Raw genomic sequence first — 262,228 nt, 5'->3', positions numbered from 1 at the left:
GGCATCTTGGCAGCTGCACGCTTGACTTTTCTCAGTTCATGGGCAGTTATTTTGCGTCTTGGTTTTTCCACACACTTCTTGCGACCCTGTTGACTATTTTGAATGAAACGCTTGATTGTTCGATGATCACGCTTCAAAAGCTTTGCAATTTTAAGAGTGCTGCATCCCTCTGCAAGATATCTCCCTATTTTTGACTTTTCTGAGCCTGTCAAGTCCTTATTTTGACCCATTTTGCCAAAGGAAAGGAAGTTGCCTAATAATTATGCACACCTGATATAGGGTGTTGATGTCATTAGACCACACCCCTTCTCATTACAGAGATGTACATCACCTAATATGCTTAATTGGTAGTAGGCTTTCGAGCCTATACAGCTTGGAGTAAGACAACATGCATTAAGAGGATGATGTGGACAAAATACTCATTTGCCTAATAATTCTGCACTCCCTGTACTATTCCCACATATTTCAGTATCGGACGTACAGTGCAACCGTCTGCCGCTGCTTCTGTTTGTTTTTCTCCGAGACACGGAATCAAGCACCCAGACTACTGGCAGACCCCAGTGAAGAGACCAGCAAATAAATCCTGGTTCCTGACAACTGCTAAACAAGGACATAGCATGGAATGAACCAGAGGGTCACCACAGCCACCACCACCATTACAACTACAGCTTCAGGGATCTTCAAGTGGACCAGTAGCATTATTATGGACACGTAATCTAGACCACGACACTGGAAGTTTTCCTTGTGTGCAGAAGGGTCAAGTGTGTTGGATGTCAACTGTAGGGCCTGTCAAAGGCCATTGAGTCATTCTGTATGTGATTTTGGGCTATATAAGAAATAAATTTTGTTTTTTTATCATTATTGTTTTATTTATTTACTTTCTCTTTCTCCCTCCCTGTTCTCCTTCTCAGTGTGTGGGATTGCTTAGGCTATCCACAATATGGCTGGTCTTAACGGGTCAGGGCCGGGCTCACTGCGTTTTGTAAGATGGAATATTAAAGGGTTGCACCACCCTATAAAACATTGCATGGTTTTTCCCGTCTGAAAGCCCTGGCCCCTGAGATTATATTTCTACAGGAGACTCATCTTCGAGTTAATGAACACTCAAAATTAAAGAGAGGCTGGGTAGATCACATCTTCCACTCTGAATATGGGGACAGATCAAGAGGCGCAGCGATATTGATAAGAAAGGGGGTTTCGTTTGTAAATGAGTCTGTAATATCAGATACCAAAGGCAGGTTTGTCATAGTTATAGGGAAACTGTGTGGATTTAATGTAGTTTTAGCAAATGTCTACGGCCCCAACTGGGACGACCCACAGTTCTTTTGCACCTTTTTTGCTAAGCTCCCACACCTAGACACATATCACTTAATTCTGGGGGGTGACTTCAACAAGGTCCTGCAGCCAAATCTAGACAGATCGAATCCCACACTGTCCACAGATTGTGTCCAAGTCTGCATCAGCTGTTTTGCCATTTATGGAATCCTACAAATTGTTTGACCCCTGGAGGTATACTAACCCCACCTCCCAGCAATATTCATTTTTCTCACCTGTCCATCATTCATACTCAAGAATAGACTTTTTTTATTGATAGTAGGTTTCTCTCTTGCGTCAAAAATAGTAATTATTAGTGCTTTCTCATAAACCATTTCGAGACCATATTTCGGAGCAAATTGACTTTTTTCTTGATGTCAATCTCACGCCTGGTATGTCCTTTATCACTATTTGGGAGGCTCTTAAAGCATTTCTTAGGGGACAAATAATTTCATATACAGCCCATGTGAGGAAAATGCATAATCGCCAGCTAGTGGACCTGTCCAAAATTCAGAAAATAGACAAAAAATGAGTTGTATAAGGACAAGCTGCTTCTGCAAGCAGAATTTAACAATCTTTCTATTGCTGAGACTGAAAGGCTGCTTTTGAAGACTAGATGCACATATTATGAACACAGTGATAAAGTCGGCAGGTTATTATCTCATCAGCTTAAGCAAATTCAGGCTAGCCACACGATATCTGGGATCCACACGATGCATGGCACTGTATCAAACCAGCCAACAACCATAAATGAACCATTCAAGGAATATTATACAAAACTATTCACTTCTCAGGTCCATGTCAGTTCATCTGAAATACATACATTTCCTGATCAGTTAGAAATTCCTAAGATTATCTGTGAAGACCGGTCACGTTTAGACCTTGGAATATCTTGCGAAGATATAGCACAAGATATAAATTCCATGCAAAATGGTAAATCTCCCGGCCCAGATGGATTCCCAACTGAGTTTTATAAAGTTTTTTCAGCCAAGCTGACCCCTCTTTTAACCCTCCTGTTATGTTCGTTTCTTAGGAACACCAATAATGTTCCTGGGTCAATTTGACCCGGGACATGTTTACTTATCCAAAAGTGTCAGAAACCAAAAATTCCCAATAAACATCATTTATATTTCATTATTAACTCCATTACTAACCATTTCAATCAATATCATGGTTCAATGAGGATAATTCAGTTGTTTTTCATAAAAACTGCATTTTTAAACTTTTTAAATGTATGTTGGAAATACCTACATATAAAACAAAATAGTTTTACATGACATTGATGATTTAAAAAAATTATTTTTATTCATGTTTAATGCATAGCTGGTGTTTGCATCACATGCTGCCCAGATTTTTATGCCATATTTGGCTGGTTTGGAAGGCATATATTGCCTAAAAGGGCAGCGACCTCTGAATGCCACTAGCCTTTCATCCACTGTGACATTAGGGCCTGGGTTATAGAGTAGAGGAAGTTGCTCTACCCACTTGTCCCACACTGTCCTAACAGCTGCCAGCTTGTCTCTCTCCCCTCTGACAGTCCTTGTCTCTCGATTATCGAATCGGATTACTTTGGAGAAAATGTGAAAAGTCTCCAGAGACATTGTGGCACGAAATATAGCCCTGCCTATCTCTGCATCCCACAGACTGGCTGTTGATTCATCCTTTGATTTGTAGACCCCAGCCAGGATGAGGACTCCCAAATATGCATGTATGCACTTCTCCCCCAAAACACGCCTGCCTTCTAAATTTGTCATTTCAAGAATGATTTTCTGTATTGAGTTGGTCATGACAAGCTCAAAAGCTGACTTGATGTCTGTTACACGAGTCACTGCCATCCTAGTGGGCCCTGGCACTGTCTTTATTATGTTTTCTGCAGACAGTTTTGCCTGACGCATATTTGGGGATGAAGACCACTGTATTTCACAATTTTTTGATGTAAATTCCTTGCTAGGAGGAATATGAATAGAAGCTTCCTCAGTTGGCTCATAATCAGAATCATCAGACTCAGAATTGACCTCAAGATGGTCTTCATCTTCAGACACATCCTCCACTATTTCACTGTCGTGATCAAAGATTAGTTCCAGAGCCTCCTGTGCTGTCATCTGTTTATTTATGCTGCTCATTTTCTAAAGCTCTGACAGAGACTAGATCATATGTAGCTGCAGAGTGTAATGTTGTAGGACCCCCTTGCAGAGAATCTTTATATGTTTGGCTCTTCCCCTACTAAGTGCCCACTCAGTGTGGGTGGAGTTTGCCTACGGGAACTTTTTCTGTTCCCGTGGGCAAACTCTATTGAGTGTGGGCGGAGTTTACCCACGGGAACAGAAAAGGTTCCCGTCAAAAGTCATAACACCTGCATTCTTGCACTTACAGATGAGGTCACTTTAACCTCCACTTTGACTGCCGGGTCAAATTGACCCGAACAGTATCTGTGTAATAGTAACATGTAGGGGGGGGGTTGCACATATGTGAAATGAACCATTTTTATTTTATATGTTGATTACTGTTATTAAGCCAAGCACAAGTAGTTTCATACTGAAAAAATACTTTTAACTATTTTTTTTAAATATTTGAAATTTAAAATGGGTCAATTTGACCCGCAACATAACAGATGGGTTAAACAAACCTTTTGAGGAAATTCTCTCCCCAAAGAAACAATGTACAATGACCCAGGCAGTCATAGTGGTTTTACTAAAAAAAGCTAAGGACCCACGTAAATACCGGCCAATAAGTCTCCTTCCTTGCAATTATAAAATTCTTTCAAAGGTCCTGTCCTGCTGCCTGGATTCAGTGATACCCTTCAGAATCCATACAAGTCCTCATGGAACTATTACGGTCATATAGTTTAATTTCAGGCTATAAACTGAATTTTTCTAAAAGCACCATTTTGCAGGTTAATCAGTTAGCAATGTCACTGGATCTTAGTTCCTTTCCATTCAAGCAGGTTGTGGAATTTACCTATCTGGGAATTAATGTCCCCCATTCTTTCTCAATTTTAAAACTCTACTTGAGCGTACAAAAAAACGATTTCTCACGATGGTCTGAATTGCCCATTTCTTTGGCTGGAAGAGTGAATACCATTAAGATGGTAGTTCTACCACGCTTTCTGTATTTAGAAAGGCCATGGTCCTGTGACGTCCCATCTTACACCTTAATGAGCGGTCCTACATCTATGCAGCCGTACTCATGTCTCCCTAATCCTGTAGTAAAACACTCACTTAAGGTTTGGCTCCAGTTTAGGAAACATTTTCATATAAAACAACTAAGCTATCTTTTCTTACCGTCCCAAAAGGATGCAGCATTTCAAACCTGGCACAACAATGGCTTGATCTTTATCAAAGACCTCTTCGCTGAAGGGACACTTATGACATTCGAAACATTGCAAAAAAGTTACAATATTCCCAAATCTCATTTCTATAGATTCTTACAGATTAGAGGTTTTGTGAGCAAACATTTTAGATCTTTACATTCGCCAGCTAAAATGGCTGCAGATGAAATTCTTGCTCTGGAAGAATTATGAGAGGCAATATATCAAAATTATATCCTCTGATCCAGAACATTTATTCACCCTCATGGAAGAAAACTAAAGTGGCATGGGAACAGGATCTTAACATTTAACCAGTTTAAAGTACTACATCGTCTACACTACTCATTAGATAAGCTAGCAAAAATGTTTCCTAATACCAGCTCTGAGTGCCTATGTTTCACCAAGGGCCAGTTATTTTAGGCCACATGTTCTGGACCTGCCAGTCATTGTACAATTTCTGGGAAAATATTTGCATAGTCTTGTCATCTTTATGTAATAGAATGATTGAACCTACACCATACATTTCTATTTTTGGGGTCCCCCCTGATATAATTCTTACGATATCTCAAGCCAAGGCGGTAGCTTTCGCCTCATTAATGGCCAGAAGACTTATTCTTCTAATGTGGAAATCAGACAAGCCCCCCTCTTTTAATGAATGGATTAAGGAAATGCTCTCCATGTTGCAGTTGGAAAAACTGCGATGCAATCAAGCTAATCGTCAGGAAAAGTTCAAGGAGATATGGTCACCATTTATTGATTATGTTAAATCATCCCTTCCCTTTTTTTTATAATTATTTTTTTTTCTTTGCTTTTCTTATTTATTTATTTCTCTTCCTGGTGTTTGACGGGTGGGACTGAGGGTGGTGGGTGGACATTGGTCAACAGCTGCTATTTGTTTGTTGTTGAAAAAATTTAAATCACAAATAAAGCATAAAAAAAACATGGCATGGATCTTGGCGGGGAACTGGTGATTACTGGAGGTGCGTTGCTGGAATCTGGACGAGACGGCGCCGTCGATGGGAAGGTCATACCCGGAAACTTAAAACACCACCAGACGGGACTACAACAACAACAACATTTATTTATTATATAGCCCAAAATCACATACAGTATGTCTCAATGGGCTTTGACAGGCCCTACAGTTGACACCCCCACACTTGACCCTTCTGCACACAAGGAAAAACACTAGGAAAGAATGAAAAAAAAAAAAAAAGTCCTACAGTTGTAGGGTTGGAGAAGTCCAGAATGTAGTCCAGTGTCATGGTCTACATTACGTGTCCATAATGATGCTACTGGTCCACTTGAAGATCCCTGAAGCTGTAGTTGTAACGGTGGTGGTGGCTGTGGTGACCCTCTGGTTTGTTTCATGGTATGTCCTTGTTAAGCAGTTGTCAGGAACCAGGATTTATTTGCTGGCCTCTTCACTGGGGTCTGCCAGTAGTCTGGGTGCTTGATTCCGTGTCTCGGAGAAAAACAAACAGAAGCAGCGGCAGACGGTTGCACTGTACAACCGATACTGAAATATGTGGTTATAGTGGTATATTGGTGCTACAGTGGCCCGGTACCCTAACTAGGACAGCCTACCTAGGGTGAATTTAACTATGTCTGTGTCTAACAGGGGGACTCTGTGATAAACTGGACTTTATAATTGACACTGCGTCAAAGTGAAGTGAAATGAGTGTCTAGGAGTTCAGAAAAAACAGATTGGATTTAAACACTGAGACTGTGTCTGAATCCCGGACACTGACAGGCAAGCCGTTCCACAACTGCGGAGCTCTATAGGAGAAGGATCTGCTCCCAGCTGTGACCTTATCCAGAGCAACTTGAAGCCACGACGTCACGAAACGGGGGTTTAATACATAGTACACACGACGGGAAACATCACCAAACAATGACCTGACGGCAAACAGGCACGAACAGGATAGGGTGGTAGTCTCAGAAATGCCGTAAATTTAAATGTTATACAATGATACACAGGTGATAACAATCAGGAAACATTACACAGGACGAACATGAAACTCCGGTCCGGACTCCGGACCCAGAGTAACCCCTGCCGGACCGTGAATGTGACTTTTTATTCAATTTGTCTTGCTCTCTTTGCTGCAGGCAGTAAACATCCAGACCGGCAAACCTGCAGCCATCAAATCTCAGGTTGTGACAGGATCAGGTCAGTGTGCACAGATTCTTACCTAAGTGAGGTTCGAATGTCTTTACCAAAGGATCAATAAGTTGAAACAGACTTTACTCTTGGTTTCTGAGGTTGATAGTCAGATTTCTAATAAATTTACCACATATATTGAGAAATGAAAGAAATGAATTTTGTGCATGTGTTTGTGTGAATGTAGTATCTCCCAGTGAGCAGGTAACTGTATGATTGTTTTATCTTGTTGATTTTGTGTATAAACTTGTTTGGTGTGTCTTTTTGTAGATGAATTCTCACCTTATGAGGAGGAGCTGAAAGTGATGACGGCGTGCCAGCACCCCAACATCATCCAGCTTCTGGGAGCCTACTGTCGGTAAGAAGTGTACCAGGCAGAAGGGGTTATACTCAGGGATTAAAAAAGATTCAAAAAACCAAAACCAGAAAGAAATGAAGACAACAGGAACATGGACAGTTTGTTCTAGTCGGTTCTAAATAACCAGTTAATAACAACATTTATTATTCTTATTAATAAATAATGATGATAATTGAACAAACAAAACAACCCAAAAGAGATTTACCAGTCAAGGTCCCTGAATGCAAAGCACACAGCTCTAAGACCATGTGACTGACACACCCTCATCCTTTTCTGTCCTCTACAGTGAGTCCCATGTGTACATCGCCATGGAATATTGTGAAGTAGGCTGCCTGTCTGCTCTGTCTTACGGTAAGTTGTCACCGCGTCACCTTCCGGTCTTTTCATCTGCAGTATGTTGATGGCAGGACTTCATTTTTTGTCTGGACAGAGAGGAGATTTGAAGAAGAGGAGGTGGCATACGTCTGCAGAGAGGTCTTGCAGGTAACAGTTCAACTCATCCCAAACACACACACACAAACACACACTTCCAAGATGGTACAGTGTCTGTGATGCATCTTTTGCTATTTTCTTACTCACATGCATTTTTGCCAGAAACAGCACAGTCCAACAAACATGCACTTCTGCACTGGTGTGTGTGATGTACTCACAGTTTTCTTTGTTTCCTCAGGCTCTTGGTTACCTTCATCATCTGAAAATCATGCATCGTGATCTGAAGGTATGGAGCCCACCCATTAGCCCCACCCACCCCAACACAAGATACAAGATGAACATTGTAGAGCTTATTCACTGCTGTTCTTTAGAAACACAGAAGCATAAAGTGGTTCAGAAAGACAAGTTAGACAAACATCTATTTACACCATTTCATTCCTGTTTAACCTGTGTGTGTGTTTGTTGTTCTATAGGGAGAGAACATCCTCCTGAACACCAGTGGGGACGTCAAGATCTGTGAGTGTGTCCACTGATTTACACACAAACTGAACCAGCCGCACAACCACTAGACTGAAGGAACCACGAGTAAAACCACACAGAGGCAGGAAGAGAGCGATTGTGATGTCAGCTTTTAACACCTCATGTCTTCCTGCAGGTGACTTTGGGTTGGCAGCCAGCTCAATTGACCCCAGGTCTAAACTGGAGGTTGTGGGAACAGAGAACTGGTCAGTTTCTTCTTTTTTCTGAATGTGTGTTTGTGAGCGTTTGTGTGTGTGTCTATATTACTTTACTGATTTCTTGTGTGTGTGCTGATACAGGATAAAATCCATTTTACATCCTACATCAACCCTGAACTTGAACTTCAAAATCCTTCTAGTGTTTCTAAATAGTTTCAATATTTCTACTGTGAAGAATAGAACTTCCTCCTTCATCTGGAAGAATATTAATCTTGACATACAGATTGCGAAGCTGGATTTTGGGTTCCGTGGTCTGGTACCAGTTGTGTACAGTTGTTGACCTTTTCTGGAACTGGACCTGGAGCCAGCAGGTCCTGCTTGGCTGGAACTGGACCTGGAGGCAGCAGATCCTGCTTGGCTGGACCTGTAGCCAACAGGTCCATCCTGGCTGGAACCGGACCTGGAGCTATTAGATCAATCTTTGCTTGAAACAGATGAGTTGCCTGAAACAGATGAGATGGAGACCAGTCAGACGACAGCATCTGAGGGGATGCCAGAAGTTGAACCTGCGGCAAAGCCTGAGCAGGAGCTGCGGAGTGTACAGGTGCTGTGGTGCATCAGATGGTTGTCATGCTGCAGATCCACCGCAGCCAACGACTAACGTCCTGCATCTCCTCGACCAGTCGTTTCTGGACCATAACCAAATCGGGGGTCGACATTTACCGTAACTGAAGACTGAGACTGAGCCTGAACCAGTTGTAGCCTGAGCTGGAAGTGGAGGCAAAGCCCGAGTTCAGATGTTTATTTATATGCATAATTATCTGTAAATACTTGTATATATTTGTATATCTTTTTGGATTAAATGACAATACTTTTTTGACCTGATCCCTGTTTGTGTATAACTGGCTAATAAACTGTGCACCATGTTAAAAGAGTCAAAAACAGTCATTCAAAAAAAGAATTATAGCTGGGTGATGAATAGAGAGAAATCAGACCACATGACAAAATATTCTTCTTATTCAGCAGTTTTCCCGAATTAACTTTTTATCGGTACAGGAACGCTGCGGGACGGATACGTGGTGTCAGAGGACGCGCTGGAATCAGAGTCGGGGACGGAAGATCGGGTCGGTATCATCGTAGTCAGAGTAGCAGAACAAAACCATTTACAAATACGTGGCAGGCAGCGTGGGAGACCGCACCTTGTTGTCCCGGTCCTGGGCTTGTTTCCGGCTGGCCGAGGTCTGGGTTGTTCTGGCGCCCTCTGGTGGCCTGACGGACTAGTGGTGGCCATGACATTTCTATATTAAATTTTTTATATTTTTTTGTTCTATTCTTCTTTTGTGTTATCAGTGACAACATGATCTGATTACATTATATGTTCCTGTCACATGTAACTGTTCAGTCTCTGATGCCTTGAGGTCTGAATGGCCAGACAGGATGATCTCTTTCAGATAATTCTTTTCAGATAATCTCAGTTGTAACTCAGTTTAACTAGCCTCTACTGGGCCTCTACAGAGTGGCCGTGAATTGTAGGTCCAAAATATCTTTAAAGCTTTATATTACTACATTAATGTAATTAATGTAATTTAAAGTGAAAATATTGTCATTGTGATATAGAGCACAGCACACTTGTCAAAGTGTCAGTACAGAGTGGCTGCATTCTGGAGAGAAACAGGCACAAAGGTACCAAAGGTACGTTGGTTATTTCCATTTTACAGCGTTTCTTTTAATAATTAAAGTGTTAAATGTGAGTTGTTTTTTTTTTTACTTCATCGTTCATTAACTTCCGGTTTCACCCCCTTTGTTTACCCCCTTCTGTCATTTGCTACAGTAGTGAATTCCTGTACCATTGAACTACTGAGCTATATGATACGTATTCATCTTCACCCATGTCTGCACTTCCTGAGATTGCTCTGGAGGAATAACATCAACAAGAACCTGTTGATTATCTTCTATCGATCTTCTATAGAGAGCGTCTTTGTGTGGTTTTCTCACTGCCCCGTGGCAGTGAGGTTGGTCAAGACCATGCAGAAGATCATGGACTGCCCCTTCTCCTCCCTGAAAATTAGCTGTACATCTCGCTGTCTCAGCAGAGCGTAAAAACCCATCAGAGACAACAGTAAGGCAGACATTACAGGGCCATCAGGTCCAGGACAAACAGACCCAGGGATAGTTTCTTCCCCCAAGCCATCCCCACCCTGAATGCACATATGCACCAAACATTTCATATGGAATAAGGGTGGTAGTAGTGGGTAACATATGAACCAGAGCCTATGAACCAGAAGGTCCGGGCTCAAATCCCACTTACTAACATTGTGTCCCTGAGCAAGACACTTAACCCCAAATTGCTCCAGGGGGGACTGTCCCTGTAACTACTGATTGTAAGTCGCTCTGGATAAGGGTGTCTGATAAATGCTGTAAATGTAAATGTTACTCATTTATCCACATTGGGTATTATCATCATCCATGTAACATCTTGCTTTTCTTTCTATTCAAATACAGGGACATTTGTTTATGACAATGACAATAATAGCTTTTTGTCTTATTTTATATAGAATTAAGAAATGCTTCTGTGGATATATTTACCTGAACATTTACCATGCTGTTGGTTTCTCCAGATGCACTGCATAAGCAATAATCAATCAACGCCAAATCGTGGTCACGATGTGTGAGATTCAACGATCATAAACTAAAACACGTCATAATTATGAGCGGCTGCGTGCTGTACTGCGGTGCGCCGCCCTCTACCGGCCGCCTAGCGGAACTTCAGCGTGTTTACAGGTGGCCGACATCACAGCCCCGTGAAGGTCGGCGTGTTCCGTCGGCCCCAGGAGCGGGTGCAGCCATGGCTTTCCACGGAGATAAAGGGCTCGTCAGCATAAAAGAACTTTTCTGCGCGGCGTGTGCCCCCTCGGCGTCTCATGTGCAGCTCGGCTGCTGCCGCGGCTACGCCGCCGTTCCGCGGCGTGGCGGGAACCTGACGCTCTACAGCGAGAACGGCTCCGGCCAGGTCAGAACGCCTCCTGTCCGCTCCCGTGTCGCTTTTATTTGCCGGTTTTACGCTCGGTGACGGATGCCTGTCGCCTGCAGACGCTCGCGCTGTCCGGTCACCATGGCAACGTGACGGCGGTGGCGTTCGGCAGGGTCGCGGACCCCCTCCTCCTCTGCTCGGCGTCAGAGGGGTGCGCGATGGTCTGGGACGTCGAGCGCTGCTATAGAACGTCGAGTGAGGGTAATGAGCGCCAGACCGCGGCCCTCCTGTACCCGTCCTGCACACACACACACACACACACACACACACACACGCAAGAGAAACGTCCGCCAGGCGGCGCTAAAGGTCTGGAGGCGAGTGGAGTGTAAAATCTGTAGGTAAATACTGCCCCCTAGTGATAAAATGTACAGTACAGGCCAAAAGTTTGGACAGACCAACAACAAAGTGAAGTGATTGTCACATGTGATACACAGCAGCACAGCACACGGTGCACACAGTGAAATTTGTCCTCTGCATTTAACCCATCACCCTGAGTGAGCAGCGGGCAGCCATGACAGGTGCCCGGGGAGCAGTGTGTGGGGACGGTGCTTTGCTCAGTGGCACCTCAGTGGCACCTTGGCGGATCGGGATTCAAACCGGCAACCTTCTGATTACAGGGCCGCTTCCTTAACCGCTAGGCCACCACTGCCCCATTCTGACCTTCTCATTCAATGTGTTTTCTTTATTTTCATGACCATTTATGTTAGTAGATTCTCACTGAAGTTACCAAAACTGTGAATGAACACGTGTGGAGTTATGTACTTAACCCTTTGAGGTTCACATATTTTATTCCTTTAGAACAACAATAACATAGACTGAACAGGTACAAGAGAGTTGTAGTGCTACAGAACCAACTACATCTGCAATTTAGAGGCATTACAATTCGTTTATTTCTGGTGATATGCAACAAAGCACTGCTGGTGGGCATTCAGACACAGAAACACTTTGCACTTCTGACATTTCCACCTTGACACTCCCTTTGGACAGAGCTTACATCGGCCCCGGTTGTCAGAGTGAAGTGGCAGGTGTCCCAAGTTGTCATAACGCACATCTTGCTGTGGAAAGTCTTGGGGTGTAGCGTTTCTGCTGAGGCAACACTTGAGGTGGAGAAGAAGATGATGGTCGACCAACCTTTGATACAAGCTTGACACTTTTTGTAGGCATGATCCCACATGCGTTGCTTAGAAGGTTGACATTTATTGTCAAACCATTTGACAGCAAGAACCCCTTCAGCAGACCTGAAATCAAAGGCTCCACGACCTTTTTTGATCAGTTCTTTGTCTGTGATGAGTGTAGCTCCACCCATTCCATTGGGTCTGACAGTGCCAATGCATTTGACCCCCAGATTTGTATGGAGGATTTGTATCAGATCAAAACTTGTGAAGTAGTTGTCACAAAAGACAACTGAGAGCTCTGGCTCTGTGATGGTTTTTGATAATGTTGTCACGATTTTGGCTCCAAGAGGTAGCATTTGTTCCTCCTCAGTAAGAGGAACATTGAAGAATGTGGATGCACCTTGGTAGAGCAATAGGTCATGAATGATGCCAGAGGAACTTGCACGGCAGAACAGTTTAAAGCCCCACTTGTCTGGTTTGTTGGCTATGTATTGGCGGAGCGTGCCAGCTCTAGTGCCTTTATAAGCCACCATAACTTCATCCACACTATTCTTGTGAGTAGATGGAATCTGAAGGCATTGCTTGCGAAGCATCTCAAAAAGGGGGCGGATTTTGTAAAAGCGGTCTGGGCTGTTGTTGAACTGGTAATTGCCATTGAAATGAATGAACCTGCGTAGGAGCTTGAATCTTTTCCTTGGCATGATATCAGCTATCATGTTGTACCGGGAATCATGGTGCTGGGAAGCTGAAATCCCCCATGAAGAGTAGCATTGAAAGAAATTTTTCAATCTCCTCAGGGCTATAGTTGATTGGATCCCCCAATTCTTAAGCAGAGTAAAGGTTTGTGTGGTTAGAAATATGTTGAATCATCTCATCTGTGAAAAGTGTCTTGAAATACTGCAAAGGTGTCTTCACAGCACCAGGAGCTTCAAATACAGAATCAGGAACATTGAATTAATTGATGTCTTCATGTTTCCAGATTCTGCGAGGAGCTTTCCTTGGGTCTGGAGATGAGCTTTGCTCAAGAGTTTCAACTGGTTTTGTTACTGAAATTTTGGTGGTGGTAGAGACGAAGTTGGTAGAGACGATGAGCTCGTGGTTGGAATCTCCTCCTCACTCATGGACTCAAAAGAAACTTCATCTTCCTCTTGTGTGGGATGATAGTTAGGATCTTCTATTTTGCCATCATCATCATCGCTCAGATCAGCATCAGAATCTTGTGGCTGTTCTGGTATCAGAGCCTGAGAAGTGTGTGTCCTTGAACCATAAAAGGTTTTTGCGTCCATCTAGCATATGTTGATCAAAATTAAGGAAAATGGGGACATGGTAATAGGTCAATATGGAATGTTTTTATATTAAATCATTCGATTTTACAGTAAAAAGAAATTTTCAACAATATTAGTTTTTGTATCAGTGTAATTATTATAAATAGACAAATCAACCCACGTGTTTAGCTTTCCTTCATAATATTATTATATAATATTTAGTAAACCTTTTGACATTGTACAATGTTGAAAAAGTATGCCTACCTTTGATTTTTTTGTCAAAAACAGCTCTCTTCATATAGCAAGCTCAACTCTTTGCTAACCTCCTGTGAAACCCTGTCATAAAAAGGTCAATTCTTTTAAGTCACAGAGCCCTCTAGTGGATTCCTTTGGAATTACAGATGTAAACCAATTGGCAGAAAAGACTCAATGAGGTAGGGCAATTTCAGTGAAAGCCTCAGTTACATATAGGGCCTCAAAATGTACTCTACCAATTAGTCGACCAGAACGCTAAAGGGTTAACAAAAAAAGGTGAAATAACTGAAAACATGTTTTATATTCTAGTTTCTTTGCTCTGATTACTGCTTTGCACACTCTTGGCATTCTCTCGATGAGCTTCAAGAGGTCGTCACCTGAAATGAAGGAGTTCTTGAAGGAGTTCCCAGAGGTGTTTAGCACTTGTTGGCCCCTTTGCCCACTCACAAACCCATCAGCCCTTTTATTTGTAATATCCCCGAAGAGATTGAAAAGACACTAATGGGGTAAACCGTGCTGGTTGGAGCTTAAGCTTTACCCCAAATATAAGGAGTGCACGCAGCGGTCCAGCTCACCCCAAACCATCTGGATTGGGTTCAGGTCCGGTGACTGTGGAGGCCAGGTCTCCACTTTTTGTTAAGTACATAACATCACATGTGTTCATTCATAGTTTTGATGCCTTCAGTGAGAATCTACCAATGTAAATGGTCATGAAAATAAAGAAAACGCATTGAATGAGACGGTGTGTCCAAACTTTTGGCCTGTACTGTAACCTTGATACAAATTTCAAACAAAGGTGCTGGAATGAACACCTGCCCAATAACCAGAAGACCACAAAGTCACAGGTTCAAACCCCACTTACTACTATTGTGTCCCTGAACAGGGCACTTAAACCTGAGTGTCTCCAGGGGGACTGTCCCTGACACTACTGATTGTAAGTGGCTCTGGATAAGGGTGTCTTCCATTTAATGGCAGTGGTGGCCAGGCCGGTAAGGAAGCAGGTTGCCGGGCACCTTTCATGGCTGCCCACTGCTCACCAATGTTATGGGTTAAATGCAGAGGACACATTTCACTTCACTTTCTAATGTAAATGTTGGAACAGTCCATCACCTGAAGGATGTATACCTCCTACGGAAGGTTTAGATATTAATAGGTTGGATGTGTGTAACATTGTGATTATTCTTGCTTTCAGGTCAAATGGCTTCAGGTACAGTTGTTGGAACACTATTGGGCAAAGTGGTCTACCTGTCTTTCTGTCCCACGGATGAGCGAGTGGCAGCATGTTCGGGCAATAAAATTTACGTACTGAATTCAAAGGTACTTGTGTTACATGTGTTACATTCAGTGTTACATGTGATGGTTCACAGTCATTAATTTTTGGCTGCTGTCACAGTAAAAGCAATAATAGCACATGATTAATAAAGATTTCCTCAAGTAAGTTTTGGCAATGCATCATCATATAGGGTGGTAGTGGGTAACACACTTGCCTATGAACCAGAAGACCCAGGATCAAATTCCATTGTGTCCCTGAGCAAGACACTTAACCCTAGGTTGCTCCAGGGGGACTGTCCCTCTAACTACTGATTGTAAGTTGCTCTGGATAAATGCTGTAAATGTAACTTATACGTGTATCTCTTACACAGAAAGAACAGGTACATGCAGTGTTACAGGGGCACTTGGGGCCACCAATCGCAACTGAATTCTGTCCATGGGACACTGGAGTCTTGGTGTCCATTTCAGAGGACAGAACTTTCATGGTACAGAATCAATATGTTAAAAGCATATGTTATGTTAAGTTTGTTTCTTAGACACGTTTCAACTCTTTGCAACTGGGTTGACGCAGCTAAGGTACTCCTGTTTTCTCTAGATTTGGGACCTTTCAAAGAAGCAAGTTCTATATCAGTCTGCTGTGTTGTCAAGTATGTGATCTCTGTGATATATGCAGTGATTGCCACTACTTTACCATGGCACACAAAATTACCTATGTAGTCCTGAAAGCAAAAAATGTTTTTATTAATGTTATTATACTATATTCATTAACATGAAACAGTATATGTCTTATATTACAGGTTGTCCTTTAATCAGCATTTTACTCATGGAGCACAGCAGACAGTTAATCACAGGCTCCTCTAATGGTCAGGTGTGGAGCATACGCACGCACACACACACACACACACACACACATACATACATACATACATACATACATACACATATAATGTTTAATATTTCTGTCCAGTTGTCATTTCTATTTCTTTTCTAAAATTATGTTTAAGGTTTGGTGTCATAGTCTTCCTGATGATTACAAATGCCGTTTGGTTACCAGACTGGATATTCACAAAACCCAGAAAATGTTGGAAAGATTGGGTAAGCAAAAATGTAATCTGCATTTGTCATAATAATATGCCCTTTTCTTTCTTTTTTTTTATTAATTATTGATTCATTTTAAAATTATTCAATTACTGATCAAGCAGCCTGTTTCCAGGAATTCTGAATGGGGAGCAGCAAAATACTGTGGAAGCAGCCAAACCGGTCCTGACAATCACACCAGGTTTACCCTTTTTAGGTAAAGAGAGGTAAGAGACAAGCCTAGTGAGGTTCTACCAACAATAACTGGGATGATAGAATTGCCTAATCGGAAAAAAGGGTACATACAATTAGTTTTCTCTTTTTTTTTTACTTAAGATAAAAATTATGGATTTTTTTTACTCTTTTGAATCTTTCAAAAATAATAACCAAAGAGTTCTCCCTCATTTGTGTGGATTTACTCGGCCTCCCTGCGGCCAAATTCAAATGCTGAGTGAAGTCCAGGAACCCAGTGGGTCCATGGGCCCTGCCAGCTGACAATCACAGTCTGTGTGTTTTTCCCTACTGTGGATGTCATTAAACTCTTCAACCTGGCGCGTTTTTAAAGAAATAAATCACTGCAATCGTACTATCTGCTTCCTGCTGCATGGAGCGTAGCTGCTGGATTGGCAGCTGTGATGGACTGTACCTGGTTGACCTGGCCTCGTCAGAGATCCTCACGGTTCTGCATTTTAAAGGTATTCTACGGGTATACTAGTTCAACTTCTGGAGGAAAAATTATAGCGTCTTAGAATGAATCCCACAGATATTATATTTTCAAAGGTAAATATGTATTTCTTTTTTTTCCAAGACTATTCAGATCTGAACATTTCATTGGCAGAGTCATTGGTGATCTCCCAAGAAAAGAGTGAAAAGGTGAATTGTTTCTTTACTTGCAGAAAAATCCTTATTAATTAGATGTGTACAATGATTTTCATGTAACATTAATTGCACAGTTCATGCAATGCATTCATCTTTCCATGTCATGTAATGTCTGATATTCTAGAGTATTTGATTATATATATATAATTTATTTTTTATTGCTGATACCTTCCGCCATATAAAAAATAATCTGATTAAAGTCCCTATGGGAATTTTGCTTATTTGTTATGTTATTATCCTGTAGTTTAGTGCACCTTTGGTATTTTTATTTGTCTGAAATTAGTAGGTTATTGTTTCATTAGGCCAGAATTATGTTACATGTAAAGCATTAACAAGACAAGGAGATTGCATACACTCTCTCTGACTCTCTCTCTCACCCTGCTGTAGATGCACTGCTTGGTGACGTCCATGTTCGAGCCCAAAATTGCATTATGGGAGATTGGATTTCCAGAGAAACTGGAGAAGACCTTCCCTGAGCATCATCTTTCAGTAGTAGCCTGGTAGACACCCAAAAATATAACACAAAAATTATTTTAAAAAAGCTCTCAGCCATGTATATAGAGTTTACTTTATTTTTCCTTGCAGAATTCAGCATTTGCAATTACACTAAATGTCTTCTTTGAACAGGGTGTGCAAGTCATAGTTGGGTCTGTTGACTAGTCATTGCATTGTCACTTTTTTTTTTCCAAACACACAGTGCACCCTTAACAAAAAATCCAGGCTTCCAGCTGGTGGCCAGACTGATTTTGCTTTACAATGAACTCTGGCTCTGTGTTTGTACAAGTCAGCAGTAGCGTGAACTGAAAGGGTGGAGGTTCCTCTGAATTCTTAATAAAATGCAGAAAACTGTCGTCTGCAGTAATTCAACTTTTTTTTTTTTTTTTTACCTTTTTCCTATTCCAGCTCTCCTCTGATGCCCACATCCGTACTGAAAGCTGAGCTGGCAAAAACAGACCCTAAATCTCCCAAAAAAGCAGGTAGGCACTTTCCCAACTGTGGTACTTCCTATTTCCTTTCAGGACACTAAATGAACCATAAATGCAAGCGGAGGTGGTTTTATTTCTTCATAAACATAAGGTAAGTGGCATTTGAACCCTGGTCTTCTGGTTCATAGGTGAGTGTGTTACCCGCTAGGCTACTACCATCCTACCTAATGTGTTCATCTACACATATAGTTCACACAGGAACTATATGTTATTTATTATTGATTGTCATCCATGCACCAGCCATAACATAACTGTGCTTCACTGAAATAGGCAATAGTGGAAAAACATTCACAGCAGATGATATTAACTGTACTATAGGATATTTAAAATTCCTAGTGGGATCAATAAAGTTTCTATTGATCTTTCCAATTTTCTATCTGTCTATCCATTTATCTACCTACCTGTCTACATAGACCGATATATTGAGAGAGAGGTTGGTAGGTAGACAGAGAGACAATTTTTTTATATTGTGGTATCGTTGTAAAATATAATAATCTAGTATAAATGTTAGTTTAATCTTTGTTTAATTTTTTTATAATACCATTTTACCTATAGAGGGAGTCTGCATACCACAGTTTGAGAACCAATATAGCATATTAGGTCTGACCATCTGGGATCTGGTGGATAAGCATAAGGCCTGAAAACCCACAAAAAATGCCATTCCTTCTATTCTGACGTGTGTTAAGAGTAAGACCTGAAATGAATTGCACTTGCATCTTCCTCTCTGCTGTATTTCAAATTATTCTGCTGTGTGGTTTGTAATGCATTTAATTTCTTGTGGGGTTGGCTGCTATAACTTGATAGCAAGTGATTTGTACCATGATGTATTTGCTGCTTTCACCATCCACATTGTTGTTCTAATGCTGTGGCAATTTACTTAAATTTATTAATATGAATTTATTTTTAAGATTATTATGAGGAATAGTCCTTAAAAACAAACTATAGAACTACTTGAACTGAACACTGAGATTGATGAGTGTTCCTGTTGTAATCTCATGCCTTGGCTACCACTTGTGGAAGTAAAGGAAGATGGATGATGTTTTTCTCTCTGTTGTGTCCAGCGGTTACATTAGCAGGTTGTTGTGAGTGGCTGTGATTGAGGAATGATTGTTACTTTATCCCGTGAAATCTTCTCTGCCGTCGCACATCATCTGACCGAACTCTGGCTCACTCCACCAACAGGGGCTTAGCAGAGAAACGTGTGGAACACTGTTGGATCCTGCCTCTGATCCAAGCAGGAGTTCCATTGCCTTTCATGCTTATAAGGACAGAAAAGGCAACTTACCCAATCTAGTCCACATGTTATTATTGAGGCTGTTATTGAGGCTTATGTGTTTGCAGTGGGGCAGTTCTTACATTTTTACTATGACATTTTTGAGGTGAATCATTTACATTTATAATTAAGGCATTTGGCAGACGCCCTTATCCAGAGCGACTTACAACGTGCTTCCATGTTACAATCAATGAAGTGATCAATTCACCCAACTATGAATACAATATTATTATTTTTGTAGTTTCTATACAGACAATAAGAAGGTTACAAGTTCATCTAAATATTCTCTAAAGAGGAAGGTCTTGAGCTGCCATTTGAAAGTGCTCAGTGACTGTGCTGTTCTGACCTCGAGGGGAACTTCATTCCACCACCGAATGGCCAAGACGGAGAAGAGTCTAGATGAGTGTCTTCCTTTTTCCTTCAGAGATGGAGGGACCAGGCGAGCAGTACTGGAGGCTCGGAGTATACGAGGTGCAGTGCGAGGTGTTATAAGGGCTGTGAGGTAGGATGGTGCTACTCCATGTTTGGCTTTGTAGGCCAGCATCAGTATTTTGAATCTGATGCGTGCAGCTACTGTGAGCCAGTGGAGGGAACGTAGCAGAGGGGTGGTGTGGGAGAATTTGAGAAGGTTGAAGATCAGTCGAGCTGCTGCATTTTGTATTAGTTGTAGAGGTCGGATGGTTCATAGAGGTAGACCAGCTAGAAGGGAGTTACAGTAATCCAGTCTTGAGATTACTAAAGACTGAACCAGTATCTAGGTGGCCTGTGTTGACAGATAAGGACGAATTTGTCTGATATTGTAGAGAAGGAATCTGATGTGAGTTGAGAAGGAGAGTTGGTTGTCTATTGTTACTATTGTTATTGTCCAAGGTTGCAGGCTGTTGTAGAAGGAGAGAGCTGTGAGTTGTCCAGGTAAATAGCAAAATTATGATGTGGTTAGTTAGATATGTTGAGATTTTGGAAGCAGTATGTAGGTCTGAGGGAGGAAAATAGAAGATGAGTTGTGTGTCGTGGTGGTAGGATAATCCATGTGAGGAAATGACCTCACCAAGTGATCACATGTAGAGGGAGAAAAGGAGAGGACCTAGTCCTGAGCCTTGAGGGACACCAGTGGAGAGTCTACATGAGGCAGAGGTGGATCCTTTCCAAGTCACTTGGTAAGATCGCTCATCAAGGTAGGAAGCAAACCACTGCCATGCTGAGCCCTGAATTCCAAGCGTCCAATTCCAAGAGAGTCTTGTCTATCCTTGTGGTTAAATTAATATATTAAAATGTATTCATTTGTTTGTTCCAATATTGTCATTAAAATAACACTAAGAGCAAAGTGTTTGTCAGATACATTCAGGTATCACTCTGTAGGAAGGTTTGAGATAGAGCTGTGCGGTATAAATGGTATGCGATATAAATTTGGTGAACGGGAGAGATTTTGATTATAGCGGCCAACTGCAGAAATATCCGCTTCTTGTGAAAAGTCACATCTCCTGCATGAAACCACACCTACTAGCAGCATGAAGCATTAGTTTTAGTTTTGGGAAAGAGCATAGAGTTTCCAAAAAATAAGGCCTTAAATATCGTTAAAATGCCTTGTAATTCTTAAATCTAGAGTTTAAAGGTTTTAAAAATATTGCAAACGTGGCACATGCCTGCGGGTTAGTTTTTGTTCTCCCCTTTGTTTTCGCTGTTTTGGCCCTTGGGCCGGTTTGGTTTTTGTTTAATAAATCATTGTTTGCAAGATGTCCTGTCTCTATGCTTCATTGCTCTGTCAGCTCGCGGACGAAACAGTTACCCTTTCAAAACAGTAACATTTAAACTTATCAAATTATATACCACAATATATGCCATTTACCGTCTATGGTTAAATTTATATTATAAAATGAATTTTATGCCATATCGCACAGCCCAAGTTTGAGACATCTGATTTTTCTATCATAAAGTAATGCTATTATGCAAATTATTTTTGAAGGTCTCATACATCTTTGGAATCTTTGAAAATATCTTCTATGACTGTAGAGTAGTTACAGATGTGAACCTACGCATTCGTGTGATTCACTGTCTATTTCCCAAAACATCAGTAAACCACATCATAAATATTAATTATTTTTTTATTTTTTTACAGTGATATGGGCCAGACGCTTTTGGCTCTCAACAAATTGTTTTTGCTCACACACACACAACACATTATTTTGAGAATTTATTTCCTGCTGTTAAGTGCATTTTCCTGGCACCATCCATTAGTTTGATTCATCTTTGCTCCTGCTGATACTGGAATGGTTAGCCTCTTGTGTAAAGTATTGAAGAGAATCTGAATATAAATTGGCATTATCCGTTTGAACCTAGGTAAAAGTAACAATGGTCACCAAATCAGGATAATAAAGTAGCTCCCTACAAGAAAAGAGGCGGGCTACAAGGCGATGTGGTGGATTGTGCTGTGGCCTGTAAGTTTGAATCTGTGTCCCCAGCAAAAGGTATGTGCACTAGTTGAACTGGTGACTCTAAACTGGCCGTAGGTTGGAATGTTTGAGGGAATGGTGTGTGTGTGTGTGTGTGTGTGTGTGTGTGTGTGTGTGTGTGTGTATAAAGTCTGGTGCCCCGCCCTATGACTAGTGTCCCAGGAAGGGCTGTGGCAGCCGAAACCCTGAATATGGCTGTTCTGTATAGTGATTTAGCTTAAACATCTGAAGCTGTAGCTAGGGTGCCACTGAGCAAAGCACCGTCCCCACACACTGCTCCTTATAATAAATAGACAAAATGTAAGCTTTCTCTAATTACGTAGATAAATAATTTTTTCAAACATGAACCAATACAAAGTGGGTACGTACAGTGGTGGTGTTTTTCCATGTTGTCACACTTAAATGTTTCAGATCCTCAAAACAAATTTAAATATTGGTCAAAGACGACACAAGTAAGCCAAAAAAATCCAGACCTACATGGCCCTTTGTGACAATGTGATTGGCCCCAAAACCTAATAATTAAGGGTTGGGTTAATAAGGGTTGGGCCACCCTTATTAAGTGAAGTGAAGTGCATATATACTTGTCCATTACAGAGCAACCAGAGTCAAATTGAAAGTGAAAGTAAAGTGATTGTCATTGTGAAACACTGCAGCACAGCACACGGTGCACACAGTGAAATTTGTCCTCTGCATTTAACCCATCACCCTCAGTGAGCAGTGGGCAGCCATGACAGGCGCCCGGGGAGCAGTGTGTGGGGACGGTGCTTTGCTCAGTGGCACCTTGGCAGATCGGGATTCGAACCGGCAACCTTCTGATTACGGGGCCGCTTCCTTAACCGCTAGGCCACCACTGCCCCAGCAGAGACATTCAGTGGTGGCTGCAACGCTTATTAGCAACAACTGAAAAATAAAGCATTTGCGATAACTTGCAATGAGTCTTTTACAGCACTGTGGAAGAATTTTGACCCTCTCAGCTGGTTGTACTTCAGCCACATTGGAGGGTGTTCGAGCGTCAACTGCCTTTTTAAGTTCATGCAACAGCATCTCAACAGAATTTAAGCCATGGACTTTGACTAGGCCGCTCCAAAGACTTAATTCTGTTATTCTTAAGCCAATCGGAGGTGGACTTGCTGGTGTGTTTTGAATTGTCCTGCTGAAAGTTTGTTTCACCTTGAGGTCACGAACAGATGGCTGGACATTCTGTTTCAGGACAGCAGAATGAATAGTTCCATTTATCAAAGCAAGTCTTCTCGTTTCTGAAGCAGCAAAACAGCCCCAGTACTACCCAGTAGTACACTACCACCCCCCCATATTTTACTGTTGGTATGATGTTCTTTTTCTTTAATGCCAGATGTAATGAGACACACACCTCCCAAAAAGTCGATATTTTCCCAAAAGTCTTTCCTGGCAAAATTGAGAAGAGCTTTAATATTCTTTTTATTCTGCTATGCAGACCATATAAACACTTTTTCACACCACTGTATATGATATATACACACAGAATGCACTGCATCATCTAAGCTTATGACATCTTTTGTCCATTTTCATCATTACAAGAAGAGAGATTATATTTTGGTGAACCTCTGAGTTTTTTTCATGGATATGGAAAAATCAGCCTCACATCAGACAGAAGAAGCATCCAAACGCAGGGAGCTGTCCTCTGTTCTTCCAACTGCATTCTGATATATGTCTTGACCAACCCCATGTCTTCTGTTCACCTTTCTCTCTCATTCACTTGCTCGTAGGTGTCCACAAACAAGGAGGAGTAAAGGATCATGCTGTGGTCTTCCACACTCAAGTGAAGTCGTCGGGTTATGGAGAGTCCTCTCGGTATGTGGTGTTGGTGAAGATTTCATCGCTTACAATCACTGAATGTCCGTCTGTTTTCAGTGATATATAGTGTTGTAGTTCTCGAGACCGGTCTGGCTTGGGACTGCTGGGACAACGTCTACATTCATCAGGCACTTATAGAGAAAGCACCATGAAAAGTAATATGACTAATACAACAACAGCTCTGCGTTTATTGTATTATTTTCCATCAGGCCTTGTAACTATGACACATCTGTGAGATCTGGAATATTCCTCTGCTCTCACAACACCTTTTTCTTAACAGGAGAAAAATGTTCATGCCTATGTCCAATATCAAGAAGAAACCACAAAAGTCGAGTTGGACAACCAAGAAGACGTAATATACATTTAGATTTCTTCTTCTTCTTCTTTCTTTTCTTTGTGCAGGTTTTGATGTTTCTGTTTTTGTCTGTGTAATATGTACTTTTTTTCCAGGGGGTTCCTCTTAAGTGAGTACCCTTCCCACCTGGTGCCCTCAGCTCCACACTCTGAGGTGATCATTTCTGCCGCTTCCCCAACACCCATCTTTTCCCTGCAGTACTCAGGTGAGTGGTGGACCCTCTCAGTGCCAGCTCCGTTTTCATTATATCCCGCAGCAGGCGGCAAAATGCTTTAAATTCATTAAATACCTTAATTTTCTTAAATAGCTTTATTATACTATATATAGGAGTAATAAGAAAAAAACATGACCTACTTTTAATAGTCTCCTACAATTCAGTGCCAGGCACTCAAATGTTTTCTCCCCTCTTAAAAAGCAGTATCCTGATTGTGGAGCCTTACCCTGTGGTCATCATCTAATGAAAGTTTATGGCCATGCACTTTATGTTGTTTACTACCTGGGATTCTCTTTTAATGCTACTGAAATGATGTAATTGACCTGATTCCATCTAAATCCCTGGAGCTAGAGAAGTATACATAATCTCTCGTTTCTTTTTCTCTGTCAGGAGATGGAAAGCAGATCCTGTGTGGTCTTGGAGACAGATCAGTATTGTTGTACAAATCCTCCCTAAATGGCAACCCATCTGTCTACACAGGTAAAACCATTGACTTTTTATTTATTATGGTGTGGTGCAATGGATTTGTGGCGTTGCTTCTTCAGAACTTTCTGTCTCTGTCCTTCCAGAAACCATACCCCCCTCTCCCCTTCCTTTCATTATTTATTGAAGTGATTCTTTTTTTCCATTTTTTTTGCGCTTACCCTCCTGTCAGTCAAACTGCAGAAGTGAACCCAGGCTCGGTGGGGAATCCAGGTTTCCATGATGAAACCATGAAATTTCTGCCCCCCTCCTGCTGTGCCCCACTGAACCAAATGTATGTTAACCCCAGAAGAAATTTTTTTTTCACTTGGCTTCACACCTCTGAATGAGGTTTGTGCTGCGTGTGATCTTCCCAAAAACTTCAACAAATGAGGTTGTCTATGTAGAACCCTTCCAGAATAATGGTGCTGTGTCAAAAATGTACTACTGTTGAGTATGTTAATGGAAACATGTATTATGGGTTCAACATAGAAACTGCAGTGTATGGATAAAGATCCATTTTTTTTGACACTGTGGAACACAACCTGTTTTGGCCTTGTTGCAAAGCACTGTAATACATATCAATATATCAATATGTCACATGCACAAAATGTCTAGAATTGTCTCAGATCATTAATTATTTAATATGCAGCTTTGCCATTAACATGAGATCTAGGTTCTACCGAACCTTTTCTTAACAAACAGTTTTTTTCCTGTAATATCAAATTCACAAACACCCAATCTGACAATACTTGGAATAATTTGTTGGATGTTAGGTAGATGGTAGTTGGATCAGCTGCTCATGAATATCTTTGCTATACTAGTAACCCCTTTACATGGACTTTGACACCCAGTCTGTCTCTGACTCTGTGTCACAGTATGTGAGCTACAAATTAGTATGCAGCACAACAGTTCATAATTTTCATTTCCCAGAAATGACTTACAGTGTTTCCGAGCCATTCCTGTCTTGTTTTCAGAGCTTACTGTATGTCCTGTGTAACTGAACTGTTCAGTGGAAGATGAGAGGAGAACCAGCTGTACATCTTGGAATTTGTCACATGAACTCCTCAAATGGGGTTAGAACAGCACATTCTTTTCCAGATAACATTTATATATTCCCTAACTTCATAGCACAGTATGCAACGTGGCCCCTGCATCCATGAAAATGCTCCCTGCATCCCCCGGAAACACCCAGTCCAAACCCAAAGCCGACTTTTGGAGCAGGAAGGGTTCTGATTTAAAGAGTTGTCAGAAGCAAGACCACATGAGCTTAAATCTCTGGACCAGTGCTTTATCTGTAGGCCTACAGGCTGCCTCAGTTTGTGAGCCTGGACTGAGTTTACAGGGAAACTCAGTCGGAGATGCTTTGTTAGTCTGGAGCTCCTCAAGGGGGCAGTAGAGATGAGAGGAAGGGTATGCAAGCAGCTTTTTTTTATATATATATGTGTGTGTGTGTGTGTGTGTGTGTGTGTGTGTGTGTGTGTGTGTGTGTGTGTGTATATATATATATAAAAAAACCAAACCCTCACTCAGTAATGTCAACAGCCTGTGGAATATAACTTTTCTTTGGCAGGTCACAATAAGGCAGTGAGCAGTGTTTGCTGGAGTCACAGTAGGAGCTGTTTTCTGAGTGCATCAGAGGACCAGACACTTTATATCTGGACCCCTGGGAATAAAGAACCTGCCCTCATCATGGTAAAATACCAAAATATAGCTATTTATTAAGTGTTTATTAAGGGACCCCTTAAATATGTACTTTTCACAGTGACAGTCTGCCTGAAGATATGGCAATAAAACAGTATTATTTTAATTGAATGCATATTAAATAAAATTTACTGCATGTGCTTAGCCGGTGGATGACTTATCATCATCTCATCAAATCATACATGGATCACATGATTGTGCACACGTCATCCATGTAGTTTGAGTGAAGGCAAAATATGATATATGAAGTTTCAAATTTTGTTGGAAATGCAAAAATTGTTATGCAATAATATAAAAGTTTTAAATGGCAACAGTTGTGGATTTTCCAGTCCTGGAGATGACCACTTGGCTCCCACCAGTGCATTATTATATGTTAAATGCAGGGTGGCCAAATAAATTCCAATATGGAAGCTATTAATATCTCACTAATCACCTGGCAGACAAAATAGTGGAAGAAATGAACAGTGGGACAGCCAAGTCTTAAGCTCCTGCCTGAAATCATTACAGGGCCTCCTGAAATTTCTCACCAGACACCCTGCTTTTAATTTATGCCTGTACATTTCTAGCTTGCCCAGGAGAGATTTCTCCCCTCAGCCGCTGCTAATCGACCTGACTTATCTCTGCTGAGTGCGGAAGGCCATCCCAGACTTGGCTTAAACTGTATCATTTTGGTATTTTTATTGTAGTACATTGATTTAAAGGCTTGGGCAAAACCAAATATCCACATTATGAGGGGAAAATAAACAGGGGGGGGGACATTTTTATTTTGTGGGATTGGGTAATTCTTTGTCAGAGAGTTATGACATGTTTAGGTCTTAAACAGATTAAGGTTTTCCAATTGCTATATTTTGTATTTGGAGAATTAGTCTGTAAGGTGTGACGTGACAAGTGCAGGCTTAACGCTTTGCCTCTCAATGAATAACCTATTCTGACATAGGTTTATGTCAGTTTAGGTGGATTAGACAATAGGTGGATTAGACTTCACAGTTTAATCCACAGGATTGTCTTTCATGACTTCCCCTTTCTACATGCAAAATGTGTCTTTGGCTGCAAACATCTCAAAAGAGCTGTTTTTTGCCAGAAAGGTCTGTTGGACTAAACTTTTATGAAGTCTTAAAAGTTTGGCCAGTCATTCGTTCATTCATTCCTTTAATTCATTCAAGCATGCGTGCTATATTTTAATCAAATAAGATTTGATTTTTGTAGCTCATTATTTTGAACTGCACCACTTAAAACTGAAGTTCAAGGGCACAGTTTTAGGATGAGTTCTTTTCCCCCTCAATTTCAAGGGATGCGACAAGTTCTCCACGCCAATACAAGCTACCCAGTTTTATTTCCTGGACAAGTTCATAATGCTGGCATCAGGGAGCTGCTTACACCTTTACCTCTATCATCTAGACACCAGTCGGGATGACATCAAGAGGTACTTGCTGATACTCACCATACTCAAAAGTACACCCGAATTTAAGATAATTAACTTAATGGGTTTGCCCTGACAGCATTTGAATAATTGGATTTGCAACCCTTATTGTGAACCTATACTGAATCAATGAGACTTGCAAATATTACTGATATAAAAATGATTTCTAAAACCACAAAAAGGCTTCAGTTTGGCCATCAGTTTAAGTTGTCAGCTCTGGATCAGAAGATCCTTCATAATTATGTGCTTTCACACATAACTATACAACAGAGTGACTGTTGCTCTTTCTGGACGTCAAGGGTACAGCCTGAGCCATTTTTAACATTAGAACCACCTAGTGCCAGCAGCATGACTTTCTTGGCCTTCCGCTTTTAATGTTCCGTCCTGTCTGCCAGTACAGACCAGCAGAGAGATTCACACTGACAATGAAACATTAACACCAGAGCAGAAAAAGAGAAGGAAGAGCCAGATTTGTCGTTATGCCTTGTAGAGCATGTTTGTTTTGTTCTGTTTTGGTGGAGATCTCCCATCACTCACTGTCCACCTCCAACATAGATCCAACATATACTCAACCACCCAAGATGGAGCACAGCATGTGTACTGTGGGCTGCCAGACACAGTTCTGTCACCTTTTAGAATGCTGAGAACTGGGAGGCTTCACACACTTCATACCAGTCAAACCAGCTGCCCACAGACTCCAGTTATGACCACAAGTACATAAGAATGGACTTTGCCCAAAATTTCTGACTGTTTTGATGACCATGGTAACTAAAGACCCATCAATGGATCCTTCAATGCTGTATATCTTTCAAGCTTCCTAATTTACTAATTGATTAAAATTCAGTTAAATTAAGGAATTACTAGTAATAAATATATTTACATATTACTGATAATTGTTTTGTTAATTGTTAAATTTCATTGGTCTCTTCTATATATCACTATATTTTAATAGAACTATATTTACTTAAAGCTAATTGCTTTTACATGTGCTTATTGTAGACCATAACCATGTGCTATGGCCATTAGTAAACATGAATACATGATACTTGTCATGCTGCTCAGTTGTAGATGTGAAGAGGTGTGGAAGCTCGACATTTGAAACATATTTATTTACACAGCACATGGCCAAAAGCTCAAAAGAATAAACAATAAAACCAAGTAGCATTGTCAGGACCCATTCAAAAATGGTGTGTCCACGATCATGCAGAAACCGTTACTGTTTCCTGCATGCACCCATTTAAAGGGTGATCAGGACCCATCTATCATGGTAATGGGCAACAGCTGGTTGAACTATAGTAACTTCAGTTAACTGGGGAAGCAAAGCCAGTTTTGGAGCAGCCCAGTAATCAGAAGGTTGCCACCAAGGTGCCACTGAGGTGCCACTGAGCAAAGAACCGTCCCCACACACTGCTCCCCGGGTGCCTGTCATGGCTGCCCACTGCTCACCAAGGGTGATGGTTTAAATGCAGAGGACACATTTCGTTGTGTCACCGTGTGCTGTGCTGCAGTGTTTCACAATGACAATCACTTTACTTTCACTTTCAATTTGACTCTGGTTGCTCTGTAATGGACAAGTATAATGTCATATTCAAAAATAATTTTGTTCTTTTTGTCAACAGTCAGTAGTGATGTTGTCTTGTGGTCTTTGTCGCAGGTACAAGCAGAAGAGCTTTTCCAAGCTGGCCGGACGTTTCAGCACAAGGTCAGGAACTGATATAAGCGCTATGACAGCCGCCAATGATTTCTACTCCCGTATCCTTCAACAGTAGCACAACTGGATGTATGTTTTGGCCAGTTCATCAATGGGATTATGTATTAACAAGACAGATCTCAATTGCAAAAAAAAATGAGAAGGGATCAAATGTGTGTAACATAGCCTGCATAACATCCATGTTCACATTTATAAGAGAGTCCTGGATTATCTCCAAAAGCGAGAAAAGAATTAGAATGAATTGTTTCACCCTAGACAATAATGCTGTATCAAGGATGAGCTCAAGCAGCCTGGGTTCACCATGGCCTCATGTGTAATCTCCAAGGAGGTATGGCTGATCTCCATCATAAATCAGTGGTTTTATACTCAAGAATTTTTCCATCTCACTCCCTATTACAGATTACACTAAATTTACTGCAAAATAAATGTACTGAACCAGAAAGGCCATCATGTTCAGGTCAGTTCAAGCTTCCTTACGTAAATGTTGGGTGGTTGATGTGATCCATTTTTCCAGTTTGTTAAAAATCCGATCTGGAACCATTAGAAATTAGGTTTTTGATCGCACTTATTTGTTTTCTGCTGACTGACAACAAAGAGCAGTGTCATTGATCATCACTTGTGTACCTTAAGTGATCCCCCAGATATTGTTCTGGCCTGTGGTGTTGATCGATCTATCCAGATCTTCGACATGAACGTGGGTTGCGTCGCACTAGAGATCTCAGAGGCCCATAACAGGGCCATCCATCATATTACACAGAACAAGGTAAAAAATGGTTTACAACTCAGGGGAAGAGGATAAAAAAATCTTTGAATAAACTCACCTCCTTTGTCCTGCATTCAAACAAAAATGTGTGAGAAGCAGGAAACATTTACTCTTGTTACCCTGCCATGCTTTGAAAAGAAGGCGAGTGCTTTGGTCGTTGCCGAACTGCGTTCAAGCTCATTACCATAAAGTTGACCAAACTTTATACTCAGTTTTTATATGCCACTTTATTCTGAGGCCCACGCCGCCCATGATGCTTTGCCACTGGACGCTGGCCTGCATGGAACATGAATTGCCTCCAGATGCTGTGATGCTTTTTGAAAGTAGGTTAAAATCAGTATGCAAGTGCTGTGACACTTGAGGTTGACTTCACCTTCGCCAGAAGCGTCATGTGCAAGTTTGCCCTCTGAGACCGAGGTATTTACAGTCCATGCAGAGGTCACCTCCTTTTCCAGGTGAGTATGTAGGGAAGTTGGGACCTACAATCCATGGCTTCATAACCCACCTAACAACATGGTAATTTTCTAAATTAATGATGATGGAAAAGAGGAAAAAACCAAGCGACAAGAAAGTGACCTCAGCCAAGGTCAGACCATTTTAATGGTCTATTAAGATTCCACAAACCAGTGTGTCTGTTAAACTCTGTGGTCCATACAGTCTTCTGAGATCACAGCAGCCATAACGCAATGTGGAAAGCATATTGGTGATGAAACAATTCAGATCCATAAAAACAAGCTTTTGGTTTCAATCAGATATTTAATCAACATATTTTTCTAAACTATTGGTGGTATAAACATGACAAGAGTTCTTTGTTTTGCATAATCAGTCTTAGTCATGTGATCTAATATTTGGTGATTTATTTACTGCAGTTGTGGGTTATTCCTGCTAATCTGTCGAAGGTTTAGGTTTCTCTTGTATAATGTAGACTCATAGTGAGCCATGATTTCAGATCATTTTTTTCCACTGAAAATGATTAACCACAAAAATGATTATACGTTTCAGTAACAGTATTCATTAGAATATGCAAACATACACTTTAGAGTGAAACTATATCAAAAGCAACGTCTGTCATTCAGTCATTTTGACCAGTGGAAAGTATGTGTTTAAAAAAAAAAAAAAAAAAAACTGCAAAGAAGCTGTGTGAGGCTGTATGACCATATGGTGCACTCTGCTGATTGTGCTCCTGTCCTGCAGAGCTCGGAGGGGGACTTTAATGGGACTCTGTTGCACATTAAATGAGTTCCCTTAACATAAAACCGCTGGAGCTTAGTCAGTTAAACCGCTCTGGGGTTCTGACTGTTACTTTCTTTTGGGATCGTGCTCCTGTTAACGTCACCATGCACCCTCACGCTAACGAACCAAGACAAGGAAGGCTAAACAAGTTCCTGAAGGTGCAAGCTTGTTGTTTAGATTAATTCTAACCGTGGTAGCCGTTGTGAGTCACATTTATTGTAAACCTGAGCTCTACACTGCACCTCTTAGTTCAGTCTGTATAACTTTCCTCTACGACTGTTAACATTGTCTGATTGACGTTAGTTATTCATATGAAAGAAACTGCATTTGTGATGACCACTGACAGTGCTGTGAACGAGTGGAATTATGAAAGAAAATGAAGGGGAGGATATACAGAACTCATTGTTGCCAGATTGGATGGATTCAGATTTAAATGCTGAAATGTTTTACATTGATTGTTTTAGTCATCATGATACACACAGCACAGAACACTGTGCACACAACAGAATCTTTCCTCCGCATTTAAGGGAGCAGTGTGTGGGGATGATACATATGAGTCCACTTCCTTACCTGCTAGTCCACCACTGCCCGATAGAATAGGCATCAAGGAACACCGTTCTTATTAACTAGTGGTTAAATGCTATTAGTTTTGTGTGTCCATTTTTTTTTATGTTTGTGGATCTGAGTAGATGTAAATCTCCCAGAATGTCGAAATTGGCTGGGTGAGGGCTGTCAATCATAATCACATGCTCCATCTGTCAGTTCCTCTTCTGGCCAGGTTGGTCATTACTTTCTTCCTCTCTAGACAACTAGCAATCACTCCAATCTGTTTCTTATCCATTTATTTCTATAAATATTGAGCTTGCATTGGGGTAGGAGAGTGCTAGTCCAGTTTTGGCTTAGCTAACAAACATCAGCTTGGAACTTCTCTTCTTGAGATGACAGCATGATAATAAATGCATGAATCTTGATGAGGCTGAAGGAGACATGAGCAACAAAAATGAAAGGACAAAACATCTGTACCATTTAAAGTGTGTACCTGTCATGACTGGAATTTAAAATTATATTTACATATAAGTATGATGTAATGGGCAGCCCACTTGCTGTGTTGCCCAGTGAGCTGAGGGTTAAAGACCTTGCACAAGGAGTCACAGACATGGGGAGGCTCGGCTCGAACCGGCAACCTTCAACTCACAGGCACAGAGTCTTAGTTCTCTGAGCTATAAGCTGCTATGTCTGTCTGTCTGTGATTTTTTTTTTTTTGTTCTGTCGTTGATGTAATTTCACGTACATTCATTTTGTCTTTTCTATGATTTTACTGCTGTGAAAAAAAAACTTTTACAAACATGAACATCAGCTACTTGGTCAAATATTGGTCAAAAATTGGTCAAATCCACTAGCCAATCTATCACTATTGTGCAGCTGAAATCTAGCAATTTACAAGCATTTGTGTTGGTACATTGGGGTTAATTGGGATCATTTCCATGTGGTGCAGGTTCATGGGTCATGTACTTTCCCAAATCATGTTCCTTTAAAGTTACAACATGGTATCACAGAGGACCTGTCCTGTACTTTTTGAGGTACAATCAACTGGAATTTTAATATTGTGCCCTGTGTGTACCTTTATTTCTTTGTGTGAGGGAAGCATTTGCTACACTACGTTCGTGAACAGAATGACACATCAGCTCTTTTTATGGTAGAGCATTTTGGAGTTATATGGGATTTTAAGCAGGGGTGTACTCTTGAAGTACAACAGCACCTTCAGGAACTGTTGAAGGATTCGTGCATGAGTCTGTCTGTGGTGTGAAAAAGGGAGGCTGCAGGAGTTTCCGAGATGACCAGTGCTTGCAGATAACCTTCATCTTGCCAAGTGTCTGGTTGTGAATCCCAGTTGTCCCAAGATTAAGGCTGACATTGGAAATCAGAAAATGGATATTCAGTGTTGTAGCCTTGGAGCAGGTCAGTGCTTGAATGAGCTATGGAAACCCACATTTAAGTAGATATATTCATCCTAATACAACAAACACACTGTCATTATATCCAAATTAGGTCCAGATGTTTGGATATCACATGTAATTAATCAAGCAATTGTCACTGTCAGACAGTTTTTTGCTATTGATTGACTACAGTGTCATCATACCAGACTCACAGCTGAGGGGAGGATGGAAAATGGACTAAACAAATGAGATTTGAATGTGAAGTACATTATTCCATTACACATATATACCAAATATATAATATGGAACATTTGAGTCTTATTAGGAAAACAAAATTCATATTGCATCAACATTCTGAAGATGGATAACAGTCTGGTTGACTTCATAGGGTCACGACTGGCTAAACCATGTACTAGCCAGTCTCCGTATCAGAGAGACACGACATGGATCAAGTGAGAAAGCTGTTAGAAGGTAGGATTAAGTGGACTAGTGTTTAGTGGGTCTAACCTAGCGGGTTTAGACATTTTCCTGTGAACCAGAAGACCCAGGTTCAAATCCCACTTACTACCATTGTGTCCCTGAGAAAGACCCTTAACCTTGAGTGTCACCAGGCGGGGACTGTCCCTGTAACTACTGGGCGTCTGATAAATGCTGTAAATGAAAATGTAAACATTTCCCACAATGACGTTTAATGTCCTGAAGATGTGCTCCTCCACTCGTGGACTTTACTGGCCAAGGACGATTTGCCTGAAAATGTGCAGGACAGGCCTGTCCTATTAAAAGGAACCTCCTAGCCTCTGATCCCTCCTCACCTCACAAGTCCCGGAGCTCCATGAAAAGTGTGAGTTTAAGGAAGCGTACCCAGTCTGACTTTCCATTCTCTCCTGAACATTAAAAGGAAAAAACTGATAATTATAAAGGGGGGGAAAGTCACCTGGACATCATCAGAGCTTTGTGAGGCTGGAAAAGTGGAAATGTTCTCACGGTCCAAGGCACATTTTCTCACAATCTAAATGACCCCAGCATGCTTCAGATGATCAAGGCTTGCAAAAATATTGCTTTGGTGGCTGTAAATGTCCTAAACATATTAGAGCCATCGTTTTGCATTTGCTTTAGCTGGGAGAAAATGGAGCGCGTCCCATCTGCCCGATACTGTATCACATGTTCACGCTCAGATGAAAAAGAACGACAAATATGTTTCCACTCAGCAGACTGTTGGCTTTGGACTGTATTGTAATAGCAGGAATGTTGTGGCACATCAGGGTCCCCCTCCAACCCATTTCAATTTTCACCCTCCATGAGAGCTTTTGCTCTTAAATCTCACTCAACTCCTGGGAAAACTCCTGGGAACTGGTTGGGAAGAGACAATGAGAAGACTGATACTAATTGGTTGATGGTAAATTCCTGCAAGTTATTAGGCTCCCCTTTCATATTTGGCTTCAAACCAAAACTTGCCCATGTTGGTGCTGTGGTGTTTGCCTTATAACAGAATGAACTAAAGAATTAACAAAGAATTACACTTCTGTTTGTATAGATGAATGGAAGCATTTTTAACAATTATGCTAGTGGTTAGCCACATTTACTAATTAGAGCAACAATATCATCATTTTTGTTTTGTGTCATTTGTCATTGCTCTCATAGGGCTCCATGTTTAGCACACAGACCCAGGACTCCTACAATCTCTTCCTGTCCAGCGCAATCACGGATGGCATCAAATTATGGGATCTCAGATCATCAAGGTCAGTCTCACGCTACTCTGTCTCAAGGTTCTAAGAATGTAATCAAGTATACCTGATTGATATCAATGGTTTCCAAAGAAAAATACCAATCCTTCTATTATTTTCCAAAAATGTAGTTAAATATGAACAAAAACATTTAACATAAGTGCATAATTAGTTTTCAATGTTATTCATGTCGTCTGCACAACAGTAATGTCTGGATGATCAGTCATCTCCATTGGTCACATCTCATTGGCGCCCACCTCAGACACCCCTGTGTCATGACGATACCAACACTTTGATTTTCTAGTGCTTGTTTGCTGCAACCCTTTTTTTCTGCAGTGCATGGGTTAGATATGCAGCTAGAAAAGAGCTGCAGACAGTTTACCAGAAGGGATTTCTTACAGACGAAAAGGTTAATCTTTGCCAAGACTGTGTTAGGCTGTATTTAAATTCTCATGCTCTCCCAGTGGGATGTTGAAATAAGCCAGCCTCAGGAGACGCTTTGCCAAGTGTCCTGGAGAATGTGCTGTACAGAGTGGTGCCAATTGGGTTTCTGTGGAAATGTGCATAACATCTACTTTTCTTCAGGTGGTTTTGTTGTGGCACATAACTTTCATTTCTTCCCTATAAGTTAAATGAATGACAGCAGAAGGTTGTGATGCTAAGGCTCATGATATTTTATTTTTTGTTGTTATGGCCAAATTGTAGAGAAGGTTCAAGACCTGATGTGTTTTTACGAACACTAAGTCATTGGTTGTTGAATAATCAGTATTTTTGACTGGAGCAATTAAATGCACAACTGCACAGTTAACTGAAACGTGACAATAATAGAAATAAATGTCACTTATCTGTCCAACCCAATATTTATCTCATATAGTATTACCAATTTTATATGATTTTATGTTTGAAGTGTAGAAAAGGTAAGCATGTATAGAGAAGGTAAGCATTACCTTTGAAGAAGCATTAGGGCTGGCCGATTATACGATCTTGATCGATGATATCGATCTTGGTGACCAGCCTTGGGCATAAAATGGCAGAAACTAACATCTTTTGTCTTTTCAATGGAGACACATGGCTACCAGATACCCCAAGTCTCCTTTTTCCAGTAATCTCCTACATATTGATAGCGGCTCCCTGATGCTGCCAAATTGCATAAAATATCCCGAAAACTAGAACACATAAACAAGAGCATGCACACAACAGAACAACAGAGAGACAGAGAGAACGTGTGTAAGACAATCAGTTTACAGGCTGGACAGGATTTATTTAACCTCTTGAGGAGGTAACGATAACTTCGGAAACCGATAACAGTGGAGCCTGATTTGAAGTGAATTCATTGGCATTAGAAATTATACACTGAACTTATTTACAGCAAAATTGTACAGATAAAATATGCATAAACGTTTCATTTCTTTTTGATTTCCAATTTAGAAATTATACCAGCCAGAATTTCAAACAGTGGTAAGATTTTTAAATCAGATGAAAATTGGGGCACCATAATGGTTTCCAAAGAATACCAATCCTTCCATTCTTTTCCCAAATTTTAGTTAAATATGAACAAATACATTGAACATTTTGCATAATTTTCAATGTTATTAATGTCATCTGGATGATCTGGATGATCAGTCATCTCCATTGGTCACATCTTTAGTCTGGCGCCCACAGCAGACTCCCCTGTTTCACCCCGACAATTTAATCTCTGCTGTTGAATGCACTGAAATACTTGGCACGATAATGCTCGATAATGTTCCTATCTAGAAAAGGGGGGCCCTGCAGAAAAAGTTTGAGAACCACTGGTGTAAAGCTAGCATAGCGCAAAACGGCTGAAAATGGAGCCAAGGGCAGCGAAAGTCATGGGTTCATGTGTTAAAAAAAAATCGAATTGTTCAATATGGGATAGTATATCGTGATCATTTATTTTTGCCATATCACACAGCCCTAGGAAGCATCCTCTCATTTTACATAAAAACATAATTAATATTCATCTTCTGGGTATCAGAAAGAATTACACACCTATACACACTGGGTGGGAAGTTAGTTCCTGCTTTACGTCATTCTGATAACTTGCAAGCAGTCCTTCCTTGTTATATTTGATTATTTCCATAAATCCTGGTGTATGTTGTTGGTGTTACGTAATGTTTGGAGCAAAGAACCACGTTTACCGTGTTTTATTGTTATGCAGCAATGCTGACCCCAAAATCTTTAGGGAGAGACTTCTCACACTCCTCAGCCACAGGTCCTGTGAATATGTTCTTGGCAGCCAGGGCATTCGCTCACTCTTGCTGGGCAAACCGTGCTCGTGCGCCTCATGTTGATGTAGTGTGGAGGATTGCTCTGAAGTTAGGTGGAGCCTGGGCTGCTAAATCCGGTGGTGAGCAATAAAATACCATCCCTTCTCACTGCTAAATCCTCGGGGACACAGTATCCTAACCCCATGAAGCACCACAAGCTCCATATAAAAGAAATTGACAGGATAAAGTGCACCACAACGTGCAAATCTCAAATTCAAGCTTGGATCCCCCACTGCAGGAAATAGGGGTTTGTTCTCACAGTCTCACTTTTTATACAACCCAAACGTCTTAACATCTGTGAACAGAAAGTCTCCCCAGTTCTAAATGCAGAACTGGTAGCCAAACCCAAAACAGGGAGTTGATTAGTGAGTTCAGAGAACTCTGCATACCGTTTAAGGATACTTAAGATGGAGGGATTATCAGAGCACACAATACCAAGCATTTTTGGCCTGTTGGCCCTAACTGAGCCAATGCAAATCATTGCTTCTTTTTTATAGTTATATAATGTCTCAGACTTTTTTCCACACACTCATCTAAAGCCCAGACGTTGGTGGAAAACTTCTCCGCTCTTTAATGAATTTAAGGCTAGGTTCTGGTCAGGGTCCTATTGTCTGCTCTGAGAAAACAAGGGTCACTGAGACTGTAAATTTTATATATATAAAATTGCTTTTCTTTTTTTATTCGACATCTACCTGTTATCTATTGCGTCCATTCTGTGGAAGGAATCTGTCTATAGGTGTGTCTTCTTATTCTTTCTGAACATACAACATGGTGGAAAACATCTAATTCAACACTGAATTATATAGATATAATAATGTATATATTCACCCGCCTTATCCAGCTGCTCCACGGTGGGCAAGCTCACATCAGAGCCAAGAGAATCCTGCAGCTCTGTGGATTTTGGAAGCAGCGTTGGGTGTTGGCAGAGGTGCTGGTTGCTGTCGCTAGCACTCCGTGGTCATCACTTCCTCTCAGATGGGAGCCATGGGAACCCGGGGCTCTCATGGTGCTGCTGTTTGCCTCAGCCCAGGAGAGAGGCAGAACCAGCGTTAGAATCTCCAGTAGCATTCAATACGTTTCCCATCATATGTTTGTGATTAAAGGTGTTGTTTGTTGGTAAGATGAACTTGTGTTCTGATTAATGAGCACTCGCTGGTTGACTCGCATTGAGCACGATACAACGAACGTCATTGTTGGAGAGTTCTGGTATTCATTTTGCATGCATGACTGGGATCAAAATGATGCTTTTATTAAGAAGAACATGGCACAGACCAGGATTCTGAGCTCATGGGGTTGATGTCTTTGTGTTTGCTGCACCACATTGTGGGCAATGTGATTGCGAGCATGAAAACATGCACAGCCGTGAATTGTTTTTCTGAATTAATTGTCAATTTAGATGCAATACAAATGGGTTCATAGAAAGTTTCATTGTAAGAACGGTGCCTGGCAGTCATATTAGAATTCTAATGTGTATTTTTTTTTTCTTCATGTTTGTGTGGCCTGGAGAACATTTTCTTCATCAGGAAATACTTTGGCGGTCTGAGCAGAATCATTATAGAAATTAATTAATGGTATTACTGTGACTCTTCATAAACTCTGCTCATAAACTGGGTTTATATGGCTGTGCCTGTTGTTCAGTGCTGCTATAGGAATCATTTTCTCATTAAGTGCAACTATTGGTTTTATAGTCAGTTTAAGGCGGGTTAAGTGTAAGGGTGAATGATCCTTGTGTTTTTAATATCGGAATATTGTGCAGCACCTTCTGTATTCTTCCATTTATCCCTCTCCCAACACGCACATACACACACACTCCTTTTTTCGCACACATACACGTACGCACACATGCACACACAAGCACAAGCCATGGATACCACAACCATTCCTGCAAGTTTTCACTCTGTGTTTTATGGGCTATGGATATCCGAGCCAAGGGGACCACTGGGGTGACCACTGTTTGTTCTTCTGTTGCATCCCTCATGTGTATGCACGTCACTGTGTGTTTGTTTGTGGCATCATTATATTTTCCTGCAGTGACACAGGACTCCCATAAAGCGCATTTTCAGAGCAAAAAAAAAAAAAGGAGAAAGACTGGATGCCAAAGCAAAGTTTTATTTCCTTGTCAAATATGAGGCAATACAGCCATTTTTGCAGCATCAGCATCAAACCTTCAGGAACATCTACTTTTTGGCTAAAATGCTTTGGTTGTATAATATTACAACCATGGTTTTAAATAAAGATTCACTGTAAGAAAATACCGGAGAGACAGACTATTTCTACAAGGGAAAATAGAGGCCCTTCGCCCTGTTGGCAAAGTCCTGATCTCACATTACAGCCATCCTTGTGAAGGGTTAGGGTTAGAGTGAATGGGCAAGGAAAAGGAAACACATAATCATAGCATGCAAAACCATTTTCTCTCCAGGTTTCTGTGGAAAAAAATTGGGTTAATGGAGAGAACATATGGTTGCAAACTTTTTAATATTTATTGTATTATTTTACACAATTATCCTGATTGTCATAACAACTGGTTGGGCCATTTGATGTTACTTAGTGCATTTTTGTAACTTTTTGGACCGGTGGTGAGCTGGTCGTCTAGGCCCAGGAAAGACAATTCAGTTATCTGGGTAAAAATGACCATTCTCTGGGTAAAACGTACTAAAAGTTCAGCTTTTAAGATGAAAATTTGGCATGTAGTCACATTTGATTGATATATTTTTGCATTTGATGAGTGGAAGTTTTTCTTCTCTGTGAACTAAGCAATTGATGATTTATACATTGAGGCAGTGGCCTAACATCTAAGGAAGTTGATGAATCCATTCATCTAGGTCCCCTTGATCAAGGTACCGTCCCCACACACTGCTCCAGGGCGCCTTTCATAGCTTCTCAGTGATTGTTCTTAAAATCCATTGGCACCGAAAATAGTTACAAAACTAGTTAATATCTCATGTTTCAACTGAGAGAGTTGCAGGTTATAGACACGAGCAGCTTATTTATGCTGATAACGCTGATTTGTTTGTCAGGTCAAGTCTGTCCAATACTGCTGGATTCCTGGTGGTAATTGGGATGTTTTTGCTTGCCCTTTTTAGGTCAGGCATCTTGTGAGTCTTTCGTTTTGCTTTTTGCTGCATGAACCTTGAATTTAATAAACCACATAGAACAGAACAGATTTCTTTATCGTCATTAAAGGGCATACAACAAAAATTACAACGAACAAGTGTATAGATTTGTAACCTTGTAAAAAATCAGCACGTCAGAACAGTGTAATAAACAGCTTGTCTGAGACGCTCCAGTCTCGCTGAAGACAGCTGTGCTCCTGCACTTGCCAATCTGATCTGGTCGTGCTGAGACATAAACACATTGTCCATTTCCACTGCGCTCTCACTGTTAAAAAAATGGAAGAGACATTATGTGTCCTAGTGGGTAAATAAAGGTGAGATGGTGGCAACAGCCCACTGCTCCTGTCTGTTGTCTGTTTCCTCTTCTGTTGGGTGTCGTGAAAAAAGTGCCCTCTTGCTCTCTCTGATACCTGATTCATTAAAAAAAAAAAAAAAGACAATAATACCCTACTGATTCTGCCTCATTAAGAACCACTTCCAGATGTGTTCCCCTTGAAACCCCGGGCATCGTGAATTTCACAACGGACAAATGACTCCATGTCAGCTCAATGATGTTCGTTTACGCAATTTTCCATAATATTCTGGGTTTCTTTTCCTTTAAAAGATTACGGTACACTTTTCTTTTCTCTGTGGTCATGATTTTGCCATCTTTTTTTTTTTTTTAACTTATTTCCAAAAACACTTTGTTCACTTGTACAATAGTTTCAAAACTAAACTGGGCCTTATTTTGGAATGTTTGTCATTAAAATCTTCACATATAAATGCTTTTATGCAGTAATGTTTAGAGTGTCTATCCATTGGCATGTTTAGTGTTCTGCTTTACATTTTTTATTTTTTTTTCTGTTCTACTCAGGTGTGTGCGGCGATATGAGGGTCATCTCAATCGCTGTTACCAGTGCACAGCTGCCTTCTCTCCTTGTGGACGCTACGTTGCCACTGGATCTGAGGACAACTGTGTGAGTGGCGTCCCTGTCAGCCACGCCCCACTGTTCACCCTTCCTGTCTTATGAAAATCAATGGGGGGGGGTTAAATGTAGAAACTTCTCATGATGCATGTGGCATATCAAGAGATGTGATTATGTTGCCACAATGTTGGCCACCACCTGTCTAATACTTTGTAGGCCCTCCTCGTTCAATCCAGCAGAGCACTGACCAGTTTAGATCTTCAGGTTTACCGAGTTTAGCCAACATCTCTCCCAAGAAAGGAGCTGTTCATGCTTCTAGAGGCCCTGAGTCAGAGATGACACAGCTGGGATTTGAAAGCTATTTAATGCAGAGCTACACAGAGGCTGGTTATTTAACCCCCTGCCCAATTGAAATGCCATTTAGCAGCCATTTTATATTTGGTACAGATATAAAACTTCCATTTAGAAAGTGCATTTATTTCTTATATAGCCCAAAATCACATACAGTATGTCTCAAAGGGCTTTGACAGGCCCTACAGTTGACACCCCCCCCACACTTGACCCTTCTGCACACAAGGAAAAAAAAAAACTCTAGGAGAGAGAAAAAAGAAAGGAAGAAACCTTGGGAAGGAGTGATACAGAGAGGGACCCCCTTCCAGGGTATAGTGAGCCTGCAAATGGTGTCAGTGCAGGGTTGGGGATGATATAATAATAAGTCCTACAGTTGTAGGGTTGAGGGTCTAGGACTTAAACAAGATAGGTTTTGAGATTGGATTTAAACACTGAGACTGTGTCTGAGTCCCAGACACTGACAGGCAAGCTGTTCCACTCTATAGGAGAAGGATCTGCTCCCAGCTGTGACCTTCTGCACCTTTGGTACCAGTAGTGACCCCGCACCCATTGATCGAAGGGGGTGTGGCGGTTCGTAAAGAACCAAAAGTTCACTCAGGTACTGTGGGGTGAGACCATTTAGAGCTTTATAGGTTAAAAGTAGGATTTTGTAGTCAATCCTAAATTTGATGGGTAACCAGTGCAGTGATTGTAAGACTGGGGTGATGTGGTCAAATTTCCTGGTTCTGGTTAGAACTCTGGCTGCAGCATTACTAGCTGGAGTTTACTCATGCACCTACTAGAGCATCCAGACAATAATGCATTGCAGTAATCTAACCTTGATGTAATAAATGCATGGACCAACTTTTCTGCATCATGCATTGAAATGATATTTCTTATTTTCGCAATATTTCTAAGGTGAAAGAATGCTATCCTATTGACATTATGTACATGCGAATTGAATGAGAGACCTGCATCAATGATGACACCTAGATCCTTCACTTCAATACTCGGTGAGATAGAAAGGCTATCCAGGGTTATTGTGTAGTCAGCCAGTTTATGCCTGGCTGCTTGAGACCCAAGTACAAGCGCTTCTGTCTTGTCAGGGTTTAACAGGAGAAAGTTGGTGAGCATCCACTGTCTAATGTCCTTCAGACAATTCTCTGTATTGTTCAGCTGCTGCCTCTGATCTGGCATTGCTGACAGATACAGCTGCGTGTCGTCAGCATAGCAATGAAAGCTAATACCGTGTTTGCGGATGACGTCGCCTAAAGGTGTAGAGAAAAAAGTAATGGACCTAGGACAGAACCTTGTGGAACACCAAACTCTACTTTACTATGTGAAGACGAAACACCATTGATGTCCACAAACTGATATCGGTTGGTCAAATATGATCTGAACCATTCAAGGGCTGTTCCCTTAATCCCAATAACATTCTCCAACCTGGCAAGGAGAATAGCGTGATCAATAGTGTCAAACGCTGCACTCAGATCAAGCAGGACAAGCAGCGAGATGCGTCCCTGATCAGAGGCCAACAGCAGGTCATTAACCACTTTAACCAGCGCTGTCTCAGTGCTATGATGAGGTCTAAATCCCGATTGATATACTTCATGGATATTGTTACAGTCTAGGTATGCGCTCAGCTGCTGGGCTAAGATTTTTGATATGAACGGAAGGTTGGATATCGGTCTATAATTTGAAAGCTGACTGCGATCAAGATCCGGCTTTTTAATCAGGGGTCTAATGACTGCAACCTTGAATGAACTTGGTACGTGGCTGGTGCTAAGCAACGAGTTAACAATTTTGAGGATAGAATTTATAATATTGGGTGCTATTTGCTTAAGGAACCTTGTTGGAATCGGATCCAAGGCGCAAGTACATTGATTTGACAAGATTAATTTGATTAATTCATGCTCTTTAATAAGGTTGAATCGTTCTAATCGTTGGTCGTCTATTAGAAGATTATTTTCCATGGAAATATCGGCGGAGCTATTTGTTGTGCTTTTAATCTTCTCTCTATTCGCGACAATTTTAGTATTAAAGAAATTCATAAAATCAACGCTACTATGATATTGAGTGGTCGCATTCTGTCTTATTCCTGGTTAGATTGGCTATAGTTTTAAACAGGAATCCGGGATTATTTTTGTTTTTGTCTATTAACGAGGAGAGATACGTTGATCGAGCCGCGCTAAGGCCTTCTTATAGTTAAGTAGGCTCTCCTTCCAAGCTATTCAGAATATGTTTAATTTACTTTGACGCCATTTGCGTTCTAATTTCCGGGCGGTCTTCTTAAGCGAGTGCGTGTGATCATTATACCAAGGAATTAAGTTTTTATCTCTTACTATCTTCCTTTTGAGGGGAGTGACTATATCTAACGTACTACGCAGTGTTAATCCTAGACATTTGGTCGCTTGGTCAAGTTCAGCGGGGTCTGATGGTGAGTTTATCAGCGTTGATAAATCTGGTAAGGTATTAAATAACCTCTGTTCCGTACTTGATGTAATTGTCCATTTGTCTCTATAACGAGGGGGATTGAGTTTGTTGTGTCTGAGACATATTTTAAAAGTGATGAGGAAATGATCTGAGATCATTTCAGATTGCGGAAGAGTAACTATATCTTCTATATTTAAACTGAAGGTCAACACAAGATCGAGCGTGTGACCACCTTCGTGAGTAGGTCCTGTTATATGTTGGTTAACTCCAACTGAGTCTAATAAAGACAGGAATGCGGTTCTTAGTCTTCTAATTTATCACAGTGGATGTTAAAGTCGCCGACAATTAGGCCTTTATCCACTAAGTTGGAGAAAAAATCTGTAAATTCACTAAGAAACTCAGAATAAGGTCCAGGGGGTCAATGGAATGAATTTAGGATTTTTATTTTGTGAGACTACATGAGTTATATTGGTATGTAGAATCTCAAAAGAGTTAAATCCTTGTCCGGGTTTATGAGTAATACTGAGGTTATCCTTATAAATTACTGCGACGCCACCTCCTCTTCCAGTTAAGCGAGGTTGGTGTACATAGCTGTATCCAGGAGGACTAGACTCGTTCAATGCTACAAATTCGTTTTGTTTTAACCAAGTTTCGGTCAGGCACAGTACATCGAACCCCTGATCTGTAATAATTTCATTGACAATGAGCGTTTTAGGTGTGAAAGATCTAACATTAAATAATCCTATTCTTATGTCGGGGGTGCTGGTGGTACGTTCAGAAGGAGTGATAGTAACGGGTAGTAAGTTGCTGAAACAAACACCCCGCCCAGTCCGTGGAACAGACACAGTGTCAGCATATTTATGAGTTTTATTATTAATGTTTCTTGTAGAATCTCTTGTTTTAATAGAGCGAGGTACAGACACAGTGTCAATATTGTACACGCTGGGTGGCGACTCTACGCAAATGGCAGACACTCGGTTTAGCCGGTCTGTCTGCTGCCTGGTCTCGGCTCTGGCGAGTCAGTTTTGTTTTTTGGTTCTAAGACTATGAGCCAAATTTTTAGACAACTGAGTGGGCACCTTCCCAGTTGGGGTGGATGCAGTCTCGCCCAAAAAGACCAGGCTTCCCCCTAAATATTGGCCAGTTATTAATAAAGCCCACTTTATTTTTTGGACACCACTCCGACAACCAGCGATTTATGTCGAGGAGCCTGCTACAGGTCTCGTCGCTATGCCGAAACTTCAGTAATGTATCAGTATTTCATACAGTACTGTGCAAAAGTCTTCAGCACCAATTCAAACCTGAGCTGCAGGCGCTTTTGTTAATGTAACAAACCCATGTCTCAAACGTTGATCATATATGAATTTATTGCTGAATCTCCTTATTTTCATAAATTTTCAAAAAAATGTGTATAGAGAATAGCACATATTATCCTGTTGTTCTCTGAGCATCAATACAATATTGCTTTCCATCAACAGACTTTTGTTTGTAGGAGATATTTCAACCCCCAGCAGATCAGCAGATTGGATTTTCCTCAAATCCAATTAAATTATTCGCACTTTTTAGTAATTATTTTAGATTTTTTTTAGATATTTGTTTTAGATTCCCTCCCACAGTTACATTTGGGAAAAACTAGTTTAACTACTGCCTAAAACCTTTGCCCAGTACCGTATATATATATATATATTTTTTTCCATGCCATGTAATTCTGGGATGTCGCATCTTACATTCTCATAAAAAGTCCCCAAGTCAAACTAAATGGTCTACTGAGGGACTTTGGTAAGCAGTTTGGTTAGCTTTCCATTTAATAAGACACAGCAGCATGAGTGGGCTTTAAAACAGTAATTCATCAAATAATAAATCTGGTTTGGTTTTGGAAGAGAGGGTCACACTCGACTGCCAACCATCATTATCCTGTCTGGTGATTAATGTATTCCAAATAACCATCTCTAATAAAAACGGGTTTCCCAACCAGGCCTTTTGGTAATACCCCGGTGGTGTGGCAATGCAGGATCACCTCTCCTGTATCATTTCACTCTTCACTTATTACTGTACTGATTCCTTGGACTGTACAGTTTTTACGCTTATTTTGTGCATTCCTTCGTGTTGTTGAGTGGTTTTGTGGCTCATCTTAAGAAACCAATTGAATATATGTATGAGAGGAGAATGTGCGTGTGAATTAACAGTACTGCTTATTCAAAGTTAAAACACATTTATGAAATATGTATTTTCAGACTGACTAGTCTTAATTACTTTTCCATCTTATTTATATTAAACGGACTTTGCAAGAAACCCGCAATTTAAGCAGATTGCCCCCCCTCTGTGTCTTTTTTCCTGGGCTCTACGTGTAATCAGTGAAAGCCACTGAATAATATATGAATGCTGATATCTGTTATTAATCGCTGAAGTTTGGCAGTGGATAGGCGGATCTCCGTGGATAGATGTAGTTTACAGCATTTCTTGGAAGCCGGCGACTTGCATGGTAGCGAGCTACTCTGCCGTTATTTGTGGCTGCCCTGAGATTCCAATAAGCCAAAAGCATTTGTTCCTAGTATTTCATGACACAATCTCAAGAAAAAGAAAGCTGCAAAAATGACTCCTGAGAAGCAACAAATTGAGATACAGCGTGTGTTTGTGTATTCTAACAACTTGTTTTACACTGATAAGAATGTTACATAGCTTAATAATTACTAACAGGCCTTTCATATGTCATAATTGGTTCTATTTCATTTGATCACACTAACATTTGATGGCTTATGAGTTGCCTAAAATGATGGCATTGTTGGGTTTTTTTGTGAATGGGAGGCCACACTACCAATAGCCATTTTTTTCTGCTGTCGAAATATGCCAGGCTTTACATTCGTGTGGCTGCCTTACCTGTGTGCTTGTGCTCGTGGAAGCTTCTTCCTATCAGCAGCCAGTGGTTTCATTCAGGGAGCGTGCAGCTCGGTTCACTCTTCAGGTCATTCTAATAGGAAACATCTGCAGGAATGAGACTACTTACTGTCTGGTAACAAACATCCCCACATCTGTTTTTGTCTGCATTAGTTGCAGATGGCTTCACTTTCTACCCCCCACGCCCCACCAATAATTATTTTTGGCTATCTCAGTCATATTTGGTGTTAAAGTTTTTATGGAAAAATTATACTTATTGTAGTAAATTTTCATTTTGTTCATCAAAATCAAAAACCAAATGTAAAAAGTATTTTAGTTAATTAGTTAATAGGTTTCAAGAAAGAAAGGAGAGTTTTCTTTAACTAAAATTTGTGATTTCACAGGCATATGTGTATGACATCCGGAGCAGTAGCTACCTGCACAAGCTCCAGAGACAAACTGACGTGGTCCTAAATGTGGCCTTCAACCCAGCCACACCTGAGGTAAGATTCCAGAATTGTTCATTCCTTTATTAATCGCCATGAACGAAGGACCTTCACCTTCTCATGATGGGTGACGGTCCTTGGATTACTTTTTGCAACTCTGTCCAACTGGCCTAGATTTTGAGGTGGGAACTTTTGGTTTTCTGGGAGTTGTACCCAGGTGAGGGGGGATTATAGTAACTGCATGATCCATTAGTCTCACCCATAGACCTGTTGTGGTGTGGCCCATTTAGAGATTCTTGAGTAGAAATCCTGAGTAGAGCTCAGGAATAACCCATCTAAGAGATTGTGGAGGCCACAAGTCTGTCACTAGATAAATGGCTTATCTATACCACATATTAATATATTTAATCACACATTTTGCCTTTGTTTCAGTTTCTCATGGTGGTGTATGGTCTGTAAAGGTTTCTGGAAGTCTGAAAGAATTATTTTCGCTGGAATTTTTCCTAAAGCAACATGCTAAATAATCGCCTGCGAATGCTTGAACTCGGATGAATCAAACTGCTCAGGCCTGGTCACAGTGGGAAAAAATGCCTGGTATCATGTCGACGAACGTGAGACGGTTCAGATTTAATAAAGCCCACTCTAATTTACAGCACCATAAAATGTATGTACATTTCTGGTGCTATAGGATGTTTTTTCAGGAGAAAGGATGATTCATGCAGTGCAGCTGTGGGAGATTTATAGAACACTTTAAAAGGGCTCTAAAAACATAATTCTTAGCATAAATATGAATGAGGAACAGGCGTGATCTTAAGAGTAAGGTGGGAAAAGGTGTGTGCTGTATGTGTCCCAGCATGTCAGTGAGAGGAACAAAATGTACTTGAAGCTAGTAGGAGTTCATGCGATGTTCACTCATTTTTATTAGCACTACTGATAATAGTGGTCGTGCTATTCCTGGTGTTCACCCGATTCACCCTATGATGGAGTATCCACTGGCAATTCCTGCCTATAGTAAATGGATGGGTAGATTTTAACTAAAACATTTTAACTCTAAATGCATGACAAGGCTCAGTAAATCACTCTAACTGTACATAGGGTACCTGACCTGGTACCATATTACAGAATTTGGGACTTTTCTAAAAAATAATACTTGTACATTTTTTGCAATGTTATAATTTTTCATTTTTGAGATAACCAAACCATATTAGAACCCCAGATTTCTGTATACAGAGTTATGGGTTAAAGAGAAAGGAGATTCTTCTACTCTGAACCACACATTAACATTCTGAATGTTAATTCTAACATTCTGAACCACCCTTAACATTCACCTCTCCATCAAGCCTCGGCCCTTGACACCTTTTAAAGCGATGCAATGCTTCAGTTCCTTCTTATGGCTTCAGCACTCCCTTTGGCCCTGCCGACAGCTGCAGAAGTGATGCCTCACTCCTCGGAGACGCGACGCTCAGACAGAAAACTCCTGGAGCCTGCCGCAAGCCGTTACGCCAAGAGCTTTCTGCCACAACTCATCGATCTGCTGAAGACATTGTCTGCATCACATTCTTTGTCAAGAGCAGAGTGGGGGAAAATGTAAACCTGTCACACTTCTTTTCGACTCACTTTACGATTCTCTCAAAAATCATATTATAAACAAGTCTAGTAGTGGAAATCCACTGTTTCTAGAAGGAGAAGAAGAAAAACTGTGTTCTCAGGTTACAGACACAGGATTTTGAGTACAGAATTTTATGAGCCTTCAAAAAATACTATATTCTTTATAACAGATTCATTCTGATTCCAGATGGAATACTACCTATATTCTCCAACAGCTACTCTTGCAAGGGACTACACTGTGGGCAGCTAGATATAAATGTCAGGGATTGGAAAGAAAAGCACTCATATTGTCATATTGGTGGAGGGACACAGGTGTGATTGTATAAAACACATCATAAATCATAAACAATAGAAGGGGACATGGCTCCAAAAGGCATAACGGCAGGATATTCCATAACAGTGGAATATGCAAATGCACATAGCCTTTATGCAAATGAGACAAGAAAAAAAAACAAGGGAATATAAAAAACTGAAAATCAAAATGATACAATATAATATACATAATTAGCCCCTGTATCCACTAACAGTCCCTATTCCATCCCTATGGTGGATAATGTCACATTATTTCGAGTCAGAAACTTCTCGTTGATTTAAGTGTCCCCATGCTACAGATGCCTCCAACAATACGAACTCGTCCCATCTCAATTGACCTTAATTTACAGAGATTTGCTGACAGACTTTGGGAATGGTATCAATGAAGTCTGCATTTTTTCCATCACAAGAAACTATTACTTTCAACTTTGCGCTAGTTTCCAGTAGCAGTATTTTTTTCTGAACCCATAAAGAATGTGCTCATTAATGTGTTCAGAAATAACATTTTGCAGTCCATACATTAAGTAATCTGGGATAAGTAGGCAAACATGGCACACAACTGGAATTTTTCCAGTTCTGTATTTATTCTATGCATCATTTTCTTCTGAATGACCTGTTTTCATTTGAAATGTCTGCAGCTGCCCAACACTGTCAAGTTTTTAATGCTTACAAGTGTATGAGTATAGAAATAATGGCCATACAAATTTAATAGCTGTTACCTCAAACTTACAGAAGCGATGAGGAGATAGTGGTGAAGAAGGTTGCATCAAATCTTAAACATATAGTTTAATTTATGACATGAAGCAACCCAAAAGAAAACTACATTCAGATTCTGTCTGGAAGCAATCTATGCTGGATGAGGTTCTATTTAACAGAAGGCGACATTTGTTAAAAGGAAGGTCCAGTGACAATTTAAGAGACATCTGAATACTTCATTGTCCAAAATGAGAAAAGCAAAACCAGCATTTATTTTAGCCAAAAGTAAATTGAATTTAAAAATGCAATGTGAGTACAGGCTGACTGATGAAGTGCATGTTTAAAGTCCACAGATCACTATAATCAATTCAGTGCATGCAAAACTCTAAGCATTTCAACTTCCAGTCTTGGAAATTAAACCAAATCAAATTGCAGTTCTGAGAATCAAACAGAAACCAGTTCATACATTTTATTTCCAGCAAGCATACATGCAGGGTGCCTCTGAACATTTCTCAATACTAAATATATGTAAAATATTTTGTGGCACAGATTTAAAGAGTTGATGAGGTTTGTATGCTGAAATCCTCAAGAACAATGCAGCATTTGGATGGCCCATATACTAAAACACTGAGATTCTGATTCTGATTCTGAGATTAGCTGTTTTAAAAATGTTCACAGTACTCTGTAGAGTACAAAAGAGACATGATACGAAAAAGACTGTAACCAGCAGTGGGTTCAGGTAACCACAGTTCTGGTCACAATTTACAGTTATGACCTCCAACTGTAAAAGTAACTTTTGCCATCAGCACAGTCAAACGGCACAGACTGTTTCTTTGCCATTTTTCATACTTTGGCAACTGGATTTTTTAACCTTTTTGAAAAACTTAGCTTTTTCAATATGTGCTTATCAGTGCTTTGAAAATGAATGGATCTTAGCTCATGAACGGGGACAAAAAGTAGTTTTTACGATACATAGTGAAAACCCTGTGGGAGGACCACCAAAAGCATCCATGAAATGTGGTCTCTGTAGATCAGGAGATCCATATTCAGTGTTAAACCTCATTCCATGTTACAGTTTAAAAGAGTTTTCAGTGAGCAAATTATGCCATATCTGCCAGATGTGATCCTCTGCTCTCCCCTGGTTTCTGTGGAAGAAGACTGCCTCTTGGATAGAGTAGTGAATATGGATCCTGGATGCAGTGACTGATAATGGAGAGCTGAAGCATCAGGGTCTGCTACTGAACTTTTGGCCAAGATTCTTAATTTTGGATTGAAACATATTTATTTTTTAATAAGACACAAAAGTCCATTTGCGCTGTAAAACAATATCTTGTTTTACAGTTCCACAGAAAGGGAACTTGTGTGTGCAACTTGTGGACATGGTGGCCCTTAGTGGTCCCTTTATTACAAAACAATCTTCTTCATCCTTATAGCTATTCCTCATGGAACAATTCTATTCTATAATGACACCAATTTTAGTTTTAGCTGAATTAGCTTTTCACTACATGGGCCACTGCTGGTGATGCAATTAAATATAATTGAGAGAAATACCTCACTGGAAATCCACTTCTGAGTTCACGGAACAGGTTAGTGGGTCAGCTTTGAAGAGTGGACTCGGCTGGCTGTCCTTTGTTTGGGTTATTTAATGATATCATTATGTCATTGGAGCAACAGCAGGTCACACCACCGGCCAAAACCAGAGAAACACTTGGACATGTTCTGCCAAGTATGAAGTCATCAGCACCTCCAGCCCGGTTTTGGGGGACTCTCTGCTAATGCAATTCACTCTATCAACTGATAAAAAATATGGGGAGGACACTTCCTGTCTTTTTCCTCTGTTTTTTTCAATGCCGATATTCCAGTGAAATCAGTTAATGTGAGTTTTTCTGGTTCTGGAAAACTAGGACAAAGGCTTTATTTTGGGTTCCTGTTCAAACTGGGACCCAAGGTGGTTCTATGTACTATTAGAGCTATAGAAATTGCACAATACAATTGGACTCAACGGTAAATGATGAAACTGAAACACTGAAAATTTTGAATTATTAATTCATCACAGATTATTCCTATTTTCTAAAAAGATGGAAACCTTGAACTGTGTTAGTGAACGCCTAATAAATTGTATGTACAAATACAATTTGTGCCATAGGTCACTATTTGGTCATACTTTATTTGGTCTTGTGGATTTCAAGCAGAAAGCTTTGATCCATCAGTATTAAGGCAATGGTATAGATTTGTAGATGACTATGGGTGCAGTCGTTAATAACTGAGCAATGGATTATGTGTCTTATTTTTATTTGTACACTTTGTTCTCACAGAGTGAAACAAAATGGGGTTGGTTTTGATTCACAGTTTTGATTTATCTGCAGTTAATCTAACCAACAAACCAATAAACAATTTCAAAGGAAGGAAAACCACAAAGTCTTCCACGTACTGAATTTATGCACTGAGAATATCTCATTGCATGACTCACTCCCATTGCCTCTGAGAGTCTGAACCAGCTTGTCTCTATCTATGGATGAACCGTATGAAATGACCTTGACACGTTTCGACAGATGTTTGCAGCTCCACCAACTACTGTGCTTTAGAGAGCCGGGCCTGAGCCATCCAGGCATCCCTCTTCATTAAGGACATTGGGTGTAGCTTCTGTGAGGCAGAGTGGCTGCTCTCTGACTCTACACTAAGCCATCTGCCTGGATAGGAAGAGTCGTGTCATTATTCAGGGATTAGATCCCGGCTCGTTTCCCATGCCTCTCGCCAGTGCTCAATTTAAAAGTGGCCAGGATACAGTGTTCTCTCACATGAAAGAAGACATATCTGTTCCACATTTTTAATTGATGACTGGACTGTTCATGATTTCCTCTTCATTTATAGTTGGTACAAATTAAATAGGTTTTAGAAGAGTTAAGTACAGATGTTATGTAATCTTAATGTCTTCAATCTTTCCAGCAGCCTCTTCTGTTGTTGTTAGCAGTGTTTGAGCTGATAACAAGGGAGGGTAGAGTGCTTTGTAAAGTCTTTTTTATGAACTTTAGGTTATAGGTTCCAGAATTATGGTCTGAAATTGAAATAAATGATGTTATACTGATGTTTTTTAATGCATCATTTATAGGTGAAGCTTGCATAGTAGTGGCCTAGAAGTGACATAGTGGTGGGGCAGTGGTGGCCTAGCAGTTAAGGAGGTGCCACTGAGCAAAGCACCGTCCCCACACACTGCTCCCCGGGCGCCTGTCATGGCTGCCCACTGCTCACCAAGGGTGATGGTTAAAAGCAGAGGATACAGCGTTTCACAATGTCAGCCACTTCACTTTCAGTAGGATAGCCTCCTTTAAATTTATGAAACAGTCGTCATGCGGAGGAGTTACACTCAGTGGCAGACTTCTGTCCCAGTTCTGTCTGTGTGATGGATTTTAAATTGGTGCACAGTGAAATCATGCTAAACTTGGGTTAAATGGACACTTTGGCTGAGAATGTGAATGCCTCAAACATCCCAGAGGTTAGCTGATTATTTTTTCCTCACTCAGCCACTGTCTGGAACTTTTATTAACGGTCCATTCTTCAATAAAGTAAAATCCTGCAGTGTTTTAGACTGAACAAGACTAAACAAGATCAGTTTAATTCGAATTTATTGTTATTGCTTGAAAAAAATATTTGCCGCTAGAACCAGAAGGTTCTTGTGATCCCCACGTCTGAAAAAGGTTATATTCAGAATAAGGCTGATTTATTTTTTCAACATACCTACTATATCAGTGCACAATAATCTGCACCTTTAGACAAAATACACCATAAATACTCTGACAGCTTGGCATTCCACTCTGGAGCAAAAGTGCAGTGACTTATGTGACATTTGTTCAGGGCCTCATGATACTGGGACCTCGGCTTTTCATTCAAGTCCAGTATGTGAATATTTCTGAGAAGGCATTTTTTTTAAAGTGAAGTGATTGTCACATGTGATACAAAGCAGCACAGCACACGTTGCACACAGTGAAATTTGTCCTCTGCATTTAACCCATCACCCTGAGTGAGCAGTGGGCAGCCATGACAGGCGCCCGGGGAGCAGTGTGTGGAGACGGTGCTTTGCTCAGTGGCACCTCAGTGGCACCTTGACGGATCGGCATTTGAACCGGCAACCTTCTGATTACGGGGCCGCTTCCTTAACCTCTAGGCCACCACTGCCCCGAACAATATCAGGGGAGAGCGTGAACACAGTCCCCCACTACCAGAAATTATGCAGTCGAGATTCCCACATTAGGGGAATTCGCAGGGGTCAGCACAGCCGAAGTGCAATGGCTGAGCCTCGCCCTGGGTGAACCGCCTTCTTGATCACGGTATCTCCCCTCCCACACCAACAGCATTCTAAAACTCAGATAAAATGTCATCATCATGACAAAAATATGGAACAGTGGCAACAAGGACTTACTCCACACAATGGTTTTGCCTAAAGGTGCTACGAAAGACAAATTCCTTGAAAGTCGAGGAAAGATCTTCTGGAATAACCCAACTTCTTCTTATTGGTCTCATTGTTCTACATCTTTACCTGCAGTCCATTTATACTGTGTGCTAATATTGATGAACGTTTTAGATGCCTGATGTGCTTCATCTGTGAACCAGCTGTAAATGTTCAAGGGATGTTCACATTGCCGTTTTTTTCCACTGAGCACACAAAGGGAATGCTGCCTTTCCCTGGTCTTTGGCGCTCAGAGCAGATGAGATAACAGCCCTTCACCGCTACAGGCCTGACGGCCCTTCAGAGAGCTGAGGATAAGCAAACGTGACCCATTTCTCCTAAATGAGCTGCTAATCAAGGGAATGCCTTGTATTTGTTCGCCAGAGACCCTGCAGTTAAAGTGCTGCATATGTACACAAGGCAGAGAATGAGAACATTTTTATGAGATGCTGCAACTTCAAAAACAAAAACACCAACCCATCTGTCAGCCCACATTGGAGAAACAGGTGTATTTTCTGTACTGATTCCTGATAAGAAAACCATCACAGATATAAAAACTGTGCTTTCTCACAACTGAACCTTTTTTTTGTTAAGGTATCATTTAATATTACTAATTTATTTGTTTGTTGTTTTTATTTTTAGCTTCTTGCAGGCACTCTGGATGGAAAGCTCAGTCTGTTTTGGCCAGCTAGTGGGGCCGGCCTGCCATGACAGTCCACTGAGCTCTCACTGTGAGCAGGTCCACACACTGGAGACACTAGAACTGCATATGGGGGACAGTCATGGCCGTTTTGAGGAAACCATGAGTCATGGTTAAAGAGATTTATTTATTTCAGTAGATGTGTTAAAATTATTTTGTAGTCGATTTTTTTTTCAGGATAATAACGTAATCAAAATTTCATTCTATCAGAATGTATTTTCTGTCTTTTATTGTTTTATTTATTCAATAAAAATGTAAAACTCATAGTTTGTCCCTTTTCTGCTAGCACCTGCTACTCTTTATCTAATTAAAATATATTTTATATATATATATATATTTTTTTTTTACTGCAGCTCTGGCTCTAGGAAAACAGAAGCTAAGATTATTTTGAAATAAAATTAAATTGTGTAATGTTACCATAGTGGTCAATGCATAAGAAAGTAAAACCACCGAAGCTTTCAATAATACAATCAATTTTTGAGAAAAAATAAAAAGACAAAATAGGAAAAATATCAGAGAGACCACAAAATATTTCAAGAAACCAGAGGCTTCCAATATCTTGTTAAATGTCAGGGGAAATGATTAGTCACTGTGTGGTTACTACCATCCTTTTTTTTGCAGGCATCTGTTTAAATGACTGTCGCTTTGTGTTCATGCAGTTCGTGTCTGAATACGATCGTATTTATTTTCTCAGTTAACCTTGTTCCTCTCTTTGGAAAAAGGAAAGTGGCTGCATCATGTACCTGGGAGACTTACAGCATGTTGAGTGGTCCTGAAGAATGACAGCACGCCTGTGAAAGGGTGGTTTCCACTGGCAGAGCCCCACGCCTGTCTATATTGAAGATAGCATAATTGTGCTTTATGCTCATAATTTGTAGATTATGAGCCTGAGGCAGTGCTTGGCCTAGCGGGTCAGGAAACATAATCAGAAGGTTGCCGGTTCGAGACCCACACCGCCAAGGTGGACCGTCCCCACACACACTGCTCCCCAGGCGCCTGTCATGGCTGCCTACTGCTCACCAAGAGTGATGGTAAAAGCTGCAGTGTTTCACAATTAAAGTAAGTGGTTAAAATCTGCCATTGTGTAAAAAACTGCTTCTTAGTCAGATATCTCATTCAGGTCAGTGTTCATTCTATATATTTTTATATTCTAATTTAATTAATTTTCCTTAGCAGACCACTGTGTTTTGACTGCAGAGGGTAACTTTTACAGGTCAGAGATACTTGACACAGCTATACTGCTTTACTGACTGCACCTTAGATTTATGCTTCCATTTGGTCCATTTGAGTTTCTTGAATGTAACGAATGCATTTGGAAAGATGTTTAACAATTGGCATGTGTGGTCAAGAAAAATTCATTCACACATCAAAACAAGCCCTGGCTAAAGTGATAGGCAACTAAACACAGAGGTTGTGAAAACTATTAGAAGATGTTTAATTTTGTGTCAATGATACATATGCAGCTGACAAATATAATGTGGGGTTAAGTGTTTTGCTACGTGCAGGAAAGGTTACAGATCTCTCCTTTGGGAGCAGGGCCACTAACCTCCAGAACTCAGTCATTAATCTAGAGACACTTCCTACTTCCTATAGCTGGTTCTGGCTCTGGAATGAAACTAATATGATTATAATATTGGTGTATGGTTAAACGTTCTCTCTGTTTTGTGGGTGTCCTGAATTAAACTTCTAAGTGGTCCTCGGGAGTGGGGGTGAGGAGATCCAGCTTTTTGAAACTCATACCTCCTTCTGTGACCCAGTGCAAAGTCACGCCACCCTGAGGCTGGAAAAGACTTCAGAATGTTTGTTTTGTGAAGTTTTATGACACCGAGAATGAAATACAGGGGAGCTGTCTAAACACACGTGCTGAGGGGTCATCCCTCAACACTCTGTGAGGCTGGGTTCACACAAAGAATCTGATTTTATTCTGTCGATGTGACACTGATATGTGGTGTTAGAGTTGAAACATCAAGTTTGTAATCCACAACTCCATAGCCAAGCATTTTAAAGAGATAACAGAGAAACAAGAAATAATTTTTGAGTGTTTTCAACTAAAGCTATGATAGAATATAAAAGGCCTCAGAGTCTGCATTTTACATAAAGTCACGAAGTAAATCTTTCAGTGACAAATTGTAGGTTCCTTTCAACAGAATAATTCTTAGAGTTAATATAAAGCTGGAGTCATCATTTGTTGAGATACATGTACAGTGTAAATCCATCATACCATATTTAACTTTTCTATGGTTACTGATAATGTACAGTGTTAATAATGTAGCGTAGAAGACGTTGCAGGCTGTAAAACCAGCCAGATATACCAGGCGTTAAAGTGTGAAAGCACAGCTGTCGTCAATATGTTGAAGGCCTCACAGCTCAGTGGTGAGGAGGCATAATTCTCCTGCCATAAAATACTCTATTTATGTCAATCAAAACTCTAATATTTATATTCATTGTTGTCTTAGACATACATGTTATAAATAATGTTTCCATGGACACTGTCTGTCAGCAGAATCCAGGAACAATATTTGATCATATGTTTTGACACTTTAGTTTTTATACAGTTTTATGACACAGTTTTATACAGCTGGTGCAAAAAAGAAGAGACACATGGGACAGTGACATGACTACTTTTTGTGTCCTTATGGTTTAGATACACATGGTACACATGGCTCTTATTCACTAAAGATGGCCTTGCTCATGTTATGGTTTCCATGGGATGTTTGCCCACTTTGTTTGGTTCCACCAGTAATTGGGCATAATTCAGTCATACAGAGAAGCTGAAGTGTAATTGTGTGGCATCCTCGCAGATACACTTCCGATTCCTCGTGAATGCAAGCGGGGAGCAACGTTCACGTACCCTCCTCCGGAGGTCGATCCTATTGCATTAAATACTAAACTATCAAATTGTTTGGTTAAAATAACAGTGCAGAATGTTCTTTTGCTGGGACTAGTAAGCACACTTCACATAGAAGATGTGAACAGTACAGGCCAAAAGTTTGGACACACCTTCTCATTCAATGTGTTTTCTTTATTTTCATGACCATTTACGTTGGTAGATTCTCACTGAAGGCATCAAAACTATGAATGAACACATGTGGAGTTATGTGGAGGTGAAATAACTGAAAACATGTTTTATATTCTAGTTTCTTTGCTCTGATTACTGCTTTGCACACTCTTGGCATTCTCTCGATGAGCTTCAAGAGGTCGTCTCCTGAAATGGTTTTCCAACAGTCTTGAAGGAGTTCCCAGAGGTGTTTAGCACTTGTTGGCCCCTTTACCTTCACTCTGCGGTCCAGCTCACCCCAAACATCTCGACTGGGTTCAGGTCCGATGACTGTGGAGGTCAGGTCTCCACTTTTTGTTAAGTACAAAACTCCACATGTGTTCATTCCTAGTTGAGATGCCTTCAGTGAGAATCTACCAACGTAAATGGTCATGAAAATAAAGAAAACACATTGAATGAGAAGGTGTGTCCAAACTTTTGGTCTGTACTGTATATTAATTCTTTGACGAAGCAAAACTACATAAAGTATATCAACTGAAAGTAAGATGCATGATCAGATGCTACTTCTTCTTCCTTGCTAATACGACCTTAAAGGTCTGTACTGCTTACAGAGGACTGGATGAAATACATTGGCTGTCCTGTTCTCCGTGTCTGGCAGAGATGGGTGTTTGGCGCCGCCGCAGGAAACCGTTTATTTGTAAAGATACAATCTGACATGGAGTCATGGAGAGGAGCCACATCCTTTTCACACCACAAATATCTCTTATTTTTTAACGGGGTAGTACCTGCTTATTTCATTACATTTCATTTTTATAAATGCAGAATGATCCCTTCAGTCATTTACCTCCTCTTCCAGTCACTAATTGCAGGGCTTGTCAAGCTAAAGCAACACAGTGTGGATGAGTGTTAGTTGCAGTTTTCAGTGTTAGAAGTCAGAAATCTGTTTGTTTCAGAATGTTTCACCATTCCATCACTGCAAAAATACTGTGGAGCAGCCTGTTGATCCCTAGTGATCATTAGACCATTGATTCTAGTCTACTGTGCTATAATAGAACAAGGCCATGATGTTTGATTCCATGGAATCTATGGAATTGTTATCTCTGTCTTGGAGAAAAGGGACTCACAATTCACGTAGTTGGTGTTGGTGTGTAACTATTTCTGACACCCAGAAGGTGAACTTTTTCATTTTAAATAGAAGAAACCTATTAGGATGAGCAGGAGTACTTACACACCTCCCCTCCTTTCCTGCCGGTTCGTATCCCGAACCTCCAAGGTGCCACTGAGCAAAGCACCGTCCCCACACACTGCTCCCCGGGTGCCTGTCATGGCTGCCCACTGCTCACCAAGGGTGATGGTTAAAAGCAGAGGACACAATTGTTATCTCATTGTGAGGGTTGCTTGTTATCACAAACATGATCTGTTATAGTCATCTCAGGACCACACCCACTACCAAACAATACATACATAATCAGTGCATTAATTCAACATGGGTGAGTTATTGAAGATGACAGACATGACATAGTTAGCACTATGAATATATCCCCATATGAGGGGAAAAGATGACACTCGGCTATTAAACAGAAAAAAGTCAAAGGTTCGAACCCCACTTCCTACCATTGTGTTGCTGTAACTTCTGGATTAGGGTGTCTGCTAAATGCCATAAACATATTTACATGTGGACCAGAAATTGCACAAATAGTTCAGATTATTATGGGAGGAAGATAACAAGATGTGGAGCTTACGATTAAATATTGCGAAAGTCAGAAACAGCCAGTGCCAGTGATGTGAACTGCACATGTGTGCTGTTGTCTGGATGTCAGCAGAGGACTGAGTCCTCTGGTCAAATCTGGGCATCATATGGCCATTCAGGGCTCTGTGGTAGATTCCAGACGACATGTGGGTGAAGATTCTGTAGCCAGGGTGTGTTAGATCTCTACGGATGTCCATGGCTTTGTGGCCGCAAAAGGTTTAATGCTTCCGTTTGAAATGTTGTGACCCTTTTGCATTTGGTTCATATTATTTATGATTGTGTCTGGACTCTCTGGTGTGGTGTCTGCATTGTTTGAATACAAAGCTGATATTTAAGCTAACCCAGACACTTAAAAATGTTTAAAAACTGGAAATGACTACTGCCTTTTGATGAACAGTTTCATTGCAGTGGTTTGACTAGTTCCTCTTTTTTTTTAAACATTCAGTTTATTTATGCTGTATAATTTTCCAGATAAGAAATGAGACCATGAGGTCTGAAAAAGGTTTAATGAGATTGATAAGCTATTTTGTGGTGATCTTTTAAAGTCTGCGGTCATACGAAGAGTAAAATACCCAGCAGACTTGGTGCAATGTGCCTGCGTTGTTGAGTCATGAAGCAAAGCTCTGAGCTGCTCAGCATCGTAGCACCTTCTGTGCCCAGGGACCCCAGGCCAGAGCTCCTCCTCCTCCCTCTTATGCTCACAAATGTACCCCCCCCCACCCCCCCTCCTCTCAATCTTTCCCTTTCTCTCCCTTTTCCTCTGTTTCTCATGCATCTCTACAATCTTTTTTTATTGTCACTGATTTTCCATCACAGTCACTATCTTTTCGTTGTCTTCATCTTTATACCTTGTCACTTGTTTTTTCCTCTTTTTGCCATCTTATTCAGCCCTTGCTTTTGGTGTTCGTTGACTCCTATCAGTTCACATCTTTTCTTGTCAGACCGATATATTCTGTTTTTTATTACAACTCATCTACTACAGAGGGGTAATTTCTGTGGTATCACAGAAGATGTGTGTAAAAAAAAAGAGTACAGTGCACACACACACACACACACACACACTATACCATTAATCCTAACTCCTGTCCAATTGAATGATGACTTCGTTGCATAACAGCGAAACACACAAGCCAATAGACCACTATTCACAATTGTTATCTCATTTATTTAAAATAAAAAAAAACTTTACATTTAATAATTTCTGTCTGAATAGATTGTTTCTAAAAATATATGAGATATTACAATCCAACTCAGTACTTCAGTAGCCCTATCAATATATTCTTTTCTACACTTGTTTGAATAATTGAATAATAACTTTTACTTGTACTAGAGTATTATTATTTTGGAGTAATGCTACTCATACTTGAGTAAAATTATTGGCTACTCTACCCATCTGGTCAAATGTAAAGTGTAGTGAAGTGTAGTGATTGTCACATGTGATACACAGCAGCACAGCACATAGTGCACACAGTGAAGTTTGTCCTCTGCATTTAACCCATCACCCTGAGTGAGCAGCCATGACAGGCGCCCAGGGAGCAGTGTGTGGGGACGGTGCTTTGCTCAGTGGCACCTTGGCGGATCGGGATTCGAACCGGCAACCTTCTGATTACAGGGGCAATTCCTTAACCGCTAGGCCACCACTGCCCCGACATGTTCCCTGTGCAGTAAATAAAAACTGAATCCCTACAATTGGTAAAATTAGTATTTGATAGACTACGGATTTTTCCACTTTAAAAGAGAGATCTGTAGGTTTTACCGTATATACACCTCAACTGTGAGAGACAGAATCTAAAATGGAAATCCAGAAAAATCACATTGTATGGGTTTTTAATTTTATTTCTGTCTCTAACAGACCTGTTAGTTTGTCTTTAAGAAGCCCTCCTATCCTCCAATCATAACCTGTATTAATTGCTCCTGTTTGAACTTGTTACCTGTATAAAGGACATATGTCTACACACTCTATCAGACTCCAACCTCTCCACTATGAGTAAGATCAAAGACACCAGAGACAAAGTTTTTGACATGCACAACATTGGGATGGGCTGCAGGACAAAAGGCAAGCAGCATGATGAGAAGCAACAATGGGGTGCAATTATTGGAAATGTAAAAAAACTCAAGAGGACTGTCAATTTCCCTTTGACTGGGGCTCCATGCAAGATCTGACCTGGTGGAGAGTCAGTGATCGTAAGAAAAGTGAGGAATCAGCCAAGACCTACATGGAAGGAGAGCTGGAACCACAGCCTCAAAGGTTACCATTGTAACATCCTACAGCTTGCAAGTTCCCCCTGTTCAAGCAGCACATGTTCAGACCCATTAGATATTCTCCAAAGACCACCTGGATGATCTAGAGGAGGCATGGGAGAAGGTCATGTGGTCAGATGAGCCTTAAATAGAACTTTTTGGATCGAACTTCACTTGCCATGTCTGGAGGAAGAAGGATGAGAATAATCCCAAGAACACCATCCTAAATGTGAAGCAATGGGGTTGAAACATCATGCACTGGGGCTACCTCTCTGCCAGGGCGATTGGACTATGCATCGTCTTAAGGAGAAGATGGAGGAGTCCATGTATCATGAGATGTTGGCCAATAACCTCCTTTCAAGAACTTTGAAGATGGGTCATGACTGCATCTTCAGCATGACACTGGCCCAAAATAATTATTTAATTATTACAATATGCAAAATATTACAATACAAAAAACACATACAATGTGAATTTCTGGATTTTTCTTTTTTTTTTTATGATTCTGATTTTTTTTTGCAAACTGGAAAACTCCCCACTGTATCAATCAATCAGTCAATCAATCAATCAATCCACATGCAGCGGGTCCTATTGCCTTTTTTCAGGAGTTGCTCACACAATACAGCCAGAGATTCCTGGCATAGTCTCACCATGACCCTGACCAAGATAAGCATTTTTAGAATAAAAAATGTATTAAGTTTAAATTAAGTTTGAAAACAATGAGGCCTTCCTTAAAATGACTGAATATATGGGCACTCAAAAGTATGTAGTTGTAACAAGTGATTTAGGACCAAGAGAAGAAACATTTGAACTGGCATGAGTTATCATCACTTTGAAGTGCCCTGTTAAACCTGTCTGGTATTTCCTCAGATTTCCATCATGTCTACCACCATGCAACATCAGAGAGTGCATGGAATGCACTTGAAGGGATATACACCTCGCTTAACTAATACAGATATATTTGGGTCTACTGGAATAAAACATAACATCTGTCTGTAGTAACATTCACATAGTAAAATACAAACAATGGACCAGAAATCCTGAATCTTTTCCCTAAAGGTCTGTGTAGCAACAGGTTTATTCAGAGTCAGTACACACCAATAATAATTTTGGTCCTGTAATACATGGCGCTTAAGATATATGAAATTTTTGCTTTTGTCTCCAATTAAATAAATAGAGTGTGGAAAGCGCTATAATTCAGATCTTTATTATCAAAGTTGATACATTATGGAGGCAGATTTTTCTGAATTAATTTGATGTGTTTATCAGTTGATTCATTATGTTTTTTGCTTATCTGCCTTTGTGGTAAACTACTAATTATAGGTCATTAATTTTGTGATGTTCACAACTGGGCCATCTGTACTGCCCTCATTAACTTCATGTGGAAATAGCAGAATAAACATAGTCTTGCTACTTCCCGCCTTTATTCAGTCATTTGACCTTTTGTATGTTCATGTTCGTGTCTGTGTGTTGGCCCATGTGTGCTTATAATTCATATTCAAAACCGTCACTTGTCACTAGTCAGATTTTGCTGACATTTCTCTTTTATCAGCTTAGTTTCCTTCTTTACTTGAACTGTTGGTGCAAAGATCAACTACAACGTGTAATATGTCATTTAAACGCAGACAGTGCCCCCAAGTTGGCTTCATTGTGTCAATAACTGTCTCATTGTACATAGTACACAAATAGTACACAATGTGGTTCTTCATTATCTAGAATCTTTAATAATGTTTTCACTCTAGAGCAACAGAATTGTGTTTTTGCTTACATTCCTCATAGCACTAACTCCATTTTACTTTTTTGTTCTATGACGCATTTTTGTTTGGATGGTTGTGTAGCAGTAAAAGATCATGTTGATCACAGGAAGATAGGCCAAGGAGAAAGCACTGAGGCTTGAGTCATCCCTGTAGGGCGGTGGTAGGATGCCCTCATTCTGACAGTGAAAGTACTCTCAGCAAGTTACAATTTAAACTTTGAGTTTGGCAGGAGTCATGACTCAAATGTTCTGTACTAACAGCAGAACATGGTGGTTCAGCATGTCGAAGGCAGATGATAGATCCAATGAGATGGAGCTCTTGCTATACAAACTCAGACGATTCATTGGAGTTGCCTGTCTTAGAGGTCAAGAATTCTAGGAATTTTGCTTGCAAACTGCCCTTAACCTTCGATAAGAAGTGAAGTAATAGTTCTCAGCTTACGAATGGATGGTAGGTATGTTCTCACATCCTCTTTGAATGTGCCTGGAATTGTTCCAGAGGTCAGTGAAAAATTTACCATGTTTGTGCTTGCTGGCACAATGGTGGAAGAAATGGCTTGGAGGAAACTGTTAGGATATGAGGACCAGTGGACATGCAGTAGCACAGCTACAGACAGAAGTTCTGATGCATCGCTCTCAAGGTGAAAGCCAACAGCAGCACTGAGTAGTCAAATGGGACTGCAAAATGTCTGTTTCATTTCTCTAATCTTGATTTCCCTACACGTTTGTTTTAATTTAATTCTAAAATCTGTTGTTTATAATGCTGTTTTCATGCTGCAATCCTGCACACCTAAATAACGTGTTGTTCTTATATTACTGTTTGCACTAACCAAGTCATTTTGGCGCAAAAAACACTACTGCACACTACATTTCATTGTGTACTACACTGTGTACTGGACTATTTGATAGTTGTATTACTAGATACCGCCTGATATATGCACGTAGCTTCCAACACTACATTTGTAGAAAAATTATATATTCTTTACCACAAATACACATACAAATTAGAATGTGTTTACTTCATGTTGGGTCGACTATCTGTGCAAAGTTTGCAAAGGAACAGGGAAAAAAATGGATGAATGGATGGATCAAAGTAGTAATTCTATGACATTCTATGCTAAAGGGGAAAAAAATGAACATGAAAACGATTCATATATTTTAACCACATTTTGCTAAAAAGAGGCAGGTCATCACCAAAATGTCAGCGTAAAAGTGAGTAAAAGCACCCTACTGTTAGGGTCCAGCACACAGCCCACATCAAATTCCCAGGAATGTGTCGTTCCGCAGATGATATATACAAACCGCTCCTATCTGACACCGCTGAAGGAATCAGAAGCCCTGACACATGCTAATTCTTTCCAGACGGAACTCGCTTGCCAGTGGTGTGCACGTTTCCAGCATTTTAAGCATCAATCAACTCTTCTTTACACCTTCCATCGACTAAAGAAGTGATTGTTTTTGTGACTGACTTGGTGTACCATTTAAAGAGTTTTTATAATAAGATTGTATTGTTATTATACCAGCAACCCCTCCAATTGACCTTTACTTTGGCTTATGTGTAACACTATAACTTTCAAACGGGGGGATCATCCTGTGCTCATTAGCTAAGTGGTGCATGAACGTTTACTAGATTCCTTAAAGGAATGTTCCTCTTGATAGTGTTTGTGGAACATTTGCATAACATTCGCCAAACCATGCAAAGTTCCCTTACGCTTAAATGTGGAATCACCTACCTTTTTATTATTATTTATGGCTTATACTACCATAAACTATCCACACTATTCAATGTTTGATCCATATAATGCCCATTGTTTCAATTTCATATGCACAGACGGCCATTTGTGAGTTGGGATAGACTGTACAAATATTATTCTTGTGTTTTACATTTATCCAATTTCACACCCCTCTACTCAGTTAAACATATTCATATTCCTCAAACTACCTCAGTACAGTATAATAACATTCATTTGATAATACAAATTCAATGGTCATGAATGTGGACTAAACTCATTCCTTTTAGTTAAATCACTTTTGAGGCTGTGAATGATTATATAATTCTTTCGGAAATCCGGTCAGGTGAGCTTTTGTTAGCTAGTAAAAATATGTGGAAATGATCACTTATCACTTATGCCAGATAAATGCATACAATGGTAAAAACAATTCTGAAAGCTTCTCATCCATTATGATTATGAATACCATTCATTTGAACGCCTTTCTGCCTAATGTAACCTTTAAAAGAACATTCTGGGAACGTTTTGTAAAGTTCTGGGAACGTTCCTTGACTATTATTTCGTACTTTTACGACGCTCCCTTGTGAACGTGCACTGACTGAACTGATACTGGCTCTATCGCACTTTGCTCCGAACTTTGTTTTACGTGATTTCCTCATAGGAAAGTCGCGTTTTAAAAGTGCGTTTTAACCCGCACCCTGGTGTCTTTTTTTTTTTAGGAAATCAAAGTGCAAAGTGGCAAATGGAAACTGTGCTCCTCCACAGAAATGCTCCGTGGCTGCAGGGGTGGGGCGTGGGGAGCCCCCATCAGGCAGAGACGCGAGCAGATGATGCTGTCGGAGGGACGTTATGTAATGCGGCCGCGGGGACTGCTGTATATAAGAGGGACGTTCTGCGGGACTCGGGTCATCGTCTCTCGCGTCCTGGACCTCGTGGATCTAGTGCGACCGCTGGATGTACACGACGTTTGTGTAAATCGTTTTTATATGTGTGTATTTGACGAGATTCGACTATTGCAATTTTTTTCCAAAGTGTTTAAAGAAGATTTTTTTGCTTAAATATTAGAATTGCACAAGGGTGAGGAATGCTCTTCTTTCTGTTTGTGCGGCGTACCTCTTATTGAAATGCATGACTTCTAAGGGTCGCATTTAGCATTTTGTATACACACACACATAGATTGATTAATTGCATTCTGGTTTTCTGAAGGATGAAAGCATGCACTGTGCAGCATCTGTGAATTGCCACTGAACACCATTAAACTTACTTTTGTATCATTGGAACTTTCATAAATGGTCAAGTGTTGGCAGGATGGCAGTTAATGGTGTCTGGTGTATTTGAAGGCACAATGATACTCAGGAGAAGTTTCTACTTGCTGCCTGTGCTGTTATTATGCATCCCAGCGCTACCTCGAGGTAAATCCACCAGCGACTGATGCATCCATCCAGCGCAAAATCGAATCATTTGAATGCTTGCAGTGAAATTGTTGTAATATAATTGACATGTTTGCCCCATCAGATGGTGAAGTGGAGGATGAGACCACGTTTGATCTGTTTGAGATCAGTCACATCACACGGAAGACGATTGGGGCCAAGCTCTTTAAGGGCCATGACTGGGACTCCCCGGCGTACCGCTTCATCCGGTTTGACCAGCTGCCCCCAGTCAGTGCGCCCGCACTGCAGCAGGTGCTGCAGCAGATCCAGAACAACGAGGGATTTGTGTTCGTTGCTACCTTGCGGCAGGACCGAGGCTCCCGAGGCACTCTGATTGGCCTGGAGGGTCCCGGCGGACGTCGGCAGTTTGAAGTTGTGTCCAATGGGCGTGCCAACACGCTGGACCTGGTCTACTGGGTAGCAGGCTCCCAGAACGTGGTCTCCTTCGAGGATGTGGACTTGTCGGACTCGCAGTGGAAGAACATCACCCTTCATGTGCATGGGGAGAACGCCCACCTGTATGTGGGCTGCAGCCTCATTGACAGCTTCATCCTGGACGAACCTTTCTATGAGCAGCTCCATTCAGAGGGCAGCCGGATGTTTGTGGCCAAGGGATCAACACGGGAAAGTCATTTTCGGGTAAGCAACAGCCATGTAACTCAACTCCTCCCATTTCTCATTATCACTCATTGCATGAATCTGGCCTGCGTTTTTACTAATAAATCTGTCCTCAGTGTAAATTCTTCAGTTTCAGGACTAGTATGGTCTTAAATTGATATCGATAGAAAGTGTTTTGCAGCTTCATTGTTTTTTAGACATTATAAGGGCCTGGAACATCTAAAAGTTGCTTACATGCATAATGACCTCTTATCAATGAACTCTACATGTGTGGTTTCTTTATTCTAATTTGTCTGATTTGTAATTTTTCAGGGACTACTGCAAAACGTGCGTTTCATCTTTGATACAACAGTGGAGGAGATCATGAGAAGCAAAGGCTGTGAGATCACAAAGACTGGTGCGTAAGGTCTGGACAAGTCATACTGAAAGTTTGCAGTTAACATTTCTACCCATGGGGGGCGATATTAGATGTAAATGCACCTGTAAAAGGGCACATCTGGCTAATATAATACTTAATGGGCAATATGTGTCCATTTTATTGATTGCAGACGCATTTGATGTCCGTATTACGGTTTTATGGCCACAGTTTTGCCTTCTGACTTTTCCCATTTTCACGTTTGTCTCCTTGGTTAAAATAAGCGAGCCTGAGGATTCAGTCTGTGGAAATTTCTATCGGGATTACATCATGTTTTCAGGAAGCTGCAGTGTCTGAGAGGTGGCATTGGGTCAACCAGCACACTGACAAAAACGAGGTCCATGCGTTTGGGGTCATTTACATTTACCATAGACTGATATGTTACAATTTGAGAAAAGTAGTTAGAGGGAAGCATTGTAAAGGAAATGTTCACCAAAACACACACACACACACACACACATATATACTCTTGGCAGGCAGTGCATGTTCATTTTGCTGAAACTTTCTGATTCTGTTGCGATCCCGTGTCCTTTTATGAAACAAGTCTCTCTGAACCATGCTAAAACAAGCACAGCTATGCTGATTATGTCAGGGTTGCATGTAAGCACCTTCATGATGAGTGGCCAATGTCACTGTGACCTCCAAATGGCTGTGAAATGTGAAATAAAATGCCTGTTGTATTCGTAACGTCATGACGAATTTTAGTCTGACCAATATTTCACATGCATGAAAAAATGTATTTCTGGAATCCGACTCATGATTTGAAAAACTTGTGAGAAGCCAATGACTCTAACAGACTTCTAACGGATGGGGAGGGGTGTAAGCGCGGCAGCGTCCCAACTTGGGACGTCCTTAGATAACTTGGGGCTGGCAAGGCTAATTGATTTATCTGTACGTATGACCCCGAACTGATTGGTTGAGAGGACACCTCACCTTCACCTCATCTCCAGCACTGTTACAGGGTTCGGTTCTCAGGTTTCATCCAGTGAATTTATCACCTTGGGTTTTTCAGTGAACGTTCATGATGCAACACATACTGTTCCATAATTTATCAGAATAGTATTATTGTGTTATTGGCAGATGCTAATATAGACTGTTTTAAAACATGCCAGGTAAATATTCAGAAATTTGTCCAGTCTAGTCAAATGCTCTGAAGTCCCAGAAGGGAACCTCTGCTTGAAAGAAGGTCTTAGAAAAACCTTGGCCGTGGACTGAACAACCTTCCGCTGCCATCTATTCCTGTGAGGTCGACCTTTTGGTGGTCGAGCTTCCTGTTGAATGGCGAAACATTAAATGCATTCGCAGATGTCGGTGAAAGTTGAACGATCACTTTGTCATGAGAGCCTCTCATCTGAAAGGGTAAACGAGATTTGTAAGTGGTTTTCACCGTCTGCTTGTGCTGACTTGGCACGCTTAGCAAACACAGAAGCGTGGATAGAGGTCCCTGCGGGGTATCAAATATCACCCCCTCACTGAAAATAACCTCTCTCTCTCCGTCTCTCCGTCTTCCAGAGGACGCCAACGCGGTGAGCGAGAGTTCGGAGATGGTAGAAGTGAGTTCCGCCATCACAACCAACGTGATTGGTCAGCATTCGCAGAAGCTGAACTCAGACGTGTGCGAGCGCTCCTGTGAGGAGCTCAGCATTCTCTTCCAGGAGCTGAAGGGCCTGCGCATTGTCGTGGGGAACCTCATGGACGGGTTGCACAAAGTGGTAAGACTTGATGGTACTAACCTCCTAGAGCCAATGAAAGAGAGCAAATGAGTTTCGTTTTTTTTATGGGACACCTTCATTCTTCCAGGGTGACGAAGCCCCCAAACACAGTGTACAAAGGTCACTGGGTGGTGCAAGGTTATTATAGTTAACGAAAACGAACGATAAAACTAGAATTGAAAAAGCATTTTCGTTAACTGAAATAAAGAGTTAAAAAAAAAAAACGAAAACTAACTGAAACTGTTTTGTGTGTATACAAAACGAACTTAAACGAAATAATATTATAGCAAAAACGTCCTTCGTTTTCGTCTTTGTAATAAGCCTTTTGGGTTGAATTAAAATCTATTTACTTCACGCTGCCAGTTTTAAGCCAGGTTTTTGACCATTATGGTAACACGTGGTCTGTGACGTCACGTGTCCATAGTCTGTCCGTGACGCCGCCGGCTAGCGTGATGGCTGCAGCGAAAGTCGGAAGAAAGCGGAAGAAAGTCCTATTTGGGATTTCTTTCATTATGACAGTGGCAAAAATAAAAGTAAGTGCCTTGTTGTAGAAGCAGGTGATACAATATGTGGAATACTTCTCAAGGGGAAAAAACCCCACGAATCTGAAAGTTCATTTGAAAAGCTCACACAAAAAGGCGAACCAAGAGTACCTGAACAAGCTAGCCTCTCTCCCGCCCTCCCCCGAAAGAGAAGCGGTAGCCAGGCCAGGTAACATGGGAAAGGAACGTGATACGACAGCATCCATAATGGACCAAGTAGCTGCTGGCTAGTAAATACGCAGGAACACCACAAATGAGAAGAAGCGTTGGTAAATATGTTTATTAAGACTGGAATGTCTACACGACTGTGTGACTCGATTACCTTCAAAAAGTTCACCACTTCACTCGAACCAAAATTCAAAACACCCGGAGCTGCAAGAGTCAATAACCTTATCGGAACTAAGATGGATGAGGCTATTCTGGTGATTTTGATTCATGCACCTGACAAATATCCTAATTTACCAAAAAAAAACTTAAACTAACACTGTAACTAATAAAAACTAAACTAAAACTAAGCAATTTCAAAATATCAAAACTAATAAAAACTAGTAAATCTGCCTCTAAAAACTAATTAAAACTAACTGAATTTGAAAAAAAAATCTAAACGAAATAAAAACTAAAACTAATGAAAAATCCAAAACTATTATAACTGTGGGGTGGTGGATGAAAATCATATGATGATCTCCACCCAAGTGAACTGAGACCGAATGAGGGAGGGAAGAATGATGTCAATGAAGGAATATGTGTCAAGGAGCTCTGAAGGACTTCTTGTAGCTTCAGGAATTTTTCAAACGTTGGTTGTTCCCATGTTTTCTTGTTGTATGGAAGACGTCGATTTACGATTTATGTTTTAAATCTTCATTTAAATATAGACTTTTAGTTGCTTGTTTATTGTTTCTTTTGCTGAAACAGCCAGTATGAGACAAATCAGAGTTTTGGTCAGTTTTAACACATCACTAGTCTAGAAAAGCTGAGCTCACAAGTGAATTGTACAGGTCCAACCAGCTAAGGCTGTTTTCCCAAATTAAATGAACACCATCATACCAAAACAAGACCTGCAGGCCTTGGAGGTTGACACAACTTATCAAATGCAGGAGGTCCGCACTGGACCATATCAGAGAACGCAATTACCAGAAATGCTTCAGGTCAGCAGAGGAAAAGGCTACTTCCGACCTCTAGCAGTAGCGGCGGCCCGGTGGCTGGTTTTACGACTTGTTTTATCTAGAGTACAGGAAGTGTTCCCCTGGCTGCGATTGGGAATAATGTCATGTCTGGCCATGTTTGAACAGCCCTCTTTCCCTCCTCGGGGAACCTCCACACAGGCAGGGAGTCTGGGAATGATCTCTGGGAAAAGAACCGCTGGATAAGCTGGGTCCCTGAGGCTCTTCCAGCCCAAATGGTGTTAGATACACACATGCACACAGACACACACACACACACACACACACAAGTGTAGATTTGCATGGCGCTCTGACAGCCACCTTCTCACGTGTGCCTATGCATGACTTACAATGCAGACAGCCAAACTTAATCACACATACACTCATGTGCAGGGAAGGATTGCCAGCTCAGCAGGGGCTCCAGGAATCTCTCATTGGCATCCTGCACAGAATCTGTAGAGTTACTCTCTCCTCTCCATCTGCAGATCAAACACACACGCGCATGCACACACACACACACGCACATATATAGTATATACAATCATAATTATATATATCATCTGCAGATGGAGAGGAGAGAGTAACTGTACAGGATGCCAATGAGAGTGAATTTATTTTGAAAAGCATTAATCGTTCATTTTAAATGAATCATTATAATCAATCATGTTGTTTCTGTAAAGACTCATGAATTTGTGTCATAGCCACAGTCATTATTATTATATAACATTATAATTGCACATCAGACAGAGGGCCTTTGAAAATCTTTAATGACATGATTGAGGGTCTTGCCCGGAGAAAAACAAGGAAGAGGATAATTTAAAGGTATGAGAAAGTGTGGTGTAAAATGTTTATAGAGACGCTTACTCGCTGACTGCGCTGAGGTGTGGTTGGGGGAACGATCGCGGGGTGAAACTGACGTCTATTTAAAAGCAGGAATAGGTGACGGGACTCTCAGCACACGCACGCACTGTCTGCAGTCACACTCTCAGACAGCCTGCAAATCTGATGGAAAGACATAATGTTATGTGATATTTTCCTACGCTGATAAGTGTACGAGAAGCAGTCTCACTCCACAGGGAACTTTGATATGCAGGCACTATGTCTTTCTCTCGCTCTCTCTCTGTCCAAGATGAAGTAGAAAAGCTGCTTTGACCCCATTTTACTGTCTGTCCGCGTGTTTAACCCCAGACTGAGGAGAACACGGCCATGAAGGAAGTGCTGGGGAGCCTGAAGAACTCCAAAGAGAAGCACATGTGCTGGCAGGATGGCCGTCTGTTTGAGGATAAAGAGGAGTGGGTCGTCGACAGCTGCACCAAATGCACTTGCCAGGTGCGACCAGGCGTACTGATCCTGTTTCGGGGGGGGATGGAGGTTGGCAGGTTGTTGACAGGAACCGTCTGAACTGTCTTCTACCGCGGAAGCTCCTCACACATTGTCTCCCTCTTTCCCCGGACTTCTTTTTCCCTCTGAACAGGAGTCCAAGATTGTGTGCCACCAGATCACATGTCCCGCAGTGGCCTGTGCCAGCCCCACCTTTTTAGATGGCGAGTGCTGCCCTGTTTGCCTGCGTGAGTTTTCATTTTGCACCCACAGACCTCACATGCAACGAGAACAGAGGAACTATACCCATACAGACGTCCAGTCAGAGAGAGAAATCAAAATGACCAAATTGATGTTGAAGTCTTAATAACAGAGCACTGTTATTGTCCTGAAGCCTGTTTGGCTTTTAGGGTCGACCACATGTTTTATTACGGGAATTAACCACCAATACTGTACGCTTCCAGCCTCTGAAGTGGTTACTGTGGGCTAAGAAAGATGATGTCATTCAGAACTTTGCCTTCAAAACATCTTGGCCTATATTTTTCCCTCTCTGATTCTGTCAACATCCAAACAATGAGTGAGAGTCGGATAGGGTGTGGTGAGGTCAGATCTGTAGTTTTTTCTTTTTCACAGTCGTCCACGTGTGGACGTCCATTTCTCAGTTTAATGGTGTCTGTCTCCCTCTCTACCTCTCTGTGTGCCAGCAGCAAAGGACAGCGAGGACGGCTGGTCACCGTGGTCTGAGTGGACAGAGTGCACGGTCACGTGCGGAACAGGGACTCAGCAGAGGGGCAGGTCATGTGATGCCACCAGCAACCCCTGCACTGGGCCCTCCATTCAGACCCGCAAGTGCAGCCTGGGGAAGTGTGACAGCCGAGGTGAGTGGAAGTCAGAGGAAAATGACTTAAAAATATTAGGTACAATCATTAAATTAATGAATCATGTAGTGTAACAATTTGTAGTGTTTTGTAGTTGAACTATGCTGTTGCTGTCTGCAATTAACAATAAAAAAGCTACTGCACAATAGTAGTAGCAGTAATAGTAGCAGTCTGTGCAGCAGAAGATTGACTTGCCACTCACTGTATGTATAATTAGTCTAATAATAATGACAATACATTGAATAAAGTAAAAGGAATCATTTTTCACATAATTCTTTATAATAATAATCAATACTAGAAGCCAAAATTCCAAGAGAAATTTTGATGGGCCTGTCCGGGCGTTTGAACGTAAGACATGTCCTTTTTTTGCTGTTCCCAGCACAATAGTAAATGGTCTGTCATGCTGACAGGCCCAAATAAGATATATAAGTACCGCTCACAATTTGAATCATAAGATTGAATCCAGATCTGAAAATAGGTACAGAGGCATCTGGCAGTGTAATATGCAGAGATTTTAGGAAGCAGGAGGGAAGTTTTGCTGTAGACGTCCTACTGTATGTCCGGCCATGTGAATTCTTTCAGGCAATTTTATTGGTCACTGTGAAGAATCAAAATTCAGTTTTTGTAACCTTTCTTTCCAATAGCTGTTGGAAACTATTAACATTCTGGTGATAAAATGTTTTCATCCCCACAAGAACCATATGTAACTGCAATAATTTATTCACTTGGCTTCAGCAAGGGCGGTAGATTGATGCCGGCTGGTCCTGTGGTGGACCAAAAGCGTGCAACTTCTCCGTTTCTAACAGGGTGATGGCCTGAAATGGTCTTCATTATAGACAAACGTTTCTACCAGCCCTTTTCTAGCTGAAGAATTCAATCTTGAATCTTGTCTGGAATGGGGTACTTGGTGTGCTTTAGAGATTATGTTTAGTGTCTCTCTCTGAGCAGAAATTATTCCGATGTGACTCAGAGTACTGGAGAAACATTAAAGGATAAACGCTGGAGTGCCCCGAAGAGGTTAGATTGGTCCAGGAGAGCCGGCTTTAACTCCTGCATGTTGTCCGTCCTTTGTATACAGTGCGTCAGGATGGTGGGTGGAGCTTGTGGTCGCCGTGGTCTTCCTGCTCAGTGACGTGTGGGGAGGGACAGATCACACGCATCCGTCACTGTAACTCTCCTGTGCCACAACTGGGGGGCAAGTCCTGCGAGGGCAGCGGGCGGGAGACCCAGCGCTGTGATGCCACGCCCTGTCCAAGTGAGTGGAAGACCCAGCTACCATCTCTCCAGCAAAATTCCTTACAGTGGCAAATGTGTGTTTCTTGGCTTTTGCTCAGTAACCAGCCTCATAAGCATTGTGGCTTTCTGAAGAGCCTCATTTCCCAGGGTGCACCACAACCATGCTTATGTACTGTGCTCATAATCCATAAACTGGAGCCCTGTACTAACAATTGTTTCCCCAACAAATACATTAATTACATCCATACAGATTGACTTTGGTCTTTTATGCATGTAAATCAGTCTGACCTAATGAATGAATGGAACATACAGTTGTAATTACTAGCCTGGTTTGTCATTTGAAGACTGGTGTGTTTTTCAGTCGACGGCGGCTGGGGCCCATGGTCACCTTGGGCGACCTGCTCTGCAACTTGTGGTGGTGGCAACAGGGGACGATCGCGCGTCTGTAACAGCCCCCGTCCGCAGTACGGTGGCAGGAGATGCCAAGGGGAGGCCAGAGACAGCGAGGCCTGCAGCAAGCAGGATTGTGCCATTGGTAGGTGGACCTTATTGACCCTGGTTGCCCCTGTTTGGTGCTTGCTTAAGACAAACCGGGCAGCGATGAACGAAAAGCAGGACTCAGGATTTGTTTCCAAATAAAATTTGCTGCTCTTATGACTACTTATATGCCTACAGATGGCTGTCTCTCCAACCCCTGCTTCGCTGGTGTGGACTGCAGCAGTTCTCCCGATGGCTCATGGGAGTGTGGATCTTGCCCTGTTGGTTTCCGTGGCAATGGAACACTTTGTCAGGATGTCAATGAGGTACGAGGCAGGGTTCATTCAGAACACATGTGAACAATACAATGAAGGGCATCATGATCGTTATGACTAATTGTCTGTTTCCTTACTTTTTTCTTTTTTTAGTGTGACATGGTCACTGACGTCTGCTTCAGTGTCAGTGGAAAACAGCGTTGTGTCAACACTGATCCAGGCTTCCACTGTTTGCCCTGTCCTCCTAGATACAAAGGGAACCAGCCATTTGGCATGGGTGTTGAGGCAGCCAAAAAAACCAAGCAGGTCAGGAAACATGAGCTCATAAGTGGATCGTTACACTAATGTGGGCAATTGCCATAGAAAATTGCATAAACGTGTAAAAATGTAGGCATCAGTCAAAACGTAATCAGTAGCCTTTCTTGCACCATACTGAGCTTTAGTGGTCAAAGTGTAGGCCTTCCCCTAAAAATCCATGCTAGGATATGTAATTATCATAAACTTGGGTGTTGAAATAGACCCTAAGCAGCAGCTTTAAAAGCCAGGAGGTGTTTTAAAAAGCACTGATGTGGTTCAGGAGACTGTGTTGGTTCCCTTATGAGATTAGTTCCTCTGTGTAAATGTCATTTTAATGGCACATGTGCTGCACGGCAGAGGAACAGGCGTGAATCAGACAGCCAGAGACAGCAAACATCTGTACTTTTCTCACACATTTGTTTCTCAGGAATAACATGCTCAAAATATAACATTTTACTTGCTGGATTAAATCTATTACCAATCATTTTAAGAACTTGTAGCAAGGCAGGCAACCCATTGAATGAAAGAAGGTTCACTTTATTTTGGTGGTGCTGTATTACTTAAAAGTTCTTAGTACATAGAATGCAGGTCCCTTTTCATGAACTGTATAACAGGGTTGCAATAATCATGCCTCTTCGTTTTTCTTTTGATTCCTTCTTAATCAATTTCACCCACTTCTTGGAACTCCTCCTGGAGTTTCCTTCTTGGAAATTCATCCTTCATTCTTCACACAAGGTGCTTCAGAGCTAGAGTGAATGGGTTTGCCTCCAGTGCCATAGGAACTCAAAATGATTGGAGACATGCAGAGATTGTATCAAAGCTGGCACCGTGCTACCAATATCTGACAATTAAAAATTCTAACATTTGCAGGAATGTTGAATGCCGCATTGGTTTAAATATAAGATTTGAACCAATGCGGTATTCAACATTCCTGCAAATTTGGCATTTAGTTACAAGTATTTACAGTACATGCTTACAGGTTGGATGAAACCCTTTATTCACTACAGCACTGGTGAAAGATGTGAAAGAGCCTCATGATATTTTTTTCTTTGCCTCATTAGATATGTGAACCAGAAAACCCCTGCAAGGACAAAACCCACAATTGCCATAAGTATGCAGAGTGCATCTACCTCAGCCACTTCAGTGATCCCATGTACAAGTGTGAGTGTAAGATTGGCTTCGCTGGTGATGGATTCGTCTGTGGAGAGGACTCGGATTTAGATGGCTGGCCCAATCAGAACCTGGTTTGTGGTGCCAATGCTACTTACCAGTGCAAGAAGGTACTTGTTTGATCTGGCTCAATTTTATTTTATACTTATGGAACCAATCAATGTTTTTTTTTTTAATTGTTCTGACAAATTCCTTGTCCGTTTTGTTCTTTGTAATCAATGTTTTTTATAGGACAACTGTCCAAATTTGCCCAACTCAGGACAGGAAGATTTTGATAAAGATGGCCAAGGAGATGCTTGTGATAAGGATGACGACAATGACGGAATTCAGGATGAGAGAGTGAGCTGTTACTTTGCGTTGTTAGCTGATGGAAAATAAATGTATCAGGAATGGTTCTGAACAGGCTCTTTTCTTCTGCTCAGGACAACTGCCCTCTCCTGTACAACCCACGTCAGTTTGACCACGACAAGGACGACGTAGGCGACCGCTGTGATAACTGCCCTTATGAACACAACCCTGCCCAGATCGACACGGACAACAACGGAGAAGGCGATGCTTGTGCTGTTGACATAGATGGAGATGGTACAAATGCTGTGTCTTGTATTGCAATAGGACTCATACTTAATCACTGGATTTAACGCTAACATAATCCCTTTGTGTGTGATTTTACGCTGTAAGTCGCTTTGGTTAAGGGCATCTGACAAATGCCGTAAATGTAAATTTTATTTATTTTATTGATACAGAAATTCTCAACGAGAATGATAACTGCCCCTATGTGTATAATAATGACCAGAAGGACACAGATATGGATGGAGTGGGTGACCAGTGTGACAACTGCCCCCTTCTTCACAACCCAGATCAGGTGAAACACATCGAAATTCTTGTATAAAGACCAGCTGAGATATTTCGAAAATATAGGGGAAATTGAGATTGGAGCTAATGAACTTCATATAAATCAGGTTGATGCCGACAATGACCTTGTGGGAGACCAGTGTGACAATAACCAGGACATTGATGAAGATGGACACCAGAATAACCTGGACAACTGCCCCTACATTCCAAATGCTAATCAAGCAGACCATGACAAAGACGGCAAAGGGGATGCTTGTGACTTTGACGATGACAACGATGGTGTTCCTGATGACAAAGACAATTGCAGACTGGTTCCCAACCCAGATCAGCTGGATTTAGATGGTAAGACCATGATTTGGGCACCATAAGCGCTTTTCCACACTCAAGTGCCCCCAGAAAGGACACAGTGTTGTCAGTTTTTGCTAATTTTGCCTGTGTGTTTTGTGTGTTATGTGGAATCAACATTAACATTTGCTGTAGTAGGGAACATCTACCTTATGGCATAGCTCCCATGTTCCCATAAGGAAAAATTATTTAATATAAACTAGTTTTAATTAAAGCATATAATATAGCATAAACATGTACCTTTAGTTTAGTCTGTGCACTTCAGTTGAAAATTATATAGACAATAGTGTCCGAACGTTTTAGGCTAAACTAAAGAGTCCTTTAAAATTGTTAATTTTTAACCATCTACAAAATGCAAGGTGAGAAAACAAAAAGAAATCTAAATTGAAACAAACCCTTTGCCTTCAAACATCAATTTCATATATGGGATGAAACACAGAAATCTACTGAAACAGAAGTGGTATTGTAGAAGGCTTAAAAGCATGAAGAAATGGGCACTGGTCAGCCAAGGAAATGCTTTGAAATCAGATGTCCAGCAGTGCCATCAACTCAGAACTGGAAAAAAACAGTGGGACCCAGGTACACCCATCTACTGTCTAGAAATGTCTGGCCAGTGGTGGTCTTGATGGAAGAGCTGCAGCCGAAAACCAAACCTTTGACATGGCACAAGGTCAAGCCAGTCAACTATGCATGAAAACAGAAAAAAGGCAATAGTCTCTTGGACTGATGAGTCAAAATTTGCAGTACTTTGCTGTAGCAGAAGGCAGTTTGATAATAAAGAGTGTCTGCAGGCAACAATGATGCAGTGGTTTGAAATACAGGTAGATACTCATCCAATACCATCAGATAGGTATAGGTGAATTGTATTCTGCCCACGGGGCAACGACCCCAAAGCCTACAGCCAATGCCATTAAGAATCAATCCAGGAAGTGATGATATGGCATCCCCCAGGGCCCTGATCTCAACATTATCAAGTCTGCCTGGTATTATATGTATAGACATAAGACTCAGGCACAGAAGATTAGCATTTCACCTGCCTAAAACTTTTGCACAGACTGTATCTCGAAGATGTTTCTGAAGGGCAAATCTTGCTCAAGGACACAACAGTAGTAAGTGGGGTTTGTAGTGTTACTAGGCTAGGAAGCTGCAGAGTACAGCAGATGTGTTTACAGAATCCATTGAATTCATGCGTTTATTTAATAGTCAAGCTGGTCCCATGTACTTAAAGAAAGTGTGAAGGAAATCTGCCACTACTTTTCATGTCAGCTCTTCTGTGTGCCGGCATCTTATGTTTTTCATTGACCACATATTACTGGAGAGCAGCAGTGGATGAGAACTTCAGAACCATGGACCATCAAGCAATGGGGAATGGAGCAAAGATGGTGTGGTCTGATAAATTGCTTTTTCTGTTGCATCAAATGAATGGTTGTGGGCCTGTGAAATGTTTACAAGGAAAAGATCAAGCCAGCAATGGCAATGTGAAGTCATTTGTAATTTCCCTGTTAGGCAACTTTAGCAACTGTCCTTCACGTGGATGTTATTTTGACTGTGATATTCCTTGATGGCAATGGCCACGTTACAAAAAACATTTTTTGCGGAATAATTTTTGTTGTCAAGGTAAATGGATGGAAGAGATTAATGGCAGAGATGACAATACGAAGTCTCTGTGGCTAAGAAAACAAATACGTGAGCCAAGGCGCCTTGGAACATTAGTACCTAATGATGCGACAGTTTGTTTGCACAGCTGATGGTGAACTCTGGTCAGATATCAGACTAGACGTTCCAGAACCTGCCCCGTTTTTCATCTCCTCTTGTGAAGGTCCTTAATCTGACAATGGCAGTGGCACCAGTACTAATGTGGACTAATGTGTCTCAAAAATCATTTATCTTCAATATATTCAATCCATAGTCTTCTCTCGAAACAGGAGATGGACGGGGCGATGCCTGCAAGGACGACTTTGACAATGACAGCATCCCTGACATATTAGACGTCTGCCCGGAGAACAATGACATCAGCATCACTGACTTCAGAAAATTCCAGATGGTTCATCTTGACCCCAAGGGAACCACACAAATTGACCCCAACTGGGTGGTTAGGCATCAGGGCAAAGAGCTTGTGCAGACCGCCAACTCAGATCCTGGCATTGCAGTGGGTGAGGAGGACACTTCTTTGTTCTTCTCTCTATTAACAAATGGAAAATACACAATAACGACCTGATATGCTCAACAGCAAATGTCTTTCTCCACCAGGCTTTGATGAGTTTAATGCAGTGGACTTCAGTGGCACATTCTACGTCAACACAGACCGGGATGATGACTATGCCGGGTTTGTGTTTGGCTACCAGTCCAGTGGGCGGTTTTATGTGGTAATGTGGAAGCAGATCACACAGACATACTGGGAGGATAAACCTTCAAAGGCTTTTGGGATCTCAGGGGTCTCACTCAAGGTGGTGAACTCCAGCACTGGCACTGGGGAGAACCTGCGGAATGCTCTTTGGCACACAGGCAACACGCCTGGGCAGGTGAGCTTATCGTGAAAGGTTTTATTCTGATTAAAAGTGAAACTGATGCCATCTCCCTAACCAAAGCAATAATCACACACCAACAAACAAGGGTAGTTCATTTTTCTTTTTCAAGACACAGATACTAAACCAGGAACATATTACCAATTATCAGTGTTCATGAGTGAATTTTCTAGTCAATCTAGCAGATAGTTTCAGGAAAAAAAAACGCATGTTGGTTTTGTCATCAGGTGCGCACCCTTTGGCACGACCCTAAGAACATTGGCTGGAAGGACTACACTGCCTACCGGTGGCATCTCATCCACCGTCCAAAGACAGGCTTCATCAGGTGAATAGCTCCTCCTTACCCTCAGTACATCCTAATTAGTACATGAAGTTGCAAAACCTCTAAGATCCTTCTAAACTATCCTCTATAGGGTCGTTGTTTATGAAGGCAAACAAATGATGGCAGACTCAGGACCAATTTATGACAAGACATTTGCTGGAGGCCGATTAGGCCTGTTCGTCTTCTCACAAGAGCTGGTCTTTTTCTCAGATCTTAAATATGAGTGTAGAGGTGAGTCTCTTCAAGGGTTTCTGTTGAAGTACAATGTTAACTAAATGTCTAGGCACAGTAGGTCATTGAGGTTAATTGCAAAATGTCTGAAACCTTTTTCCAAAATACAGATAACCCTGCATTTTCCGGTGTGTTCATAAGGTAAAATGTTCATTGTTGGCTGCAACAATAACTGTCACGCTTATCACCTGCTCGTCACCTTTGTGGTTTGTTTTAAAAATTTCACCTCTAGTCACATAAATTGTGAATGCAACAACGTCTGTGTCAAGGATGCCGTGTCTTCCAACCACTTAGCTGACAGATATTATCTAAATGCTTTCAATTTGTGAAGTATTTCTTCTTTTTGTTGTTATATAGATAACTGACCAGGCCTGCAGTGAAAAGAGATCCCTCATCAACAGCCTAAAGTCTAAAGCAACTATCTCCAAAGATCAAAGAGAAGAAGCCTTTTTGATGAGCTCAATGAACGATCTATGCTAGTGCCAAGCGGGGGCTCGGACTGTTCTTTGCAAAATGCACAGGACCCCTGATTGGGGGAAAGGTGGGGGGGGCATGAGGTGACATTGCCAACATAGTCTAATATAGGGATCGTTTCTCTAACCACTTTATCGCAAGGTCTTGAATTTTTTTTTTTCACATGTGCCTTCAAATCAGGCTTCTTACATTAAAAGAAACTGTGTTTTGCAGACATTAGTTGAACATTAGTCTACATTACACCATATTGTCTTACATGTTACAGAGCCACTTGACTTTAAAATCACACTGAAATGTGTACTGTTGCTCAAGTCATAATTCGAAGCATTGCAAAACTTGCACAATGTATTGTAGTGTTGTCAAATCTGTCACGTTGATGTACTTTAGAATTTTTGTTTTTCCCTATATTTAAACAGGGACATTTTTACCATTCCTGAAATATGTCTGCGGGTGGGGGGAGATGTTTATATTTAGAATGTATTATAATTTCTTTTGTACATTATTTATGTGACCCTTTCAATTGATCAGATTTTTGTCTCGTTTGTGCGTTTGCTTTTTCCCCAAGAGCCTGTAAATATTTATTTATTTGTTTACACTGACAACAGAAAATATAGCATTTTTTTCTCAGTCAGTGTTACATAAGTGTTCAGTGTGTTACTTGATCGATATGTTAACCAAACATTGTGTACTAAACAGTGCACTAGTATGGTCAGTAGCTTTAGCACTTTACCACATTATTTACATAATGCAAAAGCTATAAAAAAAATTTAACTCCCTTATTGGAAATAAGATTTTTTTGTTGTATTTGCTAAAAATATTTTCTTGCCCATTGTAAAGGAGTTCTGAAAAGCAAAATGCTAGAAGTAAACATTGAAGTGAAATTTGTTTTAAATAAATATTTCACACAATCTGATCCATGAAGTTCATATAACAGCTTACAAAAATAAGTATGGCTATCAAATGTATATATATTTTTGCTGAAAGAAAGAAGATCATTCCCAATTCTAAGATTAAAAACTATTTGTTTGCTCTTCAATTTAAATGCAATGATTTTAAATTTTGTCTTACATCTAACAGTTCTTTGTGCACATGGTGAAAGACAACACATGGTCACTCAATATCAGGTCACATGGTCACTCAATTTATCCTTTTCCATGGACATCACTGCACATGACCCAGGACTGCAATATGAGAGTCTACCTGGACAGGAAGCTCCAGTTCCCGCATAAGATCACGAACACAAGCCTGCGCCCAGATTTAACACTGTGGTCCAGCAGTGAGTTGAGTATCCCATGGGAAGCAGGCATGGAGGCCGCATGCAAGCGGAAGAGGCTGAAATACTCAGATCTTGCGGAATGCAGGGAAGCAGGATAAAGAACTGAGAGAGTTGGGGGTGGGCGGGCAAGCCTGTGGAAAGTAAACAAAAGACCTGGCAGAGGAGGCAGAGAGGAGTAGTTTCTGGCTGTGGCTGAAGAGTGGGGATGCACGATGGGTCACCACCTAGCTCAAGGACAGGGGGTGCCTGAGAGACCTTAAGGAATGGTGGTACCCGGCTGATGACCCTGCAGCCAGCAAATCCGTATGCAATGGAGGAGGTGCGTCAGCTAGTAATGCCCAAGCAGGGTTCAAGAGAGGTTTATTGTCAGTACAACAGTGTACACAGTATACAGTGTCTTGAAATGCTGTGTCACGCAGACCCCCCCATAGTGCAAAAAAAATTTAAATTATCTGAAGGAGATTATCTGAAGGAGAGGACAGATGACCTAACTGTATTTCTGTATTAAAGATTTCATTTCAGGGCAGATAAAAAAAATCAATAACTTCCATAATATACAACTTTGTCAAATTGGTGTTGGGTTTCTGTTGATTGGGGGGGGTGTAACATTATTTGTAATTGATGAAAACTAATGCAAATGTTGATGGCGGGGAAAGAGTTAATGGGTAAACCAGCAGGTCTGGCCGCTAGGGAGGCGTAGAGGCCGTGGCTTGGAGAGGCCTGGGCTTAACACGTTGCCCCTTCTGCCTGGGAGGGCTGAGGTTAAAGGGGGGGTTAATGAAGGACTGGCTGTTTGAGGGGTGCAGTTCTAGGGTATTGAGGTTAAGGGGGAGGATGCTGACATGTATGAATGCTGTTGGAATGTGCAGTGGTGTAGGGTAATAAGCTCTTTGGGTTTCTGCTCACTGCACCTAGACATGAAGTGCCTGCAGAGCACCAGGACAGGATGTCGCCAAATTGCTTCTTCTCATGTGGCTCAATCAGGATCCATTTGACTTGAAGATAAAAACATGTACTAAAGTTCTAAATATATATAAATATATATATATGTTGTTCTTAACCTGTTCTGGACCATGTCTGAATAAGAATCACATCAGCAAGAGTTTGCAACTGATGCAGATTCTGTTGTTAGATGTCAAAGCAAACACAAGACACATTACACATTCCTGTAAGTTGTGGAGAGAGACGAGCAGGCAGCACAAGCATCAGTAGCCCCGTCTTATACAAACACCAGCCTGAAAGGGGACACTGTTCTCCTCCAGAACGTCCACACTGAAATACTTTACTGCCCTTCTGTTGTTTCTTGTCATGGCTGTAGCTCCAACTCGGGCACCACAGGGGCGTGCTCTCACACTCGCATGCATCAACAACCAGATAAAATCACCACCAAAGGATGCGAACTCATCGTCAATTCTTATCACGTTGCTGTGAGCCTTATATGATCTGATTTCGTCCTTGCCGACCGTTTTCTGGATAATCGATTTCTGCTCCAGTTTGAACCTGATGGCCCTTGACCCCCACTCCATCCAAAACGTTGCTTCAGCCTTCTGATGATCCAAGTCCTCCTGGTACTGACCGTTTTCATTTGACTCCTCTTCAGCCTCTGGCCCCTACGCCCGGACATTGCACTGCGTCCCACTCGAGCTCTCCGTCCACGGCTGCTCACCTCCCGCATTCCAAGCATGTCTCTTCAGCCCCCCAAGTGCTCCCCAGGTTCTGTCATCTTTGTCAGGATCATTGCTTCAGTAGCCATGCATAATGCAACTTTTTTTCATGGGATAACATGGAATTTTAGGTGATGTTATATGTCTGATATAATGCCAGAAATATATCCCTTTCCCGAACTGTTGCACAGCAGCTTTATCTGTTTCAGCACAAAAGTTCCACTGCAGCAATTAGGACAATTCTACTTAAAGACATATATAAAAATTTTAAAATAAAATAAAAAATAAAATACATATTTATGTAAATGTCTGTCTGTCTGCCTGTCTAGGATTAGGTTTTATTTCTTTATTTCTGTCTAGGATGAGGATTTATTTTATCTTTCCATTATTTACATTCACCAAATGTCTTGATCCAAATTTAAATAATGCAGATAAAGTCGCTAAAATAAAGTTGTATAATATGTTTGGGTGTTTGTTGAAATAGCTTTTTGAGAGAATGCACAGAGGTGCTTTACGTCCAACAGTAGTCATGTAAGGTCAAAATTCATATTGTGGCCACGTGTGTGAACTTGCAGGGACCCCATCACAATTTACTATTAATCAGAACAGGCCGGAGTGGTCAGTACCAGAGAATGTAAACCCAGGTTACCAGGGGAACCCCAACAACACTTCACACAAATAAACACGGATAAGGGGCCGATTGTGATTCAAAACACGTAACCACTTCTGAAAACCTTGGACGCTATCAGCGAGGCGCATGAACCCATCCCAAAGACTTCTTATTCCCAGGATCTATCATTATTAGCCTCTATTCTACCCATGTTACTGTTTTACAAATGAAATGATGCTCTCTGCTGCCAATCCTGTGTATTTGGCCACATGTTCCAATCCACATCACAATGGATATCCACGGATATGCAATGCAGCATGGAAAGAACCTCCTAGAAGGTCTTATCCAGTCTCAGCAGGCGTCTGCTGTTACATCCCCACATGCAGCTCCCAGAAAAAAAAACTATAAAATACACTTGACAGCTAATTATATCTTGTTGAACTCTTTGACTGCATTGTCTGGAGTGTAAGACTATGCAAAAGAGGGCAACACAATGCATTTTGATCATCATGACATAATCATGATATAGATGAGAATTGCACATAAGAATCTGCCTGAGTGTACTAAATCAATTGCAAAATGACTAAATCAGTTGCAAAATGAGCGCAACTGACCAAAGGTTGTGGGAATTGAGCAAGCCGTTTTGAGAATTGCAGTTCTGTTGTGAGAAATGAACCCAAGCAACTGAATAAACCTGTAACATCAGATGTGGTGAATAGATGTTGCAGACACTCGCTGGACCAGCATGGCGGACCACCTATGAATGGAAAGCAGCTTCAGGGGGCAGCCTGCAGACAGGAAGAGGCGTAGAGTCGCCGTCTACCCACGCTGTGATGAGGATGGATTGGATCGATGTGGGTTTCCAACTGGTGGCAGGAGAACCTACAGCGCAGTGACACAGAGGCAAGACAGCTTTTCAGTATGATCTAATCTATGACCCCTTTTTCCCTACCTGAGCACTACTTTTTATTACCATAACTGCGCATGAGATCATGAATGCAGACAGTCTGCAAACAAATGGACTTTTTTTCTCAATGAACATCTTAAAATTTATTTCAGACAATTCGTTACAAAACTTTATATAACAATAGCTTTATATAACAATATACTATGCCTGTCTGAATCTTTGATGTCACTTTCATTCATGATTTCATTCATGACAACATTCTGTATAGGTCGGCTGTGTATGATGCAATGATGTGTGTCATATAAAACTGTTGTCACACCTTCATTCTTCACTTCTCATTGCCTAGCATGCATTGGATGGATGAAATCGTTTATTCAGTCCACATTTAGTTTCAGCCTTCTTCGTCCTTTACTAAGAAGCGGCTGTTATTGAGTGCAGCACTTTTGTATATGCTTCTTTTTCCGTGGAACTTCACGTGTGACATATTAATGTCTTCTAGACTGTGTCTGAAAGCCTGTATTAACTTCACTTCACACATAAAGACGAGCCTGATCAGTGTAATCAGACCATTATTTATGGAGGTTCTAATGTCAAACAGTTGTAGCTCACTTGGCCTGTCATAAATTTTATAGGGCAGCAGGACGTCATATCTGCCAAAGCCTGACTGAGAAGACTTTACTAGGAGTTATCTTGCACTGGGCTAGAAAGTAGGTTGATGTCTCCAAACCCCCAACCTCAATGCATCATCCTTTGCATGAAAATGTGCCTGAAACACACAGCCTTGTTGGAAAATATTCACGGTCAAAATATTCAGACTGGAATCAATATTTATCAGGGAAGCTGGAGCTAAGAGGCACTGTGGGTGACCTTTGGAGATGCAGCCTGATATCCAGAAAGGTCCCTTCAGATCTCTGTTAAAAATGGCTACTGGTAGTGAAGGTTCAGGTGTACAGAGGTACATGTGTTACATGTTCTATTCCTTGTTCTTTAGATGGGACTGCAGGGGATGGCAAGGAAGGCACTTTCTCAGCTGAACCGAGAAATACAGCAATTTTTATTTTTATTTTACTTCATTTTAACTAGGTTTACAACATTTCAATGGTTGTAAACAGAATTATAACAGAATTATAACAGAATTTTTTTCTGTACTTCACATAGTGAAGCAGTGGTCGTGGAATCGTAAATTGTCCACCAGTTTTTCTGCAGGTTCTATAAAATGCCCACTGTGGCTGGTAAAGGAATTGGTCGAAATCCCGGAGCTGTTATTCCACTCAGGTCTGTTTCTTGTAATGGGCTCGCTAGCAACAGGCGAAGACCACAAAGAGACACCAGAGGAAAGATTTTCTTGACTAACTGCACACTGCAGCTAATCGACACTGTTAGGTTTCTTCCTTCAGCAGCCGCAGTGGGCTTTTAGTAGACTTTTAAAATAGACGGCCATTAACTTCTGAAAATATTGAGGCTTGGTGGGGATGCCGCATTCGTGGGCCTTTTTGAAATTGCATTTTAAATGGTCATTACTAATAGCTGCACAGATATTAGTTATGTACAGGCTTTCTAAATTACGGCAGTGATCAGTTTCCTAATCCTGCTTTTGACCTCGACCTGCGCCACAATTTTTGGGCAGCCGGGACCGTCAGTACGACTGATCATTTATGGAAAGTAAAAAAATAATTTTTTTTTTGTTTTACCATCAGGTATTCACTGTGGCCTGTCCAAAAACTCAGTAAATGACATATACATTTTTAAATCCACATTTTCATTCAGTCACTTCCACAAATAGTTTGCCAGATGGAGTTCATCTTGACCCAGATATGTCAAATTGGTGCTGCGGTTTAAAAAAAAAATTAAGTTCCAAGGTATTTACCAATGTAGACGGAACCATCATCATGTTTTATTCATTAATCATTTTAACTGAAGGATTGGGGGACGTTTGGAAATTTCTGGGTTTTACAGCATTCTTATTGTCAGCATTTGCATTCGTGTAAACCTGCATTTGCTGTATGTTTGGTATACAGCTCCCTTTTAAAAGCTGTCGTTCATGGCAGCAGGGCATAAGCCTGCGATGAAGAGCTCTTCCTCTTCCTGTCCATCAGCTGCTGGTGACGGGCCCTCCACCACAGCCAGCACAGCAAGACACAGTTCACTTCAGACAAAGTAATAAATCCAGTCCTGCCTCTAGATAGCTGGAGTAGGAGATCAAAAGATGGGTTGGACACAGTTGAGTTTACAAAATGTATTCAGAGTCCAGCTGGCACTGCAAGGTCTCTGCCCCATGTAATAACATTTGAGTGTCTTATTCCATGCAGCAGTCACAGTTAGATGAAACAATATGTACACATAACATGCATAACATGCTGTTTTCGAACCATTATATAGAGTGGTCAAAAGTGGTCAAAGGTTTTGAGAATGACATGAATACTTGTTTTCACAAAGTTTGCTGTTTCCGTTTTTATTCTGACAATTTGCATGTACTCCAGAATGTTATGAAGAGTCATCAGATGAATTGCAAAGTCCCTCTTTGCCATTAAAAATGAACTTAATCCCAAAAAAACATTTCCACTGCACTCCAGCCCTGCATAAAAAAGGACCTGCTGAGATAATTTCTGTGATCCTCTCATTAACACAAGTGAGAGTGTTGACAAGCACAAGGCTGGAGATCATTCAGTCCTGCTGGTTGAGCTAGTACAACAGACTGGACACTTTAAAAGGAGGGTGATGCTTGAAATCATTGTTCTTCCTCTGTTAACCATGCTTACCTGCAAGGAAACACGTCCAGTCACCACTGCGTTGCATAAAAAGTGGCTTCACAGGCAAGGATGTTGCTGCTACTGAGATTGTACCTAAACCATTTATCAGATAATCAAAAAATTCAAGGAGAGAAGTTCAAGTGTTGTGAAGAAGGCTTCGGGTCAACCAAGAAAGTCCAGCAAGAAGCAGGACCTTCTGAAAAATGTGATTGGAGAAGAGAAAGTGAGTGCTACCATCAGTCCTGTCTCGTGCCAACAGTGAAGCATCCTGAGACAATTCATGTATGGGGCTGCTTCTCATCCAAGGTTGTGGGCTCACTCACAATTTTAACTAAGAAGTTACCATGAATAAAGAAAGGTACCAAAACTTCCCCCGACAGCAACTTCTCCCGACCATCCAAGAACAGTTTGGTGAGGAACAACTTCTTTTCCAGCATGATGGAGCTCCGTGCCATAAGGCTAAAGTGAGAACTAAGTGGGTCGGAAAATAAAATATTGAAATTTTGGGTCCATGGCCAGGAAACTTGGTGAACCTTAATCTAATTGAGAACTGGTGGTGAATCCTCAAGAGGACAAACTCCAAGCACTGATTATGAAGGAATGATTATGTTGCCATCAGTCAGGATTTGGACCAGAAGTTGATTGACAGCACGTCAGGGTGAAATGCAGAGCTCTTGATAAAAAAAGGGTCAACGCTGCAAATACTGACTGTCTGCATAAACCTGATGTAATTGTCAATAAAAGCCTTTAAAATTTTTCAAACAGCACAGAAAGAACTGACAAAAAGACCTAAAAACACTGAAGCAGCAAACTCTCAAAACCTTTACACAGACAGTGGAAGCAGAACTCTTCACTCTTGCTGCTGTGGTGCTACTTGGCCTCCGAAGGGTGGTTTGAAGAACGATAAATCTGCATGTCTGTAAATGCTTGTATGCCGTAGTAAATTAGTTCCCATTGACCGCCTCCACAGCCTCTGCTTCTGCTCTGCTCTTCTTCAGATTTATGAAAATCATCAAGGGCGACTGAGGAAACAAATGCAACTAGTTTTATGTGATTTATTAACTTTTAATGCCTTGAATGTATAACTTTTAATGAGCAGATAAAGGTGTCCTCTAAAGGTAATTACATCATCATCTTTGATTGATAGTAGGGGTGCTAGTAGCCTAGTGGGTAACAAACTCGCCTATGAACCAGAAGACCCAGGTTCAAATCGCCACTTAATACCACTGTGTTCCTGAGCAAGAAACTTAACCCTGACTGTCCCTGTCACTACAGATTAATTGAGTGCTGCCATGGCAACATGTGAACTCCAGCATCATCCACCTTCCTGAGACGAGGGACTATTTTCTGCTCTTGTTGAGGACAAGAAGTGGCCTCTTCATTTGTTAAAAGGAACCTGTTTTGTTTTATGTCATTGTTCTGTGTAAGCTTCTTTTAAAAGAGGATGTCCAGACCAAACACACGCACACATAAAAAGAAGATCATTAAATGTGCTCTCCATTTTTGGAGAACACTTCAACCTCAAAAGATCTTATTGGGTTCACAATCAGTGCAGCCTACTTGAGTATAAATAGAAAGATGATTCAGTGTGTTTGCAATTCAGTCAGCAAAGAAAAATTATAGACTGACATGAACATCCATAAATTAATCTGGTTTTAACTCAAATCTCCATTACAGTTTTTCCAGCCAGCGTTGCCAGGTTCGGCGTGGTGGGCCAAACCGGCTCGCTGTGTTTTAATGGGAGATCTCAACCTCCCATGAAGATTTTTGCCAGCAAGCTTTTAATGAACTGTAGGTAGCCAGAAACACTCTGTAGGCAAATATGAGTCTGTTTTCAGCATTAAAACAAAAAAATCTGAGTAAAAAAGAGGACACAGCTGAGTAAAACATACAGTTCTGAACGGGACAAGTTAATTCAGAATTATAGTTGAGGACAAGGATGTTGACAAAACTGATGAAAGGGGTCATGGCGCAGGATTTGGAGGCAAGTCACAATGCTTTAGCGAAGATTTTGGTCCGACATATTTTTTTACTTGACTTTTTGACCATAAAACGCAATTTTGATGGTGCTGCTAGTTTTAATTGTCACATGTAATTGTCATAATTAAAACCAAGACCATTTATACTGAGACACAACATAGAACAGATTTTTTTCAGAATAATATTTTGACTGCTAAATTATCATGTGGCTGAACTAATGCTAAAAGAATGTTGATGATGGCATCATATTGCATTGAATTCCATTTCAGCACAGAGTCTCCCCTTGCTTGATACTGTGTGCTGGAATAAATTCCCAGTCTTCATAGCTGTCCGTTCTGTCTGCGAGCGTGTGTGCTTTTCATTCTTTCCTATACTCCTCCACATACCTGAGGGAAGAAGCATATAACAGAAGGACAAAACAGAGTAGAATATCCACATTTTAGGAGAAGGCAGAGGAATATTTTGATTGCTGATGATCTGACCGCTCGCTTCTAATTTCATTAAAGACGGTTCATTTCCACTGGATAACTGGTGCCCTCTGCTGCTCATCTGTGAAGTCTTTCGAATCTTAGTACAAAGATCTTCTTTCATAAATGACCAGCAAGAGACAGGGGTGTGGCACAAAACACTAACAGCCTCGGCAGGCCCCATCCCTTTCAGGCTTTTATTTCAGGCTTCAAGGCCCCAAACCCCTCATTCCTCTTTGTCCCCCTACTACTGCACCCATGGTAAGTAACTTCATTTAAAAAAGCATATTAAAGCTAATCTATTCTTCAATTTACTTTTTATATGTACATATTGGAGATGATTTCTGAAGATACATCACATGCTACCACTACATAATTTTAAAAAGTACAATGTATTAACTTCTTCGGATTCTGTATGTATTAACTTCTATTTGACCTGATCCCATCAAATATCCCAAAATAAAAAAAGTAATAATGTATAATTATATGTAATAACATATTGTTAAAAATAAGATGATGTCCTGTAAAATGATACAGTTGATGTCAAAGTGCTTGAGTCGCACGTTTCCTCATTTTTCACTGCCACATAAATCTGTTGAACGGTACAGTGCCAGAATAAGCATTTAGGTAGGAAATGTGACACGCCCAAGGTCACTTGTTATCTACTCCTGACAATCTTTGTCACCCTGTACCTTCCGCATGAAACGTTGTCATAGCTGTCTGTATATGTGTCTGGACAGATAACGATTTGTTTCCTCGTATTTTTGGGCCCAGCGCCTGACCTTTGGAAGCCATTATAACTGCAAGTGTACAGGAAGGGATTTTGCACACATTCTCATAATAGGGGGGGGGGTTATATCGTGGCATTTTATATCATGGCATAATTTTTTTTTTTTTATCTATAAATTACAAGTGATTGTCGTGTTTTGCTAAGGTATCTCTCAACCCATTTCCAGTATCCAGCAGCTGAAATTGAAATATTCAGTATAATCAGGAGCATGCGTGGGTTGGGTCTTCCTGAATGAGACGATGTGAAGACGGAAGCCGGACTTTTCACGTGTTGCGGCGGGGCCGCCAGGGGGCGCCGTTGTCTTTCTCACTGTTGTTCATTGTTGAAAAAGTCCGGTCCGCGGGTTTTTTTTTAAGAAAAAGAAAAGTTATAGTTGGAAAAAGTTTGCGGCGGTTCTCCTCACGACGACAATCCGAAGGAAGGAAGCGAGCCGCGGGGAGGCGCGGCACGGCGCGGCGCGGAGCGGAGCCGGACGGGGAAGCGCGGCGGCCGGCTGGGTGTGGCTTGGAACGCCAGGCGCCGCGATGTGGAGGTGAAACCGCCGCCTTCTGTGGACCATCTCCGGCTCTCCTGCCTCCGGACCTGTCGCTTCTGTCACAGTGAGTCCCTGGTGGCCTTAAACATGTCTTCATATATATATATATTTAAAAAACACACGCTCAGTTTGTCCAGCTATTCCTCCGAATGAACGTGAATGATTGTGTATGATTGTAAGTGTAATAGGCTGTAGTTTTAGAGTCGCACACGATTCTTACACTCCCACGTGACGACAGCAACAAAGGCGGCGACACTGGTGACAGCGCGCATGGTGACGCTCGATGTGACGGTTCCAGCCGAACGTCGATTTATTCTAGTTTTCTGCGAGGAGCCTCGTGGTGCTTCTCTTGTTTTCCTTCTATTGAAGTGTGTGTGTGTGTGTGTGTAAGAGAGTGTGTGTGTGTGTGTGTGTGCGCGCGCGCGCCCACACGTGTTGCACGACATACCTTCACGTCTTTTGTCTGTTTTCCCCCCTTTTATCGTGATTAATGGTTTCCCGTCGCGATTTAATGGCCTCTAAACACCGGCGCTGTTCCACTGTGTCCAGTCCACGTGGGAAATACGCACATTTCTACAATATTACCATCATCGCGCTGGTTTAAGTGCAGTGTGGTTAAACACTGGTTATACTGTCGTATTTGCTGTGGATTCAGGTATGAAACGAATAAGATGTTGTCATAAATACTCTTATTACTAGTATCAGTATCATCTTTTTTTTGCATTAAATGGTATTTTAAAAGCCTGATTGGCTTATTCTCTTCACGGCAACTTGCCTGTTTTAATATAAAAAAAAAAGTTTTTAATAATGCAGATCTAAAGTTCATCCACGCATTACTCTCCTTTATTATTATCTGTACATTATTCGCCTTTTTTCTACAGGTTTGAGGGGGAAGAAATGACAATGGAATCATTGTTGCACATACCAAGATTTATTTAGGTCAAAGGTCACAGTGTGCGGGTGTGAGCTGCGCATGTCATGCTGCAATTGATGGGTTGTCGCTTCCCTCTCGCAGGACGCCGTGCGGTTCGGAGAGCTGTGAACGGCGACGATGGGGCTGCTGCGGTGGATCAAGTCCCAGTTCATCTGTCACCTCCTCATCTGCTACGTGTTCCTGGTCAGCGGCCTCGTCGTCAACCTGCTGCAGATCTGCACGCTGCCGCTCTGGCCCGTCCACAAGCAGCTGGCCCGCAAGATCAACTGTCGGCTGGGCTACTGCATTTCCAGCCGTGAGTAATACCGCGCCTTCACCTCGCCGCTCACAGCCGGTGGCGCGACAGTGAGACGCTTTCTCTCGGCTTGTGTGCAGAGATGGTGGCGCTGCTGGAGTGGTGGTCCGGGACGGAGTGCACGCTGTACACGGATCCCGAGAGCTACCGCTTGTACGGCAAGGAGAACGCCATCGTCATCCTCAACCACAACTTTGAGATTGACTTCTTATGTGGCTGGACCTTCTGTGACAGATTTGGTGTCCTTGGGGTAATTTGAGTCTTTTCTCTTTACTCGGTGTTATTTATTATTAAGCATATGAATTATCGGTCTTTTTTTTTTTTCAATGATATTGTTCCTGCAGACCTCCAAAGTAATGGCCAAAAAGGAGCTGGCCTTTGTCCCTCTCATTGGCTGGATGTGGTACTTCCAGGAGATAGTTTTCTGTAAGAGGAAGTGGGAGGAGGATCGCAGGACGGTTGCTCGGAGCCTGCAGAACCTGCAGGATTATCCAGAGGACTTCTGGGTAAATCAGAGCATGTGCATTTATACTGCAAGCCTTCCTGTCTTCTATTAATAGTTGTAAAAGGTCAACAATTGTGCCCTTGATAGGATTGAAATGAGTGGAATTTTTCGTATTGCTTCTGCAGTGTACAATTTCGAAACAGAGATGATATCTGAACAGAAAGTGCTGACAGATGAAAACTTGCAAATTATTGCACTGTGTTGTATATTGAAAGAACTGGAATGTCATTATAATGTAATTATTATCCAGCCATCGTCATGTTCAGTAGTGCTGGTCTTTTTTGATCCCTGACTGCACAGTTCCTGCTGTTCTGCGAAGGCACGCGCTTCACTGAGAAGAAGCACCAGATAAGCATGCAGGTGGCGGAGACCAAGGGCCTTCCCAAACTCCGACACCACCTCCTGCCGCGCACCAAGGGCTTCTGCGTCACGGTGCAGAACCTCAGAGGAAAAGGTGAGCGCCCAGCGCTCGATTATTGTCGTGGCTGTTCGTCTGTAGTATTACACCAGGACTTCGGTTCAGAACACAAGCAAACAGCAGAGTTCAAATGCTCCAATTAACATTAAACTAGAATGTAAAAAAATGGTCATGTAACAGGAACTGCAAAGTCCAGTAAGGCCAGAATTTTTTTGGGGTTAAACTTTTTTAACGTGGGTTGGCGTCAGCGGTCGTCTTGTATGCCATACATTGCAACCCTTTCTGATGCTGTTTGTGTCTCTCTTTAGTTACTGCTGTGTACGATTCTACACTTAATTTCAGAAACAACGAGACACCAACTTTACGTGGTGTACTCAATGGGAAGAAGTACCATGCTGATTTGTATGTGAGGTAAGAATGTCGGAATCAGAAAGTCATGCTGCAGGCTCATTTGCGCTCCCTTTACATACTAAAGTAAGGACGTCCGTTTCAAACGTTTCAACCACCACAGTCCACTTAGTGGCTTTTATGATGGTGTCGGTGTTGAGCAATACATCCAAAGACCAAAGTATCTGACCTTCTGGCAACAATGTGGACGAAGTTAATATCTGTGTATTAAAGTGGAGGCAGCAGTGGGGGTCTGTGTGACCACAAACGTTTTGAAAGATCTTGCTGCTAAGATTGTACCTCAACCAACCATTTATCAGGTCATCAAAAACTTCAAGGAGAGAAGTTCAAGTGTGAACTTAAAACGTGTGGCCACGACTGTCGATGTTCATGACCTCACTTTGTAAAGTTCCCCCGTGTCTCCTTCACGAGTCCACAAAGCTATTGCCTGTACTGCCCAACACAATTTCCAGTGGTACTTCTCCGTCCTGTCCTCGTCCGCAAGCTGGGTGGAAACCTACTCTCTCCGCACCCATCTTCAGTGTTGAGCACACATGAGAGCGAACACTGCTGTGAAGGCTCAGAGATGTGTAGACCCTCTTTCACAACAAGAAGGCCACACCTTCAGTAGAACAAACATCCAGCGTACACTCTGCGCCACTTCTGCTTTTTCGCGTGGCATCTTTGGGACGTTGAATGAAAGCTCCTTCCCCGATCACTGAATCCGCAGATTTCTGCCGCCTTCCATTTAATCGCGTTTGTAGAAATCATCAGAATGCCTTTATGCTTTTAATGCTCTTTCTTCTCTCGCTTTCTGCTGTAGGAGAATTCCTCTGGACTCTATCCCTGAGGACGAGGCAGAATGTGCTGCCTGGCTGCACAGACTTTATCAGGAGAAGGTAAATGGTCCCAGAACGAGTTAGTCCATTGCTTATCTGTTGGACCGCATCCAGGTCCCATTCATGCATGTGTCTGGGAGAGTAAAACACTAATCGCCCTTAAATAAGCATACATATCTGATAGCAAGGCAGGGGGTTATCATTCACAACCGTGGCTTGTGTGCCTTAGTCACACAAGGATTTCTGACAGTCGAGCGTGTCACTGTGCCCTTTCTGATTCAGGTGTGTGTGTGTGTGTGTGTGTGTGTGTGTGTGTGTACCTCAGGATAAGTTTCAGGAGCAGTATATGCAGACTGGCCACTTCCCAGGACCAGTAAAATCCCCGCCCTGCCGGCCGTGGGCCCTGATCAACTGGTTATTCTGGGCCAGCCTCCTGCTCTACCCTTTCTTCATTCTGGCTGTCCAGCTATTCTACGCCGGCTCCACCCCAACCATTGTGGCCACCATAGCAGTTTGCATTGGAGGTATTTTCCACATTTCCAATTTGTGGGCGATAATATGAAACTTGCCAAAAGCTAAAGTAATAAATTTTTTACATAATTTGCAATACACACATTTAGCAAAATCACATAGGAATGTTAAAGTATGGACGGACAAGAGGAGCACAGTGGTTTAAAAAAAAAAAAAAAAAAAAGTCATGGCATATCTACTTCTGTGGGGTTTTTGGCAAGCCTACACACTGTAACTCCTGAAGCTTTTAAACAGTGCATTATCAACAAGAGTGAAAGCATAAAAATCTTGATTCTTTTTTCCAGCATCAGTGGCTGTACGCTGGATGATCGGACAAACAGAAATAGATAGAGGCTCCAGCTACGGAAACAGGAAATCGCCACTGAACAACAATTAATGTGCGCTTCAGCTCCTGAGCATTTGAGTGTAAAGTGGCGTGGACGACGCCCTCCACGCGCTGCTGTGGATTTGCTAGGAGGATACAGAACCCGCAAAAAAACGGACTAAACAATCATGCACCCAGAGGATACGAACACATGGATAAATATACATATAATTAACAAAGAAGTCACATACATATATTTAAAAAAAAAAAAAAAAAATTTATTAATGTTTTTTTTACATTGCAAACACTGTAAGAGCAGCAGAGGACCAGAAATGTTGATGCTTGTCTGCGCGGGTGTGTGTGTGTGTGTGTGTGTGTGTGTGTGTGTGTGTGTGTGTATATATATACGGTTCAGCAGCAGGAAGTGAGAGATACACCTCTCTCATATTCCTCTATTGGGTTGGGGATAATCCAGACACTCCGCTCTCCGACGCCCTCCCCCCACTGGCCAACCGGATGCATGTCACAACGCAGCACTTCGTTTTTACAGGCTTAAAGTACAAACTGTTAACAATGGGCTCCGTGGCAAGGCAAAAAACAAAAAAGAAGAAAAAAAAAAAAAGAATAAAACCAGTTTCACTTCCATAACGTCCGGTGCTCTTTGCTCTGGGTGTGAGTTTATTGGTTGTTGAACATTGTATTACTAGTTCCTGTCCACAAAAGACACTTGGCCCATATGAGCATCAGCCACCAAGCCCACCCCACTTCAACCGATCCGGCTCCCTTGCCAAAGAAGGGACACAGCTTAAAAAAAAAAGAAAAAAGTGCCTTCAATTATTTATTTTTTTTGTTCCATTACCCACTATCCTCCCATCCCCCCTTTAAAATATACTCAATGTTACTCTTTAGTCCAGAGTCCACCAGTGAGAGATGTGGCTATAATTAATTTACAATATTCTTTATACAAGGATCAGACCCAGTCCAATTGTTACAGTATGTACAAAGCCCCTCCCTTCTTCCCTTAAAACTCCACCCACACCTTTACACATAAGACTCGCCCAACTTGCTTGGAAGGACTGTTGCTTGAACAGTGTGCCAGAGGCTTAAAATAATAATAACATAATAATATTAATGATAACCCTCCAGTCTTTTAGGACCACAAGTCATTGCAGATTCCATACACAGTAGTGCTATAGTTTGTAAACGTGAGAAAAGCTGGGCCATGTCCCCTTCATTCTTCATCTGTGCAAACCTGTAATGGAGATGAGAAACGGTTGAAATTAATGGGTGTGATGCACGCTGCAAGTCTAACTAACCGGTTACACTCACGCCGATGGATCAAAATTGGCCGACAGGCTGCATTATATACCAATCAGATGACAATGGCTAGTATAAAACAATGGGTGGTTTACTAAGCAACAGTAAATAGTTGCTAATTAAGAAGTTAACAATAGGCAGAACAATTCTCTTGAGAATGATTGTTAAGTGTTTTCTGTACATATTTGGGATTATTTTACACCCATTATATTTCATTTGGCTATGGAGCCAGTAATAAACCACAACTTATAACAATTGTCATTTTGACACCTTAGAAGACAAATGAGGTAACAGTAGTTCAGTACTTCAACCTTCTATCTGTTTTTGCTCAATTAACCCCTTGGCACTGACAATCTTGTTATTCCTGTTTTGTTTAACGATGGAAGCTTTCATTACTTTCTGGTGGGAAAGTTATATTTCATGCAAGGTATTCCATTTACCAGCTGTAACCAACAAAATGAGAAATAGTAGCGCAAGTTGTTTTAATCTTTTTTTTTTATTTTTTATTATTAATTAATGGTGGTGAAAAGTTGGCATTCATGCTCATAATGAGTGAATGTATTTATGGGCTTTCAATTATGATTTTGTAAAGCTGGGGTGGAATGACTGTATGACATACAATGTTAATCTTGTTTCAAGCACTAGGCTCACACACAAATACACACACTGAACTTTCACCTTGACAAAGGGGTGGTCCAGCAGGGCACTGGCGGTCCAGCGGCGTTTGGGTTCACTCTCCAGACAGTGCATCAAAAAGTCCTTCCCCTCTGTACTCAGCTTCTCTGGGATGGGAGGCTTGTGTCCCATACCCACCTTGTACATAATCTGGAAGTTGTGCTCATACTCATGCCACGGTCTCTGCAAAAACAATGAAAACATGCTTAATTTAATACAAATAAATAAATCCATGTCCAGGAGAGCAAATATGACCAATAATGTCTTTTAGAGTTGCCTCATATTTGTCCTCACAGAGCAGTGTTGATAAAAAAGCCCAATTGTGTAAACAAGAGCCACAGGTCCAGACAGGTTTAACTCTTAACACTTTTCACGTCATACCCTGATGAATTGTGTGCAAAGCAAAACGCAAGTCAATAGGAAGCCTATTGCTCAGCCATAAAGTGAACAGAAGAGTAGAAAAAGAGCGCTGGCTGTGAAAACATGCCTACCTTTCCTGTAACCATTTCAATGAGAACGCAGCCCAGGCTCCAGATGTCTGCAGCTCGCCCGTGACCTTCACCCTTCGCCCGAGTTATGACCTCTGGTGCCATGTATGCTAGAACAAAGGGACAGACAAACTCAGCTTCTGCAAAGGTGTTAGGTGAACAAAATGCTAAAACAACCAGTTAATAATCAAAATAACAGCAACAGAGCCATCATGCTCTGCTGAAATTTTATTCAAATAAGTGGAGGTCAGTGCAGGACAACTTTGCAAGAGTTACCACTATAAGCAAAACGATGGTGAACGGTGCATCTGTGGCTTTTTAACATTTTGTACATGATATCTGGTGCTGTTTTGTTACATTGTAAGCTACATAATCCATAATGGTATAGGAATGAGTAACAGGTAAACTTTTTAATAAACAGTATTGCCATCGGCAGTGCCAATCATGTTGCTTGCCCGTGTGTGTGTGTGTGTGTGTGTGTGTGTGGGAAATAAAGAAATAAAGTGCTAGCTTAATGAAGCAGAGTGTGAGAGTGTGAGACTTTAGGTGGGTAGAAACCATAGATGGTCAAGTGTGACGAAAGGCATCAAGAATGGCTGAAACAAACATACATTCAAATGACCTCTGACTCAGTTTCGTTGGAGGGTAGGGCATGTCTGCCTATTTAAAAGCAAAGTCCAGTGGCTCCCTTCCAGTGCTCACTACTGGATGCCACCTCACCTGCTGTTCCCAGCGTGCTGTTCACCTCCCCAGGCATAGTCTGTGCGTTGTTTTTAAGTTTAACCGAGCAGCCAAAATCCCCCAGTTTAATCAGGCCGGACGACGTGAGGAAGATGTTGGCACCTGCAGGGGGAAAATATACAACAAATATGTTAAAACATCTTAACTAGAACCCCATTTATTAACTCTGCTTCAGTAAAAATCCAACCTTTGATGTCTCGGTGGACAATCCCGTTGTCATGTAACACATTAATGGCTGTGGTGATCTGTTTGCTGTACAGACGAATGACATGCTCCTGCAAGCCCAGTCGGGACACCTCCTCCAGGGTCCCTTCGTCACAGTACTCCATAAAGATATACATTTCCTCCTATATGGCCAGCAAAAAAAAAAAAAAATTCTCGTGAGAGGGACAGCAATATTTTGCAGCATATGACGATGTAAATTATTTTATCACAGACAGGATTCTTACACATTTTTACAAAAGAAATTCCATGACTTTCTCTAAGGCAAAATTTCTGTGCAGAAAAAAATCACATAAAATAAATGACAGTGTTTCACACGTTTGCAAAGCTTAACTTAAATGACAAGTTTGTGCAATCACGAGTAAAATGGACCCAATCAGGTTCCGGCATAGATCAGCTGTAATCAGTGGCTGCGGAGGTGCTGGAATATGGAGGCGACGCACACAGTGTGCACAACATGACGTGGTTCACTAAGTAAAGCAAGCAATATAGAAATGGTGTAGATGTAAACATAGAAAAATGTTTCTTGTGCAGTGTTATACATTCATGTGTCAATCAGATTTCAATGACTTTTCCAGACTTTATATGTTTATTTTGTATTCCAGAACTGTTCAAGGAAAATTCCATGACTTTTCCAGGTTATTAATGACCGTAGGAACCCTGCATAAAGCATCAAAACATCTCTGTGTGGGGAAAATGGTGAATACTTGCAGCGTGTACTGAATATGATCCAATCTGTTCTAGTCCTGCTTTACATTTGCTTTGATTGTGATGACTGATGTCTCCTGGTATCCAACCTCTAGACTGAATGGCCCAGTACTGAGGAAGCTGCTGCTTGGTGTTACTTGACTGACCTCTAGTGGTCCAAAACATGAACAAACCCTTAAAACGGCTCCTTTCAGTTCACAGATTTAAGGAACTTCTGCGTTTCTGTTTGTATTGAACATCACAAAGTATTTAATAGTCCACAAACATCAGCTTCTCTGCTACTGTTCCAACACATGTGATCTCTTACCCTATGCAACTCCACTCCAAAGTAGCGAACCAGGTTTGGATGTTTGATTCCTTCAAAGATTTTCAGCTCATCCGCAGTCTCCTTTATTGTTTTATGGTCATTGGGCTGGAATCGGATCTGGAATTGGATTAAACATGACACCCATAAGTACACTGATCACAGAAAAGTGAACAATGGTTGTCATTTTGGTCACACCTCCTTCATGGCCATCAGTTCTCCAGTGTCAACGTTGATGCAGGTATAAACCTTCCCATACTGCCCCTCACCTAAAAAAATACATTTCAGATTATTAAACAATTGCAAACATCTGAGATAGTTGGGTGAACCATGGTGAGCTGTACCTATCTTGTTGCCTCTCTGCCACTTGAACGTGACCTTCCTAAGGCCCACCTGCATGACATTGTCATAGGATTTTGGAGTGTGGCAGACCTGGCCGATGATGTTACGCTGCTTCATGACAGCATAGCGCTTCTCCTCAAACTGTCGGATGGAGTGCCGCACTGCCTCCATGGGGCTCTGGCGCGCTGCTGGGTCTAAAAACCAAAGGACAACCACCAGGATCAAAAGCCGGAAGCGGTTACGGAAACATCCCGAATGTCAAATGGCAAGAAAGGTTTTAACAGGAGTACAGCTAATAGGGGTGGGGATCGCAGAATAACACTGTACATGACAACCAATAGAGGTGGGAATCACCAGAGACCCCACGATACGATATTATCACGATATTTAACTCACGATACAATATTATTGCGATTTTAAACATTCTGCGATATGCTAAGTATTGCGATATGATATATTGTGATAATCACGTTTTTTTCCAACTGCAAATTATGTCCATAAAGGTAAACTTTGTCAAAATACATTTAATCTTACAAAATAGTCTTTAGTCATTCACTTTCATCATTTTTATTGCTGACAAACTGTTACTGACATAGAATTACAGGTACTTTGAACAGTATAAATTGCAAAAAGTTATGCAGCAACTTCAGCAGCTTAATAATTTTAAAGTAAATCTCTGTTAAATGAAAATAAACTAAAAATGTAGATTTGCATTAACTAAATAAAAATGTTAAACGACAATAAAATTAAACCTGTTCTCTTAAATTAAGATAAGCAAAATGACCTGTTTGTTGATGCATTAAAAGAACAGTTAAAGACATTTGGACAGTGAAGGAATGTCTGCATGAAGTACGTTATGGATTGTGTTATTCTCTTAGCTCGCTCTGAATTGGGAGGTAGTTTTGTTAAGCTAAGTGTGTCCAGCGTTGGTTGATTTTTCAGTGGAGCTGGTTTAGCTTTGCCGTCCTCAGCTAACAATATCTCAGGATGGTGGCGGGTGAGATGAGCCCTCATGTTCGTAGTATTTCCAGAATACTTTACTTTCATACGACACTCCTTGCAAATCGTGTGTGTCATATCCATCTTTTTTGTCCCATCCTTGTCAAAAAATCCAAAATACATCCAGACGTTTGACTTAAACACGGACGGCGCTTTCCTAATCTCTTTCTCTGCCTCCAATTTTGTTTTACCGAATTCATCCCACACGCTGACTCTCACCTTTGCTGACCTCACTAAAGAAAACGCCCAACAGCACCACCCGGTGGAGTAAAAAATGTATTGCTTTAATCATTGTACTAACAGTTTGATTTGTTTATTTAAATTTGTGTACAAAATATCGATATTTGGTGTCCCTGTATCGATACAATATCACCATGCAAAATATCGCGATACTATGCTGTATCGATTTTTTCCCCCACCCATAACAACCAACTGCAACACCTCATACATTATAGGGCAGCTCTCATTGATAAGATAAAGTTAAGTGATTGTCATGTGATACAGAGCAGCACAGCACACGGTGCACACAGTGAAATTTGTCCTCTGCATTTAACCCATCACCCTTGGTGAGCAGTGGGCAGCCATGACACCTTGGCGGATCGGGATTCGAACCGACAACCTTCTGATTACGGGGCCGCTTCCTTAACTTCTAGGCCACCATTGATACAAACAAGTATGATTAAACAGTTAAAATGCAGAATTTTATAATTCAAAGATGAAATTATCATGATATCACCGTATCAGTGGCCCAATCCCTAGTAGCAAATATCTGCTATGCTAAATTAATTAGCACTACGCTGCAAACCAGCTGTAAAATGTTAGTGCGTTCAAAAAGAAGCCAAAACTTTATTTTAAAACTATGGCAAGTTTCTGATTCAGAATATTAAAATAACTATGCTAACTGTGTGCCAATAGTGCTGCCATTTTCTTTGATGAGCACACACTCTGTTGTTCTTGATCAAGAAACTTAACAAATGGCAAACCAATGTAATAAGAATGTAGCACAACCAAAGCTGCAGCACTCAGCAAAAATGCTTAATGTCAGGTGCTAAAAAAATATTTACACTCCAGTTAATGCACAGAAATTGAATTATTATTGTTCTGAGGCCTCTATACAACATAAATCCTCAGTAGTATAGTTCCTCAGATAATCATGGAGGTTAACAAATGCCACAACCTAGCTTCTTTTTGCATGAGGCATAAGAAAATGATTTTAAACAATTTTCAGAAACACAGATAATCTACTTTAGTAAATAGGAAAAGGAAAAAATGCTGGATCAAGCAGTGTAAGTAAATCACAGGCCAATAAATCATAATCAAAAAAGGTGTATACTGGAATGATGATTATTATTATTTAACTGTTCTGGAATATTCCTGTTTTTGGTTACATTTGTTCTTAGTTTTTCCATCCCCAGTAGATATATATACATTCCGAAATAAGAGTAGCTGGGACCAGCCTTTACCTTTTGACTGGTTGAGGAAGGTGCGAAGCTCCCAGCTCCTGCGGACTGTAGCACCGGGATCTTTAGGATATGATGGTTCTGAAGGACAGCATTAACAAATGCAATAATGTTTCATCTATGTTTCATAATTCACTATAAATGCACTTGAGTTCTGTAATTCTTCGACTAACTCATAAGCTTTCTTATAGTGTGATTTATGCAAGAAACTACAACAGAGTGCATAAAATATTTGTATTCTTGTTAGGGTCCTAGTGAACCAGAACTGATCACTTCACTGATGGGAACCTGAAAGCATGTTGTAAGTCATTCTGGACAAGGGTGTCTGCCAAATGTCATAAATGTAAAAGATGTTTTGCATGTAAAAATCACCTTAGTGCATCAATGCTTGTATTTAAAAATGGACGTACTTATGCTTGACAATGCTAATAAATGGCCAAAACTGAGAAATGGGTGTGGATGTTCTGGAAACATTCACAATATTCCCCAAAGCATTCTAATGCTCTGTAATAAGCTCCCAAGTGAAGTCATACACTCTCATAACTCACCCTCCCGCTCCTCAGTCGGGCTGGAGTGGCGGCTGAGGGACCTGAACTGCTCTGCAGCGACTGAAGACAGCCGGTCGTTCTCGTGAACATTAGACCCTCTGCAGCACGCACACAAACATACACACAAATTTGTGAAGAGCATGCATTCATCACATCAGAGCAGAGGATTTTATAAAAACAGCTTCAGCACCATTAGGACTGAAGCCACATGTAGTTATTATGGTTCAGCGTTATATAGAGCAGCCTGAAAATAGAAACACAGAACACACGCACACACAGATCCATGCGGCAAAAGCATGCAGCAGTCCACTCAACAAGAACACGCTCCAGCCAGAAAGAAACCATTCACTCCTAGAATGAGGTAGGCATGTTGTCGAGGCTTCAGCAAGATAAACAGGCTGAATGAATCTTGTCAGGATGCATTTCCCACTTTTCATGCTCAGCTAAAGGGCTACGGGAAAAATGGAACCAAAAAGCACTTTACTTTACACCAACATGGTACACCTGGACTGGGATTTTGCCAGACTGCATTGTCAAATGCAGGCCGCTGATATGTTGCATTTGCACAGCCCTATGAACCCTGAGTAAGGGGTATTGGGGGGCTGAAACTCAGCAGTCCCATGCAGGACAGGGCAGGCTACCTGAGCTCATTGGGGACGCTGGCGGGAGCTTTGTTGTAGCTGTGGTCCCCTGAGGGGGCCTGGGGGGTCGGGCGGGGGCCAGTGGGACACAGATGAGTCCGAAGGTCACAGGGGAGACTTCGAGAGCTGTGGTGAAGAAACATACTGAAGGCGCGGGACTCTCGCAGCCTTGTGCAAGCGTAGTCTTTGTTTATATATATAAATAAATCCCTTGACCACAATTTACAACCAGTCTCTACACATCAATGACACAGTTACCCCAAACACACAAAGTAATGGTAGTAGAACAGAGTAAGCAAAGAAGAATGAGTAAGCAAACAGGGCCACAAACTCCCGCGCTCACAGAAGCTTCAGTACTTAAAGTGCTGATGAGAGTTAAGCTCATACCACAACCTACCCAGCAGCAGAGGTCATGCAGGTCAGAAGAGGTCACGCATCTTAAAGAGAAAGGTTGGGCCTGTTAAGGTCAAACTTACCTGAAGGCTTCAGCATTTGGGATGATGAGACAAGGATTTGGCGGGTCACTATGGCAACGAGGTACTTTCATTGGTCGAGGACTGGGTCTTGGAGCTGTGAGATCAAATGGAAAAAATACAGATCTCAAGATGATGAAACATGGAAAACTATTGTGGCAGTGAATGTGGGCCACTCAGAAACCTATGAATGAGCTAGGGTGGCCAGTGTTCCCACTTTGTGTTATATGCATTTTGACTGTCAAAATCAAACCATGCCCAAGGTGTGCTGTAAGGCATGCTGTGTCCAAAATATCACATCTTGTGTGGGTAAATTATGTGGGTCAAAATTTTGAAACAACTGCTAAATAAAAAAATATAAAAAAACTGCAAGGTTCTAGTATTCCTTTGTGCTACCACCTTCAGCATCACCAGTCTCTGCCCAAATGCATTTTTACTCAGTAGAGGGATAGGATCAAATCTGCCATCATCCCATTACACTTATCCAATTACACGGCATCAAGCTGAAATGTAACTGATAATAATCTGATCCAGCCGGGTAACATGGGCTGAAATGTTTCTATGAAAACCCTCTTTACGGTTGTAAACGTATATGCATGAGTCAATTCATAACAGGGTAAACCTTACCGAGATAAAAGCCACTGACTGGGCTGTGCGGTTTCCCGATCACATGGCCAATACATTCATTCATCAAGGCTTGCAAACTCTGGAGAAGAGGGAAAAAAAAAAAACAAAGGTAAAGAAAACTGACAGCTTGTGATGGAACAAGATGTTAAGAAGCAAACATACCAGGAAGTCATCTTCTGGTAATGCTGAAATGAAGCCTGGCTCGATTGCTTGAAGGAAATCAAACCCTTGCGTTGCCCACCTGAAAGCATATTTTTAAATGGCATAATGTTTTTACAGAAAATATAGGGGGAAAAATGCTTTCCGGTCATTACTTAACCCAAGATCAAACCAGGCAGAGGGTAAACTCACCTGGGCCGAGTCCCTCGACCGCTCTCACACTCTGTAAGGACGTACTTCATCCACTTGCGGGCAAAGTCGATGTACCGCTCGCCTATCCGCTGTCGGAACTCACCTGACATCAGACGCACCACCTCCTTAAGGTACTATAGAGAGAAAAAAAAAAAAAAAAAAAAAGACTTGAAGATGCTCTAATGCTTTCACAATAAGTCACAGAATTTACATTATCCAACTATGAAAACCGTAGGACACTTAAGTAATTGTGCCTCATATTTCATTACTTTTAATAATACTATTCACTGTAAAAGTCTGTATGATAAACCCGAACTACAAACTATGCGGCATTGAAGATACTAAATTTGAAAATTCAGGAAATACTGCATTTATTTTTACTTAAATATAAATCAGCATCCAACAGAAATTAAGGTAAGAAAGCGATCCTGGTCTATGAACCCTGACCTCAAAGGCGAAGTTGTAGCCCTGGATAGTGGCCTCTCTGTAGTATTGTTGCAGCGTGCTCACGTCTTCCACCTCCGCCTCAAACCCAGACTTGAACATGTACCCGACTTTGTCGATGGCCGCGTCAATCTTGATGCAGAGTTGGAGGGCTTCATTCTGAGAAAAAAAAAAAAAAAAAAAAACAAATTGCCATAAAACCTCCACTAACAGCAGCCATTTGCTTCATCCTGCTCAATTAATGGACAAGAGCACAGTGTTTATTTTGCCAAAGAGTGCTTATCATGGGCTCCATAATAATAGAGCATTAGTATATAGAGTGAGTAAGCATAACAAAAGTATACCCAAATGCATTTTATGATCCACTGGACTTTTCAACTTTCTAAATCATTCTAGTCATATGTAATTCATGAAAAGAGTAAGAGTAAAAATGTGTAAGAATTTTGTGAACAATATTCTATTAATTGTTTCAGAAAACTGAAAAAAGTGCTGAATGATATTCAGTACTTGGTATTCAACACACTTGCTAAAATGTGGCTTTGGCTGAGAATTTATATTCATCAGGTTTTTATACCTGTTATACTTGTATATAGTTGTAAATATTCTAAATCGCAGCGCATTTGTAATGCAGCATGGATTTGGGGGAACTTGTAAGGTGCAGGATCAGGTATGCAGCGTAGGAGTGTGGCATCATGGGATCTCGGGCTCCTGAGGTACCTTTAGCTGCTCCAATGCTCGGGCGATAAGAGGCTGGCTGGATGTCTGCTCACGCCCGAGGTTCACCAGCTCCTCCATGGACTGCTGGAAGGCCTTCCGCTGGTTCACCAGATGAGCCGACTGCATCACAATCAGCAGCAGATTCTCCACCTGAAAGGATTACGCCACGACTGAGGTGCGAGACTCACTTAGCACGCATACACAGAAGTAGGTAATACTGCACCATGCTAAATGCCCCATCGGTGCAAGCCAATTACATGGCTTATTAAACCAATTAACAGTCACCTGATCCTAATTAAGACATTACACATTGTTCATTACTAGGTGCACCAGTACTACTAGACTCCATGTTGTGCAGAGCTCCAGACGATAACCATAAATGGAATAAAACAGTACGTAAAGGTTTGAGTTTAAAGAATTTAAATTGTTTTTGAGGTTGCATTTGTGTGAGAGCATGACTAACATTGGGTTGTTTTGGTGGCAATAGCGGCTAGGGGTGTTGAAATTAATCGTATAATCAATGGATCGTGATGCGGTCTACAGTTACATCAAACTGTTTATAATTACAAATATTATAAAATTTAATCTTGACAATAGAGGCCTTGAATGGAATCTTTATGTTTGTGATTATTGTGATCTTTGCAAGTGGTTGCCTGTAACCTTTTCCAAAAGAAAACGTCTAATTTCTATGCTGTGACTGAGTTAATAAAACACTGAAAACTGGCATTTACTTATTCACTGTTGATTTGTATTACAGTAGAACAATAATGTCAGTTCAATAATTTACCTTCGGTCATTGCAGTGAAATTCGACATTTTGTTTTGAAAAGTTACTAGTGGTTACAGGCCACCATCTTGGAAGAGAACAATACAAACATTTTTCTGATCTGTAGCAAAAGTGTCCACACAGGCGAACAAGACCTTAACTCTTGTATTTGAAAACATCATGTGACCATGTAGAAAATATATGATACATCGATATCGCTAATCTGATAATCGTAATCGAATCGTGAGACCAGTGAAGGTTCACACCTCTACTAGCTGCACAGACATGGGCCATGACTATTACTGTCCAAAGTATATTTGGCCTATTTTAGCATTTTACAGGCATTATAGTGCGATTGTGTACTATTGGCAGAAAAATTTTCTTCGTGCTAAATTAACAAATGTTCAGTTTTGGTCAGTCGTCACAGAATAGACCAATTATTATTGATAACTAGCATGTTGCATCATCACAATGCACATTTCTACAGTATTTGCAGATATATATAAATACCAATTATGTGGGGTAGATCTCATGGGTGAGTATTTGGATAATCAAACGGGGAATGACAAACCCGTTCATGCTGCATTCATGAGAATGACTACTGACCAAGTCAACTCATATAACCACCACCCTCTACACAACAAATATGCGTTTTATCCTTTTAGGCTACATTTATAAGTCTAGCTGATTAAATCCCTCAGGAGCATGAGCAGATCCACTAGTGAGGAGGGGGGAAAAATCTAGAGCTCTGGTAAAAGCACCTGCATGTCATGTAGTTTAAATATCCAACATCTAAAATAAAAAGAAAAGTTAATTAAATTCTCTCGTACTTCCATGGTTTTCAGTGTGTCCACTGTCTCCATCTGAGGGAGCAGTTTTAGCAATGGTCCATCCCAGTCTGCCCAGCAAGCCTCCACACAGGGGTCCCCAGCTCCATATTTGCTCATCAGCAGGAAACCCTCGTCCTCGGCCATCTCATCAGGCTCTTTGGAGCAGTCCTTCCCTGCCGCAGCATTCAGCAGCTGCAGGATCACAGGATGCTGCTCCATCAAGTTAAACTGGACGAAGACCTGCAGCTGCTCCACACCAGGTATTTGAACCTGAGGAAATGCACCAGGGACGAGAGAAGATGAAGCTTTAGGAGAGTCCTCCATCTCGTAAAGTTCCCTCTAATAAGAGCCATGTTCCTTTTTTTCCTGTGCTCAGTTGTTTCAAGAATCAGGACAGTTCAGGTCAGCATGGCTTTCAGCAGGTTTTCAGCTAAACAATCTACAGTCCCTGACAGAAGTCTTGTCGCTTATCTATTTTGTAGAAACACCTGCTATTAACCTGACTTTTATTAATCAACTGGTGTTAGAAATAGCTCATATGAAACGATAAAACCCTACCAAATGATGTTTAATGCATTGAAATTAATTAGATTCAATGAAAAATATTTATCATTTGATCAACACAGAAAGGTCAAATTTTGGCAAGACAAAAGTTGTCGCCTATAGAGAAATTGAACAAATTTACAGCAAACACAAAAAAATTCCATGAGCTTGAAAGACTGCATCCATGCGGTTTGGCAAGGAGTCATACAATTTATTGATGAAGTCATCAGGAATAGCAAAGAAAAGCAGTCTTGCATGCCTCCCAGAGTTCATCAATATTCTCTGGTTTCGTCTTCCATGCTTCCTCTTTCAGCCTACCCCACACATGCTCAATGATGTTCATGTCTGGTGACTGGGCTGTCCAATCCTTTACCTTGAGGAACTTTAATGTGGAGATGGAGCACCATCCTGCTGTAGAATTTGGCCTCTTTTATGGTTAGGAATATAAAAGGTTTATAAGATTTCTTGGTATTTCAGACTATTGATATTGTCTTCCACCCTTCAGATCTCCCACACACCCCCATACTGGATGTAACCCCAGACCATGATTTTTCCACCAACATAAAATTCACTGTTTTCAGGGTTTAATCTTAGATCCATGAGGGCTCCAGTAGGTCTCCAGCAATATTTGTGGTGACTATGGTGTAAATCAATAGAAGATTCATCTGAAAAATCCACCTTCTGCCACTTTTCCAGCATCCATCATTTTAAGCAGGCTGTGGGCCTTGGCAAATGCCACACGGTTTTTCAATTGTCTTTTGTTTAGTGGTGGCTTCTGGGCACTGATTCCACCATGGAGGCCATTTTGAGACAGAATCCGATAAACTGTTCTGGTTGACACAGGGACTTCAGGTGACCAGGTCTCGTGGAGCTCTGCTGCAGTGGAAAATGGGCTGGCCTTGGTCCTCTCGAGCAGTTGTCTTGCGGGGTCTGCCTGACCTGGGCTTGTCAAAAACGTCTCCAGTGTCTTCAAATCTTTTTTTTAATCCTCTGTACTTGACGCTGAGACACATTGAAGGTGTCTGCCACATCAGCAGTGGATCTGGTCTTCAGCCTCTTGATAATCAACACTTTAGTCTCATGGTGAATCTACATGTTTGAGGAGGTCTAGTTGCAGTTGATGTGACGGTCTAGTGTACTGGGGTTCTTTTTATACACCTGAGACCTAACTGATCCTTTATTAGTCTCAGGTGAAGCTCATGTGTCAAGGCGACAACACTTATGTCTTTGCAAAAATTGACTCAATGGGCTTTACCAAGTTTTGAATATTAGAATAATTTTTGATAGTTTCGTTTTGCACTGGGAATAAAATTACATATCTTGAATAGTAATAAATTTCGTCTGCACTTGAGGTCAAATTGTACTCAAGCGACAAGGCTTTTGTCAGGGACTGTATATTGGGAAGTTTGTTGCTGAAAAACTAAAAAAAAAACTAAACTACAAAAAAAATATATGTGACTTTTATATATAAAAAATGAGAATGGGCAGATCAGTACTTGAAAAGAAAGCTCTCTTCCTGTACCTTCACATAATTTCTTTCTTTGAGAGCCACCAGGAGAGAGGGCACCCCACAGGCAATGCTGAATTCTCCCGCAATCTCCAGGTCCTATGAAAGATCAAAAGGGTCAGAACAGTCTGACCTCATTTTTGCAGGAAGAAACGAAAGTGAAGAATTCATCACACTCACCTTGCGCAGCATCTTGGCAAAGCCCAGCGCTTTGGATGCCCGCTCCCTGGCTTCGTGGAAGAGCTCTTTGAGAGAGCGGCTAGTCTCTATAACAGATCTTCTGCAGGGGCAGAATGACAATCAGACACAAAGGCAATAAACTTGATGGAATAGCTAACATGGTCAATTAACAAAGACAAAATAAATGAAAGTGAACAAACTGGCTTGACTTGATCTCGTCTGAGGCTGCGCTGTCGTCTGCACTTCCCCAGAATTCATCATCACTCTTCTGAAGTCCAGCATCCAGGAAGTCCCCAGTGGACTTGAGCAGCATTCCAGCAATGTCACTGCAGAGAACCATGAGGGGGCACAACAGGAAAGAGAAAGGGCGGAAGAGAATTAGGATCGTGTAACAGTGACCCCTAACAGGTACAAAATAAAATCTGATCTGGGCACTAGTCAATATGACAATATGAATGGAACATCTGCATAAATGTAGAGAGGCCCATCGTCAGCAGTAATTACAAGTCTGTCACTTCAAAAGCTTCACTTATTATTAGAAAACACATTATCAATGATAGAAGCTGGATCTTAGGACTGCAAAAAACACAGATTTTCAGTGTTCTTACATATTCTCATGACTATCACTCTAAGGCACATTTTCATGACCAAATGTTCTTAAGGCAACAGGAACTGATAAAAAGCCAGGTGACTGACCAGAAGAGTTTTCCGGACTGAGCTTCCCCCCCACGGATGTATGGTGTGATGACCTTAGTGAAGTTCCACTCCTCCTCCAGCAGGTTCTTCAAGCTATGTGAAGCCTGTGGGAGCTGTTGCAACATCTGGATCCAGCTGTGCATGTAGTCGAAGTATACCTGGACCATAGGGGACATGGTTTGCACCTAAATTATGACCTCAGATTCTTCACTGCTCTAACCCTAACCCTCGACAAGAATATATATGGGTGCTGTTTTAGATGCATTGATTTAAAATAAGTATATATTTTATAGGTTCGAATGAGAGGGGACCTTATGCAAGACTGTCATGCTTAAATACTCCTAAGGATGCCTGGAATTTGTTGCCTTACTGAAGTCCTAAGACTTTGACCCTGTTCTCATTCTTGGAATTGAGGGTTTTATCAGCGCTTTATCATAAGCATGCAGGGCAAACAAGAGACGCAGGGAAAGAAAAGCTCTTCCAGTAGGTCTGCGTGGGGTTGTTTTCATTATGCCGTCTGTCGTCTGAGACATATGCAATAAATTATCAGCTATAAATCATCAAATAAAATGCCTGAATAATTCAGGTTACATGTTTAAAGGCCAAAATAACATTAGACTGTAGGAACAGCCTCAACCACTCTTCAAAACAAGAGGAAGGCCACCATACCAAAAGCATCTTCTGCAGGTCCTCCTCAAACTCGTCAATATTGGCCGTGGTGTCCGTGCCGTGCGGATCCGTGACCACGCCCCTCAGCATGAATTGGTAGTACTGCTTCATCAGGAGGCCCCCTTTCAGCACCTCTTTACACTCACGCACCAGCTGCAGGTACACAGACGAGAAGCCAGACAGATGTTAGAGCACATGCATGCACATCTGCTACTGCATCAGGCTGTGCTGAGAGGGCAGGGAAACCCACAGCCTCTGCTTTCTTTCTTGTGGTATATGTGTGTGAGTGGAATGGAAAGTACAATACGGTTCATTTAGTGGAGGCTTTTATCCAGGGTGCTAATTACAGGGTCAGACCCCCTGGACAGTAAATCAGCACTCAAGTCAACAGCAGCAGAAGAAATGGGACCATGAGAAAGAACAGAGGAAAAACTTTGGGCTTAAAATGGGCTCCACAAGAGTGGCGCTCTACTTTGGGCTTAAGATGGGGCAGAGGGGCAGTGGTGGCCTAGCGGTTAAGGAAGCGGCCCTGTAGTCAGAAGGTTGCCAGTTCTATTCCCGGTCTGCCAAGGTGTCACTGAGCAAAGTACCGTGCCCACACACTGCTCCAGTACCATCGATACACACCCGTTTTGCAAAAGTTTATTGCAACTTTTTATAATCTAAAGAACAGCAGAATGTGTGTATCATATGTGTGTGTGTGTGTGTGTGTGTGTGTCCTTGCCCTTGCACGTATAGCTCAATGTATGTCAATATATCTCAATGCGTTTCAACATAACTCCCACTCACTCAATAACATAAAATTCCATAACATTCACTCACACCTAAGGACCATTCAGAGTCATCAGTTCACCTGGTGCACATGCCTTTGGTCGGGAACCCAGAGGAAACCCACATGGACGATTGGGGTTGAGCGATATACCGAAATCGAACCGAAATTGCGAGTGGCACTGCGCGTTGTTTTCTAAACTCCTGGCAAGACGATAACATGGCATTGTAGGTCTCTGGATAATACCATAATAATATCAGCTTCCTCCATTCCCGCTTTGTGTGTGTTTTTCCAAATGGGAAGACCAAACACTGCCCGCTTTGATTCTATTGGTACTGTGACCGGCGTGCAGTGGTCAAAGTTCAACAAACTCGCTCATGTTCGTGAGATAGGTCTTGTCCAAAATTATGCGCCACCCTGTGTCCATTTTTGCTGAGGTCCCTGTGTTATACAGTCATGCTAACCAATCAGATGTGTCCAGTGTTAAAGCCACACCCACTTAAATGCAAACAAGAACACTTGTGCTCAACTTGTGGTATGGTACCATATTTCAATATACGGATTAGTCTACAGTTCAGAATACACATAATACAGTTAATAATCGTTATTAATAGCAATTTGTTTCTATATTAAAATCATTCAGCCCTAACAGGGAGATCATGTAAACTCGGCACACACAAAGTCTGATCTGGGATTCAAATTCATAACCACCGTGATTCCAAACATATAAAACATTTTTGATTCATTATGAACATGAAACTAGGGCTGAGACGATTATTCGAATTACTCGAATGATTCGATTACAAAAAATATTCGAGGAAAATTCTTTGCCTTGAGGCTTGTCACCAAAGTCTATCTATTATCGTATCGCACCATAACCAAAAGAATCCGCAAGCAGACTCGGAGCTTCTACAAGGTATCGTATTTTTATGATTGCTAACTTACATTAGCGCTTCTTAGAACGTACATTATTTGTGTTATGAGTCGATAGTTACGAGGTATGATAAGGCATGACATCTCACTCATGTAATTCATCCCTCCTCGTCTCTCCCTTCCATGCGCCAAACACACACACACCGATTACATCTCAAAACATGCCTTCCCCATACATTAGGTAGTAATAATAAATGCAACAGATGGACAAATCTACATTCATTAGCATATAGATTTACTTTTGGGCGAGTTTGCATTGCACACACATGCACTAAGACAAATTCTCTCTCTCTCCCTATTTTGCACATAACTTTGCACAAAGACAAACATTCCACCTACATAGCTCATCTGGATACAACTGGAAACTGAACTGTATTGTTTAAGATGGATTATTAGTAATACTTAATATTTATAGTTTCTTTTTACTATTTTGTAACTTCATACTTTTTTTTTTTTCATTATTCTCAGATGGGCTATAGCAGGGGGTACACGACGACAGAATACACGATTCCAAAAATATTCGATAGTTGCAGCCCTACATGAAATATTTTGACCTGTGTGTGTGTGTGTGTGTGTGTGTGTGTGTGTGTGTGTGGTTTTGTATCAGCACCTGTTTGATGCTGAGCAGTGATGGTTCTCCAGCAGGCCTCTGCTCCAGTCGGAGCTTCAGACACTCGTGAATGACGTTGAGCAGCACGCGGCACAGGACCAGGAATGCCGGCCGGAAAGAGGGGAGGTCCATGTCCAGAAGGTCTTCCCATGAAACGCACTCCTGGCCCACCTCCTCTTTCACATGAACAGTGAGTGCAGGGGGCCGGGAAAGTTCCGGCAGGTAGTCGCTGTACAGCAGGGGGTCCGGGAAGTCTGAGAACTGTGGGACATTAACCAAAAAGGTTTTAAAAATGCAGAACAACCCTTGCAAACAGAACAAAAACATACTATATCCTGACAAGCATCAGTTTCAAAATGATTAAAGCAGAAATGACCTGTGATTATTAAACCTAAAATCGTAACTGTTTACTTTCACAGATTAGTGACATTCTTTAATGACAATAAACATTAGTTCATTCTTTAAAATGACCAAATAAAATTCAGATTCTGCTCATACATTGCTGGACAAACTATTCACCCAAATAACATTCTAATTTACACACAAACACATGGTAATTTATCTGGGACATCATGCTAGTAGATCTGGGACATCATGCTATATAGAAGTGTAGTCGAGCGATTGCCATTCAACTGTTTTTCTCAGTAGATGGAATTTTGATGCTTCGTCAACACCATTAGTTACAGAAAGAGTCATCCGACTGCAAAACCCCATTTTCTGTCAACCTGACCTACAACATCAATCGTGTCAACAACACAATGACAAGAATTAATTCCAAGAAATCCACTGCATGCTGGATTTTTGATCAATTTTTGGCCAATTTCCATGAATTGGCAGATGCAGAATTTAAGTATCAATATCAGTGCTAATTGATATCGAAATCAAACCTAAATTTTTTGTATCTGAGAATTGATTATTTTTTTTTACAACATTAATAAGCAATGACAAAAATCACAAAAATGACTACACAGCAATTACACTCATACATACAGTATAATGGCAATGTTTAGTTTAATACATAGTAGGTTTGTGTAAAAATCAATTCTCAACCTATCACTTGTTCCTCAGGTTTTTCTGACCACTCTGGTTGTCGGCATCCACCTTCCACCTTTTCCATTGAAAAATATGGGCCCTTGTGCCCATTAGAAGTGTATAATCAATGAATAGTATAATCGATGCATTGCGATGCAGAAACGTCCATGTCTGCATCGCTGCAGAATCTTTGAAACACACATACACGGAGAGGGAATGGAGGAAAGGTTTATCCTAACAATCTCTGAGTAACCAGGGAAGTACAACACAACATTATTGTCTTACCGAGTTTATAAAACCCTGCAATTTTTGCGTTGTGCCCTGCGGTGAGCACAGCGCTGCTGCTGTTGTCTGAAAGCGGCTTTAGATTTTCTCCAATAAGCAGAAAAGTGGTCTGTGTTCACATGAACACACACATCTGAACCAGGCTTTTTTTTCTGCTGCTTGTGTGCTTCAGGTTGTAACGGGTTTGGGTTGGTGTGTAGTGGAGGAAATTCTGGTGAAGCATGAGAGAAAGGAGGGCTGCCGGAAAGAAACCCCAGCCGGTGCTGGGGTTTCCATCACGCTCTCTGTATCAGGACTGGGCACACGATTAAATCCGCCCACAGCATAGTGATCATTTGATTTGCAATTTGTGACCATCGTCGTCAGATGATTTGTTTTAATTATTGCAAGAGAGATGCAAAAATGCTGACGCTCTACTTGTCTGGTCTGATTCTGTTGAACTCGGGCCATGTCGGGCCTAACTTTTCAGGCCCAATTACAGCTGTTAAAATACATTTCTTTCGTTTATTTTTTTTTTTTTGTTCATTAATTATCTATTAATCAATTTATTTATCCATTCCTTTTTTTTTATATAGTATATCATGGGTGGGGAAAAGTGGCCTGCAAGCCACATCCAGCCTGCTGAAGATTGGTATAGAATTGCCTAAATAAAGTCCCAATTAGGACCGCTCTCATTTGAACTTGTCCTGTAATGCCTGGCGTTCCACAAGGTGGCATATTAGGCACAGAAGGAGCTGAATTTGAAAGTGAATTGATTGTCATTGTGATACACAATGACCTCTGCTTTTAACCATCACCCTTGGTGAGCAGTGGGCAGCCATGACAGGTGCCCGGGGAGCAGTGTGTGGGGACAGTGCTTTGTTTAGTGGCAACTCATTGGCACCTTGGTGGATCGGGGTTCAAACCGGCAACCTTCTAATTATGGGTCAGCTTCCTTAACCGCTAGGCCATTTATACAAGCTGGTAGTCAAAGTCAACAGTACAACACGCTTATTTTTTAGCAAGAACACGGCCGCTCTTAGTCTCTGGCACCACACAATGGAGACGGTGCCTAACAGTCCACCTCCACTAAACTTTTAACAGCCCTTATCCAGAGCGACTTACAATCAGTAGTTTCAGGGACAGTCCCCCCCTGGAGACATTCAGGGTTAAGTGTCTTGCTCAGGAACACAAGGGTTTTTAAGTGGGATTTGAACCTAGGTCTTCTGGTTCATAGGAGAGTGTGTTGCCCACTAGGCTTCTATCACCCTAAACTGTGTTTAACCCCCATGTAACACACATCTCAACATACAAAATTCAACTATTTACATCCAACCCTTTCTTAGTTTAGCAAGCCTTTCTCCGAAGTGAAGGATGATACGCAACACCGTTTGCACTAAAGGTGAATGTAAATATCAACCCTATAATGCCGTATTTAGGTTAATGTCTGATATGTATGAATCTGATGCTGACCTGGCCTCTCTAACAAAGCCGAATACACAGTAATGTTAATGTAGAGGACTACTTAATCCTCAGCTGCTGCACCCTCCTATAAAGTTAGCTAGTCATTGGGTTCTGGAGCTGTATAGTGCCTTTTGGCCAGAGCAGAAACACTTGTGAAGATCTGGTGGATGATAAACACCCTTGGTATTTTCCATGCGGCTCTTAACCACAACCTTTTGTTTTTCTTAAAAAGTAATCTTCAAAGTTGATCAAAAACACAAACACACTGCCAGCCAAAAAAAGGAACATCATTGTCCTGCACCACTGCAGACACCAGTGTCCCTCCAACTGTGCAAATGAGACCTTTCAATATTTTGGTCCTTATTGATATGTTTAGGTCCTTATTCAATGAAACATAATAATAATATTAATAATAATAATTCCCACTTCAATTGATTACTTACCAGGTCGCCGGGAACTCATCAACTTTAAGATCTATATATGCCTAGTAAAATACTACATGAGTGAGAGAAGAACAAAATCGACAGGTTGACAGATATATTGTGTGAATCGCATTTCTCACCCTTCCCATTACTGATTTTGTGGGACATAAAGCAATTGCACATTACAAAGAAATGGATGGACTGAATAGCAATTCTAATATAGTTACACTACTTATAAAGATTTGCTGGAGCCTAGTGCTGCACAATTAATCTAATCGCAATCGTAATCGCGATGTCAGTCTGTGCGATTACATGAACGCAAAAAGCTGCGATTTAAATGATTAGTACATGGACATATTAGTACAAGGCGACATATCCGATCCATTCTCTCATTCTCTCAAAGTTTGCGAGCTGACTAAAGTCTCACTTCAGTCGGATGTGACGTGTTTGGTCACATGACTTTCGATTCAGAGACATATGGTTAGACGCCGCATGATGCGCTGCATTTTACGTCATCGTCGCCACCATATTGCGAGAGGCTCTGTTGTGGCGTGAAGCATATACATGTCTATGGAGAGAAGTGCATAAAAATGCCTCACTCTTGTGCTGCTTGGGGCTGTACAAACCGCTGTACACTCCAAACCAGATCCTGGGGGATTACATTTCATAGGTAAGGCTGGACAATTGTTTTGAATATATTCATTATAAAATCCTGTTTTATAAGTCTTAACCTTAGCTAAGCTAGGCTAAGCTAGCGAAGCTATGCATTCCTGTGCTCAAGTCAGCCTCCAAACAACGTTTTGGTTAAACGTAAGAACTATAATACGGGATTTTATAATGGCCAAATATAATCAAAACAGTTGTTTAGCCTTACCAGGGTTTGTCGTTCGACAGTAATGTAAAGAGTTTTTTGTGATTTATTTAATTTTGTAGAAGATTGTATTTTGAAAGCACTGGGCATTTCAGGTTGTTATAAGTAGTTTGTATGTTTCAATTTGAAATTAAACATTTCACTATTAGTATGTGACTTTTCATTGTCCTTTATCATATCGCAATCGCATATCGCAATATTGATCTCAATAATCGCAATATGTCTTTTTCCCCCAAAACGTGCAGCCCTACTGGAGCCCTTTTCAAACATTTCAATATTAATGTGATAATGCCATGGGCCTTACCTCCTGAGTTGGGGCGTGGCTAAGTAAAGCAGCCCTCGCCCTCTGCAGTGAGCGGTCCATGAGTTTATGCAATCTGAGGATGAGTTTGCGCAGCCCCATCTGTTTCAGGGCCTTGTCCACAAATGGCCGGTAAATGGTCGTGGGGCAATAGTGACTTTCCACACCCGCCTTGTCCGGAGGGAACAAGCTGGCCGCAGCCAGGAACTCATCCTCCGACATGAGCCTGGAGAACTTGGGTGTGAGGGAGGAACTCCCTTTCCCATCCCCCCCAACCCCATCTGAACGCCCTTCCTCACCCCCAAGGTCTCGGTCTTCAGTGTCACTGTCAGCTGTAAAAGTTGCTGTTGAGTCGTTTTCCTCATCCTCCTCGTCTTCGTCCTCCTCGTTGCCTCGGGAGCAGCGAGGCGAGGGAATCTCAAACACGGGCCAGCCAATGCTGGAGAGGTCCCTTAGGCCTAGAACGGTACCCATCACCCTCAGCTTCTGGTTGAGGTCCTGGGTGATGTTGAGCCACAGGCAGAGGGCCTGCACCCGGCCCTGGAAGTCCCGGGCCGCGTACTTCTCGTAGCCCCGCTGCAGCGTCTGCAGAGAGGGATACAGCGCCTCCACCGACTCCAGCAGGAGCATGACCCGCTTCACCTGCTCGAAGGCCAGCCGCTGCTTCTGCAGGTGTTCCCTGCAGCCGGCGCTGGTGCCCAGGGGCGCTTCCACGGCCTCCTCTTCCTCCTCCTCACCCGTGTCCGGGCACGGGCAGAAAGCGTCCACATCGCACACACAGTTGGCCCCCGGGCTGCGGTTCAAGTTGCTGTAGTCCACCTTGAAATGCAGCACCTCGTTGATGATGTCGGGGATGGCCTGGCGGGCAGTGTAGAGGTACAGGTCCTGCTCAGTGATGCTGCGGCGGGCGTGCCAGGCCTGGAGCTCCAGCCAGATCAGCTCGTTGTTCTGGCCCATGAAGGCTGGGTTCTCCATGCCTCGCTGCTGCTGCTCCTTCTCTTTCTTCTTGGAGGACATGGAGGTGAGCTTGAGCAGTAGCCTGAGGGTCTCAAAGAACTTGAGGCGATCGGCAGGGCAGTCGGACCGCGACGTCTGCCTGTGCGTGCGGGCGATTGTGTGGGGCATGCTGACGGGGAACTTGTTGCTGCCACCGCCCAAGCTCAGGTAGGTCTTCCTGTGATCCATGCTCATGGAGGTAAATGGGCCAGCCTTGCCTAGTGGATCTAGCATGAAAGATGCCTCGAAGGTCTTCTTGTTGTCGCGCTCGTTGGAGCGCAGGTTGGACCTCTGCTTCTTGCCCTGCCTGTGGTCCTCGGCTAACTCTGATGACCTGGCGCCGTCTCGCTCTCTCTGGGAGAACAGGCTGGAGCTGGCCTGCTTATCTGCACAGAAGAGAAAAATTACCACTCGTACGGCCAACTGATTTTAGTTGTTTTATTTCATGAATGTACGGATGATTCCAGAGCCCAGGAAAATAGCCACTAGTACACTGACATCAGGAAAATGAGGATGTCACAAACGCTTAGGTTGTATAATACTGTGAAAGTGTGAAGTCTGTCCATTTCTAAATGGATAAATTGCCTGTCTCCTAATGTCTTTATAGTTATTCTTAAGTTAAACAAGGGAAGGTAACAAGAAAACTCCTGTCGCAGTGAAGACACCACACCTTCACAGAGGTGTAAGGTCAACTTTATATTACTCATCACCTGAAATTCAGATAACAAGGGGATATATATATATATACATATATATATATAATGCAGAATGCAATATATCTTTCACCTGACTGATATTACTCAACACTGGAGGCACAAGACAGTCAGCCTATCCCCTTGTTATCTAATATTTCGGCAGGGGCAGTGGTTAAGGAAGCAGCCCTGTAATCAGAAGGTTGCTGGTTCGAATCACAATCAGCCAAGGTGCCACTGAGCAAAGTACAGTCTACGGGCGCCTTGCTGCTGCTCACCAAGGGTGATGGTTAAAAGCAGAGGACACAACGTTTCACAATGACAATCACTTCACTTTCACACACACACACACACACACACACACACACATATATGGACGATACACACACACACACACACACACTAAGCAAATAAATGCACATCATGTTCTAGAAAACTAAGGTAACCATGGAAATGTAAGAAACAGATGCTGCTTGCTCTGTGATGATCCTGAACAGAACCATGAAATCACTGTGCTCATGTGTTCTGCAATTCAAAAGCCTCTTATTCCTGCCTGCATTCATGTAATAAACAAACCTCTGACATTTACTTCCTTCCTGCTTCCTCGGTGTTTAGAGAAATCAATACTAAGTGCATCTGCAAAGAAACATTGCGCACTGGGTTGCAGAAGTTGAGGGAGGCTGGATTTATCCTCTGTATTGCATTTACAAACTAGGCACAGCATGTCCAGCATGGGTGCATTTCACAGACTGTGACATTTTTAGGGCCCTATAATTTCTGTGATGCGGAATCCAACAAATAAAATGGAATTGACGTTTCTGGCCGCTACAGCCCTCTAAACGCTCCTGAAACAACGCTATGTAAACGTGTGGCCAGATGTCGAATCCAGACCACTTGTCCCATCAGTTCCACGCAAAGTCAGCAAACTCTTGGTCATGCAAACACATGAACTGATTCAAAACGTGATTTTATCATCATGGTTCCAGTTCATTATGCAAGTGGGCCCAACCTTTTTTTGTATTCCAGTTCTCCCCAATCTTTAATTATATTATGTTGGTTTCAAATGGAACAATAATGTGTAATATGAAATAGTTCTTTGCATGAAATGCACATATTATTATGTAAATGCCCGAGCACTTTGCTGAACAATTTGTCATATCACATTTGTTCTTTTTTTTAAGGTGAATGAATAACGGAAAACATGGAATTTAGAAGTATTACTATGGAAAAACGAAATTTAGGAAAAAATAAAACTGATTTCATAGGGCCCTACATTTCACAAGAAATGCAAAAGTGCTTTGCAGCTTCATAATGAGACCAGCCAAACAAGATTAAGTAAAAATGACCTTTGTTTGGGGACCGTCCAGCTGTTCGAGTTTGGCTGTTCTTCTGGTGCTTGCCGGACATGCGCTTTATCTGGCGGGGGGTGCAGGGGGGAGACGTGACGTAAAGAGCTTCCTCTTCCTGGCTGGGCTCGTCCCACGACTCTTCAGAGTTCTGACGAGACACATCTCTAGGGGGGTCGTCTTCCCTGCAAAAATTAACCATGAATATGACAACCATGATTTTTACAGTTCTTTGCAAAATTCACTGCAAGAGATTAATTTGAAGTTTAATAATTATTCTTAATAAATCTTAAAATTAGTACAAGCTACTCTATTTCAGCAATTTTATCATAGCACTACACAATTTTAATAGTCTAAATGATCTACCAGTGCGGTCTCAAAATATTTGTCATAAAATGAATAATATTATAACATACATGTTTAGAAAGTAGTTAGCGACCCTGTTAGATCATCTGATTGAGTTTTGGTCATGATCTTACTCCCATAAACTTACGTGTAAATAGCAATTAATTTTTATTAACTGAGCTGCTTTCGAGTTGCTACGTTACCATATCCTGTAAATGTAATTTAGTCTTATCAAAAATAAATTCATATCAGTATGCATAAAATCACTGATTTTGTGTGTCACATATGCTTGGGGGAGTGGTCCAATAAATGGACAAACCATGAGCCCTTAACTAAATCAAAGAAAGCCCAAATCAATAATCCTTTCTATATAATTAATTTGTAATCTCCTAACACGTTAATTTACTATATGCATAAGCGTTACCAAAGGAACCGTGACTCGCCACGCCACCTCCACTTCAAGCCAGAGCAGAACAGAGTGACATGAGTTTGAAACACTTCCTGTCGAAAACAAAATGAATGGGGTGAGTGGGAGGGGGGGGAATGTGAGGGGGCACGCCTTTCCAGTGAACACTGACAGAGCTCTGTTCTGAAAGACCTTCTTAATGCCTAACAGGATTAGTACAGCGTGCATGGGACACATTCGATGGCTGAGATAATGGGGTAAACGGGCCGTCCAAAACCATCCCCTCTCCTGGCATTTGTGCATGCGGAGACGTGGGCGCTGCAGCACGCGCGAAGTGAACAACGGGTGCTGGGTGGACACCGATATGGCGGTTATGTGAAAGAGGGATCACTTTCACAGGAGCGCCAGGCTGATCTGCCATTCAGCACAAAGCCGGGGCTGGGGGGGGGGTGGGGGGGCGGAGAAAGCTGCTGCCGCCGCTGCCGCCCATCTGGAGCCTCTCTTCTTGCTCATTATTCCCCGTAAACCGACCTCGCCCCCCCACCCCGCACACCAGAACAGGCACCTGCTGCCGAGCACGCTCAGTTCCATGCCTCGGATTCTGACACGCAGCCATGGCACAACAGCCACTGCCAACAACGGCTTCTCATGCCTAGAGCTGCATGTCGACAACGACAGCAAAAATATCATCAACCTTTTAAAAAAAGATTATAATAATAATAAATCCTCAAAGGAGCATTCAAAGCAACCTAATAACAAAAAATGTAAAAGTTTGCGACTGCAACACTATGACTGCTCATATTGTTCGTCTTTGGCCATTTTTAAGGAAAAGTGATTGTTTTTGTCATTGTGCTCAGCGGCGCCTTGGCGGATCGGGACTTGAACCTGCAACAGCTCGCTTGCGATTCTACTTTCTTACCCTCTAGGCCACGACTGTCACGTTTTAATAATCCGATCACAGTGAAAATATGTCGCCGCTACAGGGTAATGATTAACGTGCACAAACTTTGACTGCTGCATACTGGGGCCTTGCATGCAACGCCGGTGAGTTATCCGGCCATCCGTTCCCCTTTCCCTGGCGTCACGTGTTCCATCAGAACCGCTCACCCCCCACGCGGTCATAACCAACGGTGATCAAAACCCCCAACGGCTCCAGCAGCCTCCAACCCCACAGCATTAAAGAAAGCGCAGCTTCGCTCTGGGCCCGCACGTCCGCCTGGTCTCCTGCCCCGGTCCATGCACGCTGGGGCGGAAAGTTCATTCGGAACTTGTAAAACAGGGACAGAGGGGAATAAACGAGAAAAAAGGAAGGAGCGCAGGAAGTGTCTTTTTTTTTTTATGATTGCTTTATTCATCGACATCACGCAGGAATGACAAGGAACCGTGACGCCGCCTCCGTCCCTGTGTTTGTTTGGTTGCCATGAGGCACCTTGAGGTACTAAAAGCAGGGCGTGGACCTGCTCTCACTTCGGAGCTCCTCTTCAAAAATGCCAAGCGCCCCGTTCCCGACCCGACCAACGGCGCGCTGATCACAAAGCGGCGCGGCCGTAAAATTACAGCTGCAGATGGCACGCTGAATGAGCTCAATGGGGCACAGTCACTGATCTGGATTTAACCAAAAGGGCCGCAGGAATGTCACAGCCCCTGCCGCCGGGCCCAGGCCTGGGCCATAAAGGCTCCAGCCCCGCGGGGTCGCCCCAGAACCCGGGAGGGTTAAAAGGGCCGGTGACCCCTGGGCTCGCGGCCGCAGCTGGCATTGTTCTTGGCCGGAGCGTTCCATTGTGCGCGCCGGCACGTGGTCCGCGGGCCCCCGCCGCTGAATAGGCCGTCACAGCTGCTCGGTGAACACGCTCGCGCACAATGACCACACCTACCGCGATTGTCCCGCGCGGCCAGAGGACGGGGGGGGGCTGTCGGGGGACTGTCTGGTGACTTCTGCCGAAATGCAAGGGTCGAGTTTCAGAAGCGTGCGTTCATTCATCCGAGGCCACAGGTACAAAACTACTATGGCATGAGAGATAAATAAAGCAGAAGAGGAAAAATGGCTCTGCGGTGTCACCCAGGACAGTTTTCTTTTGTACCCGAGTGAAAGCGAAGCACAGCACACGGTGACACAACAAAATGTGTCCTCTGCTTTTAACCATCACCCTTGGTGAGCAGTGGGCAGCCGTGACAGGGGAGCAGTGTGTGGGGACGGCGCTTTGCACCTCAGTCGACGGCTTTTGGTTCGTTTACACAATCACTGTGATCGCAGTATTATAATAACGCTGTGCCTGAGGCATCACTGTTCAAAAATAAACTCAAAACCAAGATGCTGTAGTACTAATATATATCCTCTTAACAGTCCGTCATGCATTTCTTTATTCTAACACCACAGATGGAAGCTATTTGGTTCATTTTCCTTGGAATAAAAGCAAAGTTTTCATTATGATTAAATCACTATTTGTCATGACTGACTGGATTAGCAATGTCATCAATTGACACCACTGGTTGCCACACTTCCCCTCAAGAGCAAGACACAAGAGTGCTTCATTCTCCGGAACAATGTCTTCTTGTCCTTTTTGTCCCCATCACTATGCCCAGCCGTGGCCTGCCAGCAGCTGCCAGCCTCTTTAATTACACCTCTGCCCCACAAAGCGACCGGCCGGAGCCCCGACCGCAGACAGCACCGGCTGAGCGGCGCTGAGCTAAAACCTGGCCCCCGCGGATCCAAAATAACTTTCCCGAAAATCACACCCAACGTATCAGATGCAAACACGGCAAAACTATTCCAGGGAAGCAGATTCCAGCAATGCATTCCAAAAGGCGGGGAAGAAGAGAAAAGGGAAGGATTGGAGTTCCGGAATGAACGCATTAACGAGCTGCAGCCACGGCTGCCTCCAGGGCCCGAGGCCACTCGCCGCTCACCACTTCCTGTAATCCGAAGAATTTGTGTAGGAGAGCCGAGGCACGGCAGCGCGGCGCTGGACTACTGGAGACCCCCCATCACATAATCAAACGCGCAGCGTCCCGGCATGACCCCGCCCAGTTCGGTGGTTTTTCTACAAGCCTTCACCCCATGCGGTTTGGCAGTAAATCCTAGTTTGCATCAGGAAATCTGTAAAAAGTCTTCCTGGAAGAGACTTTAACAAAAAAAAAAAAAACTAGCAGCACAGACAGTTTTTTTCCTCCTGCAACCTGTGCGAGGCGGCGGGACCAACAGAGAACAGAAATGATTGGAAACACGTTCCAGGAGCACCGTTCACCCCTGCACAGAACAAACAGAAATCAGAGACACAACACCGCATTCCACAGACGGCCGCTGCAGGTCAGGGGCAGACGCTCCGCAGCGGCAAAAAGCTGCGTGCGTGCACGCATGCCGCAGTGCACGACGCAGAAATGCTGGATCCTTTTTCTAAAAGGTCCTTTTCTAGTCAAAAAAAAAAAAAAAAAAAAAAAAGTGGTCACTGCTCACACTTTTCCACACATTAATACAACTTTCCAAAATTCTTTTCCAGGTCAGCAAATGGGCGCTCTCATGAATTCCGTGCTTTTCCCAGTTCTTGTGCAAGAACAATGCATGACGTCAATGCATGTGAGGTCAAGAGAGACCCGAGCAGGAACACACACCTTACTCGAACAACAACGTTTTCAAGCCAGATGAAATAAAGCAGGACGGGGGTAGAACCGAGGCTGGTCATCACCGGATTACCTGGCTGCTGCAGGACCTCGCAATAATCACCATAATTACCGTAAGACTGAAATAACACATGACCTGCTGACAGGTGCTATGCCAAAATCACCCTCCCTGGAGCCACAGTCTTTTCTTGTATTTTTCGTCTCTCCACGGTCAGAGAAGAATACTTTTAGATGGGAGGATTACATTTCAGTACAAAATTTCACACCCTCCCCTCATGCTGCAAAATAAAAGCCACATGCACAAAAGATCTGAGAGTAAATTTCTGGATAGGAGAAGAGGCGCCTCGTCGTTGTTTTAGCGATGCATTCAAGGTGTGAAGGCGCAGCGGGTGCCGGTTTCTGGGCGCGCTGCAGCTCGGAGCCCCGACGCGCAGCGAGGTCCCGGGGCCACCGCGTCTCGTCCAGAAGCCGCCCTGGCGTCGCATAACCTCACCTCGCGGAGCTGCACCCGCACGCCCAGAGACGGCCTTTCGCGTCGCAGGAAAGTTCGTTTCACGTGAAAGCTAATGGACAATGCAGCTAAAACGGCTAGCCGCCACCCAAGTTCCATTTCCCTTGCCCTGTTGCGGGAATTTCACCTTTACTCGGGACCTGGCGCGTCCTCCGTCCGTCCCGACGCTTGCAGGAGCGGGTTTGCAGGGTGCATGCGCGAAGGACGGCGCTCGTTATCCCGCCTCGCAAAAAGTTTGCAACTTTCACTGCAAATTGCTCGGGGTTGCGTTGCACGCGGATCACTATGTGACAGGAAGACGGCGGCGCGGCGGCGCGCATGCGCGCCAGCGCGGATGCCGGGGGTTGGCATGGAGAGATCACAATGTGGCAGAGGACCGAGTCCCGGATGTGTAGTTTCTGATCGCGAAATCAGAAGCGACTTCTCTCCGGCGGCGCTTACCTGCCGCGGTCCGGAGGGTCCATCGCGGAGCTCTAAACGCACATGGGCGCGGGCGCGGCCGGGCTTGCACGCTGCTTCTTCTTCTCCTTTTTTGGTTTTTCTTCTTCTTTTTTTTTTTTTGCAACGCGCCGCGCCTAGGCGGCCTCTCCGTGCATGCTCGGCTCTATCCGCCTGCAGAGTCGGCGCCCGCCCGTGCGCTCGCTGTCGCCATCTTTCCGGCGCTGGCGGGGGGAGTGACAACTGAAATCGGTAGTACGGCAGCTCGGGCGGCACATCAGGCGCAGCGCGGCGTGACGCAGGCAGAGCTGGAAACAAATCTCATTTCTTCGCTCTGTCTGTCTGTCTGTCTGTCTGTCTGTGTGTGTGTGTGTGTGTGTGTGTGTGTGTGTGTGTGTGTGTGTGTGTGTGTGTTTATTTATTTGTTTATCATTTTGTGTGTTTTAATGAAATTGTTAGAACGGTTTCTGTGTTATGGTTGGGAAGATAAAAGGCCTTTCATTTGTTTCACTGGTGCCTAAAACTTTTGCACATTACTGTATATCTATTTGTCCCTCTTTCGAATGTAATTGATTAAATCATCATGGCCATAGCATGTCAGGAACTTGCTGTGTGCGTCTTCGATTCGGACCTGTTGTTTTTTTATCCACTCATGAGTAAAAGAGAATGAACTAATTTGCATAATGTAGCAGAGTAAAATGATATTTCACCCTGAAATGTGGTGGAGTTCAAGTAAAAGTCAACCGAAATGGAAATACTTTAGTAGAGGTACTACTTTAATAAAAGCTACTTTACCACATTTGTCACTTCCATTCACTTTGTTGCGGTCCACCACAAATACTGTAAGCATAGCTTACATACATTTACAGCATTTATCAGACGGCCTTATCCAGAGCGATTTACAATCAGTAGTTACAGGGACAATCCCCCCTGGAGCAACTTAAGGTTAAGTGTCTTGCTCAGGGACACAATGGTAGTAAGTGGGGTTTGAACCTGGGTCTTCTGGTTTATAGGCAAGTGTACCCCTAGGCTGTTTTGCTATGGTAATCTAATTACAATAATCCATTATCATGTCTTGTTATGTCTTTATACAGTCTACATATGAAAGTGAAGAGATTGTCATTGTGAAACACTGCAGCACAGCACACGGTGTCACAGCAAAATGTGTCCTCTGCTTTTAACCATCACCCTTGGTGACCAGCTTTGCTCAGTGGCACCTCTGCTTACGGGGCCACTTCCTTAACAGCTAGGCCAACACCTCCCCCGGGAATATGTGAATAAAGGATTCGTACAAACTCAGTATGAGAATGCAAAAAATATAATTTGTAATTCAATATTCTTCTCTGAATGTACGATGATTGTTAAAAGTTTTAATATATCAATATTCAATGACACTTATGGTTAGGTTGCCTCTCAAAATGAAACAAATGGGCTGTGTGGTGGAGAGGAATGTTTCTTCTTAAAACGGAACTAAGGAAAAAAAAAAAAAAGACACAAACAGCTCATTCAGAATGATAGTGTCAGACAGGGAGGGTCCATGGTTCATCCAGCGGTGAAAGGCATCTCTGTGCCGCCGACCCAGGCGTGGACACTGACCTTTTCACTCTTGGCCCCATTCAGCGTCAAACGGCATCATAAATGCACTGCCATGTCACCACTGGCAGTCTACAAATGTGCATGTCACGCCATGCTTAGTTCTTCAAACAAGGACAGAAGCTACATGCAGACATGTACATAGTTTTTATTGCTTATTTGCATCATTTTCATAAATGCACCCGTGCCCAAGAATGCACAATTTGTCACAAGAAACATCGAAGGAGAGTTGTAGGCAAGTTGTCTTCCACTGAGCCACATGGTGTCACTGTTTTAACAATGAATGTGTCATGCAGATACAGGTTAGCAAGAGGGCGCGGTACGCTTCACTTTGTCACAGACTCGACCGGCTCGACACAAAACACTGCTTTGAAATTCATATGTGCTATTTATATTCAGTTTTCATTTATTGTTTTAATTTGAATTTGTAAATCCAAGACCCTGTGATTTACAAGATTGATTCTGTTATTTATGTACTTTGTCTTATTAGTCCAGTTGACCAGACCCACTAATGAACAGCAAGTGATACTGTACAGACAGACTCTAAAGGCAGCTTACTGCTTTCAAACCCTTTAATGGATCTGCCGCGTCTGTCATGAGGCGAGAATTATTGAATAATGGAAACACTGACAATCCATTAGTGCTATTGAAAATGGTATTTTAATACACACAACAACCTTGTACCTGTACTGGCAGATGTACTCTAATTATTCCACTTATAATGTCAACAATACAAACCTTTGTGATTTACAAAGACTTGATGAACACATTTGCATTTAAATGATTGCACTTTAGGAAACTACAGGTCTTAATTCCTTGGGGATGTTTCTTTGCAGAGGTTTCTTTGCTAGGTAATTGCCTCAGAGAGAAAAATCCACATCTACTGGCTAGACAAACAAGCTCCACCATGCACACACATGCACACAAATCCATTTGTGGAAGGCCTGTAAGGAATAGGTTTTGTGGAAATGCATGGCCCTTTATCATAAGCAGCGGCCGTGGCTTGTGGGCAGAGTTCACCATTCAAACATGCTGCTGATGCAGAAAAACAGCTCAGTCACGCCATCACCGGCATTAGCTCACAGTTTCAGGCTAAACTTGAGGGATAATACAGAGGACAGCAGGATTTCTGAGTGTTACATGCTATCAATCATCTCAAATTCATAATTCAAAACTACAATTACACATTTTCTGGGAATTAGGAAATAAATAGACCTTTAGTGAAAGTACACTTAAAATATAGTTTTCAGTACACCTCTGAATGAAAAATAATTGTCAGAAAAACAGTATATTATGTTAATGCATTTACAATGCATTATCCAGAGCGACTTACAATCAGTAGTTACAGGGACAGTCCCCCTGGAGACACTCAGGGTTAAGTGTCTTGCTCAGGGACACAATGGTACACCGTAAAATATGAACACTTGCAAACTTAAAAAAAAAACGTAATCGTAAACGTAAAAAAAGTAATCTCCACACCTAATATTTTAGCATTGACATAATGTAGATAAACCAATCAAACCTGCTGCTGCTTGGTTTATTTATATTACGGCAATGCTAAAATATTAGGTGTGACCATTTACTTCATTTTTTTCCAGTGTAGTACGTGGGCTTTAAACCTGTGACTTTATGGTCTTCTATGTTTATACCCACTAGGCTACTACCAACCAACATACTCCAATGTACTGTGGAGAACATAATAAATACCTTCAATAATCAAATCAGGAAGCCAGAGATTTAAGGGCACTATTTTCCAAAGGGTGCTAAGCACCGCGCAATGTACAACACCCTGTTTAATGACGCTTGCATGTGTGACATATTGATTGGTGCGGGTTTCAATCCTCATGATAAAGACTCTTGACTCTACCTTACACTAGCAAACAAGGCCCACGCTTAGCGCATAGTGCTGTGCTGTTCGCACCTGTCTGAAACTAGTACCCTATCTCTGTTTTGGTGGCCTTTTGGTGACTTTTTGGAAGATTTTGAAAGGCAATGAACCATGGGTAACACTTCGTCTTCAAGCGAGACTTGAGTTTGAGTACCAGTATACTGGTATAGCCTTCACAGTCTGATAATATTAGCCGTTCTTTGTTCCCACCCTGACTCCCAGTACACACGGCAAGGTACTCTGCTGACGGCTGCCTCAGCAGGAAGAAACATTTAGCAAACAACCTTGGCCTGACTTCCAATTACTGAAAGCCTGTTAGCCGTCTCAGGGTCCCAGCACAGGGCCTTGAAATAACACACCTCTAAAGAAAATATGCTATTTCAGGCTTTGGGCTGGAAAACCCAGAATCAACCAAAGAGCACAGAACATCTCAAAGAGCCTCAGGCCAGGGGTTTACTGTTAAAGTGGAGGAAATGGGGGGAAAATATATAATACCCACTTTTATTTAAAAGTAACAAATAAAATTGTAGCGTATTCCAATGATTCCAACAATTTGACTATTTCTATTTTCCCCTCGTGTGATTCCTTCAAGAGTAGGCAGTGAAAATGAGGTCATTCTATAAATAATGGAGTTATATAAAGGGCTTTGATCTATAGGTACAACACCGCTTCTTTCCTGTCCTCCTTTCTGACTCTGTCCTCGGTCACAGCCTCTGAAGTCATATGACACAAGGTGAAATATGCTATGTGTTGCAGTTTGATAAAGATCATAATACTACCATCTTAGGACATTCATGAATCAGACTATTCTAAATTGGGATCTTTTCCAAGTTACAAACTTTGCAATGCTTGAAAATATGTTGTAAACCATGCTACCCACCTTTCTGTGGTCAACTGTACCAATTTACATAATTAAAAGAAATGTTTAAGAAAAGAAACATTCTGTAATGATTTAAGTGTGAATTGCTATTCAACTCGTATGACTTCTGTTCCAGTTCCATTAGTTATATGATGTCTCTCTCACTCTATAATTAGATATAATATTGACCTCTCTCTCACTTGCATTACTAAAGTGAATAAAACTCATCCGCTGTCTAACCCTTATTGATCACTGACTATTTATCCAATCCCAACACCAATCTAGTGAAGGAGATGACTCTTCCTTTTTACATTTAAATTTACAGCATTTATCAGACGCCCTTATCCAAAGCGACTTACAATCAGTAGTTACAGGGACAGTCCCCCCGGAGACACTCAGGGTTAAGTCTCTTGCTCACGGACAAAATGGTAATAAGTGGGGTTTCAACCTATGACTTTGTGGTTGTCTGGTTCATACGAGACTACCACATATTACCACATCACCGTTAAACCTCGGAGGACAAACCTCAGACGTGCAGGCCATACTGACGCTTGATAAATCATTTTCGATTCGTGCCTGCAGAAGTCAACATAATATTATGCAACTCGATGTTGAAATGAAATTTCATTTCAAAGACACCAGAAGATACTACAGATTATCTAGATCGGCAAGCCACAATGATTCAGCGTTTAACCTTCAAAACATGATGAAACTGGTGCTGGTGCTCTTTTCATTGAAACCACCCGACCACCTGCTCCAGGCAGGTTGGCCACAGTGAGGAACAGTCGCGAGAACAACAAATCTGTCATTTCAGGAGAAGAGACCACATGGCAGAATGGGAACGAGACTGAAGAAGGGGAAGTAAACACGGAACAAATGCTTCCTCTTTCATGCTCATTCATCTCCATTCAAATAAGCAAGCGAACAATTACGCCATCTGACATCCACAAGGTGATGCCTCTCAACGCTGCCACGTCCCATAAACCCAAACTGTGCAAAAAAAAACTGTGCCGTACACATTTAAACATCTAGCTCAGTGCTACTGGTTTTGTGACCTAATAGCATTTGTACAAAAGTACACAATATTGTATGGACATGGACGCAGCTGTTGTCTGAAGCAAAGGGGCATCGTCTATGTCTGTGCATGTAAATTGGAGAAATTTGTTTTCAGGGGGACGGGGTAGGAGTTGTCATGCAGTCAGTGACCAAGGGCAGTTTGCAAACAAATGTGAAGAATTTCATCATTACCCTCCAGCCCAAAGTACAAAGATCTTGCTGTGTGTTAAGGAGGGCAGGCCACACAAACACATTTTTGCCAGTTCCTCTTTGTTCATACGTGCTGTTTAGTCTGTGGAATTAAAATCTTAATAAAGCTATTACAGGTTGAATTGACTTTGCTATATATAAAAAGGTTTGGACACACCTTCTCATTCAATTTGTGGTCTTTATTTTCATGACTATTTAATTGGTAGATTCTCACTGAAGGCATCAAAACTATGAATGAACACATGTGGAGTTATGTATTTAACAAAAAGTGGAGACCTGGCCTCCACAGTCACCGGACCTGAACCCAGTCGAGATGGTTTGGGGTGAGCTGGACCGCAGAGTGAAGGCAAAGGGGCCAACAAGTGCTAAACACCTCTGGGAACTCCTTCAAGACTATTGGAAAAGCATTTCAGGTGACGACCTCTTGAAGCTCATCGAGAGAATGTCAAGAGTGTGCAAAGCAGTAATCAGAGCAAAGAAACTAGAATATAAAACATGTTTTTAGTTAGTTCACCTTTTTTGTGCAAACCTTTGGCCTGTACTGTACACAGTTTAAGTTCATTTATAAAGCTGTTGTGGTGACAAGTACAGTAACAGAGACAAGTAACTGTCATATTTTGCATATTAGTCCTGAACTGGCATTTCCTGAACATTTAAATGTTGTGGAGACTACAAGGAAATTAGCATTAAGAGGTGGTTTTTCACCAAAAATCAGTCGACTTTGTTAAAGCAAGCACATCCAACACCTCACTCCTCCTAAAACCCGTCATCAGCGAGAGACCAATAACAACAGAAGTTACGTAATTCTGGCAACTGTTAATTTAACTCCACACCCTCCTGCGTTTTGCATTCCGGTTTGGCGCAAGGAGCACGTGCGTCACCTTCCAGTCTTGTTCAGCTGCTTGTTCATCCATTCTACAAAAGCACAAGAACTGAGGATATACTTGACAAGCCAGCACAGATCAGGAACTGACAGACAAGATGAACGATGATGCTTCTATCATTGTCACTATCACTACCTCACGCAGTTGTATTACAAGGCAGTATGGCCCGCTCATTCCTTGTCAGCTAGATCATTTCAGGAAATATATAGGCAAGACAATCCATGCTTTTACCTCAAAATATGTATTTATAAAATATGCATTTATAATTGTATTTTTAAACATTGCGTTTTTTAGTTTGTTTGTGTGCAAACCAAACCACAAATGTGAATTCCCATACTTTTCCAGCTTTGATACTTTTTATAATCACTTTACCATTACAGTCACATGAAAAGGTTAGGGAAGCCCTCTTAATTTTTTTCATTTTAGTTTATTATTGGCTGAGCATTCAAAGTAGCAACTTCCATTTAATGTATGTCATGCCTTATGGAAACATTAGTGTTCCAGCAATGACACAAATACATTTGGACACCCCCAGCATTTGACATTTTTCAAATATGAGAGCCTCTATATGCCTCCTATAGGCTTTGATGTCTGGATTATTTCACAGTAGTGAGCAGTTTTTCTTGGAAGGTGTTATCACCAAATACCAAAAATTTTGTTTTATCGGTCCAAAGCACTTTGTTCCAAAATTAATCAGTTTTTTCTAAAATTAATCCTGCATTCATCAAGAGATTCTGTTTGTGGCATGAGGGCTTCTTTCTCATCCCCTGGCCATACTGCAAATTGTGCTGAATTGTAGAACGATACACCATCTACAGCAAGATGTTCCAGGTCCTTGTAGATGGTCTGCATCTGCCGCTCCTGTCTTCTTCATGTCCTGCCAGACCTGGGTTTAACAGCAATCTGTGGCCTTTCATTTGCTGGCTACATTCATTTTAGCGGAAAGTGACAAAACCTTTTTTTGAGAGTTGCTTTGAAGACACTTGCAATTGGCCACTTTAAACAAGGGTCTATGAAGTTCAAGCCTCAACAATAATACAACCAAATTGGTGTTGCAAGTAATCAGTATGGAGCAGTTACATGTATTCAAATCAGCCAAACTACAACATTACATCCAACATTTTTTATATAATTTCATACCGCTATATACAGCTTTACTGGATCACTGGAAGTGATAATAAAAAAAATATTTGCCACATTAGAATTGAATTGTCTATGCTCTGACGCTGATGCCTGGGAGGCAGTGGTGGCCTAGCAGTCCCATAATCAGAAGGTTGCTGGTTCGAATCCCGAACACTGCTCCCCGAGCTCCTGTCATGGCTGCCCACTGCTGATGTTTAAAAGCTGAGGACACATTTCGTTGTGATATTTCACTCTGAAATGTGGTGGAGTTAAAGTATTCTATTCTATATTTGATTTTTTTTTACTTGTTCCCACCCAGAGGAAATCATTTCTATTAGGCTATATAACATGAGACCTTAAAATCAGTTGTTTTTTGTACTGTGTGACTAGAAGTCAGCAGAAGTTAGCTTCATTTAAAAAAGTTATGTTGCTCTGAAATGTAAATTAAACATTATTACATTAATATATTAAACATATTTTGAGAACACAGTGTAATCACCAGTCGATATGTCATGTCCAAGTACTATGAACAAGAATTAAAAAATAATTTTATATGGTGTATTTGGTGAGTATTTAGGCAAAGTAAAAAAAGGCATTGCAGTGTATTGCAAACATCACATTGCATAATCCACAAAATTTAATTTCCACCACAACCCTTTCAGATGTTCTCGCACGGCTGTATAAAATCCTGGAAATAAACCCCAGCAGCTGTTTGTATTTTCGATTTTTTTACGATAGGCCGTGTTGCTGTACACCATGCGTGGGTTTGGCCTGCGCATGCGCAGACGCGGCCCGCTCCTCCGCAGCTCCTCTCCGCCTCCGCCGCCGCCGCCACATCACCGCGCCGCTGTCGCCTCTCCGTTTACTCTCTTTAGTAAAACCGAAAGCGTAACTGCGGAGAGCACCGCGGCACGCGGGGAACCGGGGAGCCGGGAAGCTGAAGCGCAGCCTTTCACCGCCCCGACCGTCCGCTCATCCATCAAGGTTACCGGGGAAAATGCTGCAGTCCCTCACCGGCAACTCGTGCGTGCGGCTGATCCGGAGCAACAAATCGGCGTGGTACTTCTCGGTCCTGGTGCTGGGCTACGCGCTCTACCTCGTGTTCGGCGCCGTGGTCTTCTCCTCGGTCGAGCTGCCCTACGAGGACCAGCGCCGCCAGGAGCTGCGCGCCGCCAAGCGCCAGTTCCTGCAGGAGAACCAGTGCCTGTCCGAGCGGCGGCTGGAGGACTTCCTGGCCCGGGCGCTGGAGGCCAGCAACTACGGGGTGTCCGTGCTCAACAACGCCTCGTCCAACTGGAACTGGGACTTCACGTCCGCGCTCTTCTTCGCCAGCACCATCCTGACCACGACAGGTGAGGCCGCACACGTGCCACGACGAGGGGGACATGTGGTGACGTGTTAGACTGGTTTGTAGCGACGGCATCGGCATGGCGACCAGGGACGTCGTTTAGAATGTAAGATAATGATCGTTGGTTCGTCTGAAAAGTTGAGTTGAAATGCCAGTCCAGTTGTCACCATCATGCAGTGTGTGTGTGTGTGTGTGTGTGTGTGTGAAGATGGTGGTAGTAGCCCAGTGGGTAACAGAGACTCTTTTGAACCAAAAGACCCGGGTTCGAACCCCACTTACTTCCATCGTGTCCCTGAGCAAGACACTTAACCCTGAGTGTCTCCAGGGGGGGACTGTCCCTGTAACTACTGACTGTAAGTCGCTCTGGATAAGGGTGTCTGGTAAATGGAGTAAATGTAAAGAAGGTTTTAGCCAAGCAGTCTGCATTCTATTTATTTTTTGAAGCTCGCATGAGACCGGAAGGGACATGTTGTCGGAATCTCCCAGTGTTCCTCACGTTATCTCGCCCCGACAACGTGTTCCGCTGTAGAACTTTGCCCGAGACCTGCACAGCGCATTATCGGTGCCTCTGGCCCTCTGTAACCTTTAACCTTTGCTTATCGCCTTTCGCGTCTTCTTCTTTTTTTTGCACGTCTCTGCCAACGTATACCAGGAGAGCATGATTTATTTCTGTTTCTCCCGCCTGTGGGGGTCTGTGTCGGGTAGGAGGTTTACTGCCACGCTTACTCGTGGCTGAATGCAGCTATGCGATTAAACCGAACTCCACACCTTTAGTTCGCTCGCTTTGGTCCAAATCAGTCATTTTCGTCTTGGTTCGGTTTTTAAATCCAAGCGAACCAAAATGGCTTTAAATCTTTCTGCTGATTGGTCAAATGCATCACCATGGGAACAACACAAGTAAATACAGGAAGCGGATCTGATGTTGTGGACTTGCAGTGTTTACGTTATAATACTTGCATTCACCAGCGCGGTTATGTCTGGAGTCGCAGACGGTGGGACGGGTTAATCATATGGAACTGTGAAAACAACCTTGGAATTTACCCATAATTCACTGAAACGGTGTTCACGTTTTTACCATTTTAAGATAGGTGGAGACTAAAGCAATGATTGACAGCTCTCACACATTACGCACAGTCGAAACAGAGCTGCGTGTTTTACTGCTATAACCACGTGACAAATAAAATGGTGAATCTTGAGATGGGTTCTATGGTCAAAGCATCTCAAGGATGATGAAGGGTCTGATTAAAGGATGTTTAGAGATTGTGTTGAGATTTAAGTTTTTTATTTTTGCCTTGTTAACAGGCTATGGCCACACTGCCCCACTGTCAGGCGGAGGAAAGGCATTCTGCATCATCTACTCAGTGATAGGCATCCCCTTCACCCTCCTCTTCCTCACCGCTGTGGTGCAGAGGATCATGGTCTTCAGCACACGGCGGCCCGTCATGTACGTCCACACCCACTGGGGTCTTTCCAAGCCTCTGGTGGCCATCGTCCACGCCGTCCTGCTCGCCACGGCCGCGGTGTCCTTCTTCTTCCTGATCCCTGCTGCCATTTTCTCTGCCCTGGAGGAGGACTGGAACTTCCTGGAGTCCTTCTACTTCTGCTTTATCTCCCTCAGCACCATTGGCCTTGGGGATTATGTACCCGGCGAGGCCTTCAACCAGAAGTTCCGTGAGATTTACAAAGTAGGAATCACCGGTGAGTGTGTCTGATGCATAATCAAATCATTTTTTTTCTTCCTGCCACCATGTGCCCATGTACACACACACACACACACACACACACACACACACACACACACACACACACAGCTATATAAGCCATGCATGAAAGCTTAGACAAATACAGGAAGTGCCAAGTTCTCATAAAAGTAATAATTAATTGGGAAGTGCTTGTCAGCAAGGATTTAAAAATAGCAACATGGTATGCAGTGTAGTTTGACATAATGAAAGATGGCCTAAATGATCTTATTTTAGTTAAAATAAGATAATTTAAGCCATCTTTCATACAGGGAGTGCAGAATTATTAGGCAAATTAGTATTTTGTCCACATCATCCTCTTAATGCATGTTGTCTTACTCCAAGCTGTATAGGCTCGAAAGCCTACTACCAATTAAGCATATTAGGTGATGTGCATCTCTGTAATGAGAAGGGGTGTGGTCTAATGACATCAACACCCTATATCAGGTGTGCATAATTATTAGGCAACTTCCTTTCTTTTGCAAAATGGGTCAAAAGAAGGACTTGACAGGCTCAGAAAAGTAAAAAATAGTGAGATATCTTGCAGAGGGATTGATCATCGAACAATCAAGCGTTTCATTCAAAATAGTCAACAGGGTCGCAAGAAGCGTGTGGAAAAACCAAGGCGCAAAATAACTGCCCATGAACTGAGAAAAGTCAAGCGTGCAGCTGCCAAGATGCCACTTGCCACCAGTTTGGCCATATTTCAGAGCTGCAACATCACTGGAGTGCCCAAAAGCACAAGGTGTCCAATACTCAGAGACATGACCAAGGTAAGAAAGGCTGAAAGACGACCACCACTGAACAAGACACACAAGCTGAAACGTCAAGACTGGGCCAAGAAATATCTCAAGACTGATTTTTCTAAGGTTTTATGAACTGATGAAATGAGAGTGAGTCTTGATGGGCCAGATGGATGGGCCCGTGGCTGGATTGGTAAAGGGCAGAGAGCTCCAGTCCCACTCAGATGCCAGCAAGGTGGAGGTGGAGTACTGGTTTGGGCTGGTATCATGAAAGATGAGCTTGTGGGGCCTTTTCGGGTTGAGGATGGAGTCAAGCTCAACTCCCAGTCCTACTGCCAGGTTCTGGAAGACACCTTCTTCAAGCAGTGGTACAGGAAGAAGTCTGCATCATTCAAAAAAAAAATTATTTTCATGCAGGACAATGCTCCATCACACGAGTCCAAGTACTCCACAGCGTGGCTGGCAAGAAAGGGTATAAAAGAAGAAAAACTAATGACATGGCCTCCTTGTTCACCTGATCTGAACCCCATTGAGAACCTGTGGTCCATCATCAAATGTGAGATTTACAAGTAGGGAAAACAGTACACCTCTCTGAACAGTGTCTGGGAGGCTGTGGTTGCTGCTGCACGCAATGTTGATGGTGGACAGATCAAAACACTGACAGAATCCATGGATGGCAGGCTTTTGAGTGTCCTTGCAAAGAAAGGTAGCTATAGTGGTCGCTGATTTGTTTTTGTTTTGTTTTTGACTGTCAGAAATGTATATTTGTGAATGTGGAGATGTTATATTGGTTTCACTGGTAAAAATAAATAATTGAAATGGGTATATATTTGTTTTTTGTTAAGTTGCCTAATAATTATGCACAGTAATAGTCACCTGCACACGCAGATATCCCCCTAAAATAGCTAAAAATAGAAACAAACTAAAACATTTCAACATTTTCTAGACAAAACTTTCTAAGTTGTAAGGACTAAGGGAGAATTTTTTCAGGAATTCTTTATATTTAAGAGTGCTTTGAAAGTCAATAATGTTAATAATAATGAATCAGCATAGTCATAAAATTATTAATCATGTACTGTTGACCAGGAATCTGTACATTCTAGTAATTTAACAAAATTCGCGTATCTGAAAATGGCTCATATAAAACTGTATTGATCACTAGATTACAGGGTGGTAGTAGCCTAGTGGGTAACACACTTGCCTATGAACCAGAAGACCCAGGTTCAAATCCCACTTACTAACATAGTGTCCCTGAGCAAGACACTTAACCCTAAGTTGCTCCAGGGGGGGGGACTGTCCCTGTAAAAATACTGATTGTAAGACACTCTGGATAAGGAGTCTAAAAAAATGCTCTAAATGCACAGCATCAACAAATGCACAGAATATTTCAATAATGGACCATTTATCACATGAATGTAATTGAAGAAAATACCCCAGTGCCTCGTACTGCATGCTACGGAGAAAATGTTGCGGTAGCTGCGGTTTGCGGTAGATATTCATTTCTTTTACAAATCCTCCATTTGTCTGCACAGTGTAGTTTTTATTGAATTCAGCGTTGCCAGGTCTTTGTATGTGGTGTGGAACATGAAAAGGAGTCTCCTCCATGCTGCTAGGTCAGATCTGGGCTGTTGTCATGGGAACAGACTCCAAATACTCTATGCGCATGCGCTGTGTGACCGACTAGACCTAAAGTAATCAGATGGCGCTTCTCAGATCCCGTTTTACGTCTCTCTCTCTCTCTCTCTCTCTCTCTCTCTCACTTGCACGTGCCCCCTCTGCTGGTGACAGCGGGGGTGACATGTTTGACGGTGTAGGCGCCTGTGAAAGGGAAGTATGGATTGATGGAGGGACGTCACTTGTTGCGTGGGTTGCTGACACGTAGATGGTCCTTTCTCCGCTGTGATTTCGGGGGACAGTGTAGGAGTTGGGAACATCCGATAAGGGTTAGTCATCTGAGATGACGTCGACCAGCCGACACATTTGGCAACCAATGGCTGCTCGGCGTATCTTGTTTCCGGGGTCGGTTACCCAGCCACTCTCGCATAAAACAAAAAAACATATTTGTTGTTCTGTCCCTATTCCCTTGTCCATTTCCTGCATCTTTCATCTTCTTTCCCTCTCCAGTCTACCTGCTCCTGGGTCTGATCGCCATGCTGGTGGTGCTGGAGACGTTCTGCGAGCTGCAGCAGCTTAAGCAGCTGAGGAAGATGTTCTACTTGAAAAAGGAGAAACCCCAGGACAGGCTGGGCATCTTGGAGCAGGACCACCTCTCCTTCACCTCTGTGGCCGAACACCCCACCTCGCTCGATGAGGACAAGACCAAGCCGTTCGTTGACGCCCCTGTGCTGACCTCTCCGGGTGGGGATGACCCCATGATAAGATAAGACACTATAGGCAGCCAGGTATGGTACAGGAAGGTAGCACAACTGGTTTATTAGTGCTGATGACAAACACTTACACAATAGAAATAGTTCCAGACTTTCAGTGTTAACACCGTAGTGGATTATTAATCTGTGTTCCTCCTCATACGACCTGAACATCCTGAAGTAAAAGATCTGTATACCTAGAGTAGATACGGAGGATTACTTTCTCCTTTTGTCGTCCTCATTGTCATCGCTCTTGCCTGAGACCGCAGATTGAATAGCAGCTCAAAAATCATTGTATTTTGATGAGGATATTAGGTTATAAAATCATATTTGTACGTTATTCTTGCGTTGGGCCCAATTGCACTGCTGTAGCCGAAGCTACAGTTGTTTGATTGGGGATCATTGTTATATTGACAGTAGTATAATGTCGGGGCTCTTGTTTTCCCAAGATGCTGAACGTGACGTTTGACATCTTTACTGCTGTATATGTAGATAGCCTTGGTATGGCATAATGCCTGTTGCCCAACTTCCAAACACTGAATTAGGCATTAGTGAGGACTCGCGTAGTCTTCTGTCCTCGCTGAGCCTCGGTGGTTTAGGAAAGATGTTCTGATAACTGGCTGAAAAAGGGCCAGTGTCTGAGACGCATATTCTTATGGTGGTTGTTACACAGAATGAGTATGTCATGCATCTGTATGGGGAGGGTTAGCTCCACACTTTGATTCAGGATCATGCAGCCGTTCGGCCACGAAGATCTCCCAACTCGTCAAACCTGCATGCCGAATATATATATATAAAAAAAAAAAGTAATTTCTGAATCTTCAGAAATCTCCAGTGAAAATTCTGCCCTGTCTTTTGCATCTTGGAGACAAGATCGAAGAGCTAGACTCTCACTTCCAGACATTGTGATGGTTTATCTGGCTCCTCTGCAGCAGTGCATTATAGGATGGAGGAGGGACGTGATGATAAATGATGCAGCTCGAGCCGACGTACGGTTCCCCTGTTACCTCACAGCCTGTTGTTTTTATGACCCTGCGTTCATACTTGATCTTTTATGTTTCAGGGATGTTTTGAAAGGGAAGAGCTCCTCAGCATCTTGAACTTGAAGTCTATTGTTTACTTTTAACGCCCATGGCATCCAAAAAAAGCACAATTCCGTGTCTTAATGCACCTTTGATTGTACTGAAAGGGGTCGAGTAAAATGCAATGCCCTCCCAATCAACATGAGGGCTGGACCCAGGATCTCGTTTTTTAATAAGAGTTTGTAGGGATTTTATTACATTTGTTTGGTTATGTTATGTACTTAAAAAGGGACCTTATTTATTTAAATAGCAGTTTTCAAACCGGGGCTTTACGCCAAGCGTGGGCTTTACTCACTAGTGTGGGGTCAAAGGCGTCCTCAGGATTTACATAAACAGCAAAGCACAGTTTGGTCGTTATGTGCATCTCGAAGAAGGTAAACTAACTCTCCTTTTAATTGGTCACGTAGAGCACAATGTTTAATGATGTTTTCACACACAGTTTAAAATGGGAGGAGCCCAATTTGACTATTTATGTATGTAATTTTTGAGGATGTCTTTGACACTATTGAACAAACCGTTAAATGCTAACATTGTTTTAAGATTTCTTTTAGAACTTGAATCTTAAAAAGACAGATTTGATTGGAAGACATATCCCTTCAGATCATCACACCTCAGTTTGCCCTGTTACCGTAGGACGGCCCATTGGGTTACCTTATCGGTTGGAACAGAGTGAAGGCTGTATGTACACTGACTGTAAATCTTCAGCTCTGTTTTAACGCTGTAATATTTATTGTACAAATCCTTGTGGTTTTTTTTGTTTTTTTTTAACTGTCCTGTAAGATGAACTTGTTTTTTTTTCCCCAGCATTTGCTGCTTCAAGCCACATCAGTTTAGAAATCCATAAAGAAACGTGAATGCTTGTGTTATTGAAAAGACTGATTTAATGTGTGTTTCTTGTCATGCAAAGAACATTAAACTGAAATGTTTCACAGTCAGTGCACTGCTTTGTAGAGTCTCTGTTAGGTGAAAACACACAAGAATATTTCTATCCAGTGTAAATGCATGCACCTTGTACATTTTTATTCATTGAGTATGTGGCTAGCCACTAAGGGTGTGCATTGGCAAGGATCTCACGATACAATATGTATCACGATACACGTGATACGGTTATATCATGATATATTGTGATACTGTACATATTGCGATATTCTGCAGTTCACTGAAAATGTAAAAACAGAGTTGATATACAAGATGCTGCGATCACTGCCTGAAATGCTGATGAACCCAGCTGTACAGGGCCATCTACAGGAGTGGAGGTTGTAGTCTCGTGCTGATTCTCATCTCTGCTGACCTCACTAAAGAAAACTCTTTAGTCCGATGGACTAAATTTGTACAAAAATATAGATATTTAATGTCCCTGTTTCAATACAATATAATGTAAAATACCATGATATATTGCTGTATCAATATTTATTGGACGTGCTTTTGGTCCTTTATTGGACACGTAGGTGATATTTAGGCAGTAATAGTAAGTAATCAGAGGTTTGCCGAGGTGCCACTGAGCAAAGCACCGTCCCCACACACTGCTCCCCGGGCGCCTGTCATGGCTGCTCATTTTTCATCAAGGGTGATGGTTAAAAGCAGAAGGCACATTTTTGTGTCACTGTGTGCTGTGCTGCAGTGTTTCACAATGACAATCACTTCACTTTCATGTATTGTAAACATTGTGAATTTAATGACTGCAACAGTTGTGTTGTTTTACGATGAGGTAAAATGAATCTTTTCATATATTTGCTGATTTACTGGTTCGCCATGTCACATGACTGAGTCACAGATTGTAATGGCACTGTACCATGTCCCCATACAGCCAGATTTCCACAACTAGTTGGCAGTTATCACAGAGGCCATTGCCCTCGGCAACCGTGGCTTCTGCCCGGTAAAAAAAAAAAAAGGAAAAATGAGACTTTCTCCATCTGCTGCTGGGAAACCTGAAGCATGGATGGAGAGGAGAGGAAAGATTGACATGGCTCACTTCCCTTTGAAGTCCTTTAGTTTATATAAAAAATAAAAAAAAAAAGAAATGCAACATGTGAGGAAATATGGATCATTAGCGACATTATGCAGGTGGTAGAAAATGGAAATATGGTGCAGAATGACTGGATAAGGCCTTTGATCTTCAAGCCATTAAAGTCTTGCATAATATTCAAAAATATCCCAAACATTTCGCCTATGAGTCAGTCATGAGACTAAATAGAGTGCATATGAGGAAAATGTATTATGGAAATGGACACCGTTTAATTACGTTTTTGTGACCCATGTTACGAATTAGTCTGAGATCTGCTGTACAATGATACCATAATAATTTTATTGATAATATTTGTCATGATTTAATGTGTTTATCATGGCAGCATGTGGCAGTTGTTTAGACGAATGATTCCATAATAAGACATTTATTCCCCTGAAATACAAATAATTGATGTATGAACACAATGGTGGTGTTATGAATATGCATATCAATATTTTGATTGCATGCCGGTGGACCTGTTGTTTAGTACAAGACTTTAGAGAAGACTGTGTGTTGATTTGCTCGATTTTTCAGGAGAGATTGGCGGCCTGCTGGGTGGGAATGGTATAGAAGCAGCTCTCTCGCTCTCACCCCGGCCCCGACCGTGCCAGCCCGTGTCTCGCATCACTTATTCAGCCACGGACAGACCAGAGGGAGGCGGCCGCGAGCAAATTTCTGGCCGCAAAGTGCTGTCATTTGTTTGAGGGTTGAGGGATGAACGAGAGATGGAATTAAGGATATCTTCTCTCCACACACCCCCCCGTCACAAGCCATCATGTCCCCTCTGGACAGCTTTCTGTTATTTCTAATACAGACATCAGTAATAAAGTAATTTTGTTGCTAAATGCAAAGGAATAGATCAGAAAAAATACACAGAACATTGGGATTCCGCTGGCTATGTACATGTCGTGGTCACTCCTCTGAGTGCCCTGCCACCTGGAAACTCTTTACAACCCATATGGCACTTAAGTGGCGAAGTGGTGAAGCTGGACATCTCTCTAAGATGTCATATACAGTGGGGCAAAAAAGTATTTAGTCAGCCACCAATTGTGAAAGTTCGTCCACTTAAAAAGATGAGAGGCCTGTAATTTTCATCATAGGTATACCTCAACTATGAGAGACAAATTGAGAAAAAAAATCCAGAAAATCACATCCTCTGATTTTTATTTGCAATTTATGGTGGAAAATTAGTATTTAGTCACTAACAAAAGTTCATCTCAATACTTTGTTAAATACCCTTTGTTGGCAATGACGGAAGTCAAACGTTTTCTGTAAGTCTTCACAAGGTTTTCCACACACTGTTGCTGGTATTTTGGCCCATTCTTCCATGCAGATCTCCTCTAGAGCAGTGATGTTTTGAGGCTGTCGCTCAGTAACACGGACTTTCAACTCCCTCCAAAGATTTTCTATGGGGTTGAAATCTGGAGACTGGCTAGGCCACTCCAGAACCTTGAAATGCTTCTTACGAAGCCACTCCTTTGTTGTCCGGGTGGTGTGTTTGGAATCATTGTCATGCTGAAAGACCCAGCCACGTTTCATCTTCAGTGCCCTTGCTGATGGAAGGAGGTTTTCACTCAAAATCTCACGATACATGTCCCCATTCATTCTTTCCTTTACACGGATCAGTCGTCTGGGTCCCCTTGCAGAAAAACACCCCCAAAGCATGATGTTTCCACCCCCATACTTCACAGTAGGTATGGTGTTCTTTGGATGCAACTCAGCATTCTTTCTCCTCCAAACATGACAAGTAGAGTTTTTACCAAAAAGTTCTATTTTGGTTTCATCGGACCATATGACATTCTCCCAATCCTCTTCTGGATCATCCAGATGCTCTCTAGCAAACTTCAGACGGGCCCGGACATGTGCTGGCTTAAGCAGGGGAATACGTCTGGCACTGCAGGATTTGTGGACGGGTGTCTTTTATACTGATAATGAGTTCAAACAGGTGCCATAATACAGGTAATGAGTGCAGGACAGAGGAGCCTTTTACAGAAGAAGCTATATAACTGTGAGAGTCAGAAATCTTGCTTGTTTGTTAGTAACCAAATACTAATTTTCCACCATAATTTGCAAATAAATTCTTTAAAAATCAGAGGATGTGATTTCTCTCATAGTTGAGGTATACCTATGATGAAAATTACAGCCCTCTCATCTTTTTAAGTGGGAGAACTCGCACAATTGGTGGCTGACTAAATACTTTTTTTGCCCCACTGTATTTGTCATTGTGAAGGCATTTGACCCATCACCCTTAGTGAGCAGTGGGCAGCAATGAAAGGTGCTTGGGACAGCACCTTGGTGGTTCAGGATTTGAGCCTGCCAACAAGTCTGCTTTGTCACCCACCAGGCCACCACTGCCCCACTACTGCTTGGAAGAGAAACTTCATGCGTTGGTGCTCTGTGAGGCGCCTTTCCATCTCACTTTTCAGTCTCACCCGGGCTCCATGCTGCCCCAGGCCTGCTGTCTTGCTTGTTCTCTCCTCATCCACTGCTCTAAGATCTAAGGCAATTATTTGCCTATTAAAGTTTTACAGTGAAGGCTACTAGAACACTAAATCAAGTCCAGTCCAGTGAAGACCTGGCGTTGAGGCCTGCTTAAGAAATTCTTCTACACTTGTGACTAAATGGATGGATAAATCCAGATTACGGAATTGCTTAAACATTGTATTCTGGTTATAATCAGCACCCCGGAAATGTCACCCTCGACTTGTCATGTAACCTTTAGAGCTCTGCAGCACGAATGCCATGCTTTCAAAACTTGCGTGCTGCACACTTGCACAGTCACTCATTTACGATCCACTGGTGTGGAATCAGAGTCCCTCACTTCACTGGCAGGCGAGATGCGACTGAGCCACCAGCGGCATTAATATTTTCGTTTGATCTCCTGCTGTAAATATTATTATTATCATACAGCTGCTGGAGATGCTTTGAATTTTTTATTTATAAATTCACCCACCCACATTTTGATGATTAGCTCCACCCAGAATTTCTACAAAGTGGATAAGGAGTCTGAGAAGGTGAGTGTCAGATGTCCAGAGTTCCATTCCATTTTTTAGATTCCATTTCATGGAGTTAAATTACCTGCAGTGCACTGGACCCAGGTCCCAGGAAGCTCCCATGACCCTTCTGTGGATTAAGTGGTAATTGGTAGTGATTGAGAAAGGTGAGTGCAAAGAAAGGTGACTGCATCGCACTAGATGGCATTTAGATGAACGTTTAACTCACCGCCATGATCAGACCATTGGAAGACCACCATTCATTTTCTTCAGAAACTCTTGTAATGATGGTACTGATGAAAACAGTCATTACTAGATCATATGGGACAGATGGACTTTGGACTCTAATGGCGCAAGTGACAGATTTAATGATACATGCATGCTGGTTCTGCCAAGAGTTAAATGCAATATCACCTCATTAAAGAGCTTGATGACACCACTTCAACAACCGCAACCGCACCGCACACACTTTGCAAACAGTGTTATGAGCTCCTGTTGAAATCCACACTGCACTGTCGGCATCAAACCATGACTTCAAAAAGACTCCCGGTGGGAGCTGTTAAACATTCATGACCTGCATCTCCCTGCGGTGGTCCACTCTGAACCAGGCTGGGTGACTTTGCTGTGAATGCCAGCTGCCTCATGGGTCCAACACCCCGGGGACTCCGGGGAGCTGCTGTGGCACCAGTCCAGGGAGGTGGAGGGTGACACGGGGCTTTATTTATCCCGACAGGGAGTCAGGGACAATTTTAGGCATCACACGCAGCCCGGAGTGGAAGGTGAAATGTGGAAAACTGTCATTGTTAAGAATGTCACAGTTAATTACAGCACCAACTCTTAGGAAAAAAGCCAACTGCAAAACATAATGCAACGTTTTTATTCACAGACAAATGTTCAATGTACCGCGGTCACCACCCTGTTGCACCCCCTCTTCTTTTAGCAACGGTCTGTAAAGATCTGGGAATTGAGCAGAGAAGTATTGGGAGAGGAATGGAGTCCCGTTCTTGTCTGATGATTCTGTCCTTTTTTTTGGTAGAAGATCTGGACTTCATACAGGCCAGTTCAGCACCAGACTCTTTTTCTAAAAAGCCGTGCTGTTGTAATAGTACATGTGATCTGTGGTTTAGCGTGGTCCTGATGAAATATGCAGGGTCTTCACCATCTGGAGGGGAGCTGTGTATACTACAGTATTAATGGGGCCAGCTGCCCATTCCAGAGGCACTAGTGAACCCCCACACCATGAGACATGCTGAAAATGACGCAAATGGTTGTGACATGACACACATGGCTTCCTAATCTTGTTCTAATGATTTTAACGTTTGGTATTGCCACAACACACCGGGAACCCACCCACTTAACCGATCTGGCTGAGATGGGAGATCGTGAGGACGTTCACACCACCATGTCACACCCCCGGTCTCGTCATCAGCCCCCAGTTGTCATGTGGCCTGATGCTGTGTCCTCTCTGGGCCGTGTCTGTGGTTTTCCTCTCATTGTGCCCTTTCTGTTTTTCGGGTCTTCAGGCAGCCAAGGATGTTTATTAGTGCCGCTGCTCAGTGGCACCTCAGTGGCCTCACCTTCTAATTACGGGGCCGCTTCCTTAACCGCTAGGCCACCACTGCCCCACCACTGCGTAGATGTCACGATGTAAAAATTTATCACAGTGGCTTCAGAATTCAAGGGTTTTCCTATAGTCCGTCTGATGAATTTTTGGATAGTTTTACTAAAGACCAGTTAGTAGGGGTGGTGGAATTTTATCAAATTCCACTAACTAGTGCGGATAAACAAATAAAAGAAATCTGTAGAAATCGGACTGACTGAGCCACGGCCAGCAGGACACCTCCAGCAGAGGAATCCTTACGTTCTGCAGACAGGGTAGCTACTGGAATCCGGCTTAAAGAAATGTCACGCCGCCAAATTACGAGCTCCTGCGCTTCCTGAGCGGGAGTTGAAGCATCAGCTACAAATGAAGGAATTAGAACACGATCTTAGTCTTAAAATGTGGTAAGGGGAAGAACGGGAACGTGAGCGTAGACGCACAAAGCCAGAAAATACAATTAGGGGAAAAAAGATTGCGGGGAAGTTGTGTGGGCCGGCAAAACGTTTTCTTGGTCTCAACCAACATCGCAGTGCGTTTTATCCGCGATGTGATTGCGCCTTCTAAAACAGACGTGGCTTTACGAACCGTTCGTGTTTCCCGGTCCGATTTGTACGTGATACCGGTGCAGCCCAGCCTCTCCTTTTGGAGGGTCTTTCTGTGGGCCTAACGCACTTATAGAGTAGCCGTCCGTTCCGGAGTTGCTTTTATCCTTGGCAACGATTGGCTGGTGGGAAGGCACCTCCTTCTCCTCCCGCCGAGTCCCCCAGTCCGGTCAAGGTGAAGGCCGACTGTTTTCCCCGCTTGTGCAGTGATGTTGATTTGGCCGACACTTTTATTTCTGCTTCATGCTTACCGCTTGGACACAGCTACAGAGTGGGATGAGGGACACCCTTTACTTTGATTCGCTGTTCGTGAGATGGCACAAGGGTCCCTGGGATTCAGTCCTGCTGACTTAGTGATTGGTCACACTGTGCGTGGTCCCCTGAGGGTATCGGAGCAGGATGCTCCCAGCACCAGTGCATTCTGGGAAAGCATGTTCGGCTGCGCTGGCCTCGTTGTCTTGATGACACCAGGGGGCCCAGGGGGTCATGAAGACTCTTCATGATCGGAAAACTGTCTCAAGATCTTTTAAGCCCATTGATTGAGTTTTTGTTTTACTGCCTATTTTGGGATCTGCTCTGCAGTCAAAGTTTGTGGGTCCATATGTGGTGGACTCGAAGTTGAGTGAGACCGATTCTGTCATCCATACGGTAAACCATGTCGAGTAAGAGAACGTAGTGTTACAGGAAGAAGCTGATGAACAGGTCGAGTCTGCTGTGTTTGTGGCAGCTGTTTCTGTCCCTTTTTCTGCGGCCGAGGATGGACCGGACGTCCCTGTAGCTTCACCCCGACTGCAGACGCTTAGAAGCTTATCTGTCTCACTTGCCGGCAGCAGACCACAGGCAGGTGTTTGGGCTAATTCAGTCACATGCTGCTTTGTTCTCTGACATCCCTGTAGGTACGTCTGTCATACATCATGCATTCACGTTGATGGTCGTTCATGGTCCTATCAGGCAGCACTCGGTTCGGCCGAATCCATCTAAGCAAGCAGTGATGCAGTCTGAGGTGACCTACTTGTGGGAGAACAAGATGGCTGTGCAGAGTTGCAGTGCCTACTGGTCCCTAAGCCTGATAGGACATTTTGGTTCTGTACTGATAACAGAAAAGTTAATTCGGTCACTAAACTGGATTAATTTCCATTACCTCGAATGGATGACTGCGTAGACAAGGTTGGTTCAGCTCGAGTTGTCTGCGGGGTTATTGGCAGGTTCTGGTAACAACTTTTGCTGCTGAGATCTCCACCTTTGTTACACCTGATAACTCTCTGAAGTACAAGGTGATGCCATTTGGATTAAGCAACGTGTCTGCTACCTTCCAGCGCTTAATATGCAAAGTGCTCGCTGGTGTCCCTTGATGCGAAGCTGATCTAGAGGATATTACAACCTATTCATCCACCTGGACCCAGCATACTGAGACATTAGAAAATTTTTAAGCGTCACTAACCCTCAACCTCGTGAAATGTGAATGTGGAAAGGCCACTGTGACCTACGTAGGAAAGGAAGTGGGTCAAGGTCAAGTTTAGGCTGTTCCCTACATCGAAACGGGAATTGCGCCCTTTTTTAGGCTTTTGTAAGAACTTCTTACATTGTCTGCACGTTAACCGAGCTGTTTTGTGGCAGTGCAACCTTTGTTTTGTCTGCAGACTGCCAAAGTGCTCTTAAGGCTGTGAAGTCTCTCCTTTAGAGTTCTCCAGTCCGGGCTGCCCCAGATTTCCAGCGCCCTTTAAGTTGGACGTGGACACAAGTGCTGTTGGAGCGGGCGCTCTACATTTTGCAAGAGGGGTTGATCATCTGGTTTTGGTTTTCTCTAAAGTCCTTGAAGCACCAGCTGAACTATAGAGAAAGATGCTCCAGCATTTAGCACTGTGGTTCTTTGAAGTGTATGTTGGGTCCACGTCAGTCCCTGTCCTTGTTTTATCGCTTTTTAGTGGCCTGACTGCTTGGTTTTGTCTTTGTGTCAAGGATTAAATTTATTTCTATTTGATTATTAAAATTGTTAGAAACGTTTGTAGCGTTTCCCTCTCTCTTTCCTATCTGCTTACGTTTCTGTCCTAGACGAGGGCGTAACACCCTGGCATCCCCCTCTCTGAAAAGACAATGAAAGGATGTCTGGGATATGTTGCGGGGCAAATGTCGGACCCCTAATTTCTCTCGCCCCTCTGTGTTACAAATGGATGTTGTCTTGTCCCAGATTGTGGACAGGGAAGACCATCTGATGCTGCACCTAAGCTGCAAGTGACATCCAATGTCAAGATCATTAACCCCCCCCCCTCCCCAAAGTGTAAGAAACCCTTCAAAGAAGCCCTGCATAAGAATATGGGATTTGCAAAACATGTGCAACTTTATGCCAGTGGCCCTCCACTCTCTGTCTTCCCTGCTTTCTTTTCACTCACAGAGGGACACAAGAAAAAGAAAAAAGGCCCATGGCACACACACCACCACGTCTCACCCCCATCAGCCACACCCCTTCTTACGTACTATGACACTGAGGCCTTTTTGGGGCAGGTTGTCTTCATTTCTTCTCTCCTATTGTGCTGCCGCGCTACAGGGACTGTCCTTCTGGAGACGCTCAAGGTTAACTGCCTTGCTCAGGGACACAATGGAAGTTAGTGGTGGCTACTGCCACTCTATTTCTCTAGTCCCCCCTGCTCATCATCATACTATACCTGGCAAGTTCTTCTACAATGCATGAATATCCTGGATATAAAATGCACACTCAGAAATGTATTCAGACCGAGGAATTCTGAAGATATTCATTTAAGGCCTTCTGACGTGTGGTGCAGATGATCTGCTGGTCTGCATTGCAGTAGGCAATTATTCCAAACAAGTGTGCAAAAAAGTGAATTAAAATTCAACACAAAAACAGCAAGTTGTCAATCTCCACATTAACTCAGAAATGAACAAATGATAATAAATAACAGTTCATCACGCCCTCCCCACCCCTCCAGATGCTGTTTCCATTGGAAATTTTTGATTTGGTCAATTTGAGAAAGAGGTTCTTTGTCATTATTTGTCGCTGTTAACGCACAAATTGCAGGTCCCAACTGCACCCCAATGGATAGCAATTCAGCACGCTGTGATAATGGCGAAATTACTCCCGTGGGCGTTGACCTGCTGAGAGCAGAGAGCAACGCAGACAGCTCCCCTCGTTCTCCTCAGTGTTCTCTCTGTTTAACTCCACAAGGCGGTGGAGTTAAAGGTCATTTTGTCAAGAGAGCCACAGAGAGGATTGTTAGAGGTAGAAGCTTTCCACCAGATCTCCGCAGTTCCTGGAAAAACATTCATAGACAAAGATTTGCTTTCGACTTTCCCCCATGGACAGGCCCATGGACACCTAGGAGCATAGAACATAGTTATGAGGATGCATGCTAGCATTGTCAATGCTGATTTTTTTTTCTGCTTTCTCCTCTGAACCAATCAGAATGGCCCTGGCTCAGTGTTTTCAGGCTAAGAGCATTATGAAATATTGATTTTGATGGGTACGGGATTTGCATCCTGCTCTTAAATTATGAGACGGTCTGTGGGGATCAGAAAGGTTCTGAGAGTGCACTTTAGCATGTCTATTTAAATCATGCAGTTCATTCTTTACATTCAAATCTGGAAGGTGCCTTCTGCACATCGTTGAAGTGACATACACTGTAAGCCAAATTGGAAGAGATCAATATTTTTAAATAAGGTTAATATTAGTTTTACACAATGTCAATAAGAACATCTACTACATTTCCCAACATGAAAAGCTCTCCTGTCTCCTGTATTGCTGGTGTCTGGACAATACTGGTTTGGGAAAAATGATCAATGAATACAACATTTATGCATTTTGTTAAACAACACAGGCAGGCATCGTGAGTCATGTAAGCTCTAATTAGGGCTCAATTAGCCCTGGCACAGGTTAGCAGATCACTAGACTGGAGGGTGCACCATGATTGCATGCGCATTGTCATTTCCTGACCTTTAAATTACGAAAAGCCAACATTTGTCTTATGTAGTGCAAGGCGAACCTGCACCATGACAATTGTACAGCGAGATCAGTCTGAGGTACAATCTGAGATGATGCTGTAAGGGCCTGGGGCGGCACTCACTTCACCAAGAATGCACCGCAGTGCCTGTTCAGTGTAAGGACCCAGCATCAAGTCATTTTCAGCTCTGCTGGGCACAGATGCGGGCAGCCATCTGATGAATATTTGTCCATCATACACAGGAATAATCTGATAGCAGCCCATGTTGGAGGTGAAAGTTTATGGGTGGGTGTGTGAAATGACACTATGAATGGCAGCATCTGCTTCAATTGCAGGCAGGCCATAGGCAGAAACTTTCTCAAGATTCAAGATCCAAGAGAGGTTTATTGTCAGTAAACATTATACACAGTACAACAAGTTATGTACTTAACCAAAAAAGGTGAAATAACTGAAAACATGTTTTATATTCTAGTTTCTTTGCTCTGATTACTGCTTTGCACACTCTTGGCATTCTCTCGATGAGCTTCAAGAGGTCGTCACCTGAAATGATTTTCCAACAGTCTTGAAGGAGTTCCCAGAGGTGTTTAGCACTTGTTGGCCCCTTTACCTTCACTCTGCGGTCCAGCTCACCCCAAACCATCTGGATTGGGTTCAGGTCCGGTGACTGTGGAGGCCAGGTCATCTGCCACAGTACTCATCACTCTCCTTCTTGGTCAAATAGCCCTTACACAGCCTGGAGGTGTGTTTGGGGTCATTGTCCTGTTGAAAAATAAATGATCATCCAACTAAACGCAAACCGGATGGGATGGCATGTTGCTGCAGGATGCTGTGGTAGCCATGCTGGTTCAGTGTGCCTTCAATTTTGAATAAATCCCCACCAGCAAAACACCCCAACACCATCACACCTCCTCCTCCATGCTTCACAGTGGGAACCAGGCATATGGAGTCCATCCATTCACCTTTTCTGCATCTCACAAAGACACAGTGGTTGGAACCAAAGATCTCAAATTTTGACTCATCAGACCAAAGCACAGATTTCCACTGGTCTAATGTCCATTCCTTGTGTTTCTTGGCCCAAACAAATCTCTTCTGCTTGTTGCCTCTCGTAAGCAGTGGTTTATTTCCAGCTATTTGACCATGAAGGCCTGATACGCACAGTCTCCTCTTAACAGTTGTTCTAGAGATGGGTCTGCTGCTATAACTCATTTATCTGGTCTCTGATCTGAGCTGCTGATATCTTGCGATTTCTAAGGCTGGTGACTCGGATGAACTTGTCTTCAGAAGCAGAGGTTACTCTTGGTTTTTGCCATTTTCTGGACTGACTGACCTCCATTTCTTAAAGTAATGATGGCCACTCATTTTTCTTTAGTTAGCTGATTGGTTCTTGCCATAGTATGAATTTTAACAGTTGTCCAATAGGGCTGTCGGCTGTGTAGTAGCCTGATCTCTGCACAACACAACGGATGGTCCCAACCCCATTGATAAAGCAAGAAATTCCACTTAAGGCACAACTGTGAAGTGAAAACCATTTCAGGTGACGACCTCTTGAAGCTCATCAAGAGAATGGCAAGAGTGTGCAAAGCAGTTATCAGAGCAAAGGGCGAAGAAACTAGAATATAAAACATGTTTTCAGTCATTTCACCTTTTTTTGTTAAGTACATAACTCCCCATGTGTTCATTCGTAGTTTTGATGCCTTCAGTGAGAATCTACCAACGTAAATGGTCATGAAAATAAAGAAAACGTATCCAACGTATCCAACGTTTGGCCTGTACTGTATGTATATACACACTAAACTATACTAACTAAAACTTAAATACTGTACAGGACTAAAAAAGTAAAATGTTTCTGTACACTGAACAAGGAGAAACAGGACAACATTATGTAAGTTGCTTGTAACAGGATATGCTGGGTGTTTCAAGACAAACATTCTAGGTGCTAAAATTCACACAAGGCCAGACAAGCACTGAAGAGTTGCTTGTAAATGCACAAATAAACCCTATTCTCCTGTCAGAAGAGGAACAGCACAACAGATTCACTTATTAGTCTGCTGCCCGTGCATTCGTGTCTGAGCATGAACAGCTTCTTACAGCGCAGGATTAAAAATAACTAAATTTATGATGTTTGTTTTTACCACAGAATGTTCCCTGTTCCCCCCTTTGTGTAGTCATTTTATATGATACAGTTGGGGACATTGTGTTCCCACAGAAGAAAAAGGGAATTAGAGCACTTAAACTGTCTGCTATTTTTGGCCATTTGAAGACTAGCTTGAAGGGTCCTGAGTGATTTTGTTTAATTTCCTCAAGAGGAAAGATGAGGAAAAACAGAAGCATGAAAAAATACTGTAGAAAACACCAAGCATGTGGCTCAGATCACACTGTCACACGCCTTCAAAGACTTACCCAAATATGTATTTCTGCAGTGTGCTTTTTTTCAGGGGTTACATCTGAATTCTACTTTCTGGGTAGAATTTTTGAGATCAGTTTGGTGTTTATTTTACTTCAGCTAATTTGAAATAAACCAAAAAGACGCACACAGAGCACCAAAAATTGAAAGGAGCTTGTAGCCGATAGAGATTAATTACATAAGATGGTACAAAATGTAATATTCTCTGCTTTCAAATGACAAATGTTCCAGGTCCATGGAGAGAAATGTGAAAGTGAAGTGATTGTGAAACACTGCAGCACAGCACACGGTGACACAACAAAATGTGTCCTCTGTATTTCACCATCACCCTTTGGTGAGCAGTGGGCAGCCGTGACAGGCGCCCGGGGAGCAGTGTGTGGGGACGGTGCTTTGCTCAGTGGCACCTCAGTGGCACCTTGGCGGTTCATGATTTAAACCTCTTTAAGACCCCAAATCCCTCTGCTGCTCAAAAATCTTATCGCCTTCTCTCCATTCTATTTTACCGTGGTTATATCCCTCTAAATAACTTCTACACATCACCTGTCCTCCATGTTGCAGTAAAGTTGCCACAGCCTCAGCACCTGTTTAGGACAGTCGGGAGGGCAGATTCCACACTGGGCCTTCAGCGTTCTGCCTGTCCTGTTGGTACTCTTATTGTATGGCTTCTTATTATTTGCCTTAGAAAGGATGGCTTGTCTCTCCCAGGAGCATTGATGGTGGTGATGTTGTGGCTACTGACGTCCAGATCATCTCCATTAAAAAAACTAAACAAAACAACAAGAACAGGAACAACTGGTGAAAACAAATAGCCAATAAATGTCTAAAAATATCTTTCCCCTCTTCAGTCTGCATGATACTGTTTCATCTGTTCATCTTTAGCCAGCAGGATGAAAGTGGAGACAGCCTGCAATCCCAGGAAAATCACAGATGATTTCCCCACTATCCACTATCTCCCCTATACTAGTCGGCAATTTTCCCTCGTCGTAGACAAAGGCAGTCGCAACACATCGGGGTGTCACGCTGCTTGAGGGCTACACACAGGGTCCATTCTCTCTTCTTTTGTGTCACTTTCTGTCTTTTTCCTCTGTGTTGAAGCGCTAGTGCTGGTATCTGCGTTACCATTTGAGGGTAAATAATAAACAAAATGGCCATTTCTTTATTCTGTCCTCGTGCTGGTAGCGAGACAACAGACGTATTAACACAAATTACCTTGAACCAATAATCTTTAATCTTATTAGAGTTAACAAGAACTTCACTACCAGTCAAAAGTTTGGACGCCCCTTTTTGGTGGCGGATATGGAGACAAACATGAATTTGTTTTTTCAGAGTCTGTCATGCCCGACAGTCGGATGGTTGGAGAAAGAGGTGCTTTTTGAATGAAATGATATTTATTTACAAGGAAAATAAAGAATGCATAAACAAACTCTAAACGTATATATTGGTGACATTCGTGACTGCCAAAAATCTATGATTATTATGTCATGCTTTAAATAGTACAATAGGTGTATTTATAACTATTAATAATTATCGGCTGTCATCCACTGTCAATACTGCAATCAAATGCTCCCCAGTTTGAGAACCAAGGTTGTGAGTTGATTTCGACCACTGGACTCTTCCAGGGGAACCTGGCAGTGTGACCAAGCCTGAACCCTGAACTTAGTCTCAGCTTCATGAAGGGTTTTGTTAAAGCATGCACAGGACATTAGATTCAAAACAGTTCAATCCACAATAGTAGCCCCCACCCAACACACACACAATATTGATCATTCATGTGCTGATACTGATCATGCAAATAGGGAATGTTCTAAAAAGACTTCAAAGGACAACATAAATAAAACAATAATTAAAATGCACCACTGGCATTTCACTTAAGTTAAGTCTTCTTTTAAACTCAAAGTGTTAGTTCGATTGTTTCAGTAATTATAGTTATTTATGTAAATACAACAACAGTGACTATTTATTCTGTATATCACAAAATCACAAGCTAAGAAACCACTAAAGATGACACCCCTCATACTTCTCTCAGGACACAAGGAACAACTCCCTACAAACCTTACATGGAGAAAAAAATGGGAAGAAAGTAAATGAGGGACCCACTTCCAGGGCAGCAAGAGCGTGTAATGGGCATCACTGCAGTGTTACTGTTAACAGAGTCATGAGTGTAAAAAGTCCATTAGTTCTAAGATTGCCCATGCTGGTGATGCTCAGTCATGAGTCCATCTTGGTGGTATACTAGTGCAATAGTGGCCCGGTACCCTAACTAGGACAGCCTAACTGAGGAGAGTTGACTAGGTGACTGTGTATTAAAGTGGACTTTAGTAATTGACACTTTGGAATTCTGAGTGAATTGATTAATTCCTGATTCCCTAAATATTGATAAAATTTTATTGTTGAAAGAATAAAGAAATAAGCTTCTTTTAAATAACTAGTTCATTAGCATGTTTCGAAGATGACAGGTTGCAGCGTCTCTGCGGACCAGATGGTACTCCCTTGTGCGTGAGTCAGTGTGGAGGCTCTGCAATGTGGCTTAATAAAACACTAATAGCCGGAGCAGAGTCCGGGACATGCTGTTACTCGGGTAGCTGATTTGGCCGGGAGACCTTTTCAGCGTGTGCAGGGCTGACCAACCCGCCACCATCTACGTGCTTCTGTTAGTGTTCAGGCTACAGCAGAAGCCTGCTAGGTCATATTAATTAGGTGAGTCCACCAACTCTTCACACAGAATGACATGGACAGTGGCAGGTGATGGTTTGAAGCGATGGCCTGCAGTAGGGTGTGATGTTAGTTTGCCGGGGTAGTGCTGGTGAGCTGAAGAGACCATTGCACAGTGACCATAATTAGTCATAACTCGGTGTTAAAGCAGCTGGATGGGCGTGCTGACAGTTGGAGAACAATTATGGACAAGACGTACATTTTCCATTGTGAGATGCGAGGGCAGGGAGGCCGAAAGGATAAAAAAGTTAAAATAACAATAGATTGTATAAAACCATACAAAACAACGACAAGGCACGTCAAGTAACGAGAATAGGCAAATTGTGCATGTTGCCAGATTACGTAAAAAAACGCGAATAGTGGTTTAATGTCGTATGTCGTTGTTTAGTTTAACATCGTTCGACACCCCGGGTCATTAACGCCATCAGGTGGCGCTGTCGTCGTGTCGTCCGCTGCGCTGGCGCGCCGGGGCGCGCGTGTCGCCGCTGGAACGTGTAAATGTCAGGGCGCGCGCGTGCGGGCGGGCGTGCGTGCGTGCGGGCGTGCGCGCGTGCGTGCGCGCGTGCGGCGGTAGTATGTCGGTCGCTGCCGCGGCGGCGGATTTGCCGAGCAGCGGGCTGCGGGGACGATGTACGGCGACGGCGAGGCCACGATGTGGGACAGAGTCGGGCGGCCGCGGAGGGACTGCATGTGCTACCTGGGACCTCCGACCACTTTAATACCCATGTAAGATTTTTGGATTATTTCAAAATAATTAATAATAAATTTTAAAAAATCTGATTGTGTCAGATTCAGAATAAGGTAACACTTTAAATCAGTGTGAAATGCAATCAAAGCTTGCCGGAATAATTTTTATTATAGGGACAGTGGAGCTGGGTTTTTGTTAGTTTTTTGCTTGTTTGTTTGTTTTTAATAATTAATATGTCATCAACAACTATTAACGTATTACAGTCGCCTGATTCTGGTAAGACCAGGCAGCACATCACGATAAATGCGTCTCGACATCGTTTGGCTGCAGGCTCCTTCTCTCCAGCGGGGAAGCGAATGCGGGCGTCGCTCCCACGTCCCGCAACTGTAGCCTTTCTTTTGCGGCATTACTCCTCGGAGGATTTATCAGAGACCGCTTTCTTACCCGTTTACCTGCCTGGGCCGAGATTTAGACAGGTGGCTCGAGGCACAATGCTTGTGATTATGAGCCGTTTATTACATATTACTCATGTAATTACATGTTATTACACGTTACTTGTTGTTGAAGTTATTATGGTCGTGTCTGGCATGGGAGTTGCCCCTCACCCCGTTATTGCCGGTTTGCCGGGGACAAAAATGGGTTCGAGTTGTCGCCTGCTGCGGTGTTGCCAGGTCCGCGTATTATAAGCCACTCTTTTTAAAAACACGTCCTAATTGACGCGCTCGCCGACTCCTCTCGCGAGATCTGGTTACATTTGGAGCGCGGCGAACGAAAAAAAAAAGTTCCACGCGTTTCGCGTTCCTCTTTTGATGAGACTGCGGCCCGTGTTGTCGCCTTTGCTTCTCGGGAAGTATCGCTGCGCCCGGGACGGTAGTCTCTGCCGCTCCGAGCCACCGAGAGGTTCCGTACCGGCAACGCTGTAACAGCACCGCACACAGCGTCCAGTTTCGCCGCTGGGTTCGTGATTATTGCTGGTTTGGTGGGTGGGTTGGTGTACAAAGTACGTGTACAGTTCACACATGTTCCTCTTTTTTATGGAAATAAGACTAATCGAGTAACGCGCATGCGCACACAGATCGCGGACTGGTTCACATCCACCAAAAAAGATTACTGATAAAGAAAGTGCTCTTTTTTTTATTACGGGAATTAATTACATTTTTTTAATGCGAAATGCACCCTGTTTTTACCTTTTCCCACAACTGTCTCTGAAAAACAAAAATGCGCACCGTAGTTTGTTAGAAAAATCAGTTTATGGCACAACAATCCTCCCCAAACCCATTGAAAGGCACTGGAGGGCCTGCATGGTTATATACGTGACTAGCGGGTAAGACACTCACCTACAAACCAGAAGAACTCAAAGTCCCAGGTTCGAACCCCACTTACTACCATTGTGTCCCTGAGCAAGACACTTAACCCTGAGTGTCTCCAGGGGGACTGTCCCTGTCACTACTGATCGCTCTGGATGAGGGCGTCTGATAATGGCACAGTGAGAATGCATTGGGAGATGTTAGTAGTTTGCTTCCTGTTTGATGTGTGGTGCCAGCATCACTGAGAGGGAGGGAGAGAGAGAGAGAGGGGGAGAAGAGAACATGCCTGTTAACGCTGCTGCTTCAAGCCTTCCAGCCACCGCATACTTGGGACTACATGATGCACCAACACTCGGGTCTTATGGATTCCTGCCACGCTCGGTGCCCGCATTAAATAGCACCCATGTGATGGAAGGGTCCTCTCACCCCGGGGTGCCAGGCGCCTGTCACCCCGCGCTCTCCAGCCTGTATCACCACCCCCCGTTGTGTTTGTTTTCCAGCGGCATGCGGAAATCGCCAGACGTGAGTCCGAGACGGCTGTCCGACATCAGCCCCCAGCTCCGGCAGCTGAAGTACCTGGTGGTGGACGAGGCCATCAAAGAGGACCTGAAATCGTCCCGCTCGGTGGAGGACATCAACAGCGCGTCCATAGAGGAGCGGATCCTGAGGATCACCGGCTACTATGGGTACCAGCCGTGGAAAGCGGTTTACAACAGTGAGTGGGCACATCCGACAGCGGCTAGCGTCTAATTGAAGGCTGATGGGTTCATTACTGCGGTATAACAGAGTAACAACGTGGCTGCTGCTGCCGCTGCTGTCTGAACTGGATGAAGGTTCTTTAGAATGCGGTTTCTGCGCACATTTGGCTTTTAATGATTATGGTTGGTTCATCTTAGAGTTCTTTTATTTGCCCAAACAACCCTTTGCCTCACAGTAATTTGATAAGTGCGTGTGTTCTTGGCAAATAAAGGTAGTCTTTTGTAACCTTTTGCATATCTTTTGTAATAAATCAATTTATCAATCAGTTTGCAAACACAAAAGCTCTTCCTTTAGTTTTCACAAGGCTTTAAAGCCCAGCACTTCTGTTTGTGTGCGTGTTTTTTCTTCTTCTTGCTTTCAGCTTCCATTGCATAATGAGATGTGTGGGGTGTAATCCTTTGTGTACTCCCACAGGCTAGTGCTGTGATGCCTGCCGGGTTTTCTCTGCATGACGTGGGCTATAGTCAGTCGCACCGCCGCTGAAACGAGAATGCAGCACGATTTCATTCCTTTTTAGTTCATCACTGAATCAATTTTATACGTGAAGGATATTTGTGGATTTATGCATAGAGCGAGGATGGATGCAAGAAAGATACCGTAAAATTACAGATGGTCATGTCAGCCTTGTTTAAATGTGTGTTTCAAATTCGGAGACAGCCTGTGTAATCCTTTATTCTCTAAATGAAGCTTCGTAATTGCACATTATTTTATTCTGAAGTTGGGTCTTTAGAAAAATTAAATATATTTTCCTTTCCTTTAATGACAGTGTTCACTTTAACTTCACAGGTTTGTGGAATAATGGTAATGAAATGAGAAAATTCTTATATTTACATTTTAAGCATTTATCACACTTATCCAGAGAGACTTCCAATCAGTAGTTACAGGGACAGTCCCCTCTGGAGACACTCAGGGTTAGGTGTCTTGCTCAGGGACACAATGGTAGTAAGTGCGGTTCGAACCTGTGTTTTTGTGGTCTTCTGCTTCATAGCCGAGTGTCTTTGGCTACTAAATCCATGATTCACACACCCATTTACTCTTTTTATTTCATGTAGCTGCTGCATTAATTAAATGCAATTAAAGAATAGGGTGTGTTATAAACAATAGGGTGTGTTATAAAACCTTAAAAGGTTTTTTTACATTTTTGGACCCTGTGTGTTGAGTTTTTGAGATAATGTAGACCACCGGTAGTGCCATTCCTCGGAGAACAGCACGTTTGCATGCAAAGGCCAGCATTTTGCAGGATAAAAGCTCCAGCCGGTGGTAGCGAGGGCCCTGGCCTGTGTTGCAGTGAGAGTTTGAGGAGTAGCCGTCAGCATTGTGCAGCAATCATCAAACAGGCTCACAGGAAGGCAGTCACGGAGTCTATGAGTTGCAGTAAGTTCACAAAGTCCAGCTATGGATACAACACTTTCTGCATCTGAGAAGGGTGGTGGGGGGTGGTGACTAAAAAAGAGAGCGAGAGAGGAGGTGGAGGAATCAGGTCGTGACACTGCACTGTTAGGTCATCTGCTCTGTGTTAGCGTGACTGAGGGCCTGGACGACATCAAAACATCTTGTTGCACAGCAAAAGAAACACAACCTTTCACTGTGTTACATACGGTCACCGTGCCTCGCCAAAATAAGCACAGCGTTCCCGCTCCCAGTCAGCGGCATGTATAAACAAGGTGCCGTTGTGTAAACCAAATGGAGGCTTCTGCTTTCAGTGCCAACCAAATGTTGGAATGCGACTGAGGATGGGTGTACAGCGCTTTTCGGAAAAGAGCTCATTGGTTTTTTCGTGATGATGCCACCTCCAGGATTTACCGTGCGTGGGGCGAAAGTGTGGGCTAAAGCGCATAAGTGCTCTCATCACGCTCCTGCTCACTGGATATGATGAATCGCCAGTCAGCTCGCTGCACGACAGTGGTTATCACAGAACACGGAACTGGGCCTGGTCTTGACAGAGTATCTTGCCCTCTTCTAACCCACTGTCAGAGTAAATCTCCTATAGCAGCTATGAGCAGATATGGCTACAGTTGCTCAGACAATGAAATCTGCCTTAAAATACACCCTGTGAGAGTTAGTTAGCTCTTTGAGTCGAAGCCAGGAGGTGACAATGTCTCATGATATGACATTTACACTGGGGCGAAAATGTATTTGGCACCCACTGATTGTGCAAGTTGTCCCACTTAAAAAGATGAGAGAGGTCTGTAATTTTCATCATAAGTACACTTCAAATGTGAGGGACAGAATGTAAAAAATCCAGGTAATCATATTGTATAATGGTGCAAAAAAGAAGTATCTTGTCAATAGAAAATACTGAGCCTCAATACTGCGTAATGTAGCCTAGATTTGCAGTGACCGTGGTGAAACGTGAAAGGGATTGTCACATGTGACACACCCCAGCACAGCACCCAGTGTACACAGTGAAGAGCCTCAGTGGCACCTTGTCGTTTCGTGATTGGAATTGGCAACCTTCCGGTCACAGGTCTGTTTCCTTGCCTGCTAGGCCACCACTGCCCCGTTTCCTGTAGGTCTTCACCAGGTTTGCACACATGGTGATGTTTAAGGGCTGTCACTGGGCACAGATTCGCTTTTGGACTATAAAAAATGATCATTTATTTCATTTATTTTGTTTTAATTTCAGTTCATTGAAGCACTTTAAGCACCAACACATTTTTAGTAAGTTACCTTTCATCTAGAATTGTGCTTCAAATTAAGAACTTTGTTAGATAATCCTTTAAAAATCAATACCGCCTATGTGAACAGCGATAAAAAAGTGAAGCTGTAAATAAATGTGGTAATAAATGTGACGTGGTTGAAAATTTGGTGCACCTAACTTTTGTGCTGGTGCACCTTAGAAAAAAAGCTAGGCAGACCATTGCACCCTGTGGAAAACGTCTGTCTAGAGACCTGAAAGGATGCTGTGTAATAACAAGTGTTGGAATTATTTAATGACTGAAACTACACAGACTGATTTTTGGTGTTATTTGTTAATGCACTGAATCACTATTATCTGTGGTGTAGCACGACCTCCCAGGTCATATGTACAGTATGCACACAGCGTGAATCAATCAATTATTACTTCAGCAGTATGCATTTAATGTCGGTAGCATTTTATATAGGCGCATTAACAACATCATAATCATGCAAGCAGTGAAATATGAGATGCAGTAGCAGGAAGGACATAGAACTGTGTTAATTCGTGGAGACAGATGGTGGGAGAATGGAATCTAATGAGTAAATGATCACGCAACATTGACATATTTATCATGTTTTCTTTTTTATTATTATTTATACCAGGACGCTTAATGTACAGATACATAAAACACACAATGTCAAACTCTAAGCGGATAATATTTCACAAGCTTGAAACTATTATGAACGAAAGTTCGAGCAATCTTATGAGATACCACATACGGAACGTTTGTAATTGCTTTATTATTCTAATTTTCACTATTATCTGCTATTTTGCAATTATGTATGAGAGTATGCATCTCTTTAAAAATGATTCTGACACCGTAAAGCCACAAGCAGCTTTATGAAGTGAAGAATTGGAAGGATTGTCGCAACAGCCTTAAATGAACATGAAACATTTAACTATGTAACAGCGATAATAATATACTGTGTCTAGAATAGAGACTGTGCCGTACCATGTTCATCACAATTCGGCCTTTATCCTCATGGTTGCACCAGCACCAAATTCATTATCTCTTATATCATCTCAGATTCTCAGATGTTCCAGTTTCCCCCATGTTTCTTTCAAAACATGGATCCATTGATCAAAGACGAGAAGATGGACTGATGCCTCTAAATATGCCCTTAAAGGCTGATTCATACATTTACGCATTTGAAATCCATTACCGCAGTACAACTGAGTGATGTGGCTGCTGCTTCTGGATAAAACACATTTTTTGTCATATCATCAATATGATTGGTCGATTCAGCTTACAGTCTTTTTGATCTGCCCACACAACTCTTTGTAATTAGTCGAAATTAGATGTTACAGCTAATTGCTTTGCAGTAACTTGATTAATATCATTACCTCTAATACAGCGTAGTACAGAGAAATAGGGAGGGCAAGTGCATATCTTTTCATTTCAGAAATCACACATCCAGATTGTGGAACTAGTGTGTCTCACATTTCCATATTCTGCCAGTGTTCCAGGTGTCTCCTTGTATTTTTCAATATATTGATCCATTGATCAGTAAAGATGGACTAATGCCTCTAAGCATCCCATTTGGTGTGTTTGATTTTTGTCAAACACCAGCTTGTACTAGAACATCACATATAAGCTGGGAAAGGAATGTGTCAGGATATCATCGGCTGACTCCTGAGGGGGAAATCCGGCTCCGTGATTCAGGCTGGAGCTTCGTTGTGTTCATTGTTAACCTGAATGTGTGCAGCGGTTGTGAGTGTATAAATGTCGCCTCGTATCACTTCCCTGTCGGGTCCTCAATCTGCAAGTCCTGTTGTGATGCGCGTACCTGTTTAATGCAATAAACCCCACTGTTTGTGAACCCGTGTGAATGTGTCCGTCCCTGCACCATGCCGCCGTGACACGGGACTGTGTCCTCAGTAAACTATGTTCATGTTTCATCAGTGTTAGAAGACACGGAAGGACAGAATGCCTGCTTGTTTCCTACTGAGAATTCACGAATGTTCCAGAATCCTCATGGGATTGCAGCATGTCAGTAGTGAAGGAAAAACCAAGCTCCATGGAGGACATTGATAGGCACCACTCCAATGTAGGAGTGGCGGGGACTTTACTTCAATCTTTAGAGACCCTCAGAGACAGCTGAGAATGGCACAGCTGGGAATCAAACTCTGGCTGAATAATGGAGAGCTTCTCTAAAACAACCTGCATACCCATCCCCTCCCATCTGACTGCAAAAGCTCCAAAATTAGGGTTTTGCTTCCTTGTTGTCTTTGCAAATGGTAAAAAGGCATCCTGCTATGCTGGAAATGAACACCTGCAACGCTCATGTATATTTAAAAACTTGCTGCAGTATGACATGCTGTAGTGCCGCCAGAAAACCTGCAACTCACCCTCCGGGCACAACATATAGATACATATTCAGAAAATTTGTGCTATCGTGAATGGGAGACTGCATGTCCTTTTTTGAAGTAACATAGACTTTGGGGGGGTGATGATTTTTTTGATGGCTTTTCTCTCTGTTGCTCTCTGAGGCCATGAAATAAGTTTCAGTTGGCCGTTCTGATGAAACAAAAAAAAACATAAAATGACAATAAAGTCTATAAAGTGGTACTGTTAAATCGCTATTAACGTTATTAATAAAGTATTATTAATGCAAATTATGAATGTACACTTTACAGTACATTTTTTTGACATCAGATGCCCTTATCCAGAGTAATAGGTCCACCAGCTCAGAGGTAAGTGTCTGAGGAAATTTGAGTTAGTAGCTGGTTACTCTTCCAAAATCAAAATTAAGATTTTTTATAAAAAAAAATGTCTGGTATTTCCTGGTTTGCCATTCAGACTTCCCAGTTAATTATTTGTTTAAATGTCTGAAATATATAAGTAAATAGTGCAATTTTAACTGTGGTTGTGATTAGTCATGATGAACTAGATCAATGCATGATGTAATTTTAGTGTAATTATTTACAGTGGGTATGGAAAGTATTAAGACCCCCTTAATTTTTTCACTCTTTGTTATATTGCAGCCATTTGCCTAAATCATTTAGGTAAATTTTTTTTCCTCATTAATGTACACACTGGCCCCCATATCGACAGAGAAACACAGAATTGTTGCCATGTATGTTTGCAGATGTATGAACACAAAAAAGATTTTAGCAAATGGCTGCAATATATCAAAGAGTGAAAAAGTTAAGGCAGTCTGAACACATTCTGTACCCACTGTACATTTATTTTAGATGCATTTAAATTTCTCTTAGCGAAATCACAGCAGTCTTCTATGCTTATCACATTCATATGAGGGGCCGTTTAGGAAATATTTCAGACTTTTGTTACACAAACACATGTGAAACACACACACATTCACATATGAAACTGACAAGCATGCATTTATACTACTAAAAACTCGCACACACACATATGAAACACTCACACAGATACAGGTGAAAAACACACACATATGAAATGCTCACACAGATACAGGTGAAAAACACACACACACACACACATATGAAATGCTCACACAGATACATGTGAAAACCACACACACACACATGAAATGCTCACACAGGTACAGGTAAAAAGGTCTCTTATGTAACAAACAAAAATTAAACTTTGTTAAAGGCCCATAAAAAGTAAAGTGAATTGTGATACATATCGGCACAGCACACGGTGCACACAGTGAAATGTGTCCTCTAAATTTAACCATCACACTTGGTGAGCAGTGGGCAGCTATGACAGGCGCCCGGGGAGCAGTGTGAAGGGACGGTGCTTTGCTCAGTGGCACCTTGGCGGATCGGGATTCGAAAATGGCAACCTTCTGATTACCGGGCCGCTTCCTTAACAGCTAGGCCACCACTGCTCCATGAGCTAAGTAAAAAAAATGAAAAAGATTAGAATATTCATAGGAGGCGCGCTGTGGCTGGTAGCGCGGAATCTTCCGTCAGGAAGGGAGAGCGACGTCGCGACCCGGTTCGGACTGCGCACGCGCAAAATACAATTACCGCTTTTTAAATCGGGTCGCCAAAATAGAATCCATAGAGCCGACTTCCGGATATAGTGAAATGACTTCCGGATATAGTAAAAATTTAAATTTTTGTTTGTTACATAAGAGTCCATCACATGTATCTGTGTGAGCATTTCATATGTGTGTGTGTGGTTTTCACCTGTACCTGTGTGAGTGTTTCATATGTGTGTGTGTGTGGTTTTCACATGTATCTGTGTGAACATTTCATATGTGTGTGTGTGTGTGTACTTTCACCTGTATCTGTGTGAGTGTTTCATATGTGTGTGTGTGTGTGTGTGCACGTCCATTTCACATGTATCTGTGTGAGTGTTTCATATGTGTGTGTGTGTGTGTGTGTGTGTGTGCACGTCCATTTCACATGTATCTGTGTGAGTGTTTCATATGTGTGTGTGTGCGAGTTTTCAGTAGTATAAATGCATGCTTGTCAGTTTCATATGTGAATGTGAAAGCTGTTCCAATAAAAAACCAGGAAAATAACAGCTTCCATTGCCTCCTAATATCATATACCCTGATCAGGCAAGTCAAGTGAAGTGAGAGGAGGATGGGAGTGATGTGCTCAGGTTTGCACACTCTCATCAGGATCCTAGCTGCAGAGTTTTGAATGTATTGGAGCTTCTGCAGGCTCTTGCTAGTGATCTCGAAGAGAAGTGCATTACAGTAGTCCAGCCTGGAGGAGATAAAGGCATGGACCAGCTTTTCAGCTGATCTTGATCTGGTGAGAAGCGTTGACCAGTATGGCTTCAGTCATGGAACTGTTGATCTGGAGGAAATTGTTCTCCATCCAAATCTTTATCTTCTCCAGGCAGATAGTGAGATGATGGTGATGATGAAGATGTGGTTGCAGCTGTGGCATTGCTGTGTCATCAGTTTAGCAGTGGATTGTAGGGTGGTAGTAGCCTAGTGAATAACACACTCGCCTATGAACCAGAAGACCCGAGTTCGAATCCCACTTACTACCATTGTGTCCCTGAGCAAGACACTTAACCCTGAGTTGCTCCAGGGGGGACTGTCCCTGTAACTACTGACTGTAAGTCGCTCTGGATAAGGGCGTCTGGTAAATGCTGTAAATGTAAATGGATTGAAAATCCATGCCGATTGATGACTTACTGGCTTTGATGAGAGGAGCACAGTTTGTGATGACCAGGTCCACTGAGTGTGGGGACATCAACAAGTTGCTTTAAGTTTAAGAAGTCCAGCAATTGGAGAAATTCCAATAGAGAAGTAGTTTTTTGCAGCCCCATATGCAACAAACTGCAACAGAACAATCATGAACGATTTTAGTAGTTGGTTCTACAGTCCTATTGGATCAGACAGCATGGGCCGGCCTGTCCTCCTCATGTACATCAGTGAGCCTTGGCCATCAACGAAGCTGCCGTCAGTTCATCATTTTCCTTCCTTGGACCAGATCCTGGTTACTGTAAGAGCTGCAGTTTTGGCGATGCTATGACCCAGCTGTCATCACAATTTGACCCAATCTTCTGTTTTCAACAAGGATAAAAATGTTCGTTGCCTGATATTCCACTAAATTCCAGGTGCTGCTGTAACAAGATAATCGATGATATTCACTTTACCTGTCAGTGATCACAATGATTAGAAGTGCAGATATGAGATCCCAGAGCAAAAGACGTTTTTGGATGAATGCATTCTGATTTGGAAGATGAAGCGTCGCTTATTAGCTGCTCAGTGTGATATGGCTGCATGAATTTTAAATTAAAAGATTAAGATTAAAACTACAAAGCGACGCTCGCTGCTCTAGAGTGGAAAAAATTCCAATGTCCCTTAAAAGTGCATGCATTGATATTCAGAAATGCACGCACACTCCTAGGTTTATCATGGAGTTGCAGCTGTGTTGTAGCTCTTTATGCTCATTCTTCCTTGTAATGGAAATATCAGTTGACTCCAGTCGCCTCATCCTGTCTTTCACTCTCCCTCACACTTTTCCTGCATTTTCATCACTTGCGATTCACCTCCATCCAATTGATTACCAGTTCAAGCAGAACAATGAACCTACTCTCTGTGCAACATGCCTGCTGATGCCATTCCGTTCTCAATCACTGTTGAACACAAAGGCCAGGTCTACTGCTACTCCGCTGCGGATTAAAGGCAAAAACCATGCAAACGAGATGAGGCATTGAAGATCAGGCCTGTCCTTCTGTATGCGAAACCTCGGGGGACATTCTCCAGCAAGCAGGCTCACGTAGTGACCTTGATTGCCATTCAGATTAATTGTGCCTTCAATTGAATACTGTTAAACAGGAAGCTGACAGTCATTTAGCAGATTTATATTTCATCACAGCCACGCTGCCCGTACTCCACCCCTCTCGGCACACACAGGCAAGCAAACACACATCGGCAGCTGCTGTGCAGATGAACCTGACAGTCGGCTGAGCAGCCGAGGAGGTTGGAGCTCGAGCAAAGCCATGAGTTTCTCTGTAGCATCTGTCAGGACTAAACATGGGCCAATGAAAATCCCCAACGCTGCCAGTTGACGAATGTTCTGAGATCCTTTCCAGAGCGCCCCTGGACCCCTGTGAAAAAATATCATTTTACTGCTGCATGTCTGCATGCAATTTTTCTTGACAGGATAATCACTTTCACTGTGCCTATGAAGAGCTTTTATCTCCTGTGTTAAAGGCTAAATATTGCATTTTTTCTTTCTCTTTCATCTTTCAGCTGCAAAAGAATTCTACTATTCCTGACAACTGGTTATCATGTTAATTTGCCCACAGTAGAGTAATGAGCAAAATTATATTGTGCTTTACATTTTTATTGTAATCTCCCTACCCCAAGAACAGCTTTAACACTCCTAATCTATTGTCTTCCAGATACTGCTCACAGTAAATGAAGTGTGCACATTCATAAATTATACATTGCAAGATCGGGCGGGGGCCGCACAGTAGAGTGGTGGTTAGTCACATGGCCTCACACCTCCAAGGTTCAGACCTTGTGTGTGTGGAGTTTGCATGCTGTCCCCGTGTTGGTGTGGGTTTCTCTGGGTGCTCCGGTTTCCTCCCGCCATCCAAAGGCATGTGCACTACATGTTCATAGGTGCTAGTGGGTGAGTGAATGATGTGTGTGTGCCCTGTAGTGAGCTGGTGCCCCGCTCTGTTCTCAGTGTCTTGGGATGGACCTGTATAGACTCTGGCATCCGTGACCCTGAGAAAGACTGAACAGTTGAAAGTGAACAGTGAGTAAGTGATGATCAAGCAGTTCGATTTGTTCTGCCAGCTGAAGCTGTAGCTGTGAGTTACAAACAGAATCACAATACAAATATTACTCATATACAATATGACATATACAATGTGAGAATTCATCATTTCCTAAGAATGTGAGTTGAGTAGCCACACAATAAACGAAGCTGTGAGTTACAAACAGAATCACAATACAAATATTACTCATATACAGTATGACATAACAATGTGAGAATTCATCATTTCCTAGGAATGTGAGTTGAGTAGCCACACAATAAACGAATTTAATAGTCTAGTTGCTGTTTTATTTGACAATGTATGTGATATTATGAACTGCTTAACTGGACACAACTTGGAAGCAAAGCCAAATTCCAACCTACAGCTAAAGCAATGAGCCCCTGTTCTTTTCTATTATTAATCACATAAGCATTGCATGTGCTGCTGTAAAAAAATTCAGAACACTGTTTTCTTTATGAAAACTTTTTTGTGGAGAACTGAGCATTTCTGTCCTACTGAGGGGAGCAATTAATGATCATTAACATACTTATTGCAGTCATTTTCTAATAGAGGCTGATTATTATCTTCCTACATAATCCTATTGAACAAGAAACATTACATTTGAGATATGAAGCATATAGATTTTTACCCCAGAATTCTTCTAACATCGATGCCTGGGCCAGTAGTATTTTCCTCTAAACTCCCTCCATGTTCCCATTATTAGGTAGAGAGTATTCCCATGGGGCTGTCCCTCCCTTCCCTCAGTCACTGTTGTCTGTGTGTTTTTTTTGTGTTTTTTTTGCTGCTCATGAGCTTTGCCGGGTGAAAAACATCAATGGTCAGTCTGAGATTCATTTAGTGCTGACATTGTTGACCGGGAACAGAGTACAAAACAAATACAATTAGAGCGTCTGTTTTAAGGAGAACAAAATGAAGGAGGACGAGACACTTTTCACAGTGTAGAGACACAGGCAACTGAGGCTGGAGGGCGGTTGCCTGGCAGTAGATGGTAGGAGGTCAACTGGATTCATCAGCAGTTTATTTAGCCTTGGCTGGGAGCTGCAGCAGTTCATTTAGCCTCATCTCAAAAGACCATGCCAGCGTGGAAGGTTTTAAGGGCATCAGGCTCAATTCCGGGTGGGCTGGTGCAATACAAAGTTCCTCTTTCCTTCTTTCCTGGCTTCAGCTTGGTATAATGGATAATTGGGATCATTAGCATATATGTTGACAGTTGTTCAGTGATGGAAACCCCAAAAGATCTGGTTGTGCAAATGCTTTAATTAAAGTATACTGCACAGAGAAAAGAGCCAGTTAGGCTTGTAGCAGTGTGGTCTTGGGCCATATTATAGGCCACAATATGTTTATATCCCTTTACACCCTGTCCTAAAAACAGAAAATCAAAATGTTAATAGGTTCACATTTTAAAGTTTGAACATAAGTGATAAGTGCAGGTCAGTCCTATCGGATTCCATCTTTTGGAACGACTCTCCACTGAAAAAATTGCCTTTTTCTCTCTCACAACATCCAAACTATGCCTGAGTGGATATGTGAGTTACTGAGAACAAGAAATGGCTGCTGCCTCTTTTTTTGTAGCCAAAAAGCATTCCATGCTCCTGTCTGGACCGTCAAGCTCTCTGCCAGTTGTCTATCCTTGTGAGTGGCCCTGAACGAGATGACAATCTTGGGGACGCCACAATATTGTCAGTCTTGTCAACCAGCTTGTCAACTGGTTAGTTCTATATTGACAGAATAATTAGTCTTTTGCCTGGTGATCTTGTCCTGCTCTTGGACACTCTTTTGAGGTGGCCTAGTTGGTAAGGAAGCGAACCCATAATCATAAGGTTGCCAGTTCAAATCCTGAACCGCCAAGATGCCACTGAGCAAAGCACCGTCCCCACACACTGCTCCCCGGGCGCCTGTCATGGCTGCCCACTGCTCACCAAGGGTGATGGTTAAAAGCAGAGGACACATTTTGAGTTGAGTGCTGCAGTGTTTCACAATGACTTTGACTGATCAATGGTTTTGAGGGTGAATATTCTCACATGCCTTTGTTACCACTTGAGTCTCCCTTCCTTGTACACTGGCAATGTGAAATACGTTTGACAGTCCGTATCTATGCTTTGAAATGGAAAATGTAGTTATTAGATTTGCTTTTATGCTTCTACCAAAACCATAAAGAAATGTTGGAGATATTTCCCTTTATTAGTTGAGGAAGAAATTCCACCAGTTTATAGGTTCCCTGGATGTGTTATAGACAAAAAAGACATGAAGATTTAGGAGGATGTGATTACCCGTGACAGGCTGTCCCTTTTAACAATGGCAGCTGTGATGAAATATGAAAAATTATCAATAGAATTGGATCTGTGTGTATTTGCAATATAGAAAGTGTAAAGCCATTTTTATTTGAAAAAGAATAGTTATGTCATCACCAGTGGCCCATGTGCACAGAGAATGCACCATTTCTGTGCTTTCCATGTGGCTTTAATCTTTTTTTTTCTGTGAGGCTGATGTGCCTTCATTTTCAAAGCTACTGAATTGCCCAATTAAAATAAAAGCTGGAGATTTTTTTCTCAGAAGCTGTAACCGAGCCAATAGCTCACTAGCAACTCTAGCAACACATGAACATTACTTGATGCTCACTATACTGGCCAAGTGCTGTTGCTGAAGGGCACCTAAAATATTTCAGTCAATAAGTTCACTTGCAATGCCGAAACGTGGTGGCAAGTTGAGATGCAAATTAACTCTGCTGAAGCATCTGAAAGGCTCATCCATAAAAGTTCCCATTTTATAATCACCGAATAATTAAAACTGAATGGGTGTTAATGTCAGTGCCTCCTGTCTTTCTCTATTTTGCTGGTTGAGCGAGGGAACAAATACGGTTGACATGGTACATGAACTGTCTGCCTGTCAGGTTTGTTCTTCTCTCACTCACTCGCTGTCTTAATAGGCATTTGTAGACCTTGGATGGGGTTTAACAAGGGGGACATTTTGAGAAAACTAGCCAATCTGTCATTTTGGGGTGTTAGTAGCTTAGTGGGTATTTACTATAAACCAGAAGACCGAAGGCCCAGGTTCAAACCCCACATACTAACATTGTGTCCCTGAGCAAGACACTTTAACCATGAGTGTCTCCGGGGGGACTGTCCCTGTCACTAGTGATTTAAGTTGCTCTGGACAAGGGAAAATTTTGATTGCAAAAATCACCCAAATACATAGTGAAATCGTGGAAGACTGTGGCCGGTGCACATGTTAACATCCAGCCATTTACCCATCGGCCACATGCGCTATCATCAAGGTGAAATCGAGCAGTAAATATTGCTAATAAAATCCTCAGTGTTAATGTTGTTGGAATTAGACAGTCAACATTATCAGTCCTGCCCATCTGTAATGTTGATAGCGTTTCTTAAAGTTGCAGCCTGAAGCTGAGAAAAGGGGCCAAGCACTAAATGTTTAGTGATCATACGCTACCTCAGACCACATAAAATATGTGGTTGGTGTTTAGAGCTGTTATGTTGCATTTTTTTGGTTTAAAGTGTTTACACATTTTGTAATGATTTAATCTTAAGAACTAAACTTGCTATGAGACAGAGTTTGGAAAGAGGCTCAGACGAAGAGCCACACTTGATGATCTAGTAATAAAAAAAAAACAATAAAACACCTTGAATATGCTGACATGAAATAAATAGGAAATTAAATTCCCAACAATCAGGCACTTTCCACAGTGAAGTGTGTGTCACTGTGTGCTTTTAAATGAATATATAAAATTCATATATAGATATAGACTGCAATCCCTCACACACACCACAACCTGCCTCTGCAGGTGTCTGAAATGGCCTGCAGAGCTGATGGTGTGAGGAGAGGTCGTGATGGTGAGAGGAAGAGAGAGGGAGAGCCAGCACTGCTGGAGAAAGGTCAGTCACCGCCAGCCTCTCACAGCCCATCCAGTCAGGGCACATCTGTCAGATACCGAAACAAGTAGGGGGCAGGGAGAGAGAGAAGACCAGGGGGAATGAAGAGCTATCTCCACGAGCATCCATGCCTTGTAAGATAGGGCACCGGTGTTTTTGTAGCTGACAAATCTGCTCGAACCCATTCTGGGCGATCAATCTTTTTTCCTTTTCTCTCAGGACCAGCTCGGGACAGATTGTCTGCATCCTCTGTGAAGTATCTGTCATGGCCATTTATTCTGAGCGAACCATAAAGAGTGAGAGGTTGTAGAGAACAATTGGGTCCTATATCAGGGCCAGCTGCTGACGCTTACCGAGGGAAAAATTTCTACCGATAAAAATCCTTCGCTGCACCCGGGTCATGCATGTCCAACACAATAGCATGATTAAAATAGCAGATTTCTACGATTTTAATGTGGAACCAGTAGCTCTGCAAGAAGACCTACTTCGCTGCTGACATTTACAATCCTCGCATTGAAAGGCTAAGAATATTCCTCTGAGGATGCTTGCCGATATTTAGCTTAATTAAAGGGCCACGCGTGCTTATATCAGCCTCATTATTTATCTGAGATCAGGCCTCTCCCTTCCTGTCTGGCTGCCGGTCTCTCCACCCGTGCTGTTCTCTGATGCACGTGTGGGACAGTCAGGGATGATTGCAGGGGTTTTGCCAGCGCTTGATTGCCTTGGGAGATCGAAAGGCGTGATGAAGCCCATCCAACCGTTGCTGTTCATAAAAGACTTTTCTTGCAAAGCATCAACAGAGGAGCAGAGGAGATAATGAGGAGGTATGAAGATATCTATGAAGCGAACATAAGATGCCCAATCAACTTCTTGTGCCCCAGGATTGTAAAGTGAAAGAAAGATCGTGACAGAGAATAATCACAGTGGTTCTTATTTGTCTTGTTTGTGCAGCACAGAAGGTGCAGTTTCCGTAGTACTTGTGTCTAGTACTTTTAGTTTCTCTTCTGTGGAAAGAAAAAAAAAACTATTAACAAAAATGTCAAGATTAGACCACTCACAACCAAAATAAGAAATCTAATTGAATAAGAAATTTAATTGAAACTGATTTCAACAATTTTCACACAATTTTATTGTTTCAGACATATTTTTTTGTGGGTCCTGTGCTTTTTAAGAAAAAAAACCATTTTGCTAAGTTGAGAGCAGATAAAGTAGCTTCTTGTGTTTTAGGTGTAACATTCGTTAAACCAGTAATCACGGTATTTGTCAATTGTTAATGGTTAATGTCATATTATTGTCTAAAATTGTAATGTGCAGTCACTTAGCCACACCTCTTAATAAAAACACTTCTAATAGCATGAAACATGCAAAATCATTTGTTATTTTGAGGATACAGACACTTGGCAGACAGACAGCACGAAATTTATGAAGGATGGAGATGACTAAAATGTCAAACTACTACACATCGTCATGTAAAGTGAAAAGTGAAGTGATTGTCATACACTGCAGCACAGCATGTGTGTCCTCTGCTTTTAACCATCACCCGTGGTGAGCAGTGGGCAGCCATGACAGACACCCCGGGGAGCAGTGTGTGGGGACGATGCTTTGCTCAGTGGCACCTTGCCGGCTCCGGATTCGAACTGGCAACCTTCTGATTTCTGCTTCATTACTCGCTAGGCCACCACTGCCACAAGTCTTTATTAGTAGTCATTATTAGTCTTTATTAATAGCAGCTCCCAAAATAAAGATAGTTTCAGTGCTATGCTTCTATTTCACATGCTCATGCGAAAATGATTGGAGTGGAACAGCAAGGTTTAACTGCTAAATGATTGGTAATACTGTAGTTCTGTAATAACTCATAGGGGTGGTAGTAGCCTAGTGGGTAACACACTCGCATATGAACCAGAAGCCCCAGGTTCAAATCCCACTTACTACCATTGTGTCCCTGAGCAAGACACTTAACCCTGAGTGTCTTCAGGGGGGGACTGTCCCTGTAACTACTGATTGTAAGTCGCTCTGGATAAGGGCGTCTGATAAATGCCATAAATGTAAATGTAAACCTTATCTCTTCATAATGTCCCTCATACAAGGTTTGAACACAGAGGATAAGGTTTCCAATGACAGGGATGAAATCCTAATAAATTTGTCTAATTTTAATATAGATCTTCTGCCAAGCAAAGTGGTTCATTAACAAGCAACTATTGCCTCTTGAGGACGAATATTGGATTCAGTGCCTTTGTGGCCACAGTCAATGTAACTGTCGCGGCGGCGAGACAGGGCAGGCGAAACAAAGGACATCTGCTCACAGGACAAGGGATTTTACATGGAACAACTCAGAATACAGTACAGGATACAGGGACAAACTTCCATGTAGTAAGCCATCAAAGACTAGATACAATTATACACACACACACACAACACAAAACTCCGAAGTATGGAGTAACTTTAAGAACAGTAACTTTAATTTATGACAGACCTTTTACTATTGTGCTGCGGATAGCCATCAAAGCTAGCAAACTAGGAGGTGATGCCAAAGGTCTCGTCGAGATGCACGATCTGACATATCGGATGTGTTGGTGCGTGTCAATGGGGGTCGGGAAAGCCTGGAAACACCTGGAAAACTTGGAGAAAGGCAGAAAAAAACTTGTTACATTCAAGGCCGCCATGCTAAGCCTACGGGTCATGCGCAATTCCCAAAAATACTTTTTTTTTATTATTCTAGTCAAAAAATCTACCTTTGTAAGTTACACATACAAAGATTTGATTTTCAATTTGACTATCAATGATTATCAATTTGATGTTGACTCGAAGATCTTGCCAAGACTGACGTTTTGACATATGGTCTACCTTACACGTAGACCATATGTTGGGAAAAAAATTGTCAAAAATTTGTACTCTATTGTTTGAGGTTTGCTATTACCTTTAGAAGTGATCAGACTGGTTGTGGCCAAGCCATTAATACTCAAAACAGGGTCAAATCCCTGTACAAATGCATTGAATGCTAGTTTTAGCATGTATAGCATTTAAAAAAAAAAACCTGCTAACACACGCTTTGACCAAAATGTGCAAAAACGTGGATGTCACCTCCCTTGATGCATTCAATCTTTAGTTTTGGACCTGCCTTATCTGGCAGCCCTCTTTTTCCATTGAATCCCATTCATTTTCGCTCTGATTATGGTGCTGTGTCATGCTTCAACCAGAACCCACCTCACTTTGCATGGTGGGTCAGATACACACCCTGAATGAGTAAATGGGGTTGATTTGAAGCCGCGCTCATTTGTCTGGTTGTTTTGGGTATCCGCGCCCTTTTTTCAGCATTCGCTCAAATACACTTGAATAAACCCCAGGAACCACCTACATGATCATTACCAACACTGTCCTACAACACAATTGCAAACCAGCCATTTTATTATGCTAAAAATACAATAATTTTATTATTTATTATTAAGTAAGTTAAGTTATTTAGTCATTTTTCTGACCAGATTATTTTATCTTTTTTTCACTTTACTAAGGCTAGACTCTTTTCAAACTGAAACTTATTGTGGGACTTGTTTGCTAGTTTATGGTCAAAGACATTTTCAGGAGTAACATAAGTTAAAACAAGAAAGAAATTCCATCTTCAGTTATTTTTTACGCATTTGATGAATTGGCGGATACTAATTTAAATGATCTAGAATGAGGAAGTGGCATACGTGAGCGCTGTCAATCATTAGGCACCTCCCATTTTAAATTTTGTTGATGAAAACATTAAAGCTTGTGTTCTGGATGGTAGTTGGATTCTATTCTATTCTGAAGGGTAATTTGATTCTATTTTCTTTAAGATATAGATAATAACTATTCTATTTTTGTGATGATACTCTAGCAGGTCCATGTGAACATGTGAAAAATACTCTCATGGTTTCAGCAGGCAACTTGTACTGAAGGGAAACAGTGCAAATGTTTAAAAGTCCATACTGGAAGACAACTGGCTTAAGCAACATAGGGAACAAATGTTCTGTCACGTCATACAGAAAGGTTAAACAATGGGGCGCTACTGTAAGATGAAATGCACGGCAAGCCAGGGAGCCAGCCCGTCAGAACCCTCCTCCAGCATCCGTGTCACTGTTAGTCACCGTCAGTGGTTGCCCAATACACAATCCACACAGCACAATACAGCACTGCACCATGCAGGTCAAGGGAACCAGGCAATTAGGCAAGTTGTAGTTTGACGGATTGGAGCAGACAACCAATGGGGGATAGAGGAACTGTCAGACCAGCCAGTGGGGCAAGAGAGCTCCTCGCCTGCCTGAGGGGAGCATGCTGGGCCGAGGCAAGTTATCCAGGCTTCTTAATAGGATAAAAGTGAAGGTCCCCATATCAGTTGCTTAACTTGTTAAATAACGCATTTGCGCATGGTGGATACACTTTGTGCATAAGACATGTTTCGTCATGCTTAAAATATAAACCTTCAGAAACAAAATTATAGGTTTATAAACAGAAAAAAAAATTAATGCAAAAATGAATAGGTCTGAATCTGTCTGAATTTCACAACCAGTCAATTCTTTATGTTTTCAGTGTATCTAATGTGAACATATTGAAAGAACAGCATATTTTTGGTTTTGGGAGAGACACTTCTGAAGTGACGGCCAACTTTACTGTGTGTTTGTTTCTGTGGAGGCATTTGTGATGGACGAATCGGACCAGAAGCCGGTGAGCAGGTGAAGACGGACGTGCAAGGAGAGCAAAAGAGCCGATCCATCTGATGTTAAAATGTCACACCGGAGAGGTCACAGAAGAGAGACTAGTCAGACGAAGGCTGCAATTCTCCATCGCATCAATTCATCGTCACATGAATCAATGGTCTTTGCTTACATTGACAAATCAGTGTTCCACGACTGCAGGAACCTATTAGAGGACCTAGTGGACTTGCATACTGGGTATAAAATGTGACAATAAACCAACTGATCAATAACTCTTCACATAGTGTGTCTCACAAAGACACTTAAGCCTGAGTTGCTACTGGGGGACTGACATGCAGTTATTAAATTTAAGTTTAGACCCATTGCCAGCACAACAGGCATTCAATAATCCTACATGAGCCAGATATTCTGAACGGCCTTGCAAATCATTGCCAACATTTTCTAGTGTGTTGGTGTAGCCACTGCTCCACAATGTATGAACAAAGACATACAAATACCATGTTAGTGATATTTTATCTGCAATGACTAACTGTTGAACAGTTCACAATTAATGCAAATTGTATTATCTCTTGATAATAGAAAGAAACCCCAGAGAGAAGGGAAGGTATGATAAAGCCTGTCAAATGCTGAGTTAAGTTTTGATATTCAGCCCATGTTACATGAATTCCTCGTCCAAGATGAGATGAAAATCGTTTTTCCCTCCTGGTCCTGTGGAAAGTGAAAGTGAAGTGATTGTCATTGTAAGATACTGCAGCACAGCACACGGTGACACAATGAAATGTGTCCTCTGCTTTTAACCATCACCCTTGATGAGCCATGGGCAGCCATGACAGGCGCCCGGGGAGCAGTGTGTGGGGACGGCGCTTTGCTCAGTGGCACATCAGTGGTACAGCAGAGGGCAAACCAGGTTCATATTTTTCGTATGAACTTCTGCCCCCCTAATGCATCATGTCCAGTCACAGAAGAGAGCAAAATTGAGATTTCTGAAGGACAGCTTTCTAAAATGTCCCTCAAAGTTCACAATGAATCATGTGTAATAATCGAAGCAAGCTAATTGTGTTAGTGTTGATAGAGACCGCTGTCTTTCCTCTTGGTTTCTAGGTGTGCATGCTTTTTAATGGAAAACAATTTACCTGATGGTGCCGGGAATGGAGAGGGACGTGATTGGCCACCCTTCTCCCTGCAGACACGGCGCACCTGTTGGCCACTTTTGAAGGGGGAGCAAACACCTGCAGAGCCGCTGGATGGAGAGGCCCGTTCGTGCCTCATTAGTACGTGGTTTGATCGCTGCTGAAAGCACTCGAAATAGACAATCCAAGCGTGGCGAGTTAAAAGATAGCTGTTGCATCATGTTGTTTTATGTGCATAAACATGAAAACCATTTCTCTACGTCTACTCGACCTGTCCAGCTGGTCCAAAACACCGCACCATCACCTTACCAAATACTTACGCTAAAAAGGGCTATTACGTGTATATATTTTCAAAAACGTATGGATAAGCACATCCATCAAATGTTGTAAATGTAAATGCCCAAGCTCTCAGGTAGTTTTGACCCTTTTTGTCTGAGTAAACACTTTTACCAGAATTGGGCAGTCAGGGACTCTACTTCTTCACCGTGGTAATTTATGTTCAGAATCCCGCTGGGTTTCTTTTTTTAGTTTATTTATTCTGCCCTCCCACTGAATTTGCTGCCACTTTCTCCTTTCTCACATTAATAGTTGGCTTCGAAAAGTTGGACGTGTATATGACGGGGAATTGAGTCATTCTGTCAGGCTGGGCGAAACGGGGGAAATTAGTCTCAGTGTGCAGAGAGAGGGCGGCACGAATAGAGCCTGCTGGCCTGACGACCGCTGCGTAGTATTTGTGGCCATAAACACATCAATCATGCCTTCGTCTCAGTAAAACCACAATCGACAGGTGCTTCTATTCTTGTTTCTTGAGCGTGAAAAAATATATCAAATTAAAATGTGATATATCATAGTGGCAGTGGTGACCATGTGGGTAAGGAATCAGCCCCGTAATCAGACAGTTGCCGAATCCCGAACCCGCCAAGGTGCCACTGATGTCCCCTTGAGCAAAGTACCATCCCCCCAACACACTGCTCCACGGGCGCCTGTCATGGCTGCCCACTGCTCCCTCGGGGGATGGGTTAAATACAGAGAGCACATTTCACTGTGTGCACTGGGTGCTGTGAGGATTAATCACTTTCGCTTTCAGGTAATCTGATCACAAATGTTACTGACAGATCTATACAGTTCTATACAGTCATCTGTCAGTTATTGGGGGGGATGGGATCAGGAAAAATGGGTAAGTAAGCATCTTTCACACCAAACTACAGAAGGGTGACTGTAGCACCAGTTGCCGAAACCCTTAATGCTGGTGCTGATATGAAGGTTTTGGAACACACTGTATGAAACCGCTTGCCCGGGCAGAGGGTGTACTTTAGAAAGCATCTACAATAGGCATGTGTGCTTCTGAACTGGAAGAAGGTGTCCTGATACTCTCTGATAGATGATGTGGGTGTGTGGGTCCTTTATCTGGGGAATAGATCCACGGAAAGACTTCAAGCCGTCATGGCGACAGGACATCCTGATGGGGTTCGTGTTGTGGGGTTTTAGTGGCATGAGTGGGATGCAGCATGTAACATGTGGGATCAGGGGTAATTATATCGACAGGCAGTGTGGACTAATTCATTGCAACAGCTTAGTAATGGGTGTACAGTGGGGAACAGGCCAATTGATTGAAATCGTCTGCAATCAGTTAAACCAACAGAGAGCATGGGGATGAATTGATTGCTTCATTTTTGTTTGGGGGTGGGGTGGTTGCTGGTTATTGCTGGTGGTCCTATGAGAATTCCAAACAGTCTTTTGATCATGAGATGGTCACAGAATCAATAGCCCACGTTCTTGGTGGTTCTTGGTGATAGTCTCATGTTACTCATTGCTATCTGCAAGGCTTGTACGCGATTATATGCTCGAGTCTGCACTTCTGTTTTTCTTTGCTTAATTGTGGCATCACTTCCATCCACTCTCTGCTTTGTGTGTTTTTGTGTCCTCATCTGTTCCTTTACTCAACCCCTATCACTGTGCAATGGAGGTATACAGCTTCAAACTACCATTTACAGGATGGACCCTTCCACGGTGATGCACAAACAGTGAAATGCCAGGCTCGGCTTTACAACATGGCAGTGAACAGTGTCACTGGAAAAGAGAGAGAGGTAAAGAGGGATAGGAGTGGCATGGAGGAGGGGATTGAGTGGGACAGAGACTGCCGTGTGACAGGTCATCTCTAATGATAGCCCCAGGTGAGAGGGAGAGAGGGATCATGAAAACTCTACAGTAACTACAGTAGAGTACTGCTGTGCTGCATGCCACTGTGCATCTGTTCGTTTCAGCTGTCCGTCTCCAAGAAATTCTCTCTTTTACTCACACGCACACAAACACACACGTTCCTCTCATTCTTTCTACAAATAGTTCCTTCTCTCTGCTCCGTTTATACTGTATGAGTGGCTATGAAAGAAACAATCTGGTCAAATTGAAGGAAAAAAAAGATGGGGCGCGTCGGCTTTAAAATGTCAGGCACCAATGGTCTCCACGTGTCAGCAAACTCCCCATAGTGACTCGGGCACCCTGTTTCTGCTCCACTGTCACCGCCCTTCACCCTCAGGTTCAGGGGGTTGCTGTCTCTGCACGACCCGTTTACCCCAGCAGAAGAAGTGGGCTGGGGTTCGGAGAGGCCCACCAGTGAAGCCACAGCTCCCCCTGCTGGTGGAGTTGAGGGAGAGCAGCAATGGTGTGAGGAATTTGGCAATAATTCACAACAGCTATGTTTCTTTCCTATTCTTCTCTCTTTGCATTCTCACATTTTGAACTAAAATTAACCCTAAAGAGAAACCCCTGCCATTTAGGTTTATCATGAATGCATGTCACATTACAAAAACTAAATATTCAACATATTCCACATCTTGCAGAATTCAAGTAAACCTTGGGCCTTACAGTTTTATTTTTGTACAATAGGTTTGTCTGAACCCCCACAAGGTGTCCCTCTTGAGTTATACAATGAATATTGGCAAGCTGTTTGGCTGAGCACATGTGGAGCCACTACCTTGAAGGACTGGGAAAAACGCTCACATATAGGAATTAAATCTTACTGTGAAAATGTAGATAATTATGATTTTGCATGTCTACATTAAGAAATGCATAATTTTTTTGATGTATAAATATAATGACAAATTATCCCAGTGATACCTACTGAAATCACATAAATAATATTTGGTTGAATTTTTTCAAATTGTTTAAAATGATTATAGAAAATTGCAAACAGTATCCACTCAGTGAAAAAATACTTTGCTTTTCCTGGTGGCAGCCTGGAAACACCAGTTGGTATTTTCACACATTAAAATCGGTTTAATTGATTACAATAATTTGCTCAGGTTGACAAAATCATTCAAAATGTCTACAGTCCTGTTCTTTCTTTGTAGTAAAGGCCGCCATCTTCATTTTTCACTAGAGGGTTATGATGAGGACATCTGCAATACCGCGCACATTCATCGAGATCCACGAGCCTTTGAATGAGTGACTTGCCGTTTAATTGGATTTTATGACAGATGTTATTGTTCCACATTACTGGTGCTGTAATGAGGAAAGCTGGAGGACTGTACAAAGCTGTCCCATGCTCTGCCTCTAGGGCAGACATCTGTGATGAAGACACCGTTTCCACCAGCATCCCTCCGAATACCTTCGAGACCTATCAGTACCATGATTGGCACAATGGTGGGAAATATGAAGTAGTTCAGCGTCAGATTATGGAGCACACAGTGAACACAGACTGTGTCTGTTTGTGAGAAAGCTACATTGCATAGCCGGCACTGCATTGTCTGCATATCTGCAGATAATGTCTTTTGTAAATCGCTGCACTTCGGAATAATTAGTACAACTAGGAATTTTGCCAGCTACTTAATGCAGGGCTAACATATCAGACGTATGAGCAACTGCTGCTTTCGTAACAGATGTTCTGCAGGTGGGAAATGTTTCTGAGAAATTGTACCTGCACTCCTACTTTCTGACCTTCATGCACAATCAGAAGTGGTGAATCTGCTTTTACTGAAACTGCTGTTTGCTTGATACCTACCCATAGACGTTTAAAAGGGATACAGTCTACAGTCTGTACTTCGGTTTTTGGGCCATGATATTGGTTCATAATTAAAAAAATCTGGGGTTTTGATTACATATTTATCACTTAGTATTTTAAAGAAATATATATATATTTTATCATAGGTAGTATTCTAAATTCAATTTTTGTGACTGAAATAACCATTTGATATATTGTTGTGGGAGGTCTGGGAATAATTCTTCTACACACTTTCTGAGTTGATGAAGACAAGTATACCCCATTATAGAACAGTGATGAGCCTGAGATAAATTCCCAGGATTGAAAGGGCAGCAGATGGCACACTCACACTCACACAAGAATATGGCGTCTGTGATATTGCTTCCAGTTAAGTGTCCTTGTCCGTCCATGCAGCTGCCATACAGATGTCAAGACTCAATAGCTGCTGGACGTTTTGAGGGTTTCCACTCATGGATTTTGTACAGGACTCAACTTTACATGACCCTGTTCACCAGAATATCTGTGGATGTTGTTGAGATTACTGGGTGAGTCAAAAGCAGAGCAAATGAAATGGTGTTTTGAACTTCTGGTGATCACAAAGTACTCCTTAATGGCTGGTGATTTTCAAAACTTAGAGATTTACAACAGCAGGATTATGGGTAATTAGTATGTATACTAAGTACATGGTAATAGATACTGACAGTCTGAGTTCAATGCCTGAGTTCAATGCAGTTTGACCTAACAATGTACATTTTGTAAATTCATCAACAGCCCTCTGTCTTAAAGCACCAGTTTCCTGGAATATCAGGTCAAATTAAATGGACATTCTGTGTTGTGTAGCGTAATGTGTGTGTAACTCAAATCCTTTTTCAAATCTCTTATATTTTGTAATATATCATTATCAATTAATTGAACACTGTCACTGTGGTGTTTCTTTTAAATCTCATGATCTACAACTACATTAAAGTTTATTTCTCATATAGCCAAAAATCACATACACTATGTCTCAATTGGCTTTGACAGGCCCTGCAGTTGACACTAGGGCTGCAGGATTAGGGAAAAGTCATATTGCGATTACTGAGATCAATATAGCAATATACAATTGCAATATGATAAATAACCACTTCTTGCCTATAAATAAATCGGTGCAAATGTTATTTTCCCAATATAATAAAAAAGGTATCTCCCAGTTTAATAAAAAAAATTTGAAAAAACTTCTAAGAAAAAATAGTAAGATAGTTCCATAGTTGTATACAGGAACTGCTGGATATAAATGGTATCTTTTTAGGTGCTGATACATATTTATCATGTTCCTGCATTTTTAACTACTCGTCACTCCATATCCATTCCCAACTGGGCTGTTGTTGTGACATTACACATTGAACACAAGCAAAATCTACACTAAAAAAGGGAGAAACGGAGAAAGGAGTGAGTCAGAGAGGGCCCTTTCAGAATAGAGTGCGCATCCACAATTGGCAGGATTGGTAATGACTTCACCTCAAGGTTGGTATGAAAAAGTCCAAAAATGTGCTTTCAAACAGGTCTGTCCATGTTGGGAGGCATTGGGCAGTGCAGAGCAAGTTTTAGTCCAGTGTTATAGTTCACAGTGTTTGTCCATTATGGTGATTCGGAACTTCCATTTAGCTTCAGCAGTTATGGTTTTGGTGGCTGTGGTGACCCTCTGGTACATTTCATGATGACACGTCTCCTCAGCAGCTCAATGTCAGGAACCAGGATCTAGAGTAGCTCTAGAGACAGATTAGACTCAGTTGGCTGGGTCTGAGTGGTTTTGGTAGATGCCTGTCTAGTTCAACATGGCCCCAGTGGATGGCCTAGGTGAAATGAGTGTCATCGTATATGTGTGTTTTAACTGCTATGGAATGCTTTGCTAAAAAGATGTGTCTGGACATAAATATATGCACTGTATCAGAGTCCTGCACATTATGGCTGTACTCTGTCAACAAATCAATTAGGTAATCAGGGATCACTCTATGTTGAGCTTTGAATTTTGTGATATTTATGTGATATTTTACTGTTAGCCAATGCAGTGAAGACAGAATCGGTGTAATGCGTCAATTTTTTCTTGTTCCAGTTAGAATTCTTGCGGCAGCTTGATTTAGTCGTTTACTGAGAGATGATGCCAGGCTTTCAATAAGTAGAGCTTTACAGCTCTTGCTGTGCCAGATTTTGTGCATCATGCTTGGTGAGTGTCCATCTTACCTGTGTTAGTGTTACAAATGTTGCTTATGTGATTGTCGAAGGAGATATCACTGCCAACTGTTATTCCCAAGACTTATGGGCTAGAAGTCAGATAGATTCCTTCTGCCTTCTTTAGTATTAAGTAACAGTATTTCAGTCTTTTTCGAGTTTAGCATGAGGAAGTTGCTGTTCATCCAGACTTTAATGTCCTGTATGCATTTCTCAATTTTTGATAAATGAATTTCTTGTGGCAGTCTTGTGTTTCATCTGCATAGCAATGGTAGCTGATATGTTTCTGAATCATGTTTCCGTGTGGTAACATATATAGAGAACAATATTGGTCCTAGTATGGAGCCTTGGGGTACTCTATTTTTGACCAATGCTTTTCCCGAACATTGACCATTGATATTCACAAAAGTGTATCACAAGTGTGTGTGTCACAAGTGACAATCACTTCACTTCCTAAAAGTGTATTGACTCGTTAGATATTTATTAAACAATTCAAGTGGATAGCCTCTGATTCCCACAAGGGTTTTCATCCTGTTTAGTAAAATGCAGTAGTCGACAGTATCAAATGCAGCACTCAGATTAAGTAGAATTAGTATTATAATGCAGTCATTGTCCGATGACATCGGCAGATCATTTGTCACTCTGACAAGGGATTTTTCTGTGCTGTCTTGTGTTCTTAAACCTGACTGGAATGCATCAAGTATCCAAATCACATGAGCTGTAATTTGAAATGTCACCAATGTCTATGTCACGACTACGGACTTACGAGGGAAGGAAGCGCAGAGGTTTGACATACTGGGAACGGGGTTTTATTAATACAAACAATAAAGAAATACAAATAAACAGCGGCGCGGTGGCCGAAAACTATTTAACTTAAATAACGAACTGAAACTAACCCGTAGGCGTGTGGCGATTGCCAGAACTCAAAACACTCATAACAAAACCAGGTCAAGTTCGTGCAGAGTCCACGAAAATGCCAGCGACCCCGAACGGGCGGAAACTTCCGGCATTTATGGGGCGTCAGGATTGGGTTCCGGTGTGGAGCCCAGCTGCAGGCAATCCTGACAGAGCCCCCCCTCCAAGGGCTACGTCCTCGGAGCCCCAACAGTACCATCAGTGGAGGCGGCGGGGCGGACGGCGGCAACCACAGGGCTCCTGCCCTGCTGTATCCTCCCCTTGGAGGACCCGGTCCCTTGGGCTGGCTCCCCGGCGTGGTCAGGCGTGGCGGCCCCGGTCCCTGGGGCTGGCTCCCCGGCGTGGTCAGGCGTGGCGGCCCCGGTCCCTGGGGCTGGCTCCCCGGCGTGGTCAGGCGTGGCGGCCCCGGTCCCTCGGGCTGGCTCCCCGGCGTGGTCAGGCGTGGCGGCCCCGGTGCCTCGGCCTGGCTCCCCGGCGTGGTCCCGCTTGGCGGCCCCGGACCCTCGGCCTGGCTCCCCGGCGTGGTCCCGCTTGGCGGCCCCGGACCCTCGGCCTGGCTCCCCGGCGTGGTCCCGCTTGGCGGCCCCGGACCCTCGGCCTGGCTCCCCGGCGTGGTCCCGCTTGGCGGCCCCGGACCCTCGGCCTGGCTCCCCGGCGTGGTCCCGCTTGGCGGCCCCGGACCCTCGGCCTGGCTCCCCGGCGTGGTCCCGCTTGGCGGCCCCGGACCCTCGGCCTGGCTCCCCGGCGTGGTCCCGCATGGCGGCCCCGGACCCTCGGCCTGGCTCCCCGGCGTGGTCCCGCATGGCGGCCCCGGACTCCCGTACCTGCACACAATAATCAGGGCCGATCCATCTGGGTACGTGTGGGCCCTGTCTCCACATGTCCCCTCTGACACGTCTTGTGTCACCCCCTGCACCGCGCAGGGAGATTGTCCCAGAGCCTCCGGCGACTGTTCCAGGCACCCCAGGCTGGTGCCTTCTGGGACTATGCAGCCCCTCTCGCTGCACGGCCCTGGTGCCAAGGGGGGGGCATTGCCAGACCATCCGGCTAGCCCCTTCTGCGTCCGTTGGGACAAGCAGGCCCTCTTCCTGTCTGTCCCAGCTGGGTCCTCATGCCTACCCGGGGGCTCTATGGCGCTCCACCCCTCTGGAGGCAGACGCAGGCCCATGCCTGGCCCGCCCTCCTCACTGGCTACCGGAGGACCCAGCTCCATCGCTTCCCCACCTCCCCTCCCCTCAGGAGGAGTCCCCAACCCGAACTGCACCCCCCCAAAAAATTCTTTGGGGGAGCACCCCCCCCGGCTGGACTTAGGGGTACCTTGGGGCTCGTCCACCTCGCCTTGGACCGGTGCAGTCAGGTTGGGAACTCCCTCCCTGGGGTTCGGCTCTGCTGCTGGGTCACCATCTGGTGGACACAAAGAGGGGAAGTGGGGGCGACATACGGACACATATGCCACGCACACACACACAGACAGAGACAGACAGAAGAGAGGGTCGTCTAGTTCCCTCTCTGAGCACTCCGGGACCTCCTCAGGGGGCACAGCCAGGATCTCGGGAGGCGCGACCTTCTCGTCGCCCGCCAGTGCTTGGTCTTCTTGCCCCGGATCCTGACTGGCGCTGGATGTGGTGGAGGGGCAGAGTTCGATCCCTGGCTCAGGCTCTGGCCGATCAAACTCCGCCCTCAGTCTCTGCTGGAAGTCCCGAAAACTGCTGTCTGTCTCTCCCTGCTGCCAGAGGGCTGCGCTCCAGCCCCATGCTGACCCAAGCAGACACGAGAGGATGGTGGTGGTCTTATCAGTGTCTGCTGCCCCACTGAAGGGTCCCGGGACAATTGGGCTGTCCCACACGGGGCTGGGCACGTCGCTGGAGATGGTGGTAGGTGTGTGGTGTGGAGGGGGGTGGACGTCTTCTCCAGCAGGTGTGGACGCTGGTGCTGCGCTGCCATTTTGCTGGGGAACGTCCGGGCAGAGGGAAGGCGGGTCGGCGACTGGAGCAGGAATGGAGGATTCCCTGCGAGGCAGTCCCGGCAGCGCAGTTGCTGGCTGGCGACCTCCCGTCGCCCTCTTCCACCAGCTTTCCTCACACTGCTGGGAGGGACGTGGGTTTCCACGGACCTCGTGACGATCCTGGATGGGCGCGATGGGCGGAGCCATCCCGGCACCGACTGCCCAAACGGCGTCATCCTGGTCGTCGTCCGTGTCCACCTCGTACCCCCGGAAGTCACATGGGTCATCACGGACGGCGCGATGATCTCGGACGCGCACGCTGGGCGGAGCCATCCCGGCACCGACCGCCCACCGAAAATCCACGTCATCATCGCTTTCGTCATCCGTGTCCTCCCACCGGTGACTCCAAGGGTCGTCCACCCTGCGGACATCCTGGACCCATGGCGCGATAAGCTCCCATGGGCAGTACTCTGGCCATTCGGGCTGGAGGCTGCCCACCTCCTCGCTGGAGGAACGCCGCCGTTGTTGTTGCCGCTTCTCACCCCCCTGGAAGTGACGTGGGTCCCCACGGACCTTGCGACGATCGCAGACTGGCGCGATGGGCGGAGCCCAACTCTCGTCTCCCGTGCTCTCGTCGTCGTCCGTGTCGTCCCAGTCCACAGGGAGCCTTGCCAGCAGAGCGCAGAGTTCTTGGCTCGACATGGCGAAGATCGTGGGGGTCGCATCTTCTGCGCTCGCTGCCCACGTCACTTCCTCGCTGCTGCCGACGCCAACGTCCTCGCTCCGCCCACTCACCCGCCGACGTTGTCGCTTCCGGGTTTCGCGGAGTTTCCCGGGGGTGACGTCATCACGCGGCGCCGCGTACCACGGCTTCTCGGGGAGAAAACGCTCCACCAGAACGGGCGGCGCGTCTCTCCCCTGGCGTCCGCGTTCGCCGCGCCGGGCTGCGTCCTTCGCGGCGTTTCTTCTCCTCTGCTTTCCACCTCTGCGCTTTTGGGGGGGTCGCTGGCATTCTGTCACGACTACGGACTTACGGGGGAAGGAAGCGCAGAGGTCTGACATGCTGGGAACGGGGTTTTATTAATACAAACAATAACGAAATACAAATAAACAGCGGCGCGGTGGCCGAAAACGATTTAACTTAAATAACGAACTGAAACTAACCCGTAGGCGTGTGGCGATTGCCAGAACTCAAAACACTCATAACAAAACCAGGTCAAGTTCGTGCAGAGTCCACGAAAATGCCAGCGACCCCGAACGGGCGGAAACTTCCGGCATTTATGGGGCGTCAGGATTGGGTTCCGGTGTGGAGCCCAGCTGCAGGCAATCCTGACAGTCTAGATTAGTCTTTTTTATTATAGGAATTATAACTGTTGTTTTACCAGTACCGAGTACTATGGTGTACTAATACCGATTTTAGCATAAAATAAACAAACAAAATGAAATTGGACCAGTTGTTCTTACCGCATATGAAATATGAACACCTTATAAACATTCACTTTGTATAAGTAATATTTACTTTGATTTATCTTCTTTTTATTACCCCCTGTGGAGGCCATTATTTTCTAAAGCCATATGTTCACCCCTTGATTTGCCATTGCTATGGATACCAAGTATATACAATGAGCCTGGAATGCTGTTCTATACTATGTAGTGGAAATGACAGTGTACCTATGGGACAGGAACAACAGGCTATAGGAGGGGTTAAATGGATTGGTTTTACAAAGCTGTATGTGAAAAGGTTTATGAGCAGCATTAATCTTTTCAGCTCTTTGTGTAGCAGTAGCCTTTTCGTAACCATCTTCGGTAACCTTTGCATAATCAATGAGCCTCCATGGCTGCCCATGACCCTTTTAGCAGATTTGGTCAAATTCATGGATACTATCCAGTGCATTGGGAACATCACACAAGACCTGCTGTTCTGGAGATGCTCTGAGCCACTCGTCTAGGATCATAATGTGGTGTTTGATAAAGTTATGTTTGCCCAATTCTTCCTGTTTCAAGCACGGACTGATATATCCCTTCACTCAGCAAGACATCATTGTATCAATATAACAAGTGTGATTCACTTCATCTGTCAGGGGATTTAGTCTCGGTGTGTAGATCTCATTCATTTCCTCAAGGGTGGATATAAAAAGTATTCTCCCTATGCATGTCTTAATGCCTGAGAAAATTATTTGTGTCGAAGTGCTGAGCAACAGTGTCTCTCAGGACTGCAGCAAAGCTTCAACAACTACAAGGTTCTATTCCAGCAGCCATCTCCAATGCTCCGCTGCATTTTAATTAAGTCGGAATGGATTACAGGAACATGGTTTTCATTTCAGCTCGTAGCAGAGCACTTGGCATCGAAGGTTCCTACAAGTTGTCCCTTTTTTCTGTGTGCAGCAAAAGAAGACAGATCACATTAAATGGTCATAATGACATCATGTGGCCCACACAGTGGTGTGGCGGTTAGTGCTGTTGCCTCACATCTCCCATGATAGGTGAATGGATTTCGGGTCCTGGTGTTGTGTGCGCAGTTTGCATGCTCTCCCTGTGGTTCCCCCAGGTCCTCTGTACACTAGGTGAACTGGTGAGTGTACTGTACTATGCAAATGTATTAGGCACCGATACAAACCCGTGAAAAATCTTTAGTGGCAAGCAAAAAAAACTAAATAAAAAAACTGTCAAACATCAAATATGTATTTGCCTAAACCGTTTATTTCTTCTTTTTATTAAATAGTAATATAATGTGTCTAGAGACAGATACTGTTAATCTCTGAGCAGCAATACAATATTCTGTAATATAGCAATACAACATCATTCATTAGTTTACAGTGAGACCAAACCCCATATATCTAGATATCAAAATATTCCTGATGTATTATTTATGTGTATACACCTGTATACATCTTCTGCCTGCAGTAGATGTTGGACGTTTATCACAGTAACCCTGTGATAAATAACATACTGCTACTGCACAAAAGAAGACAGGATCTTATGCTCAGTGTGTGTATGTGTGTTTGTGTGTGTGTGTGTGTGTGTGTGTTGTTTTTTTTTGTATATACATATATATTTTGCATTTTAAACAGCATCCCCAAGCTGATACCTTCCCTCTCAGCAGTATATATACATGATGAGTTGTCATGGCCACACATTCTGTGAAATCGTCACTGGCTGAAACCTGAACAATCAGGCCTGAAAGAGCAAATGCACATGAATAAAACAAAGAAAGCGAGACCTTCATTGAACCAGCTTTGATTGGCCAGCCTGTAAATCTCGAGCCCATTTGTAAGGATGAGCTGGTGGAAGTGGAGGGATAATATCTAGGAACGTCACCAAGAGAAGATTGATAGGACGGGTGCAAGCGGCTCTTAACGCGAGGTTCCTTCACTGTGTACATTTGGGTGTAAATATCCTGTGCTGGCCCGAATCTGGGATCTCGTTTTCAGACATCACTCACGGCAGAGGACACTCAAACCATCCAAAGTCCAAACAGAGTCCGGCGCAGATGGGATGGAAAATGGTCAGGGATCCAGTATGGCTGCCGGGATGGGGGGGGGGTTGCAGTGTTGTATGTTGAAGGAGCGTTTTTGCCCCAGTTTTGGACAGTGAATTATTCAGGTGGTTTCCCCACAGAAATGCCAGACACTCACCCACTTGCTCCCGCAGAGACACCCGGTACGTGTGTGGAAGCGCTCGTGCTCATTTTATTACACAACATCGGCTGATGTTAACGTGTGCTCGGGGTGGTGGCGTGATGGGGACGGTCACTCTGAGGCCAGCCGGCACACGACGTCTGTCACACACCACCGGTCAGGGGCGAGCCAGGGCTGGCGCAGCTACAGCTCCGGGGCTTTTAGCAGGAACAGTGTGAAAGAGAGAAGACGGACCGTCTGCAGGATGACTTATGAGGTGATTTGGCAGAGGAATGTAGCCAGGAAGGAGTCTCGAGGATGAAGATACGTTTCTGTTCCACTCAAACACTCCAGATGAGAGCGAAGCACAAGTGGACTTTCTTTATACAGACACATCTGTATGGCAGCAGCTGCAGATGTAACACACACAAAATGCAACAAATACAGATATATTGTGGAAGTTATTGAGACTGGAGTCGATTATCATGCAATACCAGAATGTTATTAAGATGACAAAACTGAAAACTAGTCCATTTGTTTGCTTGACAAAGAGCCACTTGGATTGAATTGGATCGCTTGGATCACTTATCCCTTTAATTCATTTTAACAAATCGTTTCTTGTCGAAAAGCACATTTCTTTGGTTTAGAGTACAGGTGGTAAGCTAGATGTGTTTCAGTGCACAATTTATGATGCTCTGACATGTGATCTAAAAATTAAATAGCCATGACATAAATAACCAGAAATGCTGTTGGTCAAACTGCGAGTTATAAAACTTCATTATTATATAATCTCTTCAAGTGTAAATGTTAGTGGCTTGAATACTAGTCATGTCGAAAATGGCCAGGAATTTTACAGAAATTTTACAGTAAACTGCCTGTCACTCTTCCTCCCCACCTGTCTCTTCCTTCCCGCAGGTCTCTCTTCCTCCCCGTCTGTCTCTCTTCCTCCCCGTCTGTCTCTCTTCCTCTTCAACCTGTCTCTCTTCCTCCCCACCTGTCTCTTCCTCCCCGCCTGTCTCTCTTCCTCCCCACCTGTCTCTTCCTCCCCGCCTGTCTCTCTTCCTCCCCACCTGTCTCTTCCTCTTCAACCTGTCACTCTTCCTCCCCACCTGTCTCTCTTCCTTCCCGCAGGTCTCTCTTCCTCCCCGCCTGTCTCTCTTCCTCTCCACCTGTCTCTTCCTCCCCACCTGTCTCTCTTCCTTCCTGCAGGTCTCTCTTCCTCCCCACCTGTCTCTCTTCCTTCCTGCAGGTCTCTCTTCCTCCCCGTCTGTCTCTCTTCCTCCCCACCTGTCTCTTCCTCTTCAACCTGTCTCTCTTCCTCCCCACCTGTCTGTCTTCCTGCCCGGAGTTGCTGGGGTGTTGTGGCGGGTTGTGGGAAGGTGGATGTCGGGGCAGGTGGGTGACGTCGCGAATTGCAGCAGGAGGCGATGTTGCTGCCGGGACGGATACCGCAGAAGCGGGGAGGGCGGGAGAGAGGAGGAGAGGAGGAGAGGAGGAGAGTGAAAGATTTAAAGCCGCACAGTGTGTGCGCGGTTCGGTCGGTCGGTCGGTCGGTCGGACGGTGGGAGAGGTCGCAGCCACAGCGATGTAGCCGCCGCGGGGAGAGCTCCGTGCTCGGGAACATGAAGAAACACTCGGCCCGAGTCGCCCCGCTGTCCGCCTGCAACAGCCCGGTGCTCACCCTGACCAAAGTAGAAGGTACCGGCCATACATTTAACAAAAGGATACACATTTACAAACGTTCTTTTTCCGTTGTGGAAACGTATCGTTGAATGTGGATTGCAGTGTGCGCGTAAATCGCACCAAGTGCGGTGCGTAAAAAGATGCACTTTTTGCACAAGGTGATGCATTTTCCGAACGACACAGAATTGTATAGATGTAATTGGTCACGTATTTTGCCTTTATGAGCGTTTTAATCTCGCGTGGTCATGCGTGTCGTGCGTCTTCTCGACGCAACGTGTGATGAGCGTTGATGAAACGTTCCGCCAGCGTTCTTGTCGGTGCGCGCTGCGAGCGGCACTGCTGTGCAAAGTTACCTCCGGTTGTCGGTCCTTGCGTGGATTCTCGGGAGATCCACGTGTCTGGTGGATCGAACTCGCGGGCTCCCCACGGAAGCGCGTGTGATAGATTTACGCGAGCAGCTCGTGTGTGATCGGAATCGATTTCTGTCCTCGCGGTGCTAAAACAGCAGTGAGCGGCCGAATAGCGGTGCTGTGTGTGTTTGAAGACTCATTGTAGTCACACACTCACACATACACACCCCTCACCCAGAGGTCTGCGTGGGACTGCTGTTCACGCAGCTGTTCTTACACATTCATCTCCCTGGGCAAAATAAAAACCCTGCAGAGTATCCACAACCACTAACACCATTTATGCTCTTTGACTTTACTTGAAATCTTCCCAGTTCTACTTATTCCTGGGACAATTGTCTTATCAGCATTGTTGAATGAGCAATATTATCATAAAATATAATTTTTTCACTTGCAGCAAGTGACATTATTGATGAGCAAATGAAAGATTTCAGGAAAATAAATGCAGAGTACTGACTGAGTACTTTAGAGGTGCTAGTACATGGTAAACGGTGAACTGATTCGAAAAAGACCGGTATTCCCATCTCCCATCTAGCGATCCATTCCTGACCAGTTCCAGTCATACACGTGAAACCCGAATCTCCATGAGTTCCGTGCCATGCCCATAATCCCATTAAATCTCATTGCTTTATTCCCCTGAGAGCGATCTGATTCCGCTGGCTGTGAAGAATTGGCCGCCATGCCGCTTGTAACCCCTGAGGATCACTTCACCTGCATCAAGAGTAAATCCTGCGTGTTTACACACACCAAGAGCACCAGGACTCGGTCTTCCCCTTAGAGCCGTGATGATCGTCCGATTTAGAAGACCTAGGAAGCGCAAATTAGATTTTAAAAGGTCTCCTTGGAACTGCAGCAAAGCGCAGATGATAATGAGAGGGAAGGTGATTAATGAAGCAATCGTGAAAGTCTGATGGCTGCTAAAGAGGCTGGTCTGCCTCTAAGCGCCACTCGACCTCCCCAGTTGATCCAGAACGCTGTCGCACAAATTCTTCCACAGCACTCCACTGCTGCGTTCCCTCCACTGGATTCCTGTTTCCAAATACCTACAAAGCCAAGGAAGGGCCAGCACCCTCCTACCTCAGATCTCTCATCACTCCTCGCTCTGCACCGTGATCGCTCTGATCCTCCAGCACTGCTCGACTGGTACCATCATCTCTCAAGGTACTAGGAAAGCACTCATCTACACTCGTCTCTGTCTTGGCTCCAAGGTGGTAGAATGAACTTCTGCAAGATGTTCAAGCAACTGAGTCAGGTCTTCATACGCAAGCTAAAAACCTTCCTCTTTAGGAAATACTTTTGGGTATGGAGTACATGACAGTAATAAACTGTCACGTTGCGCGTGTGATGGATTGATGACGTGCATAAGCTCAACATTTTAAAAACAATTCTTATTTATCAAGCATAAAAGAAAAGGGCACGATGGCCAAAAACAATCCGAAAACAGACTCAAAGGCCAAGTAACATGTGACCAAGGCGTCGGGACGCATCACATAAACGTGACCACGTTAACGCAGGACGACCTGGGAGTCCTGAAGAGACACTCGAGCCTAATAAACGGCAGCTGTGACTGATCAGGACACCAAAATCAGGTGACGTGACATAAATGCTTCCACCATTTTTGGTGGCAAGTTGACTCTCCCCTCCCAAGTTCTCATTTTATTTCAAGTTGAATTTATTTCTTAATGACATAATGACTGTCCCCTTTGAGCCAAAAGTTTCTAATGGATTTTTGTAATGCATCAAGGCTCAGACCTCACTCTCGCAGCATGGATTAGATGCATACATAAACAGAAGTGCAGAAAGGCTGAATTAATGTTCTTCGTTGATTGATTGTCACTAAAATCTCTGTCGCGCGCCTGGTGAAAGTTACTGTCACGTTCCGGTTCATCAAGTTTAAGTTGAGTTGACGTTTTAAAAATGCTTTTTTTTCATGCAGCTGCATAACAGTGAAAGTGAAGTGATTGTCACATGTGATACACAGCAGCACAGCACACGGTGCACACAGTGAAATTTGTCCTCTGCATTTAACCCATCATCCTTGGTGAACAGTGGGCAGCCATGACAGGCGCCCGGGGAGCAGTGTTGTGGGGACCTCAGTGGCACCTTGGCAACCTTCTGATTACGGAGCCACTTCCTTAACTGCTAGGCCACCACTGCCCCACAAGACTATATCAGTTTGGTGCTGAACAAAGTATTGAACTTTTTTCTTTATCGCCATTGAAAAAGCAGGTGGGTGGGACATTTGCCGACTCCAAGGTTACGTAAGGCTGATTTTGTGAGGAGAGCAGATGGAGGTGGAGGGAGATATCTTTAAGAAGTTAGTCCATGAGTGAATTTGACAGGGGACATATGGCCGGCCATTTAAATATTGATCTGCGGTCGAGTTCCTCTGCACCCAGGAGACTGGCGTCTGCAGGATGGATGATGGGCAGAGAGAGGAGGAACTGACACAGATGAGGTGAACTCGCCCTCCATGCCATTGCACAGAAAACTAAAGAGCGGAGCCCCTGCAAGTGACACTGTTGCCATTGTTAGATCAGTTCCGTTGACTGTGATTTCATTGTGACCCCTAGGACATTTGGGACTGTGTTGAGCTTGTGTGTTTTTGTCTCCATCAGCAGCCACAAATGACTCTTGACAAAACCGTGACTGACAGGTCGGATTGATCTGCCATCGCAGCTGAGGCTCTCACACCGAGAGTGTCTGTCACCTGCAGTCAACACACTTGCTTTACTGCCCATTAGAGCCAGTCTCAGTAACGACTGGCACACAGTCGGTCTACAACACACCACAATTAACACACAATATGCTACCGATACACAATCTCAAAAGCTGGAGATAAGAGGTGTGTCCAAATGGCACTTTGTGCTATAACTGGGCAAAGAGTAATTCTACTAAATTTGTTACACGTTTTAATTAAATTCAGAAATTAGCAGTCGCAGTTAGTTTGAGCTGTTTTTTGTTACATTTTGAAAATATTATTATTAGTCATGCTTTAATAATCTCAATATACAATAGAGTTTGCTATAGGTTCTGCATCCTCGATAAAAATCATGTGCTAAAGTATCTTACACTTTTTAAACACACTAGTTACAGGGACCCTGGAGACACTCAGGGTTAATTGTCTTGGTCATCCTTCATGGATGGGTGTGCCAGCGTGGGTGGGCACTGCCCCCTTTCCCTGGGAGTAAACAGTGACAACAGCAGAGATTGTCAGAGGTCAGTGTTCTGTTTCAGGTCAGGATCAGGATTAGGATCAAGGGTGCTTGTAGCCTAGTGGGTAACACACTCGCCTACGGACCTTAAGACCCAGGTATAAATCCCACTTACTACCATTGTCTCCCTGAGCAAGACACTTAACCCCGAGTGTCCCCAGGGGGACTGTCCCTGTAACTACTGATTGTAAGTCGCTCTGGAAAAGGCTGTAAAATGGTTATCAAAATGTTTTTTTTCTTTAGAAAGCACAAGTATATAAGGGGTGTAATTTTCCTAATAAATCGATGTTTATGATCTTCTCCACCAGTGTTTCTGTTTTAGATTCTTCTTTTTATTATAAACTGCTCCTCTCGCTGCTCTAATTTTTGTGGATTTGTGATGAGTTATGATCTGGGAGAAGCGGATCCCCGTTTCCCATCAGGGTCTTTGCTGTGATGAGTCAGAAGTCGCATGAATCTCCAGGAAACCTTCCCATCTGAGTGCAGCATGCAGCACCCCCTACACAGGAATAGGCTCTGGGGGCCCTGTGGCATGTGGGAGGGGCCTTTTGGACACGTGAGTGCGGCATTGTGGGAGAGGGAGCCCGTGACCAGGCTTCAGTTGGCAGGTTGAGGGATTCTGCAGGCTGTGATCAGCAGGGTAGTTCTGCACTGCAGACGCATGCAGCCTGCCGAGGGGAGGAGGGCTCGCCGCGCGGGTAAAACCGCCAGACGCTCCCCCGAGCACGAGGGGATGCAGGTTACCATCTACCACAGGATATGCTGTCTATTGCTGTTGTTTTAGAGGATTTGTTAACATTCTTCTGATTTATCCGCAGCCTAACATACACCACTGCTTATTTAGTGATTGACAGGCTCAGGACTCCCATCATAAAGCCGCAGAGCTCCAGTTGCATACAGTACGGTTTACTCTGTAAAAGTCCCGCTGGGTACTGAACACATGCACTTAATGTTTCATTGGTTTTCTCTTTCATAAACAAGGTAGCTAATGAAAAGTGCAGGACCTGAGCGTTCCCAGCACGAGCGGAGTGCTTCGCTCAGTCCGTCACTCCACTTGGTGTCGATTGGCTTGGCCTGGGGGTATTAAACTGGAGGGTGGCATGGTGCCCAGGCGAGTGGGAGGCAGGACAGGGGCCCCGAAGGGACAAACATGGCCGACCTTGAGCTCGAGAGGCTCGGGACTGGGTCTCTTTGACAGAAATCCGACCCCGCCATCAGTGTGTGTCCGACAGTGACAACTGTCTGTGTGTGTTTCCATTCCCGCCGACGATTCATGATTTCGTCAAGACAGCTGAAGCCATAACAAACACTGCGAGTGGCATTTACATATTTTATCTTACATAATGTTTAGCATATGCATATGCTTTAATGCACTCAGGTGAATTTGCACTGTGTTCATATCATTTTTTTTTTCTCTGAAAAGAGAATGAATGGGCAGCATGTGAAAGAATAAACCCACGTGGAGTGCATCGCCTTGCCCTGCGGCGCAGTCAATGGTCATGTTATGATGTGAGGACCTTGTGTTTACTAATGCGGACACATTTTACATTTACATTTTACATTTATGGCATTTACCACATGCCCTTATACAGAGCGACTCACAATCAGTAGTTACAGGGACAGTCCCCCTGGGGACACTCAGGGTTTAATGTCTTGTTTAAGGGCACAATGGTAGTAAGTGGGGTTTTAACCTGGGAGTCTGTGGTCTTCTGTTACCCACTAGGCTACTACCACCCTTTCAGTTTTTGTTGAAGTTGTTCTGTGACAAAGGGAGACGGCAAGTGTAGAGACACCCTGCAGTGCGCTATTATGCAGGAGTAAAGAGCTCATTATGGAGCAAAGCAAAGACCAACAAGTTACATAGGTGTCACGTCGGCGAGCTGACGGGGGAAGGAAGCACAGAGACTGGACATAATATGATTTATTATGAAACAGAAACAAAACCAGCGCGATGGCTGAAAACGGGAAACAACGGGGAGAACAAAAACTAGCGGGCAGGCGTGTGCCGATTGCCAGAACTCAAAACTCAAACAGGTTACCAGGTTCACAAAAGAAGGTCAAGTTCACCAAACGAGTTCACGAAAATGCCACCTCTGCTCAGGAGCGGAACCACGGGGCTTTTAACAGCCATCCCAATTGGGCACCAGTGACGTCTCCAGGTGCCGTCAATCCTGACAATAGGGCACAAAGCTCTATGTGAATATTTCACCCAATAAAACTGGGATTGATGTGATACTGCCTGCATTCGCTTTAGCACTTTGGGACTGGTGCTGTGGAAGATCTGTGCCTGTGGAGGCCCACACTCACATCATATTCATCTCTGAGCATCAGGCACGATCTGTGATTATATTGAGATGCTGCAGTAGACCAGGGCCTGAAGCCATAGTTCTACACACACTTGGGATAAGAGGAGTGTGTGTTCAGCTGACGCTTGATTCTGGTTGATGGTGTCTGTCAAGCTCAACTGTATAAACATCACTATGCAATATCGGCTAAATTTCTTACAGAAAATACAAAGATTACAGAAATAATACTATATAATCAGTTTAGTGTTGAATCGTCAGGTTTAGTGTTGCATTTTTTTTTTTATTAGAATTTATATTTATTTATTTATATTCCCGTTCAATACAGTGGGTACGGAAAGTAATCAGAAGCCCTTAACGTTTTCACTTTGTTATATTGCAGCCATTTGCTAAAATTATTAAGTTCATTTTGTAATCAAGCACCCCATATTGGCAGATTTTTTAACAAATTAAAACTGAAATATCACATGGTCCTTGGTATTCAGACCCTTTGCTGTGACACTCATATATTTAAGGTGCTGTCCATTTCTTCTGATCATCCTTCAGATGGTTCTACTCCTTCGTTTGAGTCCATCTGTGTGATTGGACTTAATTAGGAAAGCCATACCCCTGTCTATATAAGACCTTACAGCTCACAATGCAGGTCAGAGCAAATGACCTATTGGCCAAACAGATCTATTAGGGGTAGAAGAGACTTGGTGAGAGGTAAAGAAGAACCCAAAGATCACTGTGGCTGAGCTCCAGAGATGCAGTCAGGAGATGGGAGAAACTTTGTAGAAAGTCAACCATCACTGCAGCCCTCCACCAGTCGGGGCTTTATGGCAGAGTGGCCCAACGGAAGCCTCTTCTCAGTGCAAGACACATGAAAGCCCACATGCTAAAAGTTTGCTAAAAAAAACAAAAAAACTGTCAGGATTGCCTGCAGCTGGGCTCCACACCGGAATCCAATCCTGACGCCCCATAAATGCCGGAAGTTTCCGCCCGTTCGGGGTCGCTGGCATTTTCGTGAACTTGATATTGTAACCGCGTAGGTTTTCGTAATTTCAGTTCTGGCAATCGCCACACGCCTACGGGTTTGTTTAAGTTCTTTATTTACGTGAAACTGTTTTCGGCCACCGCGCCATTGTTTCTTTGAGTTTATTGTTTGTTTATGAATAAAACCCCTTCCCAACATGTCAGACCTCTGCGCTTCCTTCCCCCGTAAGTCCGTAGTCGTGACAGAATGCCAGCGACCCCCCCAAAAGCGCAGAGGTAAAAAGCAGAGGAGAAGAAACGCCGCGAAGGACGCAGCCCGGCGCGGCGAACGCGGACGCCAGGGGAGAGACGCGCCACCCGTTCTGGTGGAGCGTTTTCTCCCCGAGAAGCCGTGGTACGCGGCGCCGCGTGATGACGTCACCCCCGGGAAACTCCGCGAAACCCGGAAGCGACAACGTCGGCGGGTGAGTGGGCGGAGCGAGGACGTTGGCGTCGGCAGCAGCGAGGAAGTGACGTGGGCAGCGAGCGCAGAAGATGCGACCCCCACGATCTTCGGCATGTCGAGCCAAGAACTCTGCGCTCTGCTGGCAAGTCTCCCTGTGGACTGGGACGACACGGACGATGACGAGAGCACGGGAGACGAGAGTTGGGCTCCACCCATCGCGCCAGTCTGCGATCGTCGCAAGGTCCGTGGGGACCCACGTCACTTCCAGGGGGGTGAGAAGCGGCAACAACAACGGCGGCGTTCCTCCAGCGAGGAGGTGGGCAGCCTCCAGCCCGAATGGCCAGAGTACTGCCCATGGGAGCTTATCGCGCCATGGGTCCAGGATGTCCGCAGGGTGGACGACCCTTGGAGTCACCGGTGGGAGGACACGGATGACGAAAGCGATGATGACGTGGATTTTCGGTGGGCGGTCGGTGCCGGGATGGCTCCGCCCAGCGTGCGCGTCCGAGATCATCGCGGCGTCCGTGATGACCCATGTGACTTCCGGGGGTACGAGGTTGACACGGACGACGACCAGGATGACTCCTTTTGGGCAGTCGGTGCCGGGATGGCTCCGCCCATCGCGCCCATCCAGGATCGTCACGAGGTCCGTGGAGACCCACGTCCCTCCCAGCAGTGTGAGGAAAGCTGGTGGAAGAGGGCGACGGGAGGTCGCCAGCCAGCAACTGCACTGCCGGGACTGCCTCGCAGGGAATCCTCCATTCCTGCTCCAGTCGCCGACCCGCCTTCCCTCTGCCCGGACGTTCCCCAGCGAAATGGCAGCGCAGCACCAGCGTCCACACCTGCTGGAGAAGACGTCCACCCCCCTCCACACCACACACCTACCACCATCTCCAGCGACGTGCCCAGCCCCGTGTGGGACAGCCCAATTGTCCCAGGACCCTTCAGTGGGGCAGCAGACACAGACGAGATCACTACCATCCTCACGTGTCTGACTGTATCAGCATGGGGCTGGAGCACAACCCTCTGGCAGCAGGGAGAGACAGACAGGAGTTTTCGGGACTTCCAACAGAGACTGAGGGCGGAGTTTGATCGGCCTGAGCCAGGGATCGAACTCTGCCCCTCCACCACATCCAGTGCCAGTCAGGATCCGGGGCAAGAAGACCCAGCACTGGTGGGCGACGAGAAGGTCGCTCCTCCCGAGATCCTGGCTGTGCCCCCTGAGGAGGTCCCGGAGAGCCCAGAGAGGGAGCCAGACGACCCTCTCTTCTGTCTGTCTCTGTCTGTGTGTGTCTGTGTGGCATATGTGTCGTATGTCGCCCCCACTTCCCCTCTTTGTGTCCACCAGATGGCGACCCAGCCGCGGAGCCGAACCCCAGGGAGGAGGTTCCTGACCCGAATGTGCTGGTCCAAGGCGAGGTGGACAAGCCCCAAGGTACCCCTAAGTCCAGCCGGGGGGGGGTGCTCCCCCAAAGAATTTTTTGGGGGGGTGCAGTTCGGGTTGGGGACTCCTCCTGAGGGGAGGGGAGGTGGGGAAGCGATGGAGCTGGGTCCTCCGGTAGCCAGTGAGGAGGGCGGGCCAGGCATGGGCCTGCGTCTGCCTCCAGAGGGGTGGAGCGCCATAGAGCCCCCGGGTAGGCATGAGGACCCAGCTGGGACAGGCAGGAAGAGGGCCTGCTTGTCCCAACGGACGCAGAAGGGGCTAGCCGGATGGTCTGGCAATGCCCCCCCCTTGGCACCAGGGCCGTGCAGCGAGAGGGGCTGCATAGTCCCAGAAGGCACCAGCCTGGGGTGCCTGGATCAGTCGCCGGAGGCTCTGGGACAATCTCCCTGCGCGGTGCAGGGGGTGACACAACACGTGTCAGAGGGGACATGTGGAGACAGGGCCCACACGTACCCAGATGGATCGGCCCTGATTATTGTGTGCAGGTACGGGAGTCCGGGGCCGCCATGCGGGACCACGCCGGGGAGCCAGGCCGAGGGTCCGGGGCCGCCATGCGGGACCACGCCGGGGAGCCAGGCCGAGGGTCCGGGGCCGCCAAGCGGGACCACGCCGGGGAGCCAGGCCGAGGGTCCGGGGCCGCCAAGCGGGACCACGCCGGGGGAGCCAGGCCGAGGGTCCGGGGCCGCCAAGCGGGACCACGCCGGGGAGCCAGGCCGAGGGTCCGGGGCCGCCACGCCTGACCACGCCGGGGAGCCAGGCCGAGGCACCGGGGCCGCCACGCCTGACCACGCCGGGGAGCCAGGCCGAGGCACCGGGGCCGCCACGCCTGACCACGCCGGGGAGCCAGCCCGAGGGACCGGGGCCGCCACGCCTGACCACGCCGGGGAGCCAGCCCGAGGGACCGGGGCCGCCACGCCTGACCACGCCGGGGAGCCAGCCCGAGGGACCGGGGCCGCCAAGCCTGACCACGCCGGGGAGCCAGCCCGAGGGACCGGGGCCGCCACACCTGACCACGCCGGGGAGCCAGCCCGAGGGACCGGGTCCTCCAAGGGGAGGATACAGCAGGGCAGGAGCCCTGTGGTTGCCGCCGTCCGCCCCGCCGCCTCCACTGATGGTACTGTTGGGGCTCCGAGGACGTAGCCCTTGGAGGGGGGGCTCTGTCAGGATTGCCTGCAGCTGGGCTCCACACCGGAATCCAATCCTGACGCCCCATAAATGCCGGAAGTTTCCGCCCGTTCGGGGTCGCTGGCATTTTCGTGAACTTGATATTGTAACCGCGTAGGTTTTCGTAATTTCAGTTCTGGCAATCGCCACACGCCTACGGGTTTGTTTAAGTTCTTTATTTACGTTAAACTGTTTTCGGCCACCGCGCCATTGTTTCTTTGAGTTTATTGTTTGTTTATGAATAAAACCCCTTCCCAACATGTCAGACCTCTGCGCTTCCTTCCCCCGTAAGTCCGTAGTTGTGACAAAAACATCTAAAGATGGTGGTTCTCTGGCAGTTTGTGTGGAGAAAACAAGGCACTGTTCATCACCTGTCCAATACAGTTCTAACAGTGAAGCATGCTGTGTGCAGCTGCAATGACAGGACGACTGGTTGCAATCGAGGGAAAGATTAATGTGGCCGAGTACAGGGATATCCTGGACAAAATCTTTTTCCAGAGTGCTCAGGACCTCAGACTGGGGTGAAGGTTTACCTTCCAACAAGACAATGACCCTTAGCACAGAAAAAAAATCCTTCACTGTTCTTGAATGGCCCAGCCAGAGCCCTGACTTAAATCCACTTGATCATCTCTGGAGAGACCGAAAAATGTCTGTCCACCAACGTTCACTATCCAACCTGCCAGAACTGGAGAGCATCTGCATGGAGGAATGGCAGAGGATCCCCAAATCCAGGTGTGAAATACTTGTTGCATCTTTCCCAAAAAGACTCATGGCTGTATTAGATCAAAAGAGTGCTTCTACTATATACTGAGCAAAGGATCTGAATACTTAGGACCATGTGATATTTCTATTTTTTGGTTAATAAATGGGCAAAAATGTCAACATTTCAATTTTTTCTGTCAGTAGGGTGTGTGTGTGTGTGTGTACATTAATGAGAAAAAAAAACTTTTATCAAATGGCTTCAATATAACAAAGTGAAATATTTAAGGGGGTTTGAATACTTTCGATACCCACTGTAAATATAGTCCAAGGTTCCACATGCACTCTGTGACATCCAGTTATTTGTAAGGCTTGTATGTTCCCTGCAGATGCATTTTAATACAGACCATAGTTTGATTAATATTCATTTATTTCAAATATCTCATTCTCCAGCTCCTCTTCCCTGAATATGTTGTGACATAATTTTTATGTCTTATTGTCCCACCAAGGTACATTTGCAATATATATTAATACGTAATACAAGATTTAAGAAGCTTACTTATTATGGAGTGTGGAGAGTGCCACAATTCAATAAATATAATTGTAATTCACCAGAGGAATCTTGCAGCATATTAAGGCAATACTACCACTTTTATAGTGCTTCACAAGACAAGAAAATTGATTTCAAGGGAGTTGATGAGCTAATTAAAGCAGGAATGATGGGTACTTTATTTCCTTTCAGGGTTAAGTGAGAGCAGCATAGAGGCTGTTTGAATCATTAGTCTTCAAATGCCACCATGCTGCACTGAGCTGTCCTGAGAAAAGGAATAATGTACAAACGCATAGGCAGGAATGTGATGTAACAATGACAGATGTTCAGAATGCAAAAATCAAGGCTTTGTATTTAACCAAGCATAATTTAGTTCTAAAATATGTCTCCTACAGTATAAAAATGCATCTGTTTCATGTATGTTGATGCTGCTACATTGGTTACCTGGTTACCTAGTCATAAAATCCATCTGCATGAAGGTCATATGACCAGGGACAAGGGCACGTTTCTGCTTTACATTTTCAAATGTGGATGACAGTCAATAATAAATAATATTGTATATTGTGTGTGTGTGTGTATTTGATGCAGATTTGATTTTTTTTAAAAAAAGTTTGACAAGACCACCCACAAGAACTTGGTTCAAGCTGCTACAACAAATTCTTTCAGATTAATTAACAGAATATTTTTTTATTATATGTCTTTATCTTCTCAAGGGGAACATATTGTAGTGTGTGGGTTTTCTCCCTCTCTGCCCATTGAAACGGATGTGTAGGTGGTGCAGATGTCAGGGGGCTCCAGCAGATGAGAGAGCTGGTGGTCTCACGCTTGGTATTGGTTTCCGTCCTCCTTGTCCTCGCCAGGCCAAAAGTATGCAGTATTTGATTACCAGAATGAGTTCTGATTGATTACTATCTGGCTCATTAATCCTCTTAAAGGGGCGATTTTCAGTGTCATGTATGGCCCTATAACAATGCAGAAATGAGAAAAATGGGGTCGTTTTGGTTCATTTACTAATCGTGCTGTGTTTGTGTTTGCAGGAGACGACCGACCCCGGGAGAATGCAGTGGGCACAACAGCCGGGCAGGCATCGGGGGGCGGGGCGGGCACAGATGTAGGCAGCACCAAGAGGCGGCTACGATGCTGTGTGAAGGTGACGGCCGTGCAGGTTCAGAAGGCCTTGTGGGGCGTCGCCATGGTCATGTGTGTCTGCTCGTCCTGGGCCGGCTCCACCCAGCTGGCCAAGCTCGCCTTCAAGCAGTTCGACGCCCCCTTCACACTCACCTGGTTTGCCACCACCTGGAACGGCCTCTTCTTCCCCCTCTACTACATCGGGCACCTGTTGAAGAACCCGGAGAGGCAGACGCCGCGCCAGAGGTTCAGGTGAGACAAGAAGGAGCTTTCAGATGTGGTCGACATTTAAGGAACTTATAATCTCAATAACTATAATCTTTTATATTTAACTGTGGACTGGTCCATGCAGGACTAAGAGATGAAAGGAAGAAGCTCCTTACATTTACATTTACATTTACGCATGCAGCGTAACGCTTACAGTGTAAACGCTCTAAGCTGATTTGGTTTACTAGGACCCGGTTCAATATTTAATATTTAATAATAACATTTCATTTAGGTTCTTGGTCAGTGCTGGAAACAGACACCTGTCCTTAGTCTTGGTTGCATGAAGCCTCTGCAGTTGCTGATTAATGAAGAGGAGCTGTCTGCGGTGCTGAGATCCTGCAGTTTTAATGGTTTGATCATTCAGAAGGCTCCCTCTGCTGTGTCATGGCTGTTTCTGCTTTCAGAATATTACATACCACAGATTCCCATAGACGGTATGTAGACTTCCATATAGTATGTGGTCCATAAATATATCGCAACAGCAGTCCCCAAACCCTGGACCACATGCCGGAACTAGACTGTCACAACACGAACAAGGACTGTGCTACAGGCGCAGATGTGGGGAGTGGCTTTTATTAAAACACACAAAACTTTCAGGGATTAGTACTTCAGGGAAAGAGATTGTGGGAAACAGGGAGTTGGGAAGGCAGTCACATGATGACTGGGACAATGGGATTAACTAAGACACAAAATGGGCTACCGACTCATGAACACACACGTGACAAATGTGAGACCAGACAATGACACAGGAGGACCTTTTGTGGAGGGAAAGGGGTGCAGGGGTGAGGAATGGGCGTGGTGCGGAATGAGTTGAGTGGGAATGATGATTGGGAACAGGGGAGACATGGAGCTGCTGACCTGGCATAGACACTTTTTTATTTTTATTTAATTTCCATTTGATTGTTCCTTGGAGTTTGCAGACTGTTCAGATCTCCACATCTGAACCCCCCACCCCCACGCTTGTCTGTCAAAAGCTCGATAAATTAAGCCCACAAGCTAAACCGAGCTGAGTGAAACATGACTTGCAGAACTCAGAGCTCTCTGTGATTCTGCATCATGGTGAGTCGTGTTTATTTTGACGCTCAGTTATTCACATACTCTGTCTTACACCGTCTTACATGAGGCCAGTCCAAAAAGGACTAGAGACCACTGTAGTAAAAGACAAGAATGGGTCATTGTAGTTGAAGAAAGGACGTTTAAAGGACAAGTAAGCAAGAACCTCCCATGCTGACGGTGCTATGTGCAGGTCTGGCGTTCCCAGCACAGGAAAGTCCTTTCCTCATTACCATCTGCTGCAGGGCTTCTCTGGGCAGAGGGGGCGCCTCCTTACTTTGAGATGCACGCGTTGTCTTCGGCTGTGCAGCATCGCAGCCTATCAGGCGTCCTCATCTCGCCGCGCGTGGCCTGCATGCGCAGCAGGAACCAACGTGTGTTTGTGTTCAGACTGCAGATTAGAGAAAAATCTGGCAACTCGCCGGCGAGTCTTTGAAAAGCGTTACCTTCATATCGACTTTCTGAACAGACCCGTTTGTCCTTTTTGCAACCCAACACGCAGCGTTTGATTGCAGTAGTTATTTTTTGACTTCATATTGATTTTCTCAGATTTGTCCTCTAAGACACGAGACCGGCACGGACGTCCGTCAGGAGCACGTGTGGGCTCTTTCCTGAGCTGCCCCATTTTCAGAGTCCTTGAGGAAAGCGACCAGCTGGTTTTAAATACCCAGACTGCCTTTCCCCCGTGGTTTGTCAATACGTACAGCGCGAGTGCAGAAAGCCTGCTGGCCCCCGTCCACACAATCCTGCCGTGCCGCGCCGCGCCGAGCGCAGATGTCACAGTGATTGATCCATAACACTAGCCAGCTCCCAAAATGAAACAGGAGGCCACGACCTCCTATTTATTTAGACCTTGTGGGGGTTTTTGGTAGGCCACTCCCTCGACTCGCTGGATTGTGGCCAGTTCAATTCTGCCTGGTTTCAGTGGCCACTCTGCCTAATGGAGCCGAAGTCTCGGCGGTTGTTCTGTTATGAGTGTGTCAGCACTTTGCTTACTGGTTCATTCTGTTCTGCAGTTTGCGGTGGCATTCAGGACTCCTGCCAGACCTCCTCGCACCGTAGGCCAGGTCAAAGGCAGCTACGTCACAATCCTTTGGTACAAAAAGTGAATTATTGAACACCATATTTGTTAAATCACTCTCACTAATCATAACCACTTAGTCCAAATCACGGCTTCCTGAGCACATCCCGGGCCATAGGGCATTCTTAATTATGCCTTATCTTAATTTTTTCTGGATTACATGTTTTCCATTATAAACGTATTTATTCACCTAAAAGCTATGTGATTATTGAGTGGGTAGGGAAACAATAATCTACAATATGACAAATCACATTTAATCACTGTTCAGCAAAGTGCTCGGGCATTTACTCTTTGCTTTTGTAAACCATTTACATGTTAATAATTTGCAATTCATGCAAAGATCTATTTCAAAATATTACACATTAAAAAATTTGTAAAATATTTTGTAAAATAAAAGTGCTTCACATTTCAAGAAACATGAAAAGTGCTTCATGTCGTCATGGAGAAGTGATGCGGATTCCAGTGGCAACGTGTGGAAAATAATGGCGGATACACAGAATACTGACACTTTGGGCACAATTTGGACATTCTCCCTTAATGGTGTACTCACTTTTGTTGCCAGTGGTTTAGACGTTAATGCCCGTGGGTTTTAGTTGTTTTACACTGTACACTGACAACTTCACATGGCATAAATCAGTCATATCTCCAGTGTTCTTCCAAGGAAAGATATAATATAATTTTTAAATCTCACTGGTGTACTGTTTTACCATCTTACTCCTCTTCTATGTGTATTTGTGTCGTAGGGAATGCTGCAGGTTTTTCGGAGATGACGGGCTGACAGCGAAGGTGTTCTTCACTAAAGTGGCTCCCTTCGGTCTGCTCTGGATCCTCACCAACTACCTGTATCTGCAGGCCCTACGCAAGATCAACACCACAGATGTGTCAGCGCTCTTCTGCTGCAACAAGGCCTTTGTCTTCCTGCTGTCCTGGATCGTGTTGAGGGACCGCTTCATGGGCGTGAGAGTGCGTAGACCTTCTTTAGAGTTGGTAGAGTTGCTCTCTTTGAACATTTACAGAATTGAAAACAATTTAAAACTAATCGAATTTGGATTGTGGAGGAAGAATCTCACCCTCCACCAAGGTGGTTATGTCTTCTGTGCAGATTGTCAGTTGATTTGGTATATTTGCACAAGGGCAGGAACTAGAAAACTTTAGTGGATTGTGGAGCAGAGCCCAGAATTTAGCTCCGCTTGACCTCTAGAGGGCAGTAATGATCAATAATGATGAAACAGCCAGGATCACAATTTGTATTCACACGCATTTGGTCAAATGTCACCCTGTCACATCCAAGTCTGTTTTTCAAAATATATTCATATGTGTACTACAGGTTTGAAGATTGGGTGCACCATTGCACTCGCTGCTTTTTTATTTTATCCATTATTTATACATCATATATTTTTGTATTTGTTCTGTCCACTTTCGTGCATGACAATGTAGATTTCACACTTGTGGGACTAATAAAGGATCATATCTTATCTTTTCTTTAGGCTCAAACTTTTGGTTGTGTAACAAGATATATGAGGTGACCACTCTTAATTTGTTTGACATGCAACCCAGTCACTTTACAGTATTTATTCATTTTGAAAGAGCAGCGGATCATTTGCTTAAAACCCAAAGTTCTGCGCTGTGTTATATACATATATGAGCTTGTAAAAGATTTTCATATCACAGTGGAGAGGACTGTTGACCTTGGTGGAGGTCTGCACCCCTCATAGGCTTTTTTAGTTCTGACAGTAATGTTTGTGCTGCTGGAGCTCCGTGCTGGTCTTGTCGGAAATATTTGTGTCTTATTGATTTAGTTTGCCATGAACATTTCTGCTGCATTGATCGGCGTGTCCCTGAGAGAACTCTGAAGGAATGAGGGATCTCCAGAGAATCAGAGCAATAGGTATAACAAAGAGATGAGAGGTGTGGGAGGGGAGAGTGGCTTTTCTCTGCAGCTGAGACTACAGCCAACTCCCTCCCTCCACTCGCTCTGTTCCCTCCGCTTTATTCTCTCCTGTTTGACCCCACTCTGTGATGAAAGCCCAGAGTAACTCTCCCTCCCTCCCTCTGGCGCTCTGATGGGGATTGCAGTAAAGCCTGGCTGTTTTGATGTCTGCAGCACTGCAGGGAAGCCTCAGTTGCTCTCCATCATGTTGAACAGAGAGGAAAGGGAGCGAAAACCAGGGAGGGACGAAAACAGAGCAGGGATGGAAAAGCCAACCCCCCCCCTCGGAGTGTTAATGCGTGGCAGTGTGCATGTTACGACTTTCTCTCGCAGTTTCACTGCAGAAGGTGCCACAATATCAGGCTGCAACAATCCAGAAAAAGCCTGTGAAATCCTGGAAGGATGGATTGTGATGTGACAGGGTGCATATGTTGTGATGGTGACAGGGTGCCATTCATTATTGATTCACTGCCATTTATTCATTTCATTGGCATTTATCAGATTAATGGGATTTATCAGAATGAAATAGTGATTTATTAGATTTAGTTTCATCGGCTGAATCTACATCAGCATCAACCGTGTATGATTTTAAAACACATCTGATGTTTAGTAGTGCTTTGAAAGAAATGGTATAAATACTTTTTGAAAAAAAGTATTTATACCATTTATGTATTGTACATCGAATATCATGTACATGTTGTATATCATTATCATCTAATTAACAGTTGAAAAAAACATATTTTAATGTAGAATTATTTTGTAATTGAACTTGAGGATTTGCAGCTGAAGTGGACAAGTGAAGGTTGGGTAACGTGGTCCAGGGGTTCTGAGATTACCTTTCTATCCTAATTGAAGGCTCCTCCCACCTGCATAGGTGTCCCTGCCACTGAATGCTGAATGCTTTTGATTATTGTTCACTGTTCGCATGTTTCCATTTTTCTGACCACCAAATCATTGTTTCTTTTCATTTATTCAGTACACACTTGGTATTGGTGTACACTTATTATCACCTTTCAAAGCACAGTTACAAAAGCTAGACATATGCAGATCTTGCACAAAGGAAAACGTCCCAGGCAACTGGACCAAGGGTCTTTTTGGGGGGAATGGATATAAGTCAGGTTGGCATTTTGGTTTTGTTAACTCCCTGCCACAGAAACCTTGAGGCTCTGCTGATGCAGCGCTGAGTAAAGCTAAAGCAAGTGAGCGGCCCATGACTCTCATCCCTCTTTTATATTCGCCCACTGCCACTCAGTGTGTGTGTGTGTGTGTGTGTGTGTGTGTGACACAGGTTCTGGCCTGGAAAAAAGCAAATGACTCATTTGTCTTCCTGTCACACATTTAATACACTGCTGAGCCACCAACACACACACACACACACACACACACAAATCCAGTAGTGTGACTTGGTTTCCAATTAGGATGGAGCTGGAATGATGCTTAAATATGCAGTGTTTGTCATTTGTGTGTTTTCTTTGAGTGTGTGTGTGTGTGTGTGTGTGTGTGTGTGTATGTGTGTCTTTTTGGGTGGGTGATCAGTTAAGTAGAGCTGAAGGTTTGTAAACACACAATTGGAGTATAGGAAATCAATCATTCAGATAATGCAGCTTCATCTGCACAATGGTTCAGTGACTGGGAGGCGTGGCGCTGCTGTAGAAGATGAATGGCCAGTCTCTACTCTCTCCCCGACCTTCCCGGAAACAGGGATCCGTATCCATGGATTGCCGGCTTGTGAGTGTAAAAATGTCATCTCGGAACGGGAGATTCCGAGCCTGGAGTGAGGCCTGTCAGCATGAGCTCTTTTAGGGAAATGAAAGGCCTTTCTGAAATGATGATGCACCCACGGATTATGGCTAATTCAAGTTCTGAATAGTGTGTGTGTATGTATGTGTGTCTGTGTGTGTGTGTGTGTGTATTTAAATACCATTTTACACAAATGCTTTGTTTTTTTTTAACAGATAGTGGCTGCCATTTTGGCCATTGCTGGCATTGTGATGATGACGTATGCAGATGGATTCCACAGCCACTCGGTTATTGGAATCACACTGGTGGTGGCATCTGCATCAATGTCAGCCCTCTACAAGGTACCAGCATTTTACAGCAACTGGAAATGTACAGAATATTAGCACTATGAATAGACCCCACCCGTGACAAGTATAGACAGACAGGACAAGTACTCTGAGCAAAGGCATTCTGCTAATATTTTGACAAATTTTTTGTTCATATATGAATTGTCTCTAAAATTCGGTCGTTTTTCTGGAACATTGCCCGTTTGCATGTGAAATTTGCAGGACATATTTGTCACTTTATAGTGTTTCTAGGTGGAATAGTTGTCAGGATCCTGTCTTGGTGTTGTGCACGTGTTTTCTGTATTAAACCCCTTGTTTGTCGTGCAAGTACATCCTTCCATTCTCCCTGTCGCCCATGACAATAATATTTTAAGGCGTTTTCAGAAGGACTCTCAGCCAATCACAATGCAAGGTGCAAACTAAGGCCTGTAGAAGTCGTGGCATGTTCAGTAATGTCACAATTAGTATATCTTTACAACAAGAATCAGATATGAATAAGAAGTGACTGACTAACTACCAACCTGGCCCTCTCTGTTAGTGTGATATTATTTCTGACACATACAAGATGAACTAGAAGAAGATTTTTAAATGGGTGGGGCCCATGTCATGTGGATTTCCTTGTTCTGGATCATTTGAACTCTCAGCACATGTAAGTGTAGCTCAGAGGACATTACAAACGTGATGTCTACTATGGACATTTTGTGATTACACAAATAATCAAACCAAACATGCATATAGTGATGCATCATATATGACACCTTGAAAATATATACTTAGTCGAAGTTCCTTAATAACAATATTGCATTAACAAAAGTAATATTTTTGTACTGTCAGTGGCACAGGGTAAGCATGTGGATTTCGTGATCTCAGCTTTTGGAAACAAATCTAATGATAGGGTAACTGTGTGCCATTTTCAGTCCATTTTCAGGATTTTAAATGTCAGAGTAATGATTTTATCGCATTTTATTGCTGTTTGCATAAACCCTGAGGTCTACAGGGTAATTAAGTTACCTGTAAGTCGGAGATCCACAGGGAACACTCAGATGAAGATGTAGATGAGGGGATGTTCATCAGTCTCCTGTCGTGCTGTCGTGACCGGGGCCAAGTGTGATAAACAGTCATCATTGGCACAGTTTGAGCGCGTTCAAAAAAAATCTACCTGCTTATTTCCTCCTCCATGATCCTGCAGGTGCTTTTCAAGCTGGTCCTGGGAAGTGCCAAGTTCGGGGAGGCCGCACTGTTTCTCTCCATCGTTGGAGCGGCCAACTTTGTGTTCATCAGTTTCGTGCCAGTCATCTTGTACTTCACTCACATCGAGTACTTTGACTCCCCAGATGACATCCCCTGGGCATATCTTTGTGGGGTGGCTGCCTTGCTGCTGGGTGAGGAGTGAATGAGAGTAACCTAAGCACAATATGTACTTTCCTGAATGTGAACAGTTCAGCAGCCTGATAAAATAAAATGTGTGTCTTCTCACAGCTTTCAACATACTGGTGAACTTTGGAATAGCGATAACATACCCAACACTGATTTCGCTTGGAATTGTCCTGAGTGTCCCAGTTAATGCAAGTAAGTCACCAGTCTGCTGCAGCAGTACTAGTGTAGGATGGATGAAAAGCTTTGTCTATAATACATATTTACATTTACTGCATTTATCAGACGCCCTTTTCCAGAGAGACGTTACAATCAGTAGTTACAGGGACAGTCCCCCTGGAGACACTCAGGGTTAAGTGTCTGGCTCAGAGACACAATGGTAGTAAGTGGGGTTTGAATCTGTGACTTTATTGAATTCTGGTTCATAAGCAAGTGTCGTACCCATTACGCTGGTACCAACGTAAATATAATATGTAGATATACAGTGTTTGTTTATGAAGATTATGGCTGATGGCATGTGAATCAGACATCCAATATCTCAGAGTATTAGAATATTACCCTTGAACCCCACTTTTCCCTGCATGAGTCACTTAACCCCGAGTAAAATCAGTAGTAAAATCGTTTGTATTCCACATATGTAAAATTCTGCAGTTTTAAGAATTAACTTCTCAATCCAAACGTATTTGGATAAAATACTTTATATATAATTGCATGATTGAGTGAAAAGTAAAAAAATTATTATTTAGGCCCAGATGGTGTAAGACGTTTTCTCCGTCTTCTGCTGCAGTGGTGGACCTGTACACCTGTGATATCCATTTCAATACGGTGCGTCTCATTGCCATCTTCATCATCTGCCTGGGGTTCCTCATGCTGCTGCTGCCAGAGGACTGGGACCAGTGCCTCATCCAGCTCAGTACCAGGCTGCGCAAGCGCGATGACCCCGTAGATGGCGCCGGAGAGGCGGGGATGACCTCAGGCCTCAACCGGAGCCGGAGAGTCAGGACGTCCATGTCGACCTTTACTCACTGAAACCAAACGCGGGCTGTAGACTGAGAGAAGACCCGCGAGGAGACCTCACACTCGCTTCTACCAGTCAGTTGAACCAATCCGCGAGGAACAAATTATCAGCGATGAATTACCAAATCAATGCAAAAAAGCACAGACCATATGGTTAGATATGCGTACGTATGTTTTTTTTTTTTCTTCGTCTAAGCTCGGTATTTGGAGCTGGGTTGCCTTTGCATGGCCTTGCATTTGGTTACTCAGAAACAGCCCCATACCAGACTTTTTTTTTTACTTCCTCACAGCTCAAAACCACAACATTGCCAGTGAACAAGAGTGTAAAGGATCTATATTTTTGTGTTTATTCCACAATAATTCTGCAGATTTACAGGGAAGGAGTACTAGGAAACTGGACAGGGAGGATTTTTTGTGTTTCAGATGAACGTATAATTAGTAAATTAGCACACGAATCCAAAGCCAGTAGAATTGGGCGATGGTCTTAATGGTTCTCTATCCCCGAGCAAGAGAATGTTGTTGAATGCGATGCAGCAACGCAGTAATGGCTGGGTGGAGGTTACACGTCCCCATCCCGCCTCCTATGACGCTGGAGAATTCCTACCGGAGAAGAGCCTCCAATCCTGCGTCCAAAGCATGACTATAAGCCACCTGAACCCTGTGCCAAAAGTCTACTCTTCTACACGACTGTGACAGCGCACTGTTTGTTCCAGACAAACCCGTTAGGACGGACCAACTGTTTTCTGCAGAACATGGAGCGTTTACACCACTGTGAGAACACTTCAGGGCCGCCGTGGCCGCACCGCGAGGGAAGGGTGGCACCGTGGCGGCAGGCCGGGAGGAGCCGGCCATGGAATGTATGACCACTTCGGCAACATGCACATTCACCGTATGCTTCTTACAGGAGGCGACGAGACGGTCTTTTTCACCTTTTGTTCACATTTCCGCATTCCGTTAGACTGACTCGGGGACGGTGGAATTTCTTTGAGCCGGATTTGCATGCAGAAACGTCAGGAGACAAGCAAGCAGTCCGCTTCACTGCCGTTTCATTTTGCAATAGAGTTACATCAGCACTGTTTCCCATTGTCATTTTTACAATGACAATAAAAATGATATTGTATTCCTCTGGAATTATTGCTAGACATAATGGTAAACCTTTGTAAGGAATGACGATTTTTACACTGAAATGCAACGTACAGTATGATTATCACATTTGAGGAAAAATTACCATTTATTTGATCTGCCGTTTGTTTTCTTCAAATGTAATCACGTGTACGACATGATGATTTTCTTTCATTTTATTTTTGACAGTTTTAATAAAATATCAGCAGACCACATTTGTCAAAGATGCCTTTAAATGTTCCCCCACAGAAAGAGAGTAAATCATCAGAAATAGTGGCATTATATTTTTTTGGTTTAACAGGAGGGCATTATTAAAACTTTTTAATGACTGCATGTCACGTTTCATGAGATTTACTGTCCCAGTCACTCACAAGTTGCAAACTGACTACCGACATGTGGATTTGCTTTGGTGTGCTTCCACCGCAGACCGGAGTGGTTTAACAGTGTGAACGTTACTGAGGGATGACTCGGCGCGCAAAAGAAAAGATTCCAGAAGGAACGATTCTGTCATGGTGTGGTAAACATGTTCTCAATTCCTGCCTCCCTACCTTCACATTTGCACAATAGAAGAACATTTACAGGGACACAAAATATGACTCCATACCTTTTCCCACACTGGCATTGTATGTTTGCCATTACTTTGTACATTTCTTTTAATTGATCTTTATCATTTATCATCATTACAATTATTACAGGCTGTCAACTTTGGCCAGATTTTGCATATCACCCTCTACATCAGTAGTTTCCAACCTGGGGGATCATAAAACTCGGTATAGTCCTGGATGCTATATAGACTAGAGCTGTAACTCTTGGCCCAGGTAGGGTTCATAAAAAATATCTATCGTGGGGTGGGCTCAGCTCGGCCAGCAAACATGAAAGTCCGGTCGATGGTACCGATCCTTTCCGTATGATTCGCTGCTTGTAAATTTGTGTTGTTGATTGGTAGAAGGAAAGCGGTATTTTAAAAAAAAAAATTTTTTTGAAGTCGGTCATCTTGGATCCAACTTTTTTCAATAGGAAGAGGGTCACGTGACATCAAATATATTGGTAATTTCACAAGAAAAACAATGGTGTGCTTGGTTTTAACGTAACTTTATTTTTCATGAGTTATTTACAAGTTTCTGACCACTTATAAAATGTGTTCAATGTCACCAACCATTCCCATTTTATTAAGGTGTATCCATATAAATGGCCCACCCTGTATATTCTGTTTAGCTTGCAGGGTAAAACAAGCACAAAAAATAAAAAAAAAACTTTTTTTTTCTTTTTTGCAAATAAAAGTTTGTAATTAATCATTTAATTAATCATGTTTTTTCTCGGACAGGCAGGGGGGCTTCAGGTTGAAAGAACCAATGCTCTACATGCACACACACACTTAGCTCACTTTTTCTCAATTTTTTTTCATTTTAGTATCCTCTGATCAATGCTACAACATTCTTACTTTCCAACAATAGAAAGGTTTGTTTTCCAGGCTTCCTGGAGTATAGTTTGGTTGAGAAAATTGCACTGATAACGTTGTAAAATTCTTCATTGTGCGTAAATGAGTCCAGAGGTGTCAGGGTGGGTTGGGATGGTTGATCACCTACATTACTTCCAAAAAAGAATGAATCACCAAATGCAACTGATTTTCGTCAGACTGGTGCTGCTGTTTGTTTTATTCAGTCGATGCTTCGGCTGTATTATAAAGTATGCCATAATTAATGTGCTGCAGAAAAAGGTAGATATTAATATTTTTGGCAGTCGCACTAGATCTGTTGTATCCAGCAACACTGCAGTCATTCTTGGGTCTCGTCTGGTGAGCAACACATCTCTGCGTGAACTGATTTTAAAAATATGGCCAGATGTGTGCGAGCTGATGTGCTGGCAACCCGGTAATTCTTTTCTGGTCCCTTTTTAATATTTAATGTCCACAGATTCTGTGCATCGCTGCCATGAGTTCTGTCAGGAAATGTCATGCTCCACCCTCACTGTGATCTGTCCGTAAAAGTAAGTGGCCTGTCTCTCCTGCGTAGCGGCTTTGCAGGGCCGCTTGTCGTCCTCCTCCGGTCGAGACGGGACCTGCAGGCACTCCGGCCTCTGGGGGGCAGCGTCTGTACAGTTATTCCACTGTGAACTGGAGGAGCGGGAGGAGGAGGAGCAGGAGGCACTACCAGGCAAAAGGACGTGGTGAACATGTTCTCTGTAGATCTCCTGAGTGCTGGAGCTCAGGGTGTAGATGGAGGCCTGATGGCTGCCATGGTTCTCCTGTGATGGAACGTGGCTGGGCGTAGCTCCAGAGCGGGGGTTACCGTACACCCTGCCCTCTCCCTCTAACCCCACGTCCCCTCCTCCGACCAGGCCCCCGAGTCTGGCCTGGACCTTCTGTTTCAGGCACCGCAGAGCCCCCTGGAAGCGCTTACTGAGCAGCGCATACAGCAGAGGGTTGATGTCAGAGTTCAGGAGCACCAGCCAATACGAAAAGGTGACCGCCGAGGGCGGGACCAGGCTTGTGGTCCGTGACAGTGCGGCCTCTGTGGCTTGGACCACGGCCACACCAACATAAGGTGTCCAGCACAAGAAGAAGGCGGAGATCACCATGAAGAGGCGCAGGACGCCGTGGTGCTGGTTGGGTTGGCTGGGAGGCTGAGGCTGACTGTGCAGCCCAAACCTGGGGTCCCGCGGTGCAGCCGACTGAGACGCACCGTCTCCAGAGACGCCTTCGGACACAAACCTCCCGCTGAGGTAGTAGACCAGCCTGCCGGGAACACCTCCGCCCTGGCTTCTACGGCTACGGTTGAGGTGGTCCTCCAGGCTGTGGATCCTCCTGGCGTGGCTGCGGGCAACACGCACGATCTTCACGTAGCAGAAGAGAATGGCGGTGGCGGGGAAGAGGAAAGACACGCCGGCCACGAAGGCGGTGTAGCTGGGGCTGCTGGCCCAGTTGATGGCACAGCTGTACATGGGCGCCACGTAGTCCACCGTACTCCAGCCCAGCAGCGGAGGGCAGCTGGTCAGCATGGCCTGCAGCCAGATCCAGACGACGGCTCCGCCCGTCCTCCACGCCGTGCAGCGCGAGCTGTAGCGCAAGCAGTCCACGATGGAGTGGTACCGGTCCAGCGCGATGGCCGCCAGCGTCAGCACCGAGGCGGTGCAGTACACCGAGGAGGTGTAGCCCACATACACACACAGGTCCTGCAGGGTCCGGTGTAGACATTTCTCATTATTTACAGTCCTATTCCTTATAATAATAACCAAAAAAACGACACTCAGTATCCCAAATCCCACTCAGTACCGACAGGACCTTGAGCAAAATGTCAGGCTCAGACAACACAACTTTCAAAGTTGTCAGATCCCTACACAGCTTTTGGCAAACGTACGACGATATAAGTACAGGTCAGGAGATCAAAAGCTATTAAGAAATTATTTTTTGTGATTGGAACAATTTTGTGCTCTAAAAATCTTGTCTAGTTATTGTTCATGTCGTAAATGTCTGTGTTAGCTGGAAATGTCTGTTTATGACGGAATAACTGCATACATGTAGAGAGAAACTAGAGGATTTCTGTGTTGGTTAAGCCAAGTCTGGCACTTCTACATGACCCTAATCTTTTAAACCATAGTATAAATATGTAATGAGTATTTGCATAAATGAACACATATCTTCTTCATTTATATTGACGTCCGATTCATCATCACGCAACAAGCCAACTCGTCCAGGGTCCTACTGCACATGCTGAATTAAGTTTAGTCCTCCACTGATGTGTGTGTGTGTGTGTGTGTGTGTGTGTGTGCGGTCTCCCTGGTACCTTTTATTTCATAGAGTGGGTAAAATATGCCACGAATAAGGTACTAACTGTGCAGTCCACCCAGCCGCTGCTCATGACGGACACGGCCACGAAGGGCATGACCCCGATGCCCACCAGCAGGTCACTGATGGCCAGGTTAATGATGAGGATTGACGTCACGCAGTGGAACGTTTTGGTTGCCGCCACTATAACAATCACGAGGATATTGCCTATTAAAACAACCAATAAGCAGTTCTGTCATTCGTGCGTGGGGAGAAAAAACCGCACCCACGTGAATAATAAAATGTTTAATTGCTTTCTGGATTTAGTTATAAACAGCCACAACTACTGGAACAATTACTCAAGATGACAGCGCTTGTAATAAATGTCCCGTTATAGTAAGACAAGTCGCGGGACGGTGACCCACCTGTCACGGCGCCCACGCACATCAGCGCCATCAGCGCCTCCAGGAGCAGCTTGGTCCGCGGGGACAAGTTGAGCCGCGGCAGCGTCTGGTTCCTGTGCGACCCCCGCAGCTCCCCGAAAATGTCCCCCCGGTCGAACCCCACGACGGCGGACGGATCCATCCTCGGGTCGCCAGTGTCACCTGCCCGCGCGACAGGGCGTGGCGCGCTCCCGCGGTCCCGCGCGCGCACCGCTGGGAACAGTGGGGTCTCTATATCTGATATGACGGAGGAGCGCAGATCTGTTTAGAACCACAACGAGCTTCTCAAAGCAGAAATGACGGTACAAAAAAAAACAACTTTATTGCATTAGAATAATTGCATTATTAGTGGAACACAACTGTACATCTTGGTATTCGCACTCATAAAAAAAAAAAATGCTCAGATTGTAAAAGAATAAAATTGACCAATCAGGACGTCACAGTGACTTGTCAGGGTTTGTAATGAGGAACCAAGCCCTTCTCCCGTTGACCATGAATGACAGAATAAACGCGTGGTCTAAAAGCGTATGAACTGTGATTAGTGCAGCAGTGGGGTGGGGTGAGGTCGAGGTTGAGGTCGAGGTCGAGGTCGAGCACTGGTCAGCCAGGTAGCGCCGTGGACTAAATGCGTGATGGCTGGATCTTTGGCATGGGGCTGCTGGGCTCCTGTCCATGCGGGAGGGGCGGACAGGGGTCAGCGGCTGGGTGGAGGGGCCTTGTGCTGGCGCGTGTACTCCCACACCAGCAGGGCGGCGCTCACGTGCACGTTGAGGGAACGGGTGACCCCATGCTGCGGAATCTCCACGCACACGTCCAGCATCTGCAGCAGGTTGGCCGGGATACCTTCTCTCTCGTTACTGAAGAGACAGGGATGGAGAGGAAATGTTCGCTATGAAGCAACAAACTGAGACACTATTATAGTGTACGGATCACGTAATTTCCCCCCCCAAAAAACAGTAGCATTTTATTTATTTATTTTTTATAATGTCCTTAAAACCCCTGCTCTACTTTATTGGATAATTATGGATAATTAAATAAAGGACTCTGTCAGTGAGACTCGACAGTTACGTTCCTGTGATGCATTCTAGACATCTCAACTCAAAATTATATTTATATATTTTTTCTATTAAATCCCATGGAGTGGACTTCATCGCTTGAAATAAACCTCTGCACGCGGCTTAGAGCAGGTCTGCTCGGGGCAGGTCGGGACAGGTCTGCTCGGAGCAGCGGGAGCCAGTCATGAAGACACAGCCCTGCAGAGCGCGCCATCAATTAGCCTGATTGAGTTAAAGAGCCGCGTCAGCTCCCTTGGCGGCCCTGAAGGAGAGAGAAGGCGCACTGGTGCCAGAATGTTTTCTGTTTATGTGCTTGATAGTATGCGTGGCTGTATGATTTATACAGTTCCTCAAACTTCTCACATATTTGGCTTCAGAGTGGAGCCTTCCTTTTCAGCTAGCTCTTTAGCAGTGGCCACTAAATGACAGTTGGTCTGCTTATGGTTGACTGCTATTCTGCCGCTAATGTGTCTAAGAAGCAGCCAACAGGTCACTGTTATAGGGAGGTCCAAACATGTACAATAAAAAAGTGATGTATTGGGGCATTTGCGGAGCTGTTCTAGGGGTGCGTGGTGAGAATATGTTGAAAGCCATCAATGCTTTTAGGGACTGTTCGCATGAAGCATCTTTTGAGCTGTGTGCCTGTCATGCCCCACCACAGGAAGCCACCACCGTTCTAGTATGCGCAGCATTTATATTGGATGGTCCTGACATAATATATAAACCAGCCAGTGAATGTTGTGGGTTGCTGAGGTTGTTCACAACGATGAGTAAAGTTGGCGGTCCTACCCCAGCAGGAGCAGTGTCTTCTCTGGAAACTTGAAGTCCTGAAGGTTTTGACTGTTTGCTGTCTGCTCAACCCCAATAATGCAGTAGCCCTCCCTCTTCTTTAGCTGTAGGAAGTCCACCAGCTCCACAGGCTTAACCTGAAAGGCAATACAATGCTCACAACCAGTTTGTAATACTTCAAATGGCGTACGCCTCTACTGGGTGGGCAATTTATATGGATACACCTTAATAAAATGAGAATGGTTGGTGACATTCAATACATTTAGGGTGGTAGTAGCCCTATGGGTAACACACTCGACTATGAACCAGAAGACCTGGGTTCGAATCCCGCTTACTACCATTGTGTCCCTGACACTTAACCCTAAGTTGCTCCAGGGGGGGACTGTCCCTGTAACTACTGATTGTAAGTCTCTCTGGATAAGGGCGTCTGATAAATGCTGTAAATGTAAATGTAAATTTTATAAGTGGTCAGAAACTTGTAAATAACTCATGAAAGAATAAAGTTACGTCAAAACCAAGCACACCATTTTTTTTCTTGTGAAATTACCAATAAATTTGGTATGACCCTCTTCCTATTGAAAAAACAAAAGTTGGATCCAAGATGGCCGACTTCAAAATGGCCACTATGGTCACCATCCATCTTGAAAAGTTTGCCCACTCACATATACTAATGTGCCACAAACAGGACATTAATATCACCAACATTAATATCATTCCCATTTTATTAAGGTGTATCCATATAAATGCAGTGGTGGCCTAGTGGTTAAGGAAGCGGCCTCATAATCAGAAGGTTGCCGGTTCGAATCCCGAACCGCCAAGGTGCCACTGAGGTGCCACTGAGCAAAGCACCGTCCCCACACACTGCTCCCCGGGCGCCTGTCATGGTTGCCCACTGCTCACTCAGGGTGATGGGTTTCACTGTGTGCACCGTGTGCTGTGATGCTGTGTATCACATGTGAAAATCACTTCACGTTTAAATGCCCCACCCAGTACATAAAAGCAAAACATTGATTTAAATAAATAAATAAAAATGTGGGCTTAAAAAGCCGGAGTGGTTAACATTATTACTGTGCACCACCCTCACGATTCCACCACATACTGTGTTTTATAACTATACCTCATTATTTCAGTTAATAAACTGAAAATCAAGTCTATGTATCACGAGTTATTCCTACAATACCAATAACAAGTAATCATTTTAAAAACAGCAGGCAAACCTACAGCATCCAGCAAATCACTATAATCACTGCTACAATCAACCTCTCCTATATCTTGGTTTGAGCACTGCTTCGATGCACTGTTTCTATTGGTTGCGTGTTAATGCGCGGGGGTCAAAGTTCAACAATTTTCAACTTTGACTGTGGTGTCAGCAGAGGCTCAATATGTGCAAGGTATGATACGTACAATAATTTTACCTCTTCATTTTATTTCATTGTCACGACATGGTACAGATCTCTTTTCATCTGGCTGACATACTTGGCTTGTTTATGTGCAGTCGTCTCATGGCCCTTTACAGCCAATCGATGGAACACATGGTGACGCACCAAGTAAACAACGATGAGCGGGTTAAGTGTGGACTTCCATGGTGGAGTGACAATACAATCACAGCCAACGCTTGAGCTTGAATGCTCCTTGAAAGTTTTGCCTATCTTTTTAGTTTATTACAGAATGTCACGTATGTTATTGCATAGTCCTGTGTCTTCAGTTTTTTTTCTATACTGTAAAAAAAAATGCAAGACCCATTAAAGAGTAGGTGTGTCCTGACTGGTTGTGTGTGTGCAAGGGTCGTTTTGTTCCCTCACCTCCAACATCGGAAGCCAGAGCTCTGATGAAACGCTGAGGGCCTGGAAATGCTTGTCACCAACATGGCGGAGGCTGTCCAGCACCAACGCACTGGCCCCAAAGATCTCACATGTCCTGCACAGACCTGCAACCACACACACACAAACATTACCAAGCAGCTCACACTTGTGTCCATACAGGCATATCCGGGGCGAAGGTGGAGAGTGGCACATGCACACATTAGCAATTTGGCGGATTAATAATTTATTTTTTTGCGGGTCAATATTTGATTATAAAATGGGTGTCCTTTTCAATGCACCCATAAAACACGGTCAATCAAAACCACAGAAACAAACTGATATGCAAGTGGCCAGCCTAAATTACATCTTTTATGATGGATGCCTGAGCGTATTTGTTCAAGCGTCAAGAAATAGAAACGATTAGTTCTTGTGCCACATCACTGTTTACCAAATCAGGCCGGCAGAACATCACAGCTGACCCTAGCAACACGGCCCAGTGACACGACAGCGGAAGGTCACAGCCTCACGTAGTACAGTTGCCTGGCCAACGGACTCCGGCAGAAGTACAGTCCCACCTCGAGCAAGGGTCAAGTCAACAGCTACACACACCGGCACTTTGACTTTGGTTTAGAACAAATCAAGAAAATGTTTTAGAATCTGTGTTTTTAAGAGTTTTAAGGTCTCTAGCAGCAACATTAGCAATAATAATATTATGAAGTGTATCTTTGATTTGTTGGAAAATTAAAATAAATGTTATAATTGGACAAAACTTATATGATTGTATGATTATAACATGAAGGGAGTGGTGACTCAAGGATTTTTTGTAGTGCAGACAGGTGGTGGTCTAGTGTTTACGTTGTGGACTATAAAGACTCTGAAATGAAGATGGGCTTCCCAGTGATCAAGAACCACCACTTTTTACCAAGAGACCCCGTCTAGATGGGTTCTCAGCATAATTCAAGAATTATGTTTGGCAAAGTAATGAATACTATTACCAAACGCTCCCCGACTTACTACATTATTATATCTGGCCAAGTTTGTTATTCACTGTTCTTCTGACAGAAAGGGAGAATTAATTAATATTGAGATATGTACTGAATGTTGGGGGTGAAACAAATCATAATTACGGATACATTTTTATAACAGCCAGAGTGCAACCAGTCCTTCTTGAGAACCTATTGAATTTATTCTGAAAGTCATCAAAATATTCTCTAGATTCCTCTCATACATAATGGCAGCTAGTCCATAAACAAATGTAAAGCCTGAAAAGCTGTCAGAAAAAGTAAAAGCAAAATTCCACCTGAGTTACTGTACTCCACAGATAATCAGCCAAAATACAGAGCCTGTATTAGAAAAAAAACTCCACAGGAGTGAGACATTATCTCACCACATTCAAATTCAGTACCACAATAACAGGCCCATGCAACAAACAGAAAGGAATAGCTGTGCCACTGTCATACCCCCTAAATTAGTTGGTTTATCGATGAGTGAGGCAACAACCAGTAGGGCAGTGTTCATCTTGCCCAGACGCTGTGACCTCTGCTGGGCTGCCAGAAGGGGCTCCTGTTCCTGGATACTCAAGTTCCAGGGCATGATCTTCTTCTGCACCTCAGCCCAGCGCTCTTCCTGCTCCAAATCATCTGCATCAAGAATACAATAACAATGAGGAATGAACTCATCACCGAGCACAACAGCACTGCTGCTAAAATGAGTTGCTTTTCTGAACAGATTTCTCATTCTGTCGGTTTTTCCCCCTCTGGTGCTACCTCTGTCCTGCTGGATCCAGACTCCACACGCCTGGATGAGATCCTGCCCCGGGTTCCTCAAGGGAAGCTGTGGATTCGGGGAAAATTCCACCATCCTTTCAAACTTCCATAATGGAATCCATTCATCATCTGACAGCTCTGACAGGCTGGGAAAGGTGTAGAAAATGGTCTAAAAAGAAAGAAAGAAAAAAAGATAAAATATGGTCAAATTTTACTCTGGCAATTGAATGAAAAGATTTGACAGGTATTACATCCCACCTCCACACTGTAGTCTCTCAGTGGATGAAATACACTGAAGAAGAAATGCGCCTGTATTCTCAACCAGTTCTTCATAGCGTTCCTGTAGGGAAGCAGCTCAAGTAAAACGCAGCATCACACTTATCCAATCCTGAACAGGGTTTAGTTATACCATACGCACCCGGAGTTCTGCATGACGTCAGCCTGGTGTAGGCAGGCTTGGACCACAGTAGCCAGGCCTCCAATAGCACTAGAACCGCCCAAGGCCTCTTCAGCTGCACTCCGGGCGCCCTCCAGGCTCCAAACTTTTTTCAAGGCCAGCAGAGCATACAGCCGAACACTGAAGTTATGGCTGAAACATGACTGCAGGATCACCTCCAGAGCTCTGCTCCACTGACCCACCTGAGAGAAGCAGAGAAGAAACACTAGTGCCCAGAACAGCACAGCTCAGTCCCTCGGGTTAAACAGTCAGGACGGTTTTACTCCAAAACCAATCTTTATATCTTACAATTCATTTATAAATCAATACATGATTCATTAATAAATTAAACACAGCTGTGTTTTGTTTACTTCCTGTGTGGGTCTGACCTATGGCACAAATGCAAAACTCATCTAGCCAATCCCTACATAAAGATGGAGACGAACAGTGATGGTTTTTCAGGTAGATTTCAGATGATGCATGTTTATGCGCTCAAAGCCTGAAGCAACGCGCATGCAGCTTGTAAAATCCACCACGACCAGATATTTAAAAACACACAGCACCGTGTTACACAAGGTTCACAGCACTTCTAAATGCATTTGAATGATCAGTGGAAAAGTAAAAAAATTATCTATAGAGACACCAAAGCATTTTATTTAGTTCGCAGGCTGTTTTATTAAAAAAAAAAAAAAGGCCAGATCATCTCCCTTTACCACACTTGTTACCAAATGTGTGCTTATATGCCTGCAGAAGTTCAGGGGACTGATGTTGTTGGTGAAGTGAATAATCTTGCCTTGTCTTGCACTTTTGGTAGGAGGATGTTCATATGCACCAGCACAGAGAGGAAAGTGCAGACGCTGGTCTTTGTTTTCTCTTGATCCTGAATAAGAAGAAGAAAAAAAAAAAAACATAAAAGCACAGCGTAAGCCCTTTTACTTGATTATACATCTTTTATTCGCATAAATGTTCCATTTCTCACCACACTGAAGCATTCCCACAGCTGCTCCATACACGAGGGGTTATTATAGAGTATCAGCACCATGGCCCATTCGATCAGGTACTTCACCGAGGCCTGGTTGCTACAGAATGCCGCCTCAAACACACGGCCGAGCACCGTCCCCACCACAAACTCCTGCAGCAGGACAGGGAGTGGCGTGGGGGGATTAGATGACAGAAGAAAGATGACAGAAGGAGACGAGACTTCACTCACCGTTCTCAGTTTAGGCAACAGTAACAGCACTGTCTGCCATACCCGGTTCTTCACACGGTGCTGCAAGGAGTTGCTATAGTAACGTACTTTAGATTTGGCAATCTCTTGATCCTGAAAGAGAGCGAGCACAGCGAGATGAAAAAAACTAAACAGGAAATAGAGAGGAGGGAGGAATCAGTCAAGAGAACACGGTTACATGCCGCATGTATCAGAAGAGATGCACAGATTTAAAAAAATGAAAACACCTTCTCCAGTAAGCGCAGCAGCAGAGCCTCCATGAGCGTTTGGTGCAGGTGGTTGTGGGGCTGCAGGCGGCTGAGGAACGCCACGGCACACACGCGAGGGAACTGTTCGTCCCTGTTATCACTGGTGTGGAAACACAGGCAGAAATCTGTATGATCCGTCTCAAAAAGAAAAGACGGAGTAGCACAGGCTCCGTTTCCCACCTGCTGACGGCGGAGTTGGCAGCACACGCTTCCCCAAGCTGCTCTACGTAGGTCTGAACTTCCTGTATTAGCCTATTAAGAGAGAAGTCACTCATTAAAAAGCCAGACATATAGGAAGAGACCTGCACACAAAGTTCATTACATACTCCAGTAAATGCCAGCAAGCATTTGGGTTCAACTACCAAACCGGATTCATTAATATTGAATGGAAAAGAAAAAAAAGTGCGCTACCTTTGGTCCCTTCTGAAGACTGGTCCATACAGACAGGCTTCTGTCAGGATGTCCAGGTGAGACATAGCGCTGGAGAAGTGGCCATCAGCCCCGCTTTCACTTTCTGACCCAGACGGCAGCCAGATGCAGCAGCACTGACGGATCAACACGTTGAACACTCCCATTTTGGCCTGACCAAGCTCTATTAGCTCACCGGCAATCTTAAGCATTAAAAAAATAAAATAAAACTATTTACAGACACACTGAACCCTCCTCAACATGAAATATATAAACAAATGACTATTAAAGTAAGATGATGTGAAATAATCATTATAGAGAAGCCACTGAACTAAAAACAGGACCAACATCTCTGCAGAGGTTCCAGAGCTCAGAGCACCCACTGATTCTGCATTTATTATACATTATTCTGCATGTGCAATGATTCATGATGCTAAAACTGCATCATGTGATTATACTGTCATATGATAAGAGATGTCGTGTTTCGCCTCACCTTGTGGAGGCTCTTGGTGAGGTTGGGTGCTTCTTCCTCTCTCAGCTCCAGGGCCCCACGCCCAAAAGCCACTTGTACAAACGACTGCAGCGTGGACCAGAAGTCACGGGCATTACCGCTCAACCCGAGCACCACTTTCCATGAGGCGGTCACTGCCTCTACACAGAGAAACTCTTCACACACTGCCACCTAGTGGGGAGAGAGCAACGTCACCAAAATGCACTGCTGTGATGCTGTGAGTTCATGACCTTTAACCCACTTATGAGTCCAGGTCAGAACTTGTGTGTGTGTGTGTGTGTGTGTGTGTGTGTGGTAGCTCACTTGTGGCAAAACAGATGCCATGAAGTCCAGGAGGGGAAGCACCAAATCGCTGGGCAACAGACCCAGAGCCTCCACAGCAGCCTGAAGGGCAACACAAGCCTTAGAGGCCTGCTGGGAACCTGAATGGGCAGCAGACCTCTGGAGGAAACCCAGACACGTCCACTGGTCTCGAATAAAATGCGCTGCTATGCGGCCCCAGTCACGGAGGAACGGACTGTCATCCACAGTGCTAAAGGCAGACAGAAAGGCATACATTAATATTAGGATAAAGTTTGTTTTACACTATTCATATTAAATCATTATATTGGAAATATAACCTTGACTAAAAATGGCTCTCTATTCTTTTCTATTCCAACCACTCAATGTCAATCATTTGTTCTCAACACGCCTTCTTCAGCATAAACTGTCTGAGAACAACTGCTGTGGACCTAACCCAAGTCACAAGTGGGTATAAACTTGTTCAGTTGATTGTTTAAAATTATTGTAAGATGATTACACTTTTGACAGTCAATAAGGGTTTTGGTAATCTGAAATTGATTAAAATGTGATCAGTAATCTATTGAAACCCATCCACTGAGATTGAAGTGAGAAAAAAAATCATTTCTACAGTCTTTTCCAGAGACTCCAGCAGGAGAGGACAGGCCGTGAGCTCAGACCTGTCTGACTGCTGCGCTGCTGGTTTCACTAAGGGCTGGTTAAAGTGCTCAGGGCTGAGATGGAAGTAGTCACTCAGGAAACCAAGGGACAGCATGGCCTCAGACTGTGGCTCCAACACGCCACCCTCGGCCACTTCACACAGCAGCGACAGAACCGCCATGGCCACAGCCCGTGGCACCTGGCCCTGAACAGTAGGAATCTGTGTGGGGGGGGACACACAGGTATACGCCGTTGTTAATGCCGATATGTAAGATATGCTTTCCATCCTCTCAGTGGCGATCAAGCTGTGTATCAGGTAGCCCCCACAGTATACTGAGTAATATATGGACGCATGAGGCCGTCCCTTTCATGCTACTAGAAGATGTGTTTTGCTAATAGAACAATCTGCAGTTGGCCAGTTATGTATACTTCATAAAATTCGTGCTGAGTGGATGGAGTGGTGCACTACCTGCTCAGTGGGTTCAGTCAGGATGCTCCTGCATGCCTGTATAAGTCTGGGCACCAGGCGGTCCTGCACGCTGCAGCGGTACCATTCCACATGGCTGAAACGCAAAAGCGCCTCCCGCAGGAGAGACAAATACAACCCGGCACGCTCCACATCACACACCTGCCAACACAGCACACACATTCGAGCTGGGACATGGAGCAGCGTTTGGGGGTGTGGAGAGATAGAGAGATAAGGGAAAAGATTAAAAATGCTTGCCTCCTGCAGCTCCCCGCTTAGCCTGCGAGCGAGGAACTCCTGCACCTCCTCCACCGTCTGCAGGACTAGCGTCTTCATGGCAGCCTCCACCCAATCATCTACGTGCAAATGATGCATGGATTTTTAATACTGCACATGCAAACGGCCTTAGGTCAACACGCACTTAGTAACGTAATTCCATATCAAACCAGAATAATGACGTATTTTAACACGATGAAAGCAGCTTTGGCTAAATCCCGATTGTGGTCACGATGTTGTCTTCTGGAACCACGAGACCAGATTGTGGACTTTTGAATCATGATTTCGCCTTGGCTTGAGAAAAATGTCCTTAAAAAAAGTTATACACAAACCGTTCTCCGTTTCTGCGCCTAGGCCGCCGCGCCTGCGCTGCAGTTGGAGGAGCCGCAGCAGCAGTTGAAGGCTCCTGTCGCTCTTGCACACTGGGAGGTACACGTTGGTACTCAGCCTGCGCAGGACCTCGAGTAAGGGGCGTAGGAGCGTCTCCAGCCTGCCGGCCGCCTCCTCCTCCCCGAGTCTGGTCACATCCATGTCTGCAGACAGAAGGATGGCACGAGCCAGGACCTCTGCTTCCCCGGGGTCTGGAAGACTGTCTGCCTGATCTGTACATAAGACAAGAACGCACAACGCTGCACAACCTTTGCAGACCTGACATTTGAATAGATCTTTCCAAATGAACATGGCCTTCTCAGTCCACTAGCAGCACAAACGTTAACTCTGGTTTCATGAGGAAACATTACATCATCTTTCTTCATCCCCTGTGTTTGGGTCCCACCTGTCATGGCTGGAGCCACAAGGAAAACCTCCAGTCGCTGCTGAACGTATGTGCGCACATTGATGATCCCCGTCTCCGTCTGGTGGCGTCCAGGGGCATCTGGATTTCCAACCGTGGGTGCGAACTTGCCCTCGTTTTCCAGCAACCACTGACACAGCTGAAGAAAAGGACGAATAAGCCCCTAAAAATATCAAATGCACTTTCTAGAAATAGAACAAAAGCTTTCTGGTCCAGTAACAATAGTTCTAGTTCCTGTTAGTAACAGGTATGGTGGAAAGTACACAAAAAGAACACACAACTGATGAACACGCCCAACCTGATCCCAGAGAACTGTGCCACGGCACAGGGACTCATCTGAACGGAAGTGCACCAGGAAGCCAAAGATCTCATCCAGAGTCACGATGGACTGTCGACATTAAGCACAAAAAATGTACACTGCTGATAAAAGACAGGACGACTGATGAGATGCGGACAGTTCTGGTGTCGTACCACATCTGTCAGGCAGAGAGCGCTGTGCAGCAGAAAACACTGAGCCGCTCCTCTGAGCAGCACTTGGTGAGTAATCATCGTACAGCACAGCACCTCCCTAGAAAAAGCCACATGCAAGAACGTGTAAGGCCTCCCCATTATCAATAAATGTGGTATCCATAGGGTGCCAATGCCAATACCTGAGTGCATGTAAACCTGGCGGGCCTAAAAGCGGGCGGGTAGGGAGCCGAGCGAGAGCTTGAGCGAGGAAGAGGAGGGGAACAGCACACCAGTGATGGGAGCCCAACCTCTGAAGCAGCTGCATCAGCACAGCACCTGCGGCACATGGCAACCAACGGACGGGATTAATACATAAAAAAAATACATAAAAGCCAGGGCGATAAACAGGGCGACCCGACGCACCTCTGCACTCCTGGGGTAGGCTGCCAAAAAAGGTCACCATAAACTCCTGTATTTTGAGTCCGACCTCTGGACATTCCCCAATTTTCTGGCTGGGTGATCTTAAAAAAAAAAAAAAGAGGGGAGTATAACATCATCAGCACCATTAGCTCTGACAGGATAATATATTATTTTGAAGTAATTAAGTTTACCGGTGGAAGAGTGAACTGTCAGCCAGAGAATCCATGAATGGGCCTACAATGAACTGAAAAGAGTATTAAAATTAAATTGTAGTATTAATGTAGTATTAATGCATTTTACATGCACGCCTGAATGCTTCTGTATTATGATGTACATATTTTGTTCAAATATAAAAATAAACATTTATATCATAGTTAATTTGAATATTGTGATCTTTTACATTTACAGCATTTATCAGACGCCCTTATCCAGAGTGACTTACAATCAGTATTTACAGGGACAGTCCCCCCCGGAGCAACTTAGGGTTAAGTGTCTGGCTCAGGGACACAATGGTAAGTGGGATTTGTACCTGGGTCTTCTGGTTCATAGGCGAGTGTGTTACCCACTAGACTACTGCCACCTCTATCTATCCTAAATACTTGCTTTCATGCACAGTTAAGAGTTATAGCGCAATATTTTCATACACCAAGTGTTGTTATTGGGGTCATTCATTCTAATCCTTATAATAATCCTTATGATTTGCTCTCTGACCTGAGCGTAAGCCAAGGCAAAGGAAGGCTGCTGCAGCAGGTTCAGCTCCATCAGGTGGCGAACCCCCTCCTTCACCACCGCCTGGTTCTCACTGCGGAACATGCGCTGGTATGCGCACAGCAGCCAGGAGGGATGCACCAGAGCCGGGCCTGAGAAAGCAGGCAAAACGGTCAAAATAATTATATTAATAATAATGATGATGAAACGGCATCGGCCGCTCGTTTCTCACCTTCATCACCACCAGCTGTTGTGATGACCAGAGTGTCAAGCCTGTTAAGAACAGGGCGGATCACATGGATCTGTAGATACAAGAACACACTGGAGAACACACTCGGCCTTACAAAACTCACCATTGCACAAGGTTGATATTTTACCTGGTTCTCTTCCAGGGTCTCCATGACCAAAAGGTAGTCCTCCCAGAACAACCTGAGAGTTTCCTCTTCACTGGGGACCCACCTGAAGTAACAGTCATCTGACAAAAGGACCTCTTTCATTTATTGGGCATTTCACCACCATGTATCTACATCGATCAGTTATAATTGGCGAATATCAGTCACTATCTTGTTAAAAATGGCATTTGGCAGAACCTCAGCCCTAAAACAACAACAGTTCCCACTCTAAAATTCCATGGCTTTTCCATGACCTCCTATACATATAGTATAAAGAAATGTCCAATATGCTGAGCAGAAAAGGGGCATTGGAAGGGGTTCTAGAATTCAAAACTGCATTTATGTCCTTGCTGTTGAATATCGGCAGCATGGCGTGTTGACTGGAACAAACCAAAACCTCAAAATCCTTTAGTTTATCACTTTGGGTGAGCCAGTCGTTAAAATTCTTTTTTTTTTTACTGTAATGACATGCATGGACGAGACTTTGCGTTGCGTGTTTTTAGAGCCAAAGAAATTTTGAGCAAAACACATCAGGTTCTGGCTACTGCACTATGTGCAATTTACAAAATGTAGTATATATTTTTTGTGCATTATTCTCTGGGTGGAAAAAGCATGAGAAAGGGGAGGGAACCTTTCCCCTTAAGACGTCATAAAGGGACAAATTCCAGATCAGACCGTCTTCAGCCACCGCTCTCTGAACGGTGAATCAAAGTCCGAAGCACTCTTTACACCTAACGCCATTTCCAGCCACTGCAGGACCATAGACAGGCTAGGGGAACTCGTATTAATGTTAAATAACCTCGCAAAGTTAATTTTTCATAATAGGGGACCTTTATGGGGGAATTATTTCAGCCTAAATGATACCGTGTCCGTCCCCCTCCTGCAGAGGGGACGTTTAACCCCGCGGTGGTGATATTTAGGGGCCTTGCTACTGGTTCTCTCCAGTAAAACCCTCATGGGGCCATTGTAGGGGATCGTCAGCTTTATTGTCACCATGTGTCGCCCCCTGCTTGTGTTTTTACCTCCTCCCGGCGGGCAGGGACCGAACTGCTGATTCTGCGCCACGGCCCTCCTCAGCAGGTACTGCGCGCGTTTGCGGGCCACGTTGTCCCCGTGCGTCAGTCCGGCCTGGACGGTGGTCCAGAACGCCGGAGAGCCGCGCAGGTCCGCCCGGACGCCGGGGGAGCTTGCGGGGAAGTACAGGTCGGACAGCGCGGTCAGACACAGCAGGGCGCGCGCCGGCGCGCGCCACCGGCACAGCTCGCGCCAGGCGCGCCGCAGCGCGTCGTCCCTGCGCTCGCCGCGGGACGCGTTCAGCAGCGTCAGCAGCACTCGCAGCAGCACCTTGGCGGCCCGGGGCTCGGGCAGCACCTTCACGGCCGACAGCGCGCAGGACAGGCACGTCAGCGTCAGCTGCGCGTCGGAGGACAGGCGCGGCAGCAGCACCGCCAGGACCTCCACGGCCACGTCGAGGTGCAACTGGTCCTGCGCATGCGCGGCGGCGCCGTCCGCGTCCTCGCACTGCGCAAGCGCGGGCATGGTGAGCAGGGCGAGTTCTCTGGCCACGTCGGCGCCGCACAGCGCCAGGCAGCTGGCCAGCAAGCCGCACACGGCGTCGGTGGTGCTCCGCTGGGACCGCCCGACCCCGCCGGTCGCGGCGGACGCGGATATTTTGACCAGCAGCGGCAAACACTGCTCCAGTATGACGGCCTTCACTTTGCTTAAAACCTGCTCCCCGTTTTCTGACGCGCCGACGCCGTCGATGAGGAGCTTCAGCGCCTCGATCTGCTCCGGTTCCGGCCAGGTGTCGGGGGTCCAGCACAGCGACTCCAGCACTCGCACGACGTCGGGGCAGCGCGACAACACGGCGGCTATCGCGACAGACGACATGGTCGAGCTGCACACCGTCTCCCGAGCAGCGTGGGCAGCCTGACCCCAGCTGACCCGGAAGTAAAAGACTTACCCGACAAAACAAACACGGATACAGTATTATATTACATTTAATATCATTTTATACAAACGCCTTGAGTCGTCAGGACAAGTGGATCGAACAAAACAGCTGCTTTTTGTAATTAATTTTTACTGTTTGCCTATTTTTTTAACACTACAGCTGCTGCAAGATATCGAATGCATGATCATCTCACCACCCACCCCTACATTTCTTATTTTTCACCTTCAAAACATTATGCACCTTACTGCTTCTGTCATGTACATATGTATAAGTTATTTATATCATTGTCCATAGTGCAATTTAAAGAACGCTGCTCCGCTCTGCCTTTTAAATTGCCCCTCTGGGACAAATCAAGTGTTTTGAATTTAATTGAAGTGTAAGTGATTGTCCTTGTGAAGCACAGCTCCGCTTTTAACCATCACCCTTGGTGAGCAGTGGGCAGCCATGACAGTGTGTGGGGACGGTGCTTTGCTCAGTGGCACCTCAGTGGGATTCGAACCTTCAGACGGGTCCACTTCCTTACCCGGTAGGCCACCGCTGCCCCCAACTTGTCACACTGGAACCGTTATCCACTTGTTGTCCAACTTGTTTAAAGATAAAATACTTGTTTGTGCGAGTAAGATTCAGCTACAGATTGTAATAAATATACGAAGCAGGTCATGCTTTTATTAGGACGGCTGCATGAACAGTATGTCCTTACCAGTGCACTATACATACGCCTGCTTATGTTACAAGGACACTTTACCAGCGATCTCTAGAAATAATTGTGGTTTCTCACGGTCCCAACAAGAACAAAAGAAAGAAACATGAGCAGCTTGGTGCTGTACACTTTGCTGTGTTTATTTTTACCTGCTACTATACAATAGTAGCAGGTTCATTGAAAGGAGCGCATATATTCAGAATTACTAAAAAAAAATAGAACAGTTGTAGGTCATTACTCTATGGCAACTCCAACAGAACTGAAATGTTCTTGATTGTTACAGCAGAGGGATCAGAGTTTCTTTCATGGGTAAATTAGGCCAGAAGACTCCCAGCAAGTTTTGCAGAGTAACATGTCTGTGCAATAGTCACATTCCCTGGGTCATGTGAATATTTAAGATTTTGTGTCAATGAATAGGATTTATCAAGTGAATCATGCAGAACAGGGCATAACACAGCATAGGACAAGGACTCTAGGCTAAACGAAGAATCCAACATATGTTTATGTGTGCAGCATAATATTAGCTTTTTTTTCACCCACTGTATTTTATGGCTCTTGTTGATTTTGGGTTATCGAAGAAAATAATTTCATTTGCATTGAAGGACAGTATTATTCTTTAAATGTGAATTAATGCACATTACTGGTTACATATCGAGGGATATATACATAAATTGCTCGAACATTTGAGGTTAAAGAGCTTGTCCCAAATAAAGATGTGTTTGAAAGTCAGGATTAAGAGAGCGCTGTGAACACCAGCACCCAACTTAATGATATTAAAAATTTTAAATATAACAAGCGGAAGAGTCAGAATGATGGCAGCATTTCCTATGCGCATAAAACAAAATTGAAAAAATCACCATCACACTCACACAAATACACTCACTCGTTATACTATACACATAAATGTACATACATACACACGTAAATGGCCTGACATCCACGAACACACTAATTTAAGGATTTGTGTGTATTAATGGGATATTTTTTGTGCGTGGGGGTGCAGTGTGAACCATTTTTACAGGATGAGCTCCAGCAGCTGCTCGTCCTCCAGCGTGTCCAGTGAGAGACAGTTCATGGAGCGGCGCCCGTAGAAAGAGGGCTTCGAGGGACAGGAGAGGACAGGGTAGTGGGGGCTTTTGGTGGACGACTGGCTCTGTGGAAGCCCAAAGGTGTAGCTGTGGGATGTGTCGGACTGGACGACAGTGCGCAGCAGCACTGGAGGGGAAAAGAGGCGCACATCGTCTAGACTCTGACTGTGGCGGTCTGTCGTGGCCCGGGGTCTCCAGTTCACAGCCTGCAAGCATTTGGAGAACCCAGACGTTCACAGAGGCCAAGTTAAACGTTTGTTACGTGTTATTTTTTATAATGTACAGTTAACTCATGTACTCACCAATCCTACTATATCTGTGCATTCCTTTACTTGTGTTTCGCTTGACGCTTCAACAGGACTCATTCTGATTTCTGTAAAATAAAGGATAATAATTTACACAATATTCACTACTTGCACCTGTGCTGGGCATCTCATTCTGAACAAGCACGTTTCACACTTTATCCAGGATGAAGGTTGTATGTATGCACCAGGCCTCAAGGCCCATGAAGTCAAATCCGTGTCTGCTATTAATTTCCCACAGAATCCTGAGGAGGGGGGGCATGGAAATATTTCAGATACATGAGCCTAAATGGGAAAACTTCTTAATACATGTCATATTGAAGAATAAAATTCAGAGAAGTAAAATACGCATGTACATGTAATTTTCTTATAAGGGTGGGGGCACCTTGAGAAAAAGTTGGGGAACCTGTCCACATCATAACAAGCGTTGTACAAGTACCAAAAACTGCAGCAATTTGTGCCGTGAGCGAAAGGCGTGAGTGACGCTCCTGACCTCCACAGCAAGTCTCAGCAGTGAGTGACGGACAGTCCACAGATACTCCCTCCATCAGCTGAGCCAGTCGCAGGATTTCCTCCGGGTCGTCCACAGACACCTCCAAGGGGCCGTGGCTCTCTGGAACAGATAACGGTCCACTCTGAGGCCAGTGCAATGATCGTAGTGAGCATGTAACCCGCACCCGTGGAATATTTTCTATATCACTAATAAGAAAACTGACATCCTTGAGGAATCCTGACGTGTGGCATTTTGAAGGTGGTATGAGGAAGAGGCATCTGGAATCTCATTCTTCCACAGCAGGAGACAATATAGTGTGAAATTCTGGCCGTTCCTTTCTCTACACTGCTCTGGTCACCTGACAGTTGTGTATGCATGCACCCTCACACCTTTTGAATAGATAGAATAGAATTAGAATAGGATGCCTTTTATTGTCACGACACGCATGTGCAATGAGACTAAAAGCAGTTCCTTCCGTTCTGACACAAATGTAGTGAATACAGCAAGAAAATACAACACAATAATGGCCAGTAATTACACAGTGAAGTGTCAGCGTTATATACATATGGGAAGAATAAATAACTGGGTATGGTTTTATATACTGTGTGTGTGTGTGTGTGTGTGTGTATATATATATATATATATATGTATAATAGTTTCACATTGATTCACAGTAGTGATGTGGTGAGTGTTGGACAGTGAGAATAATGTTATTGAACAGTATACAGATGTTGCACAGTGTTCAATGCTAATTAATTTTGATATTGCACAGCTGCAGGTTTGAAGGAAGGAAGTCCGGGGGTTCGGATGTTAGACTGTGTAGTCAGTGCATGGATGAGTTTAGAGCGGTTATGGCTTTTGGGGAAAAACTGTTCTTGAGTCGATTTCTTCAGTCCAAATTCAGGTCACATGACGTGTCAAACCCTCTGACTGCTTTCTGCACCTCGCATTGCACACCCAGTTCTCTCTTCGTAAATAACTGGATAAAATTACAAGCGTCACTCAAAAGCTTGAGAAAGTGTATCTGAATTTCCTCATTCCAATCAAGATCAAATAAGATCACTTGTTCACTTCACTTGACATTTTTAAAATCACTCATTCATTAATTCTGATGGAACTTGGCTTTATAAAGATCCAAATTTAGCATTGATGGTGATGAGGACGAGCTGGTTGGGTCACCGGTTGTAGGGGTTAAATTAATGCAGGTGCTGAAGAGAGAAGACTAAGTAACCAGTTGTTTCTCATCAGCTGTCACAAAGTTAGAATTGTTCCATAATGACAGTCGCAGACTCATTCGGAATTTTGAGCACTTCGGCGTTGTTGCAGGTTGCACCGCATTTTTCAGAATCCTTTCCTACAGGCACTTTGCTGGTGCACAGATGACACTGAGATGTGTGGGGGAGCAAGAGAAAAATGCTTCTAAACCCAGGCACATTAACATAAAAAAAATAGTGAATTTTGAAAGTGTGTCAATAACTAGCATTCGTCGGACCTTCCTCGTGCCACTCCTCTTCCTCGGTGCGGGCCTTGCTGCAGGTGTCGACCCCGGAGGTGTGTGAGCTGCCATGGCTGGCCGCCGAGCTGAATGACTTCTCCGTGCGCTGCAGAGCCTCCTCCTCCATGGACGCCATCTCCACGGAGATCGAGCGCAGCCGGGCGTCAGCCTCGATGCCGGAGCTGCTGGTCGAGTGGCGGGAGAGGCGGGGGCTGCCGTCGCTGCCCTGGGGGTCCAGGTCCAGATCGTCACTGATGTATGACTCCCGGTAGCGTTTCTTCTCTGCACACAGAGCAAGATTATCGGTCAGCCACACATTAAACAGCAAGAAGGCATCCCACCTGCCAGGAAGACATGTATCATCAACCTATTGAGACAGTCCAACAAGTCTTCAGTCATGCAGAAAAATCACTTCGTTCCACACATAAGCAATCACAAGAGCTGATTAACTTAGAAAAATTTTCAGGCCCTCATGGGCCACAATGTGGCCAGATTACACATATGGATACCTCAGTGTAGATGATAGTCATTAAACTAAAGGGCTGGTAGTAGCTCAGTGGATATCACACTCACCTATGAACCAGAAGACCACAAAGTCACAGGTTCAAACCCCCACTTACTAACATCTCCAGGGGGACTGTCCCCCTAACTGCTGATTGTAAGGCGCTCTGGACAAGGGCGTGAAAGTGAAGTGATTACGTCTTTTTTTCATTAGGCTACATTACGCTCTTCTGTCTTCAGACCCACAGCATTTTCCAACAGCACATAACCGATGTCAGATAAAGCCTATTCACTCACTTCCCAGTGTTGGTAGAGGAGATGCAGAAATGGATATAAATGAAAGTTCCTTTGTTCCATTCCAGCTCCATTTTTTAAGTGAGTTCATAATACCACGTCTCATTTACAGGCACGGTATATGGAAAGTGTGTATGGCATTCGGTGGAATTACCACACACACCCACACATTTACAGTATGTTCAGTATGTGCCGGAACATATGCACACACGCACCCTCAGTCTCCTCCAGCTGCCGCAGGTGTGTGAGCGCTGGCTGCAGGCTGAGGTAGAGGCGATGGCTGCTGCTCAGGTGCAGGAGCAGGTGGCGTGAGCGGAAGGCGGAGCCCGTGTAGTACACCAGCTTCCTTGCGGACGGCAGCCCGTCCGGCTGAATTTCGAACTTCTTGCCCTGGACAAGACAGCCACATGGTCAATGCAACACCACACCCCTTCTGTCAGTTACAGAGCATCCCATCTAAAGCGTGTCTGGAGCTCAGATAAAATGTAATCTGAAACTGAAATCACCCTCTTAAAAGGTAAGTTTGGTGAAAAATGATGCCGATGCTGGCGTGAAACATTCCTTTAAGAAAAAAAAACAACTCAGTTTTATCTAGAACAAACTTGATGCTGATAAGCAGCAATGCAATGCTGACACATCGGTGACAAACAGATTTATTATCCTTGAATCTGGTGTAAAAAATTCCCACTGAGGACCTTACACTAGCTAACACGACCAGACACTGGGAGCTCTGTTTTAAAAGTGGCACTAAAACATGCCGCTTGTTAGCTAGTGTAAGGTCAAAGATGTCCTCAAGATAAAAAATAACTGAATAAGTAAAATATTTGTATATGTAATTGATCAGGAGAGTATATATATGTGTGTGTGTGTGTGTGTGTGTGTGTGTGTGTATATATATATATATATATTTGTTTGTTTTAAATTAGAGGAAGGGTGGAGACTGTCCAGACTGATGGGTGCTATGGGCTCCTCCCATTTTAATTTCATGAAAATATCATTTCATAGCCCAAAATACACTGGCAAGGAGTAATTTCCAGTTTGTATCTGTTTGATGTGACATTAGAGAACAGTCCTCCTGTGCTACGCCTTATATAGCACCTTTATAAACAAGTTCTGTAGATGAGCACTAATTAGTACATATGCATATGGAATTAGAGCTACTGCTCTTGTAAATGAGTGTACATGAAGACTGACCATACCAGAAAAGTGAGTCTTCCAACATTGGACCAGGGGAAGTCATAAAGCAGCTGTCGAATGTTATTCACCTCCTGCAAATACAAGAACCTTTTAAAAAACACTCCAACACTACCATTAATGGTGTAATGAAAGAAGGCTCTGGGTTATTTCTGCTTTTCAGATCTGTGCAGAGTGATTTGGCCTTGAGGTCAGGTTGTATCCCACAGTTCACTGGGGCTGTAATCTCCTGGCCCCAGACCCCGCTGGGTGTAATCTCCCACAGATGCCCTTTGACGGACAGCTCACAGGAGTGAGGGGAAAGGCATGCATCCCAAATCCTGTTTAGAGCCGTATGTGGATAACCCACGCATTCCTACAGTGTCTGCTGACGGCTAATTCACAATCACGGCGAGCGTTTAAATGCTGACAGACTGCAGAGAGCTTAGGCTCTCACACACACACACACACACACACACACGCACACACACACACCTGATAAACCTGCATTCCTCGAAGGGTCAGACCAAGCAGCGCAGAGCCCCTCTCCTCTTTCTTGTCCTGCAGAATCCGCAGAAACACAATCAATATGAAAACTCTCAAATGGACGCACGTCCACCAGCAACTTAAGAATGCTGGGTTGTGCAACCTGCGTGCCGGTCTGCATGGCACCACTCATCTTTTGAGAAATTCTGAAAGGGGCCGCACAATAAATCAGGCTCTAGTTACGATGGGGGGTGGGGGATACATTTACAGCCCATTACAGGTAAAAATCCTCTATTACAGTCACAGAGGAAATATCTGCCCAAAGAAAAGCAAATAGCACAGCTAGAGGATTCAGTCATCACTTATCATTTATGATGAAACTGACAATTTAATTTTGTATAAACTTTACTATAATTGGACGTGTAATGGTGATCTTTAAATTTTTCTTACCTTTAATGCTGAGACATTACAGCTGCCCTATGTAAGAATCTATTAACTCATAAATGAACTACAGTGTTCTTTAGAAATAGAAGGACAGTGGAATGTGGCCAAATTTTACACCGGAGTGGCAGCTTGAATCCAGCTCCTTCATGAATTAGTTACGGCCACTTCAAAAGAATTCTGACACACACTTAAAAATCAGAGTGAGCGTGCGATTCCAAGAGACTTGCAAGATCATTGCGAATCACACTGTGCAACATGGACCAAATAAAACTAGTCCATTAGGACAAAAATGTCGTCAGCATGCGAAACGGGCAACGCATGAACAGAACAGGAGGAGCTATGGTCCGAGACATGTTCTTCGTACGCGTGTGGATTTCAAGGAAGGTTGTAATTGAAGCATGTACAGACAAACCTTCTGCAGCCTGTAGAAAGTGACCGGCACGTCCTCCAGGCGGCAGGACTCGCGGATGAAGTGCAGCATGGCGTCGCGGGCAGCCATGCCCCACAGCTCCCGGTGCACGTTGGGCCCATGCCGCTGGAGATAGTCTTCCCCGCGTTTAGCCACTATCTGCAGGGAGAGATATTTTATGAAAGGGGACAAATTAGGCAAAAGCGTGCATTTCCATGGATGCCTTGAAGTGTGTCATTTTTTTGGTACCGTCTCCAAGTGAGAGAAAAATACGGACCCATGGCGGGAAGTAGTCTTTGGGCTGAAAATACGCTGGCGCCCCTGCCTCTGTGGGCTGGGGTGAGGGCTGGTCGGCCAGCTCGGCCTGCAGGGCGTACCCTGCCAGCTGGAAGTACACCTCCTCCTGCTGCCGGCATTCCGAGCGCAGGACGCGTTCGCGAACATCCGCGTAATACAGGTGCCGGGCCTTCCGCTCACTAACAGGAGATAACACAAACCCCCATTAGTGGCGTGAGCTTTTCCCGTTTCCACTAATCATTCCAAAAATAAAAAGCTAAAGTATTAGAAGAGTACAGAGTGCGAAAGGAGAAACGCCACCTTACAAGACACAGAGAGCGAACAAGGGTTACGTTCAGGAAAAGGAGTGCGAGTTATGGGCATAACAGCAATTACGGAATGTCAATGAAGTTCAGCGACCTTAATGTGAAAACGGCACTGGAGTGTGAAACTAATCTCAAGCCGAGGTTGCACAATTGAGGCAACTACCAGTGGGATGGCAGGACACTGCTGAATGAACATTGTCGGGAGCATTAAATGATCCATACACTACTGTTCAGAGATTCTGGGTCATCTGGAAGTCCAGGGAAAATATTTCAAATTAATAAGAAATAGGGCACTGACTACTTTTGACTAAATGTTTGCTAGAGTAAGTAAAAAAATGATGTTTGAGCATGTGGGTTTAAATGCAGAAGTAGCATGTGTGACAGCTGTCAACCATCATGGTCCTCCCACTTTAAACATGGTTTATGAAAATTCGATTAAAGACTTTGCGACAGAAATATATAATAACAACAAAAAGATTAGTCTCCAGTTCAAGATCCAGACAACAACCAAGCAGTTCTTTCTTGTTTTTTCCAATTTATATAAATATTTGTAAGGATTCCTTACCTTACATTTATGAACAAGCCCCAGACTTAGATTGTAAATGGTATGCACAGTCATTAATATTTGCAGCAATAAACACTTGGCAGACATTAAGCATTCTAGATGTCTAGATGTTTGTTGAGGAAATTCTGATCATGAATGAATTAACAGACTTGCATTGGTGAACACACCATTTCACTGGAGCTGCAGATGAATTGCTGATTGCTCACTATACATATATATACATATATATACACACACATATATATATATATATATATATATATATATATATATATATATATATATATATATATATATATATATATATAGTGAGCAATCAAATTTATTCAAAAACAGAACTAAAATCTTTAGAAAATGCACAAACATCTTGCTCATTGAGCTGTAATAAAATAAAAATGGACCAACACGAAAAAAAAAAAACATGTAAGCTTTACATCTGCCACAATATATATACACTTAAATAATAATAAAGTGCCTGAACAGAACAGAATGTCAGAACTTGTTCTCTACACTACACTGCAGATTAACACACTCACAAACTCTCACCATGACACACACACACACACACACACACACTTACTCTCTCTCTCACTCCCTTTGTTCAGACACTTTTCATTGCAATGCAAAAATGTGACCATGTCCACATGCTCCTGGCTCAGACTCGCTCTTTTCTTTGAGGCCATGTTGCCTGCTGCAGAAAACAGCTGCTCAGATGGTGCTGATGTGGCAGGAATGCAGAGGTAAGAAGTGAAGTGATTGTCATTGTGAAACATTGCAGCACAGCACCCAGTGACACAACGAAATGTGTCCTCTGCTTTTAACCATCACCCTTGGAGGCGCCACGCGTGCTGTGTTTCAGCGTGTAACCATCGTATATTTGTGTAGTCTGAAATAAAGCTTTACTTTTCCATCACGCAGAGGGACCGAGCAGACTGGTCCAAGCTCCCGTGGTCCCTTTTATTTTTCCTGTACATATAAATAGTGACGTTTTGGTATGTGTACTGTCCCCCTCTCAAGTAAGAGCGGTTACAGCCGTTTACCCGGGTAAAAAGCCGTTAACCCGTAATAAAGAGAGTGTGATGGGGACCCCAGCAGTCATGTGAACTCGTTCTTCCAGGTGGATCTTCCTTCTCTGTAAGCTTCACCAGAGTTTCCTCCACGACACAGACCAAACATGTTACAAGCACTTGCAAAAAATGGCCACGTAACGCGTGGTCATGTTGAGCACGTGCACAGACCAGGTTGCGTCAGGCAACCATCATTAGAAACGCCGCCAAGTGTGTTCACTATGCTCTGCACTCAACTAATGTTTTTTAACAATCCAAAAAATATTATGAAATTCATTGCAGAGTCTTTTAGCAACCAATTTGTTTCTGTTGCAGCCCTAATATACATTACAGGCCAAAGGTTTGGACACACCTTCTCATTTGTTTTCTTCATTTTCATGACCATTTACGTTGGTAGATTCTGACTGAAGGCATCACAACTATGAATGAACACATGTGGAGCTTTGTACTTAAAAAAAAGTGGAGACCTGGCCTCCACAGTCACCGGACCTGAACCCAATCGAGATGGTTTGGGGTGAGCTGGACCGCAGAGTGAAGGCAAAGGGGCCAACAAGTGCTAAACACCTCTGGGAACTCCTTCAAGACTGTTGGAGAACCATTTCAGGTGACGCCCTCTTGAAGCTCATTGAGAGAATGCCAAGAGTGTGCAAAGCAGTAATCAGAGCAAAGAAACTAGAATATAAAACATGTTTTCAGATATTTCACCTTTTTTTGTTAAGTACATAACTCCACATGTGTTCATTCATAGTTTTGATGCCTTCAGTGAGAATCTACGAATGTAGATGGTCATGAAAATAAAGAAAACACATTGACTGAGAAGGCCTGTACAATTAATTCAATTAATTAACAGCCAATTACAGCTTCCATAGTCATTTACAATATTAACAATGTCTGGGCAGGAATTTTGATCTACTTGATGGATTAAATGGCAAAACAATAGTTTCCAATAAAAATACAAGGACAAAGACTAAGCTTCAAAGATAGTGTATGTTCATGGTCAATTAGAGAGTTTCTGGGGTTCTATCCCCTAAACTATAAATTACAAAAAGTCATGAACAACATGCAATTGCTATTTACAGCTAAACAGTCTCTTATAGGTTGTTGACTGGGTGGGGCTCACCTGATGAGCCTGCCGTTCTCCACATAAAACTGCACTTTGAGGAACAGCAACATGGGGAGAGGTCTCTTCTGAGAACCCTGAAAATACAGACAATTACATTTTTCTGGTGATGCGAGGGAGAATTTCACACTAATGAAGCATAAAATCTGCCATTTAAAAACTGGACCGTGCAAAATACATAGTTCACAAGGAACTAATTCATTAAACCATGACAAAACCACAAACCGGAATGCATGAACAACATGCTATATGTGCATTCTCGCTGTACACAATCTTTGTAACTCATCTACAGTTGTGGCCAAAGGTTTTGAGACTGACACAAGTACTGGTTTTCACAAAGTTTGCTTTGTTATGGAAATTTGCATATAATCCAGAATGTTATGAAGAGTGATCAGATGAATTGCAAAGTTCCTCTTTTTGACATGAAAATGAAAATCCCCAAAAACCAATTTCTGACTTTTGGAGGACGGCCTGGTGTCAAGAAGGGCAGCAAAGAAGCCCCTTCTCTCCAAGAAAAACATCAAGGACAGACTGATATTCTGCAAAAAGTGCAGGGATTGGACTGGTGAGGACCGGGGTAAAGTCATTTTCTCTGATGAAGCCCTTATGCGATTGTTGGGGGCATCTGGAAAAATGATTGTCTGGAGAAGAAAAAGTCAGTGCTACCATCAGTCCTGTCTCATGCCAACCTTTAAGCATCCTGAGACCGTTCGTGTGTGGGACTGTTTCTCATCCAAGGGAATGGACTCCCTCACAATTTTAACTAAGAACACAGCCATGAATAAAGAATGGTACGAAACCTCCTCCGACAGCAACTTCTCCCAACCATCCAAGAACAGTTTGTTGAAGAACAACTCCTTTTCCAGCATGATGGAGAAACGTGCCATAAGGCCAAAGTGAGAACTAAGTGGTCAATCTAATTCGGACGAACTCCAAGCACTGATTATGAAGGAATGGGCCGCCATCTCTCAGGATTTGGTTGATTGACAGCATGTCAGGGTGAATTGCAGAGGTCTTGAAAAACACTATGCAAACACTGCAAGTATCGACTCTTTGCATAAACTTGATGATGTGAAGTGAAGTTGTGAAATTGTCATTGTGATACACTGCAGCACAGCACAACAAAATGTGTCCTCTGCTTTTAACAATCACCCTGAGTGAGCAGTGGGCAGCCATGACATGCGCCCAGGGAGCAGTGTGTGGGGACGGTGCTTTGCTCAGTGGCACCTCAGTGGCACATTGACATTATGGGTCCACTTCCTTATTCGCTAGGCTACCAGTGACTATTACAATTTATGCAATTGTCAATAAAAGCTTTGAAACTTATAAAATGCTTGTAATTATTCTTCAATACACCCCAGAAACAACTGACAAAAAGATCTAAAAACACTGAAGCAGCAAACATTGTGAAACTTTGTGTCAGTCTCAAAACTTTTAGCCACGACTGTATGTCTTTGCTCATTATTGTCACTGTATTTAAAAAATTGTAATTAAAATAATAACGGTGATTGCTGGGGTTTTAATCTGTTAGGGTTATGGTATATGGGACAGCAGCACCTGACAAAAAAAAAAAAGTAAACTGCAAAATGACCATAAAAATAAAAACCCAAGCCTCACCTTCCCAGTATCTTGTTTCCATTCCTTGGGAAAGTACTTCACCAGTTTCTCCTCCAGATCCAGATAGATGTGCTCATTGTCTGCATTAAAACACAGAGGAAACAAGTCCGCCTTCGTTAATCAGACAAAGGCATCATGTATTCATGCATGAAATTTGCCCAACAATGAAAATAATTGAAAAGAAAGCTTAGTGCGTAATTTATTCAAGTCCCACAAACCTAGAAATAATGCATGAAATTCAAATCTAGGAATAACACATAAAATTCCTATACTCTTGTAATTTTATGTAATTATTATTACTATATTAACTTCAAGCAGTCACATATACTCATACTATTTTTGGGATTAATTCATAAATATTCCATTATTTAAATATCTAATTTTTTTGCATCCCAGTATAGATTAGAGAGCGTAAATTAAAAATTTAATACTACTTGATATGGATATGCTCAATCACCTTTTTAACCTGATACTTGGTTAAGCAAGGATAAACAGGGAGCACATTGGCCAACTTGTGCTATAATCTGGGTCTGAAGTAGTGGTGTTTTCATCAACAAATGTTTATGACGTGACTACAATGAGACGAGACGCGACGAAGATGAAATGCTGTTCATGTAATTATAACCATAAAAAATATATCATGTAATGGTTGACAAATAAAAATGAGATGAAATGTGGTCTATGTAATAAAAACTAGACTAAAATTTCTATTTTACTAGGTACTTGTACTATATCGACTGGATTAAACAGAATTGTATTACTAAAAAAAAAATAAGAGCCTAAAATAGTTAATTGACTAAAATTAGACTAAAACAGACTAAAAGAGACTAAAATGTAATAAGTTTCGTTATGTAAAACTAGACTAACAATGGTCATGGATAATTCTGACTAAAATGTTCAGACTAAACTAAAATGATTATGGATGTAACTAATAAAGACTAAAATGACAGCTTGATGCAAAGACTAGATAAAACTAGTCTTTGCATCAACTAAACTAAACTAGACTAAACTAAACTAGTATGAAGGTTGGAATCAAATCTCTGCTTCTCTCTGGGAGCCCTGAAGAGAGGATTCAGGTAAGTTTCAGTGCTTTTTATGTGAGGTCACATTTCTTGTGAGTCTTTCATGTGAAACAGTGAGTCTTCGTACAGAAGACAGAGGCATTGGTTGAAATATATGCTATTTTTCAGCCTACAAGCAAGCCATTCTGCCATGTTTGGGACATAAACTGTACATTGGCCAGTGGCAACAGCATAAATAAAAAAGAAATCATGCTCTACTACAAATTTTTGTTTTGAAAATGCAACATTTCACTGAATAAAATAAACTACACTTCTCTTGAATGCATCCTTGCTTTGCATCAATCACACAAACCTTCCAAAGCATGCATTTTAATATTCCTACCAGCATTTGTAATTATTTATTATCATGGATATTAGGATGAACACACAGACTTCTTTGCTTTGTTTTAGAAAATCCAGAAGATGCTTGAGCTGGATGATCTTCATGTTTTTACTATTTGCCTTAAATGTTAATTATTTTAGCACTCTAATAATACATTGAATGCAATTCTTAGCAGCAAAGTTCAGTACATGTTTTAAAGCATTATTTACAGAGTGTTCATTTCTACAATGACATTAGTGATAAGGGGCAGTTTATGAATCACAGGCTCCACTCAGCGTGAGTCACTTGTTCTGGTCCTACACTCTCATCCTCCCCTGTGGCACAGGGATCCTCCATCTCTCATCTGCTATTTCCCGGTACTCCTCCACCGCTCACTCCTTTTCAACAGAACCAGCTCATTCCCTTTAGTCAACAGGAGTGGAATGTGCTCTCCTGAGTCTTCACCATGCACACATCCTCCTATTTTTATTCCCTCCTCTTCTTCAGTTTCTCTCTCTCTCTCTCTCTCTGAATGTCGGCGCACATTCCAAGCTTAATGAAGTTAATATTGCTGGAATTCAGGCCTCAATGGTTACAGGCCCCCACACCATAAAAACAAAAGCGCTCTTGTTCAAGAGGTGAGCCACACAAGATTATCAAGGCATTTCACGGACGACAGAGACAGAGAGAGGGAAAGAGAGAGAGAGAGAGAGAGAGAGAGAGAGAGAGAGAGAGAGAGAGAAGGGGGAGGAACAGACAGAAAGGAAGAGGGAGGGAGGAGGATAGAGAGAAAGAAAGAGAGATAGAGAGAGAGGCAGTGGTGAGGACTGGAGCATGAAGTAGAAGGACAGAGGGAATGCTGAGCGAGGTTTAAACTTAACCAGCAGTTGTGTTAGTAGGAAATGCTGATTGGTTGCCACTAATCCTGTGGCATTGTGCAAACCATTACAGGACAGGGAAATTAACATGTAGGTGTTTCGTCAACCTATGTCTGGTTATATTGCAGGTTTTGTTCATTTTGAGAATCATGAAAAGTGACAAAAAATTAAAAGGATCAGTGTAATGCCAGAACACTGTCAGTAGGAGTAAAGGTCTTAATTTAAGGCTGTATATGGCCATCCTAACTGGAGGAGGCGAGGCATAAAGAGGTTCAGCAGTTCATCAGCATGATTTACAGCAGCACTACTTCTACTTTGATGATAACAGGGAGCACTGCATTATATAAACATAATATATACATTACATATATCTTGAAATAAATCTGTACTAACAAGCAGGATAAACTGACCCAGATGAATATATCAATATACCAATATACCAGTGGTTCATACAGATCATATTTGACTGAGCGGTATCAGTTTGTGGATATTAATATTGATTTGTCTTCACATTGTAGAGTTTGGTGTTCCACAAGGTTCTGTCTTAGGTCCATTGCTATTTTCCTTATACATGTTTAGGTCACGTCATTCGTAAGACACTGTATTCATTTTCATTGCTATGCCGATGACACAGAGTTTTATTTATCATCAATGCCAAATGAGTGGCAGCAGCTGAACTAATAAAGAATTGTCTGACGGACATTAGACAGTGGATGCTCACCAACGTTCTTCTGTGAAACCCTGATAAGACAGAAGTTCTTGTACTTGGGTCTCATGCTGCCAGACATAAGCTACTACATCATAGTAGTTTCATATGACTACATCATCACACTGAATATCCTTGCTATCTCAACAAGTACAGAAATAAATTATCTAGGTCCTCATTGACACAGGTGAAATCTAGGTCCTCATTGACATTCGTGAAATGTTGTGGGTGGATGATTAAAATGAAATGATCTTATTAGGGCTCTAGCTCCTAGGCCAGAGCAACTCGACTCTCTGGGGTAAACGCCCTCAGTGACAATGATTCCAGTTGCCATGTAATATCAGTCCTAAGTTCCATTGGCTTGCCAACAAATGCACAAGTACAGATATTCAGGAGCGTGATTTATATTTTGTAAAAGAACCCTTTCAACTGTAGGGGGAGCCCAGGAGAAGAACAGAGGTGAACGGGGTTTACAGGTGTCACTTACTTTTCACAACTGTCAGGCCAAAAAAGTGCAGCTCTTTGATGCTGAGGAGATGTGATATCTGAGTAAGAACATCCTGTCCTGTAGCCTTCACCTGGAGGGGAGAACGGTGAAAACGAGAGCGTCTGTACCAGACTGGAGACAGTCAGTCATCCTACAAGCATGTTAGAAATCTCAGACAAGGATCACATGTCTGGATGTACAGTGGAATCTGAGTACAACACAAGACAAAACTTCCTGATGAATAGGGCTGCAAATATAAATCTGATTAGAAGAAAAAACATTAGGCAAAGTTATTTTACCCCCACAGTGATGTCCAGCTGCTCCTTGGTGGGGAGCAGAACGCAGATGCTCCTCCCCAGCTTGGCTGAGACAGACATCCTGTTCTTGGGGGGGTGTCTGCTGTGCTTTAATCTGTTATCTTCTGTTTTATTTTCTAATCTCACTCTTCTTGGAGATGAATGTTTAAATGCTGCATGCTTCTGGCCTATAGAAGACATAAAACAAAAAAACGAGTACCTGCAAAAGAAAAACTATGTTTATTTACTGTACAACGTTACTGTAGTCAGAGTGCAACAGAACGCCACTCTGAGATGTAACCGAATACAGAACAACAATGTTGTAATAATGCTAATATCCTAATACATTTATGCATTAGTTCACAAAGTTCTGCATCACCCAGAATGCACCACAGGGTTATGGCCAGGAAATTACAAGTCTCAGCTCATTACACGAGCCATGCAATTTGAGTTTACAGATATTATACAAGTAAAAAGAACACAATAACATGCCAACATGGACTGTAACAGAGTCTCCTTTGACCTTTAAAGAAGTGAACCAAGCATGAACACGGAAGAGTTTACATTTATGTTTTTGAAGGGAATTACACTCAAATAATTCTAAAACGGTTTCTTAACATTGGCATGGTGTTAAACAACCAACCAACCTTGAGCCCAAGAGACCAGAGAACTGGGGGCTGCTGCCATTTCAACAGTTTAAACAGCCACTAAATATGCACAGACCTATACTGCCACGTCCGTATGTGGCGTCTTTTTTTAGGTGCAGTGGGTTTCCGTACCGTCACTTCGCAACATTGGCTGAGACTGGAGCGTGGTCCCATTAAACGAAGGCACCTTATGTCACCCAGGGGTGGGGATTGCATTGCTTTGACCTTTTCATGATGTAATTATATTAGTATTATATCAATTTAATGACATACCATAATAATATTACATTATGTTTATATTATATCATACCGTCATTATATAATAATCCAAAAAAATGTAAACTAATTTTTTTGTAGTTTGGATTTTAAGAAATGGTGCCAAGATGTGTCCAAATGAGCAGTTTAGAGAGTTCACGCAGATGTTTCTCTACTAACATCTACCTGTTTCCTTATTTCCAGTGTTTCTGATGCAGATTATGGTCCAGATGGTGTAATATCAGATGATCCGGATATTTCTACTTCCACTCTCCACAGACAACAATGGTACTAACAAGGGCCAATCGCAGGGCATCTGAATGAACTATTTATGCAATATGTAATGATCCAGTCTGCCTTCTACGACACAACTGAACTGCAGAGAACTGTAAACTACCTGCATTTTTTATTAGTATTCTAGTGTTAATAATGGAATGTTCATTTAAAAATATAGCCAGTCAATCAATGGACATTTCAACATCAAATCAATAAGCATTTTACTAACGAGCATCCCCATGGACCACAATTTCATTCTCAAGAAGCAGGGCGTGAAATCCAAAGGGCCTTTCCTCTAATTCACACCAGTGCTCTAGCTGGTACGATCCTCGGCTGCTTAACGGAGGCTAATCTCCATAAATCAACTAATCAGATGAAGGGAAGCAGCGAGTCTCTCTCTCTCTCTCATCCACATGGAGTCTCTCTCTCTCTCTCATCCACATGGAGTCTGGCGTGTTGAAGAGGACGGAACAAAGCTGTTGTTGTCACACTGCTGTAAAGTGGCTGTAAATTATCATCAAATTCTAATTTTATTTGTCACCTACACCATCTCATGCTGTCTCATCGTATTGTAAAAGCAAAAATAACTGTACAATTACTGCCCCATGCAATAGAATTATGAAGCATGGAACTGCAGCGTTGTGGCAACACATGAAGGCATGCATATGAAACTTTATTTAAAAAAAAAAAGATTAATCCAACCCAATTGGAATTATCTGCTTCAGATGGAGCCTGTATTTATGTTCGCACACACAAAGAGGGGGGAAAGCAGACAACACTGAAATTTTGGAGAAAAAAAAAGTAAATAAAAAGAATAAAAAAAAAAAAGATAATGTTAGGACTTGAGTGTTCAGCCAAATGGGAGCAGCACCGTTTCAAGAACCAGGAGGATTTACACAAACCGGTCAAATCTAAGAAACTTTTGATGATTCCGGCTGTCCAGAAAACGTGGTTTCCTGGTTAATATGAAGGACAGAATGAGCTCCAGAGGGTGCGATCCTGGCGCACTGCGGGCTCCGATGCTCCGCCAGGCCGGCTCAGCTCCACGTGTAGCGGGTCGTGCAAAGCACCGAACCCGAATCCTGCTGACGCGGGCTGATTATTGGTTGTTGGTCATTGATCACCGATTCGCAGAAACTCACAAACACGAACAGAGCGTACAGGTCGCGTTAAAGGTCCGGAATCTACCGCGAAACCAGTCAACCTACCGACCGAAGAAGAAGAAGAAGAAGAAGAAGGGACTAAAAGCAAACACGAACCTGCACACTCCATTCCAACACTCCCCGGAGTGTCGGTGTAGCAGCTCAAGTTATCCGGATCCTGCGAGTAACGGTGCGCGGACCAAGCGCGCCGCGCTACTTGAAGGAAACTCCACCCACTTTGGTCCAGACCGCGGCTGGACTGTACCAAGTAGTCACGGGTTGGGGGGGGGTGACAGACCTGACTATTTTCATAACATTTTTACATTTACGGCATTTATCAGACACCTTTACCCACAGCGACGTACAATCACAGCGACAGTCCCCTTGGAGACACTCGGGCACACAATGGTACTAAGTGGGGTTCAAACCTGGATCTTCTGGTTCATAGGCGAGTGTCTTACCCTCTAGGCAACTACCATGTACCATGTTATATTTACGTTTGTGTGTGCGCGAATGTGAGGGTGAAATATACATACATACACATACACACAAACATGATCATAAATATAAATAATATTCATTTATCACACACATGAATAACATATATATGCGTGTGTCCTTTATGTGTTTGTGCATGATAAATTAACATTTTTTATATACAATACATAAAAGTTTGGACACAGTTTCTCATTCAATGTGTTTTCTTTATTTTCATGACCATTTACATTGGTAGATTCTCACTGAAGGCATCAAAACTATGAATGAACACATGTGGAGTTATGTATTTAACAAAAAGTGGAGACCTGACCTCCACAGTCACCAGACCTGAACCCAGTCGAGATGGTTTGGGGTGAGCTGGACCAACAAGTGCTAAACACCTCTGGGAACTCCTTCAAGACTGCTGGAAAACCATTTCAGGTGACAACCTCTTGAAGCTCATCGAGAGAATGTCAAGAGTGTGCAAAGCAGTAATCAGAGCAAAGAAACTAGAATATAAAACATGTTTGTGTATATATATCTAAACATTATTCAAAGGTTTTAATAAAACTTACATTTAAGACTATTTTTAATTACACCATGAATGAAACCCGCTTGTTAAAATGGAAATAACTGGCGTACCTTTGTGCCCGTGTCTCTCTATGTAAATGGAATGCAGCTACTCTGTACTGATACTTTGACAAATACTTCTGCAGTGTGGTGGTCTTCTGCATTTTTGTCATAAAACTGCCCACCTACTTATTCAGTATTGAGTCAACGGTTACGCGTCACACAAAATCCATTACCTGTCACCTGTTGTGGCCTTTTGTCATCGGGGCAACTTTCAGTAGAATGAGCGTCCATGGGCAAAGAAACACAAACTGACAATAAATGTGATCATAGAACATTTTTATTTTATTTGTTGTTCACTACTACTCATTATTCACTACAAGAAAGATGAATAATGCTTCACAGAATTCACCTCAGACTAAATCAACATACTGGTCAACGGGACAGCAACAAATAGGAATCTCTGAATGTCTGGGCAAGATTTAATCTGTCAGAAACAGATTACTAAAGAAGATTAGCATTAGTCCGTCTGAGATTATAGCGAATCAGACCATCCCTGTCTTTTCTTGAACCAACATTTAGATTCCACACCACAGCAAATCAGTACAACAACTGTCACAATATAGCATTTGCGCAATAGAGCAATACACAGATGGTAACTACTAGTGATCTGTAAGGCCCTCCAAAAACATTACAGTCCAGCATTAATCCTACAATTGGTTTTAGAATCAAAGCATATTAAATGGTGTGCGGCAATTTCGTCCGAAAATGTCATTGGTGTATACAGTTCGCAAACCATTAAGACCTAATACAGTTCTGCAGGGTTATTCAAACGTTGTAAACCCAGTTTAGTCACATTGTATTGTTCTGGTGAACAGTAAGTGGAAGGCTCGGAGTGTGCAGGATAGCAGGGAATTAGTGCTTCTTATTATCAAATGCTCCCCTGCAAACTGCACCGCACTGGTCACACCTCCTAATACGTTCCTTGTAAAAAAAAAAAGATGCCAGTTAATTGTGCTTTATATCCTGCCAAAAAATGAGACAAGTGCACTGCTGGATCAACCCCTGCGTCATTCAACCTCTGACCCCAACCCCCCGCTGAACCTCTTTCTTGCAGAGTAAGCAGGCACCGTTTACTACCACCCTTTCTTAATTGGGGCAGGCATTACATCATCCCACAATGCAATTTCGCTCTGAAAAGAGGGTCAGGAGAGATGAGACGTGGGGGCAGGGTGCTCAACAAGTGCCTTTCGTTGGGAGCTCCAGGGTTTCCATGGAGAGACAGCATTCCAAAGATCAGCTGGTTAAATAAAAAAGCGATGGGCACCCACAACGTTGCTGGAAACTGAAAATTGTATGTACAGAAAGTCAAACCAACACCAACCCAAAAGTCCAATATGGTACATATAATACATACTAATACTACAACAGATGCAAATATTTACCCATCTTTGTAATCGTTTAAATGTAAATATTACACATGATCCAATATCCTACCACACACACACATTAGTGAATTACTGCTGGGCTCCTCCATCTGTACACGGAGCAGAAAATAAGAGCTAATACTGCCACCCAGTGGCCATATCGAAATTTACACAAAAATGCACCTTGCGGAAATTAAAAAATGATCTGAGAAGTTAATCTTTTTGTTCATAATTCAGAAACTGACGACTGTGGAATTGCAATCGATGCTTCACTCGGAGAAAACAATGATGCAGAGCAACAGAGCTTATGTTTCCTGGCACAAATCCTCGCCCAGGCCACAGCTCTGTACTAAAACCTGGTCAATGATGTCACAGATGGATGTCCCAGAACCTGGATGGTCCATCTTGGAGAAGTGATTAATTTCCTGACTTTAATTTCCTGTTACTAAAATATGTAGATATAAAGGCTGGTGCCAGGTTTGTCAGAAATGTGCTTTATTGTAAATTACTGTAGTTATTACCTCTTTTTCAGATGCAAACTGGTACATCAGTCAACCACGCATCTATTTCTAATTTATCATCCTTTTTACCAGCCTCAGTGTGGTGATACGTTCTCTAATCAGATATTATCGGGTAGAATTCAGAGAAATACCAAAGTAATTTATCTGTTCATCCTGTGTAATTAATCATTTTGCTGGTATTCTAGCAGGTCCATTCCTGGGCATTGAATTCTTCTCCCAGATGTGACGTGATGTGTGTGAACCTATGATTCACATAAATGAGCCACTCTGTAGAGGCCGAGTAGAGGCTGGTTAAACTGAGTTACAACTGAGATGTAACAGATCGATTTTATCATATAAAAATATAAAATGGTAAAATTATATTTGGTATACTGATTATGGCAGGTCCATTCCTGGGCATTGAATTCTTCTCCCAGATGTGATTGCAGGCGAGTGAATGCAGGAAGGTTATACCAAAATATCAGCCGTAGGCAGAAAAAAACATTTATGTCAAGAAATAACTGATAACATCATGAAAATAAAGGTGAAGTGAAGTGATTGTCACATGTGATACACAGCAGCACAGCACACGGTGCACACAGTGAAATGTGTCCTCTGCATTTATCCCATCACCCTTGGTGAGCAGTGGGCAGCCATGACAGGCACCCGGGGAGCAGTGTGTGGGGACGGTGCTTGGCTCAGTGGCACCTCAGTGGCACCTTGGCAGATCGGGATTCGAACCGGCAACCTTCTGATTACGGGGCCGCTTCCTTAACCGCTAGGCCACCACTGCCCCCAGTGTACTAGTTGATTTAATAAATACATTTTTACGTAGAAAAAAACAATATTTTGGGAATGAATATAGCAAAATGAGAAAAAGTCTGCAGAACAGGAGCCAGGGACAAAATGTACACACTATCATTTAGTGAAAGTGAAGTGATTGTCATTGTGATAGATGGTGCCACATTGAAATGTGTCCTCTGCATTTAACCAATCACCCTTGGTGAGCAGTGTGTGGGGATGGTGCTTTGCACAGTGGCTGTCACGTTCCTAAGTTTATGGGTTTAATAAACGCGGCCAGGGTGTGGAGAGGAGGACGTCCACTGTTACACACACAAACAAACAATACAAACAGTGCTTTTATTTACAGCGAGCTAACAGGTGCAGTAAAACAGCGGACTCAGCACAGCTAACCAACATATACCAACATAACCAACAGTATAAAGGAAGGGATGGTCCAGCGGGAATAACTCAAACATGCACAAGTTAACAAAAAGGGCACATAAAGCTAACAGGCTAACAACAAAAGGTCTGTCACACAAAGCAACAAGAAACACGAATGAGATCCCCAACGGAGCTCCATGCAGATCTCCGTGGACCCTGGGGACCTCCCGAACACCATCCAAAGTCTCTTTATATAGGTGGAGGTGACCAATGGCAGATGGTAGGTGGAGCTGGTAGGCTTCAACTCCTCCCACGAAGTCAGCCTAAAAGAGACAGGACGCAATAACACAGCCAGACACACAGAACACATGGGAGCGTACGTCCAGGGACGTAACAGTGGCACCTTGGCGGATCGGGATTCTTCTTCTGATTACGGGGCCGCTTCCTTAACCGCTAGGCCGCTACTGCCCCACAATTCATTGAAATTCATGTCCAGTTATTGGTCATGTTGTGAATGACTCTGGGAGCAGGAAATGGTTGATAATGATGAAATAACTGCATACAAACCCATTGTCGGTTCCAGTGGAATTGTGTGTTTGTTAAACCAAGTCTTTCACTTTATAAGATTGATTCACTATTAGGAAACACTTAGTAGATCTTAGTAGAGCTGTTTTGCTGTTGCACCAATTAAAGAAGCAGTAAAACTGGACAAGTTCACACTAGCAGGGTATCTAGTACAACAGCAGATGTGGCCTCAACTTTGTCAAAATTTCAAATCAATATTTATTATTTATTCGTTTTTTTTCTCCTATGTAAACCAATTTCAGACCATTTTTTCATAGAAAACCAAGGATGTTTCTAAATGACCCTACACCTTTGAGCGGTATGGTATAATGTAGTCATATGAACCTTTTTGGACCTACGATTCACATAAATGAGCCACTCTGTAGAGGCCGAGTAGAGGCTGGTTAAACTGAGTTACAACTGAGATGTAACAGATCGATTTTATCATATAAAAATATAAAATGGTCAAAATATATTTGGTATACTGATTATGGTTATATATATATGTGGTATACGGTATATGGTAATGGTCTACATAGCCACTCGAAATTCTGAACTATAAGATGCACAGACTACTTAATTCAGGATATCAGTTGAAAATGTGTGAAACTGCTGAAATAAGAAGAATATTTTGTCATGTGGTCTGATTTCTCTCTATTCATCACCCAGCTATAATTCTTTTTTTGAATGACTGTTTCTGACTCTTTTAACATGGTGCACAGTTTATTAGCCAGTTATACACAAACAGGGATCAGGTCAAAAAAGTATTGTCATTTAATCCACAAAGATATACAAATATATACACGTATTTACAGATAATTATGCATATAAATGGCGTTGGAGAGGTATCACAGGTGATGCCCAATCCGGAGAAGCCCCAACAGTACAATCAGTGGAGGCGGTAGGGCAGACGGCAGCAACCACAGGGCTCTTGCCCTGCTGTGTCCTCCCACTGGCATCCCCGTTCCCTCAGGCTGGCTCCCCGATGTGGTCTGGCAAGGTGGCCCCGGTCCCTCAGGATGGATCCCCGGCATGGTCCAGCATGGCGGCCCTGGACCCTCCGGCTGGCTCCCCAGCGTGGTCCGCCATTACGGCCCGGGTCCCTCAGGCTGGCTCCTGGGCGTGGTCCAGCATGGCGGCCCCGGACCCTCCAGCTGGCTCCCCAGCGTGGTCACACATGCCGGCCCCGGTCCCTAAGGCTGGCTCCCCAGCATGGTCCCGGATGGCAGCCCCTGTCCCTCAGGCTGTCTCCGCGGCGTGGTCCAGCATGGCGGGCCTGGACCCTCCGGCTGGCTCCCCAGTGTGGTCCGGCATGCCGGCCCTGGTCCCTCAGGCTGTCTCCCCAGCGAGGTCCAGCATGGCGGGCCTGGACCCTCCGGCTGGCTCCCCAGTGTGGTCCGGCATGCCGGCCCTGGTCCCTCAGGCTGGCTCCCCGGCGTGGTCCGGCATTACGGCCCCAGTCCCTCACGCTGGCTCCCCGGCGAGGTCCAGCATGGCGGGCCTGGACCCTCCGGCTGGCTCCCCAGTGTGGTCCGGCATGGCGGCCCCGGACCCTCCGGCTGGCTCCCCAGCGTGGTACAGCATGGCGCCGCCGGACCCTCCGACTGGATGGATCGGCTGGCTCCA

General features: G+C 43.3%; 9 protein-coding genes, 1 long non-coding RNA gene and 1 other non-coding gene across 20 annotated transcripts; 5 read left to right on the top strand and 6 right to left on the bottom strand.

Moving 5' to 3' along the window:
• Nucleotides 1-6,405: 6,405 nt before the first annotated feature.
• LOC114795450 (uncharacterized) lies at nt 6,406-11,548 on the bottom strand. 2 transcript variants are annotated; one of them, XR_003750509.1, is made up of 5 exons: nt 10,833-11,548; nt 8,528-8,749; nt 7,788-7,849; nt 7,343-7,559; nt 6,406-7,131 (listed from the first exon to the last, which is right to left on the bottom strand). It is a non-coding gene; the product is annotated as an uncharacterized LOC114795450 (long non-coding RNA). The 2 variants fall into 2 exon arrangements; XR_003750508.1 differs by lacking the exon at nt 10,833-11,548 and adding an exon at nt 9,446-9,746.
• wdr27 (WD repeat domain 27) lies at nt 11,013-55,618 on the top strand. Its single transcript, XM_028988755.1, has 24 exons — nt 11,013-11,256; nt 11,337-11,478; nt 15,105-15,229; nt 15,556-15,669; nt 15,780-15,831; nt 15,982-16,052; nt 16,189-16,279; nt 16,398-16,488; nt 16,877-16,956; nt 17,070-17,134; nt 17,528-17,640; nt 18,044-18,117; nt 23,595-23,679; nt 23,963-24,034; nt 24,133-24,242; nt 24,642-24,731; nt 26,287-26,408; nt 27,707-27,840; nt 29,492-29,589; nt 30,190-30,311; nt 35,123-35,220; nt 41,460-41,562; nt 47,553-47,651; nt 55,297-55,618. Exons 1-24 carry the CDS (start codon nt 11,092-11,094, stop codon nt 55,363-55,365), a joined length of 2,385 nt encoding a protein of 794 aa, XP_028844588.1. The 5' UTR covers nt 11,013-11,091; the 3' UTR covers nt 55,366-55,618.
• LOC114796256 (U1 spliceosomal RNA) lies at nt 54,396-54,559 on the bottom strand. The gene has a single exon (XR_003750651.1). It is a non-coding gene; the product is annotated as a U1 spliceosomal RNA (small nuclear RNA).
• An 11,114-nt stretch (nt 55,619-66,732) lies between the features above and the next one.
• Nucleotides 66,733-83,016, top strand: thbs2a (thrombospondin 2a). Of its 2 annotated transcripts, XM_028988974.1 has the most exons (23): nt 66,733-66,906; nt 67,170-67,241; nt 67,345-67,898; nt 68,190-68,274; nt 69,805-70,004; nt 72,895-73,035; nt 73,181-73,274; nt 73,734-73,904; nt 74,983-75,159; nt 75,502-75,675; nt 75,816-75,943; nt 76,046-76,198; nt 77,251-77,469; nt 77,591-77,698; nt 77,782-77,941; nt 78,103-78,221; nt 78,319-78,553; nt 80,482-80,709; nt 80,807-81,078; nt 81,309-81,406; nt 81,495-81,634; nt 81,745-81,775; nt 81,992-83,016. In XM_028988974.1, exons 2-23 carry the CDS (start codon nt 67,175-67,177, stop codon nt 81,993-81,995), a joined length of 3,558 nt encoding a protein of 1,185 aa, XP_028844807.1. In that variant the 5' UTR covers nt 66,733-66,906; nt 67,170-67,174; the 3' UTR covers nt 81,996-83,016. The 2 variants fall into 2 exon arrangements, with proteins under 2 accessions (XP_028844807.1, XP_028844808.1); XM_028988975.1 differs by lacking the exon at nt 81,745-81,775.
• An 8,653-nt stretch (nt 83,017-91,669) lies between these two features.
• Nucleotides 91,670-100,225, top strand: agpat4 (1-acylglycerol-3-phosphate O-acyltransferase 4 (lysophosphatidic acid acyltransferase, delta)). Its single transcript, XM_028988672.1, has 9 exons — nt 91,670-93,151; nt 94,103-94,316; nt 94,397-94,566; nt 94,661-94,822; nt 95,122-95,275; nt 95,548-95,650; nt 96,450-96,525; nt 96,791-96,989; nt 97,281-100,225. The coding sequence occupies exons 2-9, from the start codon at nt 94,139-94,141 to the stop codon at nt 97,370-97,372; spliced, it is 1,134 nt and encodes a 377-aa protein (XP_028844505.1). The 5' UTR covers nt 91,670-93,151; nt 94,103-94,138; the 3' UTR covers nt 97,373-100,225.
• map3k4 (mitogen-activated protein kinase kinase kinase 4) lies at nt 97,560-128,820 on the bottom strand. 3 transcript variants are annotated; one of them, XM_028988669.1, is made up of 27 exons: nt 128,569-128,820; nt 123,248-123,432; nt 120,217-121,595; nt 115,860-116,120; nt 113,548-113,700; nt 112,879-113,036; nt 112,383-112,508; nt 112,183-112,282; nt 112,018-112,101; nt 109,953-110,222; nt 108,358-108,507; nt 107,644-107,799; nt 107,197-107,330; nt 107,008-107,086; nt 106,846-106,924; nt 106,222-106,315; nt 105,746-105,871; nt 105,105-105,202; nt 104,560-104,637; nt 102,100-102,291; nt 101,954-102,024; nt 101,759-101,875; nt 100,709-100,868; nt 100,501-100,623; nt 99,784-99,890; nt 99,296-99,475; nt 97,560-98,552 (listed from the first exon to the last, which is right to left on the bottom strand). In XM_028988669.1, the coding sequence occupies exons 1-27, from the start codon at nt 128,589-128,591 to the stop codon at nt 98,532-98,534; spliced, it is 4,704 nt and encodes a 1,567-aa protein (XP_028844502.1). In that variant the 5' UTR covers nt 128,592-128,820; the 3' UTR covers nt 97,560-98,531. The 3 variants fall into 3 exon arrangements, with proteins under 3 accessions (XP_028844502.1, XP_028844504.1, XP_028844503.1); XM_028988671.1 differs by lacking the exon at nt 128,569-128,820 and adding an exon at nt 128,255-128,527; XM_028988670.1 differs by lacking the exon at nt 105,746-105,871.
• An 8,139-nt stretch (nt 128,821-136,959) lies between these two features.
• On the top strand, nt 136,960-144,390 carry kcnk1b (potassium channel, subfamily K, member 1b). Of its 2 annotated transcripts, XM_028989438.1 has the most exons (4): nt 136,960-137,529; nt 138,828-139,223; nt 142,132-142,409; nt 143,437-144,390. In XM_028989438.1, the coding sequence occupies exons 1-3, from the start codon at nt 137,175-137,177 to the stop codon at nt 142,389-142,391; spliced, it is 1,011 nt and encodes a 336-aa protein (XP_028845271.1). In that variant the 5' UTR covers nt 136,960-137,174; the 3' UTR covers nt 142,392-142,409; nt 143,437-144,390. The 2 variants fall into 2 exon arrangements, with proteins under 2 accessions (XP_028845271.1, XP_028845270.1); XM_028989437.1 differs by having other exon boundaries at nt 142,132-144,390.
• Nucleotides 144,391-160,230: 15,840 nt separating this feature from the next.
• slc35f3b (solute carrier family 35 member F3b) lies at nt 160,231-219,317 on the top strand. Of its 4 annotated transcripts, none has more exons than XM_028990059.1 (8): nt 160,231-160,450; nt 162,220-162,434; nt 208,630-208,972; nt 211,865-212,084; nt 215,007-215,132; nt 216,307-216,499; nt 216,597-216,686; nt 217,279-217,520. In XM_028990059.1, the coding sequence occupies exons 1-8, from the start codon at nt 160,353-160,355 to the stop codon at nt 217,518-217,520; spliced, it is 1,527 nt and encodes a 508-aa protein (XP_028845892.1). In that variant the 5' UTR covers nt 160,231-160,352. The 4 variants fall into 4 exon arrangements, with proteins under 4 accessions (XP_028845892.1, XP_028845893.1, XP_028845891.1 ...); XM_028990060.1 differs by lacking the exon at nt 160,231-160,450 and adding an exon at nt 161,276-161,412 and having other exon boundaries at nt 217,279-219,317; XM_028990058.1 differs by lacking the exon at nt 160,231-160,450 and having other exon boundaries at nt 161,977-162,434; nt 217,279-219,317.
• A 479-nt stretch (nt 219,318-219,796) lies between these two features.
• On the bottom strand, nt 219,797-223,032 carry LOC114795484 (5-hydroxytryptamine receptor 1B). The gene is made up of 3 exons (XM_028988837.1): nt 222,819-223,032; nt 222,461-222,621; nt 219,797-221,801 (listed from the first exon to the last, which is right to left on the bottom strand). The coding sequence occupies exons 1-3, from the start codon at nt 222,976-222,978 to the stop codon at nt 220,572-220,574; spliced, it is 1,551 nt and encodes a 516-aa protein (XP_028844670.1). The 5' UTR covers nt 222,979-223,032; the 3' UTR covers nt 219,797-220,571.
• Nucleotides 223,033-223,133: 101 nt separating this feature from the next.
• On the bottom strand, nt 223,134-237,459 carry tarbp1 (TAR (HIV-1) RNA binding protein 1). The gene is made up of 29 exons (XM_028988833.1): nt 236,546-237,459; nt 235,509-235,606; nt 235,364-235,433; nt 235,135-235,283; nt 234,615-234,667; nt 234,427-234,524; nt 234,204-234,339; nt 234,025-234,121; nt 233,852-233,941; nt 233,536-233,692; nt 233,093-233,362; nt 232,743-232,840; nt 232,488-232,646; nt 232,039-232,238; nt 231,383-231,611; nt 231,062-231,250; nt 230,572-230,771; nt 230,341-230,412; nt 230,140-230,260; nt 229,895-230,005; nt 229,664-229,816; nt 229,478-229,564; nt 228,667-228,887; nt 228,507-228,588; nt 228,249-228,417; nt 227,943-228,122; nt 226,483-226,607; nt 224,681-224,817; nt 223,134-223,693 (listed from the first exon to the last, which is right to left on the bottom strand). Exons 1-29 carry the CDS (start codon nt 237,411-237,413, stop codon nt 223,531-223,533), a joined length of 4,782 nt encoding a protein of 1,593 aa, XP_028844666.1. The 5' UTR covers nt 237,414-237,459; the 3' UTR covers nt 223,134-223,530.
• An 834-nt stretch (nt 237,460-238,293) lies between these two features.
• On the bottom strand, nt 238,294-256,083 carry LOC114795483 (FERM domain-containing protein 6-like). 2 transcript variants are annotated; one of them, XM_028988835.1, is made up of 14 exons: nt 256,018-256,083; nt 253,584-253,800; nt 253,285-253,375; nt 249,831-249,910; nt 248,214-248,290; nt 245,137-245,335; nt 244,863-245,018; nt 244,016-244,081; nt 243,547-243,615; nt 242,563-242,737; nt 241,550-241,834; nt 240,058-240,177; nt 239,565-239,635; nt 238,294-239,468 (listed from the first exon to the last, which is right to left on the bottom strand). In XM_028988835.1, the coding sequence occupies exons 2-14, from the start codon at nt 253,779-253,781 to the stop codon at nt 239,190-239,192; spliced, it is 1,866 nt and encodes a 621-aa protein (XP_028844668.1). In that variant the 5' UTR covers nt 253,782-253,800; nt 256,018-256,083; the 3' UTR covers nt 238,294-239,189. The 2 variants fall into 2 exon arrangements, with proteins under 2 accessions (XP_028844668.1, XP_028844669.1); XM_028988836.1 differs by having other exon boundaries at nt 253,584-253,768; nt 256,018-256,072.
• Nucleotides 256,084-262,228: the final 6,145 nt, after the last annotated feature.

Source organism: Denticeps clupeoides, chromosome 8, assembly GCF_900700375.1.
Source record: "Denticeps clupeoides chromosome 8, fDenClu1.1, whole genome shotgun sequence".
Classification (NCBI taxonomy): domain Eukaryota; kingdom Metazoa; phylum Chordata; class Actinopteri; order Clupeiformes; family Denticipitidae; genus Denticeps; species Denticeps clupeoides.
The sequence above is the reverse complement of the archived record's forward strand: the minus strand, read 5'-3'. Positions and strand labels throughout refer to the sequence as shown.

What these genes read in the sequence shown, in the direction of transcription:
- LOC114795484 (XM_028988837.1), bottom strand. Translation starts at nt 222,978, where the DNA reads ATGGATCCGTCCGCCGTCGTGGGGTTCGACCGGGGGGACATTTTCGGG. An exon ending in GTGCGTGGGCGCCGTGACAG is followed by an intron (nt 222,622 to 222,818) that starts GTGGGTCACCGT and finishes TTGTTTTAATAG; the next exon opens with GCAATATCCTCGTGATTGTT. An exon ending in GCGGCTGGGTGGACTGCACA is followed by an intron (nt 221,802 to 222,460) that starts GTTAGTACCTTA and finishes CGGACCCTGCAG; the next exon opens with GACCTGTGTGTGTATGTGGG.
- tarbp1 (XM_028988833.1), bottom strand. Translation starts at nt 237,413, where the DNA reads ATGTCGTCTGTCGCGATAGCCGCCGTGTTGTCGCGCTGCCCCGACGTC. An exon ending in TCCCTGCCCGCCGGGAGGAG is followed by an intron (nt 235,607 to 236,545) that starts GTAAAAACACAA and finishes TCCTTTTGTCAG; the next exon opens with ATGACTGTTACTTCAGGTGG. An exon ending in TAAACCAACTAATTTAGGGG is followed by an intron (nt 226,608 to 227,942) that starts GTATGACAGTGG and finishes GTGTGGTTGCAG; the next exon opens with GTCTGTGCAGGACATGTGAG.
- wdr27 (XM_028988755.1), top strand. Translation starts at nt 11,092, where the DNA reads ATGGCTTTCCACGGAGATAAAGGGCTCGTCAGCATAAAAGAACTTTTC. An exon ending in AGTTGGACAACCAAGAAGAC is followed by an intron (nt 24,035 to 24,132) that starts GTAATATACATT and finishes CTTTTTTTCCAG; the next exon opens with GGGGTTCCTCTTAAGTGAGT. An exon ending in CGCCAATGATTTCTACTCCC is followed by an intron (nt 29,590 to 30,189) that starts GTATCCTTCAAC and finishes GTGATCCCCCAG; the next exon opens with ATATTGTTCTGGCCTGTGGT.
- agpat4 (XM_028988672.1), top strand. Translation starts at nt 94,139, where the DNA reads ATGGGGCTGCTGCGGTGGATCAAGTCCCAGTTCATCTGTCACCTCCTC. An exon ending in ACAGATTTGGTGTCCTTGGG is followed by an intron (nt 94,567 to 94,660) that starts GTAATTTGAGTC and finishes TTGTTCCTGCAG; the next exon opens with ACCTCCAAAGTAATGGCCAA. An exon ending in CATGCTGATTTGTATGTGAG is followed by an intron (nt 95,651 to 96,449) that starts GTAAGAATGTCG and finishes TTTCTGCTGTAG; the next exon opens with GAGAATTCCTCTGGACTCTA.
- kcnk1b (XM_028989438.1), top strand. Translation starts at nt 137,175, where the DNA reads ATGCTGCAGTCCCTCACCGGCAACTCGTGCGTGCGGCTGATCCGGAGC. An exon ending in CACCATCCTGACCACGACAG is followed by an intron (nt 137,530 to 138,827) that starts GTGAGGCCGCAC and finishes CCTTGTTAACAG; the next exon opens with GCTATGGCCACACTGCCCCA. An exon ending in TTACAAAGTAGGAATCACCG is followed by an intron (nt 139,224 to 142,131) that starts GTGAGTGTGTCT and finishes TTCCCTCTCCAG; the next exon opens with TCTACCTGCTCCTGGGTCTG.
- thbs2a (XM_028988974.1), top strand. Translation starts at nt 67,175, where the DNA reads ATGATACTCAGGAGAAGTTTCTACTTGCTGCCTGTGCTGTTATTATGC. An exon ending in TTCTTCACAACCCAGATCAG is followed by an intron (nt 78,222 to 78,318) that starts GTGAAACACATC and finishes CATATAAATCAG; the next exon opens with GTTGATGCCGACAATGACCT. An exon ending in AGATCCTGGCATTGCAGTGG is followed by an intron (nt 80,710 to 80,806) that starts GTGAGGAGGACA and finishes TTTCTCCACCAG; the next exon opens with GCTTTGATGAGTTTAATGCA.
- slc35f3b (XM_028990058.1), top strand. Translation starts at nt 162,002, where the DNA reads ATGCCTGTTAACGCTGCTGCTTCAAGCCTTCCAGCCACCGCATACTTG. An exon ending in ACGCCGCGCCAGAGGTTCAG is followed by an intron (nt 208,973 to 211,864) that starts GTGAGACAAGAA and finishes TTTGTGTCGTAG; the next exon opens with GGAATGCTGCAGGTTTTTCG. An exon ending in GAGTGTCCCAGTTAATGCAA is followed by an intron (nt 216,687 to 217,278) that starts GTAAGTCACCAG and finishes CTTCTGCTGCAG; the next exon opens with TGGTGGACCTGTACACCTGT.
- LOC114795483 (XM_028988835.1), bottom strand. Translation starts at nt 253,781, where the DNA reads ATGTCTTCTATAGGCCAGAAGCATGCAGCATTTAAACATTCATCTCCA. An exon ending in AGCTGGACATCACTGTGGGG is followed by an intron (nt 253,376 to 253,583) that starts GTAAAATAACTT and finishes TCTCCCCTCCAG; the next exon opens with GTGAAGGCTACAGGACAGGA. An exon ending in TGCTGAGACTTGCTGTGGAG is followed by an intron (nt 239,636 to 240,057) that starts GTCAGGAGCGTC and finishes TTTATTTTACAG; the next exon opens with AAATCAGAATGAGTCCTGTT.
- map3k4 (XM_028988669.1), bottom strand. Translation starts at nt 128,591, where the DNA reads ATGGACCCTCCGGACCGCGGCAG. An exon ending in AACTGATGGCCATGAAGGAG is followed by an intron (nt 101,876 to 101,953) that starts GTGTGACCAAAA and finishes ATCCAATTCCAG; the next exon opens with ATCCGATTCCAGCCCAATGA. An exon ending in TGGACCACCCCTTTGTCAAG is followed by an intron (nt 98,553 to 99,295) that starts GTGAAAGTTCAG and finishes TCTCCATTACAG; the next exon opens with GTTTGCACAGATGAAGAATG.